The following is a 240,842-nucleotide window of genomic DNA, read 5'->3' as shown; positions in this document are numbered from 1 at the left end:
ATATGGAGGGACAGGGTGGGGAGGGGAAGGGGGAGAGGATGGGGAGTGGAAGGGGGAGAGGTTGGTAGTATAATGTTTATAGTTAAATTTGATATACTGCCATTTCTAATGCTGTACAGAAAAAAAATTGCCTTCAAACCTCCCCCCCCTTAAAAAAATACTTACATTTAAATAGTCTAATTAAAATAAATAAATAAATAAATTTGTGGCAAGATAATACAGTGGGTAATAGTCAGCCTTGACACCAACGATAAAGCCCCCTTCTCTATGTGAATTCAACCTCTGCCATTAAAAAAAGAGAGAAACTGAATTTTGTTTAATTTTGAAAGTGTCAACCCTAAGCCCTACTACCAGGTACTGCTACAAAAGCCTTTCCCAGCCCTCTCAAACCCTACCTATCTTACTGGAATGTGAAATGAGTTTTTATTGCCTTCCTAAAGTTCAGTAGACCTTCTAATGATCTTATGTGGGTAGATAGTTTGTTTCAGAGGCGCGGTAGGTAGTGCGAGTAACATTTTTGGGGGGCGTGCTCAAGGTGGAGGGCGCATCCCGAGGGCACATGTAATCGCTTTTCTTCTTGTGAGCAAAGCGTTTGTTTCGGGGCATAGGGAAGAAGTTTGGAGGCCATATGGTACATTTCTGAAGACCATACTTTTGAAAAATATTAACAAGATTGGTCCAGAGGATAACCTAGATAAATTTAAGGGCAACCTCAAAAGCTTCTTATTTAAAGACGCTTATGATCGCTAATCAATCTCTGGCTCCTCCCTTGCCACATTTTGTTCCTACTCATAGTCAACATCAATATGATTTCTCCCATTTCCCTTTTGTTTTAACCTTAATTGTATTCTTTCCTTTTAAAATTGTATTTCTCCCCACTTTTCTGTTGTTTTCATTTAAGTAATGTTGTGTCTTAAGTCCATTAACTGTTCCCCATTTTAAGTGTCAAACACTTAGTAGTTTCAAGTTTCAAGTTTATTCATGGCTTGATATACCGACCATCACATGTATCTGGATGGTTTACAACATTAAAAATTAAAAAGTCTAATATAATTTTTGATTTAGGTGAGATAAAATAAAAATAGGGTAAACCTAGTACTGTGACATATTAAGACTGATTAGAAACGAGAGGTTTTGGGGGAAAGGGAAGTTTTAATTACAATTATAAATAAAAATAAAAGGGAGGGTAGAGGGATGGGAAGTAACGAGAGGGAAACAGGAATATCGCTTCTTAAAAGCTTTTTTTTTCTCCCACTTATTTCTCACTTATTGGTAGGCATCTTTAAATAGAAATGTTTTAAGATTTGTTTTAAATTTATTTAGGGAATTTTCATTGCGAAGAAAAAAATGGCATTGCATTCCAGAGCGAGGGTGCAACTTCTGAGAAAACAGAATTTCTAGTATAGTATAGGTCCTTAATTGAAGGTACTGTCAATAGGTTTTGATTCATAGATCTAAGGACCCTAGAAGGAGTATGTGGAATGAGATATTTATCTAGGAAGCCAGGGAGGTGGAGGTCTTGATTTTAAAAGTTAAAAGGATAATTTTATATGTAGTTCAGTGAGAAACCGGTAACCAGTGTAACTCTCCAAAAAGTGGGGTAACGTGATCGTATTTTTTGGCCTTATAAATGAGTTTGATTGCGGTATTTTGGATCAGTTGTAATCTACGGATTTCTTTTTGGTAAAGAGAGTTGGAGTAGTCTATATGTGAAATGATTAGAGAGTGAATTAGGATTTGGATTGAAGAGGGTTCTAGAACAGAGGATATGGAACGAATTAAACGAAGTTTGTAGAAGCAAAATTTATGGTCACGGAACTGATTTGATCATGATAAGTAAGATTTGGGGAATTGTATCAATATATTTATGATTAGCGTTTTATCAAATATTAATAAACTTGAGACTTAATACTAAAATGGTCAGTGGTCTTAATCATGAAGCACATGGGACAGGCAAAGGTTTCAATAAAGGCAGGAGAAGGGAGATACGATAGATACATTTAAATACCTTTGGATTGAGAGAACATAGGTGAAAGAGAATAGATCCAGAAGTGATCTAAGCAGATATTTCTTTACAGAATGGGTGCTGGATGCATGGAACAGCCTCTCAGAAGAGCTGGTGGAGACAAGGATTGTATTGGAATTCAACATAGCAAGAGACAAGCACTAAGGATTTCTTCTTTAAAAAAAAAAAAAAAAAAAAAGTTGCTTTCCTCATTTAAATAATACACATAAACAAATGTCAGGAAAAATAATTTTTCATATAGTCCACATTTTGGGACACATCATCTCAAACTTGGCACATTGGCCAAAATGCATTTAGGACTCTGTCATCACAACTACTAAGAGAGCTAAGAAACAAATTCTTGAAGAACAGGTTTGTTAATCAGGAAATTTTCTAAATGGGAAGGGTCAACAAACATACAGTATATCGACTAGGCATTTGTAAGGAAACCTCAGGAAAAAAGTTGCTCCTACGACTATAACTTGGGCTTAAGCTACGAAGCTGAGTTTGCTTGGACACATCCGGAAACATTTTAACTGGTTGGCCACAAATGAGGACTTTTTTCTTAGAAAAATGTGGTTTCAGAATCAAATTTTTCTCAGTTTCAGAGAGAAAAAAAGTCAATAACAAAGTAAGAAGATTCTGAGATAATTCCAAAAATTGAGAAATATTCAAGCTATCTGGAATAACAATTTGATCCGTTCCTCCTTTGGTTCCATGGAGTCTTTCAATGCATAATAAATATTCTCAGTATACTGCAATACTTATTTCAAATGCATCTTTAAAAGCTAAACTAAACCTTAAATTAATAGACCGTGCCATCTTTATGAGAGTAAAGCTCAACTCTGTTTACAAAAATTAATGTAAAAGATAGAAAAGCAAAGCAGATTTACAATTTAGTGAATAACCAGCTTTTTAAATGTTTATGGAAGATTTGAAGGGTATTCAAGTCTCTCAGCCACAAAGGAATATTATTCCATAATTTAGTTAATTTGAATAAGGACTTACCCAGTTTGCTAGAAGAAACAATACCTTTCATAGAGGGGAATGATAATTTAAGTTTATCCATAGATCTAACCAGATAATGAGTCACTAGAAAATTCAATGTTCTCAAATTTGTACTATGGAAATGATTTTCCATTGTTTCTAAATTAGAAAATGAAGGATGTAAATTGAAGAGCTAAGGCTGGTACTGGACAGACTTGCACAGTCTGTGTCCCATATGTGGTAATTTGGTGTAGAATGGGCTGGGGAGAGCATCAGTGGGAACTCTTGTAACTTGGAACATGAGGACGTTACTGGCCAGACTTTATGGTAGATATTCTGCAAACAGGATGGTTGGAGAGCCTGGAGTGAGCTTGGATGGCAACTTCAGCAGTTGGAACCTAGGACAATACCAGGTGGACTTTACAGTCTATGACCCAGAAATATCAATGAAGAGACAAGTTAATTTAATCATGTATTTTTAATGGATATAACTAATGGGCAGACTGGATGGACCATTCAGGTCTTTATTTGCCGTCATTTACTATATTACTATGTTATTTTAAATAAGAATGCATAAGAGTACTATCTTTAACAAAAGAAACAACTGAGGACTGCAAGGTTTCCACTGATCTCCTCAATTTCTATAAGATCATCTCAATATCTTCCAATCTTTCCTCAGTCTCAGAAAACTTAACTGCTCCTTCCTGAGAGAACTGACATAATAATGAAACAGTTCTTTGCACTAACAATTTCCCATACATCTTGCAGAGTAGCTCGTTTTTAAGTCTCTGCTTCATCAAAATCAATATCTGTGACCATCTGGACTGGTTTAGGAAGGGGAGCTCTTAACAAGCTACACCCCCACCCCCCTCTACAACCTTGCCAGATTGATTACCCATTTGAGAATTAAACACTTGAGGATAAGTCTTTTTACCTTGTAGAAAAGCAGAATTTTCCTCCAAAGAAAAACTCCCAGGTTGTGGTGGAGGAGTCCATTCTATAGGTGAAAAGGAAGCAGCAATTGGGGAAGAATCAACTTCCTCTAAAGCCAGAGTAGATCCTACATGTAAGTCCATAGGTCCTTTTATCACATTAGAAGCAGAAGACAGTCCAGGTAAGGATTTATCTTTCCTCTTCTTCCTCCTGGAAAAGATCAATAATCCCCTGCTCCCTGCTCCTCTAGGGCTCCGAAGGGGCTCTGAAGGGGTTCAAAAGGGGCATGTCCCTATGACCATGCCCCTTTGGACATGTGCCCATGGCCACATATCTGTGGGCCGTTTTCTGTCGCTGGAGCTCAAATTAGGATGTTTGGCCCCAATGATATCAGCAAAGGCATCCATGGTCTTGCCTGCAGCTCGGGACCAAGCCAGGAAATGATGTTCTACAGCAGGAGCTCAAAGAAATAGGACGTCAGGCCCCAGTGGTGTCAGCAAAGACGTCCAGGGCTTGCCTGCAGCTCGGGACCAAGCCAGGAAATGATGTTCCCAAGCACTATGGATTTCTAAGGAAAAGGGATTTTAGAGTTTACTAATTAGTATGAACGGGCAGTCTAGATAGGCCAAATAGTCTTTATCGATTTCTAAGTTTATAAGATCTCTGATTTCGTATCTTTTCCTGGTAAAATGTCAGTGTATTCCTTCAACCACAGAACGATACGGCAAATAAACAATGTTGAATTCCGAGCTTGCTTGCTTTGATTTTTTTCTCAGTAAAGGGATTCACAGAGTCAGGCTCTGCCACATCCTTGCTTGCAGTTCCTGGAGCAGCCTGTGAATAGGCCCTGCCACTGTGCCTTGTGGTGCATCGATACTCTGTAAGAGACCAAACAAACCATGCATCCTCAGTTTTATCTCTTCATGGGGCATAAGGGGAACCTTCGTGGCTATTTTGCATATAAGTTTTCAGCAGGGCACCTGGGTAGCTGAGACGAAGGGTCAGATGAAGGTCCAGTCGATTCTTTTCAGTCTAGCTAATCTGGTAAATAATGCTCCGAATGCTCCGAAAACTGAGAATCCAAAAGAAAAGAATGGTCTCAATTCATACTGGTGGATTAGTTCAGCGATGGGCACACATTTTTGCCTGAGGGTTGGAGGGCAGCTGGAACCTGTGATGAGAGAAGCAAGCATTAGTAGAGGGACTGCATTTAAAAAAAGAGAGAAATGGACATTTTTATGTATTTATTCAATTTTCTGTACTGTCCTCCCAGGGAAGCTCAGAATTACTGTATATACAATAATTTATTCAGGTAGTCAAGCATTTTTCCCTGTCTGTCCCAGTGGGCTCACGATCTATCTAATGTACCTGGGGCAATGGGGGGATTAAGCGACTTGCCCAAAGTCATGAGGAGCAGTGTGGGTTTGAACCCATAACCTTGGGGGGGGGTGCTGAGGCTGAAGCTTTAACCACTACGCCACAAACTGCTTCAAAAACAGCAACTTCTGATATAAAACAAGTGCATTCCTGTACAGCAGAGGGTTTCGATTCTCATAGCTTAAGAAGAATCCTACATGAAGTTGCAAGATTAAAACTGAAGCGATGACAGATACTGTAATTATCAGGCACCGGTAAGTAAGATATTACAGTAGTGGTGACTTCCCCCCCCCTCCCCCGCCTTTACTAAGCTGTGGTAGAGTTTTCACCCTGAATGCCAAATGCTCTAACGCTGCTCCGACATTCATAGAATTCCTAGGAGCATCAGAGGAGCATTGGAGCATTTAGCACTCTAGATCACAATAGAAACCTCTACTACAGCTTAGAAAAAGGGTTTTTTTTTTGGGGGGGTAGATGGTTTGGATACCTACAAATAATGGATTTACAGACACATATCAAGGCATGCAATGACCTAGAAACCAGGTGGGAAAAAAGGTCCAAAAGAATAAGTCAGATGTGCCATCAAACAGCTGAAAAGGGTAATAATTGGTCAAAAGCAGTTGAGAAAACACAGGACCAGAAAGTAAAGATATGTCTCTCTACCTTATGCACCGACCGACTCAAGAAAATGTAATTTTAAAAAATACCTTTAAGTGTCAGACATTTCAACTTCCCTCTGTCAATTTTAATGTTTTCAAAGTAAAATAGGGATTGGGACATTTATTTTGGCCAATCAGGGACTTCCTTAGGCTCTTTCCTAAGGAAGTCCCTGATTGGCTCAGACACCTCAGACCCCTCCCAAGGGAGGAGCCCGAGGCATCTGAGCCAATCAGGACCTTAGGCCCCTCTCTGTGCATCACATGATGCACCGGGGAGGGACCTAAGGCCCAGGGTTGTCACAGGAGGAGCAGGAGCAACTGTACTTCCTGCTCCCAACTTCAAGGTACGGGAGAAGAAGGGCCTGGAGGAGGGAAGGAGGCATCCGGTGGCAGTAGGGAGTGGGCATCCCTCCTGCCATTTGTTTTAGGGTCGCTGTGTTTGTTTGGGGGGGTACACGTGATTGTCAGGGGTCATTGGGGAATGGCCATTGGCAGCAGTGGGGATTTTTTTTATTTTTTATGGGCAAATATTTTGCTTGTGTAATACACGTAAAAATATCTGTGCCATTGAAAAAAAATGAAAAACGAACCAGGCAGACATGTTGGTAATACAGTTGCTGACAGGTCTACAGCAATCAGGTTTTAGGATCGGTAAAACCCGATGCTAAATAGCCAAGCAATGTAAGTGAATCAATCGCTTGGCTTATTTGCATGGGGTTTTACTAATTTGCATGGCCAGATTGGAAAATGGGCTATTGAGGGGAAAAACACACCGTAGGCCGTTTTGTGAATTGGGTCAGTTAGCAGTGATCGTGAAAACAGGTTAAGCAACTATTGCTGACTTTAGTGAATCGAGCCCTTTGGGTTCCATCTTCTGCACCTCCGTTACCCTACTTCATTTATTTTATGGATATGTACTGTGACTTTTGTGCACGTATGTTTATAATGGGTCTTTTATATATATGCATGTCTTTTTGATTATGTCCTTTGGCATATACATGTTTTTATTCTACATGTTTTAAAATTTTGCATTAGTGTTTATTTTTAATCATGTTTGCTTTAAATTATGCTGTGATTGTCCACATGTCCACAGCTGTATTTTTAATGTTTTTATCAGTGTCCCCTGAGGAAGGCGTCTTGATTACGCTGAAACATGGATCCTTGATGGGACTACATTTATGAATCAAGATCTTCCCATTGGTTGAATAGACGTCTCCCTTGCCTTTCTTTGTATTATGATTAGGGCTACAACATTTAAGTACCATAACTCAATGGTGTCATCACCAACTACTAGTGAAAAGATAAGGGAGGAGGTATATCAGTACTCCTCATGGTCAATCTGTCAATATCATTTCATATCCCTGAGTGTCCACCATTAATAACATGTCAACATTCATGTGTCATTAAAGGTGGACATATTATGCTCAGAATGATGTCAGCAGGGTGACTGTGGGTAGGTGTTGGTGAGCCAGGGGCAATTAAAATGGGCTGTGTCAAAACAGGCCAGTAATTAAGCTTGGGTGGGTTTGGTTTATGAGCCATAGTTTGCCCAATCCTGTACCAGTTGCTTGGTAGGTCTAATAGCTCAGGCTTTTCTTCACCTTGGACTGATTTTGTTAGATCTATACAAGCTCATTTTCAAAGCACTTAAGACACACAGGGCCTGATTCTAAAAATGGTGTCCCGATTGTAGGTGGCGGTAGTCATCCTACCGCCATCAAACAGACCAATCAGGTTGCACATTAAAAAATAAATAAATAAATCGATGGGGTGAAGGATGCCTACAATGTAGTCATCGTTTGCAAGCATACAGAGGCATCTAGGCATTCCTACAGATGCCTAAAGCTGGCATAGGCATGGTGTATGCCAGAAGTGGCCTTAGGCAGCCATAGGTGTGCCTAGACCAGATATGGGCAACTCCAGTCCTCAAGGGCCAGAATCCAATCGGGTTTTCAGGATTTCCCCTATAAATATGCATTGAAAGCAGTGCATGCAAATAGATCTCATGCATGGGGGAAATCCTGAAAACCCGATTGGATTCTGGCCCTCGAGGACCAAAGTTGCCCATGTCTGGCCTAGGTGCTTCTCATAGGCACGAGTCAGATGCCTTAAATGTAGGCCTGTAAAATGAATAGGTGGCCTTCATTTAAGGCATCTGTAGAAGAAAAGAGATGCGATTCTGGACGCGGTGCCTATCGGTAATTGACACATTGTAGGTGCATGCATGGCGAAGGGAGGAGTGGGAAGAGGCGGGATGGAGAGGAGAAGGGGTGTCAGTGCTCCCCACCCACATGACGCCCGGGGCAGACCATCCCGCAAGCCCCTCTGTACTACCCCACTGGATATTCCCACTCCAACTGATAGACTTGATACAAGAAAACCTGATATGGTAAAGGAGAACTTGAGAAGGCATTGAAAATAGAAGTGTTGGTGCAAAGTAATTATTTTGGACAACATATGGAGAGAGAAAAGGCTCCTTATTTACCAAGAAATTTAGCAAGCAGCCAAAAAAATGTGGTAGACAAAAATATTTCCATCATGCAGGGTGGCACAGACCTGATTAACGCAGGTTTCATTCACAGTTTAGGAGGTCACCTATATGTATTACACGCTATGAACACCGAGGGAAATACTCTGCCAAATATTAGCATCCCCTGAGGTTCATTACTGTTATGGCATGCACAAAATTAAATCACTCGGAGATACTGCCACTATGAGAAACTCCTCATTGGTCTAATGGTGAACATAATCTCCTCTGTCTGAGCTACAGAACTACTCGTATGTTGGAAAATTCCCAACTGGTCACACGTGTTTCTTCGTATGAGAAGACATTGGCATATCTAACTAAAATCTTCAGACACACTTACCATAGCATTCTCTTATTCTTAGTTGGACTATGGGGTCCTAAACCCCCTTAAAGAAGGCCCCAGGAAGGAGTTAGCACCTTTGGAGCCAGTATCTGGAAAATGAAGGTCCGACCTGTCACTCATGGAGAACATCTTTTTGCACTAAGAAAACACTCTACTCTTATTGTTATCTAAGATCTTAAGCTGAGATGGGCCTCTGCTCTGCATGGCATTCTGTATTTTGTGCTGATAATCTCTGTACAGGAAATATTTTTTACTTTTACTGAAATAACAATTTTACTATTTTCTACCACTTTTACTCTGTTACATCTGATGCTTCTACTTTTTTGAGGCTTACTCATCCTTTGAAGGGTGTCTCTTATGATGTCTCCTTCCTGGTATCTTTGAGGAGTCACCATTTCCTGGAGTTGAATGGATTTTCTTTTCTCCTCCTCTAAAATTGCTTGGGCCTGTGAAATAATTGAACTCGGGAGGAAAGAGGGGTGTCACTATTTTATTTTTGCTCAATGGACGAAAATCCAATTGTGAGGCACAAAGAGTTTTCATCAAATTGCCGTCCCCTTGGCCATATCTGATGCAGTGCAAACAATTAAAAACATAAGATACTTTGGGCTAGATTCACTAAGCAAACCGATCGTGTACCAATTGGTTTGTGATCACTTTGCGACCCTGGCCTGATTCACTAACCTTCATCCTAATCCGATCCGCACCCGATCCGACCAGCACATGCAAATGAGTAAAAAGGCATGCAAATTTGTGAAGGCTTCGACTCATGAAACAATTAAAGCTACACTGACTGGGCTTTCCGTTCCAAAAAGTTGCGACTGCCGACTCTCCTGTCTAGCAATATTAAACCAAATTTATATATACAGTCAAACCTCGGTTTACGAGTGCACTGGTTTGCGAGTGTTTTGCAAGATGAGCAAAACATTCGCAAAATCGGCACCTATAAAATAACTGTACATAAGCTTTAGAAAAAAATGTAATATTTTTTTGAATATGAATTGCGAGCGTGGGAGTAAATCACGGATGTCAAATGCGCATTGCGAGAAAATCACGGATTAACCCCATCCTTTCCACGCGCATTGGACAGTTAATATAACAATCCAAAAATTCAGCTGAAAAGTTGGTGTATCTTTTCTTTTTAGGACCACCTATCCCTCTCCCTTTCTTTCCAGCTACATTGTCGTGTGCATATGACATCACGGGGTCGCCTTTGTTTGCTTTGCGTTTCACGGCAGAAAGAAGCCGCACAGCCTCATGGGATTCGTATGCTGTATTATAACAGCGCGTGATCTCTGGGCTGTTAACTGTTGTGCCTGCTAGCAACTTTTAACATTTGTTTTCCTGAGCGAAATGGATGGCGGTTATCGGCTCCGCTATCTTCTTCTTTTAGAACATGAGTATGATGAGGAAGCTGGAACTAGAGAAACGAGAAGGCGAGTACCTCCCTGCCCACGTGTGGTTCGTGAGCGAATTGCCCTGGATGGGATGTTGGACCAGAAGGTAATGAATGATTACCGTCTTAGCAGGGCTGCCATTTTACATCTTTATGGTGAAATTAGAGCTGACATCGATCCCAAAACAGCTCGTTCACATGCAGTGTCTGGTCTCGTGAAGTTGCTCACCGTCCTCCATTTTCTTGCCACCGGATCCTTTCAGCGAGTCATCGGCTGTACGAAAAGTGTGGGGCAGTCATCAGTGTGCAGATTTGTGGGATAGTTTCTGCGAGCAATCAAAAAACGTGCCAGGCAGTACATCAGGTTTCCTGAGAATGTGGAGGAAGAATGTACAGTAAAAAAAAAAAAAAAAAAAGACTTTTGTCAGATTGCAGGAATGCCCAATGTCGTGGATGCCATAGACTGTACACATGTATTATTTTCTCCCCCCCCCCCCTTGGAGAGGAAATGATATACCGGAACCGTAAGATGGGACACTCCTTGAATGTGCAAGTCATATGTGATGCCAACCTGGACGTTGTTTCCAAGTTCCCTGGTAGCTGCCATGATTCATACATACTGGCCAACTCCACCATTGGACAGAAATTTGCAGAAGGACATTTTGGACGATCATTGCTACTTGGTAGGTGATATGTGTATTCAAATAATTGTGTGTCTATAATATTTTTAACATAAAGGATACTATTAACCTCACTGTCTTGTAACAGGGGATGGCGGATATGCTTGCACTCCATGGTTAATGACCCCACTGCTGGCACCACACTCCGATGCTGAGAAATGTTACAATGAAGCCCATTTCTCAACATGGTATACTATTGAACGTACTTGTGGGGAACTGAAGAGCCGTGTCCGTGCACTGCATCTCTCTGGTGGGTCTCTTAATTATAGTCCCCGGAGGGTGGCAGACATCGTACATAAGTGTTGTGTTCAACTACCACAGCCTGAGGACATGGACATTGATTTTAACATCCATCCACCTTCTTCTACATCGGATGTTGCAAGGGGTACGAGCATCAGGAGCCAGCTCATCGAGGACTACTTCTCTGTTGACCAGCTATGAGGTATGTACCGTATTTTCATTAAAAAATTCATATATAGACTACCTCCTCAACCCCCGATCTTTGTATTAATAATTTCCCTTCTATTCTCTAAGCAGCATCTGCAGCAAAAGGATTGTGGCGGTCAAGATTTCAGAAAATGGTCCACACATATCGTCCGGAACTCAGCTTTTACACACCCCATACCCTATATCCTCAGTAAGATGGAGATGGTCATTAGTATGATCCCGAATCCTGCTTCTTGCACATCACAGGGTGTTGATACAAACTGCTAATAAAGGATCTCTGACCACTTTGTTGGATACGACATCTCCAATGTCTCTTTTTTGTTTGGATTAAAGCCCCTAGGCACATTTACTAGATGAAACTCAATTTTGATAGACAGAACCAAATTTTATTTTTTGTGTGTGAGAGGATAAAGACAGACTGAAAGGAACAAAAGATTAAAACAAGCGACATTTCCAAGTGGTCTCTTATGTTAAGAGCAAACACTGAACCCACTTCGTAACTTTGAGACAGCGGTTGTATGGGAAGTCCATAAATGTTAGGTTTTCTGGGATTGTGAGAGCTATCCATCAGAGGATGTCAGCCTCATGTGGGGTTGATTCCTTTGGCTTGTCAGTGCAAGAGATTTATCTCCAGGCTGATTGCATTTCATTAACGTGGGCTGCTCAAGAGAGTTAAATTAACTACTACTTCCACTTTCTATAGCACTACTAGACTCACGCAATACTATACATTAAACACGCAAGAGGCAGTCCCTACTCAATCAAATTATGACAAACAGAATGAATCTATAGATGCACATACCTGCCTGTATGACAGCTTCAGATGTTATGGCCAAACCTAGTAGAGCAGAAAGCAGGTTCTTGGAGTAGCCTGGTGGGTGGTGTAGTCAAAAATATCCAAAAAATCAAGAAAAGGATGCCCAAAATAAATCACAAAAAATTGCACCCTCCAAAATACAGGACAAAAAAGTCACCTTTCTTTACAAAAAGGGAGAAAAGACCTCAGTGTCTAATAGGGGCTCTTTAAGCTTCCCATATAGACAGGCTAGTTTTAAACATAATTTAATCCTAGCAGACACATCCTTGGTCAGAAAAACTCCCAATTAGTAAGTGAACCTCTATTCTAATTTTCTAATAGTTTTATATATTTTCTTATAGTTTTATATATTTTTTTAAACTTTTCTTCAAACAACAATTGTCAAAAATAGAAGTCACTTATCTGAGCCCTTCGATATTCAGGTGTAGTCCTGGAGTAAAGCAAGCAGGAAAAACTGCTCTATGGAAAAAAGCTATCAGTCAAAACATTCTTCCAAAATATCCAAGATAGCTTTTTGTGTGTGTTCCGCCACATGTCCAAACTCGAATTTAGACGTCGTATCAAAAATGCCCCTCCACATCAGGTAATACCTTTTCTATTTTCATTTAAGTAAATCTTTTAACATGTTCTTCACTGTACTGTTACTTAAGTAGTAAAATGTACATTTGTTTTTATTTTTACTTGACTTAGTACTTTGAAAAACACTGTACACTTATAAAAATATGAAACAACCATCAAAAATATTAAGAGCTGAAGAGCAATGGGATTTTCTCCTTCGTTATTCTTTGTTGGTTTTAACTCGTGACAATTGGTACATATAATTCAGTTCTCGATGAGGTCAGGGAAAAATTGTATTTGGAGATCTGCTGAGTAGGTGTGATTTGCACTGGACACTGTCCGAGAAAGGGAGTTGGACTTGATTGACCTTAGATTAATATAGCATGGTTTTTCCTTATGTTCCGAGTAGTAGATGCAAATGAAAAACAGGTAAGACTACAAGTTTCAAGTTTCCTACCCTTTATATCCTCAGGCTCTACAAGTACCTTTGTTTTTCTTGAGGGCTCATCCTAAATCTTTCTATTCTTCCCCCACCCTTCTAGTTCTATTGAGAGTGATAATTCATCTTGCCCTTGAAGAGAGAGAGTGCGTGCGTGTGTGTGTGTGAGAGAGAGAGAGAATATGAATGAGTGAGAGAGAAAGAGTGAGAGAAAGAGAGAGAGAGTGTGAGAGAAAGAGTGAGAACGTGAGAGTGAGTGAGTGAAAGAAAGAGTGAGAGAGAGAGTGAAAGAGTGAGAGAGAGAGAGTGAGAAAGAGAGAGTGAAAGACTGAGTGAGTGAGAGAAAGTGAGTGAGAGAAAGAGAGAGTGAGAGAAAGACTGAGTGAGTGAAAGAGTGAGTGAGAGAAAGAGAGAAAGAAAGAGAGAGAGTGAAAGAGTGAGAGAGAGAGTGAAAAAGAGAGAGTGAGTGAAAGAGTGAGTGAAAGAGTGAGAGAAAGTGAGTGAGAGAGTGAGAGAAAGACTGAGTGAGTGAAAGAGTGAGTGAGAGAAAGAAAGAGAGCGAGTAAGAGAGAGTGACTGCTTTATCAATCAGCTTCCGGCTGGTCCTTTGAGCGTCCGACTCTGAATCTTCTTTTAAAAATACCTGGAGATTTGACATGGTTCTCTATCCCCCTCCCAATTTACTGTAATCCAGACATTGCTGCTAGAGCACTTGGTCAGGCTGAGGGCCTTCTTCCAGAATACTGCAGCCATTGGTACCAAATCTAGCCATTGAGTGCCACCGCTGCCAAGTAGCTCCTCTCATCTCTGGGACCATGACCACCACCACTACCACCACAACTGGATTTGCAGCATCTCCAGCCCCAGCTTACTTGTAGAGTTCTGGACCTGGAAACTGAACCCAAGCAAACTGCATGGCAGCATCCGACATTGCTACTGAGCCCTTGGGTTACCTCTGAAGATTTACTTCTGTCTGGTTGATTTTCTTACATTTTGAACATAGTATATAAAGGCAGATAAAGACCCACAAGGACTTAGAGTCTGCCCGATAAAGTAATCAGAGCTCCATCATGATAAAATAGCGACATAACAAGTAAGGCAGTCACACAGTGAAGTTAGTGAGCCAACCATTTGTGCAGTTTTCATGATGGCCTAGTAGATGCAAGGCTCCCCTGTTGAATAGGAAATGTACAGCAAGCCCATCCCAAATTCAAATGTGGGTTTTTTGCCTTGATAAATTGTTCTCTCTCCCCCTTCTCTCCTCTAGCAAATTCTCTGTGCAGTGCAAAAGATTTCAGTGTCCTGGTTTGGTCCCCATAAACAGGATCTAACTTCAGAGAGGAAGAGGGGAGGCCACACTCAAAATCTTCTGGGAATTGAGAAACATTGACAGACCCAATCATTTTCAGTGATTATCATAAAAAGAACACACGTAGACAGATAGATCGATCAATCGATCAAATATTCCTTATGCCTTTACAATAACAGATACAGGGTGCCCACAAAAACACTCTTTGACTTTAAATGGTCACAAAATCAAAGCTTATTGGAATATGTTTCTAAATAAGATGACAGCAAATACAAGTCCCCAAAAGCACGGTTAGCAAGATCTTACACAATCACTTGCACTTTCACCCATATAAGCTGCAGTTGGTGCAGAAGTTACAACCTCCAGACAATGCAACGCGATATAAAGGACCAGGTGTTCCTCAAGTGCCGCCGAGATCACCGGACATTACTGTTTGTGACTTTTTCCTTTGGGGGTACGTGAAAGACAGAGTGTACGTGCCTCCACTACTCTCAACTATGGACGAACTGCAGGAACGCATCACTGGAGCTATAAACGCGATCACGCCGGATATGCTTCGGAGAGTCTGGTCCGAGCTCAATTATCGCACCTGCTGTAAGAAGGTAATTTAGATTCGCGGTTAAGGGCAGGGAGGTTTGTCGGACCAGGGCTGTTGTCGGTCGGTCGGGAAAGCGCCACAAAAGTAAGGGGACCTGGCCAGCTGTGCTGCACCCGGGGCAGGGTGGACCGCCCCCCCTCCCTTGGTAGCCACTCGAGCCGCGAGGCTACTCCTCCTTACCTACCCTGCCTGCAGCACAGAGGCGAACGGAAGTCTTCCCGACGTCAGCGCTGACGTTGGAGGGAGGGAGGGCTTTGTTTACCGACGTCAGCGCTGACGTCGGGAAGACTTCCGTTCGGCTCTGTACTGCAAGCAGAGCAGGTAGGGAGAAAAGCCGCGCGACTTAGTACATCCAGCCCCGCAGGAACCCCGCGACCCTCGGAGGCGTCCCCACGGGATCCCTGCGACCCGTGCAGCTCTCTATTGCGGACCTTCCCGCGTGCCAGCTGCAAGGCCTACGCGTGCCATAGGTTCGCCATCGCTGATCTAGGCCAATATCCTATCTTCACGGAGGCAAAACCAAGTCACAAGTACCTGACAAAAACCAGGTAGTAGGAGGCAATAGCAGTATTCCATGCCACTGATCCAGGGCAAGCAGTGGCTTCTCCCATGTCTGTCTCAACAGTAGTTTATGGACTTTTCCTCCAGGAACATTTCCAAACCGTTTGTAAAACCAGCTACATTAACCGCTCATACCACATCCTCTGGCAATGGGTTCCAGAGCTTAACTATTCTCTGAGTGAAAAAATAGTTCCTCTTATTGGTTTTAAAAGTTTACATAGGACAATACCAGGTGGACTTTACAGTCTATGACCCAGAAATATCAAAGAAGAGACAAGTTAATCAAATCATGTACTTTTAATGGGTATAACTACGTAATGGGCAGACTGGATGGACTATTTAGGTCTTTATCTGCCGTCATTTACTATGTTACCTGGCAGAAACCCAAAGAGTAGCAACATTCCAGGACTGAGATTGTGAGGTCATAATGCCTCATTCCACCAATGCCTAAGAGCCAACCTCAGCAGTGATGTCACAATGGCTTGATTAGATGGCAACTTCAGCATTTGGAACCCAGGACAATACCAGACTTTACAGTCTACGACCCAGAAATATCAAAAAAGAGACAAGTTAATCAAATCATGTACTTTTAATGGGTATAACTAATGGGCAGACTGGATGGACTGTTTAGGTCTTTATCTGCCGTCTTTAACTATGTTACTATGTTGTAAAGTATTACAAATTCCAAGGATTTTTCTCATTTGTTTTATGTCACCTTCTTTATTTTGAAATCTCAGTTCACTTTATAAAAGCTGAGGAAGACTATATTAGTGTTGCATGAGACAGGAAAGACAATGAAAAGAAAATGGATCAAATTTGTTTTCCATTAATAATTATGGAGAAAGGACAAATAAAACACCACTTCTGAAGGCAGACAGATATTTCAGCACTGTTTAGATGTGTATTAGAAGTATTATTAGCTTTTTAAAATCAAACTTACACGCTCACCAGTTTTCCTTCATAAACTTATCATTCCCTACTCTTCTCCATGGACCCTCAGATCAGCTGACCAGAACTTATTGACTGTTCTCCCAATTAAGGAATTTTATTATACCAGAAACACTAATTTCTCCGTTACAGCTCCAACCCTATGGAATGCCATGCCATCTCAACTCCGCCAAGAAAATTCACTTGATAAATTTAAGACTAAACTAAAAACTTTCTTATTCCACGACACCTACCATAGCATTTAACATTTCCTCTTTCTAACAGCACAGCAGTATATAAAAATTAACCACTTCTAAATAGCGACCCCCCCCCCCTTACGGGTGTTTTTTGTTCCCCCTCTTCCCTTTACTTATTTTTATGATGTAATTACAAACTTTCCTTCTCTCTTCTCCCACAAATTCACATATGTAATTGTATTTGTCTATTTTATGTTCAATTTTTTTTTTCTTTACCCCTTTTCTTAAATTTATTTTAATATTTTTAGCTATGTAAACCAGCCAGATACACGATGATGGTCGATATTAAAATGTAAATAAACTTGGATTATTTTAAGTTTGATCATAAAGGTCTTGATTCCAATTTTAACTCCTATGCAATCTTGCACACATCCAGCCGTTGCAAATTCTTGCATGATATTAATCTACAACCAAATCTTTTCCAGAGATGGAGAAGCAGTAAAACAACAGGACATAATATGAAGTTGAAGAGTGGAAGACGTAGGAATAATGCCAAGAAGTACTTTTTCACAGAGGGTGGTAGATGACTAGAAGGCCCTACCTGCGGGAGTGGTGGAGGCAAAAAAAGTGATTGAGTTCCAAAAATGTGTGGGATAGACAAAAAGGATCCCTATATTCTTAGGAGGATAGTATCGACACCAAACTCAAAAGAACATCAAACCATCACCACCGAGTTTGTTTATGATGAGCAGAAGCAATGCTTAAATGCAGCCCCCAAGCTGATGCAAGACAGACTTCTACAGCGTATTGCAAGACAGGTCGGGATGGGCTGGTGTTAGCTTTGACGGCGACTCCAGCGCTGGGGTAATGTGGCCAATGCCAGACGACTTTTGCGGCATATGACAGGTAATGTGCTCCCATAATTTTCTATGCAGGGCGAAACGGGTCCCGTCAGATCTCATGGTCTAAGGCAGTGGTTCCCAATCCTGTCCTGGATGACCACCAGGCCAGTCGGGTTTTCAGGATAGGCCTAATGAATATGCATTCCTGGCACCGCCATTATATGCAGATCTCTCTCATGCATATTCATTAGGGCTATCCTGAAAACCCGACTGGCCTGGTGGTCCTCCAGGACAGGGTTTGGAACCACTGGTCTAAGGCACAATATACTGCACGATTGAGGAATCGTGTGACAGCAAAGAAAAAAAGAAAAAAAACTAAAGCAACCTGCATGCTTCACAGAAGCTAAGTGCCCTTTTAATTTACCTCTACTTGCACTTGACTATAACTTAAAAGAATATTAGCACTTTATTCGGGGGCTTACAAATATTGAAAAAAAATCATCTGAATCACAATAAAAATATCAAGAGTAATAAAATTTAGAGAAGATTGCAATTTAAGCATGCAATTTAGTTATTCTGAAAGTTTGGGGGGTTTTTTTTTTAATAAGAATCGAACGAAACCTCCTTCCACGATTAAGCCTTTGAGATTGCAATGATCTTTGGCGTGGATTTCCGAGATCCTTTTCCTTCAGTTTTTTGAGCCTTTCTGAAATTAACCCCCTCCTTTACTAACGCGCCGGGAGCGGCGGTAACTGCTCCGACGTTCATAGGAAATCTATGAGCGTCAGAGCAGTTACTGCCGCTGCCAGCGCTAAAACCCAAGCTACATGTTAGTAAAGGAGGGGGGTAAGTAAACCTTACGGACTCTTTTATAAAGCCATGCTAGCGGCTGTGCTAATGGCCCCGAAGCCCATAGAGATTTAAAGGGCTTCAGGGCTGTTGCCACGCGGCTTTGTAAAAGAGACCGTTAGTAGATATGGGGGGAGGGGGGGACTCTTACATAGAAACTTAGCAAGTAAAATGAATAATTTACTATGCTGGAAAGGAGCAACTTGGGACAGCCAATTAATTCAATTTTTCCAGGCACATTTTTCCTTCGTATGGGGTACATACAGATAATCTGAATTAGAACGCTAACTCGAAACCAAATGTTTTGTGCAGTATATCCAAACTATACTCACATGGGGCAGTTTGAAAAGAACATAAGAATTGCCGCTGTTGGGTCAGACCAGTGGTCCATCGTGTTCATGCGGCGGCCCTTGGTCAAAGACCAGCGCCCTAACTGAGACCAGCCCTACCTGCGTACGTTCTGGTTCAGCAGGAACTTGTCTAACTTTGTCTTGAATCCCTGGAGGGTGTTTTCCCCTACGACAGACTCCGGAAGAGTGTTCCAGTTTATCTTCCACTCTCTGAGTGAAGAAGAAGTATTTTATAAAAATACAGTGGTACCTTGGTTTACGAGCATAATTCGTTCCAGAAGCATGCTCGTAAACCTAAATACTCATATATCAAAGCGAGTTTCCCCATAGGAAATAATGGAAACTCGCTCTCTCTGAGAACTCGCAGGCCTTGAGAGCATGCGCAGATACTCAGGGCACAGCAAGAAGAGGAGGCTGATCTTCGGGCACCGGCACCAACACACAGGACATGCCGGTGCCGAGGCCCAGATGACAGTAAGAAGTGGGTTCAGGTGGGTCTGGAGGACTTCAGATTGCGGCAGGGGGTGCTGGATCGCAGGGGGGAGGTGCCGGATCGCAGGGGGTGTCGCTTACAAATCGAGGCATGCTTGGTTTCCGAGGCGCCAATTTTGCGAATGTTTTGCTTGTCTTGCAAAACACTCACAAATCGGTGCACTCGTAAACCAAGGTACCACTGTACTCACTTTAAATATATATTTTGCGGGAAGGAGATACCTATTAATCAGATGACTGATCAACATACTTGTGGTGCCTAACCGATCTATATAACTTGCCAACTGCACTTAAATTGGACACTTAGGCCCTCTTTTGCTAAAGTGCACTCACCGATTTGCTAGTCTATGGACTATGGATAGTCTATAGACTAGTCTATGGATATGTTAGTCTATGGACAAGTTAGCGCTTAGCACGCACTTATCAGTTAGCGCACCTTAGTAACAGAGGGTGTTAATATTTGGACTTCTATTATATGGATGAATGCCTACCTATCTTTTTAAAGCAAATATTTACAATGAAACCTAGCAATTTTAACATAGCTCATGAAAATCTGGTTAAGAAATACAGAAGCACAGAGGTGTGGCAGAAAATTAAGTGCAAGCTGGCTGCAGCCTGTTCAACAGGTACGGTGGAAACCAGAAAGGTCTTTTGAAACATCCTGCAACCCAACTCTCCAGGTTTCAGCTCCAATTAGGCACTTTCAATTGTACTGATCTGGCAAGATGTTTATGCTGAAACCCAGCTAGCAGCTTCCCACTAGGTTCTCCGATAGGAATGTGCATTCATTGGCACACCTTAAAAAAATTTGTGCACGTAAAACAGATTTCAGCCCTTATTTTAAAAGGTCACACACATAGAAATTCTGGCGCTTACCCAATTATATAGCATACTCCTGTAAAGTGTAATGTCTGATTTTAGAAAGTCCAATATCGACAGGTATATGCCCTATCAAGGTTCATAGTCAAAGAGGGCATGGATTGGATGGTCTATAGGCGAGAGAAATTTTACACATGGATGTCCCGTCCCAGAAGTAGAACAAATGTGTATGCCCCGACACTGTGAAGTTAGGATTTTTGAATGACACAGGGACAAATTTTTTCCCCCATCACGCGGGAACTCATTTTCCCGTTCCATCCCGGTGAGTTCTTTTCCTGTCCTGCCCTATTCCTGCAAGCTCCATCCTCATCTGCATAAGCCTCAAACACTATAAATCATGTGTTTGAGGCTCGTGCGGTTAAGGCAGAGCTTACAAGAATGGGACAGGGACAAAACTCATGGGGACGTGACGGAGAAATGGAGTTCCTGCGGGGACAAATTTGTCCCCATGTCATTCTCTAGTCAGGATGTATCCCTGCTCAATCTGTGTCCATGTTGTGGAGAGTTGCTTGGTGGGGCTGGGAGTAAGACTGCAGTACCTCCTGCCCAAACTAGCCCTTTGCCACATGTAGCCCAAACATCAGACCCCACCCCTAGTTAGAAACACTTGCAGATCAGACTCCTCGATCAGAACCTCCCCTGGAACAGAACCCCCCACTGGATGCCCCTCCCTCAATGGCAAGCCATCAATAGGAGTGTTGTGAGAGAGGGGGTGTGATTTCAATGACTTTGTGGTCATGAGAGATAAATGTGTAGGTCAGTAAAATGACTGCATTGTAAAAGTGCACATTGATAATACATATGCACACTTTTATTTATTGGGATTTATTAACCATCTATTCATGAAGAGATTCACTCAAAGCAATTTACAATACATTGAATAGTAATCAGGTACTCTAAGTATTTTCCCTATCCTTTGGCAGGCTCACAATCTAACTGGAGTACCCGGGACAATGGAAGGATTAAGTGACTTGCCTCGAGTCACAAGGACCAGGCTAGGATTGATCTCGCAACCTCAGGGCGCTAAGGCAGGAGTTCTAACCACTAGGCCACACCTCCACCTGTAAGACTTGGTGCTTTCCTCATGTATTTTTCCCAGGTTTAAGGGCTAGATTCACTAAGTAAACCGATCGGTTTGCGACCCAGTTTCCTAACCTCTGTCCCGATCATCCTCTGATCCGCACATGTAAATGATGGGGAATGGCATTGAAATGTAGGCAGGCAGCTAGCAAAAACCATGTAACACCGACTGGGCTGGCCGATCACAAACAAGCAACTGCTGGAAACTAGTTGTTCACTCTTTCCGACTGCCATCTCCTGCTCTCTGCATGCTGTCTATCCCAACTTTCCAGCCCTCTGCTGCGATTTTCTCCTGCCAGCCTGCTCTGCCCTGAATTTCCTCTCCTGCTTCCTACCCTGACTCTCTGCCAATTTGCTCCTGCTTGCCTGTTCTGCCCCAAATCTCCTGCGCGCTCTCTGCCCCAAACGCTGCCCATGATTTTAACCTGCAGGTTTAAAGCGGGTTAAAACCAGGGACTCGCTGAAAGTTTAAAAAAAAAAAAAAGTTGCTGCTCTTCGATGTATGCGCAGACCATCTACGGATGGTCTGCACATGTGTCGGGATTACTACAGAGCAATCCGGGCGCTTGGTTGTGGATGTGATTCTGATCATCATTTGCATGAGGGCAATTTGTGAATTAGCCCCCCCACCCCACCCCCTGGACACTGATCGGATCCCTCATGGATCGGATCGTATCCATGCCCTTACTGAATCTAGCTCTAAGTTTCTAAATTTCATTCTCCCCCTACATGTAGGTGGCAGTTTAACCTACATGTTTTCCTAGGAAAGGAGGGGAGGGGGCAGAGATACTTACATGTGCACTCCTGCCTCTCTACAATGATTGCAAAAAACCACACATGGTCATGTCCACCTGTATTTTTGGGAGTGAATGCACTGTCTAAAATATTCCTTTTAATAACATGCATAATTCAATTATACATATATTAATTTGTAGATTATGTTCCAATGCATGTCAAAATGGTGAGATTTTATTATTTTTTTTAATTGAAACAAATATGTGAAATGCACTGGAAAAAAAAAAAGCCTGAAAATTGGAGAAAGCCCAAGAATGAACCAAAAAGGTTTTGCCTATGCATTCTACCTGATCACTGCACACCTGCCACTGCTGGCAGGAATACTGAATCCACGTTACTTACTTTCCCATGGGAAAACAATTTATAAGTGTCTCAGATTCACATTGTGGGATATGAATTTCTGCAAGTATTGAAGTTCGTTCTGTTTAGCAACAGCACATGAGGCACCGACCCGTGAGGTACCAGAGAGATCCATAATGCCACATAGTTTATGGAATATCTACCTCAAGCATTTGTCTGGGCCACTTGGGCTGATGGACACAAAATTTTATATCAGTGTGTAGCTTGGACTCCATGCCACGCAGAACTCAAGATTACCCTGACTTCAAAAATCTCTTCTAAAACTTTGTGGCCATCGATTATCTACTTACCATGTCCTTGTGCTAGCTTAATGTACACCCTGTAGCAACCAGTTGCATGCAATTTATCCTGCCACCCATCTATTTATCGTAATGACTTTGTATTTCACATCCTGTTCTTTCTATATCTCTCAAATGCACTAGATGCCCTCAGCTAAGCACTATTCAGATGTTTCATCATGGGGCTCATTTTCAAAAAAGAAAAATGTCCAAAGAGTGGCCTAAAGGGGCAGATGGATGTTTTTCTCACCAAACCCTTCCAAATTTGCTATTTTAAAAATGATGGATTTCTATGCTGTTCATCTGCAATTTGTCTAAATCTCAAGGAAGCATGTTAGAGGCATGATGGGGGTGGGACTAGAGCTTATGACCTAGATGTTTTTCAGACATAATCAAACATTTAAGAATACGTTCAGGGCACAATTTGGATGCTTGGGGCTAGACATGTTTTAACAATGAATAAGTGCCAAAACGGTGCCCACACTGACCAGAAGACACTTCCCCAGTGTTCACTGACCCCCCTTCCCCCCCCAATGAAACAGTACATACCTGCCTGTGTGACAACTTCAGATGCTCTGGGCAGCCTTACTAGAGCAGTATATCGCAAACTGTGTGCCCCAGCAGATTCCAGGTGTGCCGCGAGAGGCACGTCCTGTAGTCAGTCAGCCGGCGCCTCTGCTTCTTTTCCTCACCTCTCTTCCGCAGCACCTCCCGACCAGCTCAGGGCCGCAGCTGGAGGACATTGTGCAAGCACGGATGTCGATATGATGACATCAAGTATGCTCGTGACATCATCGCATCGACAGCCACCCATGCCTGGGTGCCCGCCAGCTGCAGCCCTGAGATTAGTGTGCCGCAGCTTAAAAAGTTTGCGACACACTGTTCTAGAGCAACAAGGAGATCTCTAGTGTAGCCCAGTGATCATTGAAGTGAACTGCAGGGAAGGGGACCCAGGCCGATCTCCCATTCTAATTACTACACTTGTTGCAGAGTGTATGAGCCCACAAAAACCCTTCTGGACCATCATATAGGTGACACCTGCAGGCATAAAGGCTATTGGGGTGGAATACAGTTGGATCCAGTAGGGTTTTGGAGGACTTACTATACACTATAAGGTAGGGTTACCAGATTTTCCCAAAGGGAAATCCAGACCCATGGCCACGTCCAGTTCTGCCCGTTCTGGCTGTGCCCCGCCCTATTCACCCCACCCAATTCTGCCCCGTTCCGATTGTGTCACGCCTCATTGCAATCCATGTATGCGCGGACATGATATCGAAGCATTGTGTCTGTGGATGCCCCCCCCCACCAGACCCGATTTTTACAGGATGCTTTTCAAAACCCAAAGTGCCGGGATTTGAAAAGCCGTCTAAACCCTTAGACATGTCCTCAAAAAGGAGAACATGTCTGGGGGAAATATGGGCATCGGGTTACCCTACTATAAGGGATGTCTGTGTGGCCTGTCTACTACAAATGCTGGCCCCTCCTACATCTCAATGGCGTGTTCTGTGCATTTTTCTTTTGGATGTTGTTATTTTTTTTTTTTTTTTTCCAAAAAATGGTTCAAAAAGACAAACATCTGAAAAATGGCCTTTTTTTTAAATTTAAAAAAAAACAAATTAGATGTATTGCAGTTTTGAAAATGGGCATCGTTTGGTACTTTGATTTTTGTGCGTCTTCCGCAAAACGTCCACACTTGGATTTGTGAGTCATTTCAAAAACAGCCCTCCATATCTATGCTATTTCAATGTTCTACTATGTGCCTAGTAAGTCGTTTATTATGCTGACATCATGAGTTCATTTGGGTTATAGGAATGTTCTTCCATGCTGCCTATTAGGAGTATCATTTGGATTTTGCTGACAGTCATAAGAACATAAGAACATAAGCAGTGCCTCCGCTGGGTCAGACCATAGGTCCATCATGCCCAGCAGTCCGCTCCCGCGGCGGCCCAAACAGGTCACCTGTCTGAATCACCAGAAGGGGCTCCCTTGCCACCCTGGTTTCCCATTGAAGTCCTATCTTCCCATCGAAGTCCTAACCCTCCGGTTTTGCACATGCACGACCTGGTCGGGTTTCTATACTTATTTCCTGGATACTTCTCTCAGTATCCCACGATCCCTTTGTCCCTCAGGAATCCGTCCAATCCCTGTTTGAATCCCTGTACCGTACTCTGCCCGACCACTTCCTCCGGCAGCGCATTCCAAGTGTCCACGACCCTCTGGGTGAAAAAAAACTTCCTTGCATTTGTTTTGAACCTATCTCCCTTCAGTTTCTCCGAGTGCCCCCTCATACCTGTTGTCCCCTTCAGTCTGAAGAATCTGTCCCTATCCACCCTCTCTATGCCCCTCATGATCTTGAAGGTCTCTATCATATCTCCCCTGAGCCTCCTTTTTTCCAGGGAGAAGAGCCCCAGCCTATCCAACCTCTCGGCGTATGGGCAGTGTTCCAGCCCTCTTACCAGTTTCGTCGCTCTCCTTTGGACTCTCTCAAGCACCGCCATGTCCTTCTTGAGGTATGGCGACCAATACTGAACGCAGTATTCCAGATGCGGACGCACCATCGCTCGATACAATGGCATGATGACTTCCCGCGTCCTGGTTGTGATGCCCCTCTTTATGATGCCCAGCATCCTGTTGGCTTTTTTCGAGGCTGCTGCGCACTGTGCAGATGGCTTCAGTGATGCATCCACCAGCACACCCAAGTCTCTCTCAAGTCTGCTGTCTCCCAACAATGCCCCCCCCATTTTGTAGTTGAACAACGGATTCTTTTTCCCTATATGCATGACCTTGCATTTTTCCACATTGAAGCGCATTTGCCATTTGTCTGCCCAGTCCTCCAGCTTCTCCAGGTCCCTTTGCAGGTCCTCACACTCCTCCCTGGACTTAACTCTGCCGCACAGTTTGGTATCATCTGCAAATTTTATGACCTCGCACTTTGCCTCTTTTTCCAGGTCATTGATAAATATGTTGAAGAGTAACGGCCCCAGCACCGATCCCTGTGGCACACCGCTTGTGACTCCCCGCCAGTCAGAATATTGGCCCTTTACTCCAACCCTCTGCAGTCTACCCGACAACCAGTGCTTGATCCATCTGTGCACATCTCCTCCCACCCCGTAGTTCCACAGCTTCCTAAGCAGCCTTTCATGTGGCACCTTGTCGAAAGCCTTTTGAAAATCGAGGTAAATGATGTCGATGGGTTCCCCATTGTCCACCCAACTGCGTATTCCCTCAAAGAAGTACAGAAGGTTCGTTAAGCACGACCTTCCCTTACAGAATCCGTGCTGGCTTGTTCTCAGTAGACCATTTCTTTCAGTGTGCTCGCAAATGCCGTCGTTGATCATAGCTTCCACCATCTTCCCTATAATTGAAGTCAGGCTCACCGGCCTGTAGTTCCCGGGGTCACCCCTCGATCCCTTCTTGAAGATAGGTGTGACATTCGCCAATTTCCAGTCCTTTGGTACCTCTCCAGTTTTCAAGGATAGGTTACAAACATGCTGGATTGTGCCCGCTATTTCCTGTCTTAGTTCCTTCAGAACCCTTGGGTGGATCCCGTCCGGACCCGGTGATTTGCCGCATTTTAACCTGTCTATCTGTTTGAGGACATCCTCCTTACTTACCTCTATGTGTTCCAATTTTTCAGCCTGTTCCCCACTCATGAGCTCCTCTGAGTCCGGTATATTAGATGTGTCTTCTCTCGTGAAAACCGACGAGAAGAACGTGTTCAACCTCTCAGCTACCTCTTTATCCTCCTTAATCACTCCCTTCCTATCCCCATCGTCCAACGGCCCCACCTCCTCTCTCGCTGGTCGTTTCCCCTTTATGTAACTGAAGAATGCCTTGAAGTTTTTCGCATCCCTGGCCAGCCCCTCTTCGTATTTCCCTTTTGCTTTTCTAACCTCTCGGTGGCATTCTTTTTGGCATTTCCTGTGCGCCTGGTGATTTTCCTCCGTTGGGTCCTTTTTCCATCTCCGGAAGGATACTTTTTTGTCATTTATTGCCCTCTTTACTTCTGCTGAGATCCAAATCGGGTCCTTTGACCGCTTGTTCTTGCAGCCTTTCCTGAAATTGGGGACGTACATTTTTTGTGCTTCTTGCAGGGTGTCCCTGAATAGGGTCCAGGCGCTTTCCACAGTCTCCATCCTAAAGATATTTCTGAGCTTCTACCCCACCATTTTCCTCATAGCAACATAGTTCCCTTTCTTGAAGTTGAGCGCAGTTGTTGCGGTCCTCCTTACTATGGGTGTCCCCCTTTCTAATGTGAATCTGATCGCATTGTGGTCACTGTTGCCTAGTGGTCCTCCCACTTCTACCCCGCTTGCAGGCCCCCCTAATCCGTTCAGGATGAGGTCAAGAGTAGCACTCCCTCGCGTCGGTTCCCTGACCAGTTGCTCCATGAAGCAGTCCCTCACAGCTTCTACAAATCCTGTTTCCCTAGTGCAGTTGGAGTGACCCGTACTCCAGTCTATCCCCGGGTAGTTAAAGTCCCCCATCACTGTTACACTTCCAGTCCTGCACTCCTGTCTCAGTTCAGCTTCCAAGTCGTGTCCGACTCCTTCTGGCGTACTAGGTGGGCGATAGTACATCCCCAGTTTTATGTCTGCACCCTTGTTTCCCGGCAATTTGACCCATAGCGATTCCAGCCCCTCTGCCTTCTTTGCCATATCCATCCCGACTGAGTCGATAGAGTTCTTTATATATAGTGCTATGCCTCCCCCCTTCTTGTGGGTCCTGTCCCTCCTGTAGAGCTTGTACCCCGTCAGCGCCACATCCCATTGATTCTCCTCAGTCCACCATGTTTCTGTAATTCCAATTATATCCAGGTCTTCCCCCTTGGCCACGACCTCTAGTTCACCCATCTTGGCCCTGAGGCTTCTTGCATTTGTGTAGAAGCACCGCAGGTCCCGTCGTTTTTCCTCCACCTCTGCATTCACCTCTGCATTCACCTGGGCCGCCTCTCCTGTTCCCTGTACTTCTGCTTTGCCCTCCGCCTTTACCCTTGTAGCTTTCAGCTTCCCCACATTTCCGCCACTCCACTTCCCCGCTTTTCCTCTGGGTTTTCTTGCCCCCTCCTGGGCCCCGGCCTCTGTTCGATCCCCCTCGCCTTGTGTAGCCCCTATAATGCCCTCAGCTTTCGCTTTCTTGCCATCCAGTCCCCCTGTGTCTCCATGCCCCTCAGTCTCCTCCTCCTCCCAGCAAGCTCCCTTTACCTGTTGTTTCCCTCGCTGTCTGATCATGAGTTCCACAGGTCTCTCTACTTCCTCCTTGCAGTCAGCCCGTTCAGTATCTGTTCTGGATACTGTTGTCCGAAGCGTCAACATCAGATCAGCTGTCGGCTTTCCCCCTCTCCTCAGTTTAAAGCCCTCTCGATCTCCTTCCTCACATTGGCAGCCAGTAGTCTAGTTCCCTCTGTGCTTAGGTGCAGGCCATCCCGCCGGTAGAGCTTACTCTTTCCCCAGAAGGACGTCCAGTTCCTCACAAAGTGGAAGCCCTCCTCCTGGCACCATCTCCTCAACCATGCATTCACAGCCTGGAGGTCTGCCTGCCTCTTTGCATCTGCTCTCGGAACAGGTAGGATCTCTGAGAATGCTACCCTCTGGGTATTCCGCTTCAGTTTTCGTCCCAGGACCCTGAACTGGTCAGTCAGCGTGGCCATGCTGAAGTTCCTCCGGCTCACATCATTCGTTCCGACGTGGATTATCACCGCTGTCTCCTCTGTCTCTGCTCCATCCAGGATCCTCTCGATCCTATCAGAGACGTCTCGTGTCTTGGCCCCTGGGAGACAAGTCACTAGCCGGTCCTCCCTTCCTCCAGCTACGTGACTATCTACCTCTCTCAAGATCGAGTCTCCTACCACAATAGCAGTCTTCCCTTTCCTCAGCAACCTCCTCTGTCTCAGGTCCGTGTCCTCGGTGTAGTGTGGTGTCTCACCCTCGGGGTCTCGGTGAGTCACGGTCTCCTCCTCTTGTGTGGTTCCTCCGCTAGGTCCTTCCCCGGTGTCGCCTTGTGGATCCTGGGTCTCGTCTGCCGACATCCGTCTGTGCAGCTGCTGGTCCTGTCCTTCCACCTTCCTATAGGCCTCCTCGATGAATTTCTCGAGGTCCCTCATCTGGTCCATAATGAGGCCTGCTCCGTCTGTGTCCTCGGTTGACCAGCTCGTCTCCTCTGTGTTGCGCAGTCCCTCCAGTCCCTCCAGTTCCTGGACCTTGACCCTCAGTCTGCCGACCTCCATCCTCAGGCTTTCCAGTTCCTGACACCGACCGCATATGTATGCCCGCCTCCCGGAGGGGAGGTAGTCATACATATGACACTCGATGCAGTAAACTGGGTAGCTCTGCTGGGTTCCTGTAGCCTCCATTTCTTTCTCCTTGCTCCTACGGTCCCTCGGTGGTTGAGAGTGGCTTTCGGCTTGCAGCTAGCTGAAAGAGTAGAGAGAGAGAGAGAAGAATGAGAAGCTGAAGGGGTTGAGAGAGAGAGAGAAGAATGAGAAGCCGAAAAGTTAGAGAAAGAAGAAAATAGTGAGAAGAAACAATTTATTTATTTATTTATTTATTTATTTTTTTGTTAAAGTTAGGTTTGTTGCTGGGCTGCCTGGGCTCCTTCTCAAGGCTCCTTCTCAAGGCTCCTTCGCGAAGGCGCTCTCGCTAAGGCTCGCCTTCGCCGTGCGCCGAACGGCTGGGCGCCGTTGGCTCCCTTCCTCTTAAAGAGGAGCCCGGGCCGATGCGACCTGTGACGCGCGGGGGTGGGCGGAGCTAACTCTCGCCGCGACCCCGATCTGCCTGCCTTTGTGTCCTCCTCCCCTCTGTCCGGCTTCCTCCCTCTCCGGCTAAAACCTGCAAGAGAAAAAGAAGAAAACTCCCTCTAGAGACGCCGCCGCAGTCCGCCTCGTGCCCCGGCTCTCCTTCTCTTAAAGGGGAGCCCGGGCCATTTCCTTTATTCCGACTCTACCAAAAAATTGTTCCGATTCTCTCCAAAGAGCTAGTGCAGAGAATTTAGCTATCTGCTGTGAGATGTCCTGTTCAACAGCTCCATCCTGCCAGTAATGGGGTGGAGGGATATGACCCTCAGGGGGAAGATTTTCAAATGTTCATGGTAAAATCTGACAGGCCGCTGTCACATTTGCTACTGTAATGGTTCGAAAAATGAGAGTCATTCTTAAAAATCCACGCATACAAATGAAGTTTGCGGAGAGTCATGGAGGGTCGCTAAATTTGCATGTGCCCATTGCTGGTGATAGCAATCAGCACATGCACAGAATAAACGCACAAATTAAAAACAAAACAAAACCCAGAAACACCCAAATCAAAGATCAGCAGGAAGGATGCCCACTCCCTCCCACCACTGTCAAGCAACCCTCCCCCCCCATTTAAATAATTCTCCCCCAAATTAGTAACATAGTAGATGTTGGCAGATAAAGACCTGAACGGTCCATCTAGTCTGCCCAACTTGATTCAATCTAAAAATTTGTTGGGTTATTTTTCTTCTTCTTTTTAGCTATTTCTGGGCAAGAATCAAAGCTCTGCCCGGTACTGTTCTTAGGTTCCAACTACTGAAGGCTCCGTCAAAGCTCATTCCAGTCCATCTACACCCTCTCAGCCATCCTCCACCAAATGGCCATACAGACACAGACCGTGCAAGTCTGCCCAGCACTAACCTTAGTTCTTCAATATTTACTATTATTTTCTGATTCTAGATCCTCTGTATTTATCCCAAGCTTTTTTGAACTCCGTCACCGTTTTCCTCTCCACCACCTCTCTCGGGAGCGCATTCCAGGCATCCACCACCCTCTCCGTAAAGTAGAATTTCCTAACATTGCTCTTGAATCTACCACCCCTCAACCTCAAATTATGTTCTCTGGTTTTACCATTTTCCTTTCTGGAAAAGATTTTGTTCTACGTTAATACCTTTCAAGTATTTGAACGTCTGAATCATATTTCTCCTGTCCCTCCTTTCCTCTAAGGTATACATATTCAGGGGTTCCAGTCTCTCCTCATACGTCTTTTGACGCAAACCTCCTATCATTTTCACCTTCCACTGGACCGCTTCAAGCCTTTTTGTGTCCTTTGCCAGATACGGTCTCCAAAACTGAACACAATACTTAGACCACTATTTTTCCATTTCTCTTATGTCCTCCCATCCTAACAGCTCTTTCTTCAGGTACTCTCCCATTTTATTAAAGTCTGTATGTTTGAAATCTAGGACCTTTAGTATTGTGTGGCCGCCCTCCACTTTAGCTTTTATATCAAACCAAACCGTTTGATGATCGCTACTTCCTAGGTGAGCACCTACTCGTACATTAGATCTACTCTCTCCATTTGTGAGGACCAGACCTGATATCACTTTTTCCCTCATGGTTTCCATCACCTTTTGTCTGAGCAGAGCCTTTTGAAAGGCATCCACAATCTCCCTACTTCTTTACGATTCTGCAGACTCAACTTTCCAGTCTGTATCCGTCAGGTTGAAATCTCCCAACAGCAGCACCTCTCCTCTTTTTTTCCAAACTTTTGGATATCCACAATCAGATCTTTATCAATTTGCTGCGATTGAGTCGGAGGTCTGTAGACTACACCCATCTTCTCTTTTCAGAGCAATCCATATCGCTTCTTCCTCTCCCCAGGTCCCTTGCATTTCAGTCGCTTGGATATCGATCTTTACATAGAGAGCTACTCCTCCACCTTTTTGACCATCTCTGTCCTTTCTAAAAAGATTATATCTCGGTATGTTTGCATCCCATCCGTGGGATTCACTGAACCACGTCTGTGACAGCAACAATATCCAGGTCTCCCTCTAACATCAGGGCTTGCAGGTCATGAACTTTGTCGCTTAGACTGCGAGCATTTGTTGTCATTGCTTTCCAGCTATTTTTCTGCAGTAATCTAGTTTTTTTGTATAGTTTTTTGTTTCATTTCACGTCCCGTTGCAATGCTAAGTGAGTTGCTAATATTGTTTGTGTTGCAATCTTTACTACCATCACACTTTGTCTTTTGCTGGAGGTGGTCTCTATAACTGTTCTTCATACATACGCCACCCCCACCTTCTAGAAGCTTCCTTAATAGTCCTGGGGATCACTGGTCCAAATAGAAAAATGAGAGTAAGTATTTAGCATAAAGCTCAAGAACATAAGAATTGCCGCTGCTGGGTCAGACCAGTGGTCCATCATGCCCAGCAGTCCGCACACGCGGCGGCCCTCTGGCCAAAGACCAGCGCCCTGAAACTAGCCTTATCTGCGTACATTCCAGTTCAGCAAGAACTTGTCGAACTTAGTCTTGAATACTTGTAGGGTGTTTTCCCCTATGACAGACTCCGGAAGAGCATTCCAGTTTTCTATCACTCCCTGGGTGAAGAAGAACTTCAATACGTTCGTACGGAATCTATCCCCTTTCAATTTTAGAGAGTGCCCTATCGTTATCCCTACCTTGGAGAGAGTGAACAACCTGTCCTTTTCCACCAAGTCTATTCACTTCAGTACCTTGAAAGTTTCAATCAAGTCCCCTCTCAATCTCCTCTGTTCGAGTGAGAAAAGGCCGAGTTTCTCTAATCTTTCGCTGTATGGCAACTCATCCAGCCCTGTAACCATCTTAGTCGCTCTTCTCTGGACCCTTTCGAGTAGTACCGTGTCCTTCTTCATGTACGGTGACCAGTGCTGGTCGCAGTACTCAAGGTGAGGGCGCACCATGGCTCGGTACAGCGGTATGATAACCTTCTCTGATCTGTTCGTGATCCCCTTCTTTATCATTCCTAGCATTCTGTTTGCTCTTTTTGCCGCCGTCGCACATTGCGCGGATGGGCTTCATTGACTTGTCGATCAAAACTCCCAAATCCCTTTCCTGGGAGGTCTCTCCAAGTACTGCCCCGGACATCCTGTATTCGTGCATGACATTTTTGTTACAGACATGCATCACTTTACACTTATCCACGTTGAACCTCATATCTGCCATGTCATAGAAACAGAGTATGATGGCAGAAAAGGGCTGACGGCCCAACAAGTCTGCCCACTCAAGAACTCTCCCTCCCTTGAGAATCCATCTTTTAAGCAATCCTCTGGAGCGACCCCACCTGTCTGTCCCATTGTCCCTTGAAGTCGAGCGTGTTACTGGCCTCAACTACCTGACGTGGAAGACCATTCCATTGATCAATTACCCTTTCGGTGAAGAAGTATTTCCTGGTGTCCCAATGAAATCTTCCCCACCTGAGTTTTAGCGGATGCCCTCTTGTCGCCGTGGGACCCGTAAGAAAAAAAGATTTCTTCTTCCACCTCAATGTGGCCCGTGATGTATTTGAATGTTTCTATCATGTCCCCCCTTTCTCTGCGCTCTTTGAGAGAATATAAGCGCAGCCTGTTCAGACGTTCTTCATATGGAAGATCTCTAAGTCCTGAGACCATTCTAGTGGCCATTCGCTGAATCGACTCCATTCTCTTCACATCTTTTTGATAATGTGGCCTCCAAAACTGAACACAGTACTCCAGGTGAGGTCTCACCATGGATCTGTATAACGGCAGTATGACTTCAGGCTTTCAGCTGATGAAGCTCTTTCTGATGCAACCCTGCATTTGTCTAGGTTTTGTTGAAGCTTTCTCCACCTGATTGGCAGCTTTCATATCTTCCAGGATGATTACTCTCAAGTCCCGTTCTGCTACAGTTCTTGTTAGGTTTTCACCATTCAGGATGTATGTTCTGCATGGATTTCCGCTACCAAGGTGCATTACCTTACATTTTTTGACATTAAAATTCAGTTGCCAAGTACTGGACCATTGTTCCAGTAAAAGTAGGTCCTGCTCCATAGTGTCGGGCATGGTTGCGCTGTCAGGTTTGCTGCTCTGCCCACAACGTTGCATAGTTTAGCGTCATCGGCAAATAATGTAATTTTGCCTCGAAGTCAGAGGCAGATCCCTTACAAAGATATTAAATAGTATCGGGCCCAGGACTGAGCCCTGCAGTACTCCACTGGTCACTTCCGACGTTTTTGAGGGAATACCGTTTACCATCACCCTTTGAAGTCTGCTGCTAAGCCAGTCTTCTACCCATGCAGTCAAGTGTTTCTCCTAGGCCCATCGTGTTCATCTTGTTCAATAAACTACGGTGTGGGACACTATCAAAAGCCTTATTAAGTCTAAATACACGATGTCCAGGGACTCTCCCCCATCCAGTTTTTTTGTTACCCAGTCAAAGAAGTTTATCAGATTGGACAAGACCTTCTCTTCATAAAGCCATGCTGGTGGGGATCCCTCAGTCTTTCGTCATCCAGAATCGTGTCCAATTTTTTTTTAATCAACGTTTCCATACTATTGATGTGAGACTCACCAGTCTGTAATTTTCGGCCTCTGACCTGCATCCCTCTTTGTGAAGTGGAATAACGGCAGTTTTCCAGTCCATGGGAACTTTTCCCTTGCTTAGGGAAAGATTGAAAAGCTCAGTTAACGGTTCTGCCAGGACATCTCTCAATTCCCGAAGTACTCTGGGGTGTAGATTATCCAGGCCCATAGCTTTGTTTATTTTTAGCTTTGATAGCTCATGGTAGACATTGCTCGTGGTAAATTCAAAGTCCCGGAATGGGTCCTCCGAGCACCCCTTTGTCTGTAGCTGAGGTCCGGATCCTGGTGCTTCGCGGGTAAAGACTGAGCAGAAGTAGTTATTGAGTAGTTCTGCTTTGTCTGCGTCCGAGTCTACGAAGTTACCATCAGGTTTCTTTAGGCGTGCAATACTGCTTGTGTTCTTCTTCCTGTCACTAATATACTTAAAAAAGGATTTATCCCCTTTTTTAACCTGTCTTGCTATATTTTCTTCCATCCAGAGTTTGGCCTCCCTGACTGCCGTTTTAACATTTCTAGATTTCGCCAGATAGGTTTCTTTAGCTTCCGGTCGTTGTGATTGTTTGTAGGTTATGAATGCTTTTTTAGTTCTGAGATCTCCGCAGAGAACCACTGTGGTCTATTTTTTCTGCGCCATTTGCTCACGGTTTTTATGTATATGTTGGTTGCTTCTTGCAGAGTTGATTTCAGAGTCGACCATAGTACCTCCACACTGTCTGTAGGGCTCTGGTTTTGCAGCGCTTTGTAGACATAGTCCCCCATGCACTGAAAGTTTGCTCCTTTAAAATTTAGGACCTTAGTTGATGTATTTGACTTAGTGATTCCTTTCTTCAGGTGGAACCACACCATGTTGTGGTTGCTGGAGGCCAAAGCTTCTCCCACCGATACCTCTGTGACACTGTCCCCGTTGGTGAGTAGCATGTCGATGCCCATTCCTCGAGCCCGATTATGTCACATTGCAGATCTTCGCAATCCCCCTGCATCTTCACTACTCTGAACAACTTCGTATTGTCCGCAAATTTAATCACACCTCACTCGTCGTACCTATGTCCAGATCCTAATTGACATTCAATGTTATCAAATGTTCTCCAATGCAAATCGGCAAGAGTAGAATGGTTGTTGGCAGTAGAAACAGCAAGAGGATAAAGAAAACAAGGACAAGAGGTCTGTAAACAAGAATAAATTTATTTGAGATTCTTCTTTAAGAATTTAAGGATATATAAAATGTATACAGCATTATGCCTTAAGTAATACACTTTATCTTCTCCTGTCAACATAAAACACCATTTAAATAGCTATTTTGTTCGTGTTTTAGGACTGTATCTATAAGATACACTACTGAATAAAAACAGAGGACATCTACATTGCCCTTCAATTAAAAATTACATTTAGTACCTATATAACAAAAGGATCCCAGCCTGAAAGTTCTGGTAGCCAACAGTGTTTCGATGTCAAACATTTAACAATATTAGTGACAGAATTTCATTGGCATCAAATTGTATTGCAGTCTCCCATACTTTATATAATCTTAAAAACATCACTATCCATTTTTATTAAAAATGTACCAGATGGTAGCATTAAATACATTTTAACAGACTTAGAAATTTGTATACACACTGTTTTCATAGACTTGTATGAGGTCTTTGGAAGGCTTTACTTCTGAAGATGTCATAATACATAAGAAAATGCAATTTCCCATTCGGTCATAAAAGGCAACAACTCATTTGCAATAACAAGTACTATATAAGTTGATTATATCAGCCTAGCAAGGCTTTATATATTATTTAACAATGAACTGAGACTTGAAATGTATAAAAAGTAATTTCATTCTGCACAATTATTTTATCATAAATACTTCTTTACCTATTTTGAATTATCAACTACTCATCATCTCCCGCAGCTAAATCATTACTGACCATGGCTAAACTCAGTTCTCTTTCAGAGTCCTGTAAACAAGGACTCGTTACTGTACCACACATTTAAAAGTCCACTTGTAGCAGCTGGCCTTCTATTTCTTAAAACTTCATAAGAGAAAAGGAAATAAAAAGCATTAAAAACGCTCCTAAGGAGTTAGCAGAGCCAGGGTTTACGATACGCCACTATAGCATCAGGCGAACAGAATTCTGTGATTCTTTGGTGCTGCTGCCTGGCTCAGTCGCTGATTCTGGAGACTCATCCTGAGGGAAAATCCCTTTGTCAGGTGTATAGTCATTCCTCTTCAGATCTATAAAACGTAAAAAAAAATTAAGTCACTGTGTTTAAGAAAATGTATTTAAAGCATGGCTCGTCTTTTGAAATGCTCCCTGACCTTTTCTCTTTCTCAACCAACAGACATAAGAGAAGCTCACACTTGAATTTTGTTTCTCCACTGGTTAGAGCAGGGATCTCCAAAGTCCCTCCTTGAGGGCCGAATCCAGTCGGGTTTTCAGGATTTCCCCAATGAATATGCATTGAAAGCAGTACATGCACATAGATCTCATGCATATTCATTGGGGAAATCTTGAAAACCCGACTGGATTCGGCCCTCAAGGAGGGACTTTGGAGACCCCTGTGTTAAGAGGACGTAAATTTAAAAGACGTCATCAACATCTTTTCTCACATCAGGCAGCATTATGGGGTAAAGATCTGGAACAATTGCTTATGCCTACTACTTATGGGGAATCTAGGAAACACCTAAAAATATATCTGTTCCTGACCTGTACTATCTTATTCCACAATAACTGATCTCTAGAGCTGTTAATCACTAGCTTTTAACTTTGTTAATTCCACTCAATTTGTAGCATCTTTTAATCATTGTAAACCACATAGAACTTCACGGTCCTGCGGTATATAAACTCTTAATATTATTAAACCAGTCAGAATAAACATTACCATTAGTCAATTTAGAGGATATTCAATAGAAGCATGCACACATCATCAGGCCCAAAGGAAAAAGGGCATGGAGTGCTATTCGCAAATGCCTTCCTTAGGATACTAATCACCCAAAAATTAGGGCCAGTAGGTAAACCCCAAAACCAGTGACTGCAGAGAATGAGAAAATCACTATGCACGTTCAGTAGCCAGAAGTGTCAAAATCATTTAAGTCACATCCCACCACATTTTTCTAGGGTGCTTTTCAAACAACATTCATATTTGGTTTATTTTACTCTTGAATTGCCTGAAACAAGGTCTCAGCAAGTGAGGCTTAAAAGATGCCCTGCCACAATCCTATAACTTATGCCTTTTGAATTGTGCTGTAATAGAAGATTTCTCACATGATTCCAGGTTATATAATCTCAGTAACTATGAATATTTACAGTGATGTTTTCTGTGGTTTCTCCCAACCCACACACTTTTGAGGCCCTAGGTAAGAACATTATGAAATGTGATTACATAGCTATATCCACCCTGGCTACATAGACTATAACAAGTTAATCATAGGCTCCTCTTGCAGCTGAGAACCACAGCAGGAACAACTCAAACTTGAGAAAAACCTGCGTCGGTCTCGCTTGCAGAGCAAAACTACACTCTGCACCTTTAACACAGCACAGTGTGGAAAAACGTTTTGCTCTGCAACCGAGACCGACCCAGGTTTTTCTCAAGTTTGAGTTGTTCCTGCTGTGGTTCTCGGCTGCAAGAGGAGCCTATGATTAACTTGGTCTAGCCTATGCAGCCATGGTGGCTGAATGAGGCTTGGTGAGCGTTTGGATTACTTCACCCGGTTTCTGAGGCTCATTTTAAGTAATATTTGTGGCTCGTGCCTTTCTCAGCACTGTGTGGGAAGTTTGTCAAGATTAAAATTGATTTTTGAAGTTGTATTTGACAAATTTACTTTTATAAAAGTTTTTTTGCATGTAGAAGTGCACATCTTTATATCCCACATTTTAGAAATTAATCTGGTGCAGAACAATTCAAACAAAATAATTTGCATCTTCAGTAACAAAGTCAGAATATCTTCTACAGAAGGCGCCCCCACCCTTACTATATTGGAAATGTAACTTTCAGTTAACTTGGGACCAATTTGTGGTGTAAAAGCTAAAATAAAAGTTAATGTAATAAAAAAATGACAAATTTCAACTATTTTCCTTTTCTTTCAAACACAACTTACCTGGAACTAGACTGAGAATTACACTTGAGTTTTCATTTACATCTACACAGGGGTTTGCCTTCTATTTTATAGCCACTCCAAACAAATTTAGAAACAAAGAAACATGATGGCAGATAAAGGCCAAATGGCCCATCTAGTCTGCCCATCCACTGTAACCATTATCTCTTTCTCTCTCCGAGAGATCCCATGTGCCTATCCTATGCCCTCTTGAATTCAGACACAGTCTCTGTCTCCACCACCTCTTCCGGGAGACTGTTCCACATATCTACCACCCTTTCCGTAAAAAAGTATTTCCTTAGATTACTCCGGAGCCTATCACCTCTTAACTTCATCCTATGCCCTCTCATTGCAGAGTTTCCTTTCAAATGAGACTCGACTCATGCACATTTACATTACATAGGTATTTAAATGTCTCTATCATATCTCCCCTCTCCCGCTTTTCCTCCAAAGTATATAGATTGAGATCTTTAAGTCTGTCCCCATGCCCCTTATGAAGACCACACACTATTTTAGTAGTCTTCCTCTGGACCGACTCCATCCTTTTTATAGCTTTTTGAAGGTGCAGCCTCCAGAATTGTGCACAATATTCTAAATTAGGTCTCACCAAAATCTTATACAGGGGCATCAATACCTCCTTTTTCCCACTAGCCATACCTCTCCCTATGCAACCCTTCTAGCTTTCGCCATCACCTTTTCAACCTGTTTGGCCACCTTAAGATCATCACATACAATCACACCCAAGTTGCAGTAAGTACTCAGCCAGAGTCCACAAACATCTATCTAACTGAATGAATATTAGCTGAGCAGATTTGATGCACCATTTTGGTCTTCTACTGCTGTCATTTACTGTTATGCACCAGAAATCCTTCTAGAACCTTGTAAACCCTGTAAACATAGGCCCCTCCTCTAGCCACTAGGTATCATCATTGCGCTATGACTAACTCTGTTCCCCCCAAGTGCTATGAGCACTGTACTTTACAATCCTAGTCAAAATTGGGTAGCCTGACCCAGGAATTGAATCAAGGTCTTTTGCAGATGCCACTAAGCCAAATACTTAAATCATGATTTCTACAAACTGATGAAAAAACCTTGTTTGAAATTTATATATGGATTTTTCTGTTTGCCAGCTAAGAGGTCAAATCTTTAATTTTAAGATTTTACTTGTAATGCAAAGAAAAATTAGATACTTTGTGGCTGGGTCATAAAATTAAACACATATTTGCAGTAAGAAATGGGAAGTGAGATTTGGGAAGGACTTCCGGTGACGTAGCCAGAGCTGATGGCTGAGTAGCTTGCAAGCGTGAGCGCGACTGCATCAAATTTGGCGAGCAGTCCTGTGTGATTCTTGGACTGGGTGAACGACTCCTGCTTAGGAACAAAATGGAAATATGACGAGCAAAAAACCCAGACCAGATCTCAAGATTTTTACATTTCACACAGGAGAGGAGAATAGCCCTGCGGCAGCCAAGATGGCGATGTGACAAGGAGACGCCAATCAGAATGCACTTAGCAAGGAGTCCATTGAGCCACTGGAGCCACCCTCTACAGAACTGGTACTGGCAAGCAAAGATGATCGACAAGTCAATGAAGCCGTCCATGCAATGCGTAGTGGCGGTGAAAAGGGCGAACAGAATGCTAGGAATGATTAAGAAGTGGATCGGAGAAGGTTATCATGCAGCTGTACCAGGCCATGTATGCCCTCACCTGGAATACTACATCCAGCACTGGTTGCCGTACATCAGGGACGTCAAAGTCCCTCGTCGAGGGCCGCAATCAGGTCGGGTTTTCAGGATTTCCCCAATGAATATGCATGAAATCTATTAGCATACAATGAAAACAGTGCATGCAAATAGATCTCATGCATATTTATTGGGGAAATCCTGAAAACCCAACTGGATCGTGGCCCTCGAGGAGAGACTTTGACACCCCTGCCGTACATGAAGAAGGACACAGTACTACTCGAAAGGGTCCAGAGAAGAGCGACTAAAATGGTTAAGGGGCTGGAGGAGTTGCCGTTCAGTGAGAGATTAGAGAAACTGGGCCTCTTCTCCCTTGAAAAGAGGAGACAGAGAGGGGACATGATCAAAACATTCAAGATAATGAAGGGAATAAACTTAGTAGATAAAGACAGGTTGTTCACTCTCTCCAAGGTAGAGAGAACGAGAGGGCACTCTCTAAAGTTAAAAGGGGATAGATTCCGTACTAACATAAGGAACTACTTCTTCACCCAGAGAGTGGTAGAAAACTGGAACACTCTTCCGGAGGCTGTTATAGGGGAAAACGCCCTCCAGGGTTTCAAGACAAAGTTAGACAAGCTCCTGCTGAACCAGAACGTACACAGATAAAGCTAGTCTCAGTTAGGGCACTAGTCTTTGACCTAAGGTGAGTGGACTGCTGGGCACGATGGACCACTGGTCTGACCCAGCAGCAGCAATTCTTATATTCTTATGTTCTTAACAATGGATGGGTGATATTGGTATTCAAATCTTGCAGAGGGAATCTGGAGTTAAGTATTGGAAATTGGATGATTCTCTGTTATTAGATCCACAAAATATAGAACAAATAGGTAAAGAATTACAAAACCATTTAATGACTAATATGGATGGGGTAACATCCCCGATAGCTATATGGGAAGCACTGAAAGCAGTATTTAGAGGGAAATTCATCTCATTAGGATCATACAAATATAATTTAAAAGTGAAAAAAAGGAGGGATCTCTTATCTCAGATTTATCAACTGGAATTAGATTATAAAAAAGGGAAGAATACTAACAAGAAACTTATAGATCAGAAACTGTTAGATAAGATAAACAAGTTAAGATTAAGGCTACAGGAGATGGATTTGGCTTATATTAATGTAAAATTGCAATTACTACAGCAATACTATTTTGAATTAGCTAATAAAACAGGGAAGCTGTTAGCTCATAAATTACATAAGAAAGCGTTAAGAAATTATATCACTAGAATAACTGACCAAAATGGTAAACAGTGTACAAATTCTTCCCAAATTCAAGACGCCTTCTTGCATTACTATAAGAAATCATATAATCCTGAGCATGAAGAATCTGAGACCCTCTCCAAATTTTTTGACCCTCTGAATATTCCCTCCTTGCTAAAGGGTGAATCTGAACAGCTGTCTATGCCACATAATGAAGAAGAGGTTTTATGGGCTATCAAGGATATGAAAACTGGAAAAACACCTGGTTTGGATGGTTATTCAACCAGGTTTCATAAAATCTTTAAAAGTTATTTGGTCAAACCATTGGTAGCCTTTTTTAATGGTATAGAAAAGGGTTCCTTACTGCCACTTTCATGGAGACTAGCTGGAATCACTTTAATCTTGAAACAAGATAAAGATCCAACCAACTGTGGTTCATACTGACCATTATCACTCTTAGGAGTAGATTATAAGATCTTTACAAAAATATTAGCAAATAGATTGCAACGATATGTCCCACAATTGGTGAAAGATGATCAAGCAGGTTTTATAAGAGGTTGATGAAGTATGCCATTTATTATGGAAAGTTGAACACTCAGCCTTAATTCTAGGAATAGATGTGGAGAAGGCCTTTGACAGGGTCTATTGGCCCTACCTGTTTAAATTGCTAAAGGAAATGGGCTTTATGGGAACCTTTATGATATGGGTACAAGCACTTTATTTGACCCTCCTTGCTTGTTTAAGGATTAATGGATCATATTCAGAAAGCTTCCAATTGAAAAGAGGGACCCGTCAAGACTGTGCTCTATCTCCGATTCTTTTCTCCATAGCTATGGAACCCTTAGACCAATTAGTGTGTCAACATTCTGATATTCAAGGTATTAAATATGGGCAGTCGGAACAAAAAATATTGCTATTTGCTAATGATATTCTTTTCACATTGGCTAATCCATAGATTCTTTATTGACAGTAATGCAGATATTAGATCTTTTTGCTCAGGTATCAGGATTCAAAATCAATGTAAATAAATCTGAGATTCTGGATCTCTTTTTGGATGAGAGGGAAAAATTATATATAAAAGAGAAATTCCCCTTTAAATGGACTATCTACACCATCAGTGATGCCTAACTTATTACGGACTTTTGTACTATTACAGCATTGTCAGAGCTGGCCTAGTATTATGCAACTTAATCTGGTCCTCCTAAAGTTAGAAGGTGCTTATATTTCAACTCAAAATTAAGGCTCCTTGATTTCCTTATCCCCAGAGAGCTTGAAAAGACTGCAAGCCTTCTGGGTATAGGAAAATTTTTGTTACGCCTGAATAAACTAAACAACCACAACTGAAAAATCATGAGCTAAATCCTAAATTGCTTTGATTTATGCTAATCTCTTACCTGGAAGTTTAAGTTTCCTACAACAGGAATTACAGTGATGTTTTGCACGGAAGTTTTTGATTGCATCATCTCCCAAGTTTGCTGGACCAAACACCATATCATAAGATCTTTAAAAATTAAAAGGAATACAATGATTTATCTACAGATTAGAAAACTAAAGAATTTCCATTTTTACTATGTTACCAAACCTATATGGCTCAATTATAAAATCATTCTTATTAACTAAGAACTGGAATGATAGGCCTTTGTCGCCATTTTTAAGAGTCATTATTTTCATTGCTTTGAAAAGATAACCCTGGAGTTTATGAACACTAAAGAGTAAAGCTTAATTTGCTTTCTTTCCTTCCATTTTGTTTTATTCCTCCTTCCCACCTTAGTATGTCTGTCCTTGTATTGTCTCCCCTAGTATTGTCTTTACCCATCTTCTTCAGGTTGGGCAGACTGGATGTACCATTTGGGTCTTTATCTGCCGTCATCTACTATGTTACTATGTAGATTTTTATTTCTGTGGAGCACTTAGGGTCAACCTTTTGGTTGTGCTGTTTTTTACCATTAACATTAGCTGATGGTAGGATTAAGAATCATCCATACTGAAAAGACCACTTTTTTTTTTTTTAAACCAATACCTGCTTTGCAAATGAAGAGGCGACCACCCCTGCTCTGCAATGTAAAAACTTCAAATTTGTCTAACAAAAAGCCCACCGCTGAAAGTGGGACTGGGGAGTCCAGTAATTGTTTCATATATTGATTAACAGCCCTCCAAACCCGTCATAATTTGGGACATCCCCCAAAATCAGGGCAAAAAAAGAACTAAGTAGTTGATTACATTCTGACAAAGAGGGTGTGATATCCCCCCCCCCCCCGTATGAAAAATCTGAGATTAAGTCAAGTAGGCTCAGTGAATTACTTGAAACTGATATTCCCACAACTCTTTGCTAAGTGCTACTTAAGGAGTTCTAGAGAGCAACTTTAGAAGATCCAAATATGCAGGATGTCTAAGTCTGAGCTCCAACGTGTAAAATACTCAAGTCCTACTGAGGGGATATATCCACCAGAGCTTTATGAAATGCAGATACTGAGAGATCATCATGTTTAATTAAGACCAGAAAGAACTTTATTTTAAGACTATGCTGAGCAGATGACACTTCATACCTATACGTAACTACACAGTCTTAGTTGATAAGCAAAAATATAATTAATCTCAGTAAGGGAACCACCACCCAACATTTCTAAGGGGAGTATCTTGTCATCTTGTTGAACTACTGTACATGTTCCAAATGGGATATACCCCATATAGGTAAAAGGTTTGAAACCCTGGAATCTATATTCCAATATCTCAGGGATCTCAAAGTCCCTCCTCGAGGGCCGCAATCCAGTCGGGTTTTCAGGATTTCCCCAATGAATATGCATTGAAAGCAGCGCATGCACATAGAACTCATGCATATTCATTGGGGAAATCCTGAAAACCCGACTGGATTGCGGCCCTCAAGGAGGGACTTTGAGATCCCTGCAATATCTTGTCAAATCCTACAAAGTGCTCATAAGGGGAGTATTAATACACTTTGCCTCAGGTAAGTTGGCAACGACCTCAATGGAGCCTGCAGCAAAAAAGTGAAATGCCAAGGAGAAAAATATTTTCTCAGCCTGCACCGGGGTATAATCTTGTTGTTCTAAGAACCAGTCTCCCAGATGATGATACAGACAGGCCTGATTACGTTTATATATATAGCAGGTAAACCCATTCCTCCCATCTTCCAAGATCTAAACACCTTCAATTTCTTCCCCCGGCAGAATCATGAATAGCATTCTATATAAAACTTTCAGATCTTTTTTTCATAATTTAATTGGTAACATTTGTAGAACATACAACCATTGTGGCAATTCAACTATTTTAAACAAATAGATTCTCCCATGCAGGATGAGAGGGAGGTGCATGCAATTAGCTAAAGATGTCAGTCATTTCTAACAATCGTGACACGTTGATGTCATATAGATCCAAAGTATTCATAGACAATTGGATTCCTAAATACCTAAATGAGTGATTTGCCTGTTTTAACGGAAATTGTCCCCACTACTCATTACGGACTGCCGCCAATGAGATCGAAGAAGCGATTTTGAAAAATTCAACTCAAAACCTGAAAAATCACCATATTCAGCAAATAATTCCATTAAGGTGGAAAGAGAAGATTGGGGGGTGGAGGAATAATAATGTGTATCAAAAGATCCTTAGCAAATGCTGAGATTTTAAACTCACACTGATGGAAATGTATTCCTCTGACTTCTAGATTTGCACAAACATCCCTACTCAAGGGATTTAAACTCAGCACAAAAAGGGAATAAGAAGCATCCCTGGTGCATACCCTGATGGACCTCAAATAGTTGTGATTGAACCCCATTCACCCATATCATAGCTCTAGGATCTGAATATAAAACACCTATTGTGTCTTTAAAGAAACCATCTAAGCCATATTTCCATTAAGGTTTCAAAACATGTGGTCAAATGCCTTCTCCGCGTCAAAACTAATGAGCAGAGAAGGCAACCTCCTGATGGTGAACCATCTCAAGACACCAGAATCGACCTATATTTTTCACTTCTGTTCTCTCTCTTATAAATCCAACTTCAAATTCATCAAAGGTGGTAAAGTCTTGGCCAAATGATTTGCCAAGATTTTAGCAAACAATTTGGCTTCAAAATTCAGAAGGGAGATGGACTGACACAAATCCGAATTACAGGGGTTTTGTCCTATTTTAAACAATACTATCATTTGAGCAGTTTTATGCGACTCTGGTAACTGTCCAGACCAGACTGTGAGGACGTAACTTACCTCTTTTCTCCAGCTTTTATTACAGATGGATCTGTCAAATTCTCACCAACACCTGTCAAAAAATATAAAAGCATAATAAATTAAAATAATCTTTCTGAAATTAAATTACATTTAATGAAACTGTGAAGATTTAATAAATACTTCTTGTTGTAACTTGAGTGAACAGTATCCATTCTGGGATGACTTGTTTTATGTTTATAAGACAATGTCGTGCCAAAATTGTTTTGCTCACATTTTTAGATTTTATGTACAAATATAATACTGATATATGTGGCAAGCTACATATGATTTCTCTATGTGTTTTAGATTTATGATTTTAACTTTTTTTATGTAAGTTTACCTATGTTTTTTTCTGTAATTGTAACTTAAGTGTTCTAATGTTAATACTTTTAATCTTCTAGAAATAGCTTTTCTTCTATTGTAAATCAGCAGGATGTTCAGCCTTATCTCTACCTTTGTCTGTAAACCATGTTGACTTTTGCCTCATGCTGGCATTGTAACTTAGAAGCTGGGACTTTAGATCATTTAATTTTTTTCTGTCCCTATATAAATGCCTTTTGGAAGTTAATCTGGTCCCAAATTAATTCATTGTTAGAAAATCATGTTGCCCTTTCCTATGATACTATTTTATTTGGTACATCTATGAGATTTAAGAGTCCAATTTCTGCAAATAATAATAAACTTTTACTAATATTGACGGGAGTTGCCATTCAACATATTACTGGAAATTGGAAGGATTATACTAAGCTTAATTATATCTTTTGGTGGAATTCAGTCTGTCATATTTACAAAATGGAGAGAGTGCTTGCTATACAGCAAGGAAATTATAATAATTTTAAAAAGATTTGGGGGCCATTGATTACATATTCTAATGATCAGAAACCTTAACCAACCCTTTATTATATATGTTTATAAGTAGGGTGGGATTGGATATATGATATTTTCTTAACTGGTTTATTATTAATGGGTGGGATGGGTGGGGAGGGTTTCTTTTATGCTTTGATGATCATAAGTAAGAATGTCAAGTGATTTGTAAAATTTATTTTTGATTGAATATTATACACTTGTAAGATATGAAAACGAATAAAGATTTTTTTTTTTAAAAAAAAAAGACTTTTGCCTCATATTTCCTAAACACTTTGTGACCCTCTTGAGTTCCCTGGTCTGATCACTTTTTGATTTCACTAACATATGTTAGCCCTTATACCAGACCTAATTCTACATGACAAACAATTTCATACAGGAATTTTAAGGAACTTTCATATGATACAATACAATCTACGTTTAAACTAGATTTTTCAAAATCAACTACTACCTCAATAGATGATTTAACCAACCTATGGAATAATGCCATTCAAACTACTTTAAATAAACTTGTTCCAATACAAAATAAGGTCATTTCTGCTCGTAAATTTAGTAACCCTTGGTTTACCGCAGATCTTTTACTCCTTAAAAAACAATTAAGATCTCTTGAACGGAGATGGAGGAAGGATAAATCCCAGAAAAATCTTTCGACATACAGGGATCATATGAAATTCTATAAAACAAAAATTAATCAAACTAAAATGAAATACTATTCTGAAAAGATTTTCAAAGCTAAAAATTCTTCAATTCTCTAAAACATTCTTAACAAAATAACATCGCATAAAAAAATACACAGTCCCTACAGCCCAGGAAATCGCTGACTATCTTACAGAGAAAATTATTAATATTAGGAAGTCATTTATAAATCTTCCACTTATAAGTGATTCTGAACAGACTAATTCAGATTTGTTATCCTCCAAATGTTCGAAATTCAAAATGCCTAGTTTAAATGAGATAGAAATTGTTCTAAAAACTCTGAATATCAAAAGTTCAAAATCTGACCTAATACCACCATTACTTCTTAAACAATATTTTAAAATCTTTGGACCTCTGATTCATATATTAGTTACAGAGAGTTTAAATCAACATACGGTTCCCCTAAATTGGAAAAAATCATTTATCCGTCCAATTATTAAGGATAAAAATGTAGGTCAAGACCAACTCTCTAATTATAGACCAATATCTACTATTCCATTCTTGGCTAAATTAACAGAAAAAATTGTTTTCAACCAGATCTCTGAGTTTATAGAACAAACTAATGTGTTACATCCGAATCAAACCGGTTTTAGAAAACACCATAACACGGAACACTCTCTTCTCGGAATGACAACTTCAATTCAATATTTCTTAGATCACCATCAATCGGTGCTGTTAATTTCTCTTGATCTGTCAGCAGCGTTTGATACAATTGATCACCAATTACTCCTTGCTAGACTTCAATCTATTGGGGTTACAGATGAAGTTCTAGCTTGGTTCACATCTTACTTTAGTGAGCGTACATCAATAGTTAATTTCAATAATTCTTCATCCCTTCCATCTCAGATTTCTCATGGGGTTCCACAAGGATCTATTCTTTCACCCTAACTTTTCAATATTTTTCTAGCACCATTGATGACATTATGCCAATCTGTAGGATTTCATGTTTTTGCCTATGCCGATGATATACAATTATTACACCCCCTAAATAATAATAATATAATTGAAATTTCATCTATTAATGAGAAACTTGATCATGTACATCATTGGCTAGACAAAAACAGATTGGCTCTCAATATCAAAAAAACCAATGTTATGCTATTTCCCTGGAAAGAGAATTTTTCTCTTGTTCATCCGATTTCAATTCATAATGTTCCCCTACAATTAGTTAAAAATATAAAAATTTTAGGGGTAATTTTTGATAATAAACTAAATTTCCATGATCATATCAGTAACATTGTGAAAATCACCTTTTATAGATTACGTAAAATTCGTTCCATCTCGAAATTTCTTTGTGCTAAATCACTCACTATACTGATTCACTCTTTGGTGATGTCTAAACTTGATTACTGCAACTCTTTATTCAAAGGAATTGCACTATATGAAATTATACAGAATACAGCAATAAAATTAATAAATAATTCTAAAAAATTTGATCATGTAACACCACTTCTCAAAGAGGCGCATTGGCTTCCTGTTAATTACAGAATCACTTATAAGTTATGTATAATTATCTTTAAAACTTTGATCAACAAGACCCCTGCTTTTTTATATAGGTCACTTATTCCATATTCTGCAAAGAGAATTTTACGATCTAGCGAACAAAATCTGCTAACGATTCCATCATTAAAAATTATTACTACGAGGAGACAATTTATTTTTTCTTGTACGGCACCGCAAACATGGAACGCCCTCCCTATTACTTTACGGGAGGAGAAAGACCTTGGAAAATTTAAAACTGAGTTAAAAACTTTCCTTTTTAAAGATGCCTTTTCAACATAATTTTATACTTTATGAATTATATTTATTTGGTTAGACCTGTTTTAACTATATCCCTTTTGTATTTTCCCTCAATGTTTCTTCTTTACTTTAAAATTGTATTTCATCTCTCCTTTCCTTATGTTTAACAATGTTAAATTTAGAGTATTTTAGCCATTATTTAAAAATTGTATGTATTGTAATGTATTACACTGTTATTGTTTTTCGTTTTTTAAATTGTAAATTTTAAATGTACATCGCTTAGAATATCCGATTAAGCGATTTATCAAGTCCCCTAATAAACTTGAAAACTTGAATTGCAAGTCGCCGTGAACCTAGCTAGGCATAGTGTGATCCAGAAATCCCAGATTAGATCAGATGAATGCAATTTGTCTTTTTGGCTCAGCCGCTTCATTTAGAATCATACCACACTAGAGTTAACATTCTATATCCCTTCATTCCTTGCTATCTGAGCTTTATTCATTCTTCTATACCTTCCATCCAGCTCAAACATCACATTGAAAAATCTTTAGCCGGTAGTCATGCATGCACACTAAATTCTGGAGGGAACTGTGGTCTAAGCTGTTGCCTTGTCTGATGGATAGGACTCCCTTTGTGTATATTGTCTCTACTACCCTGGTCGTCCTGAAGAACAGAAGCTAGGCTGTTCCCTCCCCCCCTCAAATTTTCTTTAAAATCTTGATTTTGGGTAGCTAGAATTTCCACAAGTCTCTTTGAAGTTCACTAGTCCCATATCAGACTCAGTGCTGCACCTTAGGCTCTGGCCATCAGGGTATATTAAACATGAATGTTAACAAGTTTGACTGTAGTCTATAATACTACTGGAGTCAGTATCTACTGAATACTTTAGAGAACTCTTTCATATTAACGGTTCAGTTAAACGGTAAAATTTATGCTTCCAGAGGACGTAATAGGGCAGAGTATGGTACTGGGGTTTAAGAAAGGATTGGACAATTTCCTGCTGGAAAAGGGGATAGAGGGGTATTGATAGAGGATTACTGCACAGGTCCTGGACCTGTTGGGCCGCCGTGTGAACGGACTGCTGGGCACGATGGACCTCGGATCTGACCCAGCGGAGGCATTGCTTATGTTCTTATGTTGCTAAAGGTGCACCATGTGAGCTGTCCTAACTTTCCACCCTAGCAGATCATACATAGTTTTATCCGGTTCATAATCAAATGCGCGCAAGACAACAGCGCACGGACAAATGGGTGCAAGACAAGTGAGCACAACTGAGCACCAAGACAACTGAATGCAAGACATCTGAGCGAGAGACATCTGAGCGCCGGCAAGTGAGCGCAAGACATCTGAGCGAGAGACATCTGAGCGCCAGCAAGTGAGCGCAAGACATCTGAGCGAGAGACATCTGAGCGCCGGCAAGTGAGCGCAAGACATCTGAGCGAGAGACATCTGAGCGCCAGCAAGTGAGCGCAAGACATCTGAGCGAGAGACATCTGAGCGCCGGCAAGTGAGCGCAAGACATCTGAGCGAGAGACATCTGAGCGCCAGCAAGTGAGCGCAAGACATCTGAGCGAGAGACATCTGAGCGCCGGCAAGTGAGCGCAAGACATCTGAGCGAGAGACATCTGAGCGCCGGCAAGTGAGCGCAAGACATCTGAGCGAGAGACATCTGAGCGCTGGCAAGTGAGCGCAAGACATCTGAGCGAGAGACATCTGAGCGCCAGCAAGTGAGCGCAAGACATCTGAGCGAAAGACATCTGAGCGCCGGCAAGTGAGCGCAAGACATCTGAGCGAGAGACATCTGAGCGCCGGCAAGTGAGCGCAAGACATCTGAGCGAGAGACATCTGAGCGCCGGCAAGTGAGCGCAAGACATCTGAGCGAGAGATATCTGAGCGCCGGCAAGTGAGCGCAAGACATCTGAGCGAGAGATATCTGAGCGCTGGCAAGTGAGCGCAAGACATCTGAGCGAGAGACATCTGAGCGCCGGCAAGTGAGCGCAAGACATCTGAGCGAGAGACATCTGAGCGCCGGCAAGTGAGCGCAAGACATCTGAGCGAGAGACATCTGAGCGCCGGCAAGTGAGCGCAAGACATCTGAGCGAGAGATATCTGAGCGCTGGCAAGTGAGCGCAAGACATCTGAGCGAGAGACATCTGAGCGCCAGCAAGTGAGCGCAAGACATCTGAGCGAGAGACATCTGAGCGCCGGCAAGTGAGCGCAAGACATCTGAACAAGAGGCATCTGAGCGCCGGCAAGTGAGCGCAAGACATCCGAGCGCCGGCAAGTGAGCGCGTTTTTGTCCGCGCGCTGTTGTCTTGAACGCATTTGACCTGTCACCGTTTTATCCACATTAACAGTAAACTATTTTCATAAAGTCCCTTTACCAGGTAACTAAGCTTTTGTCTTAAGTTTATCCAAAGAACAGTGGTCATGATCCATACCTTGCAAATCCAGGACCAGTAACTCTCCCCTTGTGTATTCATAGGTCCAGTGGCTAAATGCCAGCATGGTTTCCTCAAGCATATTCATGGGAATGATCTCGTCACCATTATTATTGTTGTATTTTCTGAACTCCCCAGCCATGCACTCTTCAACAGCAAACCACTGTCCTGCTGAATGGCAATACAAGAGAAAAACCTCCAGGAACCTGATTAAAAACAGGAAGAAATGTTAAGCAAAGAAAATCCCCAGATGGACACAACCTGCACGTAACTCATGTTACATGACTTTTTGATGACATTTGGCTTTGTGGACAGTTTAGATCGGTAAGAATAATTGAGGTTTCCCCAGATATGTTTAGTCAGCACAAACTATTATCTTCCAAACCTTTGCAAACCTAGACTAATTCCTTTCACATGAAACATGCATAACTTCTGCAAATTGGTAGCTCTGGCATCAGCATCTTTTCTGTCAATATATCCCTTAACATTTATAGTGACTATTTTGCAGATGGTGATGTTAAACAGCATAAGATAAAGTAAGTAATTCTAATGTAAGCATTTCTTTAATAAGTCTGATGTGTGTACAAACTGATTAGTAGAGGAAAAAGGTGGATTCTTTGTTGGGATGCCTTTAAAAAACAGACCAAGAAAAGACGTTCCAAACAAGAGCACTGAAGACTACAGATCCTCTCTTCATATATTATCTGAATGAAGGCCCTATCGTCATCCAATAAGAGAACACAAAATAATTTCAATTAACACTTACCTTGGGGAATACGGGATAGATTTTGGTTTAATTTCATTAAAGGCAAATGTGAGTTTCTGGGCTGCCCTCTGCTGCTGGATTTCCTAAAAATGAAAATGACTTTCAGAAAAATACAATTTTATAGGTTGAGCCTTTGCTGTTTGTTCTTGCAGAGCATATGAGTAGCTATTTGTATTTTAGCACAAGTAGTTAAAGTGGCCACTGTACTAGCAGGGCTGTGGAGTTGGTACACCAATCCTTAGAGTCCAACCAGTGGCGTAATAAGAGGGGTGTGGACTGCCCACGGTGCCGAGTCAGTGGGGGCGCTGGCTCCTCTCCGCCGCATCCTGCCACACTCGCGCCATCCTACCCCCCCTTCCGTACTTCTGTATTATCTTCGCTAGCACAAGCAACTTCTGCCTGTTGCTTGCGCCAGCCTGGTTCCCCTCTGAATCACTTCCGGATCATGGGGCCAGAAAGCGACGCCAGAGAGAAATCCAGTGCTGGCGCAAGGAGCATGCTGCTGAAGCCACTCGTGCTGGTGAAGATTTAGAGGCATGTGGGGGTAGGGAGGGCGAGCATAAGTGTGGAATGGGGGTGCATCAACGGCTGCAGAGGGCGATGACAGAGATTAATTGTTGGATGAATTGTAACAGATTGAAATTGAATGTCCAGAAATGTTTTGTTCGTTCATTGGGATATGCTCTTCCTGATAAAATTGACTTATTAGACACTACTGTTGTAATATCCATGGAGGTAAAATATGTTGGGGTTTTACTGGATTTTTATCTGAGGTTCAGTGGGCATGTATGTGCAGTAGTAAAAAAAATATTTTTAAAATTGCATCTGTTGAACACTTTGCACCCATATTTGTCTGCCTTTATGTTTAGGACTGTCTTGCAGAGTGTGGTATTATGCTTAGACTACTGCAATTTGGTGCCTCTGGGTATACCTCATCAGTACTGGGAAAATCCCTTCTCTTCAGAATCACAGGTCTTTGGAACGACCTTACTACCCCGCTGCGGAACCTGGGCTCCCTCCAATTATTCCGCAAGCAACTGAAAACCTGGCTTTTCACTAAAATGTAATTCTATCCCCCCTTACTCTTCTCTTCTATATATAAGTTCATGTAAACCTTTTTTTTTCCTTCTCTTCCTATATTTTAAGTTCTTGTAAACCGTGCCGAGCTCCACATCCGTGGAGATGATGCGGTATATAAACTTAAGGTGCATTGTGCATTGCAGGTAGCCCAGAATGCAATTGTTCGAACTCTGTTTCGATTAAGAAAGAGTGATCATGTGAAAGAATGCTATATATCTTTGGCTAAAATTAGAACATTGAATCCTTTATAAATTACTGGTTATGGTGTATCTTTGTATATACAATAAGGCTCCAAAACATTTAATGGATAGCATTCTGCCATATGAACCACAGTGTATGTTGCGCTCGGTGACTCACGATGACCTACATATTCCGGCAGTGAAACAGCTGCGGCTAGCCGTGTCTAGAGCTCGCATATTTTCAGGTGTGGGTCCTCTCGAGTGGAATAAGTTTCTGGGATATTTCCGACAGCAATCTAGCTTGAGTAGTTTTAAGAAAATGTTGAAGAAAAACCTCTACTGTAAGATGAAATATGGGACTTGATTTATAGTTTTTTGATGTGAGGCGCTGGTAACCTCTTTGTAATTTTAGGAGGCTTTATATTAATATTATTTTGTTATATTGAGGTCTGATTTGTTGTATCGGATGTACTTTGTTGTATTGTATGGCCTTGAGAAATACAAATACAAAATACTCTTACTAGGCCGCTGACTCCAATGCCTCTATTTTTCTACAGTTCAAGTATATTTTAAACCTTTTGTTCTGGATCTAAACTACTGGTAAATATAAACTTATATTTACTAGTATTTAAGATCCAGGATAAAAAAATATATAAGTATAAAATTATAAATTTACCATACATTATCATGTCAAGTTTTTATTTTGAAGCTGGAGTCAAGAGTTGATATATTTTTACCTAGTCCAACTCCACGACTTCAAATCTATCTCTACAGCCATTTGGTTAATGCAAATAATATATTTTTGCATTGCATTGTGAGAACTATTGCCTCACCACTGCTAATACTTGCATCTGGCCAAGTAAGGTTTAGATTTATACTACTTTCCCCTCTCATCAATTGCAGGACCAGCTGCTTCTTGAAATAGTCATTTATGGCAATTAACCAATCTCTTTAGGTTGAAATTTACCTCTTATATCAGGTTTTCATTTATTAGATGTGGTTTCTAAAATAATATTTTACATTTGCTGCTACATTTGTTCATTGGCCACTTGATTTTACTTGCTTGCCGGTTCAACTCTTTAAAGATCTTTTCATGGTCATGGATGCCACACTTGATCAATCCTCATATCCACTTAGTGAGGTGGTGTGTGTACTGGGGAACTAGAAACCTTACAACTGCACTGGATCTGGTAAATATATCGCATGCCCTGCATCCCAGTGAGAGGGATTATACATACCTCTCCAGGGCCCAAGGTACGTTCTCTAGAATCAATCTCTTTTTCCTGTGTTTATTCTGCTGCAATTGGTCTTGGGGAGGGCACCTGATCAATCTCTTATATGGACGTATCTAGTGGACCTGAACCATAGATCTTGTATCTGAACCTGCAAGTTGCTTGCAGAAAACTATCAATTATGTTTTCAACTCCACCTCCTTCCCAGGAAGTTGCTCTTGCTCCTTCAGTTCATACAAAAGCAATCAAGCAGCACTGTAATGAAAGACATAACTGGGAAGAGGGAAATGGGGAGGAATTCCCAACAGTACAATTCTATTCTGCTCTGTAGGAAACATTAGCAATAAACATTATAACATTCAAATAGCTGCTATAAAAAAAGGGTACAAAAACATGCATTAGGTTTATATAGAGCTTGTAGCTACTCGCATGTCCCACTATCTAGCAGAGACTTGAAGCAGACTATACATTATCTGTCTGTTTTGCTACTTGAGATCTAGCTAGGTACTTGGGACCTGGAAACAAGATACTGGCTTTGATGGACCTTCAGTCTGTCCCAGTATGGCAATTCTTATGTTCTTAATGTTTTGTCTATAAAACTCTCGACAGCTACTTTTAAGTCCTATGCTTTGGTTATTAGATCAACAACTGTTAATTCTCAATGCTGGGAGCTACAATATACATTTGCATTGCACCTCTACATTAGAGAATGACATGGTGAAGACAGGTTTTGTTTACTTACATACACATCCAAAATAGGATTGGGGGGGGATATTTTTGTCCTAATTTGACCCTAGAGTAGTTACACGGGGTGGGAGGAAGTATCTATCTATCTATCTATATATATCACCACCCTTCCTCCCACCCTAAGTGTAACTACTCTAGGGTCAAATTAGGACAAAAATATCCCCCCCACCCTATTTTGGATATATATAATTGTAAGTGGATGTGCTTAAATTGATGTTTTATGTGTTATATATTCATGTATTGAACTTTTGAAGTATGGAAAATCAATAAAGAATTATATAAAAAAAAAAAGAAATTTTAAAAAGAAATCTTCCTATAAAATACACTTCTCTCTCCGTATTCGCTGTGATAGGGGATTAACAGAACCGCAAATACCTTTTTTATATGTTATTTGCTGTTTTCTATTAAAAACCACCGAGAATATGGTGAAACCGCGAATAACATGGTGGGAGACCTGGCCTGTTCCTGAAGGAAAGCCAAAACACGGTGAACAAAGTGCTGGGAATCAGCGATTTTCTCTGTAAACGCTTGGAATCAGCGATTTCTCTATGCAAACTGATGTAATTTTGGGGGGGAGGAGCCAGCAAGCTAAAAACTGCGAATACTGAAACCGCGAATACAGAGGGAGCAGTGTAGTGCTATTCAACAGTGCAGTAAAATAGCCCACTTACTCTGAGACAGAGATGTAACACTGTATCTTCTTTGTAGATGCTTGACCAGGTATTCACTACTTCCGGAAGAAAGGATTTGATGATGTAAAGCTGGCCTGATTTCAGGATATCATATTCTGACCAGGTACAGGCTACTTTCACAGCTCTCCGCAATCCTCCTCCCATCTCCTCTTTACTTAAAAATTCGATTTTAGAACAAAGCCCTCGTTGGGACCAGGACGACATACTGTTATTTAAGATCCCGGGGGAACTTTCTTCCAGGCGATACACAGTGACTGGCTCACCTGAAATATAGCACACAGAGGCAAGCATCCGTATTTAATGCTATTTATAACTTTTGAAGATAGTACCTCAAACAAACACTATATTATCTCCCTTTTCAAATTCTTCACTGAAAAAAAATCAATCAAGCTGGATTATTACTCTGACATAGTATATGTAGGATCATTTTCCTAATATTCTACCAGTTGACATATTCAAAGGACAGAACGTGTCCAAAAACAAAATATTGCAGCACTCAAGTTTCTCGTATATTCAGGTATTTTCTGGTCCCGAGCCAAGGCACACTGCTGTTTGAATCCGGCCCACTGTTTTCATACTTTGTTTAACTATTAAATAATGTTTCTTGAGAAAATATGCTAATTTTATAGGAATATTTCAGCTTGTCTGAGTACAAAAAAAAAAGTTAGCAATGCTAGATTATTTGGTGGAGATATATAATACTAACACAAGGAAAAACGGTGTCAGGTCAAAAGCGCGCCCAGACAATTGAGCGCAGCGCACGCCGCCGCACCGCTCTAAATTACTGTTTTTAGTGCTCTGGCGGGGGGGGGGGGGCGTGTTTACTTAAGACATCACGCCGTGTTGTGGGGGAGTTTTGGGGGGTTGTAACCCCCCCCACATTTTACTGAAAACTTCACTTTTTCCTGTTTTTAGGGAAAAAGTTCAGTTTACAGTAAAATGTGGAGGGTTACAACCCCCCAAACTCCCCATAATGCTGGCGCGATGTCTATTAAGTAAACTGGGGGGGTTCCACAACAAAAACCCCTGTCGGAGCACCTAAAAACTGTAATTTAGAGCGGTGCGCGCTGCGCTCAATTGTCGGCGCGTGCTTTTGTCTTTCGCGCCGTTGTCTATGAACCGGAAAAACAAATCAGAGCCCAGAGTTTTCTTTTGGTGTCAATCACCAAACCACATTTAGCCTGAAGTGGCCTAATGGTTAAAGCAGTTACCTCAGCACCCTGAGTTGTGAGTTTGATTCCCATTGTAGCTCCTTGACACACTGGGCAAGTCACTTAACACTTCAATTGCCCCATATAAACCGCTTTGATTGTGTAAACTGTACAGAAAAAGCTGTGTACAAGTTCCATCCCTTTACCAACCTGCTTAATATATAAAATCCCCTTTTAAAAAGATAACAGGTTCTTCTGCTCAGAGTCCAAGATAGATTAGAAACTATAGAGACTCTAAGCCTACAAAAACGTTTTCCTTTTTAAATCGTTTAAATAGTAGAATCTTTGAGCCTCAGCCCCACCACTTCACCGCATCAGATATCTTTCATAGCGGTGAGCTTTATGTGGTAATTTCCTCATCGACTCATACTATTTAAATTATTTTTAGATTCTTTAAAGCAGTTTAAAGTGCACCGTGCTTTGTGCTGTAATTTACTCTATTTATTGAATCTATTGGTTGAATGTTTGCCCAATGGAAAGCAGGAGGTGGAGTTAAGATAGAGAGAATAAGAATGTATAAATATAGGTTTTAGAAGACACCACGGCCATCTTTACATCGAAACTTTAAGTGAGGTGTATCGTTATTGGTAGTTGGTGTAAAGAATTGCTATTTATATTTATATATTAATAAAGGGTTTAGGTATTTGAAGTCTGAATATCTCTTAGGTGGATGGATAAGGTATGAATGTTGATTATAGTTTTGTTTTTTAGGGAGGACTCTTGAGACAGCAAATGTGCGAAACAAGAGAGGGTCCAACCCTACCAAGCCGAGTTACCTAAATAACGAGTGAAGACTGATGAATGAATCTTGAAAACAGCTATGTGAAGCTAAGTTCTTAAGTATTTATATTTTTGAAATCTCTATAAACTGGTTTGAAGAATAAATGACAAAGCACTCGCACTTTTGAGGTATAAATAGAGAAAATTACAGCTAAAGAACAGTGCACTTTAAACTGCTTTAAAGAATCTAAACATAATTTAAATAGCATGAGCCGATGAGAAAATTACCACATAAAATTACCACCGCTATGAAAGATATCTGATGCGGTGAAGTGGTGGGGCTGAGGCTCAAAGATTCTAGTATTTAAACGATTAAAAAGGAAAACATTTTTTGTTGGCTTAGAGCAGGGGTCTCAAAGTCCCTCCTCGAGGGCCGAAATCCAGTCAGGTTTTCAGGATTTCCCCAATGAATATGCACGAGATCTATTAGCATACAATGAAAGCAGTGAATGCAAATGGATCTCATGCATATTCATTGGGGAAATCCTGAAAACCCGACTGGATTGCGGCCCTCAATGAGAGACTTTGAGACGCCTGGCTTAGAGTATCTATAATTTCTAATATATAAAATCAATGCTGCATGCTAATTAGGATGATTAAATATGACAGTGGTGTGCACAAGACAGATCACAAAGCTCTCAGGTATGTGTTACGCTTGTTTCCAGCTGCCACACACTGGGCTAATGTCTTACTTGGGGGATGGGTTAGAAACATCAGGGTTCTCAAACTCCGTAAAAGTTTGTAGTGGTGAATAGGAGGAAGCAAAGTTTTCTTGGAGTGTGCCAAGTGTGATCATAGAGAGAGCACCTGCCTCACTGAGAGGATGGATAGTTAGCAGTAGAAAATGACAGGGTGACAGAATTCAACACCATGGGAATTCTTTAAGGAAAGAGGGAAGAATCAGAGTATGAATGGGCACAACCACTGACCCTCGAGCCTTGCATTGCCGAATGCCAGTGTAGAAGGACTGAGGTTGAGATAAGACACTAAAGAATGACACGGGATGGTTTCCCACGCTTATCCGCGGGGACAGGAACGGTGATGAATTCTGTCACTGTGTCATTCTCTAGTTAGCACTATACTGCCTCAGGAAGAGAACACGTCAGACCAGCTAGCTTTGCTAATGGTACTACCATAAACCCACATATCTTACCTCTTGGAGGTATAGGAGTAAAAGGAATGCTCTGGGACAATCGCATCAAATTATTTCTTTCCACAGCTGCATAACAATAAGTGAAAATCATGAAATGTTAAAATCATACAAAATCAGTGAAATGATACATTGACATTTCTGAAGACCAACATCCTGCTGGTTGCATTACTGACCTGAGTAATAGTAATTAATGTCCACAATTGGTTTGAAAGGAGAGCCAATTCCTGCAAAGTAAAAATGTGGCATACTTAGCATACTGGTATTTCTTTCAAACATGGTGGCTAATACTTCGGTTACAGAAGTTTAAGTGCTGTGTCATCATTGTGTTTTGAGGTAGCCACTGAGTTGGTATAAAGCAGGGATCTCAGAGTCCCTCCTTGAGGGCCGCAATCCAGTCGGGTTTTCAGGATTTCCCCAATGAATATGCATTGAAAGCAGTGCATGCACATAGATCTCATGCATATTCATTGGGGAAATCCTGAAAACCCGACTGGATTGCAGCCCTCAAGGAGGGACTTTGAGACCTCTGGTATAAAGCCTGTGTTTTAGGGTAGCCTGAATTTCTGAACCCAATTCAGTTACAAGTCTTCCATTGTGTCTATCTGATTAGGTGATAGACGGGTGGGGCTGCAATTTACCAAGGGGACTGCATTTTTTTCCTGGGATAGTGCTGAGGATTAAAGATTGCATTGAAAACTTCTGAAAGCTAAGTTACTCAGAATTTCATAGTCTGCTATTAACACTGATTTTATAGCATTATACCTGATTAATTTCTCTTCTCCTCCCCATTTCATACTTAAAAAAACCCCAAAAACAACCCCAAACCTTCTCTGTCCTCTGCTAAATCATAGTTCCTCTTCCTTCTCATAGGAAAAAGGGTAAGACTTATAGTTCAGTGACTCCCATGGATGGGACACAAAAATACCAGGATATAATCTTTTTAAGAAGGACAGAGATGGTCAAAGAGATGGAGAAGTAGCTCTCTATGTACAGATCAAAATCCAAGACTGAAATGCAAGGGACCTGGGGAGAGGAAGAAGCAATATGGATTGCATTGAAAAGAGAAGATGAAACTTCTATTTACGTGGGGTATAGTTTATAGACCTCTGACTCAATCGCAGCAAATTGATAAAGATCCGATTGTGGATATCCAAAAGTTTGGAAAGAAAGAGGAGGTGCTGCTGTTGGGTGACTTCAATTTGCCGGATGCAGACTCGGAAAGAAGTAGGGAGATTGTGGATGCCTTTTTCAAGAGGCTCTGCTCAGACAAATGGTGACAGAACCCACAAGGGAAAAAGAAATACTAGATTTGGTCCTCATAAATGGGGAGAACATTTCTAATGTTCGAGTGGGTGCCCACCTGGGAAATAGTGATCATCAAATAGTTTGGATTGAAATAATGGCTAAAGTGGAGGGCGGCCACAAAAACTCAAAGTCTTAGATTTCAAACATACAAACTTTAATCAAATGGGAGAGTACCTGAAGAAAGAGCTGTTAGGATGGGAGGACATTAGGGAAGTGGAAAAATTCTAAGCTGAAAGGAGCAATAAAAATGACTAATGACCTTTATGTGAAGAAAATAAATAAAAACAAGAGAAAAAGGAAACTGAAATTGTTCTCTAAATTTGTGGTGGAGAAAATAAAGGCAAAGAGCTGGCATTTGTGAAATATAAAAATACCCAAGAAGAGGAGTACAGAAAGGACTACCAGGCGAAGCTGAAAGAAGCCAAGAGAGAGATACGTCTGACGAACACGCAAGTGGAAGAGCAAATGGCTAGATATGTAAAAAAAGGGAGACAAAATTTTTTTCAGATATATTAGTGAAAGGAAGAAGATGAAAAATAGAATTGTGAGACTAAAAGATGATATGTATGGATATGTGGAGAGTGATGAGGAAAAAGCAAACATGTTAAACAAATACTTCTGTTCTGTGTTCACAGAAGAAGAACCTGGAGAACGACTGAGATTATCTGGCAAAGTTACACATGAGAATGGAGTAGATACTGTGCCATTCACAGAAGAAAGTGTTTATGAACAACTTAAAAATTGAAGGTGGACAAAGTGATGGGACTGGACGGGAGCTCAGGGACTGAGGGAGCTCAGAGAGGTTCTGTTGGGTCCTATTAAAGATTTGTTCCACAAATCTTTGGCGACGGGAGTGGTTCCTGGGGATTGGAGAAGAGTAGATGTGGTGTCGATTCATAAAAGTGGTTGCAGAGATGAAGCGGAAAACTACAGACCGGTAAGCCTTACTTTGGTTATTGGAAAAATAATGGAAGCATTGCTGAAAGGATAGTGAAATTCCTTGAATCAAATGGGTTACAGGATCCCAGGCAACATGGTTTTACTAAAGGTTTAAGTCGTGCCAAACGAATCTGATTACATTTTTTGATTGGGTGACCAGAGAATGGGATCAAGGGCATATGCTAGATGTAATTTACTTAGATTTCAGCAAAGCCTTTGACATGGTTCCTCACAGAAGGCTCTTGAACAAACTTGATGGGCTGAAGTTAGGACCCAAAACTAGATTAGAAACTGGTTGTCTGGCAGACACCAGAGGGTGGTGTTTAATGGAATTCACTCAGAGGAGGGAAAGGTGAGTAGTGGAGTCTCTCAGGGATCACTGCTGGGGCCAATCCTGTTCAATTTGTTTGTGAGCGACTTTGCCGAAGGGTTAGAAGGAAATGTTTGCCATTTTGCGGATGATACCAAGATTTGTAACAGAGTAGATACTGAGGAGGGAATGGAAAACATGAAAAAGGATCTGCAAAAGTTAGAGAAATGGTCCAATATCTAGCAACTAAAATTCAACACAAAGAAGTGCAGAGTAATGCATTTGGGGTTTAGAAATCAGAAGGAGCCGTATGTGCTGGAAGGTGAGAGGCTGATGTGAACGGATGGGGAGAGGGATCTTGGGGTGATAGTGTATGAAGATTTAAAGGTGAAAAAACTGTATGACAAGGCGGTGGATGTTGCCAGAAGGATGCTAGACTGTATAGAGAGAGGCATGACCAGAAGAAAAAAGAAGGTGTTGATGTCCCTGTACAGGTCGATGGTGAGGCCCCACTTGGAGTATTGTGTTCAATTTTGGAGACCGTATAAGGCGAAGGACATAAAAAGACTTGAAGCGGTCCAGTGGAAGGCGAAGAAAATGGTAGGAGGTTTGAGCCAGAAAACTTATGAGGAGAGACTGAAAGCCCTGAATATGCATACCCTAGAGCAGGGGTAGGCAATTCTGGTCCTCAAGAGTCAGAGCCAGGTCAGGTTTTCAGGATATCCACAATAAATATGCATGAGATAGATTTGCATCTCAAGGAGGCAGTGCATGCAAATCCATCTCATACATATTCATTGTGGATATCCTGAAAACCTGACCTGGCTCCGGTTCTCGAGGACCGGAATTACCTACCCCTGAGGAATGTAGGGATAGGAGAGATACGAGTCAGATGTTCAAATACTTGAAAGATATTAACGTAGAACAAAATCTATTCCGGAGAAAGGAAAATGGTAAAACCAGAGGGCATAATTTGAGGTTGAATGGTGGTAGATTCAAGAGTAATGTTAGGAAATTCTTCTTTACAGAGAGGGTGGTTGATCCGTGGAATGCACTCCCCCGAGGAAGTGCGGGTGACCCGCCGAAACAGGGAACGACAACTAGCAGTTGCTGCGGCGACGGGGACAAGGCCATTCACCGCCCCGTGGGGCGGTGAATGGTCTTGTCCCCGCAGTGAGGCATGAAGGATCGCGCGGTCCCCGCAGCCCACACCCGCCTGCCCAATCGATCCTAGTGTTTAGCCAGCTCTCTCCCTTCTCCTCACCTTAGTTTGTAGGTTTTCTTTTTCGGCGACCTGCACGCTATCAGAGAGCCGCGCACCCGCTGCTGCTTAGTTTCGATCTTCTGCTCTGATGCAACCGGAAACAGGAAGTTGCAGCAGAGCAGAAGATTGAACACTGAGAAGCCGCGCGTGTGCGGCTCTTTGGGAAAGTGTGCAGGTCGCCGAAAAACAAAACCTACAAACTAAGGTCAGGAGAAGGGAGAGAGCTGGCTAAACAGTAGGATCAATTGGGCAGGCGGGTGGTGGCTGCGGGGACCGTGCGATCGCTCATGTTCCCGGCTCACACTGGAAGGAGGGAGTGAAAGGGAAAAGGATTATGGGTCAAGGGGATGAAGTCGGAAGAAAAATCCACAGCAGGAAAGAAAGGGAAGGACAGGCAGGTGAGCCAGATGCTAGAAGCAGGGGGGGGGGGGGAAGAAAGAGGGAAAAAAGCTAGATGGGGTTGAAAAGAAGAGACACACTGGTATGGAAGAGGAAGATAGGGGAAATCTGGACACAGGAAGGTAACAGAAAGAGGGGAAATTATGTGCATGGGGCATAGGGACAGAGACATAAAGGGGACATGCCATGGGGATGGTATATGGACACGGGGGGGGGGGGCAATGATAGATACATAGGTGAGATATTAGAAATGGAGAAAATAGGAGCACAGAAGCGAGATGGTTTGTGGGGATGGGACAGGGACCGAGCTCGCAGGCTCCAGTGGCTTGCACAAATTACATTGTAACGTGCCATGAAAATAAGAGGAAGGAAGGTAGATAGGCCACGCGAGAGGAGCTGAAGGGTAGTAGAAAGGAACAGATGGTAAAGGAGGGAGGGAAGGGTGGTGGTGGAAAGGAATAGGACAGACATTGAAGGAGGGTGGAGAGGAACAGACCCCGAAGGGAAATGTGGAAGACAGAGTGGGAAGAAGACAGATGCCAGACTATGGGGGAGCGGAGGGAAGAAGATGGGTGCTAGACCAATTTGGGGGGGTGAAGGGAGAGGCACAGTAACAGCAAATGGAAGACGCAGAGAGAAGACACACAGTGGATGGAAGGAATTCAATGAGAAGATGTGGAAAGCAGAAACCAGACAACAAAGGTAGAAAAAAAAATTATATTTATTTATTTATTTTTTGCTTTAGGATAAAATAGTATATTAGTTGTGTTGATAAAAATTTATAAACAAAGCCCTGCCAGCTGAACATCTCTTTCTCTAGTTCAGCAGCAGGAACTTTGATTTATAAGAAAGGAATAAGCTAAATATTACAGTACTAAGGCTTATATGGATGCAGCGGGGACGGGGACGGGGACGTGAATGGGATGGCAGCGGCGGTGACGGGGCGGTGAAAAGGATGGCAGTGACGGTGACGGGGCGGTGAAGGGAACGGCGGTGACGGGGCGGTGAAGTGAACGGCAGTGACGGGGCGGTGCAGAGGATGGTGGGCTGGGGACGGGGCGGTGACGGGGACATATTTTTTCCCCGTGTCATTCTCTATTCCAGAGCTTAACTATTCTCCGAGTCATTTACTATGTTACTATGTTGTGGCCCCTTTACACGGTTTAAGGGTTAATTTAAACCTGAGTGTTCACAATAGTATATCACACCTAGGCAGTTACATCCAAAAAGACCACCACATAAAAGCAAAAAATTCAATTAAGTAAGAAATCTATTAATATACCATATATCCTCTTTAAAACTTCTATTCCATGGCTACCTCTGCTTTCTCTAATATTAAATCTGATTAAACCATCAGGCAAAGATCCACAGTTTCATCTTTTTTTTCTCTAAAAGACAAATAATTTACTTCTGTCCACAAATCCAGGGGAATCTCATTCTACAAGTTTGGCTCCAAATAGTTACAAGCTAATCTACAGGAAGAGGATAAAGCAGGAAGACACTGAAGCAAATAATTCAATTGCCATTAGTATCAAGAGAACTCTATGTTTGTACTACTGTTGATTTAATGCCTGTAGCCATGATCTCAACCAAAGTGGGATGTAAAGAATTTTACATTCCCTATTTGTGATCATAAGCAATGCCTCCGCTGGGTCAGACCTGAGGTCCATCGTGCCCAGCAGTCCGCTCACACGGCGGCCCAACAGGTCCAGGACCTGTGCAATAATCCTCTATCTATACCCCTCTATCCCCTTTTCCAGCAGGAAATTGTCCAATCCTTTCTTGAACCCCAGTACCGTACTCTGCCCTATTATGCCCTCTGGAAGCGAATTCCAGGTGTCCACCACATGTTGGGTTAAAGAAGAACTTCCTAGCATTCGTTTTGAATCTGTCCCCTTTCTACTTTTCCGAATGCCCTCTTGTTCTTTTATTTTTTGAAAGTTTGAAGAATCTGCCCCTCTCTACTCTCTCTATGCCCTTCATGATCTTGTAAGTCTCTATCATATCCCCTCTACGTCTCCTCTTCATATCCCTGAGGTAGCCCTGATCGGGCGAAACATGGACCACGTCAGGTTCTTGGTTTTAATAAGGAAGTATCTTTGGAATATTTCATCTGGGATCTCCTTTTTTGTTGTTCCAGACTAATGCAGACCTGAATAGCCTCTTTGCCCAACTAGACACAGTGCCTTTTATTAGAGATGGGGTGGGGAGGAGAAGAATATTACCACAAATATTACTTGAATTGCTATCACCTAAAAAGAAAACTTTTTACCTCTGTTATGCCTATCTTTATATAAAATGCTACAATTCAAACCATGTTTGTATCTAAGTCTGTATGTTACATCTATACTATAAATGCTGTATCCTATGACCATCAAGTCTGTACGTTACACTTATACTGTAAATACTGTATTCTAAACTCCCTACGTCCATCAATCTCTGTATTCTCACGAATGGTCGGGCTAAATAAATGATTAAATAAATAAATAAATAAGAAGAGAGGGGAGTCACAGGAGAGGCAATGCATCTCAGTGTTGAGCTGAAACCCCCTCCCCACACACACACATTTGTCAGTGATGAACAAATGAGTGATATTTTCATGTCCTGGATATCATTAAAAGTCTGCCCATACTAAATTGTAGCTTGATATATCCAGAAAATTTAAGGGTTTTTAAAAAATCCCTTTTACTTCTACATAAGACTAGATCCATTATTTTATCACCACAAATTCTTCGCTTATATGTACTTTGCACAGATAGAGGGTAGAACCTACCATTCAGCGCATCTTCCTGGGGAGGTCTGAAAAATAAATGTTTAATTAGATCATTTTATCCATTCCTGTTACCCACAATGCCTAGTTACTTAATTTTCCTTCTTCAGAGTGCAACATTACAAAATACACCTTATCTGTCTCTAAGGAACAGTACACCATTAAAATATCAAACACTATTTTCTTCACCATTACTTATTTCATTTATTAAACTTGATACAATAATGTTTGCAACTAACAACTGTACCAAGTTACAAAACCAATTACAAAATGAAAAATATGATATACTTAACACATTGTAAAACTACCCTCCAATATTGTTTAAAGCATGAGTGTGCAACCTGCGGCCCCGTGAAGTATTTTGTGCGGCCCCGGTCGTGGGCGATGCAATGTTTTCCTCTGCCGGCTCCCTCCTCTGTCTTGCTGCAGTGTTTTTAGGCCAATGCGGCCCAGGGAATCCAAAAGGTTGGACACCTCTGGTGTAAACCAAAAACTTAAAAAAAAACAAAGCAATTCCTTATTCCCTAAAAACTCACACAACCACCCATGGTTTTAACAGTTTCTGAATGGCCTCTGCTGCTACTGTTCCACTTTATACCTCAAAAGCCAGTTCCTCCTCCCATTGTCTTCCACTACTAATGTTGTTCTTACTTTCTGGCCTACGTGGCTGGTTCTGCTTTCTTTAGCCCAGAAGACCATATCTGTTCCACCTAGCTTTCAGCCCAATTATGTTTTTTCCATCTTTGCATAATTAGCATCTGTTAATTTCAGATAAATAAAAATCTATCTATATCTGAAATCATCAAATGCTACCCTATCATTTCACAACTGGATCAATCTCTAAGCCAAATCAGAAAGCAGATAGAGCTAAATGGAATATGGCAGTTTTACCACTAAGCCGTAAGTAATATTAAAAAAAAAAACACCCCACAACAACTCATAAAAGGTCATTTAAAATTATCCTGTTAAATGCTTTTGTTGTTTAATTTGTAATAGGTGGGATTCATCTAACTACTGAGTCAGTAAGTATCACTGAGGCCTGATCACACTCTTAATAAGACATGAATCAAAGCTAACTGGTCTCTTCAATAAAGCATTTGTGAAAGTCATCTTCAATAACACTCATCTCTAAAACGCTGAGTAACTAAAATGTATTTCTTTCTACATCAGAATATATCATTTAGATATAGTATGCAGCAATATAAAATCAGTAAAGGGAGAAAGAAGTTACAGAACTACTCACATCTGAATATTGCTTGAGGACGGTCTTCCCTGTAACCAGTCCTTTAATACATTTAAAAAAAAATGAATTAATGATAAAAATATAATTTTCATATTCATGATTGAAAACAATGGGAAATAGAAGATGTCCATTCTATAGAAAAGATTTCAAGAGCAATTTTAAAAGCCATTTCTGTGCATAAAGCAGTGTTTTGTATATGGAAACAGTCCACTATAAAAATGAATATCTGTTAAGCATATAAAATTACATGCAAGCATTCTTAAAGTTGTAGATGAGGCGGGGTCTGCAATTTTAAAATTATTAATGTTTAAATTCATGTGTTTTCAATAAAGGACTAACAAGTTGCCTTCTTGGTTCTTTTGTGTGGACATTCCCACTGCTTTTCTGCTTCATAATTTTGAAAATATACTATTCCCTGGATTCTATAAAGGTCGCCCAAATTTAAATGCGATCCTGAGTTGTGCACCCCAATGCTCAAAGCTCCAGTGCTGAATCAAACAGCACTGGCCCCAAACCACGGGAACAATGCTCAAAGCAAATGGCCTTCAAATTGTATGCACACTGTAAAAGCAAAAAACAGGGAGGGAGGGAACATGCTTGGCGCATACACAGATGAGTTTCACAATAAGACCAGCTTATAATTTGTGGAATACATTTGGTCTGGACTTCCACAATGGTATTTTTGCCACTGATCCTATTAGCTTCTTTTTAACCATTTTCCTCATTTTATCATAGTTGCCCTTTTGAAAATTAAGTGCTGCTACAGTAGCTTTCTTCAGTGACATCACTCCAGATATCAGCTTAGATTTGATCATGTTATGATCGGTTTCCCCAGCAGACCCAACCCAGTTAATATCCTCATGGTAGTTTATCACATCCTACATACTGGAATTCAATTTTTTTCTCTTCAGTTTTCTGATTCCATAAGCTCCATCTCGTACTCTTTGATCTGCTAACCAGCACCTTTTAGGACGAGAGGGTCCTGAAAAGTTCTCAATCCAACCAACCAATTTCCTAAATTCTGAGCGTTATTTTGCCACTGTAGCTGAAAAGAGCGTTATCTTATTTCATTAAGTGCCAATTTGCAGAAACAAAATGATATGTTTTGACATTGTTTCAGATCATTGATTGAACCATATCCACGTCATTCTCTTTCTTGATTGGCCTGAGAACTTTTCAGCACCCCCTTGTAATTGCCTTCTTTTAACAGATTCATTCACACCTTGCTCACTCTTCATGTTTCAACATTGTTGTTCCTTCCCTGTAGAATTCCCTTCCTCTTGATCTTCACTCAGAATCATTATTTATTAGATTTCAATCTTTACTTAAAGCACCCATCCACTCAATCCAACACCTATCCCTTATTTACTCCGCTTATACCTGCCCTTCTTTACCTCATTAGGGCATCACTAGTGTAGTCTTATCTCTTGCACTTCCTGCCCTTGAGAAAAGGAGACTGCAAGGGGATCTGATCGAGACTTTCAAAATACTGAAAGGATTTGACAAAATGGAGCAGGAAAAGCAGTTATTTACAATGTCCAATGTGATACGGACAAGAGGACATAGACTGAAGCTGAGGGGGGACAGGTCCAGGACGAATATCAAGAAGTTCTGTTTCACGCAGCGAGTGGTGGACACCTGGAATGCTCTCCCAGAGGAAGTAATTGCAGAATCCACCGTTCTAGGATTTAAGGGTAAACTAGATGCACATCTTCTTAAGAGTGGCATAGAGTGATACGGGTAAGGGTAAATTAGATGCATATCTCCCTTGAGAAGCATACAGTGATATGGGGACTAAAACTATGCCAGGGTACACCTGGTGGGGCCTACGCGTGTCCGGATCACCGGACTCGATGGACCCAGGGTCTGATCCGGAGATGGCAATTCTTATGTTCTATGACCCCCAAGTGAAGTTCACTAACCGTTAGTAAGGCTGCCTTGGAATCTTCCTGCTGAGTGTCTTCAGTTGGAGATGCTTTTCTGCTATCGCTGTGCACTGAAAAATAACTGCCATGTTATTTCAGGATTAAAGCAATGGAAGTACAAGCTAAAGCTAATAAGTGAACTACTGGCATTTTATTTCTACTTTACCAGTTAGAGATGGTGAACATAAGTGTTCTCTAAGACTAAATTGAACTAAAGCAAATCTATTTATCATAAATGAAGCCCCATATTCTTTTTTTTTTCCCCCATTTGAAAGTATAACATTTTTTACCTTTTTGAGTCGGCCAAAATATTTGTTTTGCAAAATACTGTTATGTTGTTTCCTTTTTCAACTCATAAATTTTAGAAGCAAACAAAAAAAATCACACACTCTTATATAGATCACATGTGGACATTTTGGGGGATGTAGTCAGATAGATCAGAGAGATGCAATACAGTATGGACATAGAATATTTTTAAAAATGCATGTATACATGCATAATTTACACCCATTTTATCTTTCTGAAAAAAGATGGTTTTTATAAAATGATCCTCATAATGTAGTTTTCACACCTTGCAAAATCTTTACCCTGTGCTGAAATACTAATCTGAGATCTACATGAGAAACGCTGTTAGATCCTTTTCATGACAACGAGTATTTAGTAGCGAAGTCAGAAAACTTACATTGGTCTTGAGAAAGGGACATAGGGACTTTCCTGAAGTCACTTGATTTGGAGAAAGGATGACCTTGCTTTGCGCTGTACTCAGTATAAGGGACACCCTGAGCATAAGGAAAAACCAAGAAACAAAGGTTCACTATTCAGGTCCAATAGCCAACAGAACGTCTACAGCCCTTTAAACATGTTTCACATTTTGGGTCCTATTTACTAACGGCCTCTTTTACAAAGCCGTGCAGCAACAGCCCCAAAGCCCTTTAAATCTCTATGGGCTTTGGGGCCGCTAGCGCGGCTTTGTAAAAGTGGGTCTAACATGCGCTGGCATTTACAAAGCTGCGATAGAGATTTCTACCATGGGCCGGGCGAGGTAAATGCTCCAATGCTCATAGATTTCCTATGAACGTCAGAGCATTTACCTCGCTGGCCCACAGTAGAAATCTCTACCGCAGCTTTGTAAAAGGAGCCTTAGGCAATTAATGTGCACTAAAAGCCCATCTGTATTATTTATTTTAAATATTTCTCTCTTATCATTACTATTTCTAGGTGATTTCTCCCTCAAAATATATGAAATAATAAATAGAAAATAAACAGAAACAAAAACATACTTCAATCAAATCACCATTCTATAATAAAAACTAAAGATGTATAAAACAAACAGGGACTTCATCATTTTTCTTTGATAATATACATAGGGGGGTGGGGAGATTGGAAGATAAGATGTAGCAAAATTGAAATTTTGAAGGAATATGATAGTTTTAATGATTGTATAGAAAAATGGGAGGGGGGAGGGTTTTTAATTAATTTACATATTAAGAATATAATGTATGATGTTCAAGTGTTATACGATAGTATTCCATGTTGTTCTTTTTGTGCACTTGATGTAAGTTTGAAAAAGAATAAAGAAATTAAAAAAAAACCAAAAAAAAACAAACAGGGACTTTTCCCCCCGATTTTTATATGTAGTGTACTGTTATGAGTAAGTTGATTTAGTGTGTTATTTTATTGTAACCCAACTAGAAATAGGGAGGATAGAAATATTTAAATAAACAAAAATAAATAAATTTATAAATTGAAAACTGAGTTTATTTTCTAGCTAATCTTAGGTTCTTTGAAGACACAAAAGAAGGGTTTATCAATGTTTTTTATGTCACAAGTGCTATTGCTGGGCACCTTTTCTGGTGGAAACAAATAAAGTATCCCTTTATTTTACTAACGCGTAGCGCAGGTTTTAAAGCCGGCAGCGGCGGTAACTGCTCCGACGCTCATACCGGTAACTGCTCCGGCGTTAAAACCTGCGCTACACATTAGTAAAGGAGGGGATATGTTCGTGTCACTTTGGAGTTGTCCATTCGGTAAAAGCGCACAAACTGAATGAAGGACACAAGGCATGGGGAAGTATTTTTCTGATGTTTATCTAAACACACCCCAAATTATATATTTCAAATGGTGGGGTGTTTTATCTATCATTAAATTCTAAAAGCAGAAGTCCTAATATTAATATCATCCTAGAATTTACAATTGAAACTCAATTGTCTGTCATCTAGTACAAGGGTAGGCAATTCCGGTCCTCGAGAGCCGGAGCCAGGTCAGGTTTTCAGGATAGCCACGATGGATCTGCATGCACTGCCTCCTTGAGATGCAAATCTATCTCGTGCATATTTATTGTGGCTATCCTGAAAACCTGACCTGGCTCCGGCTCTCGAGGACCGGAACTGCCTACCCCTGATCTAGTAGATACTGAATGATTTCAAGTGCTGTATCAATTTTTAACCTTTCTACTGCTGGCCAACAAAAGTCATCAGGGCTCATATCTTCAAGTTTATTAAAATTTTGATAAACGCAATATCAAAACAACATTAGGAAGGTAATTAAAAATGTTTTTCAAATAAAACAAGGTCTAAAAATGAAAGGGAGAACTTGTGACCTATATATAGATCTGGTTAAATATAAATATTTGAACCTGAGATTATTGATAATTATTGCCTGACCGCAAAACACATTAAAGCAGCAGTTCTCAAACGACGAGATGATAATACATCCTTCTTTGCTTTACTTTGGGAAGCCAAGCATATCTTACAACAGGGGTGTCCAACCTGTGGCCCGAGGGCCGCATGTGGCCCCTTGAAGTATTTCATGCGGCCCCGGTCGAGGGTGATGCAGTGTTTTCCTCTGTTGCCCCTGGGTGTTTACCATCTTGCCAGCTCCCTCCTCTGTCTTGCTGCAGCGTTTGCGCATTTGTGCGGCCCCAGAAACATTTAGGCCAATGCGGCCCAGGGAAGCCAAAAGGTTGGACAGCCCTGGCTTACAATGTTTATTAACCTGAGCTCCCTTCAGTTATTCCGCAAACAACTGAAAACCTGACTTTTCAGCAAATTGTAGCTCTATCCTTCCCCCCTTTCTCTCCCCCCTTCTACACATAAGTTCATGTAATCCTTTTTCTTCTTCTCTACCCACTATTTTAAGTTCTTGTAAACTGTGTCGAGCTCCATTCTCATGGAGATGATGCGGTATATAAACTTAAGGTTTAGATTAGATTAGATTAACTTGTGTGCCCTATTTTAACAGGATCAGCAGACCCCCCCCTCTATGATTTTGTTCTCCTGACTGTTACCAGCATGCCCTTTACTTGCAAAAAGTTAGTGGTCAAGACAGATGGCGTTTCATTATTAGAGACCCAGCCTTGAAAAAGCGTTTTATCGCGAAACATGTTGGCACAAGCAGTTCCATACAGCGACCACAAAGCCTTTTTGATTAAATAATCTCTTAAACTTTAATGAAAGTATAGAACAATTAAGTTAAAATGCAATAAATTATTTTAAAATAAATTGATCCAGGGAAGATTCTGCACATCAAGCTTAACTTTATGAAATAGTTTGAACGTGGAGTGGTGCATCCGAGGATCAAATTAGCATTTTGGTGGCTTGGTTCTGATACAAATCAAGTCTGTGGGATATCTTGAATGAATGAATGAATGAATGTTTATATAGAGCCTTGTATTATAAAGTGCTATTACTGATTGCTTCAATTACAGTAAGCATTCCACAGTTCTTACCCTATCATCAACTGTTTTTGCTGCTTCAGTTTTGCTTGCTGGTTCTTTAAACTTCTGAAAATCCATGCTCTCTCTGTGACCTTCAAGGATATAGAAGGAATTTTAAAAAAAAGCAAACAAGGTACTCCAAACACCCATCACAAGCATCATCATCTTCAAACCAATTAAGCTTGTTACAGGAGGCTGCCCTCTGGAATGAAAGGGTGGTAGATGCGTGGAACAGTCTCCCAGAAGAGGTGGTGGTGTCTGAATTCAAGAAAGCCTGGAATAGGCAAGTGGGATCTCTTAGAGAGAGGAAGAGATAATGGTTTACTGCGAATGGGCCATTTGGTTTTTATCAGCCATCATGATTAAAAAGGGGATCACGAACAGATCGGAGAGGGTCATCATGCCGCTGTACCGGGCCATGGTGCGCCCTCACCTGGAATACTGCGTCCAGCACTGGTCGCCGTACATGAAGAAGGACACAGTACTCGTTCGAAAGGGTCCAGAGAAGAGCGACTAAAATGGTTAAGGGGCTGGAGGACTTGCCGTACAGTGAGAGATTGAAGAAACTGGGCCTCTTCTCAGTTGAAAAGAGGACACTGAGAGGGGACTTGATCGAAACGTTCAAAATACTGAAGGGAATAGACTTAGTAGATAAAGACAGACTGTTCACCCTTTCCAAGGTAGGGAGAACGAGAGGAGGGCACTCTCTAAAGTTGAAAGGGGATAGATTCCGTACAAACATAAGGAAATTCTTCTTCACCCAGAGAGTGGTGGAAAACTGGAATGCTCTTCCGGAATCTGTTATAGGGGAAAACACACTTCAGGGTTTTAAAACAAAGTTGGACAAGTTCTTGCAAAACTGGAATATACGCAGGTGAGGCTGGACTCATTTAGAGTACTGGTCTTTGACCTGAGGGCCACCGCGTGAGCGGACTACTGGGCAGGATGGACCACTGGTCTGACCCAACAGCGGCAATTCTTATGCTCTTATGTTTCTATATATCGAATATCCAATAGTCCTAATCAGTGACGTAATAAGGGTGAGCAGCGCCTGGGGCGGTGACCACACCCCGCCCTCTTCCCCGCCATGTGCGCGCCCCCTTCCTTTTCCCCGTACTTTAACTTCTCCGGCTTGAGCAGCATGCCTATGTCTGCGTCAGCTTGCCCTTTGACGTCTCTTCCTAGGCTCGGGTCCTGGAAGTGACGTCAGAGAGCGCGCCGATACGTACGCAGACAGCAACATCGCGCCGGGGAAGGAAAAAAGGTACAGGGGAAGGCAAGAGACAGAAAAAATTTGAAAGGAAAGTCAATACCCTCCCACACTTCCTGCAGTTCACAATTTTAGAGTAAATAAAGTCACTGGTCATTTCCCCTATGTTAGGGGTAGGCAATTCCTCGAGAGCCGGAGCCAGGTCAGGTTTTCAGGATATCCACAATGAATATGTATGAGATGGATTTGCATGCACTGCCTCCTTGAGATGCAAATCTATCTCATGCATATTTATTGTGGCTATCCTGAAAACCTGACCTAGCTCTGGCTCTCGAGGACTGGAATTGCCTACCCCTGCCCTCTGGAAACTGTGGAGTTAATCTCAAAACCAAAATCTTCACACAGCCCAAAACTGAAGCGTACTATGAACTGAGACATTTTTCCGAAGGAGTTATTTATGTCATGATCTGTCCTTTTGGGTTCCTGCGTATAGGAAGGCCAAGATGGTAACTGAGGTTCTAAGATTATTGAACATAAAAGTGCAATAACCCGTAAAGTCACAGAAAAATGGAGTCACTGCGTTTAGTACGGACAAACTTTTAATCATCTAAGAGCTGTGGTTGTCGGCAAACCTTGCGTTTCACAGACAGATAGACAGACTTGTTATAAAAAGAACAGAAATGAATTTTTAGATTTAACACAGTGACTCCAAAGGGACTGAATCAGGAATTTGATTGGTCTGTGTCTGAGACAACTGACATCAGTATCAAATTTAAACATACAGATTTATTAATATTTATGATACACATTTCTTATTTATTCATGATGCATGAATTTCATGAGTTTTAGTAATAGTTTTTATGCATTAATCATGGACACCTAGCGACACTAACTCAAATTTTTGTGCAACTTAATGGGTTGATTGGCGTAGTTAATTGATAATTTAGGTTGTGCGCAGACATCCGCACCGTGCCCTAGCGATGCTTAAGTCGAGGCACCCTCTGACACATACATGAAAAGCAGGACAAGGGAGACAGCACAGATGACCTAACTGGCTGCCATCTTGTTGCAATATTCATTTCTATCTCTATCTCTACCTCTGTCTTTATATTTTTATCTTTACTTTTCATAAATTGTTTCTTCAGGTACTTTAGTTAGATTGTGAGCCTTTGGGACATTTAGGGAATTTCCAAGTACCTATCTTATTTATTTATTGTATCTTTTAATGCATCATTTTTGTAAACCGCTTAGAAACCTCACGGTTATTAGCGGTATATAATAATTAAATTAAATTAAAAATTGAATTAAATTGTTAGGGGCAGAGAAAAGGCGTTGTCGACTTAGGTGTCTCTAGGCATCGTAGACAGACACTGGTAAACTAGGAACATAGGCACCTACCACAGTGACGCCCAGGCACCGCTAACTGTGGTTCTATAAGTGGCACCTAGTGGTTTGATTGACAACCAGGCCATTAGAAGTTAGGAGCTGTTAGGCACCATTTATAAAAACAGGCCCTTGTTTCTACTTGGCACATTGATGGTCTGTTTGTTCTGCTGCATCTGCACTGCAGATCTATTGCCTCTGTTTGCTCCCTGGACAGGGCTTTGAAAATTATCCTCAGCTGACACTTAGACAAAATAAACACTTACACTATCAGTAATCTCTATTTATCGTAAATTTATTACACCAAACCCCATGCTAAAAGACACTTATCCCACCCTGTAAATAAATGGTTTGGATTTTATTTCTGATCTTAATACCTTCCATACTACAAGAGATGAGTAGTATTTGCCTCTATGCCAAAGGTGTATAGTTTTTCATGGAGAGGGTGCTGGATGCCTGGAATACCCTCTCACTGGCGTAGTAAGGGGGAGAGGGGTGGACCACCCCAGGTGCCACCTTGGCAGGGGCACCAGCACCTCTCCTTTTTCCCCTCTCTTGCCCCCATACCTCTTCAGATCTTTGTGGCTGCGAGCATCATCTCTTACCCACTGCTCGCACCAGCCTCATCCCTCTGATGTCAATTTCTGTTTGCAGGGACCAAGAGTGACATCAGAGGGAAGGATGAGGTTGGCACAAGCAGCAGGTAAATGTTGCTGCATGTGGTCAGCAAAGGTTTGAAGAGGAAGGGGCGGCAAAAGGGGAAGGATGCATGTGGTGAGAGGTGTCCACAGTGCAGCTATACCGGGCACTTCCCCCCTAGTCGCATGCTTCCCTCAATATGCCAACTGTGCCCTATCAGTGGAAGTAGAGATGAAAGCAATGATGCAATTCAAAGAGTACGACACACACACAGGTTCCTTAAATAGAAAGAGGACAGTATCAAAACAATACTTAACATATCAACAGCAATTTACAAGGAGCAGGAGCAATGCTTAGATGGCTGGCTTTAGTAATAGGGAAGAGAGGCCAATGCTGGACATAAGAACATAAGCAATGCCTCTGCCGGGTCAGACCTGAGGTCCATCGTGCCCAGCAGTCCGCTCACGTGGCGGCCCAACAGGTCCAGGACCTGTGCAGTAATCCTCTATCTATACCCCTCTATCCCCTTTTCCAACAGGAAATTGTCCAATCCTTTCTTAAACCCCAGTACCGTACTCTGCCCTATTACGTCCTCTGGAAGCACATTCCAGGTGTCCACCACCCGCTGAGTAAAGAAAAACTTCCAAGCATTTGTTTTGAATCTATCCCCTTCCAATTTTTCCGAATGCCCTCTTGCTCTTTTATGTTTTGAAAATTTGAAGAATCTATCTCTCTCTACTTTCTCTATGCCCTTCATGATCTTGTAAGGTTTCTATCATGTCTCCTCTGAGTCTCCGCTTTTCCAGGGAGAAGAGCTCCAGCCTCTCCAATCTTTCAGTGTATGAAAGGTTTTCCATGCCCTTAATCTACAGTCTGTATCCTGTTTATGGCAAGATAGATCAGGATAGGCTGGAGCAGGTTTCAATAACAACTCTACTAGTTGGGAGTATGGCCAGTGCAGGGCAGACCTTTTTTATGGTCTGAGCCCTGAAAATGAGAAGGATGGATCAGGATCAGATATGTATATTTTATACCACATTCGTATCATATGCTATGAGTACAAGTGCTGTGTATCTCATTGGGGGAGGGGAAGACATCTTCAAGTTGAACTTAGCAAGTAAAATGCTGCAATACCATTGGATTGTTGGTTCAATAATGATTTGATCATGAATGCGATTGTTGGGCAGACTGGATGGACCATGCAGGTATTTATCTGCCATCATTTACTATGTTACTAAGTTCAACTACTTCTGAAGAATTTAGAATACCTGAAAACAAATCATGACAGGACAATAAAGTTACTTGACACTGTCCCTGCGTGCAAGTTATAAGAAATTAGTACGTAATTCAGGTTAAAGCAAACTTGGTAACTTAAATTTAATAAAACTTTTGGCAGGCTTCCTCTTTTTTCACGTTCTATGTCACCCAGATTAAAGCATTAACGTTCCAATAGTTTTAACAAAAATCAATCTTGTAATCGCTCGTCAGCATTCTAGCTTTCCAGGTTAATTGCTAAAGCCAATGTCCATAAAACATCATCGCAGCTATTCTCCTCCAGCAGGCTGACCAACAAATGATGATTATTTATTTATTCCATTTTCTATACCGTTCTCCCAGGGGAGCTCAAAATGATTTACATGCATTCATTCAGGTACTCAAGCAGTTTTCCCTCTCTGTCCTGGCAGGCTCACAATCTATCTAGTGTACCTGGGGCAATTGGGGGGGAGGGGGGGTTAAGTGACTTGCCCAGGGTCACAAGGAGCAGCGTGGGATTGAACCCACAACCTCAGGGTGCTGAGGCTGGAGCTTTAACCACTGCGCCACACTCTCCCGCTGTTATCATAATGGGGGCTATTAAGATGTTATTTTCCCACTAACTCGTGCTATTTTAGCATAGTTCCCATTTTAGGCATCGAAACACAGCTACTAATAATTTCAGATTAACAGTAAAATTTGGTTGCCCATCTATTTATCTCACTTGACTTTGTATCACCCATTTTGTCCCCGTCTATGTATCTCAACAGCAAAATAAAATATTTCATTGTATTGTAGGAACAGGACCAGCATTATATCTCTGTTATTTGAATATTCTAATGTGTGCCTATTAGGTATTTCATTGAGACATCGTATCACTTCTATGTTATTTGAATGTCCTTACATGCAGTTTATTTATTATTTTAAATTTATTAACCACCTTTTCAGAAAGAGATTCTCCCAAAGCCGTTTGCAATTCGTGGAATAGTAATCAGGTACTCTAAGGGCTCCTTTTAATAAGGTGCGTAGGGTTTTTAGCGCACGCAGGATATTACCACACGCTACACGGCTAGAACGCCAGCTCAATGCTGGCGTTAAGGTCTAGCGCACGCTGTTAATGCCCTAACACAGCTTAGTAAAAGGAGCCCCAAGTATTTTTACTATCTGTCCCAGCAGGCTCACAATCCATGGTACCTGAGACAATGGAATATTAAGGGACTTGCCCAGAGTCATAAGAAGCAGGATGGGATCAAACTCAAAACCTCAGGGTGCTGAGGCAGCTTCTCTAAGCACTAGGCCACCTCCTCTATCATTTGTATTGTACACTTCTTCCTCCGTTTTCGCGGTTTCAACACTCACGGTTTTGCTTATTTGCGATTTTTGGCATGCTGGCTCCTCCCCCCCCCAATTACATCATCCATTAGTAAAGTACAGTACCAATAAAAATGTTGTCGCTTACCAGCTTTCACACAGAAAAACGCTGCTTCCCAGCTTCAGATGCACTTAAAAAAAAAGTACGCAGTGATTTTTCCAAACTGCAATTAAAAAAAACAAACAAACCACCCCAAAATACTAATAAAAGCGTGGCAAGCTCTTGTGAGCTCTTCCGCCTTGGCCCTTTTCGATGAAAATAAAGGGCACAGACAGAAGCAGCGCTTATCAAGTGGGAGGAGCAAAGGGTCATTTATTACGTCCCGTGAGGAAAATAGAATGCAGTAATAATAATGCCAATTCTGAAGGCGGCAGGCTGCGGCTGCCTAGAATTGTGAAAGAGCGTGCGCATACAGTCTCCGCCCCGGGAATTTCCTTCTCCGGGCTTCCCCCTACTTCTCTTCCCACTTTTCTTTGCGCTTTACTAGTGAGAAGACGATGTCGTCTCCATTGCCACCCTACCCTGCCCTCGGGTCTTCGGGAAGAAAGAAGCTGTATTTTTGTTAGTCGCGATTTCAACACTATTAACTGTGGCTGTTAAAAAAACTGCAAACACCACATAAAAAGTTATTCCCGTTTTTTCTGTATTCACGGATCTGTTCCGCCCCTAACCACCGCGAATACAGAGGGAGGAGTGTACTGACATTTACTACAGTTCTCTTCTATTTCTGATACTGTATCATATTGGTCCTATTACTAGAATTCAAACTGACATGTCCAGGTTTACTTCATTCACCGTATTTATATTTATTCAAGTTTATTAAAATTTGATAAATCGCTTATTACATACTAAGCGAGTAACATTAAAATATAAGATAGATCTAGAGTTCACTATAACTATATTCTCAGCATAACAATAGTAACAGTAAAAAATATGATCATGTCACTCCTTTTCTGATTAAATCACACTGGCTCCCAATTAACCACCGTATCACTTTAAAAAATTTTACTCTTGGTATTTAAAACTCTTTCCACTAATGAACCGCAATTTATTAATAAATTTCTTATCCCCTATAGTACATCACATTCTCTCCGGTCCACTAATCAAAAGCTCATAGTAATCCCCTCTTTGAGAGTTATCGGAACGCGACGACATGATATGTTTTCAGGGATGGCTCCGCAACTTTGGAACACTTTGCCTCAGCATGTAAGAGAGGAAAATGATCTGAGCCGTTTTAAAAGAGTTTCCTTTTTAAAGATGCTTTTAATCTTTAAATTATGTTCTAATTTTACATTAGTTTCCTTTCAGGTTTCTACTTTTCCCTCCCTAATGTTCTTTCCATCAGTGCTACTTTTCTGTACTTTAAAACATTTAATTGTAGTTCTATCCTTCCTTACCTTGTGTATTGATTAGTCCGCAAGTCTGTTGGTCTAACCCATCATTTTTAAATTTTAAATGATATGTCTAAATACATGTTTATATTTTTTTTATCAATGTTGTAACTCGCTTAGTAAATCTAAATAAGCGGTTCATCAAATTAAAAAACAAACAAACTTGAAACCTGATGACAAAAGCCGTAAGTTTCATGTTAAACTGTTCCTGCGGTACAGTGTCTTGAGTAAATCTTTTCATAAAGGTGGTTGATAATCCCAACAAACACATTATAATAGTAACCCATGTTGATAACTTCCCCCCACCAAATTAATTTCGGTGGGTATTCAAATGTCAGTAAAAACAAAAAGGAATGCAAGGACTTCAGAAAAGGAAAACACTCACCTACAAAGACCCCAAATTCTACCCAGTCATCTCTTTCTGTAGCAGCAGGTTTAGTCTGAGCAGCCTCTTCGTGCTTTGCGTCACCCTTACAACTGGGCTGAGATGGAGTGCTAACAGAGAATTTGATGGAAGGGTTTAGCAGATGCGGTGTGCTGTTGACCGAACTGCCCAGTTTCTTAGTGACAGATTTTGTCGCCTCCACACCCTGTGTCCTTTTTCTAAGCCCTTGAGGAGAGTCAGCACTCGAAGATAAGGCACCACCGGAGGATCCTGCCTCTGGAATGTTTAATTGTTCTCCCCTGGGGCTTAGGGTCAACTCCTGCTCCAGTTGCTTATTCTGGCCATTTCTCTCATCCTTAAGAGAAATGTTATAAATTACAGCATTAGTAGTCTCGGGCCCTCCATGTAGAAAAGAGGAACCAAAAAAATTCCCAACGCTGTGTTTTTTCCGCATTGAGGATCTTAGAGGTCCATCATCAATGAGGTTCTGCCCCAAGTGTTTTGAGATGCTTAACTCGCGAGTAATCTCATTATGGACTTTGCTGGCTTCAGAAGCCTTTTGTGCCGTCAGTGTTTTTAGTGTATCTACTGTTAGAGCAGAAAGATCCTGCAGGTGGCCAATCTGAGAATCCAAAGAATTTAATGAACGTTTGATATAGTTCACTCGATCACAAACTTCTTTTATCTGAATGCACATCTGTTCAACCCTACAAAAACAAGAAAATATTAGCCTGAGGTATCGAAGAATCAAAACACTCTTATTTTAATAATAGATCAGCAAAGTTGAAACTTGCACAGTTTAACATCATCTCCTTAAGGCAATCAGGAAAAGAGTTGAGAGGTCACGTAAAAGACATGGAAGGGGAAGCTTCGGTCGGGTTGTACATGGGAATTTGTAAGCACATCTAACTGAAGGGGCAAATCTCAGCTTTGAAGATTTTGATTGGGCTACTTTGTAGCAGCCATCATCTACTGTGCTAGTCTGTACAGGATAGCTGTTGACTACATGGGCAAGAACATCTACATGGCCACAACATCTCCGTGATGAACAACAACTTGCTAAATTTAAGACAAATTTAAAGACATTCTTATTTCGGGACGCATTTAACCAAACCTAAAAAAATCCTCTTTTTCTTTCATTAGGCAAGTATCCATTATTCATTACTTCAACGCTCCCCCCTCCTCATGTTCATCCCCTCCCCACTCTCTCCATTTCTTCTATACAATGTAACTTTTTCCCTTCCCCCACAATTTCCTCACATTCCAGTATGTCAAGTCTTTGTCATTTATGTTTAATTTAAGATATTTCCATTCACATTCTACTACTATTAATTCTTTTTTAATCTGATTGTTAACCGGCCAGACAATTGTTTGATGGTCGGGATATTAAAAACCAATAAACTTGGAAACTTGGTTCTCTACACAGTGGCGTACCTAGGGTATGTGGCACCCGGGGCCCATCATTTTTTGACACACACCCCCCCCCCCCCATGTAAAAATTTTTTTTTTTTTTTTTTTGCAATAACCATGAAATGGAATAAATGGTCAGAATAGAAACAGGCAGTGAAAATTTTCTTTTATTGAACCTCATATATGTAACCATTATTCCAAACATAACAAAACATAAATTATGTCTAAATTGTCATGACATTAGAAGTACATATGGAGTAGTTGCAGGCAGTGGCGTACTTAGGGTATGTGGCACCCAGGGCCCATCATTTTTTGACACCCCCCCCATCTATATGAAAAATATGATTTTTAGTACCAATCTACATATCGCACCACAAGAGTGTACCTAGGAAAAGGCTGCATCTTAAACACTGCAGTGAGCACTAGAACACCAACACATACATTGTAAAACTAAACAAGCCAGATCCCGCACAGTCAATTGGTCCTGTAGTCAATGCCAACTGAAAACTATGTCTTTTTCATACACACAGAACAGAGATACACCCTCGCCCAAAATGGAATAATCACAAACTAAAAATAGAAATATGTAGACAAAAGTTAAACTGATCCTCCAAGAAACCAGACCCTGGATACAATGCAACACCACAAAAAACAGTAACACATGTCCTCTAATACAGTGCAAAATATAAAGACAGTAGATGTAAATTTGAAAAAACTGATACATAACAATCACCACTTTATAAATTAACAAATAAAAATAAAACAAATAATGAGATATAAAAAAATACAATTTTATTGGACTAATCCCCGTAAGCTCGGTCCCCATCCCCGCAAACCACCTGATTCCATCCACACAAGCCTTGAATTGTTTATATTAAAGTATAAAAAGAAACAATATTCTGTACAATTGTCAATTTATAAATCAGCGTCTTCTCCCCACTCTCTTCCCCATTTCCCTTCAGCATCCTCAGCCCACTCTCTCTCCACTTTCCTTCAGCGCACGCACATAAAAACAAGCAAGTAATTTTATATCATTTTCATTCTATTCATTCATAGAAATTAAAGTCTAGATAATGCCAGTCACATAACAAAACATGATTTTACAAAAATAATTCCCTGCAGTCAAGCCTGCAAGGATTATTAGATGTCTTTCAGCAGTTCCCCTCCCTCCCTCCCCCTTACCTTTGTGGCCAAGTCAAAATGATCTACCAACAATAAAATTTTAAAAACACAAAGCACGCTGTACGCAGAGAAAATGTTAATTATCATTTATATTCCGCGGGTTTTCAAAGAGGTCAAGGCAGATGACTTTATGCAATGTCACCTCAGTAACAACTATACAAAAATAGACAAATATTCCCCCTCCCTTTTTACTAAACTGCGATAGCGGTTTTTAGCGTAGGGAGCTGCGCTGAATGCCCCACGCTGCTCTCGACGCTCATAGGCTCCCTGCGCTAAAAAACTCTATTGCGGTTTAGTAAAAGGGGGCCATAGTGCAAAATATAGACAGCAGATATAAATTTTCAAAACGGACACCTTTTGATCACTAAGTTGAAAATAAAATCATTTTTCCTACTTTTTTGTCTGGTGATTTCATGAGTCTCTGGTCCTTCTTCTTTCTCTCTCCCCCTGGCTCCCCTCTTTATTTCTGCCTTTCTTTCTCTCTCCTCCTGGCCCCCCTCTTTCTTTCTGCCTTTCTTTCTCTCCCCCTTGACCCCCCTCTTTATTTCTGCCTTTCTTTCTCTCCCCTTGGTCCCCCTCTTTCTTTCTGCCTTTCTTTCTCTCTCCCCCTGGCCCTCCTCTTTCTTTCTGCCTTTCTTTCTCTCCCCCTTGACCCCCTCTTTATTTCTGCCTTTCTTTCTCTCCCCTTGGTCCCCCTCTTTATTTCTGCCTTTCTTTCTCTCCCCTTGGTCCCCCTCTTTCTTTCTGCCTTTCTTTCTCTCTCCCCCTGGCCCCCCCTCTTTATTTTTTCCTTTCTTTCTCTCTCCCCCTAGCCTGCACAAAGCCATCGTGCCGATTTCTCCACTTCCACGATTCTTTCCCTACCCTCACCCCCAAGCCAGCAGCCGATTTCTCCCTGCTCCTTCCCCGATGTCCTGAACTTCATCGGGCAGCAGCAGCATTCACAATTCACTGATGTTGCCCGCTTCAGGCCTTCCTCTCTGTCGGGTCTTGTCTTCATGAAAACTGGAAGTAGGCAGGACCCGGCAGAGAACAAGGCCTGAAGCCGGCAACAGCAGCGAATTGTAAACGCTGCTGCTGCCCGAAGAAGGTAATGGAGCACCGAGGCAGTCCGCTTCTCCCCCCTCCCAGCCGAACCCCCGCTGACCCTCCTATCTCCCCCCCCCCGTGAACCTTTCCGACCTTCCCAGCGAGAGCAGCAAACCTCCTTCGCGGCTTTCTCCTCCCTCTGCCGCGTTACTGATGACGTCATCAGTGATGCGGCAGAGGGAGGATAAAGCCGACGCTACTGGAGGGAGGTTTGCTGCTTTCGCTGGGAGGGTCAGAAAGGTTCACTTGGGGGGGGGAGAGAGATAGGATGGTCAGCGGGGTTTCGGCTGGGAGGGGGGAGAAGCGGTCTGCCTTGGTGCTCCAAGGCCTGGCGCCATTACCTTTTTCGATAATGGCGCCGATGCTGCTTTCGCTGGGAGGGTAGGAGCGCGATAGGGACCGGGCCAGCTGTGCACCCCCCCCTAAGGCGGCACCCGGGATGGACCTCCCCCTCGCCCCCCTTGGTACGCTACTGCCCTGGGGAAACAGCCTGCAACAAGATCGCGCGATGCCAGAGATTTTTGCCTGCTTCGGCTGTTTCCTCCGCCGCGGTCCCGCCCCTCCTCTGACATCAGAGGAGGGGCAGGACCGTGGCGGAGGAAACAGTCGAAGCAGGCAAAGATCTCTGGCATCGCGATCTTGCTGCAGGCTGTTTCCAGACGCGACACCCGGCGCAGGGGGGGGTAACTGGACCGGACCGTGATCACCCCCTCAGGGCTTGGTACCCGGGGCGGACCGCCCCCCCCGCCCCCCCCCTTGGTACGCCACTGTCTCTACATTTAGCATGCATTAAAACATTTAGGCCCTATTCACTAAGCTAAATTAGCTGTTTCACAGAGAACTGTAGCTAATTACCATATTTTTCACTCCATAAGATGCACCTTTTTTTCCCCCAAAATGGGTGGAAATAAGGATGCGTCTTACAGAGCGAATACCCCCTCACACCTTTTTTTAAATCCCCCCCGCACCTTTCTTTAATTGCTGGCAGCCCAGCGCTCCTTATGGAGTGAATACCCCACCCACTGCACCTTTTTTTAAAACACCCCCACCCGCACCTTTATTTAATCGCCAGCAGTCCAGCACCCGTCTCCGCCCCTTCCTTCTCAGCAGTGGGGCCGTGGTGTCCCACCTTTCAATTGGTGGAGGGCAGATGGAGGGGGCTTGTTCGTAAGCACACAGGCGCTACGGAGATGAAATGGTGCAACATGTGTTTTCCACAGCGCTTTGTTTTCCTTGCATGCTCCGCTCCAGACTTAGCACCTGCTTGCATCGGGGAAGCAGCGGGGCTCTGAGCAGCACAATCAGCCCTGGTCGAGGCTGAGAAGACTTGGTGGTTGTGGTTCCACCCAGGCTGGCTTCATTTCTCAACTGCTGCTACTACACATGCACAGCATTGCACATGAACCCGGAGGAGACAAAGCCCACGACAGACACGCTGGATGGGAGATCGCAGAGGCCTGCAACAGAAAAGGACTCGGAGGCGCTGGAGCGCTGGCAATTAAAAAAAAGGTATCCGGGGAGGAGGGGGGCTGCAGGCTGCCTACCACCAGACGCACCCACTTGTAGAGGAGGAAAAACCAAGAAAAAAAAATTCTGAACCATATTTTTTTCTTGGTTTATCCTCCTCTACACATAGATGCGTCTTATGGTCAGGTGTGTCTTACAGAGCGAAAAATACGGTATATTCTATATCAGGGGTGGGCAACTGCGGTCCTTGAGGGTCAAAATCCTGTCGGGTTTTCAAGATTTCCCCAATGAATATGCATGAGATCTTTTTGCATGCACTACTTTCAATGCATATTCATTGGGGAAATCTTGAAAACCCAACAGGATTCCGGCCCTTGAGGACCATAAGAACATAAGAATTGCCGCTCTTGGGTCAGACCAGTGGTCCATCATGCCCAGCGGCGGCCCCTAGGTCAAAGACCAAGTGCCCTGAGAGTAGCCCTACCTGTGTACGTTCTGATTAGCAGGAACTTGTCTAACTTTGTCTTGAATCCCTGAAGGGTGTTTTCCCCTATAACAGCCCCCGGAAGAGCATTCCAGCTTTCCACCACTCTCTGGGTGAAGAACTTCCTTACGTTTGTACGGGATCTATCCCCTTTTAACTTTAGAGAGTGTCCTCTTGTTCTCTCTACCTTGGAGAGGGTGAACAATCTGTCTTTATCTACTAAGTCTATTCCCTTCATTATCTTGAATGTTTCAATTATGTCCCCTCTGTCTCCTCTTTTCAAGGGAAAAGAGGCCCAGTTTCTCTAATCTCTGACTGTACAGCAACTCCTCCAGCCCCTTAACCATTTTAGTCGCCCTTCTTTGGACCCTTTTGAGTAGTACCATGTCCTTCTTCATGTACGACAACCAGTGCTGGACGCAGTATTCCAGGTGTGGGTGTACCATGGCCCGGTACAGCGGCATGATAACCTTCTCTGATCTGTTCGTGATCCCCTTCTTAATCATTCGTAGCATTCTGTTCACCTTTTTCGCCGCCGACACACACCGCGCGGCCGAAGTTGCCCACCACTGTTCTATATTATCTGCTATGCCATTAAGGTGCAATAGTGAACTTTGCTCTGCTTTAACTGAATGGCAATCCTTCCAAAGGATGAAACAGGGGGTTTGTGTCTATTACACATTAACCTTTGAAATTAATGCATGTTGAATACAAAATCTTAGCATCCTTTAGTAAACAGGGACCCTAGCTGGGGTGCAGCTGGACAAAAGTCTGACCATGAGTGCCCAGATAGATGTAGCAGTTTGAAAAGATTTTACCATGCTTTGGAAGCTCAGCTCTATTAGATTTTAGTTTGACAATTTCCCTTTTCAATTATTGGTACAATCTTTAGTATTTTGAACTACTACAATATTGTGTACTTTGCAGATCACCATAAACATTTTCACAGACTTTACATAACACAAAACATAGCTGTGCATTTAATTTTCAATTTGAGGAAATCAGACCGTGTGACACCCTATTATTGTAGGTTGCACTGGCTTCCGATTGAGGTTCTGAGGTATATATATAATTTTTATGTTATATTATTAAACAGCTTTATCATATGCTAAATAAATTTAAACATAGAAACATGGCAGATAAAGGCCAAATGGCTCATCAGCAGATCCCACATGCCTATCCCAGGCTTTCTTGAAATCAGACACAGCCTCTGTCTCCACCACCTATTCCGAGAGACTGTTCCACGCATCTACCACCCTTTCTGTAAAAAAGTATTTCCTTAGATTACTCTTGAGCCTATCACCTAACCTCATCCTATGCCCTTCTCATTCCAGAGCTTCCTTTCAAATGAAAGAGACTCACTTCCTTTCAGATTTGTTCTCTGAACACACAACAGCAACAGCTGTTTAAGTTTACTAACCACTATAGGTTGAGAATCATAGTAATGGCAATGGAAAAATCTCCGATAGCAGAAAAAAAAAAACCCCCACACACTATTAGCATGCTTTCAAAACTTGAGAATTATTATGTTTGAAGTGGGAAATCTGTCCAACTTGGACAGTCTTATTTCTCTCCCTTCAAATGCGTTACCAAAACACACAGATCATTTAACTTGTACATGTATACTTTCTCTCATCTAAAACTAAATATAATGGCTGGTAAACAGTGTTGGCTAGTTAACCAGGCCTTTTACTCTTTGTATTAATTTGCATGTGTTACCTTTCAGAAGTTATTCGAATTCTCTCTTCACTCCCAGAGTGAAATTTGTTATCCTTTTCACTGAAATACAACTCAACACACTGTTCCTCAAAATCATGAAGTTTCTTTTGATCTTTTTCAGTTAGAATAAGTTCTGAAATAAAAGGATGGTCAAAGATGAATTAATAAATATTACATTTCACAGATGGATACGTTTCCCTGTGAAGGTACAACAGAAGTTAAAGACGGTATATCATTATCAGTTCACTAAATAAAAACCTGTTTGAATAACAGGCTTGATTCACCCTGAAGATCTTGGGTCATTATTAGGTAAAAAGAAGCCAAATGGTAGAAAAATGTCAAAAAAAAAAAAAAAAAATAGCACAAGGGAACAGATGTATGTTTTTTTCTTCTGAAAAATAACTACAATTGTTATTTTCAAAACTCATTTTTAAGACTTTTCTCTGCGGTTCGTCCAAATCTCAAGGGGCATGCTGGGAGTGTGTTTTCAGAGGGACTAGAACAGGGATCTCAAAGTCCCTCCTCGAGGGCCGCAATCCATTCGGGTTTTCAGGATTTCCCCAAAGAATATGCATGAGATCTATTTGCATGCATTGCTTTCATTGTATACCAGGGGTAGGGAACTCTGGTCCTCGAGAGCCGGGTTTTCAGGATTTCCCCAATGAATATGCATGAGATCTATGTGCATGCACTGCTCTCAATGCATATTCATTGGGGAAATCCTGAAAACCCGACTGGATTGCGGCCCTCAAGGAGGGACTTTGAGATCCCTGGACTAGAGTGTGCTTATGATCTACATTTATGGACAGACTCTTGATCCCTTATGATCCCCCTAGAGCCTTTATAAAGCGATCCCACCCTATTTGTTTTATCCTCTTCCCTCTTTCTCCTTTCTTCTTTTAACATGTAACTTTCCCCCCATCCTTCCCATTTTTTCCTCACCTTCAAATTTGTCTAGTTAACGTCCTTAGTGTACACCTCAATTATTTCTAAACTATCTATTTATTTTTCCGTCAAATTTTTTATTGTAAACCGGCCAGATACTTGTTGATGGTCGGTATATTAAAAGCCAACAAACTTGAAACTTGAACTTGAGCCTTAAAATCAGCATCCCAGCCTACCCTCAACGTCCCATCTCTGAAGATAATTGGCACTCGTCGATCCCTTTTTTTTTTCAGTAACTGCCCCTTTGACCTGGAACTCTCTTCCTTTATATCTAAGAGCAGAAAGTAATTTGCAGAAATTTAAGAGTGGTTTAAAGTGTTTTCTCTTCAAGGATGCATATAATTGCTAATGAGTTAACTACCTACCTTAATAAATCCAAATGTTTCTTATTTTCAGGCCACTAATTTTCTAATCATTTTCATGATTTCAATTCCCTTCCCCTATTGTATTTTCCTTTTATATATTCTTTTCACAAAATTGTATTTCCGCCCCTTTTCCTATTGTTTCAAAGATTAGTGTTTTGTCTGTTTAGTCCTGGTTTGTCTAATAATTTAATACATATATGTTTTATATAGCAGATACGTCTGTCTTTCTGTAATTTTTAAATTTTGTTCAACGCTTTGTACTGCTGGATAGGCATTTAATCAAATATTTTAAAGAAAGATAAAGGAAAATTGTAAAAAAAAAAAGATGTTTTGGGCTAGACCAGTATCAATAATGATTAAGGGCTCCTTTTACAAAGGTGCGTTAGGGCCTTAACGCGCGGAATAGCGCACGCTAAAATGCCGCACGCGCTAGCCGCTACCGCCTCCTCTTGAGCAGGCGGTAGTTTTTCAGCTAGCGCGCGTTATAGCACGCGCTAATCCGGTGCGTGCGCTAAAAATGCTAGCGCACCTTTCTAAAAGGAGCCCTAAATGTCAAAAAGGTACTCAAACTGAGCAGATGATCACTGGATGGATAAAGGCACGACCCCCCTCTCTTAATCCCCCCAGTGGTCACTTAACCCCCCTCCCACCTCCCTAAGCGGCTAAAGGGACAGATAGGGGAATACTCGAGTACCTGATTATATTCAATGGATTGTAAACCACTTTGGGTGAATCTCGTCCTGAAAAAGCAGTTAAAAAATCCAAATAAATTAACAGCTGTAGATATAGTGACCATTTCTCTTAAAGCAGATCCCTGGAGTAGCCTAGTAGTCAGTACAGTGGACTATAGAGAAGGGGACACAGGTCCATAGCCCACTCTAACTGGCACATGTGGTGGAAAGCGCGAGTGCCCCCAAACTCACAAAATATCTACTAAACCCATATATGAGACACCTGCAGGCATAACAGCTATTGTAGTGGTGTACAGTTGGGTACAGTATATTTTTTTGCTATTCCTGGAGGGCCATACACTAAAAGGGGGTTATGTGTATAGCTGGGACCTTTTATGTGACGTTCGCTGTAGTGCAATCTAGACTATCCTACTGCTCTGCTGGGATGTCTGTGTGGCCAGTCTAGTAAAGACTGCTGGCCCCCACACATCCCAATAGCCTGTCTTTGTGAATTTTTCCCTTGGACATTTTTTTGTTTGAAAAACGAAAGACGCACTGAACACAAAACAGGGTGATTTTAAAACCAGAGAGACATTTTTTCTAGTTCAAAAATGACCATGTTTGGCACTAGCATTTTGGACAATTTTTACAGGAGGAACTACCCAAGACCCCACCCCATGAAGAAGCAACACTCTTGGTCAAATGCAGCTTGAGAGAAACCAGTGGATGTTTAAGACTGGCGATGTATGCCGACAAGATGGCCATGCGAATCCATCTGGCTTAAGAGGCCTTGGACACAAACAAGCCTGCCGTACCTGGACTGGCTGGTTAGTACAAACAGATGGTTGAAAATATGAAAATTGTTTTTTCCCTCAGTAGTGAAGAAAAACTCTTCACACATTTTTTCCTCAAAATCCTATCCTGTTTGTCTGAACCTGTAGGTTGAAAATCATGCAGACAAACCCCCATGTTGAAGTGAAAATCAATTACGATCCTGCACATCTTTCAGGATAACCCCTCCCTCACTTGGGAAAGTCGTACACTTAAGAGATATGAGCCACCACCAAGTCCACTTTCAGCTGATTAAACAGCTGCTGAACTCAGGTGGCATGGGATATAACCTGGACATGGCCTTAGCAACCCTTAAGGACCCCTCCAGGGTCTCCCACTGCTCCATAACTAGGGCAGTAATGTCCAGATGTGCTAGAAGAAAGGCGGTATGAGCATTAGAGCCACTTACGACCATGCACTGGGAAGTGGAGGGTTGCACCTCCAGCTTCAACTCCTTAACAGTGGTTGTTATAAAGTGGTTGATAGAGATCGACCTGAAGAGGCAGCAAATCAGAGGGGCATCTTCCTGGTAAGGTGCCTGAGAGGTCTCTTAGCTACTGAATCAAACAGCAAACTGGAGTCTTCCAGGACTGTATCAAAGCCCTGAGATAAAAGCGGCATAGAGTCTGGAGTCTGATCTCCAATCCGGCTCTGAATGGTCACTAGAGCTGGGGGCCCAACTTGCTTATCTGAAAAGCAATCACAGGAAGTGAAGATGCTCCCTGGGCCAATGGCTGTGCATACATAGGCTGCGCCAACTGTCCTGGTCTCATCAAAAAAGCTCTCCATATGAGATTAACAAATTCAAGGGAGAAACCTTGTGCAGGGGAGATAAGGAACCCTGCAGAACCTCTGACTGGGCATTTGTGAGTTCCACTCACTCTACATGTCTGTGCTTCGCATCTTCATTAATTTTGGGCTCTGGACAGGACTTTTTACCCGTTTCAGGGACCCACAGTGGTTCACCAAACCTGGAGGACATGGATGGGGCAAAGCTCAAGGCTCTCACCCCTCCCTCATTCTGCAGCACAGGGTACATGGACGCTCCTCTGCTGGCCATCTGGCGCATATTTCACAAGAAATGGTGTTAGCACACCCTGAGGAGTCCAACCCTGTCAATGATTGTCAAAATTGATGGGTTTTGAGGCAGATAAAGGTATTAGAGAAAAAAAAAGTTTAATATCCAAGATGGACACTGCAATAAAAATCGCATAAAAAATGGCCTGTGTAGACTAGATTGAAAAACAAAAAATGCTGAAATAGGGGTGGGGGGACCTGAACCCTGACCTAGAAACCCTTAAAAATGAGAATTTTGGACCACAGCCCATCCAAATTTTCACAAGGGAAATAATGGAGACTTTACTCACAGTTCTGTAAAAGTGCCTGCCTGTCAGCTCTTCTCTGCAGCTGGAAGAAATGCAAGAGACTTTCTACCTCAAAAACTTCCAAAAATGACAAAGCACGATGAGGGGGGGATGACAATTAAGCAGCTGACGCCCCGATACCCCGAGGATTCTTACACAGGGCACTCAAAGCCTGTGCTCAAGCCTGAAAAAAATCAGAAGGTGAGCTGGCTCCTAGGAAATGGATCCCAACCCCTAAAGTAGCACACAACAGGCTGGCCCTACAGGTTCACCCAAAAGTTTGCCCTGAGAGCTGCAGTCCAGCTCCACGGAACCTGCATCCTTTCCCAGGCAGAGAATACCCAAACATGGGGTCTCTTGGCACCAAAGCCTCAGGAATAAAAATGAACTTAAAACAAAAAATAAGAAAAACTAAGCAGAACAGAGCAGAAACACCTCTGCACAGTTCACTTTCAGAAGGAAAAACTGGAGGGGGCATTACTGGCAATGTGGGTGGTGTTAAAAGCTGTAAGTATTACCCTTCTGCAAACTCTGGTTCACAGAAATAGATTGATTACCTAACGTACAGACTCCTGAGTAGATGTAACAGAAAATACATTGCAATTTTGAACATCTTGACTTATATGACCATTTTCTTAACTATAAAACCTATAAAAATAAGGCTTCCCATCCATGTCTCTTTTCAAGTAGCGATGTATCAATGGAAAATATATGAGAACTATGTCAGTAGGGAGATGGCAGTTACGTGGTTTGACAATCTAATACTAGTTATAGGAGCCAGACTTGCCCAAATGAACAAGCAGATCAAATCCAATTGGTGTAACAAGCTCTTCCTCTGAAGATTTGTATGCAACAAACCATTATCCATAGCTGTGAAAAAAACACTGACCAATTAATAAGGGATATGCCAAATATCTGTTACGCAAAACTTTTCTTACTTGGTCCAGCTGAAGTCCTGTCTTTTTTTCTTCTTCTGCAGATGCAACAACACAAAGAGCCCAAATGGCTAAGAATGATGAGAGGTGGGGGGAGAACAGGCTTTTCGTGATAAGCCATGATGAAATGAAAACGCTGATACTTCCATACAATGTTTGAAATTGCCTTCACTTGAAAATAGACATTGCTTTAATAAGGGGAGAAAAGGGCAATATTTGGTTTAGCAATTCAAGAATATTTAACAAATCAGAACTATAATTCTATTTAATATGGTTTCCGATTCCATTACTGCTAAATATTAAAAATTATTGCAATTCAAACATGTCTTTAGCTAATTTACAATCTAACAAAGAAAATAAGATGTAATGCATTTTTAACTTGACCTATGACCACCGTTTCTAATTACACTGTTCAACTTTTAAACAGGTTAAAACAATATGCATAAGTGTGTATCACTTCATAAAATCCATAAGAATGACAAGGAGGAGAATCCAGTTAAGAAAAAGACAAGCAGGGAAAGTATGTGGAGCATAGCTCATGCGATTCTTTCAACTTCTGTGGGTGACTGTGTGCATGCGTATTTTGTTTGCATGTGTCTGACTTGGAGGGGAGAAGACATGCATGGTTTGAGTGGTGAGATATCAAATATTCTATTAGTTTGAAAAAATTATAAAATGAAAAAGTGCAATAACGTATCTAACTATTAAGATGTCACCATGAACAAGTATGAAAGAATGGATCTTACAGTTTAACACAAGGTTCCAATGTCCTGTGGTTCAGGTGGATTTTTGAAAGGTGGTCTGGGGTTCGAGATACCTTTCATAAATCCTGCTACAAGTGTGTTTTTAGAAATAGGTTGTCTATATATTTGTAGTAGACTGTAATGGCATCAAGGTGTACTCTTACAGAACTTGTAATGAGGCCCAAATCTGTGTGAGAAGGTATTGAAGCAGAAAAGATACTGAGTGGGTTGCATGGATCAGCGTTGGGGACAAGAGCAAGTGGGAACGGCATGGGATAATTGATAAGTGCCTGGATTGACCTTGTGGAGCATTGGTGGGGATGGAGGATCCCCACCAATGCTCCACAAGGCCAATCCAGGTGCTAAATTTAAAAAGTTTACCATTGGCGAAGAGACTCCTCTCCTTAAAGGAGCTTGAAGCAGACTGCATCCCTCTCTTCCAGCAGCATTGAGGACTGGAGCAAATCAGGCCAGCGTGGGAGAATCACTCTGCCGCCACCCCCACCCTCCCCAACATTGGATTGAAAAGGCTCATACGGTGGATCAGATAGCATGGAGAATTATTGATAGTTTGGATATAGGGAGGGAGGAGAGAAATGTTGAGGCACATTTGAACTTTATGGAACAAAGATGGATATACAATCTCAATGTAGCGACTCCGCATGGTCTTAATGCGGAGCTAGAATGGGCTTCTTTAAGTATGAAGGGGAATGGAAAATAAAATTAGAATAATTTACAAATTAAAAGTACAATTTAAACTACACCGGCCTTTAGGTCTGGTTTGAGGCTGATTTCGAATTCTGTATTAGTCAGGTGACCAGACGATCGGGTATTTAAATATTCTTTATAAATGCTGCCGTCATCTATGAAAAACCAAAGTGGTCTGGACAGTTGGTGGGAGAACTAAAATGTATGTGTAAAATAGCATATTTTAGTATATTTGTATATTTGATTTTAGGGATTATGCCTTTGAAAAAGCTCCGGCGAAACATGTTGGCAAGATAATCCTGTTTTACTTTGGACCACATATACTAAGCTAAGTACAGTATATGAACAAATAAGCTTTATGATTTCAGCTATTTAAGCGTTTAAAAGTATTATAAGCTATTGAAGTATTTATATATAAAACTTTGCACTTTAACAAAAGAACCAGTGAGGAATGGACACGTCAAACTTAAGGCTATGAGCTAAGTGAGCCTGGAGTGGTGTTCTGAGGTTCTGGGTTCTATCTGCTTTCGAAATTGTATGGATGTTTTTACTGAGCATTCATGAGTGGCGGTATATGTTATGACTCTGCCACGCTCCACTCCTGGCAAAGCCTACATTAAAATTATGTGTGTTCAAGCCAATGTGCATTACTTTTATGCCTGAACTAATGCTATAAAAGCCATTTTACCCCAATATGTTTTAGAATTTCACTATTATCATCCTGAGCAACTGATGAAGAAAAAAACATGTCAGAGAAAACACAGCTGCGTCAAGTAAAAAATATATATATATTTTCTCCAATTTGTTGTAGATGTACTACTTAGTAACTTCATGATGTATCGCCCTAGTCTTCAAGAACATAAGAACAGCCTTACTGGGTCAGACTAATGGTCCATCAAGCCCAGTAGCCCGTTCTCATGGTGGTCAATCTAGGTCACTAATACCTGGCCAAAACCCAAAGAGTAGCAATATTCCATGCTACCGATCCACGGCAAGTAGAGGCTTCCCCCATGTCTTAATAACAGACTATGGACTTTTCCTCCCTGAATTTGTCCAAATGTTTCTTAAAACCAGCTATAGCCAGCCAGGTTTTGGAAATCCCTCCATCTGGTAACCCTAAAATTCCATTTATAGAGGTGCGGCAGGGGGCAGAGAGGAGGAGAGGTGCCGGCAGTGACAGACTTGCGTACACAACGTACCTCTCGCAGCACACCTGGAATCTCACCGCAGCAAACAGTTTGCAATACACTGTTTTAATGGATTAAAACACAGAATTGCTGGAATTACAATAAACAAAATCATTTATGAATAAAATAAATTAATAAACTTACTTGAAAAACGCAATAAGAAGATTGACCATAATGATATACTGTACAAAGAGGTAAACTGCTTGAAGAAATGGAGTCAGCCATGTTCCAACACCACACAGTTGTTTTACTTCTGAATCATGTGCACATACTTTAGAAAGAGAATGAAATTCACTTTTATAGGCTAGAATTTCATATGATACAAAATGTAAAAGTATCTGTTTTGTGAATTTACTATCTCACTGCAGTTGCAATTATTATATATCCACTTATGCATGCCATTTTGGATATGAAGATGACTTGTAGAGTTGCTTTGGAAGAAATTGCAGGAAGCAGATTATAAAGAACTGTATGAAGTTCTAGGGTGTATAAATTTTATAGAAGGGGAAAAGATGGGGTTCATAGACAACGGCGCGAAAGACAAAAGCACGCGCCGACAATTGAGCGCAGCATGCGCTGCCGCGCCGCTCTAAATTACAGTTTTTAGGGGCTCCGACGGGGGGTTTTGTTGGGGAACCCCCCCAGTTTACTTAATAGACATTGCGCCGGCGTTATGGGGGGTTGTAACCCTCCACATTTTACTGTAAACTGAACTTTTTCCCTAAAAACAGGGAAAAAGTGAAGTTTTCAGTAAAATGTGTGGGGTTACAACCCCCCACACCCCCCACAACGCGGCGCGATGTCTATTAAGTAAAGTGGGGGGGTTCCCCAACAAAACCCCCCGTCGGAGCCCCTAAATACTGTAATTTAGAGCGGCGCGGCGGCACGCGCTGCGCTCAATTGTCTGGGCGCGCCTTTGTCCTGGCACGCTTTTGACCTGACACCAAAGATGGGAGACCCCTGCAGAACTCCACAAGGGGATACCCAGGGTAATGAAAAAATTCCATCCTTTAATACTAAATATATTGACAGTTCTTCAAAAAGAACTGAAACCTGTTTAATACAGAACCAGCTAATCCAAATTCAGATTAATTTATCAATACGATCTCATGAGAAGGCAGCAGAGATGTCAAACTGCAGCAACACTGTCTCACCTCCTCTACAATACCTTCTTCACTTCATTAGTCAAAAACAACAAGAAAGTTTCTTTAGTATGAAGACTGTGAAATCTGTGCTATCAAACATGCAATAAATAATAACAAGTCAAACAACTGGTCAGTTGGGATCCGACTACAAACTGGACTAACAGCAAGAAACGAGATGTTTACTACTGACCCCAAATTTGAAACTTGAGATAAATCTGCATCCAACTTCTTAGATATTGGAGCAAGTACAATCTTACCAATTTTCTGGGAAAACCATTCCAGCTCCTAATGTAATATTAACAAATAACCCTAAGTTATTTAATAAATCCGAGGACAGATCTTTTTAACAAAAAAGAAGGAAAACTCTCCAGTGGCCAGCCAGATCTAGATCTTGTAAAGCATAAGGAGAAACGAGCACAAAAGTAGACTATTCTCTATCCATTGGACATAATCTGTGCGATGAATACATTTTTGATCTGGATATTACCAGCTTTCTGGCTTCTAAAAGGCCTTTGGTGTCTTTCACATTCCTAGAGTCTGTCATAGTGCTGGTGAATAAAGTCTTATATTGTGAATCAAATCTTAATTGATTCAGCTCTGTGCTTTTCTTTATCTTTTCTGATTACTTATTAACTTAGACTTTTTCTTCCTCCTAAATAGGGGGCTTTAGCAAGGAACAAAACATCAGGTTCATCTATTTAATACTTTTTTGATTGTTCTGGTGCAGGAAAGTTGATACTATAGATAAAAGAATTCTGGATTGTTAATTTGAAATTGCTCAGAAATTAAAAATAATAAATGAAGGAATGTTCCTTAATCCCTGTCCTCTTGCTAGCATGCTTCTTCCATAATTACACAAGCCAGACACTATTACGTCAAATTGTTGCTTTAAACTTCTCAATTACTTGTAACAGTACAGATTTGAGTCCAAGCTGAATGTTCAGACACAAAAATACTGGGAGAATTGTCTATGTAGTTTTAATTCTATTACTGACACCTTAAACCAGGGGTGTCAAACTCAACCACATAAGGGGCCGAAATCTAAAACACAAGCTAAGTCGCGGGCAGAATTTTTTTTAATAAAAATGACTTTGTAAAAGGAGCCCTAAGTATCTTTTATTAATACTAAGGCGCGGGCTAAAATGCCGTGCGCGTTAGCCGCTACCACCTCCTTTTAAGCAGGTGGTAATTTTTCGGCTAGCACGCGCTAATCTTGTGCGTGCGCTAAAAACGCTAGCACACCTTAGTAAAAGGAGCCCTTAGTATTAGTAGAAGTTTAGATCCTTCCTCACCCTCAGACACCTCAGGCACTTGTGTGGAGCGCCCTGCTCCAACCTAGCTGTTACACTGGGACTGCCCAATTAAAAATGTTTTTTTAAAAAAGCTCCCCCCCCAAACCCAAACAAAAAAAAGATGCCCACCGCCGCAATCAAATGGCAGGAGGGATTCCCACTCCCTCCTGCCATCAGTCCCTCTTCTTATCCCCCCCCCCCAACACCATAAGAAACGGCAGGAGGGATGCTCACTCCCTCCTGCCACCGGACAGCAGATACCGACACACCCCCTCCCTTAAGTTGAGAGCAGGAGCGGTGCTCAGTCCCTCCCACTCTTCCAGCCTCCAGCAACGAATTGTGGGCCTTAGGCCCAGCCCTGGTGCATCATATAATGTACAGGGAGGCGCCTGAGCCAATCAGGGACTTCCTTAGGGAGTAGCCTAAAGAAGTCCCTGATTGGCTCAGGCCCCTCTCAAGGGAAGAGCCCGAGGCGCCTGAGCCAATCAGGGCCTTAAGCCCTTCCCCGTGCATCACATGATGCGTGGGCAGGGCCTAAGGTCTACAATTCATTGCTGTAGGCCAAGGGAGGAGCCCGAGGCGCCTGAGCCAATCAGAGCCTTAGGCCCTTCCCCGTGCATCACATGATGCACTAGGGCGGGGCCTAAGGCCCACAGTTTCTCACTGGAGGCCGGAGGAGCAGGAGGGACTAAGCATCCTTTCTGCTCCCACCTTAAGGTATGGTGAGGGGGAGGGGGCATCGGTGTCTGGTGGCAAGAGAGAGAGGGCATCCCTCCTGCCATTTGTTGAGGGGGGAGCGGCCGATGGCAGGAGGGAGTGGGAATCCCTCCTGCCATTTGTTTGTGGCAGTGCCAGGCATCGGTGGGCATTTTTTCAGGAGGGAGGGGACACTGTCGAGTGGGGGGGGGGCATAAAAAACTGGGCAGATATTTTGCATTCACGCAAAATATCAGTGCCATTTAAAAAAAAAAAAAAAAAAAAGAGAAAAACAAACAGGCAGTTACTGACAGGTCTACAGCAGTTGGGTTTTACAATCGTAAAACCTGATGCAAAATAGGCAAGCAATTGTTAGTGAATCAATCGCTTGGCTATTTTGCATGGGGTTTTACTCATTTACACAAGTGGATCGGATTGGATAGGAGATTCATCCGACAGCAGTTTAGTGAATCGGGTCAGGGAACACGAACGATCGCAAAAGCAGTAAAACCGGTTTTGCTACCATCGTTACAGGATCGGTAAGTTTAGGGAATCTAGCCAAGGCAGCTAGCCATTCCCGGGTCCTCGATTGAGAAATTCTCTTCCTGACACAGTTCGTTTAATTCCTACTTTTTTAGAAAGGCGTTATATTCTGTGTGATAGGCAGTTTTGCTGTTTGTTTTAAATGTATCAAGGGTTGCAGAAACAATATATATAAATATTTGTAAATTATTTTATGAACTTCAATTTTGTAACCTGCACAGATTTCTTGATATGCGGGATATAAATGTTTTAAATAAATAAAATAAGACAGATCCATTTTTGCCTGCAAAATGAATGCAGAGAACCAAGCAGAGCAAGGATATATATTAGGTCTATTGGCCTTCCTGGAAAAATCTGGAAGGATAATAAATCAACAGGCTTCACTTCATCACTTTTATAGAAACATGATGGTAGATAAAGACCAAATGGCCCATCCAGTCTGCCCATCTGCAGCATCCACTATCTCCTCCTCTACTTAACAGATCCCACATGACTGTCCCACTCTTTCTTGAATTCTGACAGTTAATCTCTACCATCTCTACTGGGAGACTATTTCACACTAGAGCTGTTCCATTCAAATCAATTCACCAATTTACTCCATCCTAATAGATTCATTAAAAAAAAAAAAAGGCCTCGCCGATTCAGTGGTTAGTTCTCAGCTTCTTCTTTCCCACAGCAGCAATAGCACTGCAATTGGAGTGATGCTGCAGAGGAAGCAGATGTCAAAGCTTCCTCCTACTAGAGGAGCCACTTCAAGTGGTTGATCATCAGCTCCTGCAGCTAATCCCCCATCAATCTGAGGCGAGCGGCTATGAGCTGCACCCAGAGCATGGATCTTTGGGCCAGGCAGAGCTACGGTTCATAGACAACGGCGCGAAAGACAAAGGCGCGCCCGGACAATTGAGCGCAGTGCGGAGGCGCGCGCCGCTCTAAATTACTGTTTTTAGGGCTCCGACGGGGGGGCGTGGGGGGGTAACCCCCCACTTTACTTAATAGACATCGCGCCGGCGTTATGGGGGATTTGGGGGTTGTAACCCTCCACATTTTACTGTAAACTTAACTTTCTCCCTAAAAACAGTAATTTAGAGCGGCGCGTGCCTCCGCGCTGCGCTCAATTGTCTGGGCGCGCCTTTGTCCCGGTGCGCTTTTGACCTGACACCCAGAGCTACACATGCACAGCACTAGGGGAACGGCAGCTGCAGATATGCCCCACCCCCCAAAAAAAAAAATTTGTTTCCTTTGGTTTTCCTCCTTTCTGCCCCCCATTGGCCATGTTTGTTGTGCCAATTAAAGGAGGCACTGAAACTACTATACTACTATTAATCATTTCTATAGTGCTGAAAGGCATATGCAGCGCTGTACATTTTGACATTTAATAGATAGAGCTTACACTAACTTGGACAGAGAGACATGACATATAGGGTTGGGGATGCAGAAACCAAGGTGAGAGAAGTTAGGAGTTGAAAGGAGTGTGTGGCGCAGTGGTTGGATCTACAGCCTCAGCACCCTGGGGTTGTGGGTTCAAACCCCGCGCTGCTCCTTTTGACCCTGGGCAAGTCACTTAATCCTCCATAGCCCCAGGTACGTTAGATAGATTGTGAGCCCACCGGGACAGAGAGGGAAAAATGCTTGAGTACCTGATTGTAAAAAAAACTGCTTAGATAACCTTGATAGGCGGTATATAAAATCCTAATAAAACTTGAAAAAAACTTGAAACTTGAAAGCAGTCTTGAAGAGGTGGGCTTTTAATTTGAACACTGCCAGAAATGCCATAGGGTTTTGGGCAGTTTGTTCCAGGTATTGACTCTCATATGACACTGTATTATTTGGAACTGCAATGAGAACTCAGAGTCCGATCTCAGTAAACAATAATAAACTACTATTAATATTGACAGGAGTCGCCATGCAACAGATAACTCAGAATTGGAAAGACTATACCAAATTAAATTATACGTTCTGGTGGAACTCTGTCTGTCATATATACAAAATGGAAAAAGTAATAGCATTACAACACGGGAACATTCATAATTTCAATAAAATTTGGCAACCATTGACTAATTATTCTAATGATTAGATTTCTTAGCACAATTATAATACTTATATAGAAAAGGGGAGGGACATGTATAATTTTTAGAATCATTAATTGGAAAAAGGGGAGGGATGTATAACTTTTGATTATATATAATATATACTATTTATAAATTAAGTTGTATTAATGATAGATACAATGATATATAGTAATTAATTATATCACTTGAATTTCAAACATTGTAAAAATTGAAAAATTCAATAAATAAAATTAAAAAAAAAAAAAAAAAAAAAAGAAAGAAAAAAAGGGAAGAGGGAAGCTGCCCACACTGAAGGGATAAGCTGTTATAATTTGGGCCCTAGAAATTACTGTAATTTTATTTAAATAAAGCTACTGCAAAATAACATGAAAGTACAACATCATTTTGGTTTACAGATCTTTTAATCGGGAGAAATATTCAAATTTTAACAGCTTACCATCAATTTCATATGCATACACTTCACCGAAGATCATCCAGTAGGGCTGAAAAACAATATCTCGAGCAAGTGACCAAGATGGCTGCTCATCAGGATTAAGAATTGCCTTTCTGGGAACTCCGAAACTCAGAAGAACAACTGCCATAATCACTACAATGTAAAACATATTTGCCACCTGTAAATGAACATTAACAACATTAGCACAAGAAGGGGAATTTGAACTAACAGTTCCTTTTCAATTAACTTTAGAAAAAAAGCTCCCGAGGCAGGCCGCCTACACTGGAGGCGCCTCCGGGAACCTAGGAAGGCGCGCAAGTCCACCTAAGCTCACCTAGGCGCGAGCATGGTTTGGCTCGAAGTAGCCTTAGGAGGATCTAAGCGGCCATACGCATCTCCCTAGGCCAGCGGGAGACGCGTACAATGCAGGCCAGCAAAATGTGTGTATGAAGTTTAAGTTTTAAGTTTAAGTTTATTAGGATTTTATATACCGCCTATCAAGGTTTTCTAAGCGGTTTTTACAATCAGGTACTCAAGCATTTTCCCTCTCTGTCCCGGTGGGCTCACAATCTATCTAACGTACCTGGGGCTATGGAGGATTAAGTGACTTGCCCAGGGTCACAAGGAGCAGTATGTCTAAATATATGCTTATATTTTTAGTAATGTCGTTATCTCGCTTAGAAAAACTAAATAAGCGATTCATCAAATTAAAATAAAACTTGAAACTTGAACTCTTAAAACGTCACAACTTGTGGGCTACTACAGTCCAGACATTGTCCTTATGGAACTTTCTATCCCTCTCCTCTTTTTTCTGTAATGATCTTTACAACCAATTTGAACTCTACAGCAGCTAATGGCAAGAAACACAAAGCCTAATACTGTCTATTAGTACCATTTATAAAGGACATGTAAAATACAGATTAAACAGAGACCCAGAAGCTGTTCTGATCTCTCCTGTATAAGACACATAATTTCATCTTTAAGAACCGGAGAAAACTAGGCAGGAAAAGCTACTATAGGATAACAAGAAAGGTCGGAAATACCATAATAACTTCTGGTTTAAAAGCTACCGATCTCTGTATACTCCTCAAATAAGACAAGTGTGTTGGCAAAACTATTCAGACTGGGGCTGGACTGAGGGGCTTCTGCCAAGACAATGTTTTTAACCTCTACACCTACCTTTTCTAGAAGTTTCCCATTTCTTCTATCCTATCCATTTTATTAGCAGTCCTTTCCGTTTTTCTTCGTTTTTAGCAGCGGGAGAACCAGTTGATGAGCAAAATATAAAAATGAACAATCCCTGTTCTACATAAGCTTTTCCTTCTCTCCATAAAAAAAATCCCTTTATCCTTGGACAAGCAGGCAGCATATTCTCACATGTGGGTGATGTCATCCACGGAGCCCGGTACAGTCAGTGCTGAAAGTGTTCTGTCATTTTAAACTTCTTAAGAAGCTTCGAGACTGCACGCACTGTGCACATGCAAGTGCCTTCCCGTCCGATGTCAGCTTGTGGTTCCTTAATTCTTCATTTTCTGCAGAGCGAAGAAGTTGTTTTTCGTTTCTGGCCAATCCAAGTTGCCTTCCCAGTCAACTTAATTTTGACTTTTTCGGCTATTTATTTTGTTTTATTTTATAATTATTATTTTCTTTGGTTCTTTTTCTCCATTTCCTCAATTTACTTTTCGTCTTGGGTTGCAATCGTATTTTTTTTTTTACCTTGCCACCAAGATTTTTCCTTTAAAGTTGAGGCCTTCTAGTGGGTCCAAAAAGTGCACTTGTTGCCAGCGGCCTATCTCCATCACTGACCTGCACCACTGGTGCATTCAGTGTCTGTTGCTGAAGCACCAAGTAGACACTTGTATCTGCTGTTCAACTATACAAAAAACACTCTCGTAAGGCTCGACGCATCCAGCAAGAGAAGCTGTTTGGACCGGCCATGGCCTCCAGTGACAAATTGATCCCATCAGTACCAATTGTACCAGCATTGATGCCTCTCTTGATTACCAGCATTGGGTAAACCTGCTAAGAAACTATCCTCTTCACATCCTGCGTTGCAGGCATCTTCAACATCAAGTCCCTCAATGCATGCCAAGCAACGCCATTACCAATCTCCTGTGCAGGCTGTATCTCCAGGGCATGCTTCCTCATCATGGTCACCCACCCCTCGACACCCTGCAGCATCAATGGTACTGTCTGTTGAGCCAACAGTACCAGCTGTGTCCTCTAATTGCCCAATCTTATCTTGAGTTCAGAAAATCAATAAAAACCTATTTGGTAAATTTATGCAATGATTTTACATTATATTACATTGTACTGCATCATGTCATATTCCACTGAATTCTACTGTGCTTTGTGTCTTTGCCGATATGTCTCAGTTCTCTTGCTGTGAACCGCTGGAACTTCCGGTTGGGCGGTATATAAGAAAATTACCCGTATTTGCCGGCGTATAAGACGACTTTTCAGTACCTTAAAATCCTCCCCAAAGTCGGGGGTCGTCTTATACGCCGGGTACTGTTTACATGCCCTTACTTTACATGCCCTAACATCTCCTTCCTTACCTCCTTACGGTGCTTACGGTACTAGTAAACCTGCCGGGGCCATGGCGGGACATCAGTGTGACAAGGGTGCCAGCTCCTTCATCCTGCGCAGCGGGAAGCAGCGGCGCTCTGGCCCCACCCCTTTTCTCTTTACTACGTCTCTCGCACATGCGGCCGTGTGTGGAGTCTAGCCCTTAAGGAAGTTGCGGGGGCGAACAGGAGGCTTTTGAAGGCTTTTAAAGGGAAACTGTCATGCCAGCAAACTTGCTAGGGACTTGCCCGGCACTTGCTCTCTCCCTCTATGTGTTATCTTCCTTCTATCATTGACAGTTTCAGTTTGGTTAACAGTTTAGAAAACAAATAGCATGGCAGCTCCCATGGGTTTATTGTTCTATTCAGCTTTAGTGAATTAATTAAAATTGTTGAAATAAATTCTGATGTTCTTTTAAGTTTTATTTGTTGTGCAGAAGGTGTGCGGAAGAAGGGGTAGTCTTATATGGCGAGTATATAACAAACTCTATATTTTAACTGTAAAAGTTGGGGGGGTCGTCTTATACGCCCAGTCATCTTATACGCCGGCAAATACGGTAATTACGGTAATTATTATTCACTTTTTTGCGGTCAACGTATATGGTTACATCATGATGTAACAAAGTTAACACAAGAGGGGCGTAAATTATTTTTAGCAATGAGAGAAGAGATAAAGAAATTGGGTGCTACCTTTATGTTAGCCTATCCCTGCAAACGTATTGTTAACTATATGGGTTTAAAATATGTTTTCTATATGCCTGTTCCTTTTTACACCTTAAGGGGTTAATTAGAGGTAGCGAGTCTAGCTTTAAAAATGAAGGGCTCCTTTTATCAAGGCGCGCTACGGGGGTTAGCACGTTGGACATTTCATCATGCGCTAGCCCCCACGGCAGCCTAAAATCCTAACGCCTTGTCAATGGAGGCGTTAGGTACTAGCGCGGCAGGGCGGTTTAACATGCGGAATTCTGCGCATTAAACCGCTACCGTGCCTTTGTAAACCCCTAAAACCGGGGGAGGGTTTAGACGTAGTAAGCCTTTTCTTAATTTGTTTCCTAAAATTTATCTCTCCCCAATTCTGATCTCTCTACCGGCTGAAATGGTGGTCCAAGAAAGAGTTATTTCCATTAAGATTGTCATTGCTTTCTAATTTTGGACTTTGATTTTTTTTATATATGTTGGAATACGACTCTGTATTTCCTTAACAAGTTGCTATACTTGTGGAAAATTTGATAATAAAGGGGTCCTTTTACTAAGGCACGCTAAACCGTTTTAGCGCATGCTAAATATTAGTGTACGCTAAACGCTAACGCATCCATTGTATCCTATGAATGCGTTAGCATGTGGCCTTAGGAAAAAGACCCCAAAATTAAAACAAAACAGTGGGCTCTCTACAACCCTCGCAGTTAATGAAGGTTTTACCCGCTGGTCAATACTACCAGTCCTTTTGCACTAGAACTTACTTTCTAAATTAAAGTATGTCATCCTATCCTTTAGATCCCTGCCCTTCAGTGGTCATTAGAACTATCCCGCTGCGGAACCTGGGCTCCCTCCAACTTTTCCAAAAACAACTGAAAACCTGGCTTTTCAGTAACATATAACATCTCTTCTCCTGTTTACATCCCCTCTATTCATTTGCTCTTGTAAATCTTTCTCCTCTCTCTTCCTATATTTTTAAGCTTTGTAAACCGTGTCGAGCTCCACTTCCGTGGAGATGATGCGGTATATAAACTTAAGGCTTAGTTTAGTTTAGAACACCACCTTCTATAGCTGTGCACTGGATAACAACTTTATACCCCCTTTTATGAAGCAGAGTTAACGATTTTTATCGCCAGCCACGGTGGTAAAAGTTATGACGCTTATAGAAATTCTACGAGTGTCGGATTTTTCACCACTGTGGCTGGCGATAAAAATTGCAATTTAACAAACCAAAATTGCAAAAACCCGGGACATTCCTAGGTTTCCAATAGGCCGCGATTACAAGGCGCGCTGCCGTGAACAAATGAAGAGCAAAAATATGCTCCGCTTTGGGAAAAGCCGGAATCGGGGCATTTAATAGGCAACAGGCCATCAATAAAGGACAATGTTTTCTCACAATGGCAACCAAGAACTGGCCCACTGCTTGCCAAAAGCCTTTCACGCCAGGACAACTCCACCACACATGGCAAAAGTCACCTCGAAGCCCACATCCACGCCAACAAAGCGCAGATCCCGAAAGATAAATCTGACTAAGCCCGACTGGGGTGTAATACCAATGCCAGTAGAGTTTATATCCGTTTTCAATGAAAGCATAAGAGACCGAAGTAGCAAACAGAAATTTATACACAGCGCCCCAAGAAGAGTGAGAAGGCGTAGCCCCTAGATCTACCTCCCATTACTTCCTATATGGGTCCGAGGGTGGAACTTGAGCCAACAAAGCCAGATATAATTAGGAAATCCCACCCTGACCAGTTCCTGTCCGGAGAGCCCGTTCCAATTTCATATCACTCAGGCAAAGCTCCCAAAAAGCGTGCTTATATAGGAAAGAACGGAATTGAGTATAGTACAAAGAATCCACTGCCAACAGCCCAAACTCATCTTGTAAATACTCAAATGGGTGCACATGGACCTCCGACCATACCTGGCCCAACGTACGCAAACCCGCTCGAGACCACTGCCGACAAAAAGGTTCCTCACCTCCCGGAAAAAACCCTGGAATCAAAAAAAAATCGGGGTCTGACTAAAATATAACCGCTCAGGAAACATTTGACGTGGCACCTGATACCAGACCCGCAATGTGCACTGCAAATAAGGATTGGAGGTATGGGTATAATGTCGCATGATGCTGATAGGTGCCCAGGGCAACTTCTACAAAGAGATTATAGGCAAGCACTTCTGCGCTACCTGTATCCAGGGCCTATCTAAATAGGAACAACAAGCAGCAATTTCCTGCAATCTGGCGGCCTGATAATAACCCCCAAAATTGGGCACACCCATCCTGCCCAATAATTTGGGCTGACACAAGACTGCCTGACGCACCCGCAGAGATTTTTTATTCCAAATAAAAGCAAACACCTTTCTGTTGAGACAGTGAAAAAAGGAATCCGGCAACGAGATAGGAAGAGTCATAAACAGATAGAGCAAGCACGGGAGAAGCATCATTTTCACCGCTATTTGACCAGAGTAAGTCCTCCCCATTCCTCAAGCTCTTTATACAGATTGCCTAAAAGCTCCAGAAAATTAACAGCATAAAGCAGAGAAGAAGTCACCGTAAGCCCGACCTCCAGGTATTTAAGGGAAGAGGAATCCCACCGATAAGGGAAATCCCGAAGGAGTCGCGCGGTCTCCGGAGGAACATTGATGTTCAAAAATCTCAGATTTAACTAGATTCACCGTGAAGCCCGACACTCGACCGAACGTTTGCAAACAAGCAGCATCTATTGTTTTCAATATATATATATACTACACAGGGGTGAGTTCTTTTATTCTTATGCTGATGACATCTTTATCCTCCAATTAGTACATCCTGATGTACAGTTTTAGTCTTGAATGCAACAGAATCACTCGAAAATACTTGGAGCTATTTTGTAATCCTTGCTGACTTTTCAACCTCAGATAAACAACTTCGTGAAAAAAAATGCTTTTTCAAATTGCAACAACTGAGATCTGTTTATTCTTTATGTATGTTCTTTAAGTAAAGTTACCCACATTGCTGTTTTAGTCCAGTTTTACAATTGATCAGAACTTGACTACTGTTAACTCCCTTTATGGGGGCAAAATTATGAGTGTTTTGAGGAAATTACATCTGGTTCAAAACCCAGCCACTCTACTGATATTTAGAAGATCAAAATTTGACCATGTTTCCTTGCATTTTGGGAAACATCAATGGTTTCTGCTACAGTGTTTTATTTTAAAATTTTTCCATGGCTCGATTCCTTTCATTAGTATACTTTCTTTTTTAAATTTTACAGGAAAGGTGATCCATAGGCTGATATTTCCCTCTTATGTGCACTCATTTTAAAAAAGCTCTAGAGCAATCCTTCTCATATAGAGCAGCTTCAGATTGGAATACTCTTCCTGGTCTCATCAAGAATTGTGATTCTATAAAAACCAGAACTATGGTGGACACCTGGAATGCGCTTCCAGAGGATGTAATAGGGCAGAGAACAGTACTGGTGCTTAAGAAAGAATTGGACAATTTCCTGCTGGAAAAAGGGATAGAGGGATATAGATAGAGGATTACTGCACAGGTCCTGGACCTGTTGGGCCGCCGCGTGAGCGGACTGCTGGGCACGATGGACCTCAGGTCTGACCCAGCGAAGGCATTGCTTTTATGTTCTTATGCCTGATAAATTCTTAGAGGTCCTTTTATCAAGCTGCGGTAGGGATTTAATGCGCGTAATACCGCGCGTTAAACCGCCTGCCGCGCTAGCCGCAAACGCCTGCATTGAGCAGGCGTTAGTTTTTTAGCCGGCCGCGGGGGTTAGCGCGTGATGAAATGTCCGACGCGCTAACCCCCGCTAGAGCGGCTTGATAAAAGGACCCCTTAGTCACAACAAAGAGGGATGAACACCAAACAAAGACTAAAAGAAAAAAAAAAGGACAATGTAGAACTACCATTAAGACTCTTACTGAACTGGTATAATCTTTCTATTTTTACCATGCTCTAGGTTATTTATATCAAAGTAATTGTTGATGATTGCTTTATGAGGGTCTAAACAATATTTGTTCAAAGTTACCTGCAAATTTTAAATAAATATCTTAAAAAGCAATCTCTAAATATATCAGAATAAAGAGTATGCAGGACTAGAAATGCAACGAACAAGATGCAGGCGTTGTTTATTAGTAAATGCAGTAACATATACAACCTTATAGCCAACCAAGGGACCCGACACGGTCCGTGTTTCGGATAACACGCCTTCCTCAGGGGTCCTAATGAATTTAAGCATAAATACTTAAGATAATGTGTAAACATAAAAAGGTGAAGCAAGCAAATGGTGATATGACAAAGGTGATAATGTCATACAAAAACATATTAAAGAGAAATAAAGTGAAAATGTGCAAATAATATCGGGTGTCTCTTAAGTGTGATTAAAATATATAGTGATATAGTGCAAAAGGAAGCAAATTGTGCAAATAATATCCGGTGTCTAAGTGTGATTGGAATATATAATGATATAGTGCAAAAGGATGCTAAAATTTTTAATGACTAAGAATATCACTGAATGAAAAACTAGAAATAAAGTGACACGTGTGAAATGAAAAACAATTAGTATCAACATAGGGATACGTGACAGACGGAAGAAAAAAAATCACAAATATAAGAAAAGAAAAGGGAACCAGAAGTGGCATGCAACAGGTTTAAGTTTTAGCAAACAACATTTTATGACTTTTTTATATATTGTTTTAATATCATTTTTTACACTGTTTTTAATATAGTTTCTTTTTATTGTTGTTTAATATTGTTGTTTAACATTGTTTTTTAATAAAGTCTTTTAATCATTTTTTGTCATTAACATACGGTAATGTATTTTAATATTTTAACTTTCGTATATTACGTTTTAGTTAGGGTTTTATTAACTGTTAGGCATTAAAATGCACTTTCACCAGTTCACTTTATATTTGGATCATCTGTTATTTAAAGTTGTAATCATAACATTGATTAGAACCTTTTAAGAAGTGTATACTATATTGTCTTCTGTATCACATGTTACACAAATTCCAGTATGAGACAACCACTGTACATATTAGATATTCTTAACCTGTTCAGTTCTGTTCTTAATGTTTTAGGATCAATGCTTTTATTGACTCCATGCTTTATCATTTTTATTTTCATCAGTTTGTTATCTTTTATGCAGTTTGCTTTATACCTTAACCACCATGGTATGTTTTTTCAGTTTTTTGTTACCTATATGCTGGTTTCCTATTCACACACGTACTGCCCCTTTCCTATTATGCAGTATCACTTCCGGCTATTAAGATTTGGATTATTTTTACTGTTGGTCTGCTCCATTTCTCGTTTCATCACCACTTCTGGTTCCCTTTTCTTTTCTTATATTTGTGATTTTTTTCTTCCGTCTGTCACGTATCCCTATGTCGATACTAATTGTTTTTCATTTGACACGTGTCACTTTATTTCTAGTTTTTCATTCAGTGATATTCTAGTCATTAAAAATTTTTGCATCCTTTTGCACTATATCATTATATATTCCAATCACACTTAGACACCGGATATTATTTGCACAATTTGCTTCCTTTTGCACTATATCACGATATATTTTAATCACACTTAAGAGACACCCGATATTATTTGCACATTTTCACTTTATTTCTCTTTAATATGTTTTTGTATGACATTATCACCTTTGTCATATCACCATTTGCTTGCTTCACCTTTTTATGTTTACACATTATCTTAAGTATTTATGCTTAAATTCATTAGGACCCCTGAGGAAGGCGTGTTATCCAAAACACGGACCGTGTCGGGTCCCTTGGTTGGCTATAAGGTTGTATATGTTACTGCATTTACTAATAAACAACGCCTGCATCTTGTACATTATCTGCAGTCTGTTCGTTGTTTTCTGGTTGCTGTTGTTTACTGCAGACTACATTGGATTTTCTTTCTCCCTTTTGGACTAGAAATGCAATGCATGTTTTGTAAGAACTCACCATTTTACCGATCATCATAACATAAGGTCCTGCCTGTTGATTAACAGCTAGAAAGTCCAGCAACCGCACATACCAAAATATTATGTCAAGACAATAAGTTAATCTTCCAGCAGTTAAGACAGACATTTGTGGTGTTGGATGTACTGAGTCATTAGTAGGGCTTTCGGAAAATTCATCAGTAGGGTTTGCAGAAAAACTCTCCATTGCTGCAAATCTCAGTCCAAACCCAACAAAGAAAGTAACGATGGCAATTGTATCCGTAATATTGAAATAATCATTAAACCACACTTTGATCTTCTGATTAATTTTCCCAGCTTCTGACATGAAGACCTACAATGAAATCAAAAGTGATCATTCTTTCATACTATGAGCAATGTACGAGTCATCTCAAAAACTTGCCATACGGATGACCTAACTTGATATCAAACCAGAACTCTGCTCTTCAGGCCACCTGAGGATGCTGTGGGGGCAGTAACCAAAGCCTCAGAGGTGGAGTTGGGCAAGGTGCACCGAGACATTTAGGGCCTGATTCTGTAAATAGCACTGTATATTAGATGGAGGCAGGTGCCCTACCCCGTCTAATGCAATTGCTTTAATTGGCTTTAATCAGTGTGGTAATGGGCCGTGTTATTAAATACCAATTAAAAACTAATTAAAAAAAATAGGTGTTGTAATTGCCATGTACAGCAAGGCAGCTAACAGCACCTAAGGTCAAAGTAGGCATGGTTAGGGGTGGAGATGATCAAAAGCACCGCTAAGCAAGATTCTCAAAAGATCTTAGGTGTCTGCAACGTAGGCCAGTAAAACCCTAACCTACATTACCTGTCTAAGTTTTATGATAGGCGCAGTTAGCCGTGATTCTTTAAACGGCGTTTAAGCGTGCAGCCGGTGACATTTTTGTAGGCGGCTGACGATTAAGGCGCCATTTACAGAATCAGGTCCTTAGTGGCCAGACGTACCAGATTCCAACAGAAATTCTTTTGTGGCTCCTGGTCAAGGACAACTGAAGGTTAAAAAATCTATTTAGGTAGCTGCAAATAAAGGTTCTATGGCACCAGAGTATAACAGAGAATGATTCTAACGTAGCCTAAAATGTAGAAGGAACCAATGGCATAGTAAGGGGGGGAGAGGGAAAGGAAGGAGAGTGGCGACAACCCCTGGCACCGCCTTGGTGGAGGCACCGGCGCCTCTCCTTCTCTCCAAGCCCCCTCCCCCCACATACCTCTTAAAATGTTCGCTGGCGCAAGCAGCATTTTCCGCCTCCTGCTAGCACCAGCCTTGGCTCTTCTGACGTTATTCCCTGGTTGCAGGACCAGGACGTGACATCAGCAGAGAGCCGACGGCCAGTACGAGCAGAGGTGGAAGACGTTGCTTGCGCCAGCAAACATTTCAAGAGGTATGCGAGGAGGGACACTCGAACAGTGGGGAAAGTAGCCTTCTCTTCTCTAGGCTGAAAATCCCTAGCCACTTTAGCCTTTCCTCATAGGGAAGTCGTTCCATCCCTTTTATCATTTTCGGCATCCTTCTCTGTACCTTTTCTAATTCCGTTATATCTTTTTTGAGATGCAATGATCAGAACTGTACCATGGAGTGACACATTGTCATCTTTGTTTTCTATTCCTTCCTTGATAATTCCTAACATTCTATCTGCTTTCTTAGCCACCACCGCACATTGAATTGAGGGTTTCAACATATATTTAACGAGGACATCTTGATCCTTTTCCTGGGCAGTAACTCCTAATGTGGAAACCTGTATCACATAGTTATAGTTTACATAGTAACATAGTAGATGATGGCAAATAAAGTCCCGAATGGTTCATGTAGTCTGCCCAACCTGATTCAATTTAAAAACTTGTGTTTTATTGTTTTTTTTTTCTTCTTCTTCTTAGCTATTTCTGGGCAAGACTCCAAAGCTCTGCCCGATACTGCTCTTAGGTTCCAACTCCTGAAGTCTCAGTTTGTGTTCCTCTTTCCCACATGCATCAATTTGTACTTGCTCACATTAAATGGCATTGGCCATTTTGATGCCCAGTCTCCCAATCTTGCAAGGTCCTCTTGCAATTAATGGGTTGTGCTATTTTGTTTACAGAATTAAGGTAGTGGACCTACTGCTTAGAGCTGTTGTAGGGTAGAACAGTGATCTTTCAAAATTACAGTACTTTTAACCTCAATGCCAAAATGTGAATCACCAAAGCACATAGTATCTGCCAATCCTGGCTCAAATTCTTTTCAGTATATTTATTGCACCATTAGTCACTATAATTCAATCACTTTTTGATACCATTTGTATACGGTCACAGATGAAATTCAAATGCTTGCCACTCTTGACTAGATCAATCATAATAATAAATATCAGTGGATCAAGACATGCACAATCCAAAAAGGTGATCAGAGTTTATCCTGCAGTCTGCAAAAGTTTCATTTCATGATTAAACATTAAAATCTCTCTCTTCCTGACAATTTTGAGATCCAGACAGTAGAAGTCTGTCTAGCACCGGTCCTGTTTCCCAAAATACTGGAGTTACCGTTAAAGCCCACTCCAGTTTTGATCATGATTTTGCCATTTTCACAACCCAGACTATAGATGGCTACCTGCATTGGTTTTTCTTCCGAACCTTTGGAGCTGCCATCCAAGCTCACTCCAGCTATGAGGCCATTTAAGGTTTGTTCTAATTTGTAGATTATATCATTTTCCTATGTAGGGATCTTCTCTGTTTATCCCATGCATTCTTGAATTCTATTACCGTTTTTGTCTTCACTATCTCCTGCAGGAGGATATTCCAAACATGTACTTCCTTTCTATGAAAACGTTATTTCCTAATGTTGCTCAAAAATGTACCATTTGCAACATCTACCCATGACCTCTAGTTCTGCCGCTATCCCATCTCTGAAAAAGATTAGTTTGCCTATTAATACCTTTAATTATTTCAACATCTGTATCTTATCCCCCCTTTCCTTTCCTCTCAAATATATAAATTCAAGTCTTCAAGTCTCTTCTCATGTGTCTTTTGGCACAAGATCCATAATATTTCACAATATTCCAAAGGGGACCTCACCAACAACTTATACAGGAATCTTAACATCTCCTCCTCTATTGGAGGATCCTTAGGATATTTTCTCTCTTAATAGTAAACTTGTAAAAACAATAGCCTGGCTCACTGAAAATAAACTTAAGCTTAATCCTGAAAATAAAATCAAAGGCTTTTATACGATGAAAGAACCCAGGACTTTTGCTACTCAGCTATACAAATAGTCAGCAAGTACACTTTGTACAAACTCAAAATCTTAAGTACCACAGTAGAGAATACCTTAAGCTTCCAACTAGAGAATGACAAGGGGCAGATTCCATTGGTAAACTGTGGGAATGGGAAAACTTTTGCCCAGTCTACCAGGGAAACAGGAATAAGGTCTTTTATAGCCCCACAGGAGTAGTATAAAGCCTTGTTCCTATGGTAATCAGAAAATAATATTAAATATTGAACTAAGGCCAGTACTGGTCAGATTTGCATGGTCTGTGTCTGTATATGGCCGTTTGGGGGAGGATGGGCTAGAGAGGGCTTCAATGGCTGGGAGGGTGTAGATGGGCTGGAGTAGGTTTTGATGGAGATTTCGGCAGTTGGAACCCAAGCACAGTACCGGGTAGAGCTTTGGATTCTTGCCCAGAAATAGCTAAGAAGAAAATATTTAAAAAATTGAAATTGAATCAGGTTGGGCAGACTGGAAGGACCATTCGGGTCTTTATCTGCCATCATCTACTATGTTAAAAAAATTGCCTATATTTCATTATATTAACTTCTCAGCAGTAAAAAATACAACACACAAAAGTGGGAACAAAGACACTTTAAATCTTGGCTAGTATCTGCTTACCTCACGAATTTTCTCAACAGCTGATGTAAAAATGTAAGCAATAACAATCCATTCTTGAACTGATGGCAAATTCTCCATTTTCACAAGGACCACAAAGGTATAAAGCATCAAAAATCCTAAGTATGCTAGCTACAAACCAAAAAGAAAGAAAGAAATTATTTAATAACTAATTCCTGGCACTATAAGAACAAACTTTGTACTTTTAGCTTATATGTATGGAATCGATTTGTGCATTAAAACTACCGTGTAAAAGGAACATAAAAGGTGCAACATACTGAAAAATCAAATAAAAAACATTGCTTCATGGCCATCAAATAACTTTAACACAGATTAAATGTAGATATGTCAGCAACAATTACATCAACTTGCTTTAAATACAGTTATACTGCCTTCACCAGATTGGGTTTTCTTTTGTGTTTTTCAATGGCCTCATGAAGGCAATATAACTCTGAGAATTCACAAATGTATTATGCTGCCTAAAGAGAAATTATATCTTACCTGATAATCTTCTTTCCTTTAGGCCAGGGGTGCCCACACTTTTTTGTCAAAATGATCTACCAACAATAAAATTTTTAAAAACACAAAGCACACTGTACGCAGAGAAAATGTTAATTATAATTTATATTTGAGGGTTTTTTTTTTCAGAGGTCAAGGCAGATGACTTTAAAATATGCAATGTCACCTCAGTAACAACTATACAAAAATAGACAAATATACCTCCTCCCCTTTTACTAAACTGAGGTAGTGGGTTTTAGCGCAGGAAGCTGCACTGAATGCCCCATGCTGCTCCTGACACTCATAGGCTTCCTGTGCTAAAAACTACTATTGCGGTTTAGTAAAAGGGGAGGGGGTATATTTGTCTATTTCTGTATAGTTGTTACTGAAGTGACATTGCATAATATAGACAGTAGATACAAATTTTCAAAAGACACATTTTGATCACTAAATTGAAAATAAAATCATTTTTTCCTAACTTTGTTGTCTGGTGATTTCATGAGTCTCTTGTTGCACTTCCTTCTGACTGTGCATCCAATATTTCTTCCCTTCTTTTTGCCTCCTGCATGCTTCCTCTCCTCCAGACCTCATTCTATTCCCCAACCAACATCTCTCTCTGTCCCTCCATGAATACAACTTTTTCTTCCTTTCTCCCTCCCTGCCTGCCTGCCCCCAGACACACTCCATTTCCTTCCCCAACTTTTTCTTCTCTCCCTGCTCCCTTTTCTTTCTGTCTTTCTTTCTCTCTCCCTGCCTCCCTTTCTTTGAATACTAAACATCATTCGGTTTTATAAAACTTCTTTCTTAAAAAAAAACCAAAAAAAAAAACCCCAAACATTTCAAAATATATATTTGGTGTAAAAATGGGTATTTCATTCAAAAATTATCATTAATAATTTACATTTACGATCATATGTATTCATATCAAATAAGGGATTAATATCATCCAAAAGATTAAACATCCTTAAAATCTTCCCTGCTTTACATCCCCTATGACTTCCCACACATCAAAAGCAAACTCATCTGGAAATCCAAAATCTCAAGAGTTTCATCAAATGCCACAGTCAACTCATCTGGATTCTTCTTTTCTCTCCCTGCTTCTACCATGGTTGCAGTTAGTTCAATGTCTCTTATTCCCATATAAGCTTCAATAAGGTCATCCACTTTTTTTAATTGATTTTTCTTCAAGTTCTGAGGGCATTTGGTTCCATAGTGACAGGACCTTTTGATCGCAATCGCAGAGTTTCTCTTCCAGAAGAAATTTTGCCATCTGCTAATTTTCTACCTTTTGATCATGGCTCAATCATTTCACATCAGGGAACCATGGCTGTCTTTTCTGATGCATTGCAGAAGCGCTGGGTCCATGAACCTTCCCCCCACTGACATCCGAGAGGCACCGATTGGCTGGCACGAAACTGCCTCTATGACGTCAAAATTGACGTGGGGGGGGGGAGGCTTGTGGGCCTGGCGCTTCTGGAGTGGCTGTACGTGCCTAGCTTTTACGGTGTCGGTGAAGCACTGTATGCTCTGATCGCCTCTTCCTGCACTAAAATCGGGCCTCACCATCAAGAGCTGCTTTGACACGCAGCTCCTGATTGGTAAGGCCTGACTTTAGTGCAGGAAGAGGCGGTCGGAGCATACAGCGAGTGATTCCTTCACTCGCCGATGCTCCGGATGCTCTCTCCTGCCTCTCCAGCTGTCTTCTTCTGGTCGGTGGTCGAGGTCGTAAAATACCGCGAATGACTAGGACCACGAACCGCCGAAAGTGAATGACCGGGGGAACGCTGTATTATGTAAACTGCTTGGACCAGTAAAATGAATAAGCAGTACAACAAGATTAATAAATCAAAAATCATAAAGCAATAAGTCTCAAGGTCAAAAGCCCCGGAAAGCGGAAGTCAAAATCCCTGCCCCAAAGGCAAAGGGATATAGATAGAAGATTACTGCACAGGTCCTGGACCTGTTGGGCCACTGCGCGAGCGGACTGCTGGGCACGATGGACCTCGGGTCTGACCCAGCAGAGGCATTTCTTATGTTCTTATATGTTCTTATGTTCTTATCCTGTGTCACTTGAACATCAATGTGATAGTGATGAGTGAAGGAACTGCTGCCTCCGTCCCCCACCAGAGGTGTACCCTCTTTCTCAAAATGTAAAACAGAGAACTGAGCAATAAATTCCTCAAGTTCATCTCGATGAAAAAAAAAACAACAGAAGAATCTTCATCTATTGGTAAAGTTTTCCACAGGGTCCAGAATATGAGTGCCATACTCTTCAATGCCAATGAGATCCCCCTCAGATAACATGGAGCCCAAATCCTCCAACTCCTCAACCCAATCCAGTCAAGCTTTCTTATCAACTGGAGGAGCCTGAGCCTGCCCAGCAGGAACACAGCTCATGGAGTTCCTAGCTTTCCAAGCCTTAAAGGAAAAATGCTTGAATACCTGAATATATGTAAACCATTCTGAGCTCCTCTGGGAGAATGGTATAGAAAATTGAATGAATAAGCACTGCCTATACAAACTCTAAAAGGAAACTGCAGTCTCCTTGGATGCCAAAGAAGGGTCTGGCAGCACCTCTTTAAGAAACCGCTTGGCCATGACAGACACGCAGTTCATATCAGAAATGGCTGCTGTTCCCACCAGCACTGCATCAGGAGAGGAAATGGGTGCCAAAACTATGGAGGACACCGTTCTACTGCTATTCTACAGTAAGTTCTCCACACCCACATGGTCACACAATTTTCCCTCCTGAGTCTCCGAAACCGCTGTGGAAGCTGTTCTAGAATCGCCACAGAGCCTGTAGGCTGCTCCAGGCTTATCAATTCTCTTGAAGCCACAGGCTTTACAATGGCATGTTTCTCTGCCGACATGCTGGAAAATAAAAACTCTCCACTCTGGCCAGCCGAGCTGTGGAGCACCATGTCAACCAGGAACTTCCTTTATTCCTTTCTTGATGACATTAGTTGCTCAAAACAAGGGTCCAGTGTTCAGCACTAGAGCCAAGGCACATGGTCCTCTCTATGGGGGAGTCCAAGACGGGGCCAAGACCCAGCCACCCAAGTAATTCATCCCTGGGGTAGACAGAAGGCTCCCATGGACCAATACCCCTTGGCAAACAGGCAGTCAAAGGGAACAACCAGGAAGTTAAGTGACTACTTCTGACACAAAGCAAAAGAAAAAACTGCCTCCAAGAAGGGCCTACCAGACCATGTCACAGGCTGCACAGCTAGACGTCCACCACCTGCTGGAGACTGAGAACATACTGGCTTCTTAGGGAATGTACAGGGAACTTATACTGTTCAAAGTTTTTGGTGTTCAGTCTCCACTTGCTGGTAGGCATACATAACCCTACAGTCAAGTGACTGGACCAGTCTGGATAGGCCAATAAGGAAGGAAAACATTTTATCTAATATTTATATTTCCCAGTGGCACAGATGAGATGAACACCACATAAAGAAAACAAAACCAAGCAAGAGAAGTATTTAGATAATTGACCTTCCAGAAGAGCCAGAGAAAAATTAATCACTATTTATTTACTGAAGAGCTCTCAATGTCCACCATACATAGATATGACAACACAGTGCTATGTAGCCTACATTAGGAATCATGATTTTGTAGGTTAGTGCAAAGCCATGTAATATAGGCTGAGAGCACACATAAACAGTTGTGAAGTTTTATATGTTCAACACACACAGCGCTTTTACACCTTGAATGGTGCAGTTGGCGTAGGAAAGATGGCCGCTACCAGTATGGTTTTGCATTAACTTACAAAATCACGATTCCTGATGCAGGCTTTTAAGTGACTCAACACAGCCCTGTGTTGAGTCATATCTTTGTATGACAGACAGTGAGAGCTCTTAAATAAAATTGCGATTAATTTTCCTCTGGATCTTCTGGAAGGTCAATTATCTAAACCTTACTTCTCTTGCTTGGCACAGATGATGTGAAGCCATTTCTAGATAAGGTTCAATACATGAAATGACCATCTGCATTACTCAAGAATAAACTTGCTTAATTCTATAGCAGGATTTCTATTTTAATTATTGATAGACAATAATAGCCAGGTCAATTCAAACTATTGCCAAATTGTAACAACTTACTGTGTTAAACCAAAATTTCACAATTGGTGCATGGTAGAATGCATAAAATTTCCGTGTGATTGGAAGTCTTCGAGGTTTTGCCTGTGTCTCAATTTCATGCTTCACTTCAGTCTCATCCAAGAACCTTACTTCCTTAAATACTTCCTTTCATGAAGAAAAACAAGAAATTATTCAAAGAAATACCTATCTAAAAAAAAAAAAGTAATATCTGTTCACTAAAACTCAAAAACAATCCCAATGAAAATTTTCACTTCTCATCTTAAAGACACCTAAATTCTCCTATCAGTTTGGAAATTCCAGGACAAAAAGGCTCACAAATCATGAGCTGAACTCTTTTCAGTAGATCTCCACAAATAAAATGTGGTTGGTTTTTGTCCAGAATTAACTTTTCATTGTCTAAGAGTGATTACAGCACAAAACGTATTATGAATGCAAAGACAAACAAAACAGCAATAATATTCAAACTACTACATAAAAATAAAAAAATAAAACCATCAGCAGTAAAATAAACCATCATCTAGTACACCAAATATCATCCTGCAAAAAAAAAAAAAAAAAAAAAAGCCTGCTGAAAAGATATGCTTTTTAACTGTTTCTGGAAAGAAAGTAAAGACAGTATTTCGCACAAATGTAGAGGGAAAGGGCTCCTTTTACTAAGTCGCGTTAGGGCATTGACACGTGGAATAGCGCACGCTAAATTGCCGTATGCGCTAGACGCTATCGCCAGCATTGAGCTGGCATTAGTTCTAGCCGTGTAGCACGGGTTTAGCGTGCGCTAAAAACGCTAATGCTCCTTAGCAAAAGGAGCCCAAAGGATTCCACAAAATCAGGCCAGCAACCATAAAAAGAGCTGCCAGATACTCATTTAATCTGATATGAATTTCAATCGTTGTTGATTACATCTTGTCCTTATGAACAATTCAGAAATTAGTTGAAAACCTTCCTCTTTTCAAAATATCTGACTGAACAGATTCTATTGTACTGTCATTTTGTAATCCGCATCAAACTTATGGGTATGCAGTCTAGAAATACGATGTTTTGCTATGTTGAAAAGAAAGAAGAATCTTTTTCAGAAGAATGTGGAATTTTAATGTGAAAAAATGCAAAGTGATGCATTTAGGCAAAATAAATAAAGATCACAAGTATAGTATGTCCGGTGTAACTCTGGGAAAGACCGAACAGGAAAAGAACCTGAGTGTACTGATAGATAGGACCCTGAAACAGTTGGCGCAATGTGCGGCGGCGGCAAAGAAAGCAAATAGAATGCTAGGCATGATAAAGAAGGGAGTTACGAGTAGATCAGAGAAAGTTATAATACCGCTTTACAGAGCCATGGTCAGACCGCACCTGGAATACCTGGTCCAGCATTGGTCTCCATACCTAAAGAAGGATATAAAACTGCTAGAGAGGGTGCAGACGAGCAACGAAGCTAGTGAAAGGTATGGGGAACCTGGACTACGAGGAACGACTTAAAGAGATTGGGGTTGTTCTCCCTTGAGAAGAGAGACTGCGAGGGGATCTGATCGAGACTTTCAAAATACTGAAAATGGATCAGGGAAAGCAGTTATTTACAAAGTCCAGTGTGACACGGACAAGAGGACATAGACTGAAGCTGAGGGGGGACAGGTCCAGGACAAATATCAGGAAGTTGTGTTTCACGCAACGAGTGGTGGACACCTGGAATGCTCTCCCAGAGGAAGTAATTGCAGAATCCACCGTTCTAGGATTTAAGGGTAAACTAGATGCACATCTCCTAGCTCACATTCCAACTTCGTTTCCCCCCCCAGTGAGAGGTTGTAAATTGAAAAAACACCATGAACATCTTCTCTCGCACCAAGCAGCATCATGGGGTAAAGACCTAGAACAATTGCTTTCGCCCACTACTTATGAGGAATTTAGTAAACGTCTGAAAACATACCTGTTCCTAAAGTATCTAGACAACTGATCCTCTCTTCTCTCTCCCCTCTATAGCGATTAACTTGCTCTATTGATCACTCTCTCCTCAAAAATGGATTTCCTGTCCTATTAACCCTCTTTCTTCCTCCCCTCTTAAAGTCAATCGATTTGTACCTTTGCTTAATCTTTGTAAACCGCATAGAACTTCACGGTATTGCAGTATATAAGATGTTATTATTATTATTATCTCTTTAAGAGTGGCATAGAGTGATACGGGTAAGGGTAAATTAGATGCACATCTCCCTTGAGAAGCATACAGTGATATGGGGATTAAAACTATGCCAGGGTACATCTGGCGGGTCCTCCGCGTGTGTGGATCACCGGACTTGATGGACCCAGGGTCTGATCCGGAGATGGCAATTCTTATGTTCTATTAGAGTATGATGGATTTTTAATGAAGTGTTCCCAAGAGGTGTGCTTATATAAAGTATTCATAGAAAGACACGTTTCTATATTAGAAATTAACTTGAGAAACAAAACTAAAACCTTAGCCGTTTAAAAACGGCAGGTTTGCACTTCAAATACAACTTTCCTGTCTAGTAACTGAAATACAAACGTTAAATGCTATACAAGATTTGATTTATTTTTATAAGGCAGGGGCCAATACAAATTATGCTAAGAACATAATATAAGAATAGCCTTACTGGGTCAGGCCAATGGTCCATCTAGCCCCGTAGCCAATCCAGGTCCCTAATACTTGGCAAAAACTCAAATAGAGCAAAATTCCATGCTACCGAACCAGGGGAAGCAGTTAGGAATCTATTTCTCTGAATAATTTATTACCATTGATATATCATCTGTCATGGTCTGAAAGTTGCTCTCGCTGTCTTCCATTGTCATCTGATGTGCATCTTGAGACTGTGGAATGTGGGACATTTCTGCCTTACTTTTGTATTCCAGCATTAAGATGGCAGGAGGAACCAGGATACTCAAGATCACCTGTATATTAAAATAATATAACTCGATTCATTCATAATACATAGTTCAATGTGAATAATTTCTGAAATAAAGGGAAAAGCCTTTTTTTCTATTGTAAAAACATAAAAGTTGTAATTGCAATAAAACATAGTTATTAACTATAGCAAGTACTATCCAACAGCAGGCAGATATTCTCACATGGGTATCATCATCCACAGAGCCCAGGCATAGAAAGTCAAAAAGTGTACTGTCACTTTAAAAACTTTAACACTGCCCAATACCAAGCATGTGTTGGTGCCTTTCCTGCCCGATGATTGTTACTGAACTAATGATCTCGCGAACTAAGCTAAGAAGCCAACTAGGGAAGGTGGAAGGGTTGTTAGAATATCTGTCTGCTGTCTTCAGATAATAACTGCTACAAGTAAGTTTCTACGCAGGAAGCATATTCTCACATGTGGGACTGCCTAGCTGCCAGGTCATGCCTCTGAGAAGAGCGTTATTGATAATTATCATTAGCCTGGATATCCACAATTTATATGCAAAGAACTTAACACACCAAGACTGTGGGTCAGTAGCAGATATGGTCATGTTGCACACTGTGCACTTCTTGAACCCACTAGCCACCTTTGACATTGATGGGAAAACAACCAATGCTAGGTCAAAGGACTCAATGGAGGGGGAGCTCATGTAACAATAAAGCCGAACACTGTCAATGCTCCCAGGCATGGGAAGGGGCAAAAGACCCCAATAAACATTTAAAAAGAAAGATTATCAAAGATAGAAAAATCAAGTGTGTATTTATAAGATCATATGAATTTTTCCGATACACTTGTTGTAATATGCAAAACTGAATAAAGAAATTAAAAAAAAAAGAAAAATAAGAAAATTAGGAAAATTAAATTGGGAAAATACCCAAAAAGTAAAACTTGAGGCACACACTGAAGAGAACGCTGAAAAGAAACTTCTTAGCTCTGCAGAAAACTAAAAACTGATGGTCCCACAAGCCGCTGTCAGGCAGGAAGGCATCAGCACATGCATGGTATGGGGCTCCATGGATGATGGATGACGTCACTCACATGTGAAAATATGCTGTCTGCTTGTCCTTGAATAATAACGTTTAACAATTAACCAGAAAGTCTCTATTTTGAAAAATTTCTTAGTTGAGTAAATGGTTAATAACATGGAAATATATGTTAAGCATGATTTAGTGGATTACAGCAAACACAAAAGGAGGAAGATCTAGACCAGTTCAGTTCAGGAAATAGGCTCCTCTCTCCTGTAGAAATCTACAGACATGCTTCATTTCTAAGCTCAGATTTCCATTTATACCCCATATTCTCAATATACAGTACTTCCTCAAAATTCACGGGGGTTCCATTCCAGGAACCCCAATGAATCTTGAAAAAACCGTACGCAGCTCCTGATTGGTAAGGCCCGACTTTAGTGCAGGAAGAGGCAGTTGGAGCATACAGCGAGTGATTTCCTTCACTTGCCAGTGCTCCGGTTGCTCTCTCCTGCCTCTCCAACTGTCCTCTTCTGGTCGGCGGTCGGAAAATACCGCGAATGACCGGGGGAACACTGTACTGCTCAAATTGGATTAACAGTAACATAGAAAGATGATGGCAGATAAGGGCTACAGCCCATCAAGTCTGCCCATACCATTGACCCCCTTTTAAGTCTACTGGCCCCCTTAACTCTACTGACCTGCTCTATTAAGTCTATATCCTAGCGACCCAATTCATTGGTATGACCCTCGCAGTGATCCCACATAGGTATTCCATTTATTCTTGAAGTCTGGGATACTGCGGGCCTCGATCACCTGTACTGGAAGCTTGTTCCAATGCTCTATCACTCGTTCCGTGAAGAAGAAGTAGTTAAATTCAGTACAAGATTAATTAAAAAGCAACTGAAAACAAAACAGTAAGCAATAGAAATCACAATTATACTGAATCAAATATAAACCCAATACAGGAAAACAAAAATTATTGGAAAGAATTTTTTATATTCGTTGATCCTAACTGTTCTCAGTGGATTCCAATAAAACACATATGATCATGAAAAACAAAACAAAAGAATCCAAAATAAGTCAGTCATAGCTATATGTTATATGACTTACTCAAGAATTATAAATGAAAGCTCTTGTTTCTTAAAATCTAATCTGTCAGTTTGAGGCAGGGAATTCCGTATTGCTGGTTCTGCAAATGAAAGTGCATGGATTGCATATTTCAACATTATATGCTAGCCTTAAGGATGGCATTTATAAAAGGCCATGACTATATTACATTACATAGTGATTTCTATTCCGCCATAACCTTGCGGTTCAAGGCGGATTGCATAGGAAGTTATCTGGACATTTTCAGAGGAAGTGTAAAGTAGAGAAGGTTGCTTCCGGGTATTGAGATGATTGCTGTGGCGATTTAGTTTGTTTTCAAGTATTTCTTGAATAGCAGAGTTTTTATTTCTTTTCTAAAAGTTTTGTAGTTTGGGGTTGTGATCAGTAAATTGGAGAGTTGGCGGTCTAGTTTTGCCGCCTGTCTGGCTAGTAGGTTATCGTATAGGTTTTTTTTTTCGTTTGACGTCTCCGATTGGAGGGTGTGTGAATAGTGTGTGGGTTCTCCTGTGTAGTAGTTTGGATTAGGCGGTTGTTAATGTAGGCTGGGCTATCTCCATTTATGGTTTTAAATAGTAGACAATAGAATTTCAATAGTATTCTTGCTTGTTTGTTTGTTTTTTTGAACATCATTTTTATTAACGAGACCACAAGAGAAACAAGCATTTTTCTTGTGTGGGATACTCCTGGGGTGGGATGAAACTTATTCAAAACTTTATGAGGCTACCAGGAGAGGCGGGCACTTCGGCAGTTTTTGCTCTTAGCCAGTTTTGTGTTTTATTGGAATATCTTGCACTTTTGTTGCTGATTGTTCTGCCTCTGTACTACTTGCCAGTATTCTTGCTTGTATTGGGAACCAGTGTGAGTCGAGGCATGCTGCGGTGATGGGGTCGTGTTTCCTCAGTGAATAGGTAAGTCTCAGTGCTGTGTTTTGTACTGTTTGTATTTGCTTTATCATGGCTGCGGGGCAGGGGAGATAGAGGATGTTACAGTAGTCTTGATAGCAATCACTTCTCATCACTTTAAAAACAGGCGTGGGAAGGGGGGAGGTGGGATTGGACCACAATCTTTATACATCACCTGCCACTCAATTGGAAGACATTGCAAGGAAAACAAAACTGGAGAAATACAATCACAAGCAATGCCTGAAGAGAAGAAACAGGTAAGCCCAAGTACATAATATTACAATGAAAGCAGTTAAATTAGAGTTAGCACTGTTATTATTGAATATAGTTAATGCCTCATCACAGGAAAGAGTTTCTCAGTTCCCTCCTCCCTCTCCCAGCCGCAGCGGCAGCAAAGAAAGCAAATAGGATGTTGGGCATGATAAAGAAGGGAATCACAAGTAGATCGGCGGACATCATAATGCCGCTTTACAGAGCAATGGTCAGACCACACTTGGAGTACTGTGTTCAACACTGGTCTCCCTACCTAAAGAAGGATATAACCCTACTGGAGAGGGTGCAAAGGCGAGCCACGAAGCTAGTAAAAGGTATCGAGAATTTGAGCTACAAAGAACGCCTCGGAAAACTGGGATTGTTCACCCTCGAGAAGAGAAGACTGCGAGGAGGCATGATAGAGACTTTTAAAATACTAAAAGGATTTGACAAAATAGAGCAAGAAACATCATTATTCACATTGTCAAATGTGACTCGGACAAGAGGTCATGGACTGAAACTGAGGGGCACCAGTCCCAGGACAAATATTAGGAAGTTCTGTTTCGCACAACGAGTGGTGGACGCTTGGAACGCTCTCCCTGAGGAGGTTGTGATGGAGACCAGCATTCTGGGATTCAAGAGCAAGTTGGATGCACACCTTCTTGCAAATCACATTGGGGGATACGAGTAAACAAGGTTTCTCAGCAGGGAACACCTGGCTTGGCCTCCGCGGGTGTGGGTCGCCGGACTGGATGGACCTAGAGTCTGATCCGGCGAAGCCATTTCTTATGTTCTTATATTCTTATGTTCTCCCACAATTCCTAAAGATACTTTTATTAGCTATTTTAAGAAGGATCATTTTAGGCCAGTTAAATTCCATTTGTAGGGAATCTTTTCAAGCAGAAGTCATTTGGTATTTGGTAAATCATTTGGAACTGGTCAATGGGCTAGTTAACTACACAGCGTATGGAGTAGAGATTGTTAGTAGGTCTTGTAGAGGACATGTGCAGAAGACTGGATCAAGGTGAAGAGGTTTGATTGTGGTGTAGAATATTCTGACTGCATTTGATACAGTTGATTTTATTACAGTGGTTGGAAAATCTAGAGGTAGTGCAAACTCCTTTGGGTTTGTGCAGATCCTTTTTGATAGGACAAATACAGCAAGTTAGATGGTGTAGCATGTTATCCTTCTAGGCTGGTGGAGTGTGGGATGCCACAAGGGTCTAGTTTATCCTTGACATTAACATATATTTGCAACCCTCTCACATGCATGTTGATGATATTCAATTCTTTTGTATGTGGTCTAATAATAAAGAGATTATAAATTGAGTTAATCAGCTAGTTATGGAGAAATAAATCGAAGTTTAACTGTTTGGAAACAGCGTTGTTATGGTTATATTAAGCCACTTAATTTATATTGTGTGTCACACTAACAACTTGTATAAATGCGCTGTCTCACAAATATATATCCGTGCATAGGTATTCTAGAGAAAAACAGGGGTCTCAAGTGCTCCCGGCCAGGGCTTGAGGTATACTTCAAAGCCACTGACTGATACTGTGAGCTATCATCGGTCCCGTTTATATTCTCTATACCAATGACTAATGATTTTTACATTTACATTCTCTTCTTACGTTTTTACGTTCTTTTTTATTTTTTTAAAAAGTATTTTACTAAATCAGTTCTTTTGCCAGTCTGTATAATTCAAAATTACTTAGCTTTTTTTCTTCCTCATTGACTCTTTATTCTCCCTCTCATTAACTCTACGAAGAGAATGTAAATATAAAAATCATTAGTCATTGGTATAGAGAATATAACCGGGACCGATGATAGCTCACAGTATCAGTCAGTGGCTTTGAAGTATACCTCAAGCCCTGGCCGGGAGCACTTGAGACCCCTGTTTTTCTCTAGAATACCTATGCACGGATATATATTTGTGAGACAGCGCATTTATACAAGTTGTTAGTATGGTTATATTAAGCCCAGGTTTTTGACTCTTTGCCAGCATGATAGGTTGTCAGATCAGATTATGAAGATCATAGCATTGTGAACAATATTGGATGTTTAACTGTAGCAATCTAACATTTATGGACTATTAGTTTGAAGCAGGTGAAGCTGGACACATTAATACTCATACAAGCATGGATTATTATCTGGTGATCAAGCAAAGACGCTGGCTAGGAGAAAGGAAGGAAGGTCGTATTTCCAAACGGCAAAAAAAAAAATAATCCCAATTCCTGGTATGGCAAGAGCATAAAATGGTTTATTAAAACATATAAATATCAAAGAGCCCTCATATTCTCTGACAGAGATATTAACTATATCTGTCCAAATGGCAGTACCCTTTACTTGCTTGTGAAAGGTACCACTGAATTCAAAATAGCTCTCTGTGATCTGAACTCTGGGAATTCTTAAAGGATGGGTCCTGGTCAACAATGTGTATCTTATACTGTTGATATCACCTTTCTGAGGAATACTGGTATAGAGTACATGGATATCTAAAGTAACTAAATATCATTTATGTTTTCTGAAAGGAATATCTTTCCAAATATTAATCATTTTTAAGGCGTCTTTGACAGAGGATGGAACAAGTGGAACAAAGGAAAGAAGGAAAAAAAGATAAAAGCCTTTGATACTAATTCTAATATAGACCTTATTAGCAACACGGGTATATCAGGAGGACCAATTAAATATCTGTGAATTTTGGGCAAAATGTAGATGATGGGATGTGATCAAAAAGCCTCATTCTTTTGATGTCAATAATGGAGTCCCTTCATTAACAAGAGATACTATTCTATTATTGAGATCAAAAGTCAAGAATCACTCGTGTCACTGAGCTGTCCCATGCCCTCATTGCTGTTTGCCCATTACGACTGTCTCACCACTCTTACCCACATAAGTGGGAGTTCCGCCCAAATGCAGTCCTCCTTGCATTTATACGACATGCCACTTACACACACCATTATAGAATAGCACTTAGGCATGTAAATGCTAATATTCTGTACATTTACATGCATAAGGAGCACAAATGCAGGTATCCAATAGAACAGCCCTTCATAAGTCTTTATGAGCAGCTTTCTGACAAAGCAAACAATTTAACTAAAATACAATTTGTTAATCAGTATGTTGTTAAAGCACAAGTATGTTAACCAGGTTACAAAACAGATCTGTAGCTATATATTTTAACATTTATTTTCGTACACATCCAGGGAAGGGGGAATATTTCTGTCCTAATTTTGACCTTTGAGTATGTACACTTATGGGGGATGGGAGGATATTATTAATCTGAATAGGGTAAGGTTATTGGGAAAATCTAGTTTCTGTGTTTTATTGATTAAGAATTGGGGGGGGGATAAACTGGTTGGTTATGTATATGTGTAAGTTAAATGTGCTTTTATTGACTTCTTATATGTTATAGAGTGTGTCTTGCACTATTGACATTTGGAAAATCAATAAAGAATTTAAAAACAAAACAAAACCCAAACATTCAGCCTCCACTAGAATGGTTTAGGACAGGGGTCTCAAAGTCCCTCCTTGAGGGCCGAAATCCAGTCGGGTTTTCAGGATTTCCCCAATGAATATGCATGAGATCTATGTGCATGCATTGCTTTCAATGCAATACATTTTCAATTGTATTTTTTTTCTTTCTTCCCCCTTTCCTATTGTTTCATGTGGATTGTTTATCCCAGTTTGTTTTTATTTTTAATTTAAAGTAGTTAATTTTAATTACAATGTATTTGTGATTTTAGAAATTTAATTTTATTTCTTTGTAAAACGCTTTGTATTCTGAAAAGCGTTTAATCAAATAATATAATAAACTTGAAACTTGATTGGGGAAATCCTGAAAACCCGACTGGATTCCGGCCCTCGAAGACCGGAGTTGCTCACCCTTGATCTAGAGCAGGGGTCTCCAAAGTCCCTCCGAATCCAGTCGGGTTTTCAGGATTTCCCCAATGAATATGCATGAGATCTATGTGCATGCACTGCTTTCAATGCATATTCATTGGGGAAATCCTGAAAACCCGACTAGATTCCGGCCCTCGAGGACCGGAGTTGCTCACCCTTGATCTAGAGCAGGGGTCTCCAAAGTCCCTCCGAATCCAATCGGGTTTTCAGGATTTCCCCAATGAATATGCATGAGATCTATGTGCATGCATTGCTTTCAATGCAATACATTTTCAATTGTATTTTTTTTCTTTCTTCCCCCTTTCCTATTGTTTCATGTGGATTGTTTATCCCAGTTTGTTTTTATTTTTAATTTAAAGTAGTTAATTTTAATTACAATGTATTTGTGATTTTAGAAATTTAATTTTATTTCTTTGTAAAACGCTTTGTATTCTGAAAAGCGTTTAATCAAATAATATAATAAACTTGAAACTTGATTGGGGAAATCCTGAAAACCCGACTGGATTCCGGCCCTCGAAGACCGGAGTTGCTCACCCTTGATCTAGAGCAGGGGTCTCCAAAGTCCCTCCGAATCCAGTCGGGTTTTCAGGATTTCCCCAATGAATATGCATGAGATCTATGTGCATGCACTGCTTTCAATGCATATTCATTGGGGAAATCCTGAAAACCCGACTAGATTCCGGCCCTCGAGGACCGGAGTTGCTCACCCTTGATCTAGAGCAGGGGTCTCCAAAGTCCCTCCGAATCCAATCGGGTTTTCAGGATTTCCCCAATGAATATGCATGAGATCTATGTGCATGCATTGCTTTCAATGCAATACATTTTCAATTGTATTTTTTTTCTTTCTTCCCCCTTTCCTATTGTTTCATGTGGATTGTTTATCCCAGTTTGTTTTTATTTTTAATTTAAAGTAGTTAATTTTAATTACAATGTATTTGTGATTTTAGAAATTTAATTTTATTTCTTTGTAAAACGCTTTGTATTCTGAAAAGCGTTTAATCAAATAATATAATAAACTTGAAACTTGATTGGGGAAATCCTGAAAACCCGACTGGATTCCGGCCCTCGAAGACCGGAGTTGCTCACCCTTGATCTAGAGCAGGGGTCTCCAAAGTCCCTCCGAATCCAGTCGGGTTTTCAGGATTTCCCCAATGAATATGCATGAGATCTATGTGCATGCACTGCTTTCAATGCATATTCATTGGGGAAATCCTGAAAACCCGACTAGATTCCGGCCCTCGAGGACCGGAGTTGCTCACCCTTGATCTAGAGCAGGGGTCTCCAAAGTCCCTCCGAATCCAATCGGGTTTTCAGGATTTCCCCAATGAATATGCATGAGATCTATGTGCATGCATTGCTTTCAATGCAATACATTTTCAATTGTATTTTTTTCTTTCTTCCCCCTTTCCTATTGTTTCATGTGGATTGTTTATCCCAGTTTGTTTTTATTTTTAATTTAAAGTAGTTAATTTTAATTACAATGTATTTGTGATTTTAGAAATTTAATTTTATTTCTTTGTAAAACGCTTTGTATTCTGAAAAGCGTTTAATCAAATAATATAATAAACTTGAAACTTGATTGGGGAAATCCTGAAAACCCGACTGGATTCCGGCCCTCGAAGACCGGAGTTGCTCACCCTTGATCTAGAGCAGGGGTCTCCAAAGTCCCTCCGAATCCAGTCGGGTTTTCAGGATTTCCCCAATGAATATGCATGAGATCTATGTGCATGCACTGCTTTCAATGCATATTCATTGGGGAAATCCTGAAAACCCGACTAGATTCCGGCCCTCGAGGACCGGAGTTGCTCACCCTTGATCTAGAGCAGGGGTCTCCAAAGTCCCTCCGAATCCAATCGGGTTTTCAGGATTTCCCCAATGAATATGCATGAGATCTATGTGCATGCATTGCTTTCAATGCAATACATTTTCAATTGTATTTTTTTCTTTCTTCCCCCTTTCCTATTGTTTCATGTGGATTGTTTATCCCAGTTTGCTTTTATTTTTAATTTAAAGTAGTTAATTTTAATTACAATGTATTTGTGATTTTAGAAATTTAATTTTATTTCTTTGTAAAACGCTTTGTATTCTGAAAAGCGTTTAATCAAATAATATAATAAACTTGAAACTTGATTGGGGAAATCCTGAAAACCCGACTGGATTCCGGCCCTCGAAGACCGGAGTTGCTCACCCTTGATCTAGAGCAGGGGTCTCCAAAGTCCCTCCAAATCCAGTCGGGTTTTCAGGATTTCCCCAATGAATATGCATGAGATCTATGTGCATGCACTGCTTTCAATGCATATTCATTGGGGAAATCCTGAAAACCCGACTAGATTCCGGCCCTCGAGGACCGGAGTTGCTCACCCTTGATCTAGAGCAGGGGTCTCCAAAGTCCCTCCGAATCCAATCGGGTTTTCAGGATTTCCCCAATGAATATGCATGAGATCTATGTGCATGCACTGCTTTCAATGCATATTCATTGGGGAAATCCTGAAAACCCGACTGGATTCCGGCCCTCGAGGAGGGACTTTGAGATCCCTGGTTTAGGATCTGAACATAACTATACAACTCTTATCTATCATTGCTATGGATTAGGAGAGTTGAAGATTAAATTCATGCACCGAAGAGAACATCCTTACGCTGCAATTTTGTCTTCACTTATGCGTTTATGAAACAGTTCTTTTTAAAAATATAAAAGCCATGATCATACTTTAGTGACTAAGGAAAGACAATTTATTATGAAATTATATTTTAGTGCATTTTCTGTCTAAAGTTATTTTTGTAGTTCCATTTTTAGTAGCTGATTAGTATGACTAATGACTACTTGCCTGTATTTTCCACCTTCTACTGTACATTTCTTTGCCTTACATAAAAAAAAAAGATATTAAAAATGCATCAAAAGAAAAGCGAATCCCTTCAAAGGTAGTCTGAAGCAAACAATTTCTATTGCACATTCTCTATACAACAGCACTATAAATTAAACCAACAAAAATTTAACAGCAACATAAATTTGTATACCTTATACCATGAATTCTTCCTCATATTCAGCCTTCCCATCCACATATCAGATAACAACATTTGTGTACACGTGTGAGCTACAAACAAGCGAAGTCTTGAAGAAACCGCTAATTTAAGGCATGTAGAGTTACTCCAGTTTTTTAGCTCATACGTCAGCAACTTCATCGCCATAGTTTCATCTTGTCTGAAGGATTGTTCTAGAAGCTCAACAGCTAGCTGTCCAAACTCACTGTGACAAGGAAGTGAAAACAAACCCTGAATTAAAAAGTGGAATTCCCCTTCCTCACCACATGCTGCTCTCTCAAGGTAAAAATTAAAGTATCAGTGACTATATGTACAGTATCTTGGAGATCTATCTTTTAGTCATAAAATTGCATAAAGTGATATAGGCTAATGTATTTGTGTTGAGAGCAATTATATTTATCATTTCTATAACACTGAAATGCATATGCAACGGTAGATATTAAACATGTAAAGGATGGTTCCTGCTCAGAAGAGCATGCAATCTAATTAGGACAGACAGACAAATGTAGACCAGGTTATTTCCTTGTCCGAAGGGCCTATAAATTTAAATTTTATACCCAAAGCAACTGGAGGTTAATAGATTTGCCAAAGATCACAAAAGGTTCATCAGTAAGAGAAGGATTTAGGCCCAGATTCACTACAGATAACTCAATCGCTGTTGGCTGAATTTTAAACAGTGTTTGATTCACTATCAAGTTTGCATGCAAATGAGCGATTGAGTCAGTACAAAGCCCCGACAGTAATAACAGGGGAAGCAGCCTACTGTCACTTCTGTCAGGGCTTCTACTGGGTGTGGGGGGCGGTTTCTTGGGCAGATATTTTGCATGTATTACACACACACAATAACAAAATAAAAAAAAGCCCCCCCCCCCTCTTCGACAAAGCACAGTGGTGGTTGTGGCATACCTCCTGCCGTGTGCGGGGGGGGGGGGGAACGACACGTTTGCTACCATATTTTTTAGCATGGTGGGGGGAGTGCGCATCCCTCCTATCAGAGATGTGGTTTTCTGAACGGTCTGCCTGGGCGGGTTTTCCTTTTTTTTTTTTTTTAATGGGGCAGATATTTTGCATGTGTAATACACGCAAAATATCTGTGTCATGGGAAAAAAAAACAGGCAGACCTGTCAAAACACCGGCATACCTGTTGGTAACACAGTTGCTAACAGTTCTACAGCAGTCGGATTTTAGGATCGTAAAACCTGATGCAAAATAGCCAAGCAAATGTTAGTGAATCAATCGCTTGGCTATTTTGTGTGGGGTTTTACAAATTTGCATGGCCGGATCGAAAAACGGGCGATCGAGAGGAAAAACAGGCGGTGGGCCATTTTGTGAATCGGGTTAGTTAGCAGCGATCGTTTAGCGACGATCGCTGACTTTAGTGAATCGGGGCCTTTGTCTCTGACTTCCTTGATTTTCAGCGTATTTCTACGCTTTCACTACTACCATGTTTCCCCGAAAATAAGACAGTGTCTTGTATTAATTTTAGGCCCAAACACACACGTCTTATTTCGGGTGTGTACATGATCATCTCTCCCTTCCTCTCCTTCACCCCAATTCTTCTTCTTTCCTTTCTCTCCCTCACATGTGCAGCATCTTTCCTCCCATCCCTCCCATATTCTCATGCAGCTGGACCCTTGCCCAGCTTCTATCCTACCCTCCCACTCTCTGGGTGAAGAAAAACTTCCATACATTCCGTACGAACGTAAGGAAGTTCTTCTTCACCCAGAGAGTGGTAGAAAACTGGAACGTTCTCCCAGAATCTTTCGTAGGGGAAAACACCCTCCAGGGATTCAAGACAAAGTTGGACAAGTTCCTGCTGAACTGGAAAGTACGCAGGTGAGGCTGGGCTGATTTAGAGCACTGGTCTTTGACCTAGGGGCCGCCGCGTGAGCGGATTGCTGGGCACGATGAATCAGTGGTCTGACCCAGCAGCGGCAATTCTTATGTTCTCCCTCCCATCCCTCGTGCTGCAGGACCCTTGCTCAGCTTCCCTTCCTCCCATCCCTCGAGTGAGCACCACACCTTGTCCACCCATGAATTCACTCTTCTGCATTACTGATGACATCATCAGTAACGCAGAACAGCTTTACTGCCCCTCTTTGGAGTTCGACCTCCCTCCAACGCTTCCGAAAACATTTGAAAACTTGGCTTTTCTCTAAAACGTAACTACTCCCTCCCTCTCCATTATACTAAGTCCCCTCTTTCTTTCTTTTTTTACTAAGCCCTTCTTCTTTCCATTGGAGTTCCTTTCTATATTAATTCCTGGAAACCGTGTCGAGCTCCACTTCTGTGGAGATGATGCGGTATACAAACTTAGTTTAGTTTAGTTTAGACAATCCAGTGTCATGGCTTTATTGCAACAAATATTATACAGTCTAGCTTTCTGAAACTGAACTAGGCTCAAAGTTCATGGGTCCCTTGTTTGACAGCTATAAAACTTATTCAGTGCTCTGAAGAACTTTAGTCAAGAGAAAATTAAGTAATTATGAACATTAAAGGCTAAAATCCTATGTAGGTCAACTGCCATAGAAAGAAACAAAGGAAGAAAGCAAAAGAAATGAGAAGACAGTATACTTGTTTCCTCCTCTTTCCTGTGAAATAAAGACATAACTCGCAAGTAAAAAAAAAAAAACTCACTTAGAATGCTCCTTCAGTTCTTCTGATGTGTCATCGATAACATCACTTTGTTTTGCTTCACAAGCCATGGAACGATTTATCTTGCAAGCAAACAAAGCTTTGGCCATGGACTCTTCTCCGTGCTGCCAAAAGAAAAGAGCCATATTTTGCCTCTTCATTAACACAGCCCAAGCCAAGAGCTCATTATAAGGGTATGGAAAACGTTTAGTTTCTGGGTCGTCAATGTCTACAATTTCATCTTTAGTTCTTCTTCTTTTTCCTTCCTCTGCAACAGTATCCATCTGTTTAAGAAAATAAAAACTTTTCAGAAAATATTTAGCCTCTTCTATTAGAATTTAATACAACATTAAGAACATAAGCCTTGCCATATTGTAATATTGTAATAGACCAAAGGTCCATTAAGGCCAGTATCCTCTTTCCAACAGTGGCCAATCCAGGTCATAAGTACCTGGTAAGATCTCAAAAGATTGAAACCAATTTTAGGCTGCTTATCCTAGAAAAAAGTAAGAGATGTTTTAACCACTTTGAAGAGAAAATTACTTAAACAATTTTAAAGTCATAGAAACACGACGGCAGATAAAGGCCAAATGGCCCATCTAGTCTGCCCATCTGCAGTAACCGTTATCTCTTTCTCTCTCTGAGAAATCCCATGTGCCATGCTATAAGGACCGCACAGAGACATGTTTTGTAAGCTGACACTTTAGTCTAATGCACATGGAATGCATCTGTTTGTATATGTGCAACAATGAGCAGTATAGCTTCATGTAAAATACAACTAAAAAAACATGCTTTCCCTAATTCAAGCTTTAGTACAGAGCAGATATTTACAGTAGAGAATGACACAGGGGAAAAAATCTGTCTCTGTCACTGCCCCGTCCCCGACCACCGTCCCCTTCACTGTCCCGTCCTCGCCGTCCCCTTCACCGCCCCATCCCTGTCCCCGCAGCATCCACCCTTCCCTCTTGCCACCTCACTGCCCTTCGGCACCCCTTGCGCGGTCCGTGCATCTCCCTCCCTCCCCCTTACCTTCGCGGCGCGTTTTAAGGTTTGAGTAGCTTGTTGAAAGCTGCCGGAGTGTTCGTGTAGTCGTGTGCATGTGTGGGCAGAAGCTTCTCCTTTAAGGGAGGAAGGTAGATAGATGGGTAAGGAGGGGGGTGGTCGCGCGCGATCAGTAACTACACACATTCCCTCCCTTAACTTCGGGGCAAGGCCATTCACCGCTCCACAGGTCGGTGGATGGCCTTGTCCCCATACCTGCGGTGAGCACCTTTCCCCCCTCCACCATTTTGGCGGGTAACATCCATGGGTAACATCCACCGTGTCATTCTCTAATTTACAGGTCCTATGACAGAGGTCTTCAAAGCCTTCTGCTGGGCCTGCTAGTTAAGTTAATGCGTTCCACTAGTTCCACCCAGATTGTGAGCATCCAGAAGCTTCTCAAAACAATGAATTTAACACCACGTCATTATAAAAGATTATGTAGCATAACATTATATATGAGAACTGAATATCCACATGCCAGTTAGCTTTCAGATTAGAGCCGATATGTTGCTTTAATTTTAAAAAAACTCTCTTCTGATCTTAAAAAGCTATGCTTACAAGAGAAGGAAATGTCACACTTCAAGTTCTGACTGGGAAAAAATAAAAAACAAGCAATAGTATGGAAAGATAATATTCTCTCTTTTGTTGTCCCCGTTTCCCTCATCTTTAACACAGTCAAAAAACAAACACATGTAAATTAAGGACACAACATATACCCGAGCCATATTATCTAGTTTTCCACTGCTGGAGAGGGTGGATGCCTGGAATGCGCTCCTGAGAGAAGTGGTGGGGAGGAAAACGGTGACGGAGTTCAAAGAAGCGTGGGATGAACACAGAGGATCTAGAATCAGAAAGTAATAGTAAATATTGAACTAAGGCCAGTACTGGGCAGACTTGCACGGTCTGTGTCTGTATATGGCCATTTGGGGGAGAATGGGCTGGGGAGGGCTTCAAAGGCTGGGAGGGTGTACATGGGCTGGAGTAGGTTTTGACGGAGATTTCGGCAATCGGAACCCAAGCACAGTACCGGATAGAGCTTTGGATTCTTGCCCAGAAATAGCTAAGAAGAAAAAATTAAAAAAATTTTAATTGAATCAGGTTGGGCAGACTGGATGGACCATTCGGGTCTTTATCTGCCCGTCATCTACTATGACTATGACAAAAGTCTGCCTGTTCAGAGGGATTGCTGAAGCAGTGGAGGGAGAAGATTAATAGAAACTGAGACCCCCATTCTTGGACCATTTTTTTGGTTCAAAAATCTCAGTTTATATTCGAGTATATATGGCAAATCCTGGAGGAGAAAAGGGATATGGAGGATATGATGTAGGCAATTGAATACTTGAAATATACGAACGTTTCCCAAACACAGGAAGACTTTAGAACTAAACGACATGAAATGAAGCTGCAAGGAGGAAAAAGAAACATCAGGAAATTATTTTTCATGGAGAGGATGATAGATACCCGAAATGTTCAATGGAAAAGACAACACTGCACAACAGCAACTGGTGAGAACAGGTACATATGGAGAATGAAATGGCCCAAACTTTTCTGAAATACTTAAAATTTTAATCATCTGGCACTCTGAGATCTCTGGCCCCTTCATAGATTCAGTCCATTCTCCAGTAGGAATCTGAGTGTACAGACGTCCTAGATTGGCCTATTTATAGCTGCTGCACCACGCCACATTCCCTGAAGTCAGAGAAATGCCAAGGAGTTGAAGGCAACAACAGCTCCCTATAAGGAGAGTGAAGTCAGCTTTGAGCTCTTTTACTCCCACTCCATCTGTTGGCATGTAGATTTATCTGGTTGGTCTAGCATGAATAAGGACAGCAAGTTATATGTTTCCTGGCTGCTGGTGAGCATATAAAACTAAGGTATTTATTTTTCAGCTTATTAGGTACCAAATTTTTTTTTTTTTTAAATTAGGTGTTCATGAAAATAAGGTCAGAGAGGTCTTACTAATAGTACATTATGTAGAATCTCTTTTCTCCTTCATTTTCACTAGAAGCCGAGTTCCATCTCATCCTTTCAGCATCGCTAAGTAAAAGTGAACTAGATGGGTATAGTTTGGCCTTAGCCTGATGGCATTTCCTTGCAAAGTCAATCTCATACTCGCCACAAATTGATAAACACCCGCAGCTCGGGCTCCCCGCCCTCGTCGCCCCCCGCTGCAATTCAGGTGGCAGAAAGCCCATTAACGTCCTTTGTAGAATCTCTGTAGTTATGGTTTATCATAAGATAATATGCACATCCAGGGGGGGGGGAAAGGGATGGGAGGTAAATAAGGTTGGAAAAGTTTTGGTGGGTAAGGGGAGGGTATTAATAAATATGAATTTTTGACAATTTTAAGTGATTTACTCTGTATTTCACTTATTGTATATGTTTAAAAAAAATGAAAAAAAAATATTACATGTGTTATGGTAAGGGTGGGAGGGAAGGGGTTAAATTTTATGTATTACTATTAGATATGAAAGAAATTCAAGTGATGTACTTAATTTTAATTGTCAATTTATTGATACACTTGTAAGATGTAAAAATGAATAAAGATTATTTTAAAAAAAAAATTAGGCGTTCATGCATCCCAGGTATTACTATGAACCTTTTCCACTAGAATCAAATATTTTATGTCTGAAATCACTTAAGAATCAGTACAGAAAACCTGATTACAGGACACAAGAAAAGCCATGGAATGAGTGAGAGAATACTAGGGAATGTGGAGGGGCATAATCAAAAAATACGTCTAAGTCTGTTTTGGGCCTAAGTCGCTAGTCACCCAAAGTCTGACATGTCCAAAGTCCATTCTCGAAAAATACGTCCAAATTTTTTTTTCCCAGAACCATCTACTTGTACGTCCAGCCATTTGATCGTCCAGACCGCTAAGTCGTCTATCTTTATACCCCATTCTCATCCAAAAATTTGTCCAAGTCAAAAACATCTAGAACAAGATCTTTTGGACGTGGGAGGGATCAGCAAAGTGATGGACTGGACACCCAGACATGGTGACAGAGTAGCGGGGCAACTTACAGTGCACTGCTGCGAACTTCACAAATAGGGTGCCATATAAACATCTCACCACAACTCCCTTATAGGTCATAGTGAGCCCCCCCAAACCTCCCCCAAAAAACCTACTAAACCCACTTATCTACCACCCCAATAGCCCTTATGACTACAGGTGCCACCTATATGGCAATACAATAGGGTTTTGGGGGGGCACATGTTTCACCATGAGTGGCTTATGGGCCTGGGTCCTCCTCTCTATAGTTCACTAGCCTACCCCCAGACTACTTAAGCCACCTCTGTGCAGCTCTACTAGGCTTTCCTATGCCAGGTGCTAATGTTCTGGAGGCAAGTATGTATGTTTTTATTCCAATTTTTATGGCAGTGCGGGGGGGGGGGGGGTTAGTGATCACTGGGGGGAGTGTGTGGGGGTCTGTACTTTGTGTCTGCAGTGGTTATTTGGTCACTTTGGATACCTTCTGGGCATTTAGACCTGTTTTTAGGCAGTCTCGTTAAATTTTCGGTTATACTTGCAGTACGACTAGCGGCCTCTTTTACAAAGCCGCACTTGCGGCTGCGCTTTGCTAACGGCCCCGAAGCCCATAGAGATTTAAAGAGCTTCAGGGCTGTTGCCGCGCGGTTTGGTAAAAGAGGCCATAAGTCTAGATCAATCCAAGTCCTGCCCTCACCACTCCTCCTAAAATGACCCTTTCAGCTCTGGGCGTACAGCGGCACTGAAAAGGCCTAAGCTGTTTTTAGACACGTCTAAAACCATTTCGATTTGGACGGGATTTTAGACGTATTTCTGTTTCGATTATGAGCCCCATAGTGTTTTTCCTGTGTTATCCAATAAAACACATATATTTTCAATTTTTGTATCAGTGTTTAACGGTTAAAATAAAATCAGAAGCCCTACATAAAACTTGCTTTAAATATTGGCCTAAAAATTCCACTTATTAATGCAATGGGCCAAAATAGCTGTCCAAAACCATAGGGGTTATTCTTTATACTTGCACATATGGTTTGCAAAACTAAAATACATTGGAGAGTCAATTTCGATTTTCTCCGACATGTCCAGGCAGACACAAATTTGACGTAAGGCTTTTTTCTCTTGCTGAGACCCAAAGTCCTGGCAATAGGAGGCACTTTCTTTTTGAAGTTTCCGTCTAAATGCCTGGTCACGTGGGAAAATAATTCTTATGTATTTTTGGAACCAAGTCAGCTAGAATTAGAGAATGACACGGGGACAAATTTACCCCCGTCCCCGCGAGAACACTTATGATTTTAAAGTGTTTGAAGCTTGTGCAGATGACGATAGAGCTTGCAGGATTGGGAACGGGAAAAGAACTCGCGGGAACAGGACAGGAAAATGAGTTCCCGCGGGGACGGAGAAAAATTTGCCCCCGTATCATTCTCTAGCTAGAATCTTTTCTTTTGAATAAACCTGAGAAAAAAAATCAGTTTAATCTACTCCATAAGGTAAACTGGGATTATATATTTGATTTCCAGCCAAAGTTGTGAATTTGTTTTCCTTATGTTTTCTGCTCCCTCCTTCCTTCCCCGTGAAGTAGACTTGATAGGATGATTGAATTATGTTACCTATGTGGTTATTTTCTTTTATGCCATTTGCCCGATTGCTAATATTGTAATGTATTAAGAAATTTCAATTAAAAAAAACAAACTAAAATACATGCATATGTTTGCATTCAAAATAGACTCCCCTCAAAAAACTATGTGAACATACGAATATAAGAATAGCCTTACTGGATCAGACCAATGGTCCATCAAGCCCAGTAGCTCGTTCTCACTGTGGCTAATCCAGGTCCCTAGTACCTGGTCAAAACCCAAAGAGTAGCAACATTCCATGCTACCGAAACAAGGTAAGCAGTGGCTTCCCCCATGTCTTTCTCAATAACAGACTATGGACTTTTCCTCCAGGAACTTGTCCAAACCTTTCTAAAAAACCAGCTACGCTATCCGCTCTTACCACATCCTCTGGCAACGCGTTCAAGAGCTTAACTATTCTCCGGGTGGAAAAAAAATTTCCTCCTATTGGTTTTAAAAGTATTTCCCTGTAACTTCATCGAGTGTCCCCGTAGTCTTTGTAATTTCTGCTTGTCATTTAATATGCAAACTTTTTCAGAGCTAAAACAAACATACTTTTGAAAATTCTGAAGTACTGAAGAATTACAAATCTCAACCAAAACCATCCTCAGAAACTCCTCTTAATAAAGTTACATGCATATAGTCTGTATGCACTTAACTTTACCCATAAACAGGGTAGCATTTTATAAAAGCTTATTTCTGTGGGTAAAGCATAGATTTACTGATGGAAATAGCTTTGCACCCTCTTGAAATATAGCTTCTCTATGAGATATATATAACAGTATTGTATGCTTCCTCTATTTCTTTTATTACTGTAGATGTGAGGAGACGTTTATATTAGGATCTATCTTGGTTTCCCTTCTCAGATATAGTATTAGAGACATGCAATTGAAATTGTATAAGTAAGTAGTTTAAAAAAAAAGAATTAAAAGGCTTCAAGCAGCTCACAGGTTTGAAATTTTGTTTTCATTTCCATTTGGTTTCTTTATATTGAACTGATTTCCAAATCAAACAGTTTTCATCATGAATCAAGAACTGCCTACCTTATCACCTTCCATCAAGAAACCCAGTTCAAAAATGCCTTGACTGGAACTGTAATTATCAAAATCCAGCACTGATGTGGAACAGAAGGTGGTAGATCTTGTTACAGACGGAATCTTAGAGCCCTTTCTTTTCAATTTGGTAAAAGCTTTTGTTCTATCACATTGCAAAAGTAGACTCAGAAAAAGTAGAAAGTGACAAAGTTACAATTACATATGTACAGAGGAGACCTATTAATTAGACACATGAAGAAGTACCTTCGGTTTGTAAGGCTGTGCAGTTTTAATGAAATGATTGTGCCGCATTTTTTCCTTTTTTTCTGCTCGATTGCCAAAGGACTCGTTGCTTTTTCGTAATTGAGATGTACTGTTTATTGAAGGATTTCGTCCAGATCGCTAGAAATTTGGAAAAAACCCCACCCCAAACCCATTAATCTTGTTGTATTTCTATTTTAAGACATTAAAAAATAATTATATCATACAAGGTGTGGAATGATCTACAACAGTGTATCACAAACCATGTGCCACGATATGCCGGCAAGGACAGGCACTGGCTCCAGCTGACTGCTTACAGGATGTGCCTCTCGCAGCAAGAGGCACATCCTGTAGGCAGTCAGCCAATGCCAGTGCCTCTACTCCTCGCCAGCACCTCTCCTCCTCCAGTACCCTCCCCACCCCCCCAATGGTGTAGTAATAATAGGCTCAGGTCCCCATCTGGAGGACCTCTGAGTATGCACTGACATCATGCATGCATATTTCTGGATGCCTTACAGCTGTGGCCCAGAGTTTAGTGTTCCGAGGCTTCAAAACATTTGAAGGACACTGATCTACACAAATGAAGCAATTCATTAACGTTGTTAATTAAGCATTTCATTAATTCATTTTCTATCCTGCTGTCACCAAAGAGCTCAGAATAGATTACAGGTTAAACATACATAATTTCAGAACAAATTTACAAGTTTTTAATCCTGACACATTCTAGGGGGTCTAATACTCATTTCAGCAAGTACAGTATACTACTGTCAATTTACTTTTCAAGCTATTATAAAAGGCAAGTTATTTTACAAAACACAAATTTTAAAGATTCCTAGTGCTCCAAGCTCTCAGTTTCTCAGCTATACATACCCGAGTGCTTCCATTGATGTTGTTATATATAATTCTAAAGCGTTTTTTGGTGTATGTGCATCTGTAGGTTCCTCCCATGAGATATTCAATAACAAGCCCCACATCAATAAGAGAGATTTTATATCCTGGAGGAAGGTTTCCCTAGGCATACAGAAATAAAACATATGTGAAATACGGTGATAACATTACATTAGTGATTTCTATTCCGCCTTTAGCTTGCAGTTCAAGACGGATTACATAAGAATTGTTAAGATATTAAGAAGTATTTAGGGAATAGTTTGAACATTTTCTGGTTTGCTAATGAGTAGTTGGCATTGCAGGAGGAGTTCAAAGTATGTTTGGTTGTGTTATATGGGTTTTATGTATTGCTCATACAGTCTAACCAGTGTATCCTGTACCTATTAAGATCTTATACTTTCACATTCAAAAGGGCTACATCACAAACAGGTGCTACATTCACTTACTTGATAGTACCCAAGCAGATCTGCCAGAAGCGATTGCCTGGAGGCCACACCAACCAAATGTGTATGTTTGGGCAAAAATTAGATATTTATATCTACCTCCCAACCCATTCTACCTTATTCTTCAAGGAATACAGTCTCTGACCATACACAGTTCAGTAGTAAAGATTTACATTTGCAGTAGTCATAAAACAGAGATTTACCTGTTTGACATCTCGCACTAGATTAAAGAGTGTTGGATTAGTGGGGCCTTGTTTCTATATAGAAAAAAAAAAATGATAGCATGATATAATTAATCAACTACAGTATAAAAGTATTCTTTTTCCTAAAAGGAAACAAAATCCTTAAAAGTACTCATTTCAAAACCTTATCAGGAAGGTGGGGCAATTACAAAACCTCAATAAGGGTTTACCAGCTATAGTATATGCCTCAAGATTCACACGCTTTTGTTGTTTAAGATGTTAGCATTGTTCAGTGGTGTATTCAGACATATTCTGATGTCCTAATTCCTATTTACCAGTTGGGGGGTGGGTATGGATTACAGTGCTGCACTAGGAACATAACAGACTGAGACATGGTTAGATTGCATTGTTAAAGAGTATTTTTTCTTTTAAGTTTTCAGCTGTGATTGGCATCACAGGACTTGCAGATCACGGTTCACTGCGAGCTAAGATAATGTCTAACACAGGGGTCTCAAAGTCCCTCCTTGAGGGCTGCAATCCAATTGGGTTTTCAGGATTTCCCCAATGAATATGCATGAGATCTATGTGCATGCACTACTTTCAATGCATATTCATTGGGGAAATCCTGAAAACCCGACTGGATTGCGGCCCTCAGGGAGGGACTTTGAGATCCCACATCCTCTACGCCAATATTATGTATTTTCACACTAGATTGTATAACTTATTGTGATTGTTCTCTTGATAGTAAGCTAAAGAAAGATGATTGGAGAGAAAAACAAAGCAAACAGCCTTATTATGACTAAATTTAGCGTTTAAAGTGCAACCTCAAAGCAATACTGTTATTGAATCACTGATTCCCTGTATTTCAATAATTCTAGTCCTTCTTTTATGAAGATGCAATTACAAAATTTCATTCAGTATACAGTGGTACCTTGGATTATGAGCATAATCCGTTCCAGGAGCATGCTTGTAATCCAAAATGCTCGTTTATCAAAGCTAGTTTCCCCATAGGAAATAATGGAAACTCGCTTTGATACGTTCCCACCCCTCCGAGGCCAGGGCGCTGTTCCCCCCCCCCTCGCTCGCAAAGTGCCCCCCCCCCGTGAGAACAGGCACCCCCCACCCGACCAACTTTAACTCACCCCCCCCGTCTGGCACCGGCACGAGAACCGCTCCCCCCGCTCTCAAAGGCCCCCCCCGCTCGAATCGGCACCCCCCCACGAGAACAGGAACCCCCCCGCCCGATCAACTTTAACTCACCCCCCCTTTGGCACGGCACGCAGCCCACAAGTGCCGGTGTCGGTGCCGCTTGAAGATCTTCTTCTTCCCAGTCTCTGCCGGCTTTGAGCATGCATCTGCGCATGCTCAAGCCCTTCTAATTCTCCCTCTCGCCGAGCAGGGGGGAGCGATGCCGGTTATCGGGGTGGGGTGCTCGCAAATCGAGTCAACACTTGGTTTGCGAGACACGTTTTGCGAGAATGTTTTGCTCGTCTTGCAAACCACTCGCAAACCGGGTTACTCGCAAACCAAGGTTTGACTGTACTTCTATCTCAATGGCAAGTCAGTAATTTCCAATTGCTTCTCAAATTTATCTGCTGTTTTTCCATATACTTGACATTTTTCAATTATAACCTCAAACCAGGAAGTGACCTTTACATTCTGAGTCATAAAAGGATCATGGTACTTTCTTACTCAATGAAGGCCCAGAGGAAGAGGAATTCATCTATGCAAATGATAGTAAAAGTTAAGAACATAAGAACATAAGAACATAAGAATTGCCATCTCCGGATCAGACCCATGGTCCATCGAGTCTTACTCAGCATGGCATTTACCTTTGTGTGTTAATAGATGGAATTTTAAAAAGGTTTTTTTAAAATCCAGATTTTTATTATCTGTAGAAGATGGAGACTATTATGCTGGATTGTTTGGAGCATTGCAGAAATTTTTGTGTGTGTATGTGTTGTGTTTACATTTCTAAGGTTATTTGCAAACTGCCTAGACACCAGAGGTCTCAAATAGAGAATGACACGGTGACAAAATTCATCACCGTTCCCGTCCCCGCGGATAACCGTGGGAAACCATCTTCATGTCAGGAGAGAGGGAAGAATCAGAGTATGAATGGCCACAACCACTGACCCACAAATTTTGCTTTGAAGAATGCTGGTGTAGAAGGTCTGAGGTTGAAATAGACACTACAGAATGACAGTCTCTGGTATCCAGAGCAGATATTGTGATGTCATAATGCCTCATTCCACCAGTGCCTAAGAGCCAATCACATCAGTGATGTCACAATGGCTTCATTATCCTTGGCTCACATAAGAATCAGAGTATGAATGGCCACAACCACTGACCCGCAAGCTTTGCTTTGAAGAATGCTGGTGTAGAAGGACCGAGGTTGAAATAGACACTAGAAAATGACATGGGATTATTTCCCACGGTTATCCGCGGGGGCGGGGACGGTGATGAATTCTGTCACCGTGTCATTCTCTAGTCTCAAACTCAAACCCTTTGCAGGGCCACATTTTAAGAACTTAAGAATTGCTGCGGCTGGGTCAGACCAGTGGTCCATCGTGCCCAGCGGTCTGTTCCCGTGGCGGCCCCTAGGTCAAAGACAATGCCTTAACTGAGACCAGCCCTACCTGCGTACGCTCCGGTTCAGCAGGAACTTGTCTAACTTTGTCTTGGAGGGTGTTTTCCCCTATAACAGATTTGTAGGTACTTGGAGGGCCGCAGAAAAAAAATAGTTAATGTCTTATGAAAGAAATAACGATTTTGCATGAGGTAAAACTCTTTATACTTTATAAATCTTTCTTTTAACTGTTAAAATCATGGGAGAATGAAGACACATGCTGCAGCCAGAACGTAATAGTTCAGTTCTCATAAAACGTGGGCTGAACTGCCTCGATCAGGATTAGGCAATTCTGGTCCTCGAGAGCCGTAGCCAGGTCAGGTTTTCAGGATATCCATAATAAATATGCATGAGATAGATCTGCATCTCAAGGAGGCAGTGCATGAAAATCCATCTCATACATATTCATTGTGGATATCCTGAAAACCTGGCCTGGCTCCGGCTCTCGAGGACCGGAATTGCCTACCCCTGGCCTAGACCACTGTATCGCAAACTATGTGCCTGAGATGCCAATGAGGAGGAGAAGCACCGGCACTGGCTGACTGCCTACAGGACGTGCCTCTCACGGCAAGAGGCACATCCTTTAGGCAAGTCAGTCAACACCAGCGCCTCTCCTTCTCTCCGTGCCTCTTCCCTTCCAGCATCCCTCACTGGTGGCTCAGAATCCTGTCTGGAGGGCCTTTGTGCATGCACGGACGTCAATATGATGATGTCACGCATGCACACGATGTCATCGTGTCGACATCCACGTACCTCTGGATGCCCTCGAGCCACAGCCACCACATTTAGAGTACTGTGGCTTCGCAAAGTTTGCAAGACACTGGTCTAGACAATCAAAGATGAGAACTTTTTTTTATAGTTTTGCTTTTAGCGATTTGAATAATTTCAGCTTTGGGGATTTTAATGTGCAGCATCTCAGATAACCTTGTCTTTTTGCAAAGTACAGGAAGAAACATTTCTGTTTCTATTTCTCTGTTAGTTCAGTGTTTTTCTCAGTTAGTTCAGTTTTTGTCTGTTTTACTACTTGGGATCTTGCTAGGTACTGTGGGTTGGCCACTGATGGAAACAGGATACTGGGCTTGATGGACCTTCAAGTCTGTCCCAGTATGGCAATTCTTATGTTCTGTAGTTGGTAAGGCACATTGCACATTTTGAATGTATGACCAAAGTGAGATATTTCTGTATGTGATTTTTACATAGGGACTTGTAGCAATCTGCCTTTTTTTTTTTTTTTTTTCCTTTTTCCAATAAGAGGTGTATTCTAAGGACAGGAGTAATATTTGCAATACTGCCTTTTCATAGATTCAGTGGCAGATTGCAGGGGTGGAGCAAGCCCCTCAGTAATCATCCCGCCCTTTAAAGGATGACTCTGCATCTGAGTTCTGGTACCTTTTTTGTTACAAAAAACAGCACTGGTCATAATTACCTAAATTCAAAATTTGTACTATGCAAAATTTACTATGTTAGGTAAAGATGTCATTAAAAATTGCAGCCTTATACTTACTGTGTTATAAAGTTCTTCCAGCCTGGGAATTGTAAGGAATTTGTGCATGCTTACTCCATTCTCAATAAGAAGTTTCACAAATGAAACTCTGTCCATGACAAGGGCATCCAACATAGCCTGCTCGAGGGACCCAACCTATGAACATACAGTTAGCTATTTAAAGCACTGGTATGAAAAAAAAACTGATTTCACCAACTACAGTGGTACCTTGGTTTACGAGCATAATTCGTTCCAGAAGCATGCTCTTAAACCAAAACACTCGTATATCAAAGCAACTTTTCCCATAAGAGTTAGTGTAAACTTGAAAAATTCGTTCCACATCCCCAAAAACTTAATTACCATTAGGGACGCCTCCACCGCTGCCTTTGCCACAGACCCATCCACGCGGCTCCTCCAATTCTCCTCCTCTGCTGCTGTTCGCTGCCTCTCACTGCAGGTGGTGCTGGCTAAGCAAACGCTGCCGCCTCCACAGAGTCCGACTGGACACTGTTGGTCTGCTGCTCCCGGACACTGCCCCTCCCCCCCCCCCGATGCCACTACCCCCTCTGCTGGGACTCTCAGGTGCTGGCTCACTCCTGCCGGATGCACCCCAACTCCCATGCTCCACCCGAGGCCACCGGTGCTGCTATCGCCTCTTCCCCCCCCTTCCCTGACTGGCCCTGTCCTTACCCCTACACCGCTGGGGATAGAAAGTGCCTGCCGCCGGTCTGCTGCTGAGCCTTGAGCATCTGCGCATGCTCAGTTCTTCGGGATCTCACCCTCTCCGAGATTCTCATGAGATCTCGAGTCTCATGAGAATCTCGGTGAGGATGAGATCCAGAAGGCCTTGAGCATGCGCAGATGCTCAAGGCTCAGCAGCAGACCGGTGGCACATGGGTAAGGACAGGGCCGGTCGGTAGATGCAGAGGAGACGATTGTGAAGGGAGGGAGCAGCGCCGGTGGCCTCGGGGGGAGCAATAGTGTTGGTTCCCGCGGTCGGGTGGGGTGGGGGCTCGCAACTCGAGTCAATGCTCGGTTTACGAGTCAAGTTTGCTGAGTGTTTTGCTCGTCTTGCAAAACACTCGCAAACCGGGTTACTCGTCAACTGAGGTTTGACTGTACATACATTTAAGCCATGTTTAAGATGGACGTGGGACAATCCACTGCTAATTTCTAGGAAAAGCAGCGTAAAATCGGTTTTACTCTTTTGGGATCTTGACAGGTACTTGTGACCTAGATTGGCTACAATTTCTAAAGTAAAAGATTAAAAAGGAGAACAGTGAAAAATGAGTATTATCCCCTGCCTACTATATAAAGATCCCCAATGGGAAAACGTATAAATAGTATTCTGTATCCAATAATTCCCACTAATCACCATCTATGAATAAGGTAATATCAATCCTAATCTAAGAGAGTTAGCCTCAGTAATGGAGCCTACGCATAGCCATTCAATGACTGGGAAATTCAGCGTAGTTATACTTGCTCCTTTAATCTCCAATCATTGGCCTCACTCTCATTTTCATTACTCAAAATTTCTAAAATTTTTATCCTTATTAATCTTTTTTCTTTTTTTCGTTTTTTATATATAAATCCTTAAAAAATCTATCTTCATATCAATTCCTATCATTCCATCCTTATTCACATGTTTGAGACTGCACTATCTTTATTTTACATTGTGTTTATAGAATTCTTAACTTCAGCGTTGTGTAATTAATCAAAACTATCGTTATTTTCTAAATGGTGGCTTATACAAGCCTACTTATCTATCAATCAGCACTTATATTTCATAGCTAGAGCCAGTTCTTAACAAACATTGGCTTATCCAAGCCTACTTATCTTTAAGGCTTATCTTTAAGACAGCACTCATCTTAAGTCAGCACTTGTATTTCACAAATGATAGGAATTGATATGAAGATAGATTTTTTAAGGATTTATATATAAAAAACAAAAAAAAGAAAAAAGATTAATAAGGATAAAAATTTTAGAAATTTTGAGTAATGAAAATGAGAGTGAGGCCAATGATTGGAGATTAAAGGAGCAAGTATAACTACGCTGAATTTCCCAGTCATTGAATGGCTACGCGTAGGCTCCATTACTGAGGCTAACTCTCTTAGATTAGGATTGATATTACCTTATTCATAGGTGGTGATTAGTGGGAATTATTGGATACAGAATATTATCCCCTGCCTGCCATGAACATCAGTAGCATGGGGGTGACAACCTCAGTATTCAAGCTTAGCGATGAAGGCTTGCATCCTAAAACACTTTAACCCCATTATTAGTTTTTCTTCAGAAAAATCAAGTATGAAAGGTGGAGTACACAATATGAATATGGCCTCTTGCAATCATGACAAAGCAAATCGCCTTGCACTAAGCTTCTTTTATTCATTAGACCTTGCTTCACACACAGCCCTGTGACTCGCTTCACTCATCATCTGTCTAATTATTTCATAAATTTCTTTTAATCATACGTACTTTAACTCTTTTAAATCTCTTATTAAAAAAGAATGCTTTATTAATTTTTTTTTTTTTTATAGCAACAGCTCCTGCTACTATAAGATAGATAAGTAAAACATTGTTTTTTTAACAAGATTTAAAGAATTAAAGTATATATGATAAAAAAATGTATGAAATAATTAGACCGATGTTGAGTGAAGTGAGTCACAGGGCTCTGTTCCCTGTGTGAAACCAGCCGCTGCAGAGGTCTTTGAAAGAAAATGTTAACGAGAGAATTGTATCAAAGAGGCTTAGTGCGGGAATAATTTAAGATATATTTATCTATATTACCCCCTGCTTTACAAGAATTTGACCCCACAATTTTGGATAGCAAGGAGTTAACCAGAGCTTTTGAAGACACATAGGGTTCCTTTTACTAAGCTGCGATAGCACACTAGACGCTAACTCTGAGCTGTTCTAGCCGCGTCGCACGGGTTTAGCGTGCGCTAAAAACGCTATCGCAGCTTAGTAAAAGGAGCCTATATTGTTTCACTTAAACCTCTAGTCATTCAGGAACAAACATTACACTTCCAATGAGAGCGTTACTTTTAACTACATACCAAACTTATGCATCTCCTATGCAAAACATCCAGTAAATCTCTTCACTCTTACAAGCATTTCTACTTTTGTTTCTATGATTTAAGGTGAAATTCATCTACATACCAGCCATTGCTGCCCATAAACAAATACATGGTTCTTCGCAATGTCCACTCTATCCCATGCCAGTGTCAGGATAAGCTGGTCAAATGCAGATGCATTTGTGCCTATTTAAAATATGCAGAAAACATTTTACATTCTAAATTGTTCAATAGCAAGACTATAATTGTAAATAAGATTCCTATAAATATGCAGAGGACAGGTATACATAAAACTAACAATGCTAATATATAGAAAAGTATATTTTTTACATATTAAACCGACTGCCACTAGAGGAAGGGTCATGTGGTGCAATGGTAGGGAGTGGTAGCTAAAAAGTGAAGCTCTTCCATTCCTCTCTCCCAAATGCTAAATATTTAGCCGTCTTTGGTAAGTAGACTTTCCATTTTTGCATGACTACTACGTATCATCAACATCTGGAGTTGTAATTTGGAAATTTTTGATGGCACTTGTGCCCGTTCTACTCCACTCAGGATTTTGTAGACTTCAATTATATCTCCCCATAGCCATCTTTTCTCCAAGCTGAAGAGCCCTAACCTTTTTAGTTTTACCTCATATGAGAGGAGTTCCATCCCCTTTATCAACTTGGTCACTCTTCTTTGATTCGAGACAGTTGAGATTGAACAGTCTGGAGAAATAATGCGACAACTTGTGGTTGGTAGGAGACGCAGAGAGATTTTTATCGGGAGTTCCCTATAATGTGAAAATTTGATGCAGAGTCACTGTATGGAGTGACCACTCGCGTGGTTGGAGAAGTCTGTTCAATTTGTCTGCCAGGCGGTTTTCGTTTCCTGCTAGATGTACTGCTTTGAAGATGTTGTGAGCGACTGCCCAAGTGCAAATTTGGATGGCTTTTTTGCAAAAGGATATGAGCCTGTGCTACCTTGCTTGTTTATGTAATACAAGGCTACTTGATGGTTAAGTGCACGAAAACTACATGGTTGTGCAAGTGATCCTGAAAGGCGAACAGAGCACTGCGGATTGCCCGTTAACTCTAGAAGGTTGATTTGTAGTGTTTTCTCTTGAGGAGACCAGATTCCTTAAGTGACAAGTAGAAAGTTACGCGAGGATAGAAATCCCGCCCATTTCCGTCCGCCCCCACCAGAATCCCCTCCATCCCTGCCCGACCCCACAAGGAATCCCCTCCGTCCCCGGTGCTGTCTGTGATAGGAGAGTTTAAAAATTGGCTGGAGGGAGGGAGAGAACCACCAAATCACAGGGGGTGAGGGAAGGAGAGGTATAGTTAACTCAAGATATATTTTTTCAATGTGAAATTAAATCATCCAACAGCCCTGTTTACCTCAATGTAAGTTGTTTTATGTCAAACTATACCTGTTGTACAGCGCCTTAGGTGAATCTCTTCATAAAGCAGTTAATAAATCCCAGTCAATGAACAAAAAATCAAATTGTATCACATCATTTTGTGTTGTGGCAGCTTATTAACGGATACAATTGTGTCTGTGGAAGCTTATTATGAACTAAGGGGTCCTTTTACTAAAAACTGCGCTAAATGCTGCACAGTTCACGGTATACCTATGGGCTGCATGGCACTTAACACACACTAATTCATTAGCACATCTTAGTAAAAGGATCTCTGAATTTAATTCTTTGCAAATGGCACTTAACATATACCATTTGAAGAGTTTTTCAGATTTTTGTATATTGGCACTTTAGCTGGATAAACACATTGCATTCATCATTGAAAATATATTTCCGGTCTAAAACCTCAAAGCAATATAATTCCGCTACAGATTGGTGTCAGATTGATATTGCTTATAAAATTATAAAAAATTAATGTTACCTTTTAGCAGCGCTGTAAGTATTGCGACGTCAATGTCTTGGTGCTCTTCTGAGCCAACGTGGAATACGGTTACCTGTTTGAAAAAAGGAAAGTCAAAAGCAACATTTATTTATCCAAAAAGAGATGTCCGAGAATGAGGAATCCCTTCCCCCCCAAAAAAAGTCCAAGTACCATGCTGGGTTTAATCAGAAAAACTCTTATTATGGACTTACTTTGATAAACCTAGCAGGGAAAAAAAAAATTCTGAATTTGTGGCCAGTTGTACTTTTTAAATGCAATCTTCTTTTTTTTTTTTATTTAAATCTGTAACAGAGGTTCCCCTTAAGATAGCAGGATTAATCAGGTACACAAGCGCATGGTGTCATCGGACAATGTCAGGAAATGAAAGCTCTCCCACAAGTCAGAACTACAAGTAAAATTCTGCGCATGCACAGCCCTTCTCATGGCACATCGATCTCCCTCAATCCCTTAGTTCAAGTTCAATGAGGAGTGAAGCTCTGAAGGAGGTAAGATAGATTGTGCATCTGGTCAACCCTTTGGAAAACACCTACATAAAGGGGAGCAACATTGCTTTTTCTGTTGGCAAGAAGGATTGAGTCAGGCATTCAACTGATTGACTTCCAAGCTCAAGGCTTCTCAGTGTTACAAGTAATTTGATTACTATGAGCAGGTTGTTCATGGACAGAGGACGATTCAAGAGTTACTGAAGTTACAGAGACAAGTTGAACATGTCTATAATGTACTGTCCTCAGTTGAAGACTAATACATAATAGAGAGGACTATGCAGATACTTTGAATTAACTGTCTAATAGAAATTATGAGGGAGATCAGCTGAACAATGAAACTCAGATTGTTTGATTCTATCTTCCCCTTCTCTGAAAGGGTAAAATATAAAGTGATACACTGCAAATCATTCAACTACTGAATTGAGAAAATTTGTAACTCACTTCCGAGAAAGATCTGAACCACTGACCATGGAAAACATGGCTCTTTCAAAAAGGGTATCAATAGTTTAGACTGAATCTTGGTGCTGCACTATATGTACGTATCAGTCTAAGATAAAACCTATATAAGCATTGCCCAAGTATAGGTACAAGATCCTTTATCCAAAATTCCAAAAACAAAAAAAAGCTCTGAAAACTGAAATTAGACGCGAACCTTAGTAGTCAATTTCCCCAACGTGACGCATGCTGAAACCAACACAGGTGCGTGTGTTTTTCCTGTTCTCTGTGCAATTCAAGTCAGAGAGCTGGAAAAATGGCAAAGAGCCACAGATTCCACTCAGGGTGGCAGTGAGAAGCAGGAAATGATCTGTCTTTCTAACATTATCATTCCAAAAATCAAAATATGCCTGGCCCCAAGGATTTTGGATAAAGGATCTTGTATCTGTATTTGTAATATAAAGCAAACCTACCTGCAACCCTACCTTGTGGCTTGTATGTGTACTTACTGTAGTGACATGTTGTCTGTAACCTTACATTAAATGTAAAAATTTTATAATGGCGTTGCTAATGGTAACCTGCCTTGAACTCCATTGTGCAAAGATTTGGTGGGCTATAAGACTACATAATAATAATAAGGGCAGACTTCAAAAGAGCTATGGTAAGAGTAATGGTTCTGATTTGGAAAGGTTTACTTTTATGAGCTAGAGAAGTACCAGCTGTTTATAACATAAATGAATACAGATGCAGAGCTCCCGTCGGGTGAAGCCAAGTACCTTTTTACAATAATTTATCTACAGTTGAAATTAAGAATATTATAACAGCCTTAGTGAGTACATGTGAGCCAATGATGATGTTCATAACCCAAGTAAAGACCCCAGTGCATTGTGGGTGTTTGGGTATTTCAGGTTTACCTCTCACTTTGTGTGATATTGATGCGATTGGTCTCACTTTTCTTGACTCATAGTAACATAGTAAATGACATCAGATAAAGACCTGAACAGTCCATCCGGTCTGCCCATAAGTTATACCCATTAAAAAAATACATGATTAGATTAACTTGTCTCTTCTTTGATATTTCTGGGCCGTAGACTGTAAAGTCTGGTATTGTCCTAGGTTCCAAATGCTCAAGTTGCCATCCAAGCTCACTCCAGCCTATCCAATCATCCCATTGTTTGCAGGATATCTACTGTAAGGTCTGACCAGTAACATCCTCCTGTTCCATATTAGTGGAATTCACAATGATGCCCACCCCAGCCCATCCTACACCGAATCACCCTATAGGGGACACAGGCCATGCAGGTCTGTCCAATACTGGCCTTAGTTCCTTAATTTATATCCTTCATTTTAAAATTAGAGATCCTCTATTTTTATCCCAAGCTTTTTGGAATTCCATCAGTTTTCCTCTCTACCACTTCCCTCGGGAGGGCATTCAAGGATCTACCACTCCCTCCGTGAAGAAGAATGTCCTAACATTGCTCCTATGTCTTCCTCCCTGTAACCTCAAAATTATGCTCTCTAGTTTTACCATTTTTTCTTCTCTGGAAAAGATTTGGTTCTATATTAATTGCCTTTCAAGTATCTCCCCTGTACCTGCTCTCCTCCAGAGTATACATGTTTAGGTCTTCCAGTTTTCTCATACTTCTTTTTGTTCAAACTGCTTATCATTTTTGCCGCCTTCCCCCGGACCACTTCAAGTCTTTATATATCCTTCACCAGATATAGTCTCCAAAACCAAACACAATACTCCAAGTGCAGCCTCACCAATGACCTATACAGGGGCATCAACACCTCCCTTCTTCTGCTGGTTATTCCTCTTTCTATACAGCCTAGCAAACTTCTGGCTACAGCCACCGCCTTATCATACTGTTTAGATGCCTTTAGATCCTCAGACACAATCACGCCAAGGTCCCACTCTCCATCTGTGCTTATCAACCTCCCAGCACATACAGTTCCCTGGGATTTTTACCTCCCAAAGGCATCACTCTGCATTTCTTTGCATTGAATTTTAGTTGCCAGACTCTAGATCATTCTTCTAACTTTTGCAGATCCTTTTTCATGTTTTCCACTCCCTCCGGGGTGCCAACTCTTACAGATCTTGATATCATCCGCAAAAAGGCTATCCTTACTTTCTAACCCTTCAGCAATGTCGCTCATAAACATATTGAACAGAATCGGTCCCAGCACCAATCCTTGAGGCACTCCACTACTCACTTTACCCTCCTCTGAGCGAATTCCATTAACCATCACCCTCTGGCATCTGTCCATCAACCAGTTTCTAATCTAGTGCATCACTTTGGGCCCTAACTTCAGCCCATGGAGTTTAAGAGCCTCCTACGAGGAACCGCGTCAAAGGCTTTGCTGATATCTCAGTAAATTGCATCTAGCGCATATCCTTGATCCAAAACTCTGGTCACCAAGTCAAAGAATTCAATCAGATTTGTTTGGCACGATTTACCTTTAGTAAACCCACGTTGCCTAGGATCTTGTAATCCATTAGATTCTAAGAATTTCACTATCCTTTCCTTCAGCAACGTTTCCATTATTTTTCCAATAACTGAAGTGAGACTTACCGGCCTGTAGTTGCCCACTTCATCTCTGCAACCACTTTTGTTAAGAGGGACCACATCCGCTCTTCTCCAGCCCCGCGGACCTTTCCCCTCTCTAAAGATTTATTGAACAAATCTTTAAGAGGACCTGCCAGAACCTCTCGGAGCTCCTTCAATATCCTGGGATGGATCCCATCTGGTCCCATAGCTTTGTCCACCTTCAATTTTTCAAGCTATTCATTAACATTTTCTTTTGTGAATGGTGCAGTATCCATCTATTCTCAGGTGTAGCTTTGCTGACCAATTGTGGTCCTTCTTTAGGTGTGCGACAATAACTTGAGCAAGATTTTTTTCCGCATTTTTGGATTTGATAAAGTCTTAAATGTAACCCATTATCAATCTTACTGAGAATGAATCCAAGCAGAGAATTGTGAGATATAAGAACCATATATATATGATATAATATATAGCCTTCCCAAAGATTGTTGCCTATGTTTTTATATCATCTAGGACGGTAATTGGATTGTCTTTCAGACATGGGTATAGAAGAGAACCTAAACTGTATAGTGGATGAACAAGAAAATAAGTGTCTATTAAATGTTAGAAATGTTCCTTGATGCCAGCAACAATGGATGAATCTGTTGCAGTAAAAGTAAGATGCTTGAGAAGCTGGACACATGATGGAAGGACATTGCAGAAGACAGACAAGACAAAAATGATGTCATTTAACAGCAGTTTTTTGAAATCCAAAAGCAGCCTCTGCAGTTTTTTTTAATCATTGAATATAGTTGTCAATTGTCTAAGATGTGTTATGCTTTTACATATTGATATTAGTCTCAAGTTTTTAGAGAATGACATGGAGACAAAGTTTGCTCCCGTCCCCATAGGCTCTGTCCCTATTCCTGCCTTGCGGGTTTTCGTTCCCATATCATTCTCTTAAGAACAGTTGTTCTTAATACTGTCCACTCGGATTTTCAGAACATATTCTTCTATAAACCTAACATAAAAATATTGCATAGTATTTGGCACAGTAATTCTAGATTTATCTTATGATAGCCCCTTCATGCTCATCAATTAAAACTACAGATTTTCTTTGTTAAAAGCTACTTACAAGTTCTTTACTTTTCATGCATTCCATTAAAGTCTGAAAAAGATGAACTGCTTCAGACTGGCTAAAGTTGAATGTTTTTTTGATTGTTGAAATTATTTCAGATTCCGCTCCTTCAGGAAGATTTCTGAAACACATAAATATCAAATAAGGTTGCAATTTTAGGAAACACAATAATTTTAGAAAATGTGACCATCGCTGGGCTGAATGGCAGGGCTTCACTGACACCAGCAAATTAATCAAGCTTAATATTTAGCCCCATCAACATAGTGCATAAAAGAATACTCAATACTCATAGCAAAGGAGGTGATGGTTGGGAAGATAAAACCTGGAAATGAAAAACGTAAGTACATTTTTTACAAACAGAAGATTAGGTTCTTACCTTTGGTAATCTTCTTGCTGTTTAGTCCTTGATGGAGTCAATACGATAGGTGTTTTATCTCAACCCGCAAACCAGGTCTTGCAGAAAACCACACACTTTTTTTCCTCTGCTCCTCCCACTCGTCTGAGGAACACAAAGCCCCCTACAGTTGAGTCCAAAAGCAAACAAATAGTACTGGAAGAAAGCATACACACAAAGGGGACACAGGGACCTTCCCCACCACTGAACAGTATTCTGTTCTGCTCTGCAATATATAAGACAACAATGAATAAACAGGCAATATGAAAACAGACAAGAACATGGAATCAACCTGCTGTGTGCAACAATCACTAGCTGGAACAAAGCCAGCAGTAGAGGTATGTACTTACATATACAGAACAATTCCCCATAGGGCCTGTCTGTTGGTTGGAAGATACTCAGGCCTGAAAGGAGAAACATTTGAGGCAGAAAAATGAAGGAGATAAAGAGAAACACAGAGTAGATAAAGGGCACACTGTTTTAACTCCATCAGTGACTAACAGAAAGAAGATTACCAAAGGTTAGAACCTAATTATCCATTCTGTTACGTCCCCTCCGGAGTCAACATGATAGGTGATGTACCAAAACAATGGCAACGTCTAGGGTGGGACAGAAGAGCCTGCCTGCAATGCAGAAGCCCAGAAGTGGCATCAGACCGAGCTGCCACATCTACTCTGTAAAACTGTGTAAAGGTATGAAGAAATGATCAAGTGGCCATTCTAAAAATTTCAGCCGGAAGAATCGCTCGAGACTTCCCATGAAGCAGCAACACCTCTTACCCAAGTGAGCTTTGAGAGAAACTGGCAGCTGCTTGCCACAGGCGATACAAGTCGACGAAATGGCTATGCAGATCAATCGGGCAATAGCGGCCTTGGACACTAGCTTACCTCATCTGGACTGGCTAGTCAGACAAACAAATGACTAAGAACATAAGAAGTTGCCTCTGCCGGGTCCATCGCGCCCAGCAGTCCGCTCCTGCAGCGGCCCATCAGGTCCTTTAACAGAACAGCTTGGAGGAAAGCGAGGACAACAGGAATCGGAGCACACAATGGCTCCACCTAGTCTCTGGCACACCATTGTTGGAAAGCCATCCAAGCCTTGGCATAAGCCACCATGGTAGACGGTTTCTTGGACCTCAAAAGAGTGTGAATAACTATGTTGGAATAGCCCCTATGAATCAAGGTCCTGCGCTCAAGAGCCTGGGAGTTCTCCATGGGAACCAGTCCCTGACTAAGCAGGATGCAATGAAGAAGGAGCTTGAGCTTTTTGTCTTGCTGAAGGCAGACCAAATCCACACACAACAGATGACAAGGCCAGTCCAGAGCCACTAGGCTCAACCGACCAGGATGAATAACTATCCTGCGGATGACTCGGTTCACCAAAGGCCAAGGTAGAAAGACATAAAGGAGGTTCCTGAGTTGGTTAGGGTTGAACCAATGCATCTAGCTCTAAGCTTCCTGGCTATGTTCTGCAATTGAAGAAATACCTAACTTTCAAGTGTTTGGCTGAACCCTTCAAATCTATCACCAGCCTGCCCCAACACCTCACAATGAGATGAAACACACTGTAAGAGGGATCACTCTCCTGGGTCCAGGACTTGGCAACTGAGAAAGTCTATTTGCACATCCATGATCTGTTTCTAGATCTTCTTTTTGCGTGGCTCAGGAAGAAAAACATGTTCTTGGATCGTGTCGAACCAATCTTCCAAATCTTCCAACGCCTGAGAAGGCATTAGCTGGCTCTTCTTGAAACCAACAATCCAGCCCAGGCACTGTAGAAGAGACACTACCATCTCCCCTGCTTGCTCACACTCCAGTCTGGATGGAGCTCTGATCAGCCAGTCATCCAGATAGGGATTGAATTTGGACCTTCATTCTGAAGATGAGCCGGCCACTACCACCATCACCTTGGTGAAGGTGCAGGGGGGCAGTCACCAGCCCAAAGGGGAGGGCTGTGAACTGGACATGCTACTGGAGAACATGAAATCTGAGATATTTCTGGTGTCCTAGAAATAAAGAAATATGAAAATAAGCCTCTGTCGCATCCAGAAATGCAAGAAATTTCCCCAGAGCCACTGCTGCAATAACTGAACACACTGATTCCACTGACTTGATGGGACTCCAGTCCTCTCAGCCTTGCACTAACACACACATCCTCCCAATGGACTAGAGGAGGCTAAGCCAGGGGCTCCCACCCCCTCACATCGCATGGCACGTTGGACATGATAAATCCTCAGATAGCCATCCATAACAAAGTTGGCATGAATACAAGGTATCCTGGCCTGAGGAGTCCATCATACCTGTTTCTAAGAAAAATTAAGGTGGTTTGAGGCATATAGAGACTTATTTTCAAATTGGGACATCCAAGATGTCCACTGCAGCAGTGATTTTAGCGCCAAAAACGATCCAAAGGGAGCTACACTGGGATCCAAACACTAGCAATTTTAGAATTTTGGATCCTTGCTCCCAAGGGAGCAGTCCCTGAGCCCCCGCGCTATTAGTGCAGGCCAAACAAGTAGGTGCACTGCAAAGCAGTCTGCTCCTTGGAAGCAGACCCTCAACCTTAGAGTCTGCACTCTCTCGCAGCTAGAGATGCCCTATGATTGGGGTCCTCAGCAGCACCAAAAAAAAAACTTGCAAACAGTAAGCAAAAACTGAATTTAATTGAAAAATAAGCACAGGCAGAAAAGACAGGCTCCTACCATCTCACTTGTAGAGAGACAACTGAGGAATTGGAGGACAGACCAGAGAGATGGGAGGCAGAGCCAAAGAATTCTAATGAGGCTCTCTACAAGAATCGTCGCGAGAATGGTTTGACTACCCGAAGGTTCAGGAATAATGTATCTGTCGCTCTAGAGATAGGCAATGTGAGGAAACATGGTCCCAGTTTGCAGTGTGTTATGCTGGCCAGACTGGATATATGGAACAAAGAGAATGAAAGAGTTAACTGTTCTAGGAATGAGAGAGTTTAAGTTCATATTTAAATTCTGGAGGCAAGTTTACTTTGAGCTGTCATTTACAGTGGATGCAATCTACTCAAAAGCCAGCTTATGTGAGCGTACCTTTGGTTCATCTGGAGAAGAAATTTTATGTTATATGCTATACACTTTCCCCTCCCCATTCGCGGTTTCCCTACTCGCGATTTCACATAATCGCAATTTTTTTTTTTTTGGGGGGGGGGAGAAGGAAAAAACAAAACATATAAGACGTTCAGAAAAGAAATAAAAACCACACTTTTCAAGAAATTCCTAAAATAGATATAACAACACGACCACTAAAAGCCCTCAAGATCTTCACTACCTCTCCAGCTATTCTCTACAATTCATATAATTCTGTAATTCTGTAACTCTGTAATTCTTTTATTCATTGTAATTCTGTCCTTAAACTAACCTTTTGTAATCCGCCTTGAACCGCAAGGTAATGGCGGAATAGAAATCCCTAATGTAATGTAATGTAATGTAATGTAATATTTTTGTCTTCCCCCCGGCATCCCGGCCTTACCTGGTGGTCTAGCTGGTTTTCGGGGCAGTAGCGATCTTCCTACTTTCCTGCCCCGTGCAGATAGCCATTAGGAAATGGCTGTGGGGAGTTCCCATAGTCTCTCGAGAGACTACGCGAATAAGGAGGGAGAAGTGTATGTTTCAATAAATTTAAAAAAACTAAACATTTTCTAAACCACATTCTTTTTTGTCAAGCATCTGTTTGATAGGAAAGCTTTGAAAAATATAATTATAGTTTGTTATAACATGAGCAACACATGTATTGGTCTTGCTTACCCTCCCTCATCTGTTTGCTTATGCACATGGGCCAACAGGTCTGCAGCTCTGCCAGTCCCCTCACAGACTACTACCGGTACAGGAGGGCTTTCCTTTAGGTACTCCAATACTGTGAGGATGACATTGGGACCTCCTTCAAATATAAGTGCCACCACAGGTACACATTGACCAATTCCTAGAGAAAATGATTGATTTGGTTATATGTAGATAGAACACAGGTCAGAGGATTTAGAGGGCAGATGATTCTGAAACAATAACAGCATGACAAATATAAATTATTTCAGTTTCAAAACTATGGTGGTACTTTTTCATTTCTGAATTGGTTGTTTGTTTTGGGGTTTTTTTTAGATCAATTTACTTTTTTTTTTAAATTCTTTATTCGTTTTTAAACTTTCATCAAGTGTACAAGAATAATAATAAACACTATTAATTAGATCATTTGAACATCTTATCATTGTATCTTATAAATATAAATGCAACCCTCCCCCCACCCTCCTTCTAAGGCCATTATTCGTTATAAGATCATAAACCCTCCCATTAAACCCTTCCCCTCTTTCATCACTAAGTGGTGTATAATTAATAGAAAAATGGCATTTAATCATGACAAAAAGATGTTAATGGCTCCCATATTTTTATAAAACTTTTATACTTTCCATTCTGTACCGCCAATGATCTTTCCATTCTATAAAAGTGACACAACAAATTCCACCAGAAATTAAAATTAAGTCTTTCCAATTATTAGTAATATGTTGGATGGCAACTCCTGTCATGATCAATAAAAGTTTATTGTTACTCAATGATATCTGACTCTTACTCGATGATATCTGACTTTTAGATCAATTTACAAGAGTAATATAAATGATAGGTTACAATATTGGCTGCAACTCATTATCTATCCTTCAAAAATTGATATCATGCTGAATCTTGAAATATCCACTTAGTACTTGCGTAAACAGTAAGCCTAGCATGACAAATGTAGATTATTTCAGTTTCAAAACAACGGTAATACTTTGGCTGCAACTACATACCATTACTCATTATCTATCCTTCAAAAATTGACATCACGCTGAATCTTGATATATCCACCTAGTATCTGCGTAAACAGTAAGCTTTGCATACACAAATATTAAATTATGACGACTTTTCATGTCCACAATCTTACCTCACTTCATAACATTACCTGCAAATGCAACAAGAGTAATCAAAAAAGATGAATCAATATACTGCTACCTCATGGAAGAAAGAATATAATACACAAATTTAAAGTATAAGCTCTTTATAGTTATGTTTCACAAATGAGGTAAGCTAAACACCAAAAAAACATGTTATGACATCCAAAGAATGAATCAGACCACACGTTTGCATCAACTATGGAATGGTACAAGCGAATGCATATCTCATTTTTGCCCTAAAACTATATTCTGTTACTCCTGATACATGCAAGACAATTACCTAACATGAGTATTTCTCACGTCAAAGCGAGTAAAGCAGCCATCAAGCCTCAAGGTTTCAACCAAGACTACAAAGTAAATAAATGCAGAATAAGGCTACTGTAGAAATAACAATGATTATGTCAGATATCATTCTGATAAGAATATACAGACATGAAATGAGCTGGAATCAAGTAGAAAAGAGATACTGTAAATCAGAAGTCCTTTAAATATATTCAGAAAGTCAGTACAGATGTGGACATAACCTTTGATTGCTATAGTTAGTAGCTGGATCTGTCTGGTAAGGTGAAGTCCTAGAAGAAATGGAGGTGCTCATGTTTGAGGCCAGGCTCCAGCAACAGTTTGTCTGACACGAGAAGAGAGGTTTACTAGTATTGTACAAACTACTTAGCGGATCCTGTATCTATCCAAGACGGAGGAATATTGAACTGGAAGATGACAAAAACACTGTCCTGGAGTGAATGGCCTTACAGAAAAGACCAGAACTGAACCTTGCCACATCATCTTCCAAAGAAAACTGAAAACCTATCTGTTCGATACTTAATCTCCTTTACCCTCTCTCTTCTCCCTTTCCCTTCCTCCTCTCTCTCCCTCCTCTTTCTCTCCCCTCTTAGCTCTCTTTACAGTCACCTTGAGCCTGTATAGGTATGAGCGATGCACAAATACAAGATTAGATTAGATATATCACAAGAGGTTATGTTCTTATCACTGGAAGCTGGGATATATCCCTTAGTAGCAAGTACAAAGAATTGAACAGACTGGTGTTTTTCTTTTATTACCTAATATAAACAACTCTTACTAATTTGATCATACTTCTGAATTAAAATACATCTTTCTACTGTAACGTGTAATACTCAATAACTTGCTAAGGTCTAGGGAATTAAGAATATACATACGAGTACAGTGCTGGACAGACTTTATGGTCTGTGTCCAGTAAATAAGGGTTCATAGTCAGTCGCGCGCGAGACACCAGCGCGCCGACAATGGAGGGCAGACAATTCAGCGCAAGACACCAGTGCGCCGTGGGAAAACTTAGTTTTAAAGAGCACTGAAGCGGGGTGTGAGTGGGGAAACTTTATTGCATAGTGTTCGCGCTGCTGTTGGGGGGGTGTTTGGACCCCACCATTAGAGAAAAACAGAACTTTTCCAATTTTTTTCGGGAAAAGTTCCGTTTTCTCTATAAAGTGGGAGGTTGCACCCCCTGCACCCCCTAACGGCAGCGCGAACAGTATGCACCCCCCACGTCGGAGCTCTTTAAAACTAAGTTTTCCCGTGGCACGCTTGTGTCTTGCGCCAAATCGTCAGCGCGCTGGTGTCTGGCACGCGATGGTCCCGTCACCTAAATAAGATGATTTGGATAGGCTGGAGTGGGCCTCAATGGTAACTCCAGTAGCTGGAACTTAAGGACAGTGCCAGGTGGACTTTTGTACTCTATGTCTCAGAAATGCCAGACAATTTAATCATGAATTAATAATGAGTGTGATTGTTGCGCGGGCTGGATGGACTGGTCAGGTCTTTATCCAATATCATTTATTGTGCTACCTGAATTATTGTATTGATTAACAATATTTTTTGTTCAATATTTAAAATTAGCTAAAACAGTAAATACCATTGTCTAAGGCAAGATGCAAGGTCATGAAATGACTAGTTCAATAACGCTGTAAACCCAAAAGGAGTGGAGAAATAACATAATGGTTAGATCAGTGAGCTGCGAATCAGAGAAACCAAGATTCAATTCCCACTCTTCTCTTTGGCAAGTCACCGGTGTCGGTATCAATGTAGGCTGTTGTCAGATCCCAAATCTCCTGCCATGATCGGTCAAACTAAAAAGCTTTTTGCATTGGAGGAGTTGACCTTTCAGTGTCCTCTTTTGCAAAGGGCACAAAGAATGTCTCAGTGGTCAGGACCTAGACACTGAATACATTAGTTATGGGATCGGGGCCTGAAATTGTCCAATTACATCAAGTACATTTCTTGAAGCCCCCTCGGTATCTTCTTTGATATGGAGGGAAAAATGGCTGATACGAAGTCAAAGGGGAGCTCAAGTAAAAAGTATACCAAGAAATAGCAATGCTCCCTGGGGCAAAAAAGGGTCTTGAAGTAGTCCAAAGGCCAAAAAATGAAAAACTGACCGAATTGAACCAAACTCAAGGAAAATACAAACAGAACCCCAAAAAGATGCAGAATCATAAGGAAAAAGACAAACGAATATCAGGAAAGCACAAAAACTACTTAAGTTTGACGCACTGAGGAGAAACCAAATACACAGCTTCTCAGCTCAACGGAAAACTAAGAACTGTTGGTCCTATGAGCCAATGTCCAACAGGAAGGCACTGCACATGCGTGGTATGGGCACTGCTTAAAGATTTAAAGTGACAGTGCACTTGGCAGTATCCGTACTGAGTTCTGTGGATGACTTCATCCACATGTGAGACTATTGTGTCTGCTTGTTCTCAGAGAAGAAAAACACAAGAAAACATTTGTTTGGTAAAGATGTGCTCCTTTCCCTTTAACGAGGGCTTGATGGAAGTATTAACTAGCCGCCATCTTGTTGGAATATTTATTTCTATCTCTATCTCTGTCTTTATATTTTTATCTTTACTTTTACATAAATTGTTTCTTCAGGTACTTTAGTTAGATTGTGAGCTTTTGGGACAGTTAGGGAATTCCCAAGTACCTATCTTATTTATTTTTATTTATTGTATCTTTTAATACATCATTTTTGTAAACCGCTTAGAAACCTCACGTTTATTAGCGGTATATAAGAATTAAATTAAATTTTAAAAAAAATTAATGTAAATGGTATGTTTTTGATTATTTATTTATTTCCACATCTTGTATGTTTATGGATATAATTATGAAAATTCTATAAAAAAAACAAACAACACCCCCAAAACAAGAAAACATTTCTGTGTGATGAACAGAGTACAGCTTATTATACTTGTTGGTGGGTTCTTCAAAATAAAATTCAGGGTTTTTTCATATTTTTGTAGGTTCAAATAACTGATTTAGTTTAATACCGAATGATTTTTTTCTTCCTTTCTCACATTACTACTGCACTTGACTTCTCATCTCTTAAGATCCAAGTATCTTACAGCACTCCGTCAATCTTGTCTGATCTACAATGTGCAAATCTCAGTTGGAAATAAAAACCTACTGGTAAAGTGCAGGAATATGCGTTATCAACTTGGCAATAAGGTTGATGGCCTTTCCAAAATAAGCACATGCCCAAAGCTGCATCTATTTTGTGGAATGTTTATACCCTTTTCCTCATTAAGTATGCATAACTTTAAAAACTTAAAAAAAATATAAAAACACAAAAAACTACCACAAGTGCAAAAAGGACATGGCGGTACTTGAGGGAGTCCAGAGAAGAGCAACAAAGTTGATAAAGGGTATGGAAAACTTCTCATATGCTGACAGATTGGAAATGCTGGGGCTATTCTCCCTGGAAAAGCGGAGACTTAGGGGAGACATGATAGAAACCTTCAAAATCATGAAGGGTATAGAGAAGGTAGACAGGGACAAATTCTTCAGGCTGTGGGGAGCTACAAGCACAAGGGGGCACTCGGAGAAATTGAAAAAGGACAGGTTTAGAACAAATGCTAGGAGGTTCTTCTTCACTCAGAGGGTGGTGGACACATGGAACGCGCTCCCGGAGGCTGTAATAGGCCAGAGCACGCTACAGGGGTTCAAGGAGGGTCTAGATAGGTTCCTAAAAGAAAAGGGGATTGAGGAGTACAGATAGAAGTAGAGGTAGGTTATAGGATTAGACAGAAACCACTTCACAGGTCACGGACCTGATGGGCCGCCGCGGGAGCGGGCCGCTGGGCGCGATGGACCTCTGGTCTGACCCAGTGGAGGCAACTTCTTATGTTCTTAAAGTACATCACTTACTCGCATGAATCCGTTGTAGATTGATCATTTTTTCCAATTCTCTTCTCAGATTCACTTCTGCACCATACTTTCCAACTGTTCCATCGTCCACCAGAATAAAATGCGAATGGTGGTTGTTTAGGACATTTAGCTTACTTAGCGGGTTTAACAAGGTTTGATATGGAGCGATAACCTATGTGAAACACAACAAAATTAAATTTAGTAACTCATATTGCAAAGGATCTTTTGACAAGAGAAGCATGAAGAGAGAAATTGCATGGTCTCTTACATCTCTTCCAATGAGGTCATTTCTGTTTTCAATCACACCCCATGGGGCTATTCCAATAGTGCAAATTTTTCGAGATGACCTTGAAGCATGTTCTTTGAGTGCATCACCAACATGTTTTGCAACACCTATACCCAAAACAAGAGAGACTTGCATGGTCATGCAATTAAACGTTATACTAAAAAGCAGATATGCAAGCCACATTTCTCAAAGTCCAATTTATCCATTTCATGGTTTAACTTTAAATGCCTTCTGCCCTGAGCTTAAGTTGCGCTAAAGATGCAAGAAGGTAACAGTACAGATTTAAAATTTGGTATTGTACTATTTTTTTAAACCTGCAATTATAAATGCTGTGGATGTCTAAAGAGGTGCTAGCAAAAATTTAAATACTTCATCAAAAGAAAGGGTCGGTTCACCATTCACGGAGCCATGGCACTCAATTCCAACATCAACTTCATTTAAGCTGGACATTTAAAGAAGCAGGAAGAAACGGCTGCCCTTTCTCCAAAGGAAAAAAATGGATTTCAGTAGCCATGGTTATTTGCTACTGAAACTACAACAAAAACCTTTTTTGAGTATTTTTTTTTTTTTTTTTTTAAGATTTCAAAATTCAGCTGTGAAAATTTGCACAATGCAGAAAGCACAGTCTGCACCTATCTAAACCTAAATATTATCCTCATAAAAACTGATAACTACCTGATAACTGAGAAGAGGAGGTTCTTTCTAAAATAAATAAATAAATCACTGTGGGATTCTTGTTCAAAGCAGTCTGTGAAGGGAAGCAGTCTCAGGGGCCCTTTTACTAAGCTGAACTAGTAAATAGGCTTACGTGGGTCTTTCTAATATAGACATAAAACAGGCATTTTTCTGTTTATTAAATTTCTGACCATGCATTAAATATTAGCATTACTGCCCAACTATTTTTAAAAAATTAATGCAGGAGCACTTACCGCCTCCTATTTAAGAGGCACTAAGGGCTCTTGCGTTATGAATGAGCTAACCAGTTAAGAGTGCCAGTAATATCAGTGCACTAGCTGAATGGCACTTCCATACCCATTCTCCAAACCTGAAACACTCCCTCCAGAAGACACTTTGCAATATCCAGTATTGCTGTCCGATTCACAATTCGAATCGATTCAATGACCGATCCTTCCCCCGTGCCTTTCTAAAGCAGGAGTGGCAGCGCTGCCTCTTGCTGGCCATCTGCTGCCGCTCCTGCTTGAGTGGGGAGGGTCAGTCAGAAAGGCCCGCATGTTTCCCAAGCTTCCCCGCTCTTACTTTAAGCCAATACAGCACTTTCTCTCTGCTACGATCCCGCACCTCCTCTGACATCAGGATCACCTGCGATCCTGCAGGCTACCGTATTAGCTTAAGGCAAAAGCGGGGAAGCTGGGGGAGCAGGACTTCGTGGGGGGGGAGGCAGGCCTTCACGGGGGGGGGGCAGTATAACACATTTTCTATACTCGTATGAAGATTTGAGATATGTCTGCCAGGCCTGTGCAGAGGGAGGAGGAGGAAGGGGTAAGAAAGAGTAAGAGAAGAGAAGGGAGATGCTAGACTTGGGGTGAAGTGAAGGGAAGAGAGAGACCAAACCAAAAAGAGGGGGAGGAAAGCAGAGGAGAGGTGCTGGACTAATGGAGAGAGGGAGAGAGGAATGCAAGACCACAAGGGGAAGGGTACAAGAGGGACAGATACTGCTCCAAAGTAGGTGGGCAGGGTGCAGGATGGCAAGAGAGATAGTAGGAGAAAGCCTGTACCTGGGGAAGGGGAAACAGGAGGTAAGGAAGAGAAAGAAGAAGCTGGATATTGAGAGAGACATGAAACAGAAACAAGATGCTGGGCATGGAGGGAGCATAGGAACAGGGACATATAGGGGACACTACTGGAGAGGAAAATAGGGACAGGGACACAGAAGAGAGATGCTAGATGAAAGGATAGTTGAGAAAAGGAGAGATGGTGGGATCCATCGCTGCAGGTGTGGGGGGATGGAGATGAAAAAAAGGAAAGATGCCAGACCTCCGGGGGAGGAAAGGGAAATAGAAGGGGAGGACAGATGGATGGTTAGCAAGGAGAAAGAAGAAAGGAGAGCCTGATCAGAAGACAACCAGAGCCTGGGACCAACAAGATTTGAAAAATGACCAGATAACAAAAGGTAGGAAAAATAATTTTATTTTCTGTTTTGTGATTACAATATGTCAGATTTGAAATGTGTATCCTTCCAGAGCTGGTGTTAGATCGCGAACGTGAGCTAGGATTTAACAGAGAGAGGAAAAGTCTTTTTTGTTTGTTTATTTTGTTTACACCACAGGACCAGTGTGGGTAGGAGAGGGCAAAGGGGGTGAAGAGGCTATAAAATAAACCCACCAGGATGTTTGGAAAAAACCACCCAATTGGGCAAGAAAATCGAATCGAATCGAAAAATCGATTCAATAGGCTGAATCGAATCAATAATTTTTTTTTTCCTGAATCAGGCAGCACTAATATCCAGTCAATAGAAAGTGTTTAGCATGATTAACACTCTTGTCCCTCCATAAGGTTATAAAAACAATACTGTTTTTAATTCCTCCTTTAAAAGTTCTTGCCTAAAAGTAGTAAAATTTGTTAGTTTGTGGTCCAACCTTTTGGCTTCCCCGGGCCGCATTGGAAGAAAAAAATTGTCTGGGGCCACACAAACATTTAACGCTGATGATCAAAAAAAAGGTCGAGCAAGTCCCACATTTGCAATCACTAATATAGAAGATGTATATATCAAACATATGAGTTGATATTGTGAGTTTTATTTTTTAAACTGCTTAGAATTTGTAGATTTGCAGTCTATAAATACTGTAAATGAACACTTTAGCACATCCTGCGTTTAGTATGTGTTGGTGCTAAACAGTCTTTCCCTGTAGTGAACAAACAGCACTTGAGGTATGATTAATAAAGAATTGTCTCATTCGATGCCTTAGGAATTTCCTTCCCTTTTAAATCAAAGAAAGATTAGGTTCTTACCTCAGTAATCTTTCTTGTAGATGTTTCTAGTGGTCTTGAATGCTAGGGTCTTGTATCTAAACCAGCAAGCTGCTTGCAGAAAACTGTCAATCATGTTTTCCAAATCCACCTCCTTCTCAGGGAGCTGCTCCTGTCCCCTCAGTTTGTACAAAAGCAATCAAATAGAGCTCTAAAAGACAGGAAGAAGAAAAATGGGGAAGAATCCCCGACACAACAATTTTGTTCTGTAACAAACATTAACATTGGAGCATTCAAACTTGTGCAACCAGCACCAATGATGTATAGAGCTCGTAGCTATTCACATGACCTGCTAACAAGCAGAGACAAATCATACTGTGTGGTCATGATGATTTACCTAGCACAACTACATCAGCGTGTATCATTCTCTTACTTGCATTTCAGAAGATTAATGACAATTATTTAGCAAATTCTGAAAATTAATATTGTATGGTTTTAACTGATTGTAAATTCAACAGTTAACGTACTGTAAATCATATAGGATCATGAGGTATCTGCGATTCATAATAAAGCTTTATGTTTATGTTATGTTATGGGTTTTTCCTCAGCTCATCTGAAAGAGAAAATTCTTCCAATCCAGATTGATCCTCGAGCAGAGCATAACATAAGAATTGCTCCTGCTGGGTCAGACCAGTGGTCCATCGTGCCCAGCAGTCTGCTCCCGCGGCGCCCTTAGGTCAAAGACCAGTGTCCTAATTGAGCCTAGCCTTACCTGCATATGTTCTGGTTCAGCAGTAACTTGTCTAACTTTGTCTTGAGTCCCTGGAGGGTGTTTTCCCCTATAACAGCCTCAGGAAGAACGTTCCAGTTTTCCACCACTCTCTGGGTGAAGAAGAACTTCCTTATGTTTGTACGGAATCTATTCCCTTTTAACTTTAAAGAGAGCCCTCTCTTTCTCTACTAAGTCTATTCCCTTCATTATCGATCATGTCCCCTCTCTGTCTCCTCTTTTCAAGGGAGAAGAGGCCCAGTTTCTCTAATCTCTCACTGTACAGCAACTCCTCCAGCCCCTTAACCATTTTAGTCGCTCTTCTCTGGACCCTTCCGAGTAGTCCAATGTCCTTCTTCATGTACGGTGACCAGTGCTGGACATAGTATTCCAGGCGAGGGCATACCATGGCCCGGTACAGCGGCATTATAACCTTTCTCTGATCTGTTTGTGATCCCCTTCTTAATCATTCCTAGCATTCTGTTTGCCCCTTTTTGCCACCACCGCACATTGCGCGGACAGCTTCATTAACAAGTCTCTTTTCTGGGGGGGTCTCGCCGAGTACTGCACCGGACATCCTGTATGTGTGTATAAGGTTTTTGTTACCGACATGCATCACCTTACACTTATCCACGTTAAGCCTTATTTGCCAAGTTGCGGCCCATTCCTCAAACGTGTTTATGCCACGTTGCAGGTCTTTGCAATCCTTCTGTGTCGTCTGTAAATTTAATCACCTCGCTCGTCGTACCAATTTCCAGGTCGTTTATAAATATGTTGAAGAGCACGGGCCCCTGCGGCACTCCACTCGTGACACTTTTCCAGTCTGAGTCTGTTTCCTATCCGCCAACCAGTTTTTAATCCATGCGAGTATATCACCATGGCTCGCAATTTTTTGAAGTAGTCATTCATGCGGGACTTTGTCTAACACCTTCTGAAAATCCAGATATACAATGTAGACCAGCAGGCAAAATCCATATACAATAAAATCACATAGGACCATGAGGTATCTGCTATTCATAAATAAAGATTTATATTTATGTTATGGGTTTTTTTCCTCAGCTCATTTGAGAGAGAAAATTCTTCCAATACAGATTGATCCTCAGGCAGAAGGCAGGCAAATCTTCCCAATAGGCTTCAATAGCCTTACTCACTGTGCCAAGTGGTGCCTGCCTGCTTCAGTATAGGATTTCAGTTGGAATTAAAGGGAGAAGAAATCTGCCTCACAGATTCACTGGACGAACCTGGTCTTTTAGCTGCCAGTCGGACAGAGGTTGGAACTGAACCTCAACTTCCAGAAAACCATGCCATGAAAGGTGGGGGGGGCACACAGTTGGCTCACTGTTAGTCCCTGCTGAGCTGGGAAGGAGCAAACACAGCCTGCGCTCAAGCTCCTGACTGAATCAGGGATGCGAGCAGCTAAGTTCTAAAAAATTTCAACAGGCTGGCTAGCTAGGTGTCCCCAAGGGGCTGATCCTGCTAGTAGTAAACTTCTACCATGCAAATGGGAACCTTTGGGTGCCAAGCCTCTATAGAACACTGAGCAAAAATACCCCAAAGTAATAAAACCGCAGATCAAAAATACTTCTGAACAACTTGCTTACAGAAAACAAACTGAGGGGGCAGGAGCAGCTCCCTGGGAAGGAGGAGGAATTGGAAAGCATGATTGACAGTTTTCTGCAAGCAACGTGCTGGTTCAGATACAAGAACCACTAGAAACATTGCACTAGAAGCTCATTTTTTAACACAAACAATCATCAGTCATTTCCCCAAGGCTGTACAGTTTTCCATCTTACTTAAAGAGTAATAATTTAATTTTCATGAAGACACATTCATCTTTCACAGTCAGGTTCTCACATTTTTTGCACATGAGTGTTTTTCTAATCCTTAGCAGGCATCTTAGCTAAGACAAGGAAAAGACCACTTAGTGCAGAAAATGAAATTCAGACTGAATATAGAGACCTTTAGTTGAATAGAGGGTAGGATAAAACGTTACAGCCCATTTTAAAAGAAACACAATTGAATTTTAGTAGCCACCAACCATTTCACAAAATCAAATTTGTAAGCAATATTTTTATTAACTGGAATTGAAATGAAAACATGAGACTAGATAGTAATTTGGATTATCAGAGTGGACAGATTAAGGTTTTGCTGACATTTTGTTCAACAAGTAATGAAGGGCTAGATTCACTAACCTGCATCAATCCGATCCTATCCGAAGCGCTCACCAACAGCCTTTATGCAGATGAACGTAACAGAGGCCCGGCCCACAACGACCAGACAGATCGCTGAAAGGCGATCCTGACACATGCACAGATCATCTTCTTTGCCTGTAGATGATCTGCGCATGTGCTTGCTCCCCGTTGCATAACTTTTTTCTTTTACTTTTTACTCCCGAGCCTGTGGTTTTAACCCATGGGTTTAAAGCGGGGCTGCCCTGTGGCGTGTTCTGGAACAGAACACACCATAGTGCAGCCCCGCTTTAAACCCATGGGTTAAAACCACAGGCTTGCACTGCAGGGAAGGGCGGCAGTTGGGGAGTCAGAAACCTGGTTCTATTTCGGGGCGGCAAAGAGCACGAGAGCCAGGGAGGCAGAGAGAGAGTGTCAGGGAGGGAGAGAGCCAGTTCGGGGGGGCGGCAGAAAGAGAGAGTCGGGGAGGCAGAGAGCAAGTCACGGCAGAGAGCAGGAGAGTTGGGGAGGCAGAGAGCAGGTTCTATTTCGGGGCAGCAGAGAGCAGGTTTATTTCAGGGCTGCAGGGCAGGCAGGACATTCGGAAAGGACATGAGCAACTGGTCCCCAGCAGTCATTCTTTTTGGATCGGCAGCCCAGTAAGGTCCTGATTTTGTTTAGTGAATCACGTCCTTCCTACTTTGCATGCCGTTTCCCCTCATTTGCATGCGCGGATTGGTTTGGATGTTGATCGGCCACAAGGTTAATGAATTGGGTCGGGGAAAAATCAGGTCGCTAAACTATCATAAACACGATCGGTGGGCTTAGTGAATCTAGCCCGAAGTGTCAAAATCTACTAAAAAACAGTCTCTGCATCTGTATATAGATAAAAGATTTACCTGTATTTACCCCTCCAGTAATAATCCAGGCTCCTGTTGTTACTGCAGCTTTGATAAGGCCTTTGCCAATCAATTGCTTGATGCGCTGGGGAAGCTCAAATTTCTGCATGCCACCATGCACGGAGATAACAAGCTTAGGCAGGTCCATCTGCCATTCCTTCAGCATAAGCTGTAAAATGGCTTCAGGTTTGGAGTCATAGGACAATCTTACATACTGTGGCAAGAGAAAGTTAGGTTTAAATACACCCAGTTCAATTCTAAACAACCAAATTCAAATTCCACCTTTTATGAATACTGCAGGGATGAGATTTTAGCTCTACACACATATACCATATTTTTTGCTCCATAAGACACACCTTACCTTAAGATGCCTAAATTTAGAGGAGGAAAGCAAGGATAAAAAACACCATTCTGAACCAAATTCTCCCTGCTAGGCTCTGCACCCTGTCCCCCCTCTGTGGTCTAGTGATAGGCTGGGACAAGGGCACAGGGCAGGCCAGGACAGAGCACGCCAGGACAGGGCACAGGGCAGGCCTAGTAGAAGGTAGGCAGGCCTAGTGGCCTAGTGAAAGGCAAGCTGGCCTAATGACAGGCAGGTACCCCCTCCCCCATTACCTTAATTCCTCCGGTGGTCCAGCGCTGTAGGGCAGGAGCTTTCAGCCTCCTGCCCTTCTCTCCAGCTGACTCCTGAGCGGCAGCGGCAGAGTCAGAGCAGCGCAGAAGACAGGTGCAAGCTTTTTGCTTCCTGCCATTCATGGAGCAGCGCGGGACAAGGCAAGAAGCACAAAGCTTGCACCTGTTTTCTGCGCTGCTCTGACTGACGCTTGGGAGTTAGCTGGAGGGAAGGGCAGGAGGCTGAACACTCCTGCCCTATAGCGTGCGTGCGTGTGCGCTTTTGCGTGCGCTCCATAAGACATACCCTTATTTCCACCCACTTTTGGGGGGAAGAAAAAGTGTGTCTTATAGAGCAAAAAATACATACATACAGGAGGCCAAACCTTTTCATTTTTCTATAAAAATGGGGAGAAAAAAATAAATCACAGCATAACTTAACCTGTTATTGTCTCACGTACAATCTTATTGTTAAGTTCTCTGGGAACAGTAAAATACCAAATGAACTTCAATGTATCTTACCTTGAGCTACTGAGAAAGTATGAACTTCGTCCAGAATGAATGGGAGTGAAAACTTGAAATACATACAGAGCAGTGGTTTTCAACCTAACCTGATATTTGCACACAATGGAGGAAAAGCGAAAATATAGCAGGTGTTCTCCAAGGACAGCAGGCATGTATTCTCACATGTGGGTGATGTCATCCACAGAACTTAGTACAAAACACAACCAAGTGCACTGTCACTTTAAATCTCTAGGTAGTGCCCATACTGAACACACAAGTGCCAATGCCTTCCTACCTGACATCAGCTTGTGGGACCATCAGTTCAGTAACAAAGCTAAGAAGCCAACTAGGGCAGTTGAGCGGAATGTGAGAATATATGTCTGCTATCCTCGGAAAACACCTGCTACAGGTAAGTATCTTTGCCTTCTCACATGTGGGACTCCCAAGCTGCCAGAATCATGTCACTGGAAGAGGTTAAATATTGAATATACAGGAGACTGTCAAAACTCTATAGGACAGGAGGGAAAGTTGGCATCCAGGAAGTAAAAAAATTTTGCAGAACTGCTTGTCCAAACCAACTCTGCTGGTGTTTTATTCCAAACAGTAGTGAGAAGTCAAGGTATGGACTGAGGACCAAATATCCATTTTGCAGAAGTCTTCAAACGATACAGAGCGGAAATAAGCCACTGAAGCAGCTATAGTTCAGACATTGTAGGCTGCTACATGGTCCTGCAGCATCAGCCCAGCCCGAGTATACGTGAAGGAGATACAATCTGTTAGCCCAGTGGAGATTATTTGGTAACAGTATTTCTAAGTCTTTTAGGGGTCAATAGATACAAAAAACAGGGAGGATCCTCCATGAGGTTTGGTTCAGTCCAGATAGTATGCCAGAGAACGTTTGCAGTGCAAAGTGTGAAGAGCTGCCTCTCTTAAGACAACAGGAGAGAGTGAGCATCTCTCCTGCCATGTCTTCTAAAAAAGGTATGGGGAGAGTTGGGAGGCCGTGGGGCCAGGTGGTATGGGCCTGGACTGTGACAGGAGGGAGTGGGCCATCCTTCTTGTCGATTTTTTAAAAAGTGCGGGGGCAGGGACGTGTCATCTTTGTTTGGGGGGGCCTGGTCAAGGCATCAGCGGGGTGTTGGCTGGCTCTCGGGGAATGGCTGTCCGTGTGTGTCGGTGGAGGGGGGGGGCTCAACACGGGGGGGTCTTTTTTTATTTTCTAGGCCCCAGTTTTTGTGCATGTGTTGTGTGAGAACACAACACAGCACAACAGTTGAGCCCATTAAAATAATACACGCAAAATATCTGTGCCATTGAAAAAAAAAGATCTTCTACTTGCTGCTCCCACTAGCCTCTGCTCTCCTCTGCACGGGACCAGGAAATGACATCAGAGGGCGAGCCCGCCTGGTGCAAGCAGCAGGTAGGAGATGCTGTTTGTTGCTGGCTTTAGATTTTGAAGACGTATGCGGAGGCGTGTGGTGGAGGAGTATAGGCGAGGGTGCATGTGGTAGGGAAATGTGCAGGAGGCACGGCAATGGCGAGCACCTCCCTCTGTCGCTACTTTGACTGCAGCCCATGCAAAAGGGGGGAGGGAGAGTTGCCAAAATGCTGCTGGCAGCACAGGGCATACCCCTTTGTGAATGTCTGCCATACCCCTGGGGGTACGCGTACTGCATGTTGGGAAACACAGTCCAGTGCTTCAACCTGTATGCAACACCTCCTCCCTTTCAGTGCGTTTCTGCCAAATTGGTGCTGTCAACACAACTAGAACAACTTGTTCTGTTAGGTAAAAGATACAATTTATCAAGATATTACAATTTCTTCTCACCTTGGCTCTATAAGAATGTGAACCACCCTGGAAGTTAATGATGCCATATGCATCAGTTGGACTTTCCTCTGTATGCTTTTCCACAGACCATTCTTCTAATTCTTGATTCAGATTTTCACCTAGTTTCACATCTGAGTATTTCATGGCAAGACTTGCAGTAAAGCAGGCATGTTGCCTGACCAACCGACCACAGCAGCACCTTGTGGAAAAATGTAATGAATTTAGTTCCAGAAATTGACAGTCCCATAAACCTCTTTAGCCGATCAGTAGTTTAACATACTTATTATGATTTTGGTTATGTTTTAATATTGTATCCAGTATGAACCCTGACAAAAAACATATTATAAGAATATAAGAATTGCCTTACAGGACAGACCAAAGGTCAATCAAGCTCAGTATCCTGTTTCCATTTTATAAATAAAATGTATATCATATTTATACAGAAAGCTAGGAAAAATTAGCTCTCAAAAACTAAAACCAGAAGCCCTAATTTAAAGCCTTCCTCCACTCTATCTTTAAATAACATACTTCCAAGAGTTCTTTTGAAAGCTACATGTTCAGCACATTTAGACTTTTGTTTCAAATTCATTTCATGAAATGAAAACAACTCGATTCTTCTTCCAAGAACATACAGAATGAATCAGGTCAACTACTATGACTGGACACAAGTGGACTCTATTTAACTTACAATGTACAATTAAGGAAAGTTTGGAGCTGGAACTAATGTGAATTTGCTATGGCAAAGGGTATAAAGAAATTAATAGGCCTTTTTGGTTTCTTATTATTAACTATTTTTTACATTTTTCTATAGTTGTTCTTTCCCACTGACCATTCAAAGCAGTGTTTATCCGATTTTCTATGGCCACAACCCCATTATCAAAGCCAGCGAACACATGCAACCCCCCAGAGACCTACGTTTCTATCCTTGCTGTTGTTTCCAACCAACAACACTGGAGCCAAACTGGCCACCAGCCCTCGTCTCCTGTGGATCCCGTAATTGTAGCATGGGATCGTCGAGAGACAAGAGCCATTAAGGGTTTTTTCCAGCTTGCCCAGAATGGGATTGCAAACCACAGTTTGGGAAGCCCTGATATATTGGAAGATAAGGTTTATACATACCTTCAATAATCTTCTTTCTATTAGTCCCTGGAGAATTTCATACGATAGGTGTTCAATCCCAACCCGCAGTTAGGGTACTGCAGAAATCTACAACTTTTATGAGCACATGCTCCACCCTCTTAGCCTGAGAGTTAGTAAACAATTCCAGTTAAGTCCCAAAACCAAGCACATAACTGAATAAATCCATGACAAGGGGGTACGGGGGATAATCCCCATCAACAGAAGCAATTCTTGAACTGGTGTGCTCTGCAAAATATTAAAAAGTGATAAAACAGGCACAAAGGCAACTCAGAAAAACATTGAGGAACAATGTATCACTAACCTAGTGTGCAGTGAGCACCCCATGAAAGGCCTTCGGTAATGTGTAAATTCACAGAAACTCCCCACCGGATCTGCCAATTGGCTGGAAAAACTTCAGACCGAGCAGAAAGGAGCAGGCTACTCCAAACTGCTGAGTGAAGAAAGAGAGGGTGGGTCATATAGAATCCTCCAGGGACTAACAGAAAGAAGATTATCGAAGGTATATATGCTAGGTGACATACCAAAGCCACGGTAGCTAGGGTAGGGACAGAAGAGTCTGCCTTCAAACCTGAGGTCTCGAAAGCGGCATTAAAACTTGCTGCCACAACAATTCGACATAACTGGGCAAAAGTATGAAAAGAGGACCAAGAAGTCGCCCTGCAAATTTCATCAGAATGAATCGCATGAATTTCCCCCAACGATGCAGCTTCATCAAGGCTGAACACTCAACAGCCATGCCATAAGACCAAAATGCCTTGGGTTCTCCATGGACACCGGTCCCCGACTGAGAAGATATCGATGAAGAGGGAGCTGGAGTGTCTTGTCCCACTTAAAACATACGAGATCCGTATACCAGGGGCGGCAAGACCAATCCAGAGTCCCTAGAGGCACCAGGCCAGGATGCATCGCTTTCCGGCAGATGACCCAACCAACCAGAGGCCACGGAGGGAACATGATAAAGGAACTCGTGAGCCAGCCACAGCCAAACCAAGGCTTCTAGCCCTAGCTTCCTCACTGTTCATCAATCAAAAAAGCACCTGGCCTTATAATTTTCTGCCGAAGCCAACAATACCCTCTGGGGCAAACCACAGCTCTTGTAAGATCATATGTAACATCTCTTGCAAGACAGATCATGCTCCTGAGACTAGGAACTGTCGGCCAAAGAAGACTGCCAGAACATTCTCAACTCTGGTCCCATAGGCTACTAAAACACCAGGTACCCAGAGGGCTTGCCTGATCTCCTCTAAGACCCACCCCCTTTTCCAAGAGATGGGATAGGGCTGCACTAGCCACAAAAGCTGCTGGTCTCTGCACATCCCTAAGCTGTGAAGGATTTTTACAGTGCAGAAACAAAATGACAGTGGTCCCCATCAAAATTGGTTCCCACAAAGTCAGCACTGAAGGCACAAAAGGCTATTGCAAATCCCCCAGACCCACTGGTCCCCAGCTCCAGAAGCACCCAAGGCTGAAATTGTGGTCTCCCCATCACAAATGGAACAAGTAGGAGCCAGCAGCACAAATGACATGCCAGTTGCCACACAGCATCTGTCACCCCGCATGCTCACTTACTCCAGCCACATAGACTCACTGCTGATACAAACAAAGCAAACCACCTGTGATTCACCATTTGCCCCTGGTCCAGGCAAGCCCCTCAGCTACAGCTGCCTGCCTGTTAATAAGCTGTAATTAATCTCCAATTACAAGAGAGGCTTCCCCCTCCTCAAACAGCTTTATGGAATCAAGTATCTGGCTGATGATAAAAAAATAAAACCTTGCTTGTTTATTTTTCCTATTGGTTTATTGGAGGGGGAGGGGAGGGAGAAGGTAGAAAGCTAACTCATTTCTGTCAGCAGTGATCCCAAAGAGTATCTGTCAGCTAGCCTTACAAGCTAAAGCCCATGGGTTCAGGCTATAGAGGATTGGATCCTCTCCAAACTCAAACAGGGAAAAAGGGTCATGGACTGATTCATGAGAGTGAGGCCAAGGGTTGCAGGCTGTGGATGGCACCCTTGGAAGAAAGGCCTACTCAGAAGAAAACCAACCACACCAGTCCATCCCTAACCATCTGCTAGAGGCTGAGTAACACCAACAAGTTCAAGGCTGTACCATTCCTCGTATCAGTGATATTACTGGAAGTGTTTAGATTCTGTCCCCATCGGCTGGTTGGATGACAAAGTCATCATTCCAGACTGGTCTAGCAAGACAAAAATGAACTACTGCTTTTATATATTTTATTGTACCATGTTTTGAATGATATATTTTTAATTTAGGCATGAAAACAAATTAATAAATACATAAAAGTCCTAAGCAACTTCTCAGACACAATATTGTTTAAAAATAAACAAACAAAAAAAATCACTTACCTGACTAGCTGTTGGCAAATCTGACATCCTGGAAGACATCTGTATAATACAAAATGCAAGACAGCGTATAAGGAGATATTTTTAGCATAAAGGTTCTAAAATGTTCTAAGTATTATAAATTTTTGTTTCTTTTGTGTAATGTGATAAGAATCATCCCCTTATATAAATTTCTGTAATCTTTATTCCTCTACCATATTTGAAGGCTAGGAGCATTTTTTTAAGTTATAGCAATTTTTTCCCCCTTTTTATTCTTACTATTTTGTATGTGTGTGTTTAACTGAAATTGCTTTTATTTCTGGACCAAGAAAAAAATTGTTAATGGAAAAAAAGTCATAAATAAAAAAAATTCTAATATGCACAGATTTTTGAATAAATTTGTGCTAGTTCAAAGTGAAATTCATCTTACCTGCTAATTTCCTTTTCTTTAGTCAGCTGCACCCTTCTAACATGTGGGTATTATACCCTCATACCAGAAGTTTGGAGGCAGAGCAAAAGCTAGCCTTTTCCAGTATAACCTGCTGATTCCCAATGGAAATCCAAGTCCATCAACCTCTGCGTTACTGCAATGATAAACCAAGCGAGTGTTAAAACCACACTGAGTAGCACTCGCTACCCCCAAATCGCCAAGGATTACCTCACTGTTTCTCACATTCTTCTTTTTTTAAAGAATTGAAAAGAAAAGAGCTGAGTACCTAGAGAGCTATGGGCTTTAGTATTGCAAAGGCAGTTTCAGAACGGTGCAGCCAACTAAAGGAAAGGAACTTATCTAGTAAGACAAGTTTCACCTTCCTTGTTGTCTAGGTTGCACCATTCTGAATAAGTGGGATGCGTCCAAACAGAACTATTAAGACAACCTTCTGGGCTTCCAACTAAGAAGTCAATTAAGCCCCGGTTGAGTAAGCTTTCAGACCTGGAGACACCAGATGATTTCTACAAACATAGGTGGACTCTATGGCCACCCTGATCCACCGTATGTTAGCAGCCTTAGATGCTGCCTGGTTCTTATGAGGGTTATAGAACAGAATAAAGAGATGATTAGATAATTTATCAGACTCTTCCAAGTAACAAAGTAACATCCTTAAGACATTCAATCTGTGTAGCTTCAAAGGACAAATAAGACCCTTCCTCAGGAAGGGAGGGCAAATAGACCTCCAGATTCAAATTCTACTGCATATTATTTAAAACACTACACGGAGACAGTCCATCATACCTGAACAATCGCCTCATCCAAGCAACCAGCACCAGACACAGAAAAACGCACTCCCCATTCATACCCCCTCCATCCAAAGAAGTGAAAAGAACAAAACTACATGACGGCCTCCTAGCCACACAAGCTGCAAGACTAGATAACCAAATCTCCAACCTTCTGATGAGCACCCCAGACTATAAGACGTTCAGAAAAGAAATAAAAACCACACTTTTCAAGAAATTCCTAAGACAGAAATAACAACACGACCACTAAAAGCCCTCAAGATCTTCATATTACCTCTCTAGCTATTCTCTACAATTCATATAATTCTGTTATTCTGTAACTCTGTAATTCTTTATTCATTGTAATTCTGTCCTTAAACTAACCTTTTGTAATCCGCCTTGAACCGCAAGGTAATGGCGGAATAGAAATCCCTAATGTAATGTAATGTAATGTAATGTAATTCACAAGACATGCCAAGATGCTCTTGGACAAGAGAGGGGGAACTATGCAGATAAACACCAAAGTACTCAAAAAAATGAGAGGAACAACCCCAAAAGGACAACCCCTGTAACTCTGAGAGCCTGCGAGCCAAAGTGATCACCACAAGGAAAACCACTTTGAGGGCAAGGTCCTTTAATCGAGGCATCCCTTAAGGGCTTGAAGGGAGCCCCAGAGAGCACTTGAAGAACCAAATTCAGATCCCAGAAAAGAAAGGAAGGGTGCATTGGAGACCATAAATGAGTGATCCCCTTCAAAACCAGGCTACTTCCCCATGCACTGCCAGGAAGAAGCCCTTGGGCCCTTCACTCAAACAGAAAGGGCAGTCACCTGAACTGTGATGGAATTCAGTGCCAGCCCTGATCCAGTCCTTGCTGCAAATGCAAAAAACAAGACCGGGAATCTGTGTCATCCATGAAGACAGAGCCCACTTAACATTATTCAAAAATCTTTCATACCTGTACATAAGCAAAAGATGTGGAACACTTCTAGGACTTGAGCAAGATAGAAATCACTGCAGATAAAAACATACACACACAATTTGATAAATGATTCCTTTCAAGGACCAGACAAGATTCAGATCTTTCACTTCCACTGGACCCTGATGAAGACAGCCATAGAGGAAATGGTTTGGCCACCAATAAGCGCACTAGAGCCACAACAAGGCAAATCTGGAGCCACAAGAAAGACAAGTTGAGATGGTGCACTATTCTGTGCATGGAAAAAGAAGAATGAACAATTCCCAAAAAATAAATAAAAAAACAAACAGAAAACAGCAGAGAAGACCAAGTCATCAAGGTGGTAGAAACACTTTAATAAAACACGTGTGATAGTGGAACAAGAAACTGGACCTGACACAGACCAAGTTTTGGCTAAAGAGCCTGCATCAGGAGTCCAAGGAAATCTTGAAATACCACCAATTAAATGACTCTGAGGATGTATAGCAAAAAAAACCCACCAAAACACACTTGATTTACATCGTCTTGAAAACACAGGTAAGAGCACAAATGTCTTCAGATAATGTACAAAAGATGCCAGCCCCCCAAAAGGAAGGGCCCAAACCTGGAAATGGCACCCAAGCACACAAAAGTAGAGATATCACTTGGGAATGTGCAGATAGGCTTCCATGAGATCTAAAATATTTCATGAACTTGCCTGGACAAACTGAGGTGATCAGACAAGGAAACAGCCAGGAAGCGTGCCATTCTATAATCAGAGATCTCAGTTCAGTACTCTGAACTGGTGGATGGACATAACCTACTCGTCTGGATTCATCTGCTGTTGATGACAAGGAAAGAAGGCTTTTACCAAAGCAAGGAAACAAAAACAAACAAAAAAAAAAACTATTAACTAGGGCACTGCCATACACATGTGCTGATGGGCTCATTTAGTAATGAAAGATTAATTTCTTACCTCTGCTAATCTTCTTTCTTGTAAATTTATCCATAGTGTTCTGTTATATAGCAATCAAAACCAGAATAAACAAGAATCATCATTCTTTAACAATGCTTCTACAAAAAGTGTAGTCTTAAGCATTTTCTGGATAGTTCCTTCTTTCCTTCCAAAGGTAGTTTCTGTCTTCCATGTGAATCAGGAAATTCGTCTTCCGGCGTTCATTCCCTTGGGTTCCAAGGCCCAGGACTGGGTTTTGCAGTCCCTGGACATTCGCCGACTTTTGCTGTGGTATTTGGAGGTCACCAATGAGTTTTGCCTCTCAGACCATCTGTTTGTCCTCGCGGGTCCAGCCCGTAACGGTAGACCTGCCTCTAAGGCTACCATTTCAAGATGGATCTGTGCAGCCATCTCTGCTGCCTATGTAGCATCAAGGAAAAGCCCCCCCCCTCGGGGTACGGGCTCATTCTACCAAAGTTATGTCCTCGTCTTGGGCAGTTTCGCTGGAAGAGATTTGCAGGGCTGCTACATGGTCTTCCCTGTACACCTTTACCAAGTTTTATCAGATTGATGTGGCAGCCAAGCAGGATGTCAGCTTTCAGTGCATCGGTGTTGGCAACGAGTTCATTGGTCCCACCCTGATTTTTGGAGGACTGCTCTGTTACATCCCATCCGTCCCGGAATAAAGTGGGATTGTACAAGAATGAAAGAATAGGTTCTTATCTCTGATAATCTTCTTTCTTGTAAATCCACACTTTATTCCGGGAACCTGCCCTATCTATGTCTGTCCAATTTGCTGATCGACTGCCTGGTAAGCTGGATTTTAGTCTCAGACAAGACTTTCAAAAGATTGATGTAGCATTATGTTAGGAGAGTCCCTGGGTTAGTGCTCCCTTCTAACAGTGCAGGTTGTGTCTCCTATAGCACTGTTTTTTGTCGTTTAGGTTCTGTTTTCATTGTTGTTGTTTTGCATATGTTAACATGAGCAGAATCAATTGTTTGGCGGGGAGTTCCCCATTTCCCTCCCTCTGTCTCTTTGTTTTTCCTGTAATGGTTCCTGGCTGCTTGAAGACTGAGGTCCAGGGAGCATGCTTCAGGGTAAGATAACAGAGGGAGGAGTCAAAGCTTCTACCAATTAAATTTCCTACAGCTCCTGGCGGGCCAGGATAGATAATACCCATCCATCCCGGAATAAAGTGGGATTGTACAAGAAATGCTATCTCACCTTGTTTGCTTAGTTGTAACAGTGCCTGCTATGCATTTAATGATAGAATATGGAAAACTAATTTTAAAATGTACTTGTATTAATAATGAATTTTGTTTTATTTCACACCTATCCACCCCAAAAGTTATCCTATGCATACAATCAATAAAACAAACAGAGGAATCCCAGCTCAAATTAAAAAAAAAAAAAAAAAAAAAACCCAAAATCAAAACAAATCAGTTTAATAAAAAGGCCCCTTAATCTAAAAGAAAGCTTTAAAAAATTCCACATGGCACCACATGCAGTCAAATGACCAATTTATGGGACACAGTGAACCTGTTTGTCTTCGGAGAATAAAATATGCCTTTATGATTGGTACTGAAATATATTATAACTTTCTTTTAAATATACTACTCTTTATAGCTCTTAGCTTCTTGCTTGATATTTTATTCCCTTTATTTAAACTGCTTTGTTAATTATATGAAAAGCAGTAAGGAAAATTAATAAACTAAACTGACATAAATATCTCAGTTTTAGAAGGAGATATCTATTCCCTTATCAAGGTCAATTGGGATAATTAATTGCATAAGGGTCATTTTACTAAGGCACATTAATGATTAGCATGCATTAAATGCCATACAGCCTATAGGAATATTATGGGCTGCTATTAGCATATACTAATCCTTAGCACACGCTAAATCTTTTAGTGTGCCTTAGTAAAAGGACCCCCTAATTTGCCCATATAAAAATGCTATGAATGAGTTAAATATAACCAGCAGGTGTTAGAGAGATCTATTTGTTCCACAGGAAATGTTCTGGAAGTTTTAGGAGCTTCCTAATTGCTCTGCTCCCATATACTTTGCAAATTTTCCATGAGTTTTTCAATCAGATTATGGCAGTAACTGATGGCTTCTCAGGGTCCTACATCTTCATGGGAAGTGGTGAAATAAGAGCAATACAGTACATTTCACACAGGAAACAGCAACTCTCCATGCCTTAAATCAAACTTCATATATGCTAGTAAATTTAAATGTAATTAGTATCATGTTAATATTGTTAGTGCAATTTATTTTTAATTTATTAGAAAGATGATTGAAAACCAAGTAGTATTTATAACCATAAAAGCTGTATTTTTATTTTTTTTAATAAATGTAATAAGGTGTCTCGAGGGACACAAACAAAAGAAGCAGGTGATATCAGTGCTTACTTGTGGAATTTCAATTTAAATCTTAATAGTAACATAGTAGATGACGGCAGATAAAGACCCGAATGGTCCATCCAGTCTGCCCAACCTGATTCAATTTAAATTTTTTTTATTTTTTCTTCTTAGCTATTTCTGGGCAAGAATCCAAAGCTCTACCCGGTTCTGTGCTTGGGTTCCAACTGCTAAAATCTCCGTCAAAACCTACTCCAGCCCATCTACATCCTCCCAGCCACTGAAGCCCTCCCCAAACGGCCGTATACAGACCGTGCAAGTCTGCCCAGTAGTGGCCTTAGTTCAATGTTTAATATTATTTTCTGATTCTAGATCCTGTGTGTTCATCCCACGCTTCTTTGAACTCAGTCACAGTTTTACTCTCCACCACCTCTCTCGGGAGCGCATTCCAGGCATCCACCACCCTCTCCGTAAAGTAGAATTTCCTAACATTGCCCCTGAATCTACCACCCCTCAACCTCAAATTATGTCCTCTGGTTTTACCATTTTCCTTTCTCTGGAAAAGATTTTGTTCTACGTTAATACCCTTCAAGTATTTGAACGATGTAGGAGCCCTTTTAATAAACTACAGTGGGATTTCATCAAGTGGTAGCTGCATCTTTTAAAGTGTCAAGTATTAGAGCAGAGCTCTCACTCTTTTCTTTTGCAGATTATGCGTTAACATTCATATTAACACACAGTACCTGTACCTAACATGCACTTTGGGGGAAATTCTATAACCAGTGCCTAAGCTTAGGTGTCAGTAGGCACCCTGCTGATGCCCACGTAATTGAAAAATGCAGTCAGATATGGCAGTGTTGAAGTGCCTACCGATGCCTAAATAAATGGCAGATGAAATGGCCACTAGAATCACAGCTAGGTAGCTGCTTTAGGCCGCGGAATGCCAAAGTAGGCATGGCCAATACTAGAAGTGGCATTAGGCGGGCTAAAGCGGCTACTCAGCTGCAATTCATGCCAAGATAGGTGGCTGAAAAGTAGGCCTGGAAAACCCTGGCCTACATTTTAGCCACCTATCTTTGCCACTAGTCAACAACGGCTGACTGCAACAGGGGAATTCCCCCCTCTCCCATCAGCAGAGCATCAGAGACTCCCCAAAGCAGTGATTCTGTAACTGGCACCCAAGTCGGATTTGCCTGGCAATCATTCGAGGCCGCCGATTACAGAACCACAGCTTTGGGGAGTCTCTGCCGCTCAGCTGATGGGGGGAGGGGGGAGGAATTCTCCTGCCGCAATCAGCTGAGTGGCCACAGCAGGGAACTCCCAAACTTCACTGCAAGTTGGCCAGCAGGAGGGATGTCCATTCCCTTCCGCTGCCACTCCTGAACCCTCCCAAACACAATGTCTGTGGCAAAAAAGATGCCCACTCCCAAATGCCAGAACCCCCCAAAATAACACCCGGCAGGAGGGACGCCCACCGAGCTCACAGAGCGGGGACAAGCACCAAGCTCGTGGGGACAGGGAAAAGTTAGGGGACAAATATTTTCCCCGTGTCATTCTCTAGGATGTACTGCTGATGTCAGGGGGCAATAATTAAGTCTCATGCCCCAGCGAGGGAGGACTACGTCCTTCCTCCATCGAAGAGGGAAAGCCTCTCTAATCTTCGACAGGGGTCCCACGGTAAACCACTCTATTGTCTGCTGAGAAATGGGGAGCAACAAAGCTTTGGAGGAAACAGACTTCACCACCCCTTTTTATTTATGTGGCATAATGGCAAAAGGTAACAAAGAATCAGCTGAACAGATTCCAGCAGTCTTACAAATGCATTAGCAGTGCTGCCATCAAAGCCACTCCCCCCTCCCCCCCCCCGAGATCATCCAAACTTTTCTTTTTTAAAAGAGGAGTCATCAGCTGTCTATTTTATCATTATTTTATGCCTATAACGCACCCAAGTTGCATTCCGATTCTTATATAGTAATGAGCTGCTTTACATGCATTACATCTCATTACTATAGTGATTTAACTATCACCACAGTTGGCCATGTTGTGTTAAAGCCTTTTAAAACACCACCATTGAAAGCCCACTGTATTATGAGCATGGCTAATTGTAACCCATTTTTGACTCTATATTATGAATGTTAATCTGTAAACATATCTGAGCTTGTTGGGAAGAACGGGATATAAAACACATTAAATAAATAGATTTTAAAATTGGACCAATACTTTATTTTATATGTATACTTCATGCAGCCACATAACAAGTCCATTAGATTGTGTTTCCATACATCTGTAATGAACTTTAGTTAAATTTAGAAACAAAATGAATTAGTAGATAACAAAACAAATACAGTAAAAAAAAAACAAACCCACACTGTATTGGGACTGAAATGTCCCAATTATATTATTCCAGTGCTTTATACTTGCTAAATTTATCTGTACATTAACTGCCTAATACAAACAGAAATCGTACATAATGAAGGGCGAGATATAAACCTTTATCAAACTCCCTTAGTCAGACTGGCAATCTGGGCATAGAGAGAGTAGAGAAGGACAGATTCTTCAAACTTTCGAAAAATAAAAGAACAAGAGGGCATTCGGAAAAGTTGAAAGGGGACAGGTTCAAAACAAATGCTAGAAAGTTCTTCTTTACCCAACATGTGGTGGACACCTGGAATGCGCTTCCAGAGGGCGTAATAGGGCAGAGTACGGTACTGGGGTTTAAGAAAGGATTGGACAATTTCCTGCTGGAAAAGGGGATAGAGGGGTATAGATAGAGGATTACTGCACAGGTCCTGGACCTGTTGGGCCGCCGCGTGAGCGGACTGCTGGGCACGATGGACCTCGGGTCTGACCCGGCAGAGGCATTGCTTATGTTCATGATCCGAGGTTTCAACTCAATGTTTTTAGAAAGATACTAGATGTAAATTAGAAAATCACCACACACAAAATTCAATATCATGCATTATCATGCCTTTGGAGCATAAGTGTACTGCCAACGTAGTCCTACAGCATAAACCTAATACATTCACCTATCAGTAACACAACAGAGCTTCCATACACTTCTTAGGATACACAAGGCTAATATGAACCAGTGACAACTCCCCCTTTCCCCTAAATTTTCTTTAAAACGATGCAGAGCATACCAAGAACTCATGCACCACTTCCCGAATGCATTCCCAAGTTTACTCCTTTCCCAGATGTGTGTAAAAATATTGCTAATAATTACTAGTCAATTTAAATTGCCAGTAACAAAACTACTTCAAGCATTACGTTCTGTTAATCTTTCCAGGAATGGTGGTCAGTAAGTGTAATAGTGCAAAGCAGTTTACAACAGTGAATGCAAAAATGCAATGAACTGTGCCAGCCATTGTGCAATAACAGAAATGAAAAAAAAGGAAAAGAAAAGAAAGGTGATCCCTTTAATATTGGACTACGGGCTTCTTTTACTAAAGCCTGCACCAATAAATAGTCTAAAAGATAATGGGTCAAAATATATTTTTATGGTCTTTAACTACCATAGTGCAAAAAAGCATTTTTTTACCACTAGATTAGTATGTTCCATCATGGTTAAATGGCAGTCTAATGTGACTCCCAATATTTTAATAGTTTTTGAAATTGGGTAGTCATAACCATTTAGATGAAGTAATGATTTAGTTATTTTATAATTTGGGCTGGCTAAAAAAGTTTAGTCTTTTCTGTATTAAGTTTCAATTGGAAACTGGTTGTCCACTTTTCTATCAAAGTCATGATGTAGGATATTTGTTTTAAGATATCAGTAGTAGTCATTTAAAGGGATTAGAATAGAAATATCATCCGCATAAATATAAAAATTTAGTTTCAGCCTCTGCACTAAGGCCCTGATTCTGTATAGGATGCCTGGGAGGGGCGTCCTATACAGAATCGGGTCTACACTAACCCCGATTCTGTAACCTGCGTCCATGTTACAGACGTCATTTAGAGAATCGGGTTAGAGTAGATGCGGCCACTACACTTATTGCTGCGATAAGTATAGCGGCCGCCTGTCCGATCGCCGGCAGGAGGGTGCCAAACATCTCCTGCCGGAAAGCCGCACCCCCTCCGGACCCCCCACGCTAACGTCCCCCACCGCGCTACCATCCCCCAACCACCCCCTCTCCAACTAACCTCTAAATTGTTGGCCGGCCTTAGGGTTAGTGGGGATGGGCGGACCCCTATGCTTAAGGCCTGATTGGTCCATGCTTAGACAATTAGAGCGGGCCACTGCATGCTTAGACAATTAGGCCTTAGACAATTAGAGCAGGCCACTGCAGTAACTGCCCCGAAGCCCATAGGGCTTTTGTTGCATGGAACTTTCTAACGCAGCTTCGTAAAGGAGGCCCTAACTTAATATACTTTTGACCAGCTTTCAAAGACACGGCACTCTTTTTCTGCCACTCTGCATGCACTTAATAAGCATCACATCAGAGCAGTTTCACTCAGACCAGCAGAATGAAGAAATGGGATTACTATATTAGCCCAATTGCATGGGGATAAATAAAAGGTCAGCAAACAAGTTATCATTTCATCATTTCATAAAGGTCAATGCAAACTCAACAAAAAGTTATACAACTAAAACTAATGAACACTTCTCCCTCCATATTCGCTGCGATAGGAGATTTAACAGACCCGCGAATACAGAAAAACCGCAAATAACTTTTTCATATGTTATTCACTGTTTTCTATTAAAAACCATTGTGAATATGGTGAAACCGCGACTAACATGGTAGGAGACCTGGCCTGTTCCTGAAGGAGAAGCAAAATACGGTGAAGAAAGTGCTGGAAATCAGCGATTTTCTCTGTAAACGCTTGGAATCAGCAATTTCTCTATGCAAGCTGATGCAATTTGGGGAGGAGCGAGCAAGCTAAAAACCGTGAATAATCAAACCGCGATTGCTGAAACCACAAATACGGTGGGAGAAGTATATTATTAAAATCCCATGTGTAATAAGACTTACTATTGATACATTTGTACTGTCCAGAAAAGTGGCTGTTAGATCTTTACTTTGCAATATTTTAACATTAATATTAAGCAAAGTTACAGTAGAAACAGTGCTATCCACTTTGTTTTGCTAATTCTATATACAATACTCCCACGATATTCCAGGAACCCCCGTGAAAGTTGAAAAACCACGAATACGGTTTTTAGCGGGGAAGACAGGAGAGGGCAGCCGGAGTGTCGGCAAGTGAAGGAAATCACTCATGGTATGCTCCAACCGCCTCTTCCTGCACTAAAGTCGGGCCTCACCAATCAGGAACTGCTTTGACACGCAGCTCCTGATTGGTGAGGAATCGAAGACAAAGCGTAATTGGGTTATGCAGCAAGACTAGTAATAGCTTATTATTTATAGTTTGCCTTTATCCAAGGTGCATCACACCAAACATAAGAACATAAGAGATGCCGCTGCTGGGTCAGACCAGTGGTCCATCGCGCCCAGCAGTCTGCTCACACAGCGGCCCTTTTGGTCAAAGACCAGTGACCTAACTGAGACTAGCCTTACCAGCGTATTTCCTTGTTCAGTAGGAACTTGTCTAACTTTGTCTGTTTTCCCCTATGATAACCTCCGGGAGAGTGTTCCAGTTTTCCACCACTCTCTGGGTGAAGAAGAACTTCCTTGCGTTTGTACAGAATCTATCCCCTTTTAACTTTAGAGAGTGCCCTCGCATTCTCCCTACCTTTGAGAGGGTGAACAACCTGTCCTTATCTACTAAGTCTATCCCCTTCAGTATCTTGAATGTTTCGATCATGTCCCCTCTCAATCTCCTCTGCTTGAGGGAGAAGAAGCCCAGTTTCTCTAATCTCTCGCTTTACGGCAACTCCTCTAACCCCTTAACCATCTTAGTCGCTCTTCTCTGGACCTTTTCGAGTAGTACCATGTCCTTCTTCATGTCATACCAAAAATTAGAGTGCTGATTTCATCTGACAAAACAGATGACGTTTCAAGAGTTTCGTAAACTAACACAAGTCTTTCTGGTGCCAAAGAGGTACTGAAAGTTTGCTCTATTCTGTAGGGCCTGCACAGGAGAATATGCTTACTGTTTCCAAACCTAATTGTTTTTGAGAAGGGACAACCAATTCTGAAACAGCTGCCGAGCACTGGACCTTGATGGTGCATAATGTCTTAAGCCAGTGCAAATTTTGTTGAGCCTCAGTACACTAAACATAGTGGCCCTGGCTCAAGGCATCCGGAAGTGCATGGATGTTGACATGATGATGTCACGCACATGCGTGATGTCATCATGTTGACGTCCGTGCTTGCGCAACGGCCCTCCAGATGGGCCCTGAGCCGCCAGTGGGAGGTGCCGGCAGGGAAGACGCGTGGAGAAAAGGAAAGGTTGATTGCCTACAGGATGTGCCTCTCGCCACGCCAGTCCACCAGGCTAGTCAGGTTTTCAGGATAGCCCTAATGAATATGAATGGAGCAGATTAACATATCTGGCACCTGCATTATATAGAGATCTCTCTCATGCATATTCATTAGGGCTATCCTGAAAACCCAACTGGCCTGGTGGTTCTCCAGGACAGGGTTGGGAACCACTGCTGTAGGCAGTCAGCTGGCACCTCTCCTCCTCCCCAGTGACTCGCAGCACACCTGAAATCTCAGGCGGCACACTAATGTGATACACTCTCTTAAACAATTCTGCAAGTACTTTGGAAACTGCTGTATAAGACTCTGATAAACCATTAGTAACAATTTATACTTCACACATGATATTCCAAGGATAACCAGTACATCGATATCACATACGGAGAGATGTGCTCAAATTTGGTAATCCCAACCGTAGCCTAATTATTCATTTCTGCGTCATTTGTAAGGCACGCAAATTGGAAACCTCAAAAACACATTATTACAGTAATCAAGCCCTGACAAGAAAGCTTCCAACCCTAACTGTAACTCACTCTACAAAAGCATTAGAATAAAGAGACCCAACGACGTCTCCAGATTATACAAAACACCGCTATTAAACTAATCACCGGTCATCGCAGATTCAATTATGTTTCACCACTTTTTAAAATCAGCTCACTGGCTTCCAAAGTCCTCATCATATAGCATACAAGATTCTGCTGCGTGTCTTTAAGATACACTTTACAGAAACCCCTCTCTACCTCTTTGATCATTTGACATCCTACTGCACTTCCCATTCTCTCTAATCTGGAATTCAGAACTGCCTCATTTATTTATTCAATTTTCTACATTGTTCTCCCAAGAGAGTTCAGAACGGTTTACATGAATTTAGTCAGGTACTTGAGCATTTTTTCCTGTCAGTCCCAGCAGGCTCATAATCTATCTAAGGTACCTGGAGTAAAGGGGAGGGGGGGGATTAAGTGACTTGCCCGGGGTCACAAGGAGCAGCGTACTCGAGCATCATGGAAGCAGTTGCAGGCGAGACTTCTCCTGCGAGATTCCAAGAGATACCATAAGAACTTAAGAATAGCCTTACTGGGTCAGACCAATGGTCCATCAAGCCCAGTAGCCCGTTCTCACGGTGGCCAATCCAGGTCACTACTACCTGGCCAAAACCCAAGGTGTAGCAATATTCCATGCTACCAATACAGGGCAAGCAGTGGCTTCCCCCGTGCCTCTCTCAATAATAGACTATGGACTTTTCCTCCAGGAACTTGTCCAAACCTTTCTTAAAACCAGCTACACTATCCGCTCTTACCACATCCTCTAGCAACGCGTTCCAGAGCTCAACTATTCTCTTGAGTGAAAAAAAAATTTTCCTCCTATTAGTTTTAAAAGTATTTCTGTGTAACTTCATCGATGGTCCCCTAGTCTTAGTAATTTTTGATGGAGTGAAAAATCGATCCACTTGTACCCGTTCTACTCCACTCAGGATTATGTAGACTTCAATCATATCTCCTCTCAGCCGTCTCTTTCGAAGCTGAAGAGCCCTAATCATTTTGGTCTTTCCTCATACGAGAGGAGTTCCATCCTCTTGACCATCTTGGTCGCTCTTCTTTGAACCTTTTCTAGCGCCACTATATCTTTCTTGAGATAATGTGACCAGAAATGAACGTAATACTCCAAATGAGGTCGCACCATGGAACGATATAGGGGCATTATAACATTCTTAAGTCTTGTTAACCATCCCTTTTTTAATAATTTCCAGCATCCCGTTTGCTTTTTGGCCGCTGCTGCACATTGGGCTGAAAGTTTCATCGTATTGTCTACAATGATACCCAGATCCTTTTCTTGGCCGTTAACCCCCAAGGTGGACCCTAGCATCCGGTAACTGTGATTCAGGTTATTCTTCCCAATGTGCATCACTTTGCATTTGTCCACATTCAATTTCATCTGCCACTTGGACGTCCAGTCTTCCAATTTCCTAAGGTCTGCCTGCAATTTTTCACAATCTGCATGAGTTTTAACAACTTTGAACAGTTTAGGGGGAATTCTTAACAGCTCTGGATCTCAAGGAAGCGTACCTTCATGTTCCAATTTGGCCCCCACATCAGCGTTATTTACTCTTCTCAGTCCTAGCCGCATTTTGCAGTCTGTTTTTTCTCCATTGTAAGTAATTAGATCATCAGGTCTAGACCGTTTCAGTGAGGCCAGTTCAGTGCAGAGAATACCACAATTCTGGGTTTTGTTTGCATGTGGATGTGCCATGGAGAGCAGCGCTGCTCCGGGGACTGCAGCTTAGACTAAAGCTCCCGACCAAGGTGTCACTCTGTTCCATCTTGCTGCTCCCCTTTCCATAGGGGGGGCTGGAGCTCTTTCCACTTTCCCCACCTGATTTAAAAATGCAGCAAGACAGGCTGCGATTTGTCACTTTTTGGGCCACTGCTTTGTATACATGTGTGTGCTAAGCTCCAAGTTGGATTCACAGATCATTAATCTGGGAGCTGCTTTGAGGTCTCTGACCATCTGTACAGGATGTCACTGTGAACAGCTTAATTCCCCAAATAGGAAGTATAATGGTATAAGAAACACAAACAAAAGCAATGTGTTAAAATCAGATGTTCCGGTCCTTTGAAGGAAGCAGTGAAGTATGTATATAAATGATACCTGATGCAAGAGGAAGGTAGGCAGTAAACTGAACCCGATCTCAGTTTCCAATATTTATTTATGTATGTTTATTTGGCTCACAATTTTTTCACTTGTAGATCAAGATGAGTTTGGGTACAGTAGGGATTTTAGATAGGCAACGGTTTAGAAAAAATAAAATATAGGAGTCAGATTTCTTTGGTATCTTTTATTTTATTGTTTGTCTACTTGCCAGAACTAACAGGAAATAGCAACTGAAAAAAAAAAAAAAAAAACCTCACAGGGGTCTAGGGTGATTCAGCACAGCCCGCTTTTCACTACAGTGTTCTCCCGGCCGTTCGCGGTTGGAGGTCCCGGTCATTTGTGGTATTTTCCGACCGTGAACCACCGACAAGGAGCTCCTGATTGGATAAGGCCCGACTAAGTGCAGGAAGAGGCAGTCGGAGCATACCGCAAGTGATTTCCTGCACTCGCGGCGCTCCGGCTGCTCTCCTGCTGCCCTCTTCAGGCTCCCCCATGAAAAACCGTATTCGCGGTTTTTCGAGATTCGTGGGGGTTTCTGGAACAGAACCCCCGCGAATATCGGGGGGGGGGGGGAGTACTGTACTGCACTTTTCAGCATGCTGTGCTGAAAAGGGCCGTGATGAATCATCCCATTCCACATTTGTCTGCTGTGACAAAGGGAAAGAAAATTATCAGATAAGACATAATTTTACCTTGAGTGAAGAAATATTTTCTCCAGTTTATTTTAAATCTACTATTTGGTAGCTTCATCACATGCCCCCTAAGTCTTAATATTTTTGGAAACAGTAAACAAGTGATTCACATCTACCATTCCACTTCACTCAGTATTTTATAGACCTCTATTGTATTTCCCCCTGAGCCATCTCTTCACCCCTTTTCTGAAGATTTTCTTTTTTAGTTCACTTTTTTTATTGAAAACTTTTGTAGATACAAGAATATATAAATATTACACGGTAATACAAAAATGATTATCATAAAATATACAAAAATGATTATAAAATATGCAATATAGTTTGAACAATAGGAAAGCTCTTAAACAAAGCGCCTAAGCTTTTCTAATTCCGATATATCTGTTTTGAGATCCGGTGACCAGAACTGTACACAATATTCAAGGTGCGGCCGTACCGTAGAGCAATATAAAGGCATTTTAACATTTTCATCTTTGTTTTCCATTCCTTTTCTGATAATTCCTAGCAATCTATTTGCTTTCTTAGCCATTCTCTCTCAATATACTATAAAGAGAAGTTTCAGAGTTGTAAATACAGGCTTCTTGTTCTATTATTCCTACCCCCAAAAATATATTTTAAGAATATCTAAAACTGTAGCAGTATTTTTCTAAAAGTATACTACTGACTTTATACTCAGTTTCTATGGCTCCCTAGTATCTTATTGCTATATAAGATAAATTTTAACTATAGAAGCATCAAAAATCCTTACTTTCCTGAACCCTTTTTTCCTCCCAAAATCTCTTTTCCCTCCTTCTTTACATCATTACTCTGAAGTTATTATCTACTGGTCAAGGGTATTATTGTGAGATCTCAAAGAAAGAGGACCACTGTGCCCAAAGGACAGAGAAATGGTGATATAAAAAGGTAAAAAATGATGTAGGCATACCATCAACAACTAAACAATAGGTTCTTTCAGCAAACATGGTAGTATGAAAAAGCATCTACTGGACAAAGCCCAAAAGCAACAGAGAGCAGGTCAGCAGTAAGTAAATGATTGTTGTTATTCTTTACCTGTGAGGGTCCTTTGAACTTGGAATAATGTATATACATTCCCTCTTGGTGAAAGAGCTTTCTATCCAGGATTTCTGGGACTGTAAAACAAAAATGTTAAAAATGATAGAAATTACCTGTTTTGTTTTAACTGAACACATAAACCAAAGCTCTGAAGCTAGTCCAGAGGGAAAGAAGCCATGTTGGCTTGTCTATCATGCGAGTAGAATAGGGGAAAAAAACCATCACAGATTGATTCTGCTGCTGGGCACAAGATGGATATTCCCATCAACAGTGGATTTTCAAGCTGGTTTAATCACCTAAACTTGTAAACATGCACCCCATAATGGAATTAAAGCTAGTCACAGGTTAGACCTGCCCTTTGGTGAGTACATATATACAATTCATAGGACACAGAAACATAGTAAAGCATTGTTTCTTGGCCAAAAATGAAAAAGATCATCTAGCAGAGCTCTAATGAAATACACCCCCCTGTGGGTTTTGGCCAGGTACTAGGGACCTGGATTGGCCACCATGAGAACAGGCTACTGGGCTTGATGGACCATAGGTCTGACCCAATAAGGCTATTCTTATGTAGTAGATAATTAATACATTTCTAGCATAACAAGTGGGGAAAGCATGCAGTGAAAGGCACACAGAATTCTTTCCAACTACTCTACCTGTCCATGCATGTACATCTATGCATGGAGGAGGGAGGACATGTTTATGTGAAAGAAATTGTCGCAAGTCCCTATATGCATATAAATATTATAGAACTGAAATCATTTTGCAACAAGCCAAAAAGCCAATCAGTCCCAATGGAAGTAAACCGATTTATTAATAACACCCGACTTGGCCATATTTCGCCCACAAGATGCATCAGGGGCAATAACTATGAACCCATCTCAATAATGGCCTATTGACTTCTCTTTTAGGAGTTTATCCAAACCCGTTTTAAATCCCGCCGATTTCACCATATTCTGCGGCAATGAATTCCAGAGTTTAATTGCACATTGTGTGAAGAAATATTTTCTCTGGTTTGTTTTAAATCTACTACTTAGTAACTTCATCACATGCCCCCTAGTCCTAGTATTTTTGGGGAGAGTGAACAAGTGATTCACATCTACCCTTTCCACCCTACTCAGTATTTTATAGACCTTCATTATATTCCCCTGAGCCGTCTCTTCTCCACGCTCCCTAGCAGCTTTAGCCTTTCCTCATAGGGAAGCCATCCCATTCCCATCACTCTTCTCTGTACCTTTCCTAATTCCACTATATCTTTTTTGAGATACAGCGACCAGAGTTGCACAGTATTCAAGGTGTGGCTGCACCATAGAGCGATACAAGGGCATTAAACTAAACTAAACCTTAGGTTTGTATATCGCACCATCTCCATAGTCGTGGAGCTTGGCACGGTTTACAGGAATTGTAATGAGAAAGGAACTCCAAGGAAAGGGATAGATGAAGATCGGAGGAAAGAAGGATGTTAGAGGGCTAGGATGTCAGATGAGGAGGGAGTGTTAGATTTTTGAGAAAAGCCAGGTTTTCAAATGTTTACGGAAGGGTTGGAGAGCACTCAGGTTCCGAAGAGGGGAGGTAAGGTTGTTCCAGAGCTCGGTGAATCTGAAGGGGAGGGAAGTCCCCAGTTTTCCTGGGAGGGAAATGCCTTTTAATGAGGGGAAGGATAATTTCAATTTTTGGGTAGGTCTGATGGTATTAGGATTTGAGGAGTTCCAAGAAAGTGGAATTAATGGAGGAAGGATGCCGTGGAGGATCTTGAAAGTTAGGCAGATGCATTTGAAGTAGACTCTGGAAATTATCGGGAAGCCAGTGAAGCTTGTAAAGGAGCATTATAACATTTTCATCTTTGTTTTCCATTCCTTTCCTAATTCTTAACATTCTATTTGCTTCCTTAGCTGTCACCGCTGCACATATACCGTATATAGTTCCAGTAAACTGAGAAATCTGACATGCTGCAATAGCTGTAACATTACTTCTAAATGTAAATAAAAGCTTGCAAACACTCATACTTTACTTGAACAAGCACAGATCAGTCATTTCAACAATCTGTTTTTGGCACCAGATTTTACTTTCTTTAAAGCTGAAAACACTGCACAATTAAAATACAAGTAGTGACGGAAATGCTTGCGAAGAGCTCAGCGTTTCGAGAATTCTGACAGCCTCTATAATAATGTAAGAGAACATCTCCAGCAATGAACTTATAGCTTAAAAACTTGTTTTATTTAAATTCAAACCCCACTTCAACTACACTGAATAAGCTAAATTGAACTCTTTTGGAACCTGTTAAACATATTAGCGTTAACTTTCACTATTGGATATTTACATGCAATTTTATGCACAGTTCTGCTGCCATATGACTTATTTCCAGACCAGAAAAATTAGATAAAATGTGAATCAATGCCTGGCAAAACACAGCTAAATTACCATAATTAAAGCAACACAAATGCAAACACAAATAAACAATCTAAATAAAACGTGCAATACCTGATCGAGATATGAAATAGTTCTGATTTTCTCTCTACTGAAATCCATGACCAGCAACAACTAGTGAGTTCATAAGTAGAACCAACTCTATAATACACAGGATATGTTAATTTGAGGGTTTGAATATAGCAGGTTACAGCAAGAGGAAGACGCCAAAGCACCGCATGAGATCAGGTTTAAAAAATATTATTTAACACTTGACACAACAGCATTTCTAGGGACCACCCTAGGCTTATTCATCACATCAGAAGTGAAAAGTAACAGTTAACCTATTTTGCTAAGCTCGGTCCTCTAACCAAAGTGACGAAATGCATACACATCAGTTCTGTACTGTTTCCAGACAAGTGAAGGGAGTACTGTAGGTCTATCACTAAATTGCTTTCTCAGCAAAATGCAATCACTTGATTGTTGTTGAAAATTTAACAGTATTGTAGTGGTACTTTCATTAAATAATTTGAAAAAAAATTAATTTACAAACCTACTTTCAAAATAAAGTCAAATTTGGAAAGAAAAAAAAAAAAAAGCCACCTAGAAGTGTTGAATTAGTAGAAGTATTAAGTCTGAATAGTAATGACAATAGTCAAAGCTTCACCCTAGGGAGATGATCCAGTGATTAAACTTGCCTTAGTATTAAGATGTGATCATCACACAAAAGTACACAGGATCATAAACTCACCTTCTTAAATTCAAAACAATGCCAGAAAAAAAACAAGATAATCTACAGAAAATTATTATTGAGAGTGCTTTGACTTGCTAACATTTGGCTGAGCTAAAAAAAAAAACAGAGAAGCTGAGGAAACTTCTGCACATGGGAAGGACTGCACTTAAGAACATAAGAAGTTGCCCCCGCTGAGTCAGACCAGAGGTCCATCTTGCTCAGCGGTCCGCTCCCGCAGCGGCCTTCAGGCCTAGTGCCTGAACAGTGATCCCTGATTAATTTTGTAACTTACCTCTAATCCCATCCCTATAATCTACCTCTACTCTTATCTGTACTTATGTTCAAACATTTACACTAAATTCCGAGCTCTGGAAAGCTGTTCCATTCCAGCTGTGTGCAATGTCACCTACTTGGGTAGATACAGCCCAATGTTTAATGCAGCGAGCTTAGTCCTGGAGAACTGGGCTCGATTCCCACTGCAGTTCCTTGTGGCCTTGGGCAAGTCAATTACGGTAACCCTCCATGGCCTCAGGTACAAAACTTAAGATTCTGAGCCCACTAGGGACAGACAAAGTACTATCAAACAGCCAACGGAAATCTGACACCAAAAATTTCATTAAGACTAGGGCAAAATAGTTGCTTTTAAAAACATAAGAATAGCCACACTAGGTCAGACCAATGGTCCATCTAGCCTAGTATCCTGTTTCCACAGTAGCCAATCTAGGTCACAAGTACCTGGCAAAAACCCTAATAGTAGCAACACTCCATGCTACCAACTCCATAGCAAGCATTGGCTTCCCCCATACCTTGGAATATCCAGCAGAAATAAAACTACCTTTCTTTACAAATCTTTACTATCTTAAGATCTGAGAGTGTTGAGACCCAACAACATAAGGGAGTAAGTTATGCTGATGACTGTTGCTCAAATCCCGCCACAACATTGAGAATACACCTTAATTTGGAAGGCAGACTACAGTCGACTCCACCTAAGTGCACATTAGTTAAGCGCACGCTTCGGTTATCCGCACCTGACCAGCACGGTCCCTTTTTTTTTACATTAAAATCAATGGACGTAAACTCCAGATAATTGCAATTCTAATAAGCACACAATCTGCTTTTGCGCACTGATGACATAGGTCTCACCTCTGTTCTTTCACGTTACGTTCATTCCGGTTAAATGCAATCACATTCCGACATGGATGAGCAACGTGTTTTGGAACTGCAGCCTAGGCCTGGCCAGGCGTTCGAACTTTGGGAACTGTATGATGGCGTCGCGTGGACAAAAATCATTGTCTTTTGCTGAACAGATGCACCATGCTGGACAAAAATCATTGTCTTTGGCTGAACGTGTCAATGGCTTAAAGAGACTTGACCAAAGGGAGAGTCAGGTCGCTATTGCAAAACATTACAGCATTCATCCTAGCCAGATTACTCGGATTTACAAAAAAAAGCAAGCCATATTGAAAGACTGGCTAAACAACAGCAATCCTACCAGAAAACAGAAAAGAATTGGGAAGGCTGAAGACGTTGAACAGACGTTGCTGCGATGGTTTGCTGAAGCTAGAAGTCGACAACTGCCAATCAGTGGGCCTCTGCTGATGGAGAAAGTGGCACAGTTATCTGAAGAACTGGGCGTTGAAGACTTCAAAGCAGCAAATGGATGGTTAGAGAGATGGAACGTTCATAATGGCATAAAATTTAAGAAGCAGCGTGGCAAAAAACAAGACGCTGATGAGTTTGGTGCAGAAAGATGGGTCATGGAAGTGTTGCCATTGGTCACTGGTGGATATGAACCATGTGACGTTTTCAACGCCGATGAGATGGGCCTGTACTAGCGTGCCACCACTGACGGAACATTGGCTTTCAAATGCAGCAAAGCTGTTGGTTTCAAGGTGCCAAAGGAACGATTGACATTGCTGTTCAGTTATAGCCCATACTATGCCATACCATAAACTGTTCCAGACAAACTAACAAACATGTGGTAGGCAAAGCATTGGCATACTCAGGTTGGCGTGCCAAGTTTACACTTAAACTTCCACCAGAAATTAATTTTATTTTCATTTTTATTTAAAGTATTACAGTATTTTTTTGATTTTTTTTTCTGGTTGCTAATTGCGTTCCAGTTAAGAGTATACTGTACACTTAAATTTGAGACTTTGTTTACAAGTAATGGACAGTTAAAATTATTTAGTAAGCAATCAGAACAACATGGAACAAATTTTTGTGTTTGGGTAAAGGTAAAGCAGTTAATGTAATATCTTTCTCTTTTAAGAGCAGTTTTAATTATACCTAACACCTGACAGACCATGAGACCAAGCTGCGATTCAGATCTATTTGGCTATAGCATTCCTGTAACAACTCGCCATAAAATACACCAGACTATGTGCAGTAGCTGAAAGGCAAAAATTCCAAATTCTCTTTATCTTCTTATCAGTTATACCAAAGGAGTCACTGTAGTTAATGAATGACCAACCAACGAGAGTATAAGTATGTACGGTAATATATTTCGCACTGACTCTATTACAACTTTTTTCCTCGTTGGGAATGTGACAATGTACTGTGTGCTTTACCATTCTCTTTGCAGGTCCATGATAGTTTTTATAATCTCCCCAAGTCCAAGATAAACTGAGAAGAAAACAGGAAGAAATTGCACTGCCAAGTAAATCCAAACTGAAGACAACCTCTACAGCAGTGTTCTTCAACCACCGGTCTGTGGACTGGTGCTGGTCCACAGAAATTTCCTGCCAGTCTACGGGGCTGGCACATGCATCAGGCCCAAAACAGTGTTCTTCAACCGCCGGTCCACGGTGCGCTCAGTGCGGCATTATCTTCGAACTGGCTCACTCTTCCTCACTGATTCTGTGCACAAAGCCACGGGCAGCGGCTCCTACGTGCATCCTGCGCTTGAACCAGAAGCCTTCTCTCTGACGTCGCAAAGTCAGAGGGAAGGCTTCCAGATGAGGTGTGGGACGTACAAGGAGCAACTGCCCGCAGCTTTGTGCACTGCATCAGTGAGGAAGAGGGAGCCGGCCTGAAGATAACACCGGGGGCGGCATAAAATGGCCAGGCGGGAGCAGGCCAGAAGGTAAGGCATAGCATAGAGGGAGGGAATGATTTTATTTTTGAATTTAGTGATTGAATTATGTCAATTTTGAGAATTTACATCTGCTGTCAGTGGGCTTTGTGTAGTTTAATTTTGTGGTTAACCATTATGTGTTGTTAATAAGATTATATTGTGTGTTATCTATGAAAAATGAAAGGAAAAAGTAGTGTTACAATTAGTACTATTATGGGGGTGGGGTCTGGGGTGGAGATTGGGTAGAGATGGGTGGGGTCTGGCCCATGACTTAGCCCAGTGTTCTTCAACCGCCGGTCCATGGACCGATGCTGGTCCACAAAATAATTATTTTATTTCTACCGGTCCATAGGTGTAAAAAGGTTGAAGAACACTGCTCTACAGTATAAAGTATGACTTTTTTTTTTTTTTAATAACTGTACTGACACATACATGATGACAATTAACAAGTTTTCAAGTTTCAAGTTTATTAAAAGATTTTTTAAACCGCTTAATCAGGTTTCTAAGCACTAGATTCAAAATACAAGGATCTCCAGTCTCCTGGCGGATATGGCAGCAATGTGGTATACACGCGATACAAGATCTGATGTTGGATGACTAATGGATGACGTTTCAGGATTTGACTCGGAAATGGAACTTACCCAATAACCAACAGTTTCAATGGATTCAGTTAACACACTGTATCAAGAAATCTATTCCCGATGCTCTTACCTTGACCTCTCGGCCAAGCTTGGAGTCACTACTATGTAAGTTTTCAGTGTGGCACAATAAAGCATCTTTATGGTATAAATGGTTGCAAAAATCATATTTTCGCTCCCCCACGAGCACAGTTCTCAAATGGAATGAAGAGCTGAATCTACCATCAGACGCCATTGACTGGTCTGTTGTATGGCTGCAAATGTTTAAGTCTATCAGGTCAGCATCTTTATTGCAATCTATGTATTATGTACTACACAGAGCAAATTGGACTCCCATATTAGCCAATAAGATTGACTCGACAAACTCCACATGTTGCTGGTCTTGTTCAGATCACCCTGGCACTCTGAAGCACCTCTTATTTTCATGTAAGCATTTGTCACTATATTGGGAGAAGATCTGGAACATAATATGTTCAGTGTTAAGCCTTCAGGAGCCGCTCACATACAAGATTGTCATCTTGCAATCACATGGTGTTCGCTCCTCTCTAGATCAATTTGAAAGTAGATTATTGACTATAATGCTGTCTCTAGCCATCCAAAATGTCCTTTATTGCTGGAAGGATCTCTCCAAGACTGACTATCATACATGGTGGAATTCCCTATGTCTGATCAGTAGATATGAAAAAGCGTTGGCTGAACGATCTGCTTCCCTTTGCAAATACAATAACATTTGGTCTCCTTTACTTAGATATTGCAAGAAGTCTAACAATAAGTCTTAATTTCTGGTGTATTGTTCATTACCTCCTAAATCTTGAGACAGTGCATACCCATATCCATGTATATGCTTCCCCAAAAATCATACACTTGTTTGTAGTTGTATCAAGTATGTATTGTTTTTCATCATGAACATCCTGTCAAAGTGCATTCTGTATGCTTTTTCGTGTTATTTTCCTTATAACCCTTAATAAAAACATTTGAACTGAAAAAAAAAAAAAAAAAAACTGGGGATACTGGATAAAATCCAAGTGTCATAATAAAGCACTGATAAGACGTATAGACCTACTTCAGATAATGGGAAAGTGGGGAAGAACTACAATCGTTAAAGAAAAGTGCAACAAAAAAGGGGAAATGCAATAGGTTAGGGTAAAAAGTAATAATTTTGATTTAATTTTTGTCTTTAAGAGGACAGTTGTTGTCCAAAAGCATCCTGGAACAAGAATGTTTTTAGTTTTGCTTTAAATTGTTTTATATTGAATTCACTATGCAAATAGTTAGGTAGCAAATTAACTTACTGGATAACAAAAGTTTTTATCATGCTGTTGGTCATGGTCAGTAAAGACCTTCTATGAGGAATTTATAAAAACAGAATACAGTAAAAATGTTTGATTAGATGCTAGATCATCATCTGGAGATTTTATCCCATAACTATAATGCACCTCCTTAAGGGCTCCTTTTACAAAGCCACATTGGGCTTTTTTTTTTTTTTTTTATCACCAGACGCAGTGGTATTAGCTCCGATGTTCATAGGATTTCTATAAGCATCGGAGCTAATACCTCCGCAGCTAGCGATAAAAAATCCTAATGCAGCTTCGTAAAGGTGTGGGGAGGAGTGTTAAATGAGAATTCATGACTAAAATGGGCATGTAGGGTCTTAAATTCCTACTGAAGTATCACATTACATGCCTATGGGAAAAACTAAACAAACTACATTAAGAGGTCCTAGTTTTCCTCATTCCTCCTATATTTTAATCAGATTTGCCAATTCTTTGTCAAAACAAAATGTTAGTCACCAATTCACGTTGCCAAAATTTGATATGCAGACAAGTACAAATATACTAAGCATATTAAACAATTACGTTCAAAAGTATTGCTTTCTAGCTAAGTACAGTGAATACAAATCCAGACATCTATGTTCACAAAAAGACTGCAGCACTAATCAATCCTATACAAGATCCTAGATCTGTCAGCTGAAGGTCACCAAAACCAAGTATTGTTTGATAGATTTATCTCCTAAACAGAAGTCACACTAAATTTAATAATCTTATTCTGTCTATTCTTGAGTAATATGTTGTACTTTTATTATTTGCATTTTGTAATTCGCTGATTGTCCAGCTCTCTTCAGTGTGAATCGCCTAGAAGTCATCTGATCATGGCGGTATAGAAGAATAAAGTTATGTTATATAAGAAAGCTGCACTTTTTACATACAGTAAAATCTCAGTTTATCCAGCACCCATGGGGATTGGTGGATACCGGATAACTGTTTTTCTGGTTAATTGAGGGTGTGTTAGAAACCTTATCTAACACACTCAATTCCCCCCTCTCTCCTTCCCCCCCCCCCCCCCCGAAGAGTGGCAGTGGTCCTGAGCCTCAAAGCTCTCCTCCCTCCAGCCCTGAAGTGGCAGAAGCAGGCGGTGGTCCTGAGACACAAATCTCCTCGCTCCCTCACTTTCTCTCTCTCCCCCTTACCGCAGTGATCAGCAGGAGGCAGCCTCAAAACAAGCTGCTCGCAGCTAGCCCTGGAGGGCCTTTCCTGTGATACGTCAGAAGTTATGTATCAGAGGTAAGGCCCTGCTAGGACTGGCCAAAAGCAGCCTGTTTTGAGGCTGCCTTCTGCTGACTGCTGCATTTCGAGTGAGAGACAGACAGAGACAGAGAGACACAGAGAGAGACAGAAACACAGAGAGAGAGAGACGCAGAGAGAGACACAGAGAGAGGCAGAGAGAGAGGCAGAGACACAGACAGAGAGGGTTCACGGCTCAGGACCACCGCCTGCTTCTGCCACTTCGGGGCTTGAGGGAGGGAGAGAATTTGAGGCTCAGGATGCTGCCACTGGTGCTTCAGAGGACTTATTTTCCCACTGCCAATATTTTTGCTGGTTATGTGAAAGTCCCAGTTAACTGAGACTCTACTATATTATAAAGCATTTCATAAGTAGTAGTCCTAACACCAACCTTTCCAATTACACTCATCACTGTTAAGCCTTTAAGTAACTACTCTACAATTTTGCTAAACCCTGAAATCAGATGTTCCAATTCTTGACACAAATAACCTCACATGACACAGGATCATCCAGTTCTTACAATGTGTGACATCACCAATAACACTTGTCAATATGGACCAATTGGGCCCTGTAAAAATGAAACAAATGTGCAATTTTGTTGCTGACATAGCTGCTATTAAAAATTTTAATGAAATTACAAGGGTTCTGTTGAAAGTACTTAAATTATGACTATGCAATAAGATTTTTTAATTGATAACATGTTAATTTTCACTATTTTCATGTACCCTAAAATACTTCATAGTACTTAATAGGTATAGCTTTCTTTATAGTTAATTTAAAATTATGGGTTTCTTCAATCTAAAAACAGGGAGGTATGACAAAAATAACTAAAAAGCTAAAGAAATGAGACAATATGAAGCAAATTATGTAGATTTTTTTAAATGAAATACAGAAACATCACAATTCATGCTAACATAAATCTGTATACTTTCTGAAGCTGGTTTTCCATCAATAGAGAAAAGCTGTTATTCATTTATGGTATCAAGAAATGCTTTTAAAAATTATGAATTCTAAGCACTGTATCTTGGGCTATTATCATATTTTTCAACTTGACATTCCATTTTAACGATCTGAAAATTAACCAGTGCTGTGGAGTCGGAGGAAATTTCGGGTACCTGGAGTCGAATTCGGAGTCTGAAGTACAAAAAACTGAGGAGTCGGAGTCGGAACATTTATCTACCGACTCCATTTTTGAACTTGGCATACCAATCACGAGCGATTCTTTCAGCTATAGCACCCACTATATACACAGCACAAATGTTGCGAGCAGCTTCTGCGGCCTTAGAACCTTGATTAAAAGCAAAAAGAAGGTGGTGTCGAAAATGCTCATTTCTCTCAACTTGACATTCCATTTTAACGATCTGAAAATTAACCAGTGCTGTGGAGTCGGAGTCGAGGAGTCGGAGTTGGAGGAAATTTCGGGTACCTGGAGTTGGAGTCGGAAGTACAAAAAACTGAGGAGTCTGAGTCGGAACATTTATCTACCGACTCCACAGCCCTGCTTGCTGGCATCATTTCCTCTTTTGTTTCCCTGTCTGTTCCAGTGGGCTCACAATCTATCTAATGTACTTGGGGCAATGGAGGGCGGAGAATTAAGTGAGTTGCCCAGGGTCACAAGAAGCAGCCTGGGTTTGAACCTACAACCCCAGGGTGCTGAGGCTGTAGCTTTAACCACTGTGCCACACTCTACCCCAGGCTGGCATGGTGGCTGGCATAGTGGCCAAGCATATTGCCATGTGGAGGTGCATGGGTTACAATTCTGGCTCAGGTCTTCCATTCTCTGGCATAGTCAGGGATACCAAAGAGACAGCACCCACTGTCCCTGGAAAAAAGAGGGAAACAATAATTGTCACTGCTTAACATCAACATCCAGTGGCTGGAGCTGGTGCCCGTGATGTTTTACTCATCTACAGAAACATAGAAACATGATGGCAGATAAAGGCCAAATGGCCCATCTAGTCTGCCCATCATCAGTAACCATTAGCTCTTTCTCTCTCTGAGAGATCCCACGTGCCTATCCCACACTTTCTTGAATTTAGACACAGTCTCTGTCTCCACCACTTCTTCCAGGAAACTGTTCCACACATCTACCACCCTTTCTGTAAAAAAGTATTTCCTTTGATTACTCTGGAGCCTAACACCTCTTAACTTCATCCTATGCCCTCTCATTCCAGAGCTTCCTTTCAATTGAAAGAGACTAGACTCATGCGCATTTACACCAGGTAGGTATTTAAACGTCTCTATCATATAAGTACCATATAAAAAGCATCCTGTCGAGGCTAGGTAAATCAGTTCCAGCTGTCTAGGCGGGCAGTGAAACTTGGCATTTAGAGCACTAAGCTGTGATATCCTGAGACCAAGATCCAAATGTCACTTCAAATGTTCCAGGAATAAAGCCTTGAGCAACTTTTTAACTTAACTGTGCTCAAAATCTGTAAGCTCTTGAGTCAGAGACTCAAATCATATGTTAATGACATAAATAATATTATATACAGAAAAAAGTGGACCAGAAGCTTAGGTCTTCCAGCTGATACAAAAATGTTTTTTGAAAGCAAAAGTGTCAGTTATCTTGACATTTAATTATGGTTTATAAGAGGGATAGTTATAGTGTGCCTATGTTTAAAAATAGTACCTCAGGCTTGCAGCTTCATACTTCAAAGGTTGATAACTGCTAGGAGAACAACATTCTTCCTTCTCTACATTTGATTAGCCAACATACATTTCTGGATTATGGTCATTCAACAAAATTTGTATTTATGTCTTTCAAAAGGTTGAATAACTCTAATTCTCCCTTAGATTTGTGTTCATCTTCAGTCTTGAAAGGAGTATATGTGTGTTAGCTGCATATATTTTAAGAACATAAGAACATAAGCAGTGCCTCTGCTGGGTCAGACCAGAGGTCCATCATGCCCAGCAGTCCGCTCCCACAGCGGCCCATCAGGTCCATGACCTGTAAGTGATCCTTTATATCTTTCCATCCCTTTTATCCTTCCTTATCCATATCCTTCTCCTGTACCCTTCTTTATCCCATATCTTCCCTACCTATATCCCTCAATAACTTTTTCTTTCAATAATTTATCCAATTTCTCTTTGAATCCCTGTAAAGTACTCTGTCCTATCACTCCCTCCGGAAGCGCATTCCAGGTATCCACCACCCTCTGAGTGAAGAAGTACTTCCTGGCATTGCCAATATCATCAATAAATCTTTCTTAGGTGGTTTAGTTCCTGATCAGTTTAAACAGAGGCTATTGTTGAAGAGTGATAAACTTGACAGCAACTTGGGGCTCCTTTTAAGCAGGCGGTAATTTTTCAGCTATAGCATGCGCTAATCTTGTACGTGCACTAAAAAAACGCTAGCGCACCTTTGTAAAAGGAGCCCTTAGTTATAGACCTCTCTCTCTTTGCCATTTCTGGCAAAATTGCTAGAAAAGGTGATGTATGATCAACTATTAGATTTTTTGGACCGCAATATTTTTTTTTGACTACAATCAATTTGGGTTTCATGCAATGAATGATTCTAAGATACTAATGTTATCACTATGTGATGTAATTAGAGGTTCTGACAGAAATTAATGTTGTTTTTTTGGTCAGTCCAGATATTTCCTCTGCATTTGACACTATTAATCATTTAATTTTGATTAATAGGTTGAGCTCAAATGGAATTGGGGGCAATGTTCTAAATTGGTTTGTGCTCTTTCTCAACGATAGGACATATTGTGTAGCATTTAATGACAATACATTCACATTGTTTAAGTGTCTGATAAGAATGCCTCAAGGATCTTCTTTGTCAGCTGTTTTGTTCAATATTTTTTTACTGTCCATTTCTAAAGTATTGAATAGTCATGGATTTAACTTTGGAATTTATGCGGATGATATCGAATTTCTTATCAGAATTGATAAATCTGTTGAAGACACTTTGAATGTGTTATGAAAAAAAGATTAGGTTTAAGGGATTGAGACTTGTTTACTGCTTTTTTTTTAATTTTACAACTACACTCAAAGCGGTTTACTTACAAGTACTTCAAGCATTTTCCCTGTCTGTCCTGGTGGGCTCACAATCTATCTAATGTACCTGGGGCAGTGGAGGATTAAGTGACTCGCCCAGGGTCTCAAGGAGCAGCTTGGGGTTTGAACCCACAACCTCAGGGTGCTGAGGCTGCAGCTCTAACCATTATGCCACACTCTCCTCCAGATTCTTACCTGGATAATCTTCTGAGGAGTCCGTATGTTAAAGTGATCAACCCATTCCCGTGAACCGGGTTTTGCAGAAGTGTGATATTTACAACTTTCAACACCTCCCATTCCCAGAAGAGTATAGTGTTCCCTTCAGTTACGGTCCCTTCAGTTACGTCCCAAAGCAATCGAACTCCACTGGACTAGAATGCAAAAAAGGAGGGGTATGGGAAACTTCCCCACAAACATCTTACCATTCTGTTCTACTCTGTAACTTAGAAAAAATTAGAAAAATGATCAACAGGAATTAAAAAAAAAAAAAAAAAAAAGCAAAGAGAAGACAAAACTCTGCACAAAACTAAATGGATAAACAAAGGAGCAGAGAAGACCAGATCTTCAAAACTGAAGCTTTTAATGTCACCAATAGGAAGTGGAACAAGAAAAATGGACTTGACATGGGTCGTGTTTCGGCTACAAAGCCTGCATCATGAGTCCCCAGGTTGTCCACTCAACAATTAGACAATAAAAATAAGCTAATTCAATGAAAACTCACATCCAAAAGCGACTGACATTCCCCTCCTTTTTGCATTTTATTCCAATAGAGCTTGATTGCTTTGGGACGTAACTGAAGGGGCTCTACACTCTACTGGCAGTATGGGAGGTGCTGAAAGTTGTAAGTATCATACTTCTGCAAAACTAGGTTCGTGGAAATGGACTGATCACTTAACGTATAGACTCCTGAGTAGATGTAACAAAAATGTATTTAATATATGATTAGCCAGTGGATGAAGAATAATCAATTACAAATAAACATGGCCAAAATGCAGATATTGTTTCCAATTGATAAGTCTTCCAATAGTCCTCAATGTTTTGTGATCAGTAATATTGAGATTCCAGTGGTTGAGAAAATGAGAAATCTTGGAATGGTGATGGATTCTGCACTCTTTATGAAACATCAGGTTTCAAAAAAAATTGGTCTGGTCTTTTATAGACTGAAACTAATATATAGATTAAGGGATTTTTTTTTTTTTTAACTGGGACTGATTTTCATTTAGCTGTGCAAAGAATTACATTTCCAATTTCCAATAGCCTTTTAGTGGGCTTATCTAAAAGTTATCCAAAAAGTTTACAAGTAGTTCAAATTGCTAAGGCAAGAATTTTGATAAGGGTCTCAAGTTATAATCATATTACCCCAATTTTGAAATCCTTACCGATTGAACAGCATATCAAATTTAACTTACTTTGCATGGTCTTTAAAATATAAATCATATGATCTCGCCATTGATTTCTGCTAAGCTGAAAGTTTATCAACCAAGTAGAAATGTTACAAATCTTCTGACGATTTGCAGTTATCAGGCTAGAAAAAAGCATAGGCCGTCCTGTTTTACAATAATGGGACATAAGCTATGGAATTCTTTACATCCAGGAATGAGAAAACTAAAACAAATTTTATTATTTTGAAAAAGGAGCTTAAGACTATTTTATTTCTGCAGTTTTATGGAGCAAAATAGTAAAGCAAAACTGGCTGTATTATGAGGTGTGTTTTTTTAGTAGGACAGTATTTATGTTGCGAATGTTTTGTTTTTGTAAACCACTTTGGGTTGTTAGATTTGCAATCTATAAATACTGTAAATAAATAAGCTTCAATAAACAATTATCCTTAATCCTGGTAGAGAAAAAAAATACAAATGAGAAAATAAACAAGTCTTCAGAGGAATCTACTCAATTTATGAAAACCAAAACATTTTCTTATTGATAACTAATGAAATCTGATATGAGTCATATCTCCTCAAATCAAAAATCACTAACTGTTGTATTCTGAATCAGTTGTAACGTATTCACCATAAACAAACTCAAACCTAAATATAAAGAATTACAGTAATCAATCTGTGTCAAAACTAACATTGAACTAACAATGTCATATGATGCTCACAAAAGTAAGACCTACTTAACCAAAGCTTTCTTAAGGTATTAAAAAATTTTCACCACAAATTAGCCACTTGTTTATAATTGAGAGAAGAATCTAGGTTTACTCCTAACACTTCATTGATTTCTCAACCTTTAATATTAAACCCAAAGTTAACAATAAGGTAGATGGAACAGAGACAGATAAGATTACGAAGCCACAAAGCTTTCATCTTATCAATATTCAACTTCAGCCTATGAAGAGTGGCCCAATTCACAGTTTTATGGATACATATCGTAATTTTGTAATAAACAGTTTTGGAGGCGAGCATAAGGTGGAAACTTTAGATTAGAAACTGGTTGAGTGATATTGGATAATGGTACAGTAAACCAAATTCTCTCTGAGAAAGGAGAAATGATCTGTGGAAAGACTTGTGATCAATCTTAGGGAAATATACTATGAAGGGATGAAGAGGAAAAGTCTGTCCTTTGGCAAATGATGCCAAGATCTGCAGTGTGGTAGAAATGACTGAAGGAATAAGTAGAGATGCGAACTTGAGAGAAAGCAGATGAGTTATCGAGTCTGGGAAGAAGTGCTTGTGTATCTGTAGGTATCTGTAAAGAGAAAGGAAATGAACATGGGAGTAAAAGAGAGAAGGGACGAGCACAGAAGTGGGAGAAGAGCGTGAATGAGCCTGGGATGAAGAAAGGAAGGGAAGAAAATAGGTTGAGGAGACACTTCTAAGCCCTTGGTTCCCCTACCCACAGCCTCCATATTCAACCTGTAAGCCTGTGGGAGTAGCCGCCTTGAACTTCAAGGTAATGGCGGAATAGAAATCCCTAATGTAATGTAATGTAATATCAGGGATATATGAAAGTCAACTCAAACACACTTGTAAGTTTTTATTAATGTTTATGTATTTAACGTACCACCTGGTTGAATAGATCACAGCAGTATATAATAAAATAAAAACACACACAGATACCCACATAGTACATGTGCAGAAGACACATAAAACAAACAGGCACACAGACACTTCAGATACAGACTTACACATGTCACACTGTCAGAAGAGAAAGATCATTGAAGAAGGATATTATGTTTCGGAAGATCAAAGGAACCAGGTAAAGAGGGAGACCTTCAATCAGATGGCTGGACATGTTAAAAACAACTATAGGGATGACGCTGGAGGACTTTACCGGACTAGCACAAAACTAATCTCTTTTTAGATCTGTAATTCATCAAGTCACTAGGACTCAAGCACGAGTCGATGTCACCCAACTGGCTCTGCATGATTTCCCCACTTGTTTAAATCCAGGATTCTGACTTACATAAAACATATCATCGGAAGGTAAAGTCATTTGAAAAAGCCAAAGCGATGCGAAGGTACCCAGGTGGGCATCTATCCATGCTATTTTTTCTTTTTTACATAGGGAGCTATTGCTACTCCATTTCTTCCATCCCTTTCCTTATTGAATAGTCTACAGCCTAGTATGGCCATGTGTCATGGGACTCACTAAATTAATTTTTTTGACTGTAAAGATATCTAGGTCTGCCTCCATCTTAAAGGCTTGCAGTTCTGGAATTTTATAGCTTTGGATTCAAGGGCTGCCTCAATGCTCTATTGATTGGAACAACAGAATCTTCAGTAAAGGTTTATCCCCCCTCCCCTAAAACAAAACCCACACCCTGGCACATTTATGGATTAAAAAAAAAAAAGTACCGTATTTGCCGGCGTATAAGACGACTTTTCAGTACCTTAAAATCCTCCCCAAAGTCGGGGGTCGTCTTATACGCCGGGTACTGTTTACATGCCCTTACTTTACATGCCCTAACATCTCCTTCCTTACCTCCTTACGGTGCTTACGGTACTAGTAAACCTGCCGGGACATCAGCGGGGCCATGGCGGGACATCAGTGTGACAAGGGTGCCAGCTCCTTCATCCTGCGCAGCGGGAAGCAGCGGCGCTCTGGCCCCACCCCTTTTCTCTTTACTACGTCTCTCGCACATGCGGCCGTGTGTGGAGTCTAGCCCTTAAGGAAGTTGCGGGGGCGAACAGGAGGCTTTTGAAGGCTTTTAAAGGGAAACTGTCATGCCAGCAAACTTGCTAGGGACTTGCCCGGCACTTGCTCTCTCCCTCTATGTGTTATCTTCCTTCTATCTTTGACAGTTTCAGTTTGGTTAACAGTTTAGAAAACAAATAGCATGGCAGCTCCCATGGGTTTATTGTTCTATTCAGCTTTAGTGAATTAATTAAAATTGTTGAAATAAATTCTGATGTTCTTTTAAGTTTTATTTGTTGTGCAGAAGGTGTGCGGAAGAAAGGGTAGTCTTATATGGCGAGTATATAACAAACTCTATATTTTAACTGTAAAAGTTGGGGGGTCGTCTTATACGCCCAGTCGTCTTATACGCCGGCAAATACGGTATTTGTTCTTGCTTCATAAAGTGTGACGGTATAAGCTGGGATAAGATATTAGGGCAGGAAGATATCTGACCTAGGAATAAAGATCAAAAAAGGAAACGGGCAAACCAATAAAAGTTGTCGATTTGAAGAAGTTAGCTAGCACTGTTACTTTAAAAAAAAAAAAAAAAAAAAAAGGCAGTTAAAATTTAAGAATTCCAAATTGAATGAGCATGCCTTAATCCTTATCCACTGTATTAACATTCCAATACCACAAGTTCAAACTACTTCTCAAAACATGCATTCCAACAAAAATTGTATTAAGTTAAAGGCTTAGTGAATTTCTTGCAAAGCTGGACAAACAGGACCGAATGAACAGTAGGAAAAACTTATATGTATGAAAACTGGCACCTACATAGTTAACTAGACTTTGGATCAATAAAATTTATTATATATTCTGAAAGTATTTACCAGATAACTTTACATCAGTTTTACATGTTTGAGTCATATCAGTTATTTATTACTATACTTAAGTTAATTTTCCAATGGTCAGAAAGCTCTGAAAAAATGGCTCATAGCATAAAAAGGAAAAGGAAATATTAATTTATGAAAAAAGGTGAAGATTACGTGGAACAGACTCCTAACGAAAGCGCTAAAGTTAAGAACAGCATCTAAATTCAAGAAAGCGAGAGACAAGCACAGAGCATCTCTAATGGAAGCTGAACAACTGGTGTGAATGGCTAAGCCAAGTACTGTAGGTAAAATGGCCCTTATTTTCTATTCGTGTTTCTTCTCAAACTTGGGTTCAGTGATCAGAACATATTACTTCCAGTTTGTTTACTTCATACAGGCTTCCTGTTGGCTGGTGTATTAAAAATTAAACAAAAACGGGCATCTTGCTGTGCCAGTCCATCTCTACCATTTGCTGGAGGCAGAGAAATAGATGCTGGCAATGTCATCTCGATGTAGGGACACTGGATCATCTACTGTTCTATTGCCCCTTGATACTTAAATTTTGGAGATCCATTTGGGGTTGTACAATACCGTGCTATTTGGCACGTTAATGAAGGCTAAAAGTCAGATATCTTCCCATAATAATAAACTTCTCTTTATTATGACAGGGGTTGCCATACAACTTATTTTGAAAAACTGGGTCAGGTTTTCAAGATATCCACAATGAATATGTACGAGATGGATTTGCAGGCACTGCCTCCTTGAGATGCAAATCTATCTCATGCATATTTATTGTGGATATCCTGAAAACCTGACCTGGCTCCAGCTCTCGAGGACCAGAATTGCCTACCCCTGCACTAGGCTATATAAAGAAAAAGCAAGTAGTTGTATTCTATCTCCACTTTCTGGCAAGAGGGGCTATATCCAACTAGCCTGAACTGGTCTGGTCTGTCGAGAAGAATCTATTATGCCCCCAGTCCTTCAGCATAATTTCAGAAAAATGTACTTCTAAAAATAATTTGAAAAGATTTATCTTAAATACAAGTTCAGCATAATGTACCAGAAAAGTACTCTAATGTTGTAATGTTGAACAAAAAAAAAAAGAAATAAGAAAAAAACAAACACAAAACAAAAAAAAAAAATAAGGAAAAAAAAGTGCTCTAATAATCCCAACATGCAAGATGATGGCTGCCCTATTGAAATCAAATTGTGGAGAAAGAACATGAATATTCTACTTTGCATTGAATCATACTAAATAGAATACCAGAATGAAACAGGAGTGATGACTGAAATAAAGTTCAGAGTTCTCCCTAGCGGGTTTAGCCGGGCGCTCCGCCTGGCTAATTTAGGCGAGCACCCGGCTGTCAAAATTTTTTAAAACCCTGGAGCATGGCTTCAATTCACTGCAGGCTAAGGCGGGAGATAGGGCAGCAAGTTGAAGGAAGGAAGGGAAGCAAGCTTATGTGCGTGGCAAGTTGTGCCTAAGGAGGGAGGAGCAGGAGGAGGCAGGGTGGGCTGGTAGGACAATTGGTTTTCGGTTTGCTTCTGGAAAGAGATGGGGGGGGTTAGCGTCTGCATGCTTGGCCCCTCTTGGCACTCATTGTGCTATGGTGCAGGGGGGGCAATGAGCCTTTTGGCCAGCCAGCACGGGGCTGCGGACGAAAAATAAGAGCCCCCCCCGGTCTTCAGCCACGAGTTCGTGATTCAAAATCATGCCGATATGGTGTCGTGCGTGGGCATGGTCGTACTGCTGGGACTCACCTTCGAGGAATTGGGAAGCCGCTACCTGTCTGCGCCTGTCAGCCTGTGCAACTTCTGTAACGAAAACCCCCGTCCTCCCTGCCTTGTCCCAGCGCGCCTAGCAGCGAACCACTTGTAGGGCTTACCAAGTTTCTAAAGCCTTATCCCACCAAACTGAGGTTAACGTTTTTACTTGCTGGGGTCATTAAAAAAAGCTCTTTTGAGAAAGGGCTGCAGTAGGAAAAGACTGTCAGATGCGAAGAATATGTGGTTTCAATTCTTTGTGTCCTGAAAAGGGGGGAGAAAGCCAAAGATCCGGGTTATCTTTTTAACAACTTCAAGCAAGGGCTTTAAATGTTAACTCGGGGAATATTATCTATAGTCACACTATTCGTTTTCCCGATTTGGGATGTTAGTGGCAAACCTTCAATTTTGCAAGTCTTTACAAATGAAATAGTTTGTCTCGCATAGAATAACATTTGACTGATAGCCGTAGGAGACTAGAGAGAGAGCTGGAAATGAAATTATTAGATCCTCAGTCAGCATAGGTTCTGTCTCATATTTCCATTTAGTTTGCTTCCCTCCTTTTTAATTAATTGCAGTACTCGGACCCTGTTATATTTACAACTTCCATGTCCTCACTGTTATGTACAGTATTACAAAATTTCAAGCAGCAGAGTCGCACCTGCAGAAAATGGAAAATTTTGTGAGCTGATACCACATTGTCTCTGCAAACTATGTACAATATCTAATAAGAACAGCTGTCAGAAAACTTAAAAAAAGGTTTTTCTTGCTTATCACATCTGTGGATCCTTTGTTCTCTTGTGGTTGTTTTGTTATTTTATTTGGGTGGGGGGGGGGGGGTGTCACCATTGCTTTACTGTTACAACCCTTTCCAAAAACTTCTTGTTGGTAACTTGAAGATGTCAAGTGCAACATAATGTACTATGATTCCATAATCTAATCTAGAACTTTATAATTTAAAAAAAACATTCCTCCTTTTGTAATGTAATGAAGCAGTAGTATTCGTATATTGTAGCTAGTGAACAGATTTACAGAACTGCTTGTTGATTTTCTGTGTGTTAGGATCCATAGGCTGTGTGGGAAACATCAGATTTGTTGGATTATGATAAGAATACCTGCAAACCTGCTTTTGCACTGCACTAGGATGGGTATTTGTGAGCTTTGCAAACTCTATTTAATCAAAAAGTGCCATTCTAGTCTTTTTATCACTATGCCCTTCTCTGTACCTTTTCTAGTTCTGTTGTGTATTTAAGATGAGTCCTGTGTGCAGTTCTAGTTGCAACAATGTGTGGTAGTATTCTCTGTTCTTTTGCATATATTTACTTATTTGGATTTATTAATTACCTTTATGAAGAGATTCACCCAAAGCAAGTACAATTCAACATGAAACTTAAAATTTTATTAACAGCACAACAGTAGTAAAGAGACTAGCAAATTAAAAATAGGACTACCATGAAATAGTTAAAAAAAATATACTTATCAGCACTGAAATTCAAATAGAGATTTTAATGCACATAAGAATAGCCTTACTGGGTCAGCCCAGTAGCCCGTTCTTACGGTGGCCGATCCAGGTCACTAGTAGCTGGCCAAAACCCAAAGAGTAGCAACGTTCCATGCTACTGATCCAGGGCAGGCAGAGGCTCCCCCCATGTCTTTCTCAATAACAGACTATGGACTTTTCCTCCTGGAATTTGTCTAAACCTTTCTTAAAATCAGCTATGCTATCCACTTTTACTACAATCGCTGCAATGTTCTCCCTAGCGCGTTTTAGCTAGGCAGAGCGCTAGCTTATTTAGCAAATAAAATATTTTTAATACATTGTTAATTATTACCTGCATCTTTACCTAAACTGTTTTGCCCTAGCTCTCTTATGATCTTTATCTGCTACTTTTTTATTTTGTTGTAGTGTAAGGCTCAGTAACACCTCTCCATAACTTATGTGGAAGTGTGGATCGCATCTATTTCATATCCTCAGTGAGACCTCAGGAAGGAACCTAGTGATCAAAACATTATTAGAGGTGTTGTAGAGTCGTTTCTTGGATGACTGGATGAGCTATATTTATCTTTTTTTTAGTTATTTAAATTCATGCAGAAATAAATGGCTAGTTTGAACCTAATGACTTCATTAACACATTTCCCTTTTTTAAACCTCTATACCATTTGAAAGAGGGCAAATATCTAATTATTCACTTCTAGAATTGGATATTTCTTAAATTTAATAAAAATATTCTGGCACAAGTGTCAAACCTTAAAAAAGGAAGTAAAGACTATACTGTTCAAGAAATCCCTGAAAAAGACCTAACACAAGTCTCCTTCTTTCCCCCCACTAATTCCCCAACCCCTGAAACAACCTACTCTCTTTATTTTCCCTGAAAATGACCAGATATCTTTTATAATCCACCTTCTATAACTCTTTTGTAATCTGCCTTGAACCGCGAGCTAATGGCGGAATAGAAATCCCTAATGTCATGTAATATTGAACACTGGAAAATAATTAATAATAATTAACTAATAAAAATAGTACAAATTTAATTTTCCCCACCACCAAATCCCTCCCCCCCCCCCCCCCCCCCCGGCTACTTTTTCATGCCACCCGGCTGGAAAAAATTTCTAGCGAGAACACTGAAGTTTTACGACAACTTGCGCAAAGATATATTTCTAAACTCAAGGTGGAACCTTATTAGCTTTAATGTTTTGATTCGCAAGTATTTCTATGACTTGATTGGGAGATTTATGGATGAAAGCTGGCTTGTTAGCTGATCTCTTTGTTGCATTAAAAAAAAAACAACAACACTTTTCTGCCAAGTTTTGTTACACCACAGTTAGAGATCTGTGCTCTTGAACAAAGGCCACCATTGGGCAGTAGGAGCAAAACAATATGAGAGAAAATAAGGTCTAGTTTATGACAATTTATTCAAATGATTGCAAAATCTTGGAATTTTTTTGTGAAATAAATGATGGGATGTTTTTAATTATATAAATAGCAAATTATAATACTCTATACCCCGGATTCTATATAGATCATTCCAAGTTGGGCGCCAAAGGCAGATCTCACATGCAAATTAACTAACGAGGCATCAACAATTAATCATTGATATTCACCGGCATCAATTTAGGTTTGCATACACAGACTTTTAAATGAAATACTACTAAGCACGGACTTGGATTCTGGATGCTTTTAAATTCTAAAAGTAATATAAAAATGAGAAGAGTTCTTCTGGCCTGGTACACAATAAGAATTCATAGGGTCTAGAAGGGTAATTGTTTCTGAGATCCTTTGCTCCTTTATTATTAATTATGAACATTTTTATTTTGAGATAAATTTAGGCAAAGGATTATACAACGTATTGTTGGCAGCAAGATCTTACCTTTGCTATCCCTTGTTGTGCTGTGTGTTAAAAATCAAGCAAATTTAAAGCAAACAAAACAAAAAATATACAGTAAAAAACAAACAAACCCTCAATTCTGAGAAACCTTTTATATTTAAAAATATTTAGAATCAGAACAGCACACCAGCTCCTTTAGAAAAATACAGTAAAATATTTTATTTAAAACCCTCAAGAACCCTTTTCTTGGCAAAAGCCATTCAAGATGGTATATATCAATTTTAAATGTTAAACAATATCATACAATATCAACAGAACAGAAAGAATGTTAAATGGACACCAACTGGCCCATCCAATCTGTCTAGTTAAGTCTGAGAACCAAGAAAAAAGATAGAATACGTGTTACATTAAGTATTTATGTTCATATACCCAAAATGATGAGTTGGTGTCTTCTATATTGGCTCTCTGACTTAACTGGGCAGACTAGATGGGTCAGTTGGTATCAATTTAATACTGTCTGCTCTGTTGACAATCCTGTAGTTTGTAAGTTATAGCCAAGTTCTATGGTAAGCTAAAGACCTGAGTCTGATCCAAGGTAAATGTGGAACCTTGGATATACCAGCTTGTTTGAAGTAGAGGTCTGCATGGGAACGGGGATCCCTCCAAAGTCAACGGGATTCCCATGGGGACCCCTCCCAGGCCCACAGGGACCCTTCCAAGGCCAACAGAACTCCCACGGGGATGGAACCGGGGTTCCCATTCCGAGGCCTACCTGTCAATCTAGTTGAAATTTTCAAGATAAAAACAGTCCGGGTCCGGCACCGTGGTGGGAACAGCCATATTGAGCTCAGCACATAGGTGCTCAGTGTGTCTATGTGCTGAGCTCACTGCGTTGCTGCTGATTGGTCGGGCAGTGTCACGTGCAGGGAAGGAAGTCAGTGCCCCATAAAAAAAACACTCCCTTGGCATAGTCTTTCCACATCCTACTCTTTCCTCCCCAAAATTCCTCACTGCAACCTGAAGGTAACCGGGATTATAGGGCCCAGTGGGTTCAAATTTTAGACCAAGTTGGCAAAACACAAGGGAGACACAAGTAAGAAGCACCATTTTACTTTAGTTTATAGTTCAAAATTGTATTAAATGCAACTCTACGTTTCAGAAACATATGAACATCATTAGTTGCAACAAAACATATTTTACTCCACTCACCCTCCCTTCCTTCCTCCCCACCATCCCTTAAATTCATCAATGTTATCCATTCAACTACCGAATCCCATCTTTCAATTTGAAACATTATAAACTTATTCAATAACATGCTGTGCCCCCTGGGATGTAACTTTTGTATATATGGATCTCAGACTTTCAAAAATAATGTCTTTCTTTTCTGTGTCCCTCTGGTGCCTCTCACCTCCCAGCTTGCCATTTAACTCTGCCAGTGCAAGAAAGCAGGGGGAGGGGTCAATGGTGGTCAAGCTTTGCAAAATACATTTAGATGCACATATCTTGCGACACAACAGCCATTGTCCCCTGTTCATTCATCCATACGCTTCAGATACATCATGCACTAGCTGAGCTGCTGCCACACACTGAGTCAATGAGCTCAAAAGAACTAACATGTAATCCACTATGAATTTTAGGACAGTTCCAGAAAACAGTGCCCATTGCACACTCATTGCCCATTTGTCCACATTTAATACATATAGGGGTTTGAATGCCCCCACTATAAAACAATTGTTTCTTGGTGAAATAGGCTCGTAATAGAACTCGGTAGTAGCTTTCCCTCAGCCAACAAGCATTCTGGACTGGATTCTGTATATGACGCTTGGTCTCAGCAGCTGCCCAAGGGGCTTTTGAGATTTACACACGGGCGTCCTATACAGAATCACGTCCGTCCTAACAGACAGACATCTAACCCCGCCTAACTACCCCGATTCTCTAACCAGCATCCATGTCAAAGGCGCCATTTAGAGAATCGCATTGCCGCTGAGCTGGTTGCAGCAACGGAATCTCCCTGCCACAATCAATTGAGAGGCAGCAGCAGGGAACCCCTGAACCCCACCCCCACTCCCTCCGCAAGTTGGCCGGCAAGAAGGATGCCCACTCCCTTCCGCTGCCACCCCCAAACTCCCCCACACACTGTCCATGGCAGGAGGGAAGCCCACTCCCTCCTGTCGGAACCCCCGGCAGGAGGGATGCCCACTCTCTCCTGCCGCCACCACCCCCAAAACAATCCCACTAGGAATTGTTTTTCTTAAAATTCCCATACAAGTGTATAATCAACATACAGGAAAAATAATTTATATTTTGGGATCCCACTCAACTTCAGCAATTGTTAAGTTATCGTGAACAAGAAATAGATAAAGGAAAATAATTTATATTTTGGGATCCCACTCAACTTCAGCAATTGTTAAGTTATCGTGAACAAGAAATAGATAAAGGAAAATAATTTAAGTAGCTGGTTTATGCTGAGAGTAAGAGAAACAGAGCACTAGAGATTACCATTAACTTAGGATATTTCCGAGTTTTATATTTTCCTTTTGCCCTGATTGTAAATTAAGGTAGTTCCTCCAATTAATGTGGGCTAGAAAGAATTCTTTGAGATATTGTTTATTTTTCTTTGTATGGACTGTATCTTTATTCTTTACTGTTCTGTAAGAATTGTATGAATAAAAATTTTGAAAATGAAAAAAAAAAAAAAAAGCTTATTAGACAAATCATGTCTCAGAGAAAGTTATTTGCTGGACAACCCAGGGTTTGAGGTGCTCTTTCTATACCGATTTCAGGCATGGGCCCTTCTAGTCCACGTGCCTGCCTTAAAATGTCTCCTCAAATATCACTGAATACTTGCCTCACATCTTTTAGGCATTCTCCTCCGGTACTCCCTGAATTCTTAAAATTACACTGCCAGGTGCTCTTCTCGCCGTCTTCAAGTTTCTCCCATAACTCAGCTTCACTTTTACGCAACACCTCCAACTCCTGTTGTGCATCTACCAGGTCCTCTGTTACTCCTGTCCAAGCGTTCCTCCACTTCATCCTGGCAGCAAGTGAGCTTTGTCATTTCTTGTTTTAAATCTGCTACTATTTGCCTTATGTCATACGAGTCTCACTGACTGCATCTCTGATTTGAGGTCCAGTAACAGCACCGAGTTCAGCCCATCTCCACTGGGCATTCCTATATCCTCGGAGGCAGTCCCCAACGTACTCAATGTCTCTATGGTCACCGCCATCTTGCTTACATGCGGCGAACTAGTGCTCTTCTCTTTTTGCAGTCCCATTTTACCTCCGGTGAAGTGACAGGTGTCTAATTTGTACCGTGTGGACATTGCTGTATCTATTTACGGTAAGAGAACGGTCTCTATGAGGAAAGTGACTTTTGTTGGGCGTTTTGTCAATTATTTAGTGCAGCCTCAACGGAGATTCTCTTATATGCGACCTACCACTGCAATGACATCACTTCCATGTCATAAGTATGTTTGTTTAGTTGGTTTATGCCTAATTATTTAAAATGTTTGTCTCCCAGCTATTTTTTAATCACTATGTGCAACGCTTTGTACCTTTGGATAAGTGTTTAATCAAAATTTAAATAAACTATGAAACTATTTAGTTTAATTTGATATGTGGCTGTTTGTCATGAATATCAAAAGTGGTTTACAAAAAAATATTTGAGAGAGAAATCATCAGAAATAAAAATCAGACAGGCTGGATGGACAGGTGAAGGAGTAGCCTAATGGTTAGTGCAGTAGTCTGAGAACCAGGGAAACTGGGTTCAACTCCCACTATAGCTCCTGGGCAAGTCACTTTATCCTCCATTGCCACAGATAAAAAAATAAGTACTTTATAATAAGTAAACCGAATGTAACCACAGAAAGGACCCCATACCTTGCCCCTTTCCAAAGGTAGAAGCTAAAAGTTTCCAATCCATCATGAAGGAAACAGGAAACACTGAGGCTGAAATATAGGATAAGCAATTACCAAGACAATTTCTCTAGTGGTCTGAGGTTCATCTGCTGCTGTAGGCATTTGAGAATAGCCAGCTCCTAACACCAGAGCTAAATCTGAGGTAGGTTATTTCAGCCTAAAAGGCAAAGAAGCAACATTCACTACAGAAGAGTTTCCCAAGTGATCCTGGAATACTCCCTTGACAGTCAGGTTTTCAGGATATCCATGATGAATTTGTATGAAAGATCTGCATACACTAGGGCAGTGGTCTTAATCTCGCGGCCCGCCAGATACTATTTTGAGGCCCTCCGTATGTTTATCATAATCATAAAAGTAAAATCAAACAGTTTCTTAATCATATGTCTCTTTAGCTATAAATTACAATATTATTATTAAGACTTAGCCAAAAAGGAAATATTTACCTCATGCAAAATTGTCATTTCTTTAATAAGACATTAACTATTTTTTCTGAGGCCCTCCAAGTACCTACAAATCCAAAATGTGGCTCTGCAAAGGGTTTGAGTTCGAGACCACTGCAATAGAGGTAGTTTATGCAAATTAATCTCAGGAGTTACTCCAGAACCGACATGAGCACACATTGTGTAGTACAGTGTTTCCTAATGATTTCAGTGGATGAAGACTGCTCAGAGAATGTAAGAGAGTAGGCAGGATTGATGGGATCAGTAGATCCAAGAAATACTTTGGAAGAGCAAGATGCAGTAGGCCACCTGGTTTACATCCTGCCAGTAAGGAAGGGAAAAGGAAAAAGAAAAAAGGATTAAGCATGCATCCTAGGGCAGTTGCTCCAAGTCATCCTACCTTAAAAAAGGCCCTGCCTAATGTCAGCAACCCAGATGGTTGGGGGGGGGGGTGGGGGGACGCAACTTCCATGACCTACAGCAGGGGTGTCAAAGTCCCTCCTCGAGGGCCGCAATCCTGTCAGATTTTCCCCAACGAATATGCAGGAGATGTATTAGCATACAATGAAAGCAAATAGATCTCATGCATATTCATTGAGGAAAAGCTGACTGGATTGCAGCCCTCGAGGAGGGACTTTGACACCCCTGACCTACAGTGTTATTAGCTAATGCTTCTTTTATGACAGTCAGGTTTTGGGGATTGCCACAATGAATATACACGAAAAGGGGTGTCCACTATATGCAAATGTCTGTCATGCATATTCACTGCAGTAATTTAGAAAACCTTACTGGTTAGATGTGCCTCCAGGAAAGGATTGAAAAGCACTGCCTTACAGGATATGGGAAACAATGCTACCCTTTGAAGCAGATGGGGGTATGCTCATGTCAACCTGCAGATGGGCAGAATTGGCCTTTATCTGCCATCATGTTTCTACATAGCTCCAATAAATTCTCCATGTTTATGAATCTTTTGCATTTCAATAAATATTTGAAAACGAAAATGTACTCTTTTCAGTTAGACTCCAGTTTAACAAGCTGCAAGTGACATCCACATGAAAGGCTGGGTTTGCAAGGCACAACAAGCACTAGTCCAGGGATCTCAAAGTCCCTCCCTCGAGGGCCGCAATCCAGTCGGGTTTTCAGGATTTCCCCAGTGAATATGCATTGAAAGCAGTGCATGCACACAGATCTCATGCATATTCATTGGGGAAATCCTGAAAACACGACTGGATTGGGGCCCTCGAGGAGGGACTTTGAGACCCCTGCAAGTCTACCTTCCTAGCCATAACACCTCCCCGGAAAGGAAGAGGCTGCTCTGATAAATGCCTGATAAATGCCACATTGCCCTAAGGCGGCTAATCTGGACCAAGCAGCACTCTGCAGAGAAACGAGGTGGCTCAACTCCCCCCCCCCCTCTACCGCAGGGTCAGCTCCTCCTTCCGCGTGCCGGTGACAGGCAGGCGCGTACGCTACTCCCTCCTCCCCCCCCCCCTCCTCGGCGGTCTCACGCGCGCCCTCCATCCTCGCTCGTTCCCCATCCCTCAAGCCCAGTTCAAACCGTACCGGCAGCGCAGAGGCGCTAGCTTACCATTCTCTTCACCATTCAGACTCCGGAAGAGCTCCTCCGAGGCTATTAGCCATCTATCGGGGATGTCCACAGAGAGACCAACGGAGCAAGCCCGGTTAAACGTTTGCCAAATTAGCTCCGCTCCAGCACCAGCGGAAGGTGAGTTTTTCATAATTGTGCGACTCCAGACTGGCGAGGAATGACGAGCAGACGGGAGCAGGTCACGTGGGAAGGACGCTGTACGTGCGCGCACGCCTCTCTGTGACGTGCATCGCGTCCCGGCGATTGGGTAGTGCTGCGACGTTTACATGCTTGTCCGCAGGGCTGGGCGTGAAGCGTGCTGACAGGCGTGAATTTTGTTGACACATTTTTCAGCGAAATACAAAAGCAGAAACTTTGCAGCAAAACAAATTGAGTTAGCAAAGCAAAAGAAACAATAATACAAAACATGAACGCTTCCGTCTACTCAAGATGAATTAAGAAGGGGAAGGAAAGGAGGAAGGGAAAGGGGGGAAGGAAACGAAAGAAGAACGAAAGGGGGGGGGAAAGAGAAGTAAAAGAAGAGGAGATCCCTCAGAGGCCAAAGAGAGAAGAAAGAAAGAAACATGACACTCATAAATGAAAAAAATTTGCATGATTATAAAGAATGCAAATAAGTCTCAAAAATGGCCCATTTCTGGACAGCTTTATTGTTCAGAGGTAAGGAAGTGGAAATCTGTGTTGTAAGAGCACTGATTGCCACCAAAAGTGGACATTTAACAAGTCAGAAGATTTCCAATTAGATAGGACTAATCTCAGAGCAATTATTAGAAGGCACATCGAGATTCAGGCAGGGATCTTAAGATTAATGCCACACTGATGTGGACTGATCTATGTGGATTGAAAAAGAAATAGAATAGCACATCCTCTACAGCAGGGTGCCCAAAAGGTTTATCGTGATCGACCAGTAGATCGCAAAGGCAATGCGAGTCGATCGTGGAGCCCATCCTGGGAGCCACGATAGACTCGCATTGCCTTTGCATTCTGTTCTCCCTGCTTTCCCGACACCAGGCCAGGCGCGTACAAGCTCTGGGCCCACAGCCTTCCCACCCCAACGTCAATTCTGACAGTGGAGAGGAAGTTCCGGGCCAACCAATCACCGCCTGGCTGGCCCAGAACTTCCTCTCTGACCTCAGAATTGATGTCAGGGTGGGAAGACTGTGGGCCCAGCGCTGTACGCACACACCTGGCCTGGTGTTGGAGAAGCAGGGAGAAATCGGCAGAGGTGGAGGGGAGGGGGGGGGCAGGGAGAGAGAAAGACAGACAGAAAGAAAGGGCGGGCAGGGAGAGAGAAAGAAAGGGTGGCAGGAAGACAGAGTGGCAGGAAGACAGAAAGAGGGAGGGGGGAAATTTGGGGTTGGATAGTATTGTCTTATACTGAAGAGTACCAGTATGGCTGTTTATGTTTTGGGGTGGAGATTTGGCTATCTGGTGTATTGGTTGTATTGTTTTGTGCTGTATTTTGCCATTGTGAAAATTCAATAAAACTTGTTAAAATAATTTTTTAAAAAAAAGGGCAGTGTGAAAGAAAGACAGGGGGGCAGGGAGAGTGAAAGGAATTTAGAAAGAAAGAAAGAAGAGGGGAGGGCAGGGGAGAGAGGAAGAAAAAGTTGGACTCATGGAAGGACAGAGAGAGATGTTGATTGGGGAATGGAATGAGGTCTGGAGTAGAGGAAGCATGCAGGAGGCAGAAAGAAAGAAATACTGGATTTACAGTCAGAAGAAGGAAGTGCAACCAGAGACTCATGAAATCACCAGACAGCAAAGGTAGGAAAAATTATTTTAAATTTAGTGATCCAAGTGTGTCCGAATTTATATCTGCTGTCTATATTTTGCATTATGGCCCCTTTACTAAACCGCGATAGCAGTTTTTAGTGCAGGAAGCCTATGAGCATCAGGAGCAGCGCGGAGCATTCAGCGCAGCTCACTGCGCTAAAAACTGTTATTGTGGTTTAGTAAAAGGGGAGGGGGTATATTTGTCTAGTTTTGTATACACTTCTCTCTCTGTATTCGCAGTTTCGATTATTCATGGTATTTAGCTTGCTGGCTCCTCCCCCCAAATTACATCAGTAAAAGGAGCCCTTAAAGTCATCTGTCTTTGTAAAAAAAAAGAATATAAATGATAACTAACATTTTTGCTGCGTACAGTGTGCTTTGTGTTTTATAAAATTTTATTGTTGGTAGATCATTTTGACTTGGTCCTTTTAAAAGTAGCTCGCAAGCCAAGAAAGCGTGGGCACCCCTGCTCTACAGGATGTCTTTTCTAGAGGGCCTTTTAAATTATTAGGATGGTACAGAATATCCATCATAAAGAAATAGTAGCATAGACTAAAAACACAAATTTTTTCAAGCTGCTTTTAAATATTGAAACCCTGTCTTTTCCTTTTGATAAGCTCTAGAAGACAAAATGATGTATTGTTAATCCACTGTGTGAAATGCATCCTCTTTGGCTGAGGTGCCCCAAATATTTTATTTTTCCTATTCCAAGTTTAACAAAATTTACCCCACTCCTTTACAAAGTGGTGTTAGCGTTTTTAGCACCGGCCATGACGGTAAAAACTCCGACGCTGTGACTAGAGAATGACACGGGGACAGATTTGTCCAAGTCCTCGCGAGTTTTGTCACTGTCCCTGCCCTTGCCCCAATCCTCTAAGCTCTGCTTTAACTTCACAAGCCTTGAACACATGATTTTAAAGTGTTTGAGGCTTGCGCAGATGAAGAAAGAGCTTGCAGGAATTGGCAGGGACAGGAAAAGAACTTACTGAGATGGGACAGGAAAATGAGTTCCTGCAGGGATGGGGAAAAATTTGTCCCGTGTCATTCTCTAGCTCCAATGCTAAAAACGTTAGCTCTGCTTTGTAAAGGAGGGGATTAGTTTGTTTTTAATTGTGCTATGCAAATACAATCCACTGTAATGATTAATATAGAGCTATTGGTTTTAAAAAGTATTTCTCTGTAACTTCATCAAGTGTCCCCTATTCTATGTAATTTTTGACAAAGTGAAAAATCGATCCACTTGTACCTATTCTACTTCACTCAGTATTTTGTAGAATTCAATCATAATTATCTCCCCTCAGCCATCTCTTTTCCAGACTGAAGAGCCCTAACCTTTTTAGTCTTTCTTCATACGAGAGGAGTTCCATCTCCTTCATTATCTTGCTCACTCTTCTTTGAACCATTTCTAGTGCCGCTATACCTTTCTTGAGATAAGGAGACCAGAATTGAACACAATACTCCAGGTGAGGTTGCACTACGGAGCGATACAGGGGCGTTATAACATTCCTAGGGGTCCTTTTATCAAGCCGCGCTAGTGGGGTTAGCGCCTCAGACATTTCATCATGCGCTAACCCCTGCGGCCGTCTAAAAAACTAACGCCTGCTCAATGCAGGCATTAGCGGCTAGCGCAGCAGGCGGTTTAACGCGCGGTACTACACGCGTTAAACCCCTACCGCAGCTTGATAAAAGGACCCCATTGTCTTGTTAACCATCCTTTTTAAAAATAATTCCTAGTATCCTGTTTGCTTTTTTGGCCACCGCCACCACCACACATTGGGCAGAAGGTTTCATCATATTGTCTACGATGACACCCAGATCCTTTTCTTGGGCGCTAATCCCCAAGGTGGACCCTAGCATCCGGTAACTGTGATTCAGGTTATTCTTCCCAATCACTTTGCATTTGTCCACATTCAATTTCATCTGCCACTTGGGCGCCCAGTCTTCCAATTTCCTAAGGTCCGCCTGCAATTTTTCACAATCCACATGTGTTTTAACAACTTTGAACAGTTTAGTGTCATCTGCAAATTTAATCACCTCACTCATCGTTCCAATTTCCAGATCATATATAAATAAGTTAAATAGCACCGGTTCCAGTACAGACAGACCCCTGCGGCACTCCACTGTTTACTCTCCTCCATTGAGAAAAATGGCTATTTAACCCTACCTTCTGTTTTCTATCCGATAACCAATTCCTTATCCACAACTAAACTTTGCCACCTATCCCATGTCACTTTAATTTTCTCAGGAGCCTCTTATGAGGAACTTTATCAAAAGCTTTCTGAAAATCTAGATATACTACATCAACCGGCTCACCTTTATCCACATGTTTATTCACACCTTCAAAGAAGTCAAGCAAATTGGTGAGGCAAGATCACCCTCGGCTGAACACATCCTGACCCTGTCTCATTACAAAATCTGTATAAACCAGAGCAGTTCTACACACTGACAAACCAAGAATCATATTTTTTAAAGTAATATATTACTGCTACTATTATTTTTCTTACCCTTTCCTTCAATTTTATTGCCTTCCATTTGACAATTGGTATTCTTTCATCTCAGATTTAGATTTATTGTCTATTGTTCACTGCTTTGTTATCTCTATAGGAAATATGGTATATTAAATTGTAATAAATGATAAATCATAAATGCAACTCAGGGCTTCTTTTATCAAACCGCGCTAGCGGTTTAACGCATGTAATAGCAAGTGTTAAACTGCCGGCCGCAGTAGCCGCTAACGCCTGCCTTGAGCAGGCGGTAGTTTTTTGGCCAGCGCGGGGGTTTAGCGCGTGATTAAAAGTAATGGAAGCTTTTTCTGGGTTAAAGAACAAGCCATATTGGTAAAACTGGTAGTCATTACACCAGACCAGGGGTTAGCAACCTGCAGCTTGCGAGCCACATGTGGCTCTCTGATTATGTTGCTGCGGCCCTTCTCAGAATGACCCTTGCATTCAACCCGTTCGTGGAGCTGCTATCACCCCTGCCAATTATTTACCTCCTGCGTTGAGCTCCCGTGGTCACTGTATCTCCCGCACTTGCTTCAACGGGTTAGCGGCAGCGATTTCTACAGTGGCCTGCCGCTCACCTGGATGCCTCTCCTCTGCTGTGTCACGTCCTCTGTCAGAACTTCCTGTTTCTGCCCAGGTGGGACGTGACAGAGGAGAGGCTTCCGGGTTAGCAGCAGGCAGCTATAGGAATCGCCGCCGACCCATTGAAGCAAGAAACAGCATAATATTTGTGAGTGGGATTGGGGTTGGAGGGGAAGAAAATATATTGCAGGAGGGATGAGAGTGGTGAGAAATGGACTTGCTGCCTTCACAAGTGGAACTAGAAAATCTAGAAAGAGAAAAGGTGAGTTTAGCCATGAATCACAGATGGACAAAACTGTCCAACTGTCAAAAGGAGGACCAACTGTTTTTCAAAAATGGAACGGCCTTCCAGACTATTATTGTCAACTCAATATAGTAGCATTTGGAATTTTGATGATTTTTGGGGGTCCATTTATTATTGTGGGCCTTTTATTGAGGTGCACTAACTGATTTTTTTTTTTTTTTTTTTACCTTCACTTTAGGCATTGCATTGTCGGCTTGCATTTGATTCATACAGGCTTTTTTTTTTTATACCATTCTCATTGCGGTTTATCTCAAACCTTAACAACCATGGACCCCTGAAGAAGGTGTGTTCTCCGAAACACGGACCGTGTTGGGTCCCTTGGTTTGTAGTAAGGTGATAACAGTAACTGCATTAATATTTGGTATAAATAAACATAGCCTGCATCTTGTACATTTTGAACTGCAGTTTTTTTCTTGTTTTTTGCTCCTGCCTACTATACTGCAGACTTTGTTGGATCTGTTTGTTGTGTGTTGCATTGAAAAAGGGAACATATTGAAAACTCCTTGAAATCTTTAAGGGCTCCTTTTACTAAGCTGCGATAGCGGTTTTAGCACGCGCTGACTTGCCCCGCCTGCTAGACCTTAACGCCAGCATTGAGCCGTGTAGGGCGCGCTAAAATCCTGCGTGCGCTAAAAACGCTATCGCAGCTTCGTAAAAGTAGACCTAAGTCGGCTTTTTCTGCTCTCTGCGACGTTTGTCCAAGGTATCAGAGATGGATTTCAGGGTTTTCAAATGACAGCATCCCTTCAATTAGCAGGAGCTTTTTTTTTTTTTTTTAAATTAAACTCAGAATGAACGGTACTTCAAGTGAAATGCCGTTGGCACTCTCCATAGGTTGCTAGGATATTACAGCTCTTTTAGAATCATCAGGCATAGAAGTGGAAAGAGCTATACTCCTTGTTACTCTTGTGTTTCCCTGAGATAGATATGCAGTTATAAAACCATACTTTAGGAAAAGATTAACTCTATTTATAGACTAGAAGATTCTGATTTTCCGTGACCTGTATTGTGACACCCAGGCCAGGAGGAAGAAACTTCTTGAGATGTGTTTCAGCGACATTTGCCCTAGGCACTTTTCTTATTACATTGCATGTAAGCATATTGCCTGGTGAGATCAAATATGTTTTCTTTTGAGTCCTCCAAATTGAGGTTTTTCATTGATAAAAATCAGCACATAGACAATGAGGGGCATTTTTAAAACATATGTCTAAGTCCAATTTGGATATATGGTGCTAGCAGTCCAAAGTCGACATATATATATATATAATTTTTTTTTAAACCTCTATCTGGACGTCCAAGCAATTGGGACACCCAGATCATCAAGATGTCTCTATCCTGAAAACCAGACTGGATTTCGGCCCTCAAGGAGGGACTTTGAGAGCCCTGCCCTAGAGTGTTCCTCTGCTCTGCTGTGTGGCCAGTTTGTTTACGAATACTGGCTGCTTAGACATCCCAATGGTTTATTTTTGTGCATTTTTCATTTGACTATTTTTGTATTTGAAAATGGCCAAAAAAGTTAGATGCATTAAGGGCCAAAATATCTGGATTTCTGGACTTCTTTTCCAAAATGTCCAAACTCAGACATCCTATCGAAAATGCCCCTACCTATGTTAAAGTAGTGGTATATCTGGCAATAAGCAAGTCCCAACTGTGGATTGTAGCTCCTTAAAAAATATTCCAATAACTCCTTCCTTTGGCGTTTCCACTTCTTAAAAACTACCTTATATTGGCCAGGTAAAAAATGATTTGTTTCCTTTAATAGGCAAAATGATACCTACACGTGGATTATATACTTGGCCACATTATTAAAATTAAATTGAACATGTCAACTTGTTCTTTTCTTGATTATCTTCTTCTTTCTTTATTTGCATTTAAAATTTTAATGCCAGGTACAACTCAACAGAAAAAAGCATACCTGTACTGTAATATAAATAAATTGAGACCCCCCCCAACTGAAACCAGCCCCCTCCCCCAAAAATACAAGCACAAATGGACAACTATTATTTTCAGGTCCATAAAAAAAAGAGAGAAATTCAACATAAAGCCCTGGAATCAGGCATTCTAAAAGAAACTCAAAAATGATAAAGTGAGACAGCCAGAAAATCTATAATTCTCTTATACCACACCCAAAACCCCCCACTTCGGTCAGACTATTCTAGTTCTTGAATATATTTAGTCTCATAATAAAAAACATAAACATCCAAAAAGCATCCTAAATCAGCACTCCCGAGTCTCACCGTCCACGGCCCGACTTCTCTCCCTCATTCTCAAATGCCCCATCCCCACGTCCGACCTACAAACCTGTCTCTGAAGTTTCCAACACCACCCAAAAGTTTGCTTCTCCAACGTCCCGCTCCCTCCACCGCAACTTCTTTCCATGTGCCGCGTCCTGCCCTGCCAGAAACGGGAAGTTGTGGCAGAGGGAGCGAAACGTAGCCACTGGAAAGCTATTCGCCTCAGCGGACAGTCGCAGGGAAGGCTTACTGCCCCAGCTCCGTCCCCGTCCGCAGCCCGGCCCGGGCCTCCCACGCTTTCTCAGCGGCCCGGCTCGCTCGGTTGGTTGTGGGTTTTTTTACCTGGCTGCTCCGCTTCCTGCATTTGGCTGCTCTCCGCCGACAGCCGCCTGCCTCAAAGCCCTCCTCCCTACCCTACCCCTAGCATGGCCACTGCGCCTTGAGATTGCCCTGGTCTCGGGGCGGGCAAGGACGGCCCCTTGCCCAGCAGCGCTGCTTCTCTCCATCCCCGTCAGTGATGTACTAAGTGCGCATGCGCACTCTCGCTGGCACAGCGCGACAGGTCAGATCTCAGGGAACACGCGGCGAGAGTGCGCATGCGTGGCTAGCATTTTATTATTATAGATGATTTTGTACACCGCCAAGAAGGCTGATTAAGGCGGTATAAGAAATTTTAATTAAACTTGAAACTGAATATATTATGTACTGCACTACAGCACTGTATTAGGTCCCTTATTTATTATTCACTCACTTATTGTACTAAGCAAACACTTTTTATTGTATTTATGAGATTGTCCTACGCCTTGCTCTTAGCTATACTGTTTGCTATTAATGATTCAGTGAACTTGAAAATGTAATCCTGGTATGACCGAACAAGTTATGCAACATTACTTTAAACACCTAGTTTAAACCCCAAAGGGTAACAGTGGCCTCACAGTAATAGTCTTCTTGTGAATGAGTTATAATTGCGTGAAACGGAATGTAAAGTATTAAAAAACATAACAGCAGCCTATCTAGGAACAAGGCCAACCTATTAGTGATTCCAGGTGCTAATACCCAGACACGGTTCTATTAGAACTATGGTTTAGCTGTGCACAAGCAAACTTTCACACATAAGGACAGCCATTATCACTAAGAACCAATTTAGAAACATGACAGCAGATAGAGGTCAAATGGCCCATCCAGTCTGTCCATCCACAGCACCCTCTCCCTAATAGATCCCATATGCATCTCCCACGTTTTCTTGAATTCAGAGACAATACAATTTGATCATGAGAAAAAGAACATAGACAGACCAACTTCTTGTGGACAGTGTGAGCACAGGTAAGGGCCTAGTTTCCTAGGGGAATTTTAATCTGGCATCGGGAAACCCCCAAATCCCTTGTCTTCCTTAAAATTTGTCTCTGTAGCCTTCCTTCTGATTTCCACAGGGTTAGCTTTGGGATATGTGCATCACAATTATTTTTGTATTCAATGGCGTAGTCATATACAGCTGATTTAGGGGAGAGACTGGAGCCCAAAATTAGTGGATGGGCACCAAAGTTTCTCCCCGACCGAGTGTAATTTACAAATACTTGAGGGATTGGGGATTCCCAAGCCCTGCCACCTGAAGACTTCTTCCTCCATCTGGCAACCCAAAATCTCCAAGTGTTGCAGCCAATGGCAGTATCCTCAAGCTGCCACTGCTTTCATGCATCAGCTCTGCAATATTGCTTCCAGCTGCAGAACTTGAGAAGTTGGAGGGGAAGAGGTGGCCGTCAGTTGGTGAAGCTTGGGGATCTCTACTAGCTACAGCAGGGGAGATGTTAATTTTGAGGGAGCCTAAGCTCAAAGTGGAAGGCCCAAAAAAGCAGTAATATTTACCCTGACTGAAGGATCCTTCACATGCCCTACTGACAGCTGATTCAGCATCCCCCCTATAATGGGGCTCACCGTAGCTGTAATAGAAGTGAATGAGAGAACCAGGAGCGCCCATCCATGCTCATCAGAGTGGGGATGCAGTGCACATGGAGGATCACTCAGTCAGGGTAAGTATTACTGCTTTTTTGGGTTCTTCTCCACAGTGTCCCTTTAATGAAGGTTTATTATTAGATATGTACATCTTCTATATTAGTGATAGCAAATTTGGAACCTAATCAACTTTTTTTTTTTTTTTTGCTCATTAGCTAGTGTTAGTGCGGCCCCAGAAAAAAAATTTTCATCCACTGCGGCCCAGGGAAACCAAAAGGTTGAACTCCCCTGGTCTAGGACATAAAACACTAATCACACAAGCTTATTACTATGTAATGTAATGTAATTTATTTCTTATATACCGCTACATCCGTTAGGTTCTAAGCGGTTTACAGAAAATATACATTAAGATTAGAAATAAGAAAGGTACTTGAAAAATTCCCTTACTGTCCCGAAGGCTCACAATCTAACTAAAGTACCTGAAGGGTAATAGAGAAGTGAAAAGTAGAGTTAGAGGAAAAATAAAAATAAAATAAACATTTTAGACAGCATTGATCTAAATACTTTGGAAGGTAGAAGAGAGGAGAGAAAGGGTCTCATAGTACATTGCTTCTTATTCAGCTAGGTAGCCATTGAAATATTGGCTCTTTACCACTGTGCATTTTTCTATTTTATCCCCTAATCCTTCCCCACCCTCCCATCAGCCCCCATTCACACTACACACATACCTCAAGCACTCACTCACCCACCAGCCCTGCTTCCTTCCCCCCCAGCTTTGAGCAAGTACGAAGTTGATCCATCCAAAAGTTTCTCCCAGATCCATGACTTCCTTCTTTACCATTATTTCAACATCATTCAACAAAGGACTCGAATGTGTGACAAGGAAAGCCTCAGTTTCTCAATGTTTTTATAAACGTTCTATGGGCTTTCAACCAAGATCCAAGTCTCTGAAGCAATAAAGGACAGCCGAGGCTTGAAAACTCTCATTCAGGTGTATGTCATAATTTATGATGACCATAAAAAGTATATTGAACTTTATGCATCTCAATGACTATACACAGGGGTTGCAGTAGAAGTTAAACAATAAAGTCAATAGGACAGGCCCCATTTGAGTCACCTCTCATCAAGGAATGCCAGCTGGATAAGTTCCTACTCAAACCTGCGGTTTCATCCAGCCACGTAAGATAACTATTGAAAGACTATACCACCAATTACAAGGAACTGCAATCTCTAGTGCAGCATGTCATGTTTTATAAAGTTGAATGCATTCATGTATAACAGCATTCCTGCCACATCCAGGAAAATCATGAGAATCCCGGTATCTTTCCTATTCACTTTGGAATGGTGTTAAAACAATTTTTCCAAAAGAATAGGAATATATAGAAATAACAACATAAAGGAAATAAGGTGATACCTTTTTTATTGGCCTACCAATGCATTTTATGATTAGCTTTTGAAGGTAACTCCTTCTTCCTCAGATCAGAAATAAGCAAATGTTGAAAAATATAAGTATATGTAAGGGAAACGTAAAAGCATTCTAGTGACAGTCTCACAGGAATGGTGAAAGAATCCCCTCCCAAGAGCATTGTTAAGCATAGACATAACCCAAAAACAATATTCTTAGGCAGATTGTTCAACAAATAATTTGGACAACAATCCAAAGCACAAAAAGTTTCCTAAATTAAGTTTCCTCAAAAGTCAGTTGTTCAAAAAAGGACCAACATTTCTTCACATATACCTGTTTCTGAGTTTTTTCATAAAAAGTGATTGAATCTGCTGTTTACCCGACCATTGTATTAATGAATCCCTTATCAAAGTAACCTTATCTTTAAAGTACTTTTACCAAGGCACATTGAGGAGGAAGAGAGGCACCTGCCAGCTGACTTCCCTACATGGTACAGCGCCAGTGCTGCCCGATTTGCTGAAGGCCTGAATATTTCCCCCTTCTCTCTAGCGTCCTCCTCCGGCTTCCCCCCTGGTCTCCCAGTCTCACCTTTAAAGCTAATTACAGCAGCCTGCAGAGGATCACCGGTAAGTAAAATGATTTTATCTTCAATATAGTGATTGAAATGTGTCATTTTTGAGAATTATATCTGCCGTGTATATTGTGTGTGTATGAAAAATGAATGGAAAAAATTGCATTACAATTAGTAAAGGGGATGGGATGTGGGGCAGAGCTTGGGTGGGCCTAGGGAGGTCTGTGGTTGGTGTACTCAGTTGATATTTATTAGACTTAGAGGGTACTTAGCTTGAAGTAGCTGAGAAACACTGCTGAAGGCAATCAGCTGGTGCCAGTGCCTCTCCTTCTCTCCGGCCCTCTTCCCTGCTGGCTTCACAGGGCCCATTTTGAGAGCCTCTGCAAAGGCGCGGATGTCAACGTGATGATGTCACGCATATGCGTGATGTCATCACAGCGACATCTGCGCCTCAAGCCGTGGCCACTAGCTTTAGTGTGCCCCGGGTCAAGAAAGTTTGAAAGACACTGCTCTAACAGTTAAAACCAGATTCAGGTTTTGTTTTTCTACTGCTCTAGTCTTCATGGAAAATTATCCCTCAGTATGTTATTGTTTCAACATAGCCAGCTCACCCCTGAGAGCTTATATCATTTCCACACAAATTATAGGATGGGGACATTTAAAATATTTTATCTGAAGGCTGGCTGATTAAACAAGTAACCCTCAGAAACCCATTCTGCAGGTTATCAAATAGGTAAATTTTTTTTACAAATGTTTGTTAAGCATTTCCTATAACAAGAACAAAAATAACAAATGCAATCTCCCTTTGTGATTCAGTCTCATTCAAGACTACTTACAGCATTTGACAGTTTCCTTTTATGTTTTTACTAACCTCAGGATCTATGAATGGTTGACACATTTCCTTACATTTGGGTCCGGTTCGCCTGGACAACAGGACCAGTTTTATGTATCTTTTGTCATTTTAATAAATTTTCCTGTCCCCTGTACATTTTAGTTTTGTTTCGTTTTGGTTTTTTTGCTGTGCACTATTCCTGCAGGTTTTTTTTATTGGTTCTTTTTGTTTTGCTTCTGCTCTTTTACTAAGCTACATCTATTTTTCAGGGTAGTTTCTCCAGCACTCCCTCCTGTTCCTTCCCTCAATTTGCCTACGCCCTCATTCATTCTGTTTTCTTACCCCTAGCTCCAATACTCTATGTTGAGAACAACTGTGCAGGAGAAAAGACAGGAGGAAGAGACTGGAGATGCATCACTAATAAGTAATTATGCAACTGAGAAGAAGTAATCAGTGCAGAAAAGGCAGCCAAAAACAGAGTGGAGAATCCAAGGAGGGAGGGGAGGAGAAAGATAGTCGGGTAGTGGTGTTTTGTCTAGTTTTAGTCAATAAAAACAACTGTTTTTGCATCAGGGTTGTTGTTTTTTTTTTTTTTTTTTAATTAAAGCTTAAAACCAGCCAAAGTCAGGGATTAAATTCTAATATCATATCATTAATATAAAATCAAAAGTGTTTTAGTTAGTACCATTTTTGTAATAAACTGAAGTGTGACTAATAGTTGAAACTAGAAAGCCAAACACGGAATTCTAAATTTTTTTAAAAGGTCCACACTAATACAATCACACAGTGCCTTGCAAAGGTTTTCACATTTTTGTACATTCTGTGGTGTAAAAATACATTGATATGCACAACGTACAATAAGAAACCAGAGTCAGAAGAAAAAAATATTTATTCAAATTTTTTAAAAAGTTAACATTTTACAATATAATGTACAGATATGAGAGTCAAAGTGAAAATTTTGCTCACATAGAAATGAATTTATGTATAAGAAAGAGTTGAATGAATCTGTTTTCTAAAACACAAACCTTTACATGTGTAAAGAACAGATGTTAACCATATAGGCCTAGAATCCAACCTGAGCTTCTTAATTAGTTCTACATTGCCTACATGCCAAGGGTTTGTGCATCAGAAAAGTTAGACTTAATGGACTTATACATAACTTAAGATCTTGACATGTGAGCCTTATAAATCCAATCCCTAGTGAGTGAAAGTTTGTTACATCAGAAAATAAAGCTTGATTTCAAAAACATATAAGAGAAATAAATTATTCTGAAGCAAAAATAGATTTCGTAAACTTTGTGGACTAAATAGCTGATTGAATATATGTTAAAAATATTTTCTCATTTTTGAATATTTTGATCTCTTTTCAAGATTGTAATGCTTGATGTTGAATTGTAAAAGGATATACATTTTTTTAAAAATAGATTTCTTTAGCAGTTTCATTAGAACCATGCATGGTGTTTGTTTTCAGTTCATCTCAAATTGTGTCAGTCTTTTCACCCCCTTTGTACAAGTATTTTTATCATCTCTACCTCCACAGCATATGTCCACTTCAAGCTTAATGTACAACAAGCAGTATTCTATGGCTTCCTTTTTCCAAAAGAGTCCATAGGAAAGGTTTTAAAAAGTCTCTCTCTACAAAATAAAAAGGACTCTTCTCTCTCCCCCTAGCACTATTGCACATTTTCTTGGATGCCTCAAGGAGCAGAGACTGGATTTATGAACTGAGTCACTTGCTGTGTTTAACTGTTCAATGCTGCCAGTTAGAGAATGACACGGTGACAAAATTCATCACCGTTCCCATCCCCGCGGATAACCACGGGAAGCCATCTTCATGTCATTCTTTAAGGAGAGAGGGAAGAATTAGAGTATGAATGGCCACAACCACTGACCCTCAAGCTTTGCGTTGAAGAATGCTGGGGTAGAAGGACTGAGGTTGAAATAGACGCTACAAAATTACATGGGATTATTTCCCGCAGTTATCCTCGGGGACGGGAACGGTGATGAATTTTGTCACCGTGTCATTCTCTACTGCCAGTGAACCATCAGCTGATTCATGGAGTAATAATGCCCTACAAGCAGCATATTGTATCGTAAATGCCGTTTTTATTAGCTGCAAACTCTTTGGTGGTTAAAAGTAGAAGAAACAAATTGGAACATTTTCTCTCAGACTATTTCTCTTTCTGAGGAAAAGACACTCCTAAGCAACAGAAAAACTTTAAATTATTCAAACTACGATCACTCAATACTAACATTTTGCCATTGTTGCTAATGAACAAACAACAAAATATACGATTCTCTTAGGGCTCCTTTTACAAAGCCGCACTAGCGGTTTTAACGCACACACCGGATTAGCGGCTAGCGCATGCGGCAATTTAGCGTGCGCTATTCCGCGCGTTAAGGCCCTAGCGCAGCTTTGTAAAAGGAGCCCTTAGTCTCTACTCACAAAACTTTTGTTTCATTGGGTTTACATAATATGGCATGAAATTTAAAACAAAAGAGTTATCAGAAGACAATGCACATTCCCTGGGAGAAGTGAATCTTGTTTCATCAAAAAATACTGTTTTCAGTTTTCAAGATGTTGATGCTGTCAATTTAGAATGCAAGAACTGCCACAGGCTTTGGGTCACATAATTTCAGGATTATATATTTATAAAATAGTGTGCTTTTTATCACTTTAACGGAGCGCGCAAATTTTAAGTTATTTCAGTTATTCGGTCTAGTGGCTCTTGTACCACCAAAATGCATTTTTAGAGATATGAAAATACATTATTAAAGTGTACTAAAAATTATTGTTGAATAAAATTAGAGCCGTGGAAAGGGGAAAGTTGCATTACTACAAGAAACAGCCACTTTCACTTCTCTGAGTAACATGCAAAGCATTTTCTACAAGTCTTTATTGTAATTCAAACTACTTTTTCAGTAGAACAGTATCATTTCA

General features: G+C 41.3%; 1 protein-coding gene across 1 annotated transcript; it reads right to left on the bottom strand.

Moving 5' to 3' along the window:
- Positions 1–35,157: 35,157 nt before the first annotated feature.
- On the bottom strand, positions 35,158–225,948 carry TRPM7 (transient receptor potential cation channel subfamily M member 7). The gene is made up of 39 exons (XM_033919897.1): positions 225,726–225,948; positions 196,337–196,416; positions 180,127–180,165; positions 176,624–176,822; positions 173,680–173,893; positions 166,898–167,022; positions 166,630–166,801; positions 161,282–161,456; positions 157,110–157,233; positions 152,509–152,581; positions 150,714–150,814; positions 147,576–147,710; positions 143,464–143,517; positions 142,800–142,940; positions 141,933–142,070; positions 134,992–135,272; positions 132,331–132,559; positions 122,010–122,165; positions 119,271–119,414; positions 114,676–114,804; positions 110,809–111,138; positions 101,600–101,774; positions 95,563–95,689; positions 92,784–92,968; positions 87,670–87,802; positions 80,319–81,025; positions 72,697–72,776; positions 69,652–69,748; positions 68,967–69,040; positions 67,045–67,085; positions 65,805–65,830; positions 58,988–59,038; positions 58,815–58,880; positions 55,650–55,933; positions 51,741–51,823; positions 50,975–51,180; positions 45,234–45,285; positions 42,409–42,515; positions 35,158–36,214 (listed from the first exon to the last, which is right to left on the bottom strand). The coding sequence occupies exons 1-39, from the start codon at positions 225,738–225,740 to the stop codon at positions 36,090–36,092; spliced, it is 5,673 nt and encodes a 1,890-aa protein (XP_033775788.1). The 5' UTR covers positions 225,741–225,948; the 3' UTR covers positions 35,158–36,089.
- Between the last annotated feature and the right edge of the window lie 14,894 nt (positions 225,949–240,842).

The sequence above is a fragment of the Geotrypetes seraphini genome, chromosome 14 (genome assembly GCF_902459505.1).
Source record: "Geotrypetes seraphini chromosome 14, aGeoSer1.1, whole genome shotgun sequence".
Classification (NCBI taxonomy): domain Eukaryota; kingdom Metazoa; phylum Chordata; class Amphibia; order Gymnophiona; family Dermophiidae; genus Geotrypetes; species Geotrypetes seraphini.
Note: the sequence above shows the minus strand (reverse complement) of the source record. Positions and strands in the feature narration are given on the sequence as shown.

Coding starts and splice junctions, on each gene's coding strand:
- TRPM7 (XM_033919897.1), bottom strand. Junction 67,086..68,966: donor CCAAGGCAGCCTTACTAACG/GTTAGTGAACTT, acceptor AATGTATTAAAG/GACTGGTTACAGGGAAGACC. Junction 55,934..58,814: donor TACTCCTATACCTCCAAGAG/GTAAGATATGTG, acceptor GCTATATTTCAG/GTGAGCCAGTCACTGTGTAT.